The sequence below is a fragment of the Vigna umbellata genome, chromosome 5, assembly GCF_029865625.1.
Source record: "Vigna umbellata cultivar VRB3 chromosome 5, Vumbellata_1.0, whole genome shotgun sequence".
Lineage (NCBI taxonomy): Eukaryota > Viridiplantae > Streptophyta > Magnoliopsida > Fabales > Fabaceae > Vigna > Vigna umbellata.
The window spans coordinates 35337276-35607697 of record NC_142169.1 but is presented as its reverse complement, the minus strand read 5'-3'; the positions used below and the strand labels follow the sequence as shown (position 1 = coordinate 35607697).

The 270422-nt window shown below is 31.6% G+C and overlaps 29 protein-coding genes, 1 long non-coding RNA gene and 4 other non-coding genes across 44 annotated transcripts; 21 read left to right on the top strand and 13 right to left on the bottom strand.

Moving 5' to 3' along the window:
* Positions 1 to 1343: 1343 nt before the first annotated feature.
* LOC124847599 (O-fucosyltransferase family protein) lies at positions 1344 to 6702 on the top strand. Its single transcript, XM_047325124.2, has 11 exons — positions 1344 to 1851; positions 2187 to 2237; positions 2352 to 2442; positions 2941 to 3017; positions 3528 to 3616; positions 3967 to 4086; positions 4775 to 4891; positions 4973 to 5116; positions 5205 to 5328; positions 5420 to 5611; positions 5948 to 6702. Exons 1-11 carry the CDS (start codon positions 1549 to 1551, stop codon positions 6305 to 6307), a joined length of 1668 nt encoding a protein of 555 aa, XP_047181080.1. The 5' UTR covers positions 1344 to 1548; the 3' UTR covers positions 6308 to 6702.
* Positions 6703 to 7697: 995 nt separating this feature from the next.
* Positions 7698 to 12687, top strand: LOC124847619 (uncharacterized). The gene is made up of 14 exons (XM_047325158.2): positions 7698 to 7883; positions 8420 to 8579; positions 8679 to 8936; positions 9122 to 9296; positions 9709 to 9770; positions 9892 to 10055; positions 10190 to 10287; positions 10683 to 10741; positions 10858 to 10992; positions 11072 to 11313; positions 11411 to 11570; positions 11819 to 11894; positions 11980 to 12030; positions 12210 to 12687. The coding sequence occupies exons 1-14, from the start codon at positions 7822 to 7824 to the stop codon at positions 12431 to 12433; spliced, it is 1926 nt and encodes a 641-aa protein (XP_047181114.1). The 5' UTR covers positions 7698 to 7821; the 3' UTR covers positions 12434 to 12687.
* A 1807-nt stretch (positions 12688 to 14494) lies between these two features.
* On the top strand, positions 14495 to 15354 carry SUFE2 (sulfur E2). The gene has a single exon (XM_047325151.2). It carries the CDS (start codon positions 14620 to 14622, stop codon positions 15205 to 15207), a length of 588 nt encoding a protein of 195 aa, XP_047181107.1. The 5' UTR covers positions 14495 to 14619; the 3' UTR covers positions 15208 to 15354.
* Positions 15355 to 17832: 2478 nt separating this feature from the next.
* On the bottom strand, positions 17833 to 17905 carry TRNAR-ACG (transfer RNA arginine (anticodon ACG)). The gene has a single exon. It is a non-coding gene; the product is annotated as a tRNA-Arg (tRNA).
* Positions 17906 to 20906: 3001 nt separating this feature from the next.
* Positions 20907 to 25512, top strand: LOC124847604 (uncharacterized). Of its 4 annotated transcripts, none has more exons than XM_088116519.1 (16): positions 20907 to 21276; positions 22044 to 22132; positions 22297 to 22449; positions 22566 to 22677; positions 22803 to 22946; positions 23122 to 23226; positions 23430 to 23513; positions 23599 to 23714; positions 23848 to 23949; positions 24040 to 24153; positions 24248 to 24304; positions 24392 to 24458; positions 24572 to 24625; positions 24773 to 24847; positions 24938 to 24973; positions 25120 to 25512. In XM_088116519.1, the coding sequence occupies exons 3-16, from the start codon at positions 22430 to 22432 to the stop codon at positions 25231 to 25233; spliced, it is 1200 nt and encodes a 399-aa protein (XP_087972645.1). In that variant the 5' UTR covers positions 20907 to 21276; positions 22044 to 22132; positions 22297 to 22429; the 3' UTR covers positions 25234 to 25512. The 4 variants fall into 4 exon arrangements, with proteins under 4 accessions (XP_087972645.1, XP_087972644.1, XP_047181088.1 ...); XM_088116518.1 differs by having other exon boundaries at positions 22044 to 22150; XM_047325132.2 differs by lacking the exon at positions 22044 to 22132.
* Positions 25513 to 27899: 2387 nt separating this feature from the next.
* LOC124847605 (RING/U-box superfamily protein) lies at positions 27900 to 28703 on the top strand. Its single transcript, XM_047325134.2, has one exon. The coding sequence runs from the start codon at positions 28012 to 28014 to the stop codon at positions 28426 to 28428; it is 417 nt and encodes a 138-aa protein (XP_047181090.2). The 5' UTR covers positions 27900 to 28011; the 3' UTR covers positions 28429 to 28703.
* A 5294-nt stretch (positions 28704 to 33997) lies between these two features.
* LOC124847621 (uncharacterized) lies at positions 33998 to 36479 on the bottom strand. The gene is made up of 2 exons (XM_047325162.2): positions 36124 to 36479; positions 33998 to 35543 (listed from the first exon to the last, which is right to left on the bottom strand). The coding sequence occupies exons 1-2, from the start codon at positions 36178 to 36180 to the stop codon at positions 34446 to 34448; spliced, it is 1155 nt and encodes a 384-aa protein (XP_047181118.2). The 5' UTR covers positions 36181 to 36479; the 3' UTR covers positions 33998 to 34445.
* A 3493-nt stretch (positions 36480 to 39972) lies between these two features.
* On the bottom strand, positions 39973 to 41851 carry LOC124847622 (putative clathrin assembly protein At4g40080). The gene is made up of 2 exons (XM_088091388.1): positions 41117 to 41851; positions 39973 to 40571 (listed from the first exon to the last, which is right to left on the bottom strand). Exons 1-2 carry the CDS (start codon positions 41617 to 41619, stop codon positions 40052 to 40054), a joined length of 1023 nt encoding a protein of 340 aa, XP_087947514.1. The 5' UTR covers positions 41620 to 41851; the 3' UTR covers positions 39973 to 40051.
* A 9468-nt stretch (positions 41852 to 51319) lies between these two features.
* Positions 51320 to 55135, top strand: LOC124841756 (MIZU-KUSSEI-like protein (Protein of unknown function, DUF617)). The gene has a single exon (XM_088115401.1). The coding sequence runs from the start codon at positions 54118 to 54120 to the stop codon at positions 54817 to 54819; it is 702 nt and encodes a 233-aa protein (XP_087971527.1). The 5' UTR covers positions 51320 to 54117; the 3' UTR covers positions 54820 to 55135.
* Positions 55136 to 55912: 777 nt separating this feature from the next.
* LOC124841755 (putative glucan 1,3-beta-glucosidase A) lies at positions 55913 to 61193 on the bottom strand. Of its 2 annotated transcripts, XM_088115155.1 has the most exons (11): positions 60776 to 61193; positions 60364 to 60575; positions 60133 to 60248; positions 59903 to 60022; positions 58910 to 59095; positions 58454 to 58612; positions 57976 to 58145; positions 57739 to 57894; positions 57189 to 57541; positions 56812 to 56991; positions 55913 to 56725 (listed from the first exon to the last, which is right to left on the bottom strand). In XM_088115155.1, the coding sequence occupies exons 2-11, from the start codon at positions 60461 to 60463 to the stop codon at positions 56640 to 56642; spliced, it is 1626 nt and encodes a 541-aa protein (XP_087971281.1). In that variant the 5' UTR covers positions 60464 to 60575; positions 60776 to 61193; the 3' UTR covers positions 55913 to 56639. The 2 variants fall into 2 exon arrangements, with proteins under 2 accessions (XP_087971281.1, XP_047174040.1); XM_047318084.2 differs by having other exon boundaries at positions 55914 to 56725; positions 60364 to 61193.
* A 1808-nt stretch (positions 61194 to 63001) lies between these two features.
* LOC148198196 (uncharacterized) lies at positions 63002 to 64328 on the bottom strand. The gene has a single exon (XM_088091990.1). It carries the CDS (start codon positions 64246 to 64248, stop codon positions 63313 to 63315), a length of 936 nt encoding a protein of 311 aa, XP_087948116.1. The 5' UTR covers positions 64249 to 64328; the 3' UTR covers positions 63002 to 63312.
* Positions 64329 to 66472: 2144 nt separating this feature from the next.
* Positions 66473 to 67451, top strand: LOC124840689 (uncharacterized). Its single transcript, XM_088115945.1, has one exon. The coding sequence runs from the start codon at positions 66718 to 66720 to the stop codon at positions 67330 to 67332; it is 615 nt and encodes a 204-aa protein (XP_087972071.1). The 5' UTR covers positions 66473 to 66717; the 3' UTR covers positions 67333 to 67451.
* Positions 67452 to 67598: 147 nt separating this feature from the next.
* On the bottom strand, positions 67599 to 74635 carry LOC124840688 (ATP-dependent RNA helicase DEAH12, chloroplastic-like). The gene is made up of 3 exons (XM_047316789.2): positions 73629 to 74635; positions 69585 to 72708; positions 67599 to 68953 (listed from the first exon to the last, which is right to left on the bottom strand). The coding sequence occupies exons 1-3, from the start codon at positions 74481 to 74483 to the stop codon at positions 67734 to 67736; spliced, it is 5199 nt and encodes a 1732-aa protein (XP_047172745.2). The 5' UTR covers positions 74484 to 74635; the 3' UTR covers positions 67599 to 67733.
* Positions 74636 to 90489: 15854 nt separating this feature from the next.
* On the top strand, positions 90490 to 92854 carry LOC124838035 (homeobox-leucine zipper protein ATHB-6-like). Its single transcript, XM_047313539.2, has 3 exons — positions 90490 to 91070; positions 91183 to 91565; positions 92030 to 92854. Exons 1-3 carry the CDS (start codon positions 91007 to 91009, stop codon positions 92489 to 92491), a joined length of 909 nt encoding a protein of 302 aa, XP_047169495.1. The 5' UTR covers positions 90490 to 91006; the 3' UTR covers positions 92492 to 92854.
* A 25322-nt stretch (positions 92855 to 118176) lies between these two features.
* Positions 118177 to 119627, bottom strand: LOC124820581 (uncharacterized). The gene is made up of 2 exons (XM_088092078.1): positions 118823 to 119627; positions 118177 to 118634 (listed from the first exon to the last, which is right to left on the bottom strand). Exon 1 carries the CDS (start codon positions 119285 to 119287, stop codon positions 118853 to 118855), a length of 435 nt encoding a protein of 144 aa, XP_087948204.1. The 5' UTR covers positions 119288 to 119627; the 3' UTR covers positions 118177 to 118634; positions 118823 to 118852.
* A 3194-nt stretch (positions 119628 to 122821) lies between these two features.
* Positions 122822 to 125170, bottom strand: LOC124820582 (adenosylhomocysteinase). The gene is made up of 2 exons (XM_047292305.2): positions 124380 to 125170; positions 122822 to 123912 (listed from the first exon to the last, which is right to left on the bottom strand). The coding sequence occupies exons 1-2, from the start codon at positions 125088 to 125090 to the stop codon at positions 123166 to 123168; spliced, it is 1458 nt and encodes a 485-aa protein (XP_047148261.2). The 5' UTR covers positions 125091 to 125170; the 3' UTR covers positions 122822 to 123165.
* Positions 125171 to 132410: 7240 nt separating this feature from the next.
* Positions 132411 to 133057, bottom strand: LOC148198195 (uncharacterized). The gene has a single exon (XM_088092098.1). It carries the CDS (start codon positions 133004 to 133006, stop codon positions 132566 to 132568), a length of 441 nt encoding a protein of 146 aa, XP_087948224.1. The 5' UTR covers positions 133007 to 133057; the 3' UTR covers positions 132411 to 132565.
* Positions 133058 to 137222: 4165 nt separating this feature from the next.
* Positions 137223 to 138938, top strand: LOC148198194 (histone H3.3). The gene is made up of 5 exons (XM_088116488.1): positions 137223 to 137378; positions 137870 to 137941; positions 138051 to 138127; positions 138213 to 138303; positions 138484 to 138938. The coding sequence occupies exons 2-5, from the start codon at positions 137870 to 137872 to the stop codon at positions 138652 to 138654; spliced, it is 411 nt and encodes a 136-aa protein (XP_087972614.1). The 5' UTR covers positions 137223 to 137378; the 3' UTR covers positions 138655 to 138938.
* An 830-nt stretch (positions 138939 to 139768) lies between these two features.
* On the top strand, positions 139769 to 141404 carry LOC148198193 (histone H3.3). Its single transcript, XM_088116159.1, has 5 exons — positions 139769 to 139887; positions 140199 to 140270; positions 140367 to 140443; positions 140530 to 140620; positions 140923 to 141404. The coding sequence occupies exons 2-5, from the start codon at positions 140199 to 140201 to the stop codon at positions 141091 to 141093; spliced, it is 411 nt and encodes a 136-aa protein (XP_087972285.1). The 5' UTR covers positions 139769 to 139887; the 3' UTR covers positions 141094 to 141404.
* Positions 141405 to 143605: 2201 nt separating this feature from the next.
* LOC148198192 (uncharacterized) lies at positions 143606 to 145573 on the top strand. 2 transcript variants are annotated; one of them, XM_088115387.1, is made up of 2 exons: positions 143606 to 144104; positions 144285 to 145573. In XM_088115387.1, exons 1-2 carry the CDS (start codon positions 143606 to 143608, stop codon positions 145571 to 145573), a joined length of 1788 nt encoding a protein of 595 aa, XP_087971513.1. The 2 variants fall into 2 exon arrangements, with proteins under 2 accessions (XP_087971513.1, XP_087971512.1); XM_088115386.1 differs by having other exon boundaries at positions 143606 to 144116; positions 144282 to 145573.
* A 1787-nt stretch (positions 145574 to 147360) lies between these two features.
* Positions 147361 to 150930, top strand: LOC148198191 (lanC-like protein GCL1). Its single transcript, XM_088115332.1, has 5 exons — positions 147361 to 147669; positions 147769 to 147947; positions 148911 to 149022; positions 149307 to 149777; positions 150333 to 150930. The coding sequence occupies exons 1-5, from the start codon at positions 147523 to 147525 to the stop codon at positions 150651 to 150653; spliced, it is 1230 nt and encodes a 409-aa protein (XP_087971458.1). The 5' UTR covers positions 147361 to 147522; the 3' UTR covers positions 150654 to 150930.
* A 1926-nt stretch (positions 150931 to 152856) lies between these two features.
* Positions 152857 to 159453, top strand: LOC124825440 (uncharacterized). Its single transcript, XM_088116622.1, has 15 exons — positions 152857 to 153065; positions 153158 to 153246; positions 153480 to 153546; positions 153651 to 153766; positions 154077 to 154143; positions 154296 to 154344; positions 154472 to 154557; positions 154681 to 154928; positions 155027 to 155082; positions 155515 to 155600; positions 156343 to 156435; positions 156921 to 157245; positions 157426 to 157940; positions 158630 to 158864; positions 158937 to 159453. The coding sequence occupies exons 1-15, from the start codon at positions 152901 to 152903 to the stop codon at positions 159176 to 159178; spliced, it is 2439 nt and encodes an 812-aa protein (XP_087972748.1). The 5' UTR covers positions 152857 to 152900; the 3' UTR covers positions 159179 to 159453.
* Positions 159454 to 160203: 750 nt separating this feature from the next.
* On the bottom strand, positions 160204 to 164096 carry LOC124825442 (ras-related protein Rab11A-like). Its single transcript, XM_088116623.1, has 2 exons — positions 163758 to 164096; positions 160204 to 160957 (listed from the first exon to the last, which is right to left on the bottom strand). Exons 1-2 carry the CDS (start codon positions 163988 to 163990, stop codon positions 160519 to 160521), a joined length of 672 nt encoding a protein of 223 aa, XP_087972749.1. The 5' UTR covers positions 163991 to 164096; the 3' UTR covers positions 160204 to 160518.
* A 6501-nt stretch (positions 164097 to 170597) lies between these two features.
* LOC124825446 (uncharacterized) lies at positions 170598 to 175928 on the top strand. The gene is made up of 13 exons (XM_047298050.2): positions 170598 to 170868; positions 170945 to 171014; positions 171549 to 171691; positions 171976 to 172077; positions 173009 to 173080; positions 173167 to 173258; positions 173354 to 173435; positions 173551 to 173643; positions 173847 to 173911; positions 174247 to 174259; positions 174343 to 174423; positions 175224 to 175332; positions 175425 to 175928. The coding sequence occupies exons 1-13, from the start codon at positions 170683 to 170685 to the stop codon at positions 175523 to 175525; spliced, it is 1209 nt and encodes a 402-aa protein (XP_047154006.1). The 5' UTR covers positions 170598 to 170682; the 3' UTR covers positions 175526 to 175928.
* A 3618-nt stretch (positions 175929 to 179546) lies between these two features.
* LOC148198190 (EPIDERMAL PATTERNING FACTOR-like protein 1) lies at positions 179547 to 180598 on the top strand. The gene is made up of 2 exons (XM_088091890.1): positions 179547 to 180034; positions 180112 to 180598. Exons 1-2 carry the CDS (start codon positions 179894 to 179896, stop codon positions 180355 to 180357), a joined length of 387 nt encoding a protein of 128 aa, XP_087948016.1. The 5' UTR covers positions 179547 to 179893; the 3' UTR covers positions 180358 to 180598.
* A 1102-nt stretch (positions 180599 to 181700) lies between these two features.
* On the bottom strand, positions 181701 to 182474 carry LOC124825436 (uncharacterized). The gene is made up of 3 exons (XR_007027784.2): positions 182282 to 182474; positions 182106 to 182197; positions 181701 to 182006 (listed from the first exon to the last, which is right to left on the bottom strand). It is a non-coding gene; the product is annotated as an uncharacterized LOC124825436 (long non-coding RNA).
* Positions 182475 to 184645: 2171 nt separating this feature from the next.
* LOC124825447 (uncharacterized) lies at positions 184646 to 207156 on the top strand. 3 transcript variants are annotated; one of them, XM_047298052.2, is made up of 31 exons: positions 184646 to 184808; positions 184948 to 185070; positions 185347 to 185504; positions 186320 to 186364; positions 186499 to 186577; positions 186690 to 186763; positions 187986 to 188092; positions 188281 to 188460; positions 188621 to 188824; positions 189520 to 189730; positions 189818 to 189889; positions 189979 to 190328; positions 191349 to 191535; positions 191890 to 192136; positions 192215 to 192554; positions 192961 to 193141; positions 193258 to 193398; positions 193542 to 193803; positions 193928 to 194380; positions 195002 to 195465; positions 196455 to 196591; positions 196696 to 196877; positions 196986 to 197366; positions 197860 to 197985; positions 198601 to 198666; positions 198743 to 200514; positions 200612 to 200885; positions 204617 to 204850; positions 205353 to 205883; positions 205967 to 206099; positions 206632 to 207156. In XM_047298052.2, exons 1-31 carry the CDS (start codon positions 184740 to 184742, stop codon positions 206964 to 206966), a joined length of 8118 nt encoding a protein of 2705 aa, XP_047154008.1. In that variant the 5' UTR covers positions 184646 to 184739; the 3' UTR covers positions 206967 to 207156. The 3 variants fall into 3 exon arrangements, with proteins under 3 accessions (XP_047154008.1, XP_047154007.1, XP_047154009.1); XM_047298051.2 differs by having other exon boundaries at positions 191349 to 191541; XM_047298053.2 differs by lacking the exons at positions 184646 to 184808; positions 184948 to 185070; positions 185347 to 185504; ... (3 more) ...; positions 187986 to 188092; positions 188281 to 188460 and having other exon boundaries at positions 188658 to 188824; positions 189561 to 189730; positions 191349 to 191541.
* A 1501-nt stretch (positions 207157 to 208657) lies between these two features.
* On the top strand, positions 208658 to 208741 carry TRNAM-CAU (transfer RNA methionine (anticodon CAU)). The gene is given in 2 exon segments: positions 208658 to 208695; positions 208706 to 208741. It is a non-coding gene; the product is annotated as a tRNA-Met (tRNA).
* A 439-nt stretch (positions 208742 to 209180) lies between these two features.
* Positions 209181 to 214077, bottom strand: LOC124825448 (chaperone protein dnaJ A6, chloroplastic-like). 2 transcript variants are annotated; one of them, XM_047298055.2, is made up of 8 exons: positions 213873 to 214077; positions 213350 to 213477; positions 212954 to 213095; positions 212721 to 212778; positions 211046 to 211088; positions 210646 to 210694; positions 210481 to 210561; positions 209181 to 210396 (listed from the first exon to the last, which is right to left on the bottom strand). In XM_047298055.2, exons 2-8 carry the CDS (start codon positions 213451 to 213453, stop codon positions 209551 to 209553), a joined length of 1323 nt encoding a protein of 440 aa, XP_047154011.2. In that variant the 5' UTR covers positions 213454 to 213477; positions 213873 to 214077; the 3' UTR covers positions 209181 to 209550. The 2 variants fall into 2 exon arrangements, with proteins under 2 accessions (XP_047154011.2, XP_087972559.1); XM_088116433.1 differs by having other exon boundaries at positions 213887 to 214077.
* Positions 214078 to 215945: 1868 nt separating this feature from the next.
* TRNAY-GUA (transfer RNA tyrosine (anticodon GUA)) lies at positions 215946 to 216037 on the top strand. Its single transcript is given in 2 exon segments — positions 215946 to 215982; positions 216002 to 216037. It is a non-coding gene; the product is annotated as a tRNA-Tyr (tRNA).
* A 1773-nt stretch (positions 216038 to 217810) lies between these two features.
* On the top strand, positions 217811 to 217902 carry TRNAY-GUA (transfer RNA tyrosine (anticodon GUA)). The gene is given in 2 exon segments: positions 217811 to 217847; positions 217867 to 217902. It is a non-coding gene; the product is annotated as a tRNA-Tyr (tRNA).
* A 2979-nt stretch (positions 217903 to 220881) lies between these two features.
* Positions 220882 to 227743, top strand: LOC124825449 (putative LRR receptor-like serine/threonine-protein kinase At5g10290). Of its 3 annotated transcripts, XM_047298056.2 has the most exons (11): positions 221271 to 221358; positions 222011 to 222143; positions 222484 to 222555; positions 222978 to 223121; positions 223194 to 223265; positions 223359 to 223424; positions 224307 to 224377; positions 224481 to 224612; positions 225359 to 225700; positions 226282 to 226676; positions 227271 to 227743. In XM_047298056.2, exons 1-11 carry the CDS (start codon positions 221286 to 221288, stop codon positions 227583 to 227585), a joined length of 1815 nt encoding a protein of 604 aa, XP_047154012.2. In that variant the 5' UTR covers positions 221271 to 221285; the 3' UTR covers positions 227586 to 227743. The 3 variants fall into 3 exon arrangements, with proteins under 3 accessions (XP_087947868.1, XP_087947869.1, XP_047154012.2); XM_088091742.1 differs by lacking the exon at positions 224481 to 224612 and having other exon boundaries at positions 220882 to 221358; XM_088091743.1 differs by lacking the exon at positions 222011 to 222143 and having other exon boundaries at positions 220886 to 221358.
* Positions 227744 to 239797: 12054 nt separating this feature from the next.
* Positions 239798 to 241181, bottom strand: LOC124825450 (zinc finger protein GAI-ASSOCIATED FACTOR 1-like). The gene has a single exon (XM_047298057.2). The coding sequence runs from the start codon at positions 240932 to 240934 to the stop codon at positions 239867 to 239869; it is 1068 nt and encodes a 355-aa protein (XP_047154013.2). The 5' UTR covers positions 240935 to 241181; the 3' UTR covers positions 239798 to 239866.
* A 14777-nt stretch (positions 241182 to 255958) lies between these two features.
* LOC124825451 (ubiquitin carboxyl-terminal hydrolase 4-like) lies at positions 255959 to 260905 on the top strand. The gene is made up of 6 exons (XM_047298058.2): positions 255959 to 256441; positions 257201 to 257317; positions 257512 to 257610; positions 258995 to 259186; positions 259603 to 259784; positions 260190 to 260905. Exons 1-6 carry the CDS (start codon positions 256325 to 256327, stop codon positions 260593 to 260595), a joined length of 1113 nt encoding a protein of 370 aa, XP_047154014.1. The 5' UTR covers positions 255959 to 256324; the 3' UTR covers positions 260596 to 260905.
* Positions 260906 to 270422: the final 9517 nt, after the last annotated feature.

Below are 270422 nucleotides of genomic sequence, written 5' to 3'. Positions count from 1 at the left end.
TCAAAAATTCTTCCAGTATTCTTTGTCTCAACTTCTAGTGAACATTCTTTCAATAATTTTTAAAAGTTAATTATTTTTTTATAAGATGTGTTTAAAACCCAAATTTAAAAGGTCAACAAATTGTTATTATTATTTTTCTTAAACTCGAAACGGCATTAGTTTGTTTAGCATTTAGAACACGCGTATAATCAAAATAAAGTTGTACATATAATTTGTCTTTTTCTGCAAAATACGCCATTCTTGCAAGGTGGTAGTATATAAATAATTTGTATAGTTTAATATAGAGGAAAAATATTTTCAATTTTGGTAAAATCCACTAACTTGTTTATAAATATTAGTGGTGTTAAAATGAGTTGTGACCAGCGAGCCAACTCGGCTCACCACATGTTTGAGCCGGATTGGGTTTGAAAAAAATGTAATTTTTTTTACGCGGGTTAGTTTTCAACCCGACTCACTTAGGACCTGCCTCACCGTCGGGTTGAACCCGTGATGAGCCGGGTTGGCTAACTCACATAATTTAGTTTAATAATTAATTATTTATTATTTTGTGTTTCAATATTATTAGGATAAAAAATTTATCAATATTAAAAACTTATTTCTGATATTTATTTATTTATTTTGATTTGTCTTTAGAGTTTAACATCATCTTAGAAAAGACGTATATTTAGATTTGATTTAAAATTTTTATTTTAAAAAAATTATAATTAAACGAGACAGTGAGTCAACCCATTTAATCCATCGACCCTGAATCAGGCTAAGTTCGAATTTTTTCAACTCGCTAATAAGTGAGCCGGGTTAGGTTGACTTACTAAGTAACCAACTTGTGATGAACCGGGTCGGATCGAGCCGAAATTCCCGTTTTAACAGCTGTAATAAATATACATTATCTTCTTTCTCATTCCTTCACTATATTTTTGAATCAAACACTAATTTTTCTAGTTTCTTTCTTTTATTTTCACCTGCTATATTTTCAAGACGTAATGGAAAACTTAAATATTTACCTTAATTATAAGTTCAATGAAGATTATGTATAGATGAAAAAATAATTTTCTTAGACAGGAGTTTTTTCAAAAAAAATGGAAACTTATGTACTTTCCTCCTTCAGCCGAAAAAATAATAAAAGATAATGTCAATTTGTGTGTGTTCAAGATTATTCATAATAATAATAATAAAAGAAACGGTGGATCGTTAAATTTTTTATTTTTTAAAAAAGATAAAAAAAATAATGTTAAAAGGTTGTAAAAATTTTGTATGTGTTTGAAAATATCATTTCTGTGTTAATAAATAAATAAATAAGGGTTGTGGAAAAAAATAGAAAGAAATAGCGGAAAGAGGTGGATCTGAAATCACATGGGACTCATCCACAACAAGAAAACGTTGCTTTCTCCTGCGTTGGTAAGAGAAGAGGAAGAAGCACTTGTTACTGTTTCTTAGTTTAGTTATAGAGAGAGAAAGTGGAGAGAGAAAGTAGAGAGAGAGAACCAGAAAGAGAGAGAACTCACTCCATTCCGAGAAAGACAGAGAACTCACTCCATTCCGAATCGGAGCATGGCGGAGCTCCGCCACTCCTCTTCCCTCGGCAGCCGAGCCTCCAATTCTCCGATGAAGCGTGACGCCGTCGCCGTCGCCTTCGGCGGCGCTGCCGATTCCTCTCCACTCATTCCCGACAGCCACCTCACCGACGACGACGAGCACGATCGCCACTCATCCAAGGAGCGCGACCGGCATGTCTGCTTCTTCTTGAACGACGACCCTAGGGTTTCGCCTCACAACTCCAGGATCTCTCTGTTTTTCACCTTCCTTCTTCTACTCGTTGGTTTAGTTTCTGTATTCACAATCTTCCATAAACTCGTGAGTCCTCTCTGCCCGCGTTTTAAGATTTACTAACAGTGCATTGGATCCATTTTCGCCTTTGGTGTGTGGAAAACGAAATTTCTCATCTGTAATTTCTACTGTTATTTTGTTTATCTGAAATTGAATTAAATTACCCTGGAATTTGCATGTGGAGTCAACTTATTGTTCTTCTTTCAATTTTGAATTGTATTGTTCAGCTATAGAGTAACTTCTGTTATGAGTAGCTGTACAAGTAATGCGTGTATTTTGTTTTTTTTTCTCATACAATAGTTCTGCCGGTGAACTCTTTTTGGCAAGTTCTCATGATCGAATTCGTGTTCAATTTATTGTAGAATGCCCCTTACTTGTGTAAAAAGGACGGCATTGTTCTTCATTGCCCACATGTAAGTTCTCATAAGGACCACTGCTTTGGTTTCCATTTCATTTTCTCCTTTTCTGTTGTTCAATGACAATGGTGTTATTTTCTCTTCTCATGTCCTCTTTGGTATTATTTTCAGGTCAAGGAATCGCCATCTCTTTGGGAAAATCCTTTCTCATCCACGACATCTTGGAGGCCCTGTGCCGAGCGCCGGGATGGCGTTTTATCAGGTTTCCATGGTTTTCTATGTTCATTAATATATTAATATATTTATTTATTTCACATCCCATCAGCATTGCAAGCCATGCCAAGACAGGGTATTAAGAAATTCAGTAATGACGATATCTCTTCATTCAGAAGCTGTGAAATTTTAGCATAATTTCCATCTGTCAGTAGCATCGAATAAGAGCGGTTATAATTGTCTCGCAAAACTGTGATGTTACCATCTAGGCATCACTGCAATGTGATTTTTTAATGGAGTGAATGGACCCGTTAAGATTTTTTATCACTCTCTTCACCTTTCATCAGAAAAAGCAAAACTCCGCCAAATTCTTAAGTTAATTTTTTTAGAACTTTTAACAAATCAATTGTTTCATTTATTTCTTAATGTAATATTCCCCATTCATCTCTTATATCTTACTTGGATTGGAATACATTCATACTGTTGCTGTGTATGTTGTTTCTAGTATTACTGCTACTATTCATAGTACTTTTATACTTCTATGTAGAGCTTCCTCATGAAAATGAAACAAACGGCTATATATTCATCCATGCTGAGGGTGGTCTAAATCAGCAAAGAATTGCGGTATGAGATATGTTCTTTCATTGTGATATTCTCTATCTTAGATTGTTTTCTTTTCCAAAATTGCCCTTGAATGTGACCCTATACTGTTTGTCTGTATTTTCTTTCATAGCCATTGTTCTCTTGCTGACTGCCGCACCTGGGTTGGTGAATTTCCTTCCAATTGTAAAATATACGTGAACATAATGTTCTTTGAATTGTCTGATATAATTAGAAAGTAAAAGAACAGTATTTTTTTTTTGCATTTAATTTCACGGTGCGCTTTTTCTATAGAATCACCCAAAGGGGCTGATTTATTTTGTTAAAGTGCCATCTCAATACATTTCCAATTTGGTGCACTAGCAAATCGCAATGCCAGTAAAATTACTTTTTAAATTGGGTCTTCATGCAAAATGGTGCTGATTTCACTTTCTTGTTTCTTACATTGAAATGACAGTCTGTGGAATATTCAATAAAATTATCATATAATATTTAGCTGTCAGTGACTTACTTTCCAAATCTTTTAAAATGCAGATATGCAATGCTGTGGCTGTAGCCAAAATAATGAATGCCACTCTTATTTTGCCTGTTTTGAAGCAGGATCAAATTTGGAAAGACCAAACGTAAGATCTCTTGTCCATTTTTTTTCCGTTGTTTAGATAAGTTTAATTAGGTTAAATAAATAATTTGGTTCCTGCAATTGAGACTTTCTTTGTGTTAATCCTTACATGAAAAATTCTGCATTTTGGTCCTCATGAAAAATCATTTACACATTAGACCTACTGTTTATCCTCCTCTATTATGGTTTTAATGGAATCCTAAGTTGTCTAATGATGTTCTTACTTAGCAAATTACATTTGACAGAAAGTAAAAGTCATGGTTAACAAGTCATCTATTAGTTTTCTTGCCTAGGATGGTAGATTTCAGAGACGGTCCTCCGTTCTAACCATCATGATGCATGTCACGATTTCAGGAAATTTGAAGACATTTTTGATGTGGATCATTTCATTGACTACCTTAAGTATGACGTTCGTATTGTACGTGATATCCCACAATGGTTTACTGATAAATCAGAGCTATTTTCTAGCATAAGGTATGGTAGATTCCTGTATTTTTAGTACTCTGTTGAAAACTTAAATCCCCAGTTGGCAGGAGAGATGGGTAAATATTTCCTTTTTTTCCATTAAAGTTTAAACATGAAATAACATGTCCTCGACCACCCTTTTTTATTCTGTTTTTATCAGTGTACTGATTGACAACAGGTGTGATTGAAGTGCTGGGTTTTGTGACCACTGACCAAATAGCATGAAAATTATGAGTTTGAAGTTAGAGATTCGTGTGCCTTTCTATTTGAGTCTTTTGAACTCTTACATCTCACGTTATGGCTGATAAGGGACAGATAAAAATGTCAAGACCTAGATAGCTTTTTGTTGGTTTTCTTTTTCATCCGTAGACTAGCTATCTTTTGGTTTTGATGGAATTGCTCGTTCTTGTGTCAAATGATAATTATGAATTTAAATTACTTGTGAGTTAAACAAGTCCTAAACCAGTGATGATTTTTTTTTTGTAAAGGGGGTTTTATGGCCAGAGAATACACAATGTTCTGTCTATATTTATTCTTTCAATCATCTAACTTCTTACATGTTTCTCTTAGCTTTACCATATTGTTACCAATGGTGTCAACCAAGATGTTTCTGATACTTGGTGTTTGCTATTGATGCCTTCTGTGGTTGAATACACACGTGTGTTGACTAACAAATCAAATGTATCTTCTCATTCAGACGGACTGTAAAAAACATTCCAAAATATGCACCGGCACAATTTTACATCGATAATGTTCTGCCCCGGATCAAGGAGAAGAAGATTATGGCTCTTAAACCATTTGTTGACAGACTGGGGTAGGCCAGGGGTGATATATGTTCTATGCCTCTTTTTTGTATGTAATTGATTGTGTCATGATGTTTCAGTTCTTGTTTCAGATATGACAATGTTCCTCCTGAAATCAACAAGCTGAGATGTAGAGTTAATTATCATGCACTGAAATTTCTTCCTGATATAGAGCAGATGGCTGATTCACTGGCATCAAGAATGAGAAACCGAACTGGAAATTCAAATCCTTATATGTATGTGACATTTGTGATCACAACCCTGACTGAGTTATGGGTGATTTTTTCTAGTGTCCAAGTGATTTAAGAATTTTACTGTAAACAGGGCTTTGCATCTTAGATTTGAGAAAGGAATGGTGGGACTATCGTTCTGTGATTTTGTGGGGACAAGAGAGGAGAAAGTCAAAATGGCAGAGTATAGAAAAAAGGAGTGGCCTCGACGGTACAAGGTGGCCATCATACTTTTTATCAAATCAACAGGAACTCTAAGAACCTTCTATTGGAGCATTTTGATCACATTGTATTTGTTGAAAAATGCAGAATGGTTCCCATCTGTGGCAATTAGCTCTACAGAAGCGTAAGGAAGGACGATGTCCTCTAGAGCCTGGAGAAGTGGCCGTTATTCTTCGGGCTATGGGCTATCCTAAGGAAACTCAAATTTACGTTGCTTCTGGACAGGTTTACGGTGGACAGAACCGGATGGCTCCACTAAGAAATATGTTCCCTAATCTGGTTAGGCTTTCTTCACTTCCTTTCTCTTGTTCTGTTTGTTTTTTATGAAAATCACAATCATTATTGTGTAGTGAATGAAGTGATGTCATGAACGGAGTTCTAATGTCCGTTAAGGCTATCAAGCTGTCAAGCTATGATGCAATGTTCTCTTGCTCTATATAAATTTATTTATCCATTATAATATAGCAAATATGAATCTGTTTGAACGAGCTTGTCCATAAGTTTTTAGAGGAAAGAAAAATAAGAGGAAAAAGTAAATTTGACTTCATCTTGTCAAAATTCATGTAAGAATTCCTTAGATTCTTCTGCAATGTGTTAATATTTTCCCTACAACAGGTTACTAAGGAGGAGCTAGCAACCAAAGAGGAGTTAGATGGTTTCAGAAAGCATGTGACAAGCCTAGCAGCTCTTGACTTCTTAGTGTGCTTGAAGTCAGATGTATTCGTGATGACCCATGGAGGCAACTTTGCTAAGCTGATTATCGGCGCCCGTAGATACATGGGTCACCGTCTAAAGTCAATTAAGCCTGACAAAGGGCTAATGTCAAAGTCTTTTGGGGATCCGTACATGGGTTGGGCTACTTTTGTAGAAGATGTTGTTGTTACTCATCAGACGCGTACGGGATTGCCAGAAGAGACTTTCCCTAACTATGATCTCTGGGAGAACCCTCTGACTCCATGCATGTGTAGAGCCTGATTAGAGCAATTTTATCAACGACACTGGGACTTTATCAAGATTCGATTGGGAGAAATACGCCGTTTAAGTTATGAATTCAATCTTCTATCTCCAGGGTAAACGTCGGAATGCAGGCTCCTGTTCAATATAAGCTTTGAGGTAGGAGGGGCAGTAAATAGAAATTTGAAGCAGAGATAATGGCTTGAAGGGAATGAGATTGGACTGTGGTTAACATTTTAATGAACAGATTTCCTATTCTGAGTATTCTCTTTGCCGAGATACCGGATGGATTTTGTCTTTTCATCTAACATGTAGCCATTCCATGATCCCTTTTATTCTTCCAGGAAAAAACGATTATTTTTTGTACTAAGAAAATTGTGCAAATCATTAATGACTTACATGCTAGGTTTCTGTGATTTTACGATGCATTGGCAGTAAAATGTGAGGGTCAGGGTGATAAAGGCTTTTCATGATTACGTAGGAGGATTTGGCACCTTAAAAGGGCCGAGTGTAATTAAAGATGCTGTTGAAATTTTGAACCTTTTATTTTCTAAATAATTCATTATATTATTTACACTTCATCTTTTAATAGAGGAGCTAAAAAGTATGAAGTATGTTCAGTCACGAGAAAACTTATGGATCGGATCATTCAATCGAAGAAAAATGGTGTTTTATTCAGGACCTAAATGCTAACGTGAGCAGGCGATAGCCATTACAAGTTATTGTCATGATAGTAGGCCAATAGAGGCGTTGTCTGGAACCAGTGGTTGGAATCTGGAAAATTCGAAATGGTTATTGTCATGTTTACATCACTGTGTGCGTTTAGTGTGTAGTGGCTATGATCTGAATCTCGATTGAAGAGAGCGGAACAATGCCAAAATGAAGGGTCGTTTCTGAGTGTTCTTTGCTGGGCAAGGAACCTGCGAAAATGTCATGTTCCCACAACGAGGCCGTCCTTGAAACAACCGCAGGTGCGGAACAAACCTCATTCAACCGCTCCCATAAACAAGTAGTAGCATTGTTTCTTAGTTTAGTGTTCTTATTCTCACTACTCTTCATTCTACCTATGCCAGAAAGAGGAAAAAAAAAGGTTTGACTAGGCCAAAAACATCTTTAACTAGTTCGCGACATTGAATATGTTGCTAACATAGTCAATGTAAACGTGAGGTCATAACTTACAAGTAAACTATTTTGTCGATACATGCATTAGTTTTAACAACACAACACGTCTTTTCTTTATACTTATCTTCATCTTAAACCTTTTCTTTCTTTAGTCTAACAGTATTACTCACAAAATTTAAACATCAAAGAATGAATCTTTATTATACCTGTCAACAATTATTTAAAATGTTAAATATTTTTATGTTTTATATTTAGGTACAGATTTTACTATAAATTGTTAGTTTTCAATGAGAATGTTAAAGACATCAATAATAGTCTCGAAGTCCCAACTAACGAACTAAAATAGTGGATATTTCTGTTGGCATATAAACTCTGTTGAACTCTGACGCAACAGGGCACCGGATAAAGCAATCATGAAGTGCTTCTCCTCATCCTCCGTCTCTCTCTTTATTTTCCTTTGTCTATGTTTTGAGAGGTATATTAGCACGGCCTCTTCTTACTCGTTTGCGATAGTTTAGTAGATTGCGTGTTTCACTTGCATGCATCCTTTCGGAACCCATTGGAAGATAAGTCTGATCAGCAATCGCTTCGCTCATCTCATGGTTTCATTTTGATTGCAAAATTGTATTAATTACCCATAAAGTTTTTGCGCTGTTTCTTAAAAGGCTGTTCTCGTGAGTTGCTTTTAAAGTTCAATTATAGCATTTCATCATCGCATATCGCTATGAAAAATTTTAAAGTCAGCGTCTCAATTTTACTTTGGCCCTGGGCACTTTTCCTGCATGAAGTCAACCCAGATTCCAGCATTTATGTTGATTGCCATAAATAGTTTATTGAATTGTTATAAACAAGCTTCAATTTGGAACTGTGTGTGGAATAAGTTTTAAATTTGTTAGCAAGCTTAAATTTCTAGATTGAATCCTAATTTGCACAACAACGTCCCAGTGCAAGCTTTCTGGATGTCTTAATCTTTGTGCCCTTGTTCTGTCATATCTAATATTGTCATTTCAGTGTGTGGTCTCAAAATGTATCGGAGAGTGATCGACAGGAAGCTAGCATTCCACCAAGAGGTTGGAACTCCTATGATTCCTTTTCCTGGACAATATCTGAAGAAGAATTCTTGCAGAGTGCTGAAGTAGTTTCTCGGCGTCTCCATGATCATGGATATGAGGTATAGTTTCTGTGAGGAATCATCTGTGAATGAGTTTGAATATGCTAGTAGTTCTTTCCTTATATATAGATATAATAACTTGCCTTCAAACCTTTGTAGTATGTTGTGGTGGATTACCTCTGGTATAGAAGGAAAGTTGAGGGTGCTTATCATGATTCTCTTGGATTTGATGTGATTGATGAATGGGGGAGGATGCTTCCTGATCCAGGAAGGTGGCCTTCTTCTGAAAATGGGAAAGGATTTTCTGAAGTAGCCAATCGAGTACATGGCATGGGTTTGAAATTTGGGATTCATGTCATGAGAGGGATAAGTACACAAGCTGTAAACGCAAACACCCCTATCCTTGATACAAAAACGGTATTGCTTTGCATTTGTGCCATAATTTAACTCTATTTCTTTCTCGTTTTTTTAAGGAAAGATATCAGTCGTAATGAATGTCCCATTCAATGCCTTTTATCTGCAATAGAGCATTACAAAGCAGGAGCTGAGGATGTTGTCTACATTAATCTAAAGTTTGACATTGATATCTTTCAATTTCCTAGGGAGGTGCTTATCAAGAATCTGGTCGAGTGTGGTATGCAAAAGACATAGCAATCCCAGAAAGGGCTTGTGCATGGATGCCTCATGGTTTCATGAGTGTGAATACAAATTTGGGAGCAGGAAAAGCTTTTCTGAGATCCCTTTATGAGCAGTATGCTTCATGGGATGTTGATTTTGGTAATTGGACTACTATTTTACATTCTATTTTTAGAATGCTCTATCACAACAAATTCATGTCATTGAAAGAAATCTTAATGACTTCCATAGTTTTATTGCATCTGACCAATAAGTTTGGATAAGTAAAGAAAGCATTTGTATTTATTTCTGGTACAGTAATTGTATTTTTTTTTCGTTAAGATTATTGTTGAGACTTCATTAGGTCGGCTAGGTGTTTAATGGTCTCATAAACTTTACTTAAAAGTTTCATATCTTATCATATCGCTGTAGATTGCCTATGTGTTCATACTTTAATTCAGGGGTTAGGCTGAAGTAAAAAACCAACAGAAAGTACTCAAAACTATATCATGTAATTCAGAGGTTATGTCTTTCATTGACGGCTATTTTAACAGCTTTTCTACTTTCCACGCAGTGAAACATGACTGTGTATTCGGGGATGACTTTGATTTAAATGAAATAACCTATGTTTCTGAGGTATTCTGGAGTTCTCCTGTCCTCCTACCTTCCATTCCCCTTATTCTCGTCTGAAAACCCAAGATTGGTAATATCATGGAAGATCCTTTGGAAGCTACTAATTACTTGTCATTCCATCCAGGTTCTCAAGCAGTTTGATCGCCCCATTGTGTATTCTTTGTCTCCTGGAACTAGTGTGACACCAGCCATGGCCAAGGATGTCAGTGGACTGGTCAATATGTATCGTGTAACAGGAGATGACTGGGATACATGGGGGGATGTCAAATCACATTTTGATATTGCCAGGTGGTTACATTGTTATAATTTAGTTGACACATTTGTATCTGCCTTTAGAGTACCTCGATAATATTTTATTTCTGAATCCCTGGTCTGTTATTCCATCATTATATCATATAACTTTAGTTATTTGATTCTATCAGGGATTTCTCAAATGCTAATATGATAGGAGCAGAAGGTTTAACGGGGAAATCTTGGCCTGATTTGGATATGCTACCCTTTGGATGGCTAACTGATCCTGGTAATGAGGCCGGGCTGCTACTTTTTCTCTGTCCTGTATTAATATGATTACCCTTGTACTTTTAATCAGTTAGCTACCAACAATGTGATTATGGACAGAATTACTTCTGTTTTCATTAATCATTTATCCTTCCTCTATCTTCTGCCCTTTTTGTTGTTTTAAGCAAATAACTTTTATGTGAAACCAGAATCCGGTGGCATTGTAAGCATTTGTCTGCATATAGATTTACTCTTCCATGAAGAGGACATTGCTGGTTCACTGAAACTGTTAGATTAGAAAACTCAAGATATTCAGCAGTCTCGTCGTGGGAAATTGCCACAAGCTGTTTAAATTTAGACTCACGGGAAAAATGGATTATGATACTGCATTTTCACTTTTTTCTTTGTTTTTGGAAGGTTCAATTGAAGGTCCACATAGGTTTAGTCGTCTCAATCTGGAAGAAAAGAAGACACAGGTATTTCTACAAGCACAGCTAAGTTTTTTTCTGATATATTCATGTGCTAACTTTAATTTGCTTACAACTGTATATGTATTATCAATAGACTGAGTGAATGTCTTTCTACCCCATAGATGACTCTTTGGTCTATGGCAAAGTCTCCCCTTATGTATGGTGGGGATGTTCGGAAGATTGATCCTAGTACATATGATATTATCACAAATCCCACCCTTCTCGAGATTAATTCTTTTAGCTCAAATAATATGGAGGTATGTGAGCCATCTAAATATTTTGGTGTAATAATATTTTGATCAAATTAGTATCATATTTACTTTGCCGCATTGGCAGTTTCCTTATATCACAATTGTGAAGAGTGAAGATCAGGATCTTAGTTTGAGAAGAAGTGGCAAAGAAATAAAAACAACTTTCACCCATTCATTAGGCCTCACAAAGTGCACCGAGTCAAAGGCAATAGGTTGGGCTAGTGAAAGGCTTAACCTATATCTTGAAAGAATATGTTGGAAAAGGAGTTTAGGAAACAAGCATCTTGCCCCCTTCTGTGTGCACAAAAGAGAACTTTACTTCCCATTGTAATCTTGCTTATCTTGCTATGTTCCATTTTTCCTAACTCTGATATGAATAATAATGATGTTAACAACAGAAATTGGTACTTGGATACTGATACAGAGATGAAGTGAGTATGTATCAAGAGTATCATCACGGGAAACATCATTTAGTTGCAACTAACAGATTAAAATTTTGCTTGGATGCTTCTCCAAAACGCAAGCTCACCTCTAAAGAGTTCAAGAGAGGGACATTTTCTCCCTGCAGGTGGGATTCAAATCAGGTATGTTTAATCTATCTTTAGGTTTTGCAAGGGTGCATGTTGCCCCAGCTTGTAGTTTTTGCAATTTTGTCTGAGTTTTATACAATTCAAAGATAATCTTGCTTGTGCAGCACACACTGCTCCTCTTCCAATCTTAATATTACTTTCGCATGTTTTTTTACATGAAATAACATTTAGATATGCATCTTTACATGTATATTTTTTTTTTTGTGTATTCTGTTATAAACTGATTTTTGAGTCATTCACAGATGTGGGAATTGAATCCTAATGGGACCCTGGTCAATAGTTATTCTGGCTTGTGTGCAACAGTAGAGTCTACCGAAGGTGAAAATTTGCAAATACACTTTCCCGAATGATGTTTGATTCATGCAGTTGTAGAGTTTATCTTGTTTTTTGCTCATTTTTGCAGATACTATTAATTCTGGTGGCTTGCGCTCTTGGATTGCTACAGGAAGAAAAGGTCTGTTAACAAAAACTACAGCTAAATTTTGATTGTTTTGTTTCTGCACTTAATCCAATCCAAAAAACTGCATTAGTGTATATTTTGCAGACACTGGTTGAGGTTGAACTAGTAGCATGTCACATTAAAGATTTCTTTGGAGTTATTCTGTTCTAACTCTTACAATTGTATCTGTGTAGGAGAAGTCTATATTGCTTTCTTCAATCTAAGTGAACAGAAGACAGTAATGTCTGCACAGGCATCTGACCTGGCTAAGTTTCTTCCTGCCAAAGACTTCAGAGACTTCAGTTCTTGTGAGGGCAGTGAAGTGTGGAGTGGAAATGCTGTAGAAATAACACAATGGAGGCTATCAGCAGCAGTAGAAATGCATGGAAGTGCACTAATTGTTCTGAAATGCAGCTAAAGGAGAAAAAAGGCATTTCACTGGCTAGCTAAAATATGAATGTAAAATGTGGATGATGATTGCTGCATAGAGGGTGCTGTGGAAGAACACATTCTATTTCTAAAATTAAAATAAGGGTTTGTGATTTTCCTGATAAATGTCCACTAAGTGTGGTCACTGGAAGGTGGTGGAAGTAGCAGAAAGCTCTAAACTGAAGTAACCTATTTTCCATGCTTCAGAAAGTGAAGATTGAATCCTTATTTTAATTCTTCAAATCAACACATTGAATAATTTAGCTAATAACATTAACAAATAACTTTAATTCTTGTTTTTAGCTATAGACAATGGCTAACTGTTAAAAAATATATAAAATTATTACTTTCTAAATGTTATGTTAAAATAAAAAGGTTGTCTTTTTGTTTTATTGCTGGTATTTAATTGAAACGAGTGATAGTATAAGGAAGATAAGGAAGAACCGATTATCTTATATCCTGGTTATAGTATTTAATTGAATATATTATAGGTTTAGGTGTAATTTTAATTTCTTTGGTTTCTTCTGTGATTAAATTTCCTTTTGTTAAAATTCATGTATATTTATTTTTCACAGTCTAAACTTTTGCAAATTGAATTGAACATATTATTTTAAACTTTTCTATTTAAAACCCAGTGATTAGAAACATTAAGTTTCACTAAAAAGGAAAATATAAAGCAACCTTCTCACTACAGATTTAGTATACACACACTTAAACGCATTTGACTACTTCCAGATAGTTTTCCTTTTTAAAGTGAAGTGCCTTATATTTTATTTGAAATAAGTGACGTAAGCCATTGCATCATGAGCAAGATTTAACAGGATTAAATTAACTTAAATGGAATGGAAAAATTGGCTTTTGGTTCTATAAATGTTTCGTACAAAGAGACATCTAAATATCTTTTCTTAAAATAAAAGAAACTAGCCAAACGCTATCACTAAATATTACTTAAATAATTTAAATTTAAAGTTGTTGAATTTTTAATTAAATACTTTTATGTAGTAAGTACTTAAAGTTTTTACATTATTTAAGTGAATTTTTATTATTTAATTTTTTCATTAAATGTGTGGTTTTGTCATCTTATATATTGTATAAATGTAAGGTTTGTATAAATGATATTAGGGTTAAAATAAAATTAATGTTTATATTTTATTTATTGATAGGGTTAAATATGTTTTTAGTCCCTAAACTATTGGTCGTTTCTGGGTTTTCGTCCCTCTTTTAAAGTAAGGTACAATTTGGTTCTCATTCTTTTCGAAACGTTCGTTTTAGTCCTTGAAAACTAAACACTGTTTAAAAATTTGGTCCTCATTTAGCAACAAATGAAGACTAAAACCAAAGTTCCGAGGACTAAAACGAACGTTTCGAAAAGAATGAGGACCAAATTATACCTTGCTTTGAAAGAGGGACGAAAACCAGAAACGACCAATAGTTTAGAGACTAAAAACATATTTAACCCTTATTGATAAGATGTTCAATTATGATTTCGTTATATTTTTCAATGATTATTAAGAAATTTTTCTGTCATCATCATTGATGAAATAATTTTTCAATAATAAAAATAATTTATTATTTCATATTAATAGTATTATTATTTTATATTTTTGTAATACATTAACAAGTAAACAACACATTCAATTAAAATAATAGAATTAAATAAAAAAATATAAAAAAATTGTATATTCAACAAACAAAGAAAAATTAATAAAAACTCAATTAGAAATACTTAAATTCATTATAAATTTAAAAATTAATTGAATCTAACAAATGATTTATTTATTGTTGTATGTAAGTAACGTGAATCATGATAAATTTAAAATTATTAATGATTTTTAATTATAGATTAATTACATATTAATTTTATTTTTTTTTTAATAAAAGCATATAACAATTACTAAAAATATACTCAATTGTTTTAATTATTAATAAAATTGAGGAGTTTATATCAAAATTAAATTTTTTTTTTCAATTATACTAAAAAAAGAAAAACATAGGAGATTTTGTAAATAAGGATAGATACTTAGAAAAGTCAGATATAGAAGAATTGGCGGGTTAAAGAATTCATTCTCTGAACCTTTCTCCGTCCGTTCTCTTCCCTTCCGTTCCATTTCCGTCATCTTCTTCCTCTCTGCAACAATGGTAAATCAATGATTTTTTGTTTCTTAAATTACAAAAATGGTTTTATCAGCTGCAGTCACAATAACGACCCTATTCAATCCATCATCATCATCATCTTCTTCTTCTTATTCTTTCAGTTCCCCTATTTTCCCAAAACCTAACACCTTCACTCCTTCCAAATCCAACGCCGTTAACGCTCTATGCACCAAACCCAAACTCCGATCCAACGTCGCCGACAAGCTAAACAACATCGCCTCCGAGTTCACCTCTCTCTCCCAACCCATCGACCGCGTCAAACGCCTTCTCCACTACGCCTCCCTCCTCCCGCCCTTCCTTGACGTCGACCGGGTTCCGGCCAACCGAGTCGTCGGCTGCGCCACCCAGGTATGGGTGGTGGCTGAGATCGACGAGCGGCGGAGGATGCGCTTCCGCGCCGACAGCGACTCCGAGATTTCGAAAGGCTTCTGCTGGTGTCTGGTCTGGATTCTCGACGGCGCGAAACCCGAGGAGGTCCTCATGGTCGAGAGGGAAGATTTGGCCGACGTCAATGTCGGATTGGGGATGAGTCTCAAGGCTCACTCCCGGACCAATACGTGGCACAACGTTTTGTTCGCCATGCAAACTGCCGCCAAAGATTTGCTCTGATTTCACTTTTTCCCTCTCACGCAAATTTTGTAACAATAGTTTTTCATCTTCTCTTAAACTTGCCTTGGTTTTATCGCATGTTTGATTATAGCAATGCAAATTCCATTCTACCGGGATATGCTGGACATATATCTATTTCCTCTTCGAATCTCAGTTTTTATTATGCTGCTACTTTTTATAGTTTTTTATTATCATCTTCTCCTCATATTTCATACCGCCAAAAATTATATTTATATGACCACTTTCCTGATCGGTTTGTAGTTACAGATGCTTGTAAAACCTAGATATTACACGGTTGACATGTTCTTAAAACATGATTCACGTGAGCAGTGGTGGTGGTATTGCGATTATGACAGGTTCCTCAATGGTTGGTGAAGAACAGATATGCAGATGATGATGATATCTGATGTACACATATTGAGGTATTTTATTTATTTTCTTCCCACCACTTGGTCTTTTGGTGATTACAAAATGTTACTAATGCTTGTGGACTGTAAAAAAAATTATACTTTACTTTAGTATGTGTGATGTCAGCCTAGAAATTTTAAGGTATGTTATGTTATCCTTACATAAAACTTATGATATTTAGAATTTTATCTTAGTAATATACAAATAAATTGACCCATAAATATTGGTTTTAGGTGTCTATTTTTTCGTTGTTTGAAACATAACAATATTAGGAACGTTAGCTTAAGAATTTTAATTGAGGTTCATCTGGGGTTTAACCTCCTAAATCTATTATACAATTCATAGGACACTTAGTAACTTTAGATTAGATTGTAATTAAAAATGTAATTTGTTTGGATAAAATTGGTTATTCCAGTTATATATTGGATTGGTTTGAATAGTGACTATAAGAAAAGGGAAACAGAAGAGTACAAACACATCTGGTGCATGGATAAAATTTGTGGTCAAATCTGGATTATGACTTTATTGTCTTATTGTCTAATCATCGTAGAAATTAGCAGAAAGAACTACACATGATAAGCCTATGGGAAAATAATTAATTAGGAGTTCCTCTCCCAAAGAAGATTTCACCATGTTCTGGATTGTTTATATTCACTAAAAAAGGATTTTATTCTATGTTCGTATTCACCTTGGAAACTGTGATTGGATTAATAATGTTCTTATTAAAGTTAATTTTTGCAAACAATGTCTTTTTTTGTTAAATGTTTTAAAGTTAAGCTTTTATTTTATCTATTGGTACTTTTATTGAGAAACATAGTTATTTGGCTGGTTGTTGATTAAATTTATGATAAATATGATTTTGGTTCTCATTGTATAAATAAAAAATGATTTGGTCGTTAATAAGACAAAAACAATTACTCAATTTTAAAATATGCAATAAATGGGACAATTATCTTTTGTAAGTCTTGTGTAACTATTTATCGTTAAGGTGTAATATTAAGAATTATTTTGAGACTATATTATATTTCTTGAGAATTAGTTTGATTTTTGAGTTAAAGTTTACACCAGAGAGGTTGAATTAAAATAATCCTATAAAAAGCCGATAAAAAAAATAATCCTATTGAAAAACGAGTTTGACTTATACTATTCTGACTTAAATGTATTTGATAAAAACGAAATATATTTAGATAATACTAATCAAAACCATTTTTATATGTAATCACTGGACATGGTATGAAATTTCAAAATAAGCAAAAAGTACAGGTGGTCAAAGTAGGAATAAGTGGTAGTTTTGGACATATTTTAATATAATAAATAAATTGAGAGAAATATTTAAAACCTTCTATGCGTGCGTAACCATTGTCGTCATAACCACCTTAACTATTTTATTTATTTTATTTTTTTGTGTAGTGTGCTGAAAAGTTTGGATTCAACTTCATCAGTGTACTACTGTGAAATTGGGGGAATTTCGAAATTATATAATTTATTTATTTTTTACGAAAAAGGATGATTTTTAAATTATGAAATTTGTGTATCACTTTTAAATTTAAAATTATATAATCTGAAAGTTACATACCATTAACACTTAAATTACTTATTCAAGTTATATAATTAAGTATATATTTTAAAACTTTAGATAGCACAGGAAGTTTCAATAAAAGTGTTAGAAAAAGTCAAAAAGAATATTTTAACATCTGTAAGGTGCAAGAGAAAAATCTCGGGTGGAAAAAGAAATTAGCCCAACACAAAACTAAGCTAAAGAAACTACAAACAAGTTCCTTACTAGGCAGTTTCTTTATGTACCTTCATAAATTTATTATTGCATTCCATGCTAAAAAATATTTACTCTTGTCTTTTTTGGATTGCAAAATATGGAAAAATGATTTTTAGATTGTGTAATAAAAAAAATTGATTGTGTAATTCAGAAGAATTTTTTCTTAGAAAAAAAATTCAAATTGTATAATTTGAAAATTAAGTGACTTCCAGATTATCTATTTTTTTCCTTAACTATCTCTATTTTTTGGAAGGCATCAGATTACACAAAATGAAATCTTTCTACATGGGAGTGAAGGTAGAAATTTACGAGGTGCAAGAAGAAGCTGTGTCCTTACTAGTGCTAAAAAAGCCCATGGACCGTGTTCCACCCTTGAGTTGAAAAGTAACTTTTAATCTCAGAAAAAAGTTTTAATCAAAAATAAAATTACGAAAAAGAAAAAACGACTCCACTGGGGATCGAACCCAGAATCTCTGGTTCCGTAGACCAGCGCCTTATCCATTGGGCCATGGAGTCCTTTTGATGTTAGGGTACGTTCTTAAATAATTTTAAATCAATTTATTCAACAAAATTTTTAAATCTTAATTAATTTGAATATTAATTATGGTATTACTACTGTGCCTAACTTTACAGCTGATTTGAATTTTAGTATTTGAGAGCATTGAATATGTTGGTCCCCTGACTATGTGGTGAGTTTTTGGCTATGAATGAAAACGGTGATATTAAAAGAATGTGTACTATGTTGGAACCACAAAATGACTATTTCCCTATCATAAAGTTTACTTACATTTCACTCACAATTTTTTTTTCAAACTCTAAATAAAGTGGGTACAAATAAAAAATACTAAAATAGTAAAAGATTAAACATTTTTTAATTAACTTTTACATATAATAATAATTAATTTCTCTTTAAAATTTTGAGCGAATTTAATTCTTAGTTTAAAAAATAAGAGGATTTAGTCTCTAAAATAAATGGACTGTAAAATTTTATATAACTTTTTATGATGTTTTATCATGATTATATGTGTCATTATATACATGCAGATTACAATTGATTTTTTATTTTTTTAAAAAACTTTAATTATTTTGGATTGTCTACTTTGAAAAGTTTTCAAAATAATAAAAATTTTGAATTTTTTAAATTTAATTAATTCAAAAAATAATTAATTCATGCGTATATAATGACATGGTTAAACATTATCATTTATGGTGGAATCTCATTTGATGATTCAACAAAATTCTGTATTGTTTCGGAATTAAATCCATTCATCTATGAAGTTGAAAAATTAAATTGATTCAATTTTTTTTGAAAACTAAGTTTAATTTCATGTAAAAATTAAAAGATTATAAACATATTTAATCTAATAAAAAATAAAGACTATATTTTTTGTTATTTTAATAATTTTTTTATTAACTTATACATAAGTATTTGTTTAGTTTGGTGAGTTACGTATACATCACTTAAAACAAAGTTAACTCACAAAAACCCTAATTTAACACTCTGTGGTGCGATTTGGTTGAAAGGTTAATTAGGGATTATAAATGAAGGTATGCATGAGCTTTTTGTGTGGTGAAATGGTTGGGTCTTAGGTTTATGATGTTGCTTTGGTAGCTGTTTTTGATGTGTTAGGGTTGTCACCGTAACACAAACCTAAATAAGAGCAATGTTCTAATTAACGAATGATGGATTTTAAAGAGGAACTAATTATTTCTAAACTTTCATAAAATAATACAAACTTTTCTTTTTATCTTCTACTCCTCTCTTTTCTTTAATTATTATAAAAATATTATATATATCAACAATTTTGATGTTATATAAAGTTGGTCAACCGTCCTTATTAAATGCTATCTATTTATATTAAAACTTATATATTCTAATACATTAAATTAGCATTTGACATAATTGGGATGTAGTTGAAGTTAATATGTAAATATATTATAGTCAATAAAAATGTCGACGATAGGGTAATATAGTATTTCATCTAATCAAATTATCATTTAATATAAAATATATAAAGAAAGTAATATAAAGAAATTATTCTTCAAAATGTGTTACTAAGATTTTTACTAGTATTCTTCTAAATTACAATGAGATAACTTAAATTAAATTAATTTCACTCCCGTTTAAATATAAGTAAGGTTGCTGTTAAAACTTTTGATATTTTACAATTAATTATCTCTCTCTCTCTCTCTCTCTCTCTCTCTCTCTCTATATATATATATATATATATATATATATATTAAATATACATGCAAAGAATAATAGATTTATTACATTTTGTTCAGAAAATGTCGTAAAATAAAGCGATGACTACATTTATTTGGACTGTCAGGAAAGTTGAAAATTTTGTCATTGTAGTAAAGAAATTAAGATGATATAATCTTAGGGAAATTATATAATCACTACATTACAATTTTTTTCCCATTGATTATGATAAAATAAATGTCTCAGAAATAAATTTCAAATAATTAAATAAAAATGAATATAATTTTTTAATTAACTAATAAATTAAAGATGTTTAAAAAAGGAAAAAGTATGGAACGATAAATGAACTTGTTCTTCAATTATCTTTTGAACTTCCCTGATCAAGAATCCTTCGACTCAATTTAAATAATATTCACTTTTTTATATTGGATATTAATATTTACTTTTTTTAATTTATATATATATATATATATATATATATATATTGTCTCCACACCCATATTTGTTTTCGTTTTAATTTTTTTAATTAACTAGATAATATAAAAAAATTATATACACATACCCTTTTTTTCCAACTTACTTTGAAGACATATTTGATATTTTATTCTTCTATATAATTATCTAATATTCATCTAGTAGTAATTTGATATTTATACAGTCATAATTTATTTTTGATAACTGATGTTAGAGAAAAAAAATTGTATCCTTGCCACATTTAATCTTTGATATATTATAATTTTTCTTGTGATTTTTTTATAAATAATTATTTTTATCCATATTGATTCTCATACTCAAACAGTATAGAATTCTCATTAAAATTTGAAAAAAAAAATATGCCAACTCATTTATCATGAAGACACACGTATACATTAAATGTGAAATTAAAATGTACCAAAACAGTCTTACCTCAGCACGATAAAATAAGAATTTTATTGAAAAAAGAAAAAGAAAATCTAATAACAAACTATTCAGACTAATAAATAAATAAAACAACTCTCTTTAAGAAACATTCCTTTTCTGTTAAAATAACAAACATTCCCTAATTTTTAAACATTGATTGGAACATAAAAAAAGAAATTTACGAGTGGAGAGATTGGTCTTTTCTTTGTTCCGTTCAGTCACGACACATGGCAGTTTGTATGAAACAGAAACAGGCTAATGGATTTCATAATCTCATTCATTCCACCTTAATCTTTGCCTAAACCAATTAATTAACAAAACACAATCCCATAAATAACATCACTTTTTATTTCTTTATTTATTATTTCCTTCTTCTTATATTTTTTTCAAATGCAATCACCAATCACGATTTACCTTCTCTTTCTCTCTCCACAAAAATTAATTTCTATGATCCAGTAGGAGAAGAGAAAGGGAACACAAAACCCAAAACCCAAAGAAAGGTGAAAGATGAAGGACCATGTCCTTTCATGCTGTTTAAACTCTAAAGATCTTGTTTTGTAGTCATATAACCCATACCACCACTCAGAGGGAAGAAGATTCCATTGTTCATTTATTTCCTTATACGTGTCTGCCTCTTAAAAATTCTTTCTTTCTTCCTTCTGTAATATCCATCTTCGTTTTCGATCAACCCCATCAAACTCCTCGCACTTGGGGTGTTTTTTTTCTTCTGCTTTTTACCAGAAAGTCTTCCAAATTTGCTCAGATCTTTGACTTCTTCCTGGTGAGTTCTTTGTTTTCTCTTTTTTGTTGTTGCAGAATCGATGAACTAAAGTTGGAAGCTTTGATTAGTAGGATTGAATTTCCCTAAAACATGACCTCGTGTAACGTTTTTTCCCTTTTTCCCTTCTTCTCTGAAATAAAGATAAAAAAGAATGATAAATTTAGGATCACGGGTCGTAGCATACAATACAGCTCTTCAGTTTAGAGATGAAGATTCTGCTAAATGATTTATCAATTCATTTTTTGTTGACTGGCACAATCATTGCGTCTTTATCACGCTGGAGAATTGTGCCTTTAGTTTCCTCCGGAGGTTTTTTTCTTGTAAATCCTTATGTTACTAAAATAAAATAAAATAATTCACTATGGTAAGTTTTATATTTTCTCTTTCCTTTTTCTTCTTTCTTTTTATTTGAATGCTTTAATGGCAGTTTCTATATTTGCATAGGAACTGCCGCTTGGTTTTGCAATTGTTTAGCCACTAAGTTGGGAGTCATTATCCTCTTTATTGGTCTGTGAAATCCGTATCATCTTCTGTCAAAGATATCACATGAGTTGTCCAACCTAACTGTGTTAATTTTGGAAAAGGCACATTCTTTTCTCGTTTATGGTTCACATAACTCGGTGTATTTCTTCAACGGCTGTTAGTTAAATTTGGTTTCTTTGCCTTTTCTTCTTGGCAACTTCTAGGACACTAACCCACAGTGCCTTGTAGAGGTGCTCTTGCTTCCATAGCTGCCATTTGATTGATATGGTTGAAAACTTTAACAGAATGGTGTTATTATACGTTGCCATGCTTCTTGGGTTTTGGAACAACGTCATGAATAGGAGTAAAGTAAAACTACTCGTGAATGCCACTGGTGTGTTACGGATTTGAGGTCATATTGTATACTTTGTATTCCACTTTATATAACTTTTTTTCTCTCATAAAACAATTATCTATTGTGTTGTCTTGACATTAGAATCATTATCTGGTTCCAAAGTTTTTATGTTTCTTGTTCTTTCTTGTTTCTTCCTTTAGCAGGGTTTCTATTATTCTAATTTAACCAGCGTAAGTAGCTGCTTCTTATACGGAGGATACTTGCCAATTGATAAACTGAGGAATAGTTCCTGCATATAGTTTTATGAACATACATTTTACAGAAGTTGCAACATAGATGGGGATCATCACTCGAAGGTATAATTATTTGTGATAGCTAACTGTGTTTTTCTCGCAAGAAATTTTGTGGATTCTAGTTACAGTCATCGGCTCCCTTCAATTGACATTGAACATTTCCATTTCATTTACTGCAGTTCTGGTGGTAGAAAACCGAGTGAAATTATGAGGTTTTTTGTGACAACTTTTATTGGTATAGTTTTCGGATTCTTTATAGGAGTATCAGTTCCAACATTGTCAATAACAAAGGTACAGACTGAGTATCTCCTTCCTCTCATCTTTATAGCATACTCTGTACAGAAGCATATTTTTTCGAATGGTTTCATGTTGTTAAACTTGATAATGTTATGCTAACAGTACTTAACAATTTGCAGTTGAATCTCCCATCCGGCCTGCTTCCCTCCATCGATCTTTCCTACATCGAAGACAGATATACAGGCCGCCAAGCATGGACTTTTATGAATAATGGTAACAAGAGAAGTTCATCTCAATTTGAAGCATTAAATGATACATCAAAGGTATAATGGGGATTCTATGTAGTTAAGGATCTATAGCTTTTATACCGTTTTCATGTTCTTGTTCAAAATGTCAATATTGATAAGAGCTTTCAACTTCCAAGGATGGCTACTTAGAGAGTCTGTATATCTAATTATTTATCAATCACATGCTCCTCATTCTCTTGCTTCTATTCAGATTTGGGTTCCATCAAATCCAAGAGGTGCAGAAAGATTACCTCCTGGTATTGTTGAAGCTGAGTCGGACTTTTATCTGCGTAGATTGTGGGGTAAGCCCAGTGAGGTGTGTATCCTAACCTTGTCATTTTTGTGCACTAAAATACTGAAGCTAAATTTATATCAACTCTTTATTTAAGTGCTACATGGTTTAAAAAGGTCTAGAAAAAGAAGTTTTTCATATGTTTGGTCAGATTCTTGCTTGCTTATATGAAAAAAAGCAAACAAATATAAAGTGGACTGAGCTTTTAACTAAGTTAACTCTTGCAGGATCTGACGTCCAAGCCAAATTATCTTGTAACCTTCACTGTTGGCTATGAGCAGAAAAACAATATTGATGCAGCCGTGAAAAAGGTTTTAGTCAGTCCATTCTTGTTTCTCTGTCTCTGTTTGCATATGTTTGCTCATTTGTTTTTTAACCAAAAATTTGGTCCAACAGTTTTCTGGGAATTTCACTGTCCTTCTGTTTCACTATGATGGCCGAACAACTGAATGGGATGAGTTTGAATGGTCAAAGCGGGCTATTCATGTGAGTGTTCGCAAACAGACCAAATGGTAAGGAGCTAAGCTGTTCACTATTTCTCTTAGATGATTAAATTTTGTTGTGATTTCTGCAATAAATATTGCTTTTTGACAACCTAATTTCAAATATGCTACCGTAATCACAATTTTAGCTTTTCCCTTTCAGGTGGTATGCCAAGCGGTTTCTGCATCCTGACATTGTGGCACCGTATGACTATATATTCATATGGGATGAAGACCTGGGTGTTGAGCACTTCGATGCAGAAGAGTGAGTATTGGATATGAGAGGTACCTTTTTCTTAAGTTTTTGTTTTGTTTTCTTGCCAAGTTTCACGTGCCTCTCTTGTTTCATATGCAGGTACTTAAAACTGGTGAGGAAGCACGGCTTGGAGATTTCGCAGCCTGGTTTGGAACCTAATAAGGGCTTGACATGGCAAATGACAAAAAGAAGAGGTGATCGTGAAGTCCACAAGTAAGAATGATCGGAATGCTGCACCAGTTTTGTAGTGCTTGTCATTACTTCAAAGAATATGCTTTAACTGTTTATTTTCTTGTATTTCTATTAGAGTGACAGAGGAGAAACCAGGATGGTGTTCTGATCCTCATTTGCCTCCTTGTGCAGCGTAAGTAACTGCTGATGTATATCATCATTACATTATCTTGTCTTCTGATCTGTATATAATTCTGTTGTCACTGTTTCACAACTGTAGATTTGTTGAAATTATGGCCCCAGTGTTTTCGCGTGATGCATGGCGCTGCGTGTGGCATATGATTCAGGTTGATTGGTTAATCCAAAAATATTGATTGTTTTAGAAGATTCCCCTTGACTAGTTGTTTGATGTTTCTCTAAGCATTTGCTAACATAGTTCTTGTACTACTGGAAATTGCAGAATGACTTGGTCCACGGGTGGGGTCTTGATTTTGCTCTTAGAAGATGTGTGGAGGTAAGTCCATTATCATATTTTCTCTACTCATATAATTGGTGTGACCTTAGGATAAGCACATGCAATGAAAAGAAAAAAAAATTGAAAAAAAATGCCATCCATGCATGATGCTACGAGCTTTAAACTATTATCCTTTTTCTGACATAGCCTGCACATGAGAAGATTGGAGTTGTTGATTCTCAGTGGATTGTTCACCAAGGTCTTCCCTCTCTAGGGAATCAGGTATTTCCTTTGCCGTGATTTCTCTAAACCAAATAGTTTCACTCAAAAATCACATTGTAAAATGCTTATCAATATTCCCTTTCTTTGCAGGGTGAATCTCAAACAGGAAAAGCACCATGGCAGGGGGTATGCTACTATCCTTTGCCAGTTCCATTACTAATTATTCAATTACTCTTCTTCTCATGATATTAGTTTGCCTTTTCTTCTCCAACATAAAAATTCTATGGAAGACGTAATGAAATTTGTGGATGTTGAAATGTTGTTGGTGCTAGGTGAGGGAGAGGTGCAGAAAGGAGTGGACCATGTTTCAGACTCGGCTGGCAAATGCAGAAGACGCGTATTACAAGTCCATAGGAATTGATACATCTAATTCCACTGCTCATTAGGGGTACCACAGCCAAACTTGACTTGTACACAGATATCATTACCACTTACTACTAGGCATAGATTTTCTTTCTTCCTTAGAAAAAGGTATATTCCTTTGCAATCACAATCTAGAGTTCTAGCTAGGGATCAAATATCAATTTCACGGAGCATCGCTGTACCTAAACTGAATTAATCAAGTGAAGAAAATTGATATTGCGGCATTAGTCGATTGTGACATGATCCAACTCCTTCTTATACTTAACATAAGAAATAGAAACATGCTTGTTCTTATTGTTTTATTCCATGTCTTATATAGTGGAATAAAATTAAAAATTTGATGTTATCATTAAGGTTTTTTCTTTTTTTCTTATTTTTTCCATTATAGTAACACTTTCCATGTGTTGACACACACGAAGACAAGTAGAGGAGGGTCATTTTCAGAATCCGATGTGGGGCTCAAATCGGATATGCGTGGTTCCAAATTTATTTCCGAAGGACTGTTTTGATCAAGTCATCACATGTTCAACTCTGATGAACTTTCTAGATTGGTTTACTAATGGTTCCTGTGGGACACTTTTTTTTTTTGTTGATTACCATCAGTTTAATCAACTCAACTTGTTCGAGGATCAATCCAACATTTGATTAACTCTCTACAATGAGGACAACTCAACCAGATTCTTCCATATCAAACAATAAAACAGCTAAAGAGTTTTGGAATTGGTCTCTCGTGTGTTGTCGATCACGCGTTAACTGGGTCAGGCCACTGGTATTAGTTAGACACCAACGTAAGATTCACGATATCGTTCTCGACGTAAAAGTTCCAACATTGATTTTTCATGTAAACACAGTGGAAAATGTAGTCCACGACCCGAAAAGCAGAAATCTTTAAAATTGCAATGTGAAATCATGACTAATGAAAGTTAATAAATCATGAGTCACTTCTCAAAGGATGAATTGGTTTGGTTGAGAGGGTGACATGTTGACGGCACTTGAAAACATGGTCCCCACCACACTTAACTAGGGCTGTTGATCTACCAACTAAAACCAGAGATGTTTTCGATGTTACGATACACTTTTATATTAATTTAATAAATAAGATAAAATAATTATAAAAATATTAATTTATTTTTATATTTTTTTAAGAAAAAAAATAAAAAATAATACTAAATGAACTCAACAAAATTTAGATGTGTTAAAAAATCATTTCTCAATCTTTTCACTTCTATCCCTTACATTCAGTCTTCTTCTTAATCATTTATTTTTATTTTTATTTCACATGATAGCAGATACCACTTTGTATATATGGGGTTCTGAGAAGGAAAATAAGTCTTCTTGGGAATTATGATAACGTACGTGTTAAATAAACAAAACTGCTATACAGTATCGACACGTTTCTCTGTTAAAGAATGTTTTAACTGAGAAAATTTTCATACTATATATCAAATTTTCATACTATGTATATGGATATGTTACCAGAAAATCTTAGTTATTTTAAAAAGTAAGCATAGAACTTATTATGTGTATATACATTTAAATCTAATACTTTACTTTCAATGCTTTCTTTTAGTATTTTTCCTGTAATATTAAAATTGTTTAAAAAAATTTATTGATATTCCATCACATCACTTTGTTTTAACTACACAATATGTTTTTAAAATATAAATACTATTCTTACAATATAAGTTTATTAAATATTTAAATAATGTAAAATTTGATGTACACGGATAATTTCATGCTATTTTAATAATTATATTATAAAAATCCTTTTTTTTATAAATGAAACATATCATTTCTACATAATTTTAATACCAATTTAAAATTCCTGAAATAAACATAATACATAGTTTTTGTTTCATCCTTTTTTCTTACAATTTGTCATAATAAAATGAAATAAAAGCATAACAAAACATAAAAGGAAAAAAAATTGTTTTGATAACCATCTTTTTTTTGTCAAAAGCCGCGTTGCCGCTGTGTCTTGTTTGGCAATAAAGTATTGTCAAAGTCTTTTGAGAAAAAGCATCGCACACGTGTACGCAGATACAACGCTAAAATTTATGTCGACCGCATATGTTACTTACAAAATAAATAATTTATATTTTTCTTACAAAATAAATAATTTATATTTTTCTTACAGAATAAATAATTTATATTTTTCTTACAAAATAAACGTAAATATGAAAAATATAAGATAATCAATCATAAAAATGCTTCATTCTAAAAGAGGGAGAAAAATCATACAAAAAATAGTTTTTTATAAAAACTACACAAACTGTATATTTTTATGTATTTTTATGCATATTATTTGAAGTAGTTTTTAAATATTATATGAAAATTAAATTATAGTTAACATGTGTCGAAACGAAGAAACGATAAAGAAAAAAATCTGAAGTGTGATAATTGATTGGGGGCAATGAAAGCGTTAGCTCGAGTTAAGAGCTTTCGCTGATGGAGCAGCCGAAAATCTAGAAACCTCGGATTGGTGACACCGCATATCTCTGTGGACACGTGTCCTCCTCACACCAATCCTCTTTCTGATGCCAAATTGCTCCACGTGTTGCCACGCGTAAATTAAACCCTTACCCAACCATGGTTACGCCTACGCTTATGGTTACCATGTCTAGTTAAGGATATGTGAACCAACAGAGCTCACTATAGTACAGTGTCTCTCTCTCTATATATAGTATATTATGTATAAAAAACTGGAACACAACATTTTCTAGTATTCATCAAAGAACAAGTGGGTTTGTTTTGTGTGTGTATGCTGTGCTGTAATCGGTGTCTGATTCTGGTCCTCTGCAATGGGTCTCTCAAATTTTCCAAGTGCATCTGAAGGGGTGCTTCCTGTGCTGGTGATAAACACGGTTCTCTCTGTGGCTGTGTTGAAGAACATGTTTAGATCCATGCTCCAAGTTGTCGGAGGCAGTCCGAGTCCAAGTTCCGGTGCGAACAGCGAACAAGAATCTCATGAAAGTTCACGAGAAAGGAGGGTGTCGATAACGCAGTTCAAGGCATTGACGAAGGACATAGGAAGAAGAAGCAGTGGCAGTGGATGGAAGGGTGTGACCATGGTCGAGTGCTGCGTTTGCTTGTGTCGTTTTGAAGGCAATGAAGAGGTTAGCGAGTTGCCTTGCAAACATTACTTCCACAGAGGCTGCTTGGACAAATGGTTTCATAACAAACACGCCTCATGCCCCTTGTGTCGTTCCATGGATTAGACATGTCAACATCACTCACATACTGTTCTTGCTTCTGTAACCTGTTACGTAGCAGAGTTAGTTCTTGTTCTTGTAATAACCTGTTACGTGTGTCTGTGTATATCCTGATTTCTTTAGTTTGATTTTGTAAACCTACTGCAACCAACTCAGTTCCTGTATGTTTAGATTTAAGGAACAAAATGAGAGATGGGGTTGTCTTTAAATAGTTGTTTGGTTTTGTAAGTGACAGTGCTTGAAGCTTGAAGCTTGAAACTTGATAATTTCTTGAATTTTCACCACTGCATGATGATTCTGCATAATTTCAATTTAATACTTCTGTTCTGCCTTGTTTGTTTCAAGCTTGGAATTGAATAATTTGAGAATTTCTAACCTAAATATTTAAGGAGGAATTCACCAAAGAGGATTCGATTTCAGTGTTAATAATGAGAAATAATTTTTAAAAATTAAATTTAAGGATTTGTTGCAATTTCTCCCACTTTCGTTCCTCTTTTCTGATAATATTCATACTCTTGCACCTTGTAAAATATAAATTGGGAAATTTGATTTATATATTTTTTCTGTGTAGGATAAATAATCGATAGTTTTTTAGTTAGACCAGCAAACAGTAGTAAATATATATATATATATATATATATATATATATATATATATATATATATATATATATATATATATATATATATATATTTACTCTCTGCAATTTTTCACGTTGCATACTGTCAAATATTATATATTTTAGTGAGTTTAATTTTGATATATTGTTTGAAAGAAAAAATCTTAAGGTCATATTTAGCTTTTGATTTTTCATTCCTGCCTATAATCTTTAGTATTTTTTTTATTAAGGAATATTATAAAAAGAGGGGAAACAAAAATTCAGCACGACTCTTGCAATATGAATTTGAGGGAGATATTAATAATTGTGCATCACAAAAGTACTTATTTGTCCTTTATAGTATTCTAAAAATAGATCAATATCATATTTCACTTGAAATGTCTTTATATCGTACTCATTCGAATATAAAGGTTTTTCTTTCATTTTCATTTTCATTAATTTGAATATTTCATCATAATTATATATTTAGAACTGAAACAAAATGATTATTAAGTGGTGAGGGTATGATTTTGATGGAAAGAAAATGTACACACTTATGGGATGTTATAATGATTTTGTTTGCAAAAATTTAATGCCACACATTGATTTGCTTCGTACAAATTCCTCACATTTGAAACATTATTTTAATACTTTTAGTTGTGCCTCGGAAATATAAAAACACAAATAAATAATAAATGAGTGAAGAAAATCGGATAATTTATAATATTAATTTTTTTATTAGAGTATATATGTGTGTATTTTTTAGGGAGAAAAATTAGTAATCAGCCTATATTCATTAATTGAAACGAAATTAAAAAAAAAAAGGAACTTGTGAATGTAATTGAACTTAACTCGAAGTAATCAGTAAACTATTATTAATTATGTATATAAAGTTTTACCGTCTAATTTTTTATAACTATTTTAATTGGTATGTATATAAATATTGTTGATTTTTTTAATGATAGAGCCATTTGGGAATTTTGACAGAATTGAATATTATTTATTTATTTCACAACAATTTGTTTATATATTTATATAGTTTTAAATTAAATTATATGAATATAACAAATATGTTCTTGATTTAAATTATCAAATACTTTTTAAAAGAATTCGAAACCTGAAATAATTAAAATTAAATGGTACGAATTTTATTTTCTTTCCATCCGAATCACTCTTATTTGGGTCGAGAAAGTTGACTTTTTTGTATGATGTTTTAACATGGTTTGGGTTAAATAAATTTATTTTTATTTTTTGAGTTTACGAAAGTAAGGTAACGATATTTATCTGAAACAAATAAATTATATTTTTTTCGATAACAAATTATCAAAATTTACTCTCTTTTTTTTCCAATAAAAAGTTAACTTGTACTTCCTAAATAAATTGTTATTTTATTTTTTATTCTGAAAAAACTATTGTAAATATTAATATTGATTGACATAGTGATGACAAGTATTTAAAACCATGAAATAAAGTTATTTACATGGCATTTTTGAGTCAGAAATAAAATCAAAGTTTATTAAACATCAAAATTATTTATTAGAAACAAAAAATATTTAAGTTTAAGTAAGATACATTAAAAAGGTATTTTTCAATTTTTTAAATGACCATGGTGATAACAAAAATAACAAACAAGAGTAACGCATTATGCTTAGAAAACATAAAACATAAAAATAAATTACAAAAAGATTTAATTTTAGTTTTGAGAACTACTTCAACCTCGAATTTAGAAAATAATATTTTGTTTTTAAAATAAAATAAAAAACTGACAACTATCCCAAACGAACCTAAAACTTGAAAAAACGAATATGCGATCCCTCACTCTCCATTTTCAATGGCAATAAAAGAATTTCCAAAACTGTAGAAAAGAAGAATAATAATTCCTTCCATTGATAATTAATACATGAATGAGTATTCATTGAATCTCATTTCTCGATTATTTTTAAATATTAGTTTATGGAATTTTTAATAAAATAAATTATAAATTTTGATGGTTAAGATCTCATTATGTTACGGGAAAAGATCTGAAGAGCTACTGTATAAACACAAATTTACATGAATGTTGGTATTTTCCCGGAGTTAATAAATAAAAAAATTTCCAAATATTTTTAAAATATTGTATAATTGGGCATGTATTATTTATACAATTAAAAATATTTAGAAAATCAATCGGACTACACTTTTCAACTACTTTTGTTGCAACATTATATTTATATATCATTTAAAAAAGAACTCATTCTAAAACATGAAATGAATTGTGGATCGAAAGTGGGCCGCGTTTGGGCTGACAAATTAGAGCTGAAGGGTATTTCTTCTTGCACCCCATACATTCTTCTCATGGATATGAAAATAATCCCTTTGTCCGGTTGGTTTATGAAAAAAAATACTTTTAGATTGTGCAAGTCATTTTCTAGAATAAAAGTAGTTATTGGATTACAAAAAATAATTTGAAAATGTCTTTAGGATTGCCTAATCTAAAAGTCATAGAATGCAAAAGTCATTTCTAGATATCACAATGTGAAAGTTATTGTTAAAGGTTAAAAGAGCTTCTGTCATAAGACTAAAAAAACACTATATTAGATATGATAAAATGACGCCTTTTTTTTTTAATATGTTAAACGAAAATTGTAATGTGTAGTTGAATGAAAATTGAACGAGTGAAAAATTGAGCAAAATTGTTAAGGAGAGTTGAATATTTTATAAGATTATCGAATGACAACAAAATATGCAGATAGTTCAAATAATAAGAACTTAGCAAAATAATCGACCAGAATGGTAAACTTGGCAAAATTGTCAAATAGTGCAATGAACTTGACAAGACATGCGAGATGAACCTGACAAGACAACTAAGTGAACAGATCGACTAGATAACTGGATATATAGGTGTCTTGACACCTCGTATCGGAAGAGCATGCAAATCTTGGTGACTTGTATCAGAAGAGCATGCAAATCTTTGTGAAATGTTTGTCGGAGAGCTTGGTGGATGATTTGTTAAGCTCGACAACAAAGTAAAAGCTCAATAAACTCAGTTTCACAGTAAAAATCATCATAAATTATGATAACTTTGATTCAATTAAAAGTTGTCACTACTCTTAATGATTTTAGTTCAACATGTTTATAAAAAAGTCGTCATCTATTTTGACGAATTCACCTTTTTAGAATTTCATACAAATGTCATCCTCAATAACCACAACCGATGGCTTCAATTTAAAAATCGTTACAACTTTAAATAATAAATTTTAATTTACACCATAAAGTACCTCCCTTTTTTTAAATTTTTGTGAAGTATGAGTCCATTTTTGTTATTGAGTGGAAGTCATCCTTACCGATACACTTACAGAAATTGATTAACTAGAGCATGAAGTGAAAATGAAAAACAGACTCTAATAATAAAGATACATGGCTTAATTAAGGGTATGTGAATATTTGATAATTTAGACTAAATACTCCATGTTTTCTTCCCATTTTCCTCTTTTCAGTTCCCCAAGAAGAATAACATAATATATATATATATATATATATATATATATATATATATATATATATATATATATATATTAATTTGTGATATTTTAAACAATAAACGAGTGGAGAATAGGGTCTGATGTGAATCCCTATATCATGGTGGAAACATCGTAATTAACGAATGAGATGCTTTTCAATGGACTATATATACCAATCAAGAATCAAATTTTCTATTTATTCCTAGACCGAACCCCATGCCTGTGCCCTTGCAATTATATTTTATATATATATATATATATATATATCATCGACCGATTTAATCTTTTATTCACTGCAAAATACTAATTTAATCTTTAAAGTTAGTATTGTAAATCAACTTGTTTCTTATTATAAAAAATCAAACTTATTATTAACTTAAATAACCATTAATTTTGATCCTTAACATATCTTGTTGTGTATGAGTTAAATTTGATCCTTAAATACTGGTCCTCTGTTCATAAATATTTTTTTTTTTACATTTATTACAGTTCAATGAATTATATTTTTATACTACCATTGGTGTAAATTTTAAATGACATTATTATTCATTCTTAAGCTTAATGACAGTTTACCCATGTTGGTTAGTTCATATTTAGGGATCTGATTTTGGCGTGAGTACTTAAGAACGAAGCTCAAAACAAAATTTGAGTCAAACAATAACATAGTCTCTATAACTATAATATTTTATTGAATATTTATTCAACCTTTTGTAATTGCTTTGTGCTATGTAATCAGGAGTTTTTGTCGGACATTATTTGTTAGTAAAATTATTAGTTTATTGGTCCATAAGCCTCTTAGGTAGACGAGTCTAATAGTATTATTAAATTTAAAGTATGTATGTGATTTGTTAATTTGCATAAGAAGTTTCGACTTATTTTTTGAATTAAATTTTATGTTTTTTTAAATTTTAGAAAATATTTTCTATTCTCATTTCTGAATTTTCTTTTACCTAAAGTGATAGTTTCTTTTTTTAAAGTTATTAGTCTTTAAGGAATTATGGGATTGTTATTTCTTAAATAATTCTATTTTTCTTCGTTATCCTTAATTTGTGTTACTTGTTTCATTTGCAATTGACACCAATAGATCCAATTTCTCTAAAATTAGCTTATATTATTATAACCTAATTTCTAAAAAAATTTGTTGGAATTTTCCAATAAATTCTTGTAGGTTACAATCAATTATATTTTTTTTTCAAAAATAGGCTAATGTTATTGTCTATTAAATAATACTTGAGCTCATTAACAATGTGATTATTGGTAAGAAGACAACGTAGTCCAGTTGTCCGTCACGACATAAAATTGCTAGGTATCATTGTCCGTCACGACATAATATTGCTCTTTGCAGGTTCTCCAATTCAAAACTTCAAATTTGGAAAGTGTAATCAGACTAATTTTTCTTTATAATAAAGTTACTTCTTTTTTATGCTTATAGAGAAATTTAAACAATACAGCTAGAAATCAACTATGAAACAATAGGTAATGTTGGACTTTTCTTGAATAAAATTCTTAAAATGAGATACTATCATTAATGAGATCCCATTAACAACAGAGTTAATGATCAGTGTCACCACTAATTCATAACATAATTTGTATCTAAACATGTCATATTAACCAAGAGATAACAGAAGGATGTCATGGGAACTTTAAACTAGTGTTTTCATGTGGGAATTAGCCACACTGATCCAAAATAAACACAGCCTCATCACTGCAAACATGTATTCTAAAACCTAATAAACAGAATAGATTTATGCAGAGAAGTTCAAGTATAAACTATGTACACAATTGTCTCCAAGATCAAAGAATTTTTCCTAACACAACAAAATTCTGGAGAACAAAAAAATCTTACACAACACTGAAACTGTATGAGAAGTATCTGTATTTCGTAGCTGCACAATAAAACTGTAACATAAATTACCATGCTAGGATCATCTGTCCTCTCTGAAGCAATTTCCAGGCAAGAGAAATCTATACTTGTCTGCATTTTTCAGTAGATAAGCAGGAAGATGAACTGCAGAATAAGAGTGGGGTATTGGACCCATTTTACCAATGATTTCCTTGAAGGTGTACTCCTCTGGTAGCATATCAAACAAATCAGCCCCTTTGCATATTACGTCTTGAATTCTCTTGGGATTTAAATAATGAGAGAATCTGACTCTGTCATTATGACTATAAGCTTTCATCTTAAAGATGAAATCGCTGATACGGCGGAAGCAGAAGCTGCAATGCCAACCAGCATCTGCCAATAAGTTATCAGATTGGCGGTAATGTGCATACCTTGTCTTACCACTCTGATACCTGTGAACAGAGGCTCTCCAGCTGTTATCATCCGCAAGAAACTCAAATGAATATAGATAGTTCTTCAGCTGAAGGTGAAGGATTGAAGGCACATCATCACACCACCGCAAGAGGTTAATAGTGTGAGCACTTGGAATCTCATCAACATCAGACATTATCAGCAAGTCATCATCTGCGATACCAGCTATCTTAAGGAGATGGTCCAATGCTACACGCTGATAAGCCTCCTCGATGAACGGGTTTTCTCCTTTGATGAATCTCCCACCAATGGTTCCATATGTTAACCGGGAATCCACAAATCTGAACTGCTCCCGGTTGCCTTTGAAAACCAGAGGTTTAGGCCTACCCGTGAATGTGGAATTTGATTCAAGCAGAACAAACTGTGTTATGTAAGGATACAGCTCTCTCCAGCGCAGGTTAAGTATCTCCAATTCGTTGCTGAACAACACAGCATCGTACACACGTCTTGGGAACTCACGCACTCCCCAGCCATGAAGTCTGCAGAGATTTTCCATGGACACGATTTCGTTATAGTAATGAGGAATTACATTGAAAGGCTTGGGAGGTTTTTCCCATAGCGGCCTAAGGAAGTAGGAGATTTTCTGTCCGTGCAAGTATATGCCAAATGTGCACATTGGCACAACAGCAAAAACAAATATTAATGTTTTTACATCCAAAGCACGCAAAATGCAGCACATTCTTGACATGCCCCATACTTGACTCGACTCCTGTATCATCAAAGAAAAACCATCAGAGTCGACTTCACCCGACCAACATTGTTTCATGATTTTTTTCAATGATCATTGAAATTTATCAGAAATTCTCCTCAACAGCATGGACAAGAACACTGAGGGCCAATTCTATTCAATAATCATAGCCTAAGGCTACATCATGAACGTATAATTAGTTATTGTTCATCCATTCTAATCCCATTAATTACTCAAACCCCTTTCCCTCCGTCAAAAACAAAATCAAATGAAGAAGGAACTGAGAGTCTAAGCTTGTGCCGTAAACTACCCTATGAAATAGTCCAACATCTTTGCCAAAATACCTTTGAAAACTCATCCTTTCTTAGATAGTAAAAAATTTAGAGCACGGATATAACGCACACATATAAACACATTATAAAAGGGTCGATCAGAGTACCAAATTGCCATTACCAGCCCCTAACTGAAGATCAGATATAATGCAATCCGTTTTTCATCAAATAAAAGACAAACAGAATCAATAAAAACAAAGATTAACTAAAGGGGCAAAACGAAACCACGGCGAAAAGATGAAAATTTTCTTAAATGAGATTACAATTACCTGGCCACAAACATCACTGTTCTTCTTAGAACAGTAATGTCCAACGGCACAGCACATTATTAAGAGTTCAATCCAAATCCAGCGAAACGAGAATGATTGTATAAAGATAGTCGCTCCGATCGAGATCGTATTCCAGTGAGAGAAACAGCAAGAAATGCGCGTTGAAGGGTAAAAGCAGGGAAACAAAGGGGTAAAGAAGGGATTTGTGGTAATGAGTGACAGAAACAAAGAGACACTGAAAGCCGAAAAAGGAAGTTCCGTCGCAGAAATCCTCTTTGGCTGTTTTTGTTCCGTTGATGATGTTCTTCTAAAACACCTCCTCTTCCAAATGCGTATTTATACATATATCACCAACGCAAAAGCTCATCATCAACAAAAAAAATACTTTTTCCTACACGCGTTTTTCTATTCGTAGTTTTGTTTGTTTGAAGATATCTTATGATTACGTAGTCACGCATTAACCCGTTTCAACATGGATCTTGTCAAAAATCTTAAATTTAATATTTAAATTTTATAAAAAATTCTCATTAAAATATGTTGACGAAAATCATAAATTTAAATTTAAAATTTAAAATTTTAAAAAAATGTATATTTTCGATACGAACAGCATTTATAAAAAAATGAAGGACAAATAAAATTAATATAAACATATTAAAATAGTATGTGAATGACTTTTCATTATACAATGTCAATGGTTTTTTAATTTTGTACAGGTGGCAGTAAAAGCGAAGTCATAGGTTACGTCGTTGGTGAGTTGTTCTCTTTGTTTTACCACGTGGCAGCCTTGCTTTTCAATGGGAGGCGTAGTATCCAAGACGACATCGTTCTTTTCGATGTTGTTCATGCCATGCGCATTCCGACAGAGTATAACCTTACAAAAAAAATGATTCCAACACTAAAAATGTTACAGATATAGTTACAAGTGATAATAATTAATAATTGTTTTAAAATTATGATAACGTAAAATAAATTAAATTTATCTTTAAAATAAAAAATTTAAAATTTTCATTGCAATGAATTATAAAGTTCAAAATGATTATTAATTTAAATTATGCTTCATAATAGTTTATAGCATATAAAATTTAAAATTTGGCTGAAAATTATTAAACAATGAGTTATAAAGTTGAAAGTGTTGAGTTATATTTTTTTTAGGATTTTAGTAATTTAAATATATAACAATCATCTAAATAAGTTGAAAGTGTTGGACACGACATTGATCAGACTTGTGATATGTGTTCCAATATATATGATCTACATAATTCTAACCATATTATAATCCACATATTTAAATCACTATTTTAAAACTTATTATTTATCCTTTGCATGTATCTTTTATTTTTTAAACTAGTATGATTTTAAAATAATTATTGATTATAAAAAAGAGAGTTAGAATTTGATTCTCTGACTTGTTTTCAGTGACGGACGGTAAAACTAAAGATTAAAATTCGGATTTATGAAAAAGGAATTCAATATGATTATGAACTAAATCTGTTCATTTAGATGGTTTATATATATAAATAAATACAGAGGGGGAGGGAGGGAGGGAGGAAGAACTTTATTATGTTTGAGAGGGATTTTGTTCTCCTAATTTTATTTAATATATCTAAATAAAGAAAATAATTTATTTTAATTTTAATATTTTTCGTATGTATAGTATTTTAAAAAATTAAATATTTATATTTTATTCTTTTAAATATTTTTTAAAAATTAGTCATATGTTATAAAATGAAAACTCATTATATAATCATTTTTTGTAAGAAATTGTTTAACAACGAGTATTTTTTATTTTTTCCAGATCAATTACCAATTCCTTTATCCTTATGAAAATTGGACAAAATTAGATGAGACAAAAATTATAAAATGAAAACTCATTATAAAATCATTTTTTTTTGTAAGATTGTTTAACCGCCAGTGTTTCTGATTTTTTTTCAATTGGAACTACCATAGGATGACAGAGAAAATGTTGGAGTGAGAGATGAAAGAGAAAAGGGTGGGGTTTAGGGTTTCTTTTTCTAGTTTTGAGAATGAAAATTATTTCCTTATAATTTTTGTCTACTAAAACTCAGTACACATCGCTAAAATGTACCAACTAAAAAATAAGTGTACGCAGGTTAACAAACCTTTGTATATATATATATATATATATATATATATATATATATATATATATATATATATATATATATATAGACACGCGATTATTTTAAAATTTAGCAAAATATTAATTATTTTTTTTATATTTGTATCTCTCACTTAATCTTTAATTAATTTAAAAAGATGGTTACAGTTAGCTAAATATGAAAAAGAAGAAAATAAAAGAATGTGTAAACATTTTAGTAAAATTGAGAAACTTTATTAAAGTTTTAGTTTCTTTAAGAAACCTTAAATAACACTTAAAAAAACAAAAGGATGGAGTTAAAAAATAAAATCTATTCTTTGTAGAGAACCATTTTTAGTTACATATATAAAATTATTTCTAACGTGGTGTAACAACTTTTTTTTAATATATATCAATTAACAAGTATTTAATATCAAAATATTATATAATTATTAATGTCCCCTATATATATATATAGATGACATTAATAATTAACGTAAATTGATTCATATTATTGTTAGTGGTTAGATAATATTTTATTTTAAAATACATTGAAACAACAATAATTATGAATTAAATAAAAATTGTCAAAAATAATCAATTCATAGTCTAAAATATTATTATTAATTATTCAGTTATTCGTTTAAATTTAAAATTATTATTTTCTTTACTCATATTTTTATTTCAGTATATATATTATTTATGATTATCGTATAAGAAAATAAATAAGACACAAATGTAAAGATAATATAATTTTCATAATAATAAACTCACATAAAAAAAAATCATCCTTTTTTACAAAAAAAATTGTTAAACTAAACAAGTGAAATAGAATACAATTAATTTACGAAGGTTAACATAAAGGTTCAGGTTTAGGGTTTAACATTTATACTTTTTATTCTAAAAGACGGATGTTGAACGAACTTGTAAAACTTTGTACTTGTCATGTTTACGGAGAGTTTTTCTATTAAATACAACTTAAAATTAAATCATGACAAAATCTTCTTCAATTTGACAAACATTAAATTAGTATTTTTAATAAAAATAACTAATATGAGTAATTATTTCCACAATTACAAAATCAATAAATATACCATTCTCCCATCTACACAACAAAAAAAAAACTCAATCAACTTGATTTAAGGACCACAATAAAATGAAGATTCATTTTAAAAAACTACATAGTCAAGAAAAACTGCATGCAAAAAAAAAAATCATATTTGCTCTAAGAGTAGCATAATTTGAATTTACCGAAAGATGAAATTAATTCGGAGATATGATATAACTTGTTGCACTGATTCTTTCTACGAGTTTTGAATCTTTTAAGAAGGCAAAGGAGGAAATCAGATTTTTGAGAAAGAGGAGTAAGAAGGGTTGAGAGAATCTAACTTTTAAGAATAAAGATATTAAAAATTTTCCGGTACACATTTTTACATTCATTTGATATAGAGTACAAGAATAAAACAATCCAAAAGATATAAAATTTTATATTTTTTTAAGAAAAAATAAATAAAGATAGTATCAAATGAAAATGCAAAATATTTATGTGTGTCAAAAAATATTTTTTTAAAGATATTATTGTAATAACCTCTTCTCTCTTAAAAAACACACTTAAAATTATATTTTTTTATATATAAATAAATTATGAAATAAACAGAGTATCATACTCTCTCTATATATATATATATAAATTAAGTTTTTCAATTCAGAATTTAGTGACGGAGACTCAGAAGAGTGAAGCCAGGTGCAAGTGTCATTATGTTAAACCATTCCTATTTCAATCTTGAGTTGGTAAAACATGAATAAGACGATTTGTATTTACAAAATAATTCACAACAACCTTGCGAAGGGAAACCGAACCAAATCAACAGAATCGATGAAAAGCGTTGGAAAATCAAACCTTTCTGACTTGGTTGCCCTGTGTCTATGTGTTCTCATGGTTTTCCCTTCTTCTCTAAACACCTTCTTCTCAACCTTCTCCTTTACTTCTCTCACTACATCCCATAATAATCTCTGTTTCTCTGTCACCACCACCACCACCTCTTCCACCGTCTCTTTGCACTTCTCCAATCTGTTCAACACGTAAACCAACTCCACCACTTCTCCAAAACTCAGACACCCAAAACGCTCCCTCAACTCGTTAACTCTAAGCAAAACCTCACTCAGCGCCACAACCACATCCTCTTCTACCAGACTCCTCGTCTCACCAACTAGCTTGTTCCCTTCCATGGATGCTGCGTCGGGTATTCCCCCAATCCCTTCAATAACTGCCAACAGAGCCTCCGTCTCTCGCAACACCTCACTGTTGCTAAGGCCTGAAGCTCTCTCTTCTCCTGCTTTCGTCCACCACCTGTAACAAATTTTTTGAGTAGCTTCGTGGCTAACCATCATCGCCTTTGAATTTCAAAGACCAGGTTTCAACCTTGGTGAATGCCATTTCATTATTTTATTGTTAGTGGAGCTTTGCACTTATTTGGTAGTCGGTACGCGTGTGACTATTTTTCATTTTTTTTTTCTATGAATGATTTTAATTAAAATGGCATTTAAATAGATATGTTAAGTTTAAGATTTAATTGAATCATCAAATTAGAGAAAATAAAATACGTATAAATTATCGTATCAAAATTGTTTTTTCAAAAGAAATGGGATCCACACTTTTTTATATTTGTTGAAATTTATTTAATATAATTTTTGATGAACTTTACTTTTAAATCACTAAAAATTAAAATGACAAAATTTATAATTTTTAATCAATTTTAATTGATAATAAAAAATATGATAAAATTTATGAGTAAATATTACTAATATTCTTTTTTTAAAATATATAAATATAATCATAAAAAAAAAACAAAAATCTTATTGGTGGATATAAAAATTGAGTTTGAGAAGTGTTACCCTTCACTTGAGTCTTCTTCAGCTTCAACGCCGAGGAAGAAGCCAACGATCCTGGAAGCCCAGAGAAGCTGTTCCACGTGTTTAGCGTACCATCGTACCCACGAAGACAGTTCCCAGGATACGGGACTGCTCCTGTCGCGGAATTTGGAGAGGTTAAGGTAGTTCCTGCCGCCGCCGCCGCAGCTGTACGGAAGCTGATCCCTCATGATGAAGCTGCCGCGCTTTAACACGTAGTGGACGGCGATGAGGCACTTGAGCGCCACGGCAGAGCTCTGGGTGCTCTGTAGGCGGTCCATGAGAAGCTCCATGGCGGCGGAGGCCGTGACGCGTGATCCATCGCCGGCGATGAGGAACGTGGAGAGGTGACTGGAGGTGGGAGGGGTGAAGGGATCGTGGCTAGTGGCGCGTAGGAGAGAGAGAGTGGCGCGTTTGTAGAGGATGGCGGCTTTGCCCTGCGACGCTTTGTCCTTCAACCTCCCAATCAGCTCTTTCAGTTTGGTCATACCAATATAGTTTGAGACACACGCGTACACGCTAAGAGACACGACAATAAAACATAGCACACTGCGCCTCCTTAATCTCTTCGAGGCCAACAACTATGTATTAAAATTAGTGATGGATTATCGTTGAAATTTTAAACAAAAAGCTTTCAAGTGTTGCGCCTTATAATTGCATTTTTGATGCAAGTTGATAATGAAACTTATTGACTATTAGTTTCCTTTTCCGACTGTCATGTGAGTTATTACATTAATTAATTCACTTGGGCATTTTTATTCCATCGAAAATTAAATTATCTCCCTTTTTATATTTCCTACCATAACAGTTTATTTTGTTTCTTCTCCATCTTTTTATATGTTCTAAAAGTAGAGAAATTATTGACTAGTTAAAAGATGTGACTAGTTGAGTAAAATTAACAATTTAAGATTATCTATCCAAAACATTTTGAGATCACTCTAAGGTTAGCGTGAATTTCTGGATAATGATTTGTCTACATCGTGGGTTGAAATGTTTTAATGACGTAGCTGACGTAACGCAGTGGTTAGTTTACACATTTTTCATACCAACCTAGTCATAGCTAGCTTTCAGATTCAGATTTGAGTTCTAAAAAAAAAGTTAACAAACTCAATTAGTAAATTCCGATCGTTGCAGTGTTAATATAAAAATGAATTGAAATTATTGTTAAATAAATTTTAAGTTTAATTTAACATCACAAAACTGTTTAGCAAAGTTTTATATTATATTCTAAATTAATTTTATTTTTAATTTATTACGATTTTCAACATTCATTAAGTTAAGGTATATATATGTTTGTGCGTGAGATTAATTGATGGTTCAATCAACTTTATAATAAGTGGAATGATATGTTCAATATACAAATTTTGTTAAAATAAATTTTAATATATAGTTGTGATATTATATTAAAAAATCATTTTATGTCTAATTTAATTTAAAAAAAACTAATTAAACGAGGTTTACATTTATATGTAAATTGACTTTATTTTTTTATTTTGAATGTAAGACTTTTAATATATTTTAATTTAAAATTGTCTATTAGTTTTTCAATTTGTATAGGTAGCATGTTTCCTAATATATATTATACTCTTACTTAGGGGTTAAATATATTTTTGGTCCCTTAACTTTCATTCAAAATTGGAATTAGTCTTTTTTTGGACTAATTTAGTCCCCAAACTTTAAAAGTGTGAATTTAATCCTTTTAACCAAATTTTGTTAACTTTATTTGATGTTTCAAACACATTTCTCAGTTAACATTAAATTCACACATTAATAAAGTTTGGAGACTAAATTAGGCCAAAGTTTTGAAGAGGAACTAATTTCAATTTTCACTGAAAGTTAGGGGACCAAAAACATATTTAACCTTTACTTAAACACGACTCCATTGTCACTGTACTAATTAATAAAAGAATCAAAACTTGGATTAGTTAACTGTTAAAAAATTTCGGAGATCATTGATGGATAATACTTTAAAGGTTTAATGTCTCGGTAGGTCCCTATTTTCGGCGTGAATCTCAAATAGGTCCCTTTTCTTTTCGGCGTCTCAATTGGGTCCCCATTTTTGTAAAATTGTAACAATTAGGGGTCTGCCGTCAAATTGGACAAACGGACGTTTAATTGTTTCTTACGTGTCAGATGGGAATCATGCCACGTGTCATTACTGAAAACACTGTTCATGCCACGTAAGAAACAATTAAACGGCCGTTTGTCCAATTTGACGGCAGACCCCTAATTGTTACAATTTTACAAAAATGGGGACCCAATTGAGACGCCGAAAAGAAAAGGGACCTATTTGAGATTCACGCCGAAAATAGGGACCTACCGAGACATTAAACCTACTTTAAATAAAGTTTTCCTGGATGACAACCTAAAAGTAATCACAAACACTAATTTAATCAATGAATGACAATTTTAGAATAATGAAACCTGGAGCAAGTTAGTATTTTTAAAAGTTAGGTGAATGTTATACTATATATGTGAAACATTAATATTCATCAATAATTAAATAAGGAAGACGACATAAACTAAAACGCAAGTAGGTTAAAGAGAATTGTGTTCTCAAAAGAACAGAACATACTCGAATAAAATATACGCAGTATTAATATTTTCCTCATACTAATATATAGTTTTTTTTTCAAAATTTAGAATAAGTTCAAATAATAAGAATACAAATATACATGATGTCAAAATTTTCTTTTTGTTAAATAAGGGTTAAATTACGCTTCTTCGGAAACAAAAGGTTGTAATAAGAATATTCATAGTAAGATTAATGAGTTATACTAAAATAATTAAAAAATGTATAGTTATAAAGTTGATGAGAAAATAATGGAAAAAAAAATCAATCCAACATACATCCATGTTTTTGTATTTATTATTTGATATCATGCGTTAAGTTTTAATTTTTACAATTAAACCTACATCATAGGTTGACTAAATTTAAATAATTTCATTTGTGAAAAATAAAATGTAAAATATTTTTAAAATTACATGTATGAAATACCAAATTTTAAATTTATTAGATAAAATTAAATTACTATAAAAAGAAACCATTTGAAAATTAAAAAGACGTTAGTGAAAAGAGAAATAATGTTTGAATCTCCTCGTTCAAACGTTAAATTACCATGACTGTATCTTATGTTTTCTAATGCGTATTGACGAATCATGTATAATTTTACACGACATTAATGAAATAAAATTTTGACGAGAAATAAACGTAAATACATTGTAAAAAAAATGCTTCGTATGGAATGTTACCAACACTTTTTGTGCTTCTTCTCTGCTATTATTTCTACATTAATTTACATTTATTAAAAATAAAGATTATAGAAAATGTAATTTTTAAATGAATAGAAAGATTCACTGAGAGAATTAAAATTCACCAAACAAATATAGTTTTTAAATACATTTTGTTTTAATTATCAAGGAATAAAATTTTAGAAAGTATATAATAATATATTGTTTAAAGTCTAATAATTCGAAAAAAAAATTAATAAAAGATGATTTAAAAAACTTATTTATTTTTGTAATCTATTTTTTTGACTAATTCATTTGATTTGATTCTCCGTTTGAAAGGCATGAACGGAACAATGTTGTTTGTTATATTTAAATATATTGTTATATGTATTTAATGAATTGAAAACTAACAAACATAAAGGAGTATCACTTCTCTAAGATTTTTTTATGATTTGATTGTCTTTTACTTTCAATATAGTTATATATTTAAAAAATAATAATAGTTATGTTTTATAGTAGTTTTAAGTATGATATATATTAATATATAGGTTATTGGGATTTAAAGTGTTGTATGAATTGTTAAGTAGGAAATGTTGTATGAAAAATTTAAGTTATATGATGTTTTGATAGATAAACATTTTGATAGAGAAGACTAAGCGTACATGGAATATGAATATACTTAAATAAATAAAATTAGGAAGTTTTGAGTAAATTTTGCTAAGTCAAAAAGTGGAAAATATGTAAAATGGTATTACCAATAGGATTAAAATGGTCAAATGAAGTTATATATATAGTTATAATTGATAGTTGAATTGAGTTAAACTTAAATGCTAAATTTGAAGTGTTGACTTGATTTTGGAAATAGGCTCAAATGCAATATCAGAATAAGTTGATATTATGAATGATAACAATTTTATAAAAATAAAAAATAAAGGAATTTGTTAGCATTTTTAAATAAAAATGTTTAACAATATTTTAGTAATTAAGAATGGCCGCGAGACTATAATAGTTTTATTTTTCATTATGTATATTAAAGTGAAAATTCATTCTCATCCTTATATTTAATAGGTAATGTTTATTTCGTTTTCCTCATCGGATAATATTTATATTTTTTTCTGTTTCTATATTAATTAATTATTTTTTATATAAAAAAACATAATATTATCAAATATCAATAGTAAATATATTCTTTTATCAAATATTTAGAAATAAACTATAATAATATAAATTTCAAATCGAAATACCAATTAATAATAAAAGTGAATATTTCACAATTATATATGAATAAAATTTCATAATAACCAAAATATATATTAACTTTACAAACATTAAGGACAGAATTGGTAAGTTAAAAATTATCTTTAAAAAATTATAAAAAAGTAAATATTTATGTTTAAAAATATTTCAAATGTTTCTTTATTCTCTTTATTTTTAAATTGTAATAAAAAAAATTTATACACCGATAAAAATTACATTTCACGAAATTAAATTAATAATAATTTAAATTTGGACATAAATATTTCATTTTTTCAACTTCAATAAACAAGTGTTAATAACATTAAATTTTTATATTATAGTAAATTAAAGATTTTCATATATAATTGTGGGAATGAATTAAAAAATAAAATTAATTATATAAAATTTCATAAAAGAATATTTTACACAATAAAAAAGAAACAAATAAAAAAATAAAAAATGATCAAAAAATTTGATACATCATTGAATAAAATTGTAAAAGAAATGTAGAATAAAAAACATGATTTAATGAAAGATATGAAAACACTTTTCAAATATAATGCAATTATTTTAACAAAAAAATTGGATGATACACAGTTGAATATTTGAAATTGGAGATCAATTTATTTTATGAAAAAAATAAAAATATAACGAAAGAGTAAGAGTAATCAAATGTATAACCTAAAATCTATTTTATTCACTGAAATCGATAATGCATCATTTCAACTTAACAAAAAAAAAATGTATTATCAATATTTTAATAAGAGAAAAAATATTTAAAAAAATGAATAAATTTTGTAAATATAAAGTGAAGATGAAATATATATCGATATGGATACAAGAAGGGAATGGATCAACTCGTTATGATAGCTAATTAAAAAAATCAAATATTATTCTTATATGTAAACAAATCAATGTAAAAACTCTATATGAAAACCATGACTAATTTGAAAATATTGATAAGAACGATTTCATTTGCTATTGCATAGTAGTAAAGGAAAAGTGTAAGTTTAAATTTGAATATAAAAGATGCATTGGATTTAACAGAAATTTATATTAAGTTAAAATTAAAACATATTATATATTTATCTTAAGATGAGTTTTAATGAAAAGAGAAAAATGTAAACAACAAAGAAAGCAGAAAACAATGCGAAGTATGGGGATCTTCCAAGAAAGGTGTAACGTAATCCAATGGACAAAGTATTAAATTTCTCTCTCCTTCATGGCTTTCACGTGACTCGTACCTGATGAATAATAGAAGGCGACACACCCATCACGTTTCTGTCTTGGAATTATTCACACGTATATATAAATATATATTATATACAAATATTGTTTTTTTCATTTTATGACTACTTTACGAATATAATACAGGATTATTATACAGAACGGCCATCTGAATATCTGCATGGAGGTAACTAGAAATAGCAGTTTATTGCGTAAAAAGAAGAGACAAAAACAGTAATCAACGCCTACGAATCTGTGACGGTCACCAAACTCCTCAGTTCTGAAACCTATCCCACAGCGTTATCAGCTTCGGTTTCATGTTCATGTTGTTCCGTTGCTGCAGCTATTGCCACCTCGGTAAACTCTGCAGTGTCACCATTTTCTTCTTCTTCTTCTTCTCGTTCTACTGAAGCAAACTCGGTGATGTTTGCTTCAGTATCATCGGATATAAGCTTCTGGCGACAAATGGGGCACGTGAGGCGAGAGGGTAGCCATTGATCGATGCAATGCTGGTGGAAAACATGTTGGCAGAGCGGCAGCATCTTAACGGTGTCGGAGTCTTCGAACTCCACCAAGCACACCGCGCACTCCTCTGCTCCATTCCCCACGCTCAGCTCCTTCATCTCGGAGAAATCGAAGGTGGGACATCTTTGGATGGCTTCGGCGGTTCTTTTCGGGAGAGGCTTGATGTAAGGAGGGCGGGGGAAAAAACGCGCGCGGATTTTGAAGAAAAGGAACAAGAAGAAGCCAATGGAGACACAGGAGAAGGAGAGACTGAGTGAGGCCTTCAAGTTGTCACTACGGTTCATCTCCTCGTATGTGGCAGGGCTTAATGGATTCCACTGAGCATTCACACACTCTAAGGAACTGCAGAGAGACAGGACCAGAATGAGCACACGGTGCACGCACATCTCCATGAACGTGTGTGCAGAATGTATGCAGATGTGTTGATGGATTGAAAGTTTGAAAGGGTCGGTGAGAAAGAGGAAGAGAAAATGATGTTCGAAACAAAAGGAAGTGACATGAGCTACAAAAACATTTTCAGAGTTACGTTTTAGCTCTGACTTGCTTCATGGGATGAGAGAGGGTTAAGCTCAAACTTCTTGCAAACAAACAACCTCCAATCACACAAACTCTTAAATGCTCAACACATCTTACAACATCAAAATATCAAAATATATTGGTAACTTACAAAACCTTAGTTTCAACTAATTCCAACTATGTGTATCAACTTCTGATTGCAGTGTCTGGCCTTTTCCTAATCTTTTCTAATATACAGTTTAGGATAAAAATCTAAATAAATTAAACTAAAGATAAATCATAATTCGAGCCTTACATATGTACGGAATATTCCTTAAAATATCAATTATATAATAAAAATTAAATTAAATATATTTTTCATATTAAATTATTATAAAAATAATTAAATATGTTTTTAGTTTTTAAATTTTAACATGAAATTATATTTTATTTCTGAATAAAAGTTTAATATATTTTGATCTCGAGTTTAACATCAACCAATACAGTTTGACCTGTTAATAAAATTTAACTTAATTAAATTAAAGAACTATATTCACTTGTTTTAAAGTTTAGAGAACAAAATATATAAACACAAATAAATTTTAATTTTACGTTAAAGTTTAAAAACTAAAAGTTAAATACCACTATAAAAAAATATATGTTTTGTCTCTTAACTAAATTGTGAGGTATTTAGTGTTATATCTTTTGAAATAATGTAACCCATTTGCAACAAACAAACCATGTGAGAAACAAAAAGTTCAACATTATAGATGTGGAAATGATATTTTCACTACAAAAATAATACATTTTATAAGGGATTATTTCCCTGCAGTTTTAAAAATTTCGAATAATTTTCGAAGGTTTAAATGAAGATAAAAACGATTTTGGGAAATCCTGATTAGTTCCAGCGGTTTTCCATAAACCCCTGAAGATAAGGACAGTTTAGCATAAAATCACTAGTAATTATTTAACGACGCTATTTTTTCTAGTTGTTTCTGTAATCGTAAAAAACGTATTTTTCAGAAGTTAAAACCGTCAATAACATTAAAATTAACCTCCGAAAAAATTACAAATTTTTAGTGTTTACATTACTTTTATAAAATATTGGAACAAAATATTATTTAATTTAGAAATGAATGCAATTTTTTAAAATAATTTAAGAATAAAAATATATTCAATTAATAATATAGATTTATTTCAAATGCATTATTCGATATTGATCATGAACTAAAAAGTTATAGATTATTTGTCAAAATAAAAAGTAATTTAAATATATTTTTCTTCTATTATATTTTCTTAAAAATGAAATAAAAATGTATATTTTAAAATAAACAATATTTCAAATAATGTGATTAACTATATTATGCTATTTTAATCAAGTTGAGGTAAGAATAATTAGTTTTTGTATAAATTTTTTTCTTCATGTTAGATAATGATTAATTATCTTATACTTAAATTCAAAATTTTTAAAGGAGTAGCAAAAATAATGCTAATAATTCTATAATATGTTTGTTTTTATTTCAAAAGTATGTCGAGTGACATTTTTATAATCAATAACCATATATTTAATGTATTGTCCATTTTGAAGTGTGGAACTCCCTCACGATTTTGTTCTTAAAAAATATTTTTGAGGATGAGAAAAATATTTGGATTTCTAAACGATGTAAAATTATCAGAGGTGATAAGGACATAAGCTCCTAATGAAAATCTAAGAAAATAATTGACCATTCCACTTAAGGGTGTAAGAGATTGAATAGTTTTATTATTAATCTCCCAATAAGCATTAATGTTTTGATTTCAAATCCATTGTTAGTTTCAAACACCGTACATTCAAAATATATAGAAAGAAAAAAACTATTTAATCTCTAAAATGATATCAAATTATTATAAATAACAGGAATAAGTCGTTTCTAATATTCAATGTATTATTACTTGAAGTATCAAAATATTCAGAAAAATAAGAATACTTACTAAATAAAAATATTTGTCAAAATTATAATTTTAGTAAATGATAAAAGATATATTTAAAAAAGTAGATTTTAGCTTTTATAGAAACGTAAGTACGGAAGGAAAGGAATTTAAAATCAATGGAAAAAGAGTCATAAAATTAATTGAAGAATAAGATAAAGTTATCCGTCACGTATTTATACAATATTCCAACAGTTTAAACACCTCATTTAATATCCTTTATTATTTCATCTCTTTCTTCTTTTATTATATAATATCATCTCCTCCTTTTGTCTAATTTAATTTTTTATAAAACATACAGAAATATAATAAATTTGATAATCAGTATTGGATTGCATTTTAAAAGTTGTAAATAAATAAAAACATTTTTCAAAATACGATTGTTAGTGTTATAGTGTTTCTTATACATCTCTCTCTTTTCGAACATGACACCAATATACGTTTTCGTGAAACATTTTTTAATAAATATCAATGAAGAAGCCATGCACGAGCACGACTATTTATTAAAATAAAGAGAGGATAAAAACATGAGATTATATATTTATAATTATACATAAACTTAATTAAATTTCAGTGTAAAATGTTAGTTTAACCCAATTATATATTTATAATTTGAACATGAGATCATATATCATTTATGCGTAACTAACTTTGCACTAATTGATCGACTCAATTAATGTTTGTCATGAAGTTTTTTTTACACGATTTATCATTTTTATGATTATATTAATTTCAAAACACACACACACACACACTTTTTATGTAAAATTATATTCTTGTTATTGAAATAAATCATTTGGGACATGGATGATATCTTCTACTATGTTACTCCCAATTACTTAAGCAATGCTTTTCAATAATCCATAGACTTATGTAATATTTTAATCTTTTTTCCATCTTTCTCTTTTTATTTCCCTTATCACAATACTTTGTTCCTTATTTCACTTCTTCTCTTTTCCATTTTAGTTTATTTTTTCATTTTTGAAATGATTTTCCAAATTTATGTGATGTTAATAAACACTTTTTCTACTTTTTTTTTCTTTTTTAATATAATATATTGTAAAAGAAACAGTAAATGATGAAAGAAACAGCATTCACAAAAGGATACCAAGATAACGTTATTGATTTATTTATTTTGATCAGCGATAACGTTATTTATACAATCAATGTCTCGTAGTATATTATAATTTTGGAACTATATTTTGTTTTGTTAAGAAAAAGCATTTAAACAATTTCTATAAACAACCATATTAAGAAAACCTGAATAACTCTCTATTTTGAGCTTCATAAGAAAGATGTCAAATGAAATTACTTTAGTTGAATTTATAATATAAATTTTATTCAGTCTAATTTAATGTGATTTATGTTTTCAATATTAATGGTGTTTTTATTTTTATTTTGAAATTTTTTTTTTAATAAAATACACAAACAATTGGGCCGCAATACATGAATTGGGCCTCGGCCCAACCCAAGATCTGAAACTACTATGCAAAAGTGGATTTTAAAAAGATAAAAAAAAAAGGTTTAGGAAGGTATTTGGGAAGATTCGTTGGAATGAAAGATGTTGAGTACAGCTCGCAACGAGAAAGAAGAGTCTCACTTTTGTCTAATCTTCAAGGCTGTACTGTCTCATGTCGCTTATGATTCATACTCTCTGCGTTACTGTAATTGTCTTAACACAACCCACACTGCCACCTAACATCATCAAAAACACTTTTGTCGTCAAATGTATGACATTTTTTCTCCCCTCACTTTCCCACCTACAATCATCAACACCTTCTTTTGTCTCCTACACGTGCCAAATACACCATCAAAGCTTTCCATTAACTGCCAAACTTTGGTGTCTATTACACAACCAAAAGCAAACGACATCCAAGGTCCACTCTATTTTCTTATAATCGCAATTGCCTCTCACACACATCACTTTGATTCGGTTAAATCTCCCAAATCTTTCAAAATGTCTACTTACATGAAAACAAACAAACCAACAATACAATGTTTAGTGCAACTTAAGAATATCTTTAACGGCTGTGAATCTGTCTGGTACGAGTACACAGACTGTTATATTTTATATGTTTGTGCAGAAGCAGAAGCAGAAGATAGGCTTAGCATGTGTTAGATTTTTTTTGAAAACGGATTTTGCAACGATGGGGCTGGATGAGGATTTTGAATGGGGAACATTGTGTGAAAAGAATGGGTCCCTTTGGTTCAAAAAGAAGGAGAAAAGAAGGAAAAGGAGGAATTTTTTGTGATTGTGTTGTTTTAGGAAGGGGACGCATGGGAGGGTAAAGTGAGAACAAGAGTGGCTAAAAAGCAAACGGCAATGAAATTGATTTAGGGTTGGACGCACCACGCTTGGCCCCAAACATCCTCCCACATGGTTTTGTGAAAACAGGACAGAGACATTAGATGTAGTGCCGTCTTGTGGTGGCTCAACTATCCCACACAAACCACTATTTCTTTGGAGATGTAGGACCTTCTTCATAATTCACACCACAAAAAGCTACTTCCGGTACTAATCTACTCTACTTTTCCCACACAAAAATCTTACAACACCATCTACATACACATTTATGTTGTTGAATGTGTGATTCTACTAGAATGAGTGTATTTATGTTGTTGAATGTGTGATTCTACTGGAATGAGTTCAGTGTTCAGTGTTGGATTCTATTAGTCGTTGGAGTTTTATGCATAGCTAATGTCTCAAGTATTAGAGTTGAGTTTTATGGTTAGTTAATGTATTAGCTATTGGAGTTTTATGGATAGTTAATGTATTATTGACTGATATTGTCTGATATGAGTAGGTGAATCAGTTTTTCAGAAAGGAAATTTGTTGTCGTAATTCATATTCATGTTGCATGCATAGAGTCATTCACGTTGTAAAACTTCATATATGTTGATAAGGAACGAGTGTGTTGACCAATGATTCCTAATGAGACCTCTTGATGATTCCTGAAGTGTGTTTTTTCCCATTTTGACTGTAACATTATTCAAGAAGCCATTTACTTTCTCTTGGTTGTTCTCAGTGTTGACCTTTCTACTGGGTGGTAATCAAAATGAAGACTGAATTATTAGGATCATATATCTGAACATTTCAAAAAGATATATATCAACTAGAAAATATTTTAAAAATTGAAACTTTTTTTGCCAAGCAACTTTACAATCACGTGTATCCATTTCCACCCTCCACTGTCTTCTTTAGCAATTGAAAAAACATTTTAAATGGACTAAAATTAACAGTGACACCTGACATGACATGAACCATATCAGTAAATAAACAAGGACATATACAGATACTGCTATATGTATTTGTTGTGCAGGAAGATAAATAGTTCTATATAGTTGTATGTTTATACTTTTATGCTCAAAATCTGTACATGATATTTAATTTTTTTAAAATTATGAATAAATCATTTTCAATCATGTGCACTGTAATCAGTTTTTAAGATCATGTTTAAGTGTGTAGATTATTCGTCACCCATCAAAAGAGATAGAGAGTACAGGCTCATAATTTTTCAAATCTAACACACGAATGATTGGATATGGAATATTGTTGTTATGGTGGTACGGAAATCTCCATCCCCAAATTTCCTCTCCTCAATCATACAGAAAAGTTATTCAATTAATAAGCCATAAATGAAAGCTGGGACAGCACAATTATTCTCGTATATATAAGATTTTCAGCTCCGGTTGACACATCGTGCTCAAGTATTTGCGTGGACAAAGAAAAATAAACCCAAGAAATATATCATATAATATGGCAAAAGTGAAAGGAAAATTTTAAAAAGTCCACATAATTAAGCAGGACAAAAAGAGAGACATTATTGCATTGGATGCATCATAATCCACTTGGAAGGATATTAAGATCAATTATATCATTTGTATAATAATGTTTTCTCTCTCCATCTCATAGCATTTATTATCTTATCTCACTTTTTTTTCTCCCAATCTGTCTCCATTACATGTATACAAAAGTATTTCACACACACACACACACATATACATATACCGATACAGCTTTTTCTTAGATAAAACATTTCAGTTGGTGACAAAATATATAAGCAAGCAGTGCTTCAAACCAATCAAACACTAGATTCCTGTAGAACCAGTTTTGATGAGGAGCATGAGGTCAACTGTAGAACATGCAAAGGAAAAAGAGAAAAGTGACTAGAATTATGAATTATCATCTATCTACACACATGCACTTTTGTTATTTAAGCAAGTCCTGAACCACACACAACACAAGAGGTGCAAAGTGCAGCCAAACCAGTTTAAGACAGCACAAACACACACATATATATAATATGGCCTACATCGCCACCACGGTTGGTGCCAGCACCGTCACCACAGTGGATTGTCAGAAACAAGTAAGATCATGGAGGCTACTACGTTCCATCATGGAGCTTCTAATTCCCACTTGCAACTGCACCTTCTTCCTCGAAGAACAAGACCAATCACCAAAGTGTTTCCAACAAAAGTATCCACGACAACAACATCAACAACTCATGACTTGTGCCACAATCACTGGCACTATCTTTGGATATCGCAAAGGAAAGGTCAGTTTTTGCATCCAGGCTAATTCCAAGTCAAGCAACCCAATTCTGCTGCTAGAGTTGGCAGTTCCAACAAGCGTTTTGGCAAAGGAAATGAGAGGGGGCAATCTCAGAATTGTGCTGGAGAGTTCATGTAACAACACCAACAACAGTAATCTTTTTTCCTCACCTCTTTGGAGCATGTACTGCAATGGGAGGAAAGTGGGGTATGCTGTTAAGCGTAGGCCTTCAAATGGTGACTTTGAAGCACTGAGTTTGATGAGTTCTGTTGCTGTAGGGACTGGTGTTATAAACAGTTGCAAGGAACCGCAGCATCAAGAGGACGAGCTTATGTACCTTAGAGCCAACTTTCAAAGGGTTCGTGGTTCCTCCAATTCTGAATCTTTTCATTTGATTGACCCTGAAGGAAGCATTGGTCAAGAGCTTAGTATTTTCTTTTTCAGGTCCAAGTGACCTTAATTAACTTGTTTATTATTATTGCTGTGTATATATATATTTTCAGAGTCGTTAATTTCAACTTTCAAAAGCTTACCCTTTTTTGAGCCGTGCCTAGGTATGCATTGCATGGTTTTGTCCTATGTTCTGTATGTATAGTTTTCAAAGTGCTCTTCTTTTTTGTTGGCTGTGTTAGGTTTGGACAGAATTTAACAATTTGGGAGAGGTAGCTTCAAGCCTATCAGTCTATTGGCTTTTTTTTCCACTCCCTTTCATTGTAGTAGAAGTCAAGAACTGTCTTTCTACTTCATAAATTTCTTTTATTTTCTGTTTAGCAGTGTTTGATCTGAATATTACTTCCTGCATTTTATCTTTCTGGACATAATCATATCAGAGTTTACTTTTAATTTCCACTGCCAATTCTTGAAAATTACTTTGATGATAATTTTAAAATATTTATTACAAAAATTAACATTTTAACATATGCAACAATTCTATAAAAAAATCAAATAAAAGTGTAAGAAACCTATCACCAAATTTCCCTACTTCAGTTTTTTTAGTTGTGATAATTAATATTAAGTGACAAGAAGATAGAAAAGTACCAGGTCTGTTAGCTAAACAGTATTATAAGAAGTGTAATATCATTCTGAAAATTTCTATAATACTTTTTTTATCACATTATATAGGACAATGTTCTTACAACCATCTCATGATTTTAGATATGATTGATCAATATGCCTTTGAGCCTAAGCCGGCCTTTTCACTCCTTATTATTTCATGTTACTTTAAAGTTATTACTGCCTTCGGGTTTTTATTATCACAATATAATGAAAGTTCAAAGACAACCTTTTCACTCCCTATTCTTTTACTGAGTAGTTTCAACTTTTTTATGGCCATGTCTGCATGAAAGTAAGTAACTCTAACTTCGAAGTTTTACTCTGCTATTTTCTTAGAAAAAGCAAAAGCTCAACGCAATATCCTCTGATAACTATAATATTTTTGAGGATACAACAGCATTATGATCATGTCTGTACACAATTAGTTGACAGCTCATAATATTCTCCTTATTAATTACTATTAACAAATCGTATGCATACAGCTTTAGAATTCATATTTAAATCAGATTCTGAAACATACTGAGTTGAGAATTAAATTTTGAAGATCACAGTGATTAGTTATATAATTCTCCATCCTCACTAATATTTGAAAGATGAGTGTTTTGAAGCCAAGGATTATAGGAAGATTTTTTTTTTTTTTTAAAGAAGGCACGTTGGACATTCTCTTCAAAATGGGTATCTAATTGCTTGTATGAGTTGTTTTAGATTCCTCAAGGAATAGATCACACGAGATACTAGATATTAACAAGGCAAGTGGAACAGTGGCTTTTTATGATGGTGCACTGCAATAGTACTGTCCCAGACCCAACACCTGGGCCCATCTTTTTCAGCCCAGTTCAATTTAGGGCCAACCAGTGTTGACAGATGGGCCCAACCTGACAATGCAACCATGACCTTTTGGGGTAGTATGTTTTTTTTTTAAATTATAATGCAAATTGCTGAATTGAATGACAAAACAAAGAAAAATATTGTTACTGAAGGAATAAAAGTACTTTTGAGTTCACTAACTAGCATCCCAGTAGAGAAAGAGGACAGACTTCTCAGCTTTATTTGCATGAAATGCGGCTGTGAAAATTATGGAATAAGAATCAGGCAGAAATTCTGCATATTTCACACTATTGCATTCTGCAATATTCAACAATATTGAACATGATGGCAAAGCAAATGAAAAACCAAGAAATAGTTGCACACAATATGCACCAAGTCCTGGGAAAAAAGATGTCACAAAAATTGAAGTAGACAAAACCAGGCGAATACCAATCCTAACAGTCCTAGAATGTTCAAGCTCCGTTTTCTGGATGAGTTACCTGCAAAAATACAATGGTTGCATCAGGAGATTCCAAATGTCTAAAATGTATACACAATAAAGGAGTGTCGGTTTGCATCCACGTACCTAATTGAAGATAGTTGTTCCTAATGTTCCATTCAAAATCCCAGTGCTCTCTGTCATTTTTTACTGTCCAATAACACCATCCAAAGGAAGCTGCATTATAGACATCTAACTGTGCCCTTCCAAAGTCCTGATAGTCTTTTTGGGATCCCTTTGTCACATTCCACTCATTAACCCACTCTCCTGAAAATTAGTCCACTTTAAGTTATGGCCACCTAGAAAGGAGAGAAACAAGGCTTTGCAAGGGACAAAGGTTTATTCAAGTTCAGACAATGTTTATTTACACACAAAAATTCAAAAAGTTTGAGGTTTGTAACTGTGAAACATCCAAATAATGATGCAGAGTAAAAACAAACAGTGAGTTTTGATGTCTGTCTTACCAACTAAAATAAGTGGGCCATCTGAATTGTTTAAGGCATGCAGTTGACCTTCTCGGCTTTTGTATATGTATTGAATATTATCCACAGCACTCATGTTAACAAAGAATGGATCAAAGAGATTGTAGAAATGTAAATCCAAAACTATGTTGTCAGATCCTATGTTGGCTTGATATAGTTCCAGAGGATCTGCAACTCCAATTCTCTGGCAGATTATCACGTAAGCTGATGAAGAGTATTTGCGAACAATTTGGTAGCCCTGCTTGTAATACGGAATCAAAACATCTAATGAAACTGTGCCAGCTGATGGTTCATTCAATAGCTCAATTCCTAGCAATGCAGGGTGTTTTGCATATCTGCAAATGAGAATGTTTGTTATGGTAAAGACTAATTCACAAAGCATTTGCTAAACCATAAACCCAATAAATAGCATTTCCTCTTCCTACTATGAGGAAATTGTAGGGGAGAACATCAATGGTATTTTTCTTTATGATGATTTTATTAACAGTAATGTTTCTGATCAGAAAGAATATGTTTGCACATTTAAAAATACCTTGAAACTAAAAATTCAATAACATGTAATGACTCAGAAATGTAATCTGAGGAAGTTGGCCAGCCCGTAAATCCATCTCTGCTTGAACTATGCTCCATTCCATTTTGAGAACCAGGAGCAGCATGAAGGTCAATTATGCATTTGATATCATATTCTCTGCAACGTGATAAACTGATAATTAGCAAAGTTCCAATTGTGCTAAAACCTTGAAGATAATGCAGCAAAATCAAAACCTACTGTGCCCATAAAAATGCATTATCTAGAGCTTCAAGAGTTCCTCCGATATATGGACCCGGAGGATCAGGATCAAAAGCAATCCACCACCCAACTGGTATCCTCACAGTATTTATTCCATGTTTATATAGAAATTTGAAATCCTCTATCGTGATAAAGCTATTTCTATGTCTCTGCAGTTACAGAAAGCTGAACAATCAAATAGGGAACACAACATGATATTTTACTTTTTAAGTATCATCGCTTTCTCTGACAGAATAGCATTTGCATAAACGAAATTTATATAAGTTGAATTGAATGACAAAAGAATGATCCCCCAACGCCCCAAAGAAAATAAATCACGGTGAACACTATAATGTGTGATATTTGCAATAGGATAATCATAAAAAATATTCCAGAAAATAAAACAAACCATGCTTAACAAAAGCGTAATCCTGCCATAGATAACGATACAGAAAATATTTGTAACGTGCGATTTTACCCTAAGAACATCTTTTGCCCGATTATGCCCATATCCATTTGCTAGCTGGTAATCTCCATGCAAGCTATTTGACACAATTGTCATTTCAAACGTGGCAGCATTATCATCCCATCCCGGTGTTCCTGGGTAGTTCGCTGAAAGCTGACCATCGGTTGTAGCCTGTATATATAGTATTGCAGAATATTCAATCATGTAAATGAATCTGTTAAAAGTTTAGTTCAATATGATCTTTCAATGTAAACTAATATTATGTGCCATTTTGAAAGATCCTTAAATATGGTATTGGTGTCATAAGAATCTCGGAAAAATCACACCACAAAAGTTATTTGCTATAGTTGGAGAGTCCACGGCCTATCTCATACTTCCTGTGTGACTCAAGTCTAATAGCTTCCAATTAGATCTTAACATGGTTCTTGAATTAAAATCCGTGAAAATATAGAAATCGAAAATGAATACCTGAAGATATGCTCCACCCTTTATCTTGAGGTGAATCCTATTTTTACCACTCCGCTCAATTTCATATGTCTCATATGTTGAAGGAGATTTTGCTGTTGCAGAGACAGAGTGGCCTCCACCATCACACGTAAGAAATTGACCCTCTGAGGTACGAAATTGAAATTCTGATTCAGATGTTCTCCATAACTGCAACACAAATAAGAAGAAATAATAAAACGTCAAATTCCACACATCACTTCAGCAAGATCAATTCTTATAGTTCCATCGATACGTTTCAAGTCCTGCTAAAATATTGGTGCCTTTCACATTTATTCAATTCCAGATGAAAAAGAAAGTAACTCTCACCCTCCAAGATAAAATAGCACGTGAAACTGAGAAGTTAGAAGAAAAGAGATGCCTACTAAGAATTACAGCCACTAGCATACAACTGTAGCTGTATTAGAACTGATCAAGAAGATTCAAGAACCTGAAAGCAATTCTACAGTCAAGCTAGAATAAAGTTTGCAAATTGAATTTGTTCCAAAGTAGTTATCACCACCAAGCCTGAGAACTAAGCTCTACAGATCATATGAAAAACTAAGCTCTAATTACAGTCTTTCACCTGAGTATTTTATCTTTATGGATTTGTCTTCAGGTCAACAAAAGCATAACTTATTCAGCAAACACAGTTCCATTTTTGTTAGTATTTTATGGTTCTCTGAAGTACGCCATGTCAGTGGAAGCTCAGCTTAAGTCAGTAGAATGACATAAAATACTTCAAGTTTGATGTCACATTTTTTTGAAAAAAAAAAAAAGGTGTAGTACTAAATGAGAAGGCTTTCAAACGGATAAATCAACTTAATGCATACATATAAGCAAGGAAATGGACAAATTCATCCAATGGACGTGGATTAAACATGTAACATATTGTTACTACTATGCTTATATAGATGCATTTTAACAGGTAATTCCGGATATAGAATATCAAAGCAAGAACGCAAAATGCCATCTTACCCTGAAGGTTTCCCATGAAGATGGAACATCCCTGTCAACTGTCACATTCATTCCTCCCCCATTCTCGGCAGATACATACTTCTGCGATGTCACCGACTTAAATTGCACCTCTGTCCCATCCTACACAATTTTCAATATAAGCACGCCAAACATAAGATAAGTCAGTAATACTCGCCAAAGGATCGTGTTTTTCATAGAAGAAAGGATAAACAAAACGCGAAGCAGCTCACAAGCATGTCTCCATTGGCAATGCCATCAAATAGTGAAGGCTTGATCCAACCTTCGATGACAAGCCACCCTCCTAAGTTCACTCCTCTCACTTGAGAACTCCCATGTAAACCCTCCACTAGGCAAGACCATTCAACACAACACGAGCCAAGTGAGACAATGCACTAAACACGTCTTCGAAGAATAGATTACGGATAAGGCATGAAACTTTGAAGCTAACCGAGCAAACTTACCTGAATATACCCCAGAAGTGATGAGACAACAGCCGAGTAAGAATGCGCATGCCCATTTGGTGAAAACAAGTCCCATCAAGAATGTGGGCTTCAAAGGCATCCAGAAAGCAAAAATGCAGAATCCATCGAGGGAAAAAGCTCAGCTCCAATTATGTACAAGAGAAAACTCTAAGCTAACGCACCTTAAAGTCCTACTTGGTGGGTGAATGAATCTGTGAAATCCCTTCCTTATCACTCAGTTAATACCAAATTCAACTTTGGGAACAAACATAAGAAGGTGATTGGGTTTTGGGATTGCTTCTCTCAACTCAGTTAACAGAAGAAAATTGAAATAAAAAATAAAAAATGAAAAAGAATGTCCCAGTTATATGAAAACACAGCCAATGAATTAACGATGAAAGAAAAGAACAACCTTGAAGAGTGAGAAATGCAAGGGGAGAAGCGTTCTCTTCACACAGTATGTAAACTAAAAAAGGAAACTTTACTTGTGGGGTTCTCCAATATCAATTGTAATTAAATAATTAAGTGATTAATTAGGATCTGGTTTTGATAATCATGAATTGGACTTGCAGAAGAAAAAGAGGGGACTGAATTGGAAAGGCAAAGTAAAAGGTACAAGCGAAGAAAAGGACATGTTTGTTCCTTTGCTTTGCTTTATAATCTACAATTCTTCATTTTTCCATGGCAGAGTGATGGAACTGTTAGCTAGCTGCAACTAATTTCTTTCCCTCTTGGAATAGTTACGCTAATGCGCGAAATGAAGATAAAATGGTACAAGGAATCTCTTGCTCCTTTGAGGGCAATGATAACGGCTTCAACTTTGCACACAGATTTCAATACAGTTATTGTTTAGTATTATAGCGAAACACATAAAAAATTATTCTTTTTGGGTTGTGTTGTCAGAAATTAGATTCTCATCAAATCAAAGTTTTGTATTTGGGGTAAAGTTAGAGGACAACCAATGTGTGTTTCTTTTTATTATATCATTTTCTGTTCAATTTATTATTTGTTATGTGTCTATTATTTATAGTTTACTGTCATTATTAATTTACTGCCCCATCTATTTTATTTTTCCATAATTTGTTTTTCTGTTTGAGTGTTCAGTAGATATAAAAGAAATAAAGTAAGTAAAATTAAAAAATACATTTCTATTAAATACTCTAAGTATATATATCTTTTAAATACATTTCTATCCATTTTTTATTTCTTTTCTTTTCTCCATTAAGCCGGATTGTAAATTAAACATTAATTAAAAATTTAAAAATTTAAAAATTAAATTTCTAGGCTGTTTAATAGAGATTTGATCTGTTTCAATTGCCTGTATAGAAGTTGTAGGGAAGAATATAAATTCGAAACTTCGCAAAAAAAAAATTAAAATAATTATTTACATTTTTAAAGCAGTATAACAATAAATGTTAAAAAATAATAGTTACATTACAGAAAATGAGGTGAAACAAATAATTATTGGAAAACCGAGGCTAGTTATTGGAAGGAGTTTTATTCTTCTCCTATTTTATTTGGTGTAATTTTACGAATTTGAGACGCATTGACCTTCGATTTAGAGTGTGACGTTAACCAGAAATTTTAATTTAAATCAATAATAAATATACCTTTATTTTAATTTTTTTTTATTTTAGGATAAAATTATAAAATAAATAATTTAGTTAGTCAAATTTTTACTTATTCAGATTTAGTTTCATAAATTTTACTTTTAATCAGTAGGTATTTAAAACTTTAATTTGTATTTAAATTTTCACAAGCTTTATCTTACCTACAAACACTTACCAAAAACTTCAATTTTATTCTAATTATTTCTTAAAATTTAATACCACTAATAATAATGATATTTCTATATAAGTTCACTTTAGAATCATGTTTCTTTTTATTGAACTCATTGCATGTAAAAGTATTTTCAAGAAATAATGTCAAAACAATTAAACATTTTGAGGAAAAGTATAAATAAATCGCGTCTTTAATTAGTTTTTACAGTTTTTTATTTTATTTCTAGAATATTATTTTATCACATGTTAATAGGTTAAAAAAAACTAAACAAAAAAAGAAAATTGTATTAAATTATTGATCTTTAATGAAAAGTATTTAATTGAAAGCTGGTAGAAAAGAATATTTATGAAAAATAAATAAATCTTAATAATAAAATTAAACCTCTACGTTCCTATTACAAAAGGAATAAAGTTTGAAAATGAATTGGAACAAAATTAAAGTTAAAAAAAACCTGATTATTGATAAGACAAAAAAATTTGAGAATAATTAGAAATAAAATAAAGTTTAAAATCTCTATATTTAAAAGAAGGAAAGTTTAAGGAGTTAAATACTACTTTCCCTAATATTAACATCCTGAAGATATAATATAACGAAGAGAAAAAGTCAAAAAAGAGTTTTTGTTATATAGAAAAAACAAAAGATTAGAGAAAATAGACTAACACGAACGTATAGTTAGGGTCAGGGGTAACAGGGAGAAATTATATAGTTTGACTTTATTGTCAACTTAAATTACACTGCATTCTTCTTAATTTGTACAAAAAATTATATAATTTGACTTTATGGTCAACTTAAATTACACTGCATATTGTTCTTAATTTGTACACAAATTATGTCACATCTTTCCTTTTTCTTTTACTACCTCATAAATCATATAACAGTAAAAAATTGTGAGGAAAATAGTGTAAAACAATTGCTACTGATATATAAATGTCTGTAATAATTGCAACATGCATTTTGTAAATGAAATCTGGGAAAACTACTATAGAATTGAACTTTACCTTGAAATCTAAAAGCTTCAATAAAGTATCACAGAACACCTTTCTACTTTTTGACTTGACTTCGACAGGTGAATCTAGCAGAACTCCTGCTACGCCAGAAACATTGAATTTTGTGTTGTGGGAATTCATGTTCGATTGAAGCCACTTTGTATTCAGTTGAACTTTCTTTTCAATCACCAATTTTGGTCTGTCTAAGCTTTGTGTATTGGAGAAACAAAACATATGAATCCACCGAGAAAGACCTCTTCATTTTGGGTTCATTTTCATCATCAAATTCTTGTGTAGCAGCATCAGAAGCACGACTGATTGGAAGCGAAGAATCACCACTACCAAATTCAGACAAAATTTCAATTCCATCACCACTAGAATCTTCATCACCAACCCTCATAACACCACTACCATTGCATTCTTCCATGTCCTGGATCATATCAGAAACGCTTGAATCAGACTCAGTTTCACCATCAACACTGACAGCATCATGAACAATAGGGGTGCGGCACAAGGGACAGGTTTTATGTGTCCTCAACCAAGTATCAATGCAAGGGACGTGGAAAGCATGGCTACACTTTGGCAACAGTCTCAGACTCTCTTCTTGTTGAAACTCACCGAGGCAAACAAGACACTCGGTTTCTTTAACCAAAACTTCGTTATTTCTGTATCTGTATACTGTGATGGAGTCTATGGTTGATTGCTGGAGACCCTCTGTGGGGCTGAACCGTATGGAGTGCTGCCTGATAACATGTTCCTGTTCCTCGTCATCGGAAAAGGGAGAATCTCCTCGAACGTCAAATAATATTGGAGGGTTTCTTCTGCTAACGTTGTATCTATTTAAATAATAGATCTTTAGGATTTTGGACAGGGTGAGGAAAAACATAATTACACAAGCTATGCTACCTAGGCCGATTATAATGATGGATGCAAGGTTTAGGTGGTCGTGTTCTCCATCAAGGAGGGGTGGTTGAAACCACGGAAACGAACGTGGAACTACTGAGGGAAGAGGAGAAGGTATTGGACTGTAACTGCTTCTGATTCTCCTATTCATGGTAGCAACATCGATTGAGCCATGAAAGGGAAAACATAGTTTTCTAGAATGGAAACTCGTCATGAACAAATTTTGAACAAAAAAGACACAAGCATGGAAAAATTGAAGTCCTCCTCAGAGTTTATGTATAAACATGTCAAATGTGGCCAAGCTTTGATGAGTTTGATGGGACAATTTTCACACTCCTTAATTTTCTCTGTGACTAGTTTTGATTTGCTTGGATCCAAGTCAATGGACTTTTGTCGGGTCGTTTCCGTGTTACCTTATGTGGTTGGACGTTATAGAAAGGTAATTTGTTGTCCGTGTGATTATATCTCTATGTTCAAACTTCATGCGGTGTTTATGAGTACTGATCGGGATTTTCTCATGGGAAAAGCTCTGAGCATTCAAATTACGTTAGAAACTTGACTATTCTGACTCTGTTCTGGTGACAGAAGGGAATCGATAGCGAATTTCTTACTCATGTTGGCATAAAGAAATTAGTAACACGTTAGAAACTATTCTTATCGGATTTGGCTCAAATGTCCCAAAGGTAGATTATGAGACTCTCACAAGTACAACTACTATTTTTTTTATAGTAAAAAAGCTGAGTTCAGAAAAAAGAAAAAGAAAATACTTGTATAAGAATTTTTAACACTCAAAGTTACTAATAATTCAAAGGATCTGTATAATATACGTTGAATACAATGAAAGTAATGTCCGTATACAATGGATTCTATGGTGTTTTTTTTTTCAAATCTAAGACACATTAAATTAGTGTTTTTTTTTACAATAATACTATTTTGTGATTATGCTGCTCCGATGTTGAGTTTATGGAAGAAGAAATTCACCACAGAAATACAAATACCAATAAGACTTGAGTCCAATCATATAAGGGATTGACACAACTATTTACCAAAAACCTTAAGACAATGTGTTAATGGGTCTTTCATCTTTATATAGTGCTCTACTTTCTCATTTCTATCCAATGTGAAACTTACACTCACACTTGGGTTCTCAACACGAGCATGTTTAGTTTCACCCTCTACTGCAGGCCGGTGACAGAGAAGAGGCAGGGTAAAACTGTCATTTCCTGATACCTATGTGGTGCAGTAAGAAAAAAGGGGTGCAGGAACAAAAAATAAACCCGAAATTGTAAAGAAATTGGCCCACAAACTGTTTTTGTGGGTTGCTTTGGTTCAAGTGTTAATAAGTTTGTTTATCCAAATAAATTGAGTGCCAGAACATATAAACAATCATTAATTTACTTACCCAAAAGTATAATATAAATGCATTATAAACATCATCAAATTAAAACAACTGATACTACTGTATAAGAATATTAATATAAAAAAATTGAACACAATTTAGTATGTAGTGGAATTCTTTGATTATATTAATTGTCATTTGTTATCTCTAATGTAAATTAAAAAATGTTAATAAGATTTTTCCAATTAAAATGAAGGACAATTGTAAAGTTAAAAAATAGTTCATCATATCAACTGTTATTTAAAGCTGAAATAAAAATGTAAACAAATTATAATTTTTTTTCTTGAATTTGAAACAAAAATGTGTAAAATATGAAATAAAATCTAAAACAATTTAAGATTTTAATTTGTACAAAATATTTCCTCTCTTTTTTTTTATTTTTTGGTTACTTAGTAGTGTTCGTTTAATATAAATTAGTATCCCACTTAATAAATAATATTTATTAAAAGTTCATGTAAAAAACAACTTTTACTAATGATGATGATTAAAGTGCCCAAATGAAAGAAAAACCGAAATAGCAATACAAGTTCAGCCTTCTAAATTAGTATGTATTGTTGTATGGAGCAGCTTCTACGTAGTACGAGGTATGCATAGTTAAATCTCTGGACTGCATTTTTTTTTATTGTCTCTTCTCCTTCTCTCTGGGATTTTCTTGGAATTTTTCCAAAATTTATCTTAAATTCTTAATATTAAATCACCATTTGAAAATAAATTTTAAATAATTGGTTTAGTCAGAGAAGAAAAGCTGAACATTTCTTAGGTTTGGATTAGAGGAAGTCTTGCTAATAGACCTGTTCTCAATCATTTCTTCAAGATTTGGGTCAGAAAAATTATACACCAGCAATCGGAGAATCAAGACAATTTCCGTGTCTAACAAAAGGCAAATGTCGTATTTTGTTTTATATTTTAAATCTATAATAATTTATTAGCCCATCTGGCCACAAAGTGTGGTCGGTATTGTGTATTAAAAGAAGGGAGGGTTGAATGATAGAAAGAAGAAAGTGTGATGAGAATAAATTTTTTCTTGTGAGTGTGGCAAGTTGTAATTTAATTTAATTTGGATGAAACACGCAAGCAAGGAATTTTTCGAACCTCAAATCAGAAGCAAACTTAGAGAGCAATCAAATTCTTAATCTCCAAATTACTGTCTTTTTTTATCAAGCTTGAATTCAATGCTCCTACACCACCACCAACTTCACATACCAAACTACCTTTTCCTTCCACGCCTCAAACTGCATACTTGATATTCTCCACCTTCATAATCACAAAAAGATTGGATTTTTCATGGGGGGACAACAGAAGAAGGATAGCCAAACTCAAAGAAGAAAAAAGGAAATTATGGGTTTCACAGTTTCTCTCAAGCCTTCGCCTTCGGGGTTTGACCTCATGCAGAACTGTGATCTTCCTCCACCTTCCAAGTTTTTCATGGGTATTCCAGATAAGAGTGTGATATTGTCCATGAATAGGGTGTATGACATTGCAGGCAAAGGAGAAGAGGAAGATAGGAAAGAGTGTGGTGCTTACAGGATGGAAAATGACGATGATGAAAGGAATAATAAAATGGAGCTTCTGAAGGCGCTGCAAGCATCTCAGACAAGGGCCAGGGAGGCAGAAAAGAAGGCTGTAGTTCTGAAAAAAGAGAGGGAGTGTCTTGAAATTGTTCTGTTGGGGGAGTCCATGCACTTGTTTGCATATCGCCAACAGGTGAGATTGCTTGATCTTCAACTTCTGCACCTGCAACAATCCCTTTGGCTGCGTCAACAGCCAGAGGGAGATGAAGGCTCATCCAAGGGAAATCGACACGGTGAAGAAACTGGCAGTGTTGCATGGCTTCTGGCTTTGGTTCTTTCCTTTGGAATTGGAGTCACCACCGCCATTTCTTGGAGATACTATCAGTAAATAGACCCTCTGCTGCTGCTAATGGGATTTGCATATACAATTTTTGCTTTATAATTACTTCACACAAACAAAACTTTGTAACCAATCAATTATATCATATCGTGCTATTCGAGATGTAATCAATTCTCTTTCCGCTCATTTAATAGATTCAATACAATTGCAGCCTCATTGAACTGTTTTGAAAAAACAAATGTTACGCGTGCATTGCAGAAAAGTTACATCCAAGATAACACGATGCAACTTATTATATATACAAGAAGCGGAACTGCTGCGATATATATAATATATATATATATATATATACAATAGTTTAAAAAAGCTGTACATTTTGATACTTCCATATACAGTGTTATATACCGCTACGCTAAATTTACATAACTCAGAAAAATGGCTATTAGCTATTATATTATAGTCGTGTGCACATTTCTCAAATGGCTATAACATTCATCACTACCACCGAAGAACTCTAAGCAAACCCAACACACATGCTTTCCACACTTGCACTCCACATGGTTGCACCCATCCACCTTCTCAATTACATGCCCACACGCCAAGCAACTCTTAACTTCGTCGTCCTTGCCTCTGCGCCACTCCATCAGAGATGAATCCGGATCTTCCTTGAACTCTTTATATCTCTCGCATGAAAGGTAAGGATGATACTCTAAGTGGCACCTGGTACATGTCTCTGAATAACACGCCCCACAAACAAATAGCTCGCCAGCAGTCCCAGGATCTGCAACTCGATAAATTGAGGGGCAGTCTGGAGAAGGGCAAAACCTGTAAGTTCCCCCACTCGTAGTCACGAAAGCTCCCAAAGAAGCCCTGAAAAGTTCCTCCAACTTATCACTGAATAAGAGAGATCTCAGATCTGTAAGCAGGATGACATCTCCACAGTCCTTGTGAGTACAACATATTGGGAAGGTGCCTTGGTTTTTAATAGCAGATTCACATTGTTCCACCAGACACAACCGGCAGAACAAATGACCACAGCCTTCAAGCTGGAATGGATCCTCAACCTCGCACAAGCAAATCGGGCAATTAGGACCATCATTAGCAAACGTCCAAACCAAATGATGGCATGAACGAGCAATCTCAAAAATTATTTCCTCTACCCTGGTTTTCAACTCCTTCCTACCATTAAGACTGATTACATGGCGTCTTATGTTGAGCTTAAGATCTACTCCAGGTACCCTTTCTTTCAGTCCATGCAGATCCGGTCCAAAGTTCTTAATCACTTGCTTCATTAAATCAGGAGGTAAATCCCTCCCTCTCAGATGGATTTCTAACTGCTTTTCTTCATGTAGAGAAAGGAGGGATTGAATCACCTTGTCATGAGCCAAAGCAACCTTGTTTGGGGAACCAAACACACGCAAATTCAAGCTGTGCCTGTCAAAAAGAATATAAGTTCCTGTCTCCTGCTCCAATGAGTTTTTAAGATTAAAGCCATCCTTGGACATCATGAGCTGGAGAACTGCAGGAGTGAGACTGTCATGCTCAATGGTTTTCCCTCTCAATAGTTCTTCCAGAGGTCTTCTGACATCTGCCACTGTCCTTGTGGCGTTCGCAGTTATCTTGACTCGGTGGGAACCATTAAATGTCCTGTCCTCCTCGATCTCAAGACCTTAATCAAGAAAACCAATGATTGTCAGATGTCATATTGTAATAAGAAAACACTTGACATTGTTCAATTGAAGTTATCTCACAATATAAATATGTAGCTTACAACAAACACCAACGGCCCCCTTCACAAAAAAATCAATCAATGTTTCGAACAGAATACTTTGACTTGAGAAGGGACGGTCAAGGGAGAAATCAGACTAGAGGAATTTATCGAGTGATTTTAATAGTGTGAAAGGAAAAATCCTTTGTGAAGGGGGAACCCCCAGGAGGAGAAACCTCTCACCTGTTCTCATCCATACAACAAAGAGTGTTTGTTTATTTTTATTTGTTTCTACCAAATTTCTATTTCTTCCACCTTGGTTTATCAAAAACTAATTGCACCCATTGTCAGTGAACATACATTTAAAATTTAACACATACATAGATGGATGAACTACTGCGAAACATTTAAAAAGAGAAGAGAACCAACAATGAAAATTCAACAATATATATTGAATTTAAAGTAACTCATTCTTTAGTCCATTTTTTGAAGAAGGGGATTTAAACTAACTATACACGCTGCAAATGCTAAACTGTAAGGAAAATGAATTGTAACTTACAAGCATCTACAAAAAAGAAAAATTGGCCTATACCTCTTAAATTCTTGAACCTTGCAAGTACTCCATCCAGTTGTTCCCTAATCACACGAAACACTGGTGCTGGAAATATCAAGGAGCTTTGAAACGACCGCTGGCACTTTATCTTTTGCCATGATAGACATCCAGGTAACACCTTTCCTTCAATATGCTCCAAAGCTTTTGCTGCCTCTAAATGCAATCTTCCATCGAAACTGATTAAAGCTGTCATAAAGGCATCCTTAGGCCCAGGTACAAACACCTGAACTCGGCAAGAACTAAAGTGCGGGTTCCTTTTGGGCAAAGAGGGGTAAATTGCCTTCAAGAGTGCCTCTTCCAAAACACTGCATGGTGGGTTTTCAACCGCATCCCCTCTCACCAAGAAAAAATCCAAAATCCTTCTGTTTGTAGCAGTTCTTAGCACATCCAGTATTTCAGCTTCCGAGAGGTCTTTGCCAAGCCCATTTATAACAACACTGTCCATACTCTTTTTGCCAACTTCACATCTAACATACCTTCCCCCTATTGCAAGGTTGTAGAAATCTCTCAATATATCATTGACATCCTTTATATCACATTTAACTACGGCAAATCCCCTGCTAATCCTACGAGGCCAACAAATTTTTGCTTTAACATCAGTGTACGAAAATGTTTTATCCCCTCCCAACTGCGAAGGGAAAATTTTCAAGGAGGAGCCACAAAACTCATGTCCATCTAATTCAGTGGCTCTTTTGACAAATTCAGGGGATGTAAAAGTTATCCTGCCCCACCTTTCCTTATCTTCATCCTTCATATTGCCTGCAGATTTGTGAACAGCACAGATACTACCAGAGGTATTCTTCTCTAAAAACATTAAGAGCTCCTTGTCATCAATTGCATTTATGTTTGCATGACATACCTCAACACTCAAGGAACGTTTCTCAAGTTCCAAATGTTTTATCTCAGCACCAGACCCAAACAAAGCGATAGGTGAAGGACCAGACCCATGATACAAAAACTTATCAATACATTCGGCACGTAAGAACTTTCTCTCAAATTCTAGAGCGCCATTAACCAACGCAAGGGCTGTATCCATATTATTTGAAGTGGCAAATAAGTGGACTGCATTCTGGTCAACATTCACTTCAATGTAGATACGTTCCTCTGAACAAGCTTTCCTTATACGCGAAACAAGAGCGAACAAATTACAGTTGGCTTTTCCACAAAATTTCTTGAGAACAATACGGCCAAGACCACACAATGTCTTCATTTGCAACTTCCCCTCCACCATTTTAGATACATCAAACAAGGGAGCTGGGCAAAGGTCATATAATGATTGAAAGTCAAATGTGCTCACGCAGACCAAATATTGATTAGAGATGGAAAGAATCTCACCAAAAACCACCCAATTTGGTTTCTGAGCAAAAACAAGCAATGAACATGATGGATGCAGTTGAACATGTTGCCCAGTTTGCGCCACTTCATAACCAAGTTGATTGCAGCCAGAGTACATGGCTACATTCTCAGCAAGTGAGGACAGTATAACCCTCTTCAAGTTCTTATCATAACTAGAGGGTGTATAAGGGTCCCAATGCCAATAACTCGGAATAACAATTTTATGTTCACGCTCAAGGCAACTTTCATACTCCAAAATTGTGTCTTGGCACCTCCTCATGGACTTAGCATTGATGCTGTTTTTGAAACACCATGCTTTCCTTTCTCCCCAAGGCAAAGCATCCCATTCCTTGTACACGGATAGAAGAGTAAAGAGGTCACCATCACAATGGCAAAATTGCACTTTAAGACAATCGGATCTTCGTTTTTCAAATTCACTGCCAAATCTACAAAATATCGTACGAGCATTGGCCATCACAGCAGCCAGAACAAGACCTTCCCTACCCAAACGATGTTTGTAACAGCCAAGAATAAGTTTACCAAGCCTGGGTTCAATTCCCAATTTGGCAAGGAACCAACCCTCTGGCGTTAGATCAAGACCATCGTTTTTCATCTCAATTGCTCCTAACTGAATTAGATTCCTGACTGCTATGTCAATAGAGCTAGAACTTGGAGCATCCACAAAATCAAAATCCTGAATATTCTTCACTCTCAGAGCCAGGATCCTCAAAACTGCTACACCAAGATGAACTCGCCGAATCTCTGGCTCTTGATTTAGGTCCATTGATTGATAATCAGTTTCTGAATACAGCCTATAGCACACACCAGGTTCGGTCCTCCCAGCACGACCAGCCCGTTGATCAGCAGAGCTCTTACTAATCCAGCACACCTTAAGTACATTCATCCCGCTGCCAGGATCATATCTGCAGTCTTTAACTAAACCAGAATCAATCACATATTTAACACCAGGAATTGTCAGTGATGTCTCCGCAAGATTTGTTGAAAATATCACTTTTCGCTTTCCAGGGTAGTTCTGAAAAACACGATATTGCTCATCAGATGAAAGTTTTCCATGTAAGGGCAGGGCAACTGCAGAGGGTATTATTTTAAACTTCTCACAGGCATATTCTACTTCTATCTGAGAGGTCAGAAAAGCAAGGATAGTTCCCTCTTTCTCTGTTCTGTGAACCTCTGTTGCCTTTCTGACAACATCCAAAACATCCAATGCAACAACAGAAGAACCAGAATACTCAGCATGGTCAGGAGGAGCGTATTTGATATCCACCGGAAAACTTCTCCCTTGCACACGAAAAATACTACAACCATCAAAGTAATCAGATAGCTGATTTGCATCAGCTGTAGCAGACATAATGATAAGCCGCATCTCACCCCTCCTATAAAGTAAATTCTTCAACAAAGTCATCAGTAAATCTGTATTTAAGCTCCTCTCGTGAGCCTCATCAACTATGACGCACGAGATCCCAGACAAATTATCATTCCTCATGTAGTGCTGCAATAAACAGTGATCTGTCGTGAATATTATCCTGGAATCAAGCTCATTCAAGGATGAAAACGTAGAACATGTGATTGATTGCCCTTCATAACAACCGCTGCTTTCTTCCTGAACCCTTTGAGCCACTGATTTGGCAGCAATCTTGCGAGATTGGGTGCATACAATGGATTCATCAGCACCAATGCCAGAATCAGCTAGAAACTGAACTAACTGTGTACTCTTACCAGATCCAGTCTCTCCAATTAATACCACCATCTGTATATATACTAATTAGAATAACATCGATAAAAGAACATATATAAATTCTAAATAGAATCACAATTTCTAGAGTCCAATGACAATAAAAGTCAAAATACATAAGTATATTTAATCCTAAAACCAACTGATATTAAAAGATTTCTCCCAACTAGTACATAAACCACAACCCAATGATTGAGGTAGGTACCATGGGACTTTCAAACACTCCCATTCACATATTCCTGCCAAACAAGGCAACACAAATCACCTACCTTCAAGAAATATATAAGCATCACAGACAAGTATAGAATATGATATCAAGTTATTAGATTTCACCAACAGCGTTCAGAAAAGGGTTATTGACCGCTATTCAGCCACAATGTCAGGACTATTCGTGTTTATGCAACCACATTTGGCCACAATTTCCGAGCAAGTTCAATGTTTGGGGGGTCAACACAACCACAAATACGAAAGCATTTGTGAACAATTTCACTCCATCTACAACCGCAACTTAAGACATCGTTAAAAACTAATTGGCTTCAAATTAAGTTCTTAGACAGGGCACATAAACAGGGTGTAGGACCTAATACAATGTCATTAAATTTCATCTAAAATCAAGATTTCAAAAACAAGTTGGCAACAAGTATTTTAGTGGCAATCTCAAGATTTACAGGATTCAGACGACCACAGTCGCAGCCTCATTTGACCACAATATCCAGCGGAATTGTCCAAAACACTCTCAATCTACAACCGCATTCGCAATTTAAGACATTGCTTAAATAAAACCAATTAATCCGTTATACAGGCATGTAAACATCATCCAAGTAATTAGAACTGTATAACAAAAATGGAAAATAAAGTTACAAATTATAAAATATTTATCCCTTCCAATGATTATGGTTTCAAGAATTAATTGCAATTTCCATAGAAAGATATACCTTCTGCTCATGTATCTCCCGAAGAATATCCTTCCTGTAAGCATAAATGGGCAATCCATCCTCCAGTCTCCGACACTCCCTTCTGATCAGGCAGTGAATGCGCTTCCAATCACAACATCCATCAAACTCCAACACATTCACACTCCGACTACCCTCCACGTTGGCACCAACCATGTCAGTTCCCTCCGCCAGATGATTCAGTATACAATCCATCGCAGAGTAGAACTCCATCAACCTCCTTTCAACCTGGTCTTTCTCATCAACGAGCCCTTTCCTCTGGTCAATATATCTGTTATACCAGCTCATATGCAAGTGCTTATTCCTGAGCAAACGAGAAACCCTCTCAATTTCCTTCGACAACCTTTTACTCTCCTCCACCCACCGCTTAACCTCCTTCCCCTCCATCACCTTCATCACGTGCCTCCTGAACAGCACTCGAAGGCGACCATCCAGACTGTCCGTCACCGAAGCGTTGGAGTCCAGCTCCGGCGTATAATCGTGCTTCTCCGACAGCAGCGTCTCCCAGAACCAGGCGGCCGCAACGCACGCCTCCTCCCAATTCTTGTAACTGAGCACGGCAGCGACCTCGTCCTCGGGGTAAAAGGTAAAAGACTGCTCCTTGTGCTCACAGTCTTTGATCAGGGCCTCGATGTCCTCGCGGCTGGAAGGGTGGAAGCCGAGTCGGAGCACCACCTTGAAATAAGGCTTCACCTTTAAATTAGGCTCCGGCGGACGGTGGACGCGTGCGGCATGTGCATGTGGGTGTGAGTGCGGCCTCCATTGTGGGTGAAAATCAAAGCGGGGACGAGTGCCGTGAGACATTGGGGAGGAGTTAGGGTAGAAAGATTTCTTCATGAAGAAGCAATAGAAATGAAATTGAAAGATGAAAACCCTAATTGTTTGGAAACAATGTAAAGTGAATGATACTTTATAGCAATGGCCAAGTGTATTATGATCTTTGTCTTGTCAGAGACTCTTCGTGTTTCCTTACAGTTAGTCAGTCCAATATCACTTCCTTCTCTGTTTCTGTTCCTCGGTTTATTTATTTTTTTCTTTTTTGTATATTTTTTTTCCTTCTTCAGCACGTTTTGTTACTGTAATTTCAACCACCAAAACTAATACATGTTTATTTTGTTGGAAGGCGTAAATATATTTTTAAATAATTTTCGATTTAAGGTTTTTCTTATAAATCAAATATTTTTATTCATAAAATTTAAATTATTATTTAGTACTAGTTAAAAGGAAACATTTCTGTTTTTATATATTTAGAAATATTAATGCTAACCACTACATAAAAAATGAGTGATTATTATATTACAATCTTTTTTAGTATTAGATATTTTTAATTTTAAAATATAATTAAAAATAAAATAAGAATATTAAATGTATTAATATATATAAAAAAATCTTTACAGTTTTTATATACTTGTAGATTTTTTTAAATTTAAAACATAATTAAAGATAAAATAAGATATATTATTCTATATAAGGAGGATTGTCTTTTGGTGTGCACACTTATTTTTAATTTTACCCTTTAGGTACTTTTTAATTTTTCAAAATCATATAATTATTATACCAAATTTATCTTTCAAATTACTTTTTTAATTTAACCTTTTTTTCAATTTGACTTTTTTTTTAAATTTAACTATTTTTTAAACTAAAATAACTATTATAATAAAAAATTATCTAAAGAAATTAACAATATATACAGTAAAATTGAAAAAGTTATTTAAATTTATTTTTATAGTTATAATAATAATAATTTAATTATTTTTTAATGTAAAAAAATGAACACGTACGCAAGACGCATATGTTTTTATTTGTCTATACCAAAGGAGATTTTATATTCTTATAAGTAAGTGTTTTTCTTTTATTTCTATTTTTTAAAATTTTAAATTATTAATTTAGTCACAAATATTCATTTTTAAATATTATCTTAAATTATTCAATTAGTACTTAATATTAGTAACAACTTAGTCCAGGTTTATTAACTTTCATGTTTATCTATACAAAATATGGAATGGTATCATTCAAATAGTGGTTATATATATAATAGATGTTATAGTAGATAAGAGATTTAAAAAAAAATTGTCAATGAAGTTGAAGAGGTTGTTATTAAAGTTTGTCAACAAGAGTCTTGTGAGAATGAAAGTAAGATTAGATGTCTATGTAACAAGTGCTTCAAATTTAAATGATTTGTTTCAATTCAGAATATTATAATAGCTATGATTAGTTATGGGAAATAAGAGGATATTAATATCACATGCTATATGGAGCTAGGCATTTACTTTTGCACCAAATTACAAAACACATTAAAAATATAATTTCTGCATTTTAAAAATAACAAATACATATAAAATAAACTTAAAAATTAGTATGAAAAAGTTTTGGATTGTCCTGCAAAATAACCCTAAATTGTAGTATTTTAAGAGATCAAATAAGAAAATACATGTCAGAGTCATTAAAACGCACCCAAAACTCCAAGTAGTGGGATCCATGTGCTAAGAAGGGAGTGAACGTCTCAGTTAGTGGAAAACAGGTGGATGCAGGAGAGAAGCCGTTCGTTTTGGGTGACAACAGTATTTAAGGCCAAATTTCAAATAACGTGTCACTTCTCTGCATGTCTTTCTTCTTCTCCAAACTGCTGAAACTCTTTTTTCCCCCTTCTCTCTAAAATATCCTAATTCTTTCTAAGAAATCTTAATATTTTCTTCTTTTGATCACCACTCAGACACTGTCTGAACACTCCTGGTGTCGAGGACGTTCGTTTGAACCGATCAGTTTTGGATTCTGGACTGGTAAGTTCACCTCTCTCGGCCGAGTGGTTTTTCTCTGTACATGCAAACTTAGTTTCCAGTTACATGAGTTCTTTAACCCATTTCTGAACACCTTTCTAGTCTTTCATGTGGTTAGTTTCGTAAATCGTGATCGTAGTCTTCTAAGAAATTGGTGGTGAGCCATTCTGTTCAAATTATGAACGTTCGGTCACGCTTAGAGGTAGGGAAAGCTTATATAATTTGAACGTTGATATGTTTGCATGATACCTTGTTTATTTTTTATGAATATGAGATATGAGTGTACTGCTTGTTTGGACGTGTGGATGGATGAATGATGCATGTGGTGAATTGAGTTGAGATAAGGATTGATCGTCAACTATAGTATTCTGAGTAAATGTGGTAATCTGGTCGAGCGTCCGTCTATATTAGGTTCTCTTATACAAGGAATTACGGTAATAACGAGCGTGTTATAATATTATAATGTATATATGAGTGTTAAGCCTGAGTGTAGTTCTCCTTTAGACTTCCTGAACAGTTTAGTTAAAGTGTCATATACTACTCAAGGTCGTAGGACTATTGTTCTTTTCATTCAGAATAAGTGGTGGCTCAATTGTATAGATTTATATAGTCATTCGTTTTATTTGAGTTTATTAGCGATCGGTTTTGGACCAAGCGTTCAATCTCGGTAGCGCTCATTCCTGATAAGCATTTGGTCTTGGACCAGCGCTCATTCAATAGTATTCGGTTTCTACATGGCTCAGTCTTAAACCAAGCGTTGGGTCTTGTTTTCTATAATATATATTATTACCGTGTTTAGAATAAGAGTTTTCATTCAAACTCTATAGCGTTCGTTACTCCATAGTTTCTCATCAATATTAGTATTTAGTGTAAATCAGTGTTGGTCTTTAAAAGGTGTTCGGTCTAGAGTCTTAGTACTCGGTCTAGGCTTCGTGGCGTCCGGTTTTGAACTCTTAGGAGTCTGTTTATTGAAGTAGATGAGTAGCGCTCAGTCTTGTTAATTTCTAAAAAGCGTTATAACAGTCGTACTTGGGCTATGATATGAACGTATGATGTTATTTCATTTGAATATGTGGATGATAAAGTATGAGAGAATTTGAAATGTGATGTGTATGAAATAGTTTGATTATGAACGAGTATTCCAGGGAGGAATATCTCAGAAAGTGGTTATTGATTGGTAAAGTATGAATGTGGGAAAAGCTTAGCTGGCGTTTATCCTGAAATTCTGTGATTACTCATTCTCAAGTAGAGAGGGGTAAGTCATGTGTGAGAATGACAGGAGGTCCCAGTCCATAAGGTGAACTTGGGCGGAACGGACTAACCTCGGGTGGTAGCTGTTGAGGGCATCCCAGCTATCACATCACCCGGGTGCAAAAACGTCGTAGCTACACAAAATTCATACAGTCCGAACAGTCAGGAGTAAAGTGGTCGGTCATTGCATGCATTACTGTATGGTTATGGTTGGAAATGTCTGATTGGTTGATGCATGATTGACCTATTGATATTATCTTGGATTTGTGTGAATTCTATGTTTTCTGAATTAATTAAATTACATAAGCTTACCATATTCTCATGTTTTGTCTTGTTGTCCGTTCCGATTATTCTTCCTGTTGCAATGATCATCCTGTGAATGTGAGCAGAAGGGAATGAGTGTTTACTGGAAGAAGCTTTGGAAGAAGTAGAAGTGAAAGCTGAACCATAGGACCGTGCAGGTCGTTAGAATTGGTTCTATTTTGTATAACCGATCACCGATCAGTGTAAGCTTAGTCTAAGAATCGTTCGGTCTAGACTTTTGTTTTGTAAAGTTTAAATTTCGGAGTATCGTTGTAAGACCGTTCCGCCATAAACAGTACATTTTCTCTTTCAGAACTGAACTATAATATTGTTAATTGTGAGTATTCTATGATATGATTTTATACTGTATTTTTGGGATGTTACAATAATTTACATCAATCCAACGGGATCTGTTGCAAGATTATTATGCTTTATGACTGTTTTTATAATATCTTAAGAAGGGAAAAAATATTTATATAATTTTGTTAAACTGAAAAAAAATGGCTTCTAAAAGTAAAATTTAAAAGTTTCATTTCTATAGTTTCTGCTTTGATTAAAACGTTAAAATAAATAAGAAAATTCCTAGGTGGCAATATTACTGTTTTTAGTAAGTTTTTAATTTTTTATAAAAGTAATTTAAGAGATGAAAGAGACATGTCCATTTGAAGAAATTGACTTAGGAATATGTTGTGTTGTGATGATACCTAAGACTAAGCGTGAAGTTTCGTATGTTTTCTAGGTTTCGGTGGAATTTAGAGGTGGAGGTGCCATTCTCGTTATACTCACTCACTATGCTTTATTTTATATATTATTTTATATCTAACAATAACAATAACCCTTTTCTCTTATATTCTATGGTATCACAGCAAGAGGCTCTTCAATGTGAGGGTTTTTTGGTGTTATATATATATATATATATATATATATATATATATATATATATATATATATATATATGTGTGTGTGTGTGTGTGTGTGTGTAAAATAATCTAGAAAAAGAAGCTTATAAAAATATTTAATTATATAAAAATGGTATAATTATTTAAGGTTTACGAGTATTTGGTACTAGTAAATAATATTCACTTTAAATTATTTAAGGTTTACGACGATTATGAAGAAGTTTTATGTTATCTTTTAGAAAAGAAAATGTTGTTGCTTACTTTTATTTTATTAAATATAATAAAAATATATATTTCACAAAAAAGATAAAGTAATCTGATCTAATACAAAAAAAAAAAGGAAAAATTAGTTATAAAAAACGTTGCATCCCTCCTGATGATAAACTTTTCGAAACAGAATTTTCATAAACTTTTCAAAACATAGATGATAACTTTGGAAAGGAATTTCCCACCAAATTCACTTCTTCACTTTTTTTTCTTCTAAAAAGTGCAATAACAATGGAAAATTAATTTATGGTTAGAGGTGCGATGGCAGCAGGGATCATAGTAGTGAGATGGTGTTGCGAGGGAGTGTATTTTAGTCATTTTGCGTGCTGTAAGGGGTGCAGTTAGTACCTATGAAGTGCAATTAGTAATTATGGAAATGCATGAAAGGAAAAGCCTATGAAACGGAGGAGTGTTACTCCCTCCACTACCCATCTTCTCCCTCCACCTCTCCAATTTTTTCTAAATTCCAATATTACCCTTTTTACTTTTATCTTTAGCTATTTTACTTTTTATTTTTAAAACTCTAATCTTCTTTCACTTTCACATAGGCACGCCTCCACCTCACCCCACTTTCATTTTCTCTCTTTTTTTCTTAATTTCTACATTTGTTAACTTTCAACTGATGATATTATTAATGAAAGATGAAGAAAAAAATTTCATTTGTGACCATAAATAACTGACTAAATTATATTAGATTAAACTTGTGTAACAGTAGGAGAGTAAGTGGGATATGATTAGACCGAACAAAGGAAAAATTGTGATGCAAAAAAATGTATTGAGGTTCTCCAAGCGTGGCAAGGCATGACATTTTGGGTCTGTGGTAGTGAAAAGAAAGAAAGTGAAAGTGGGGGTGGGATGGGGACTTGCTTATGAGAGAAAGAGTGAAAGTGAAAAGAGATTAGGATTTAAAAAAATAAAAAATAAAATAAGTAAAAATAAAAATAAAAAAGATAAGATTGAATTTAGAAAAAATTAGAAAGGTGAAAAGAGAAGATAGGATGGTGAAGGGAGTAACACTCGAAACGGAGTTACGAGGAAGTCATTAGGCCCAAATCTATCAACATAGCCCAATATAACTTTTTCCGGACCCATGTACACAAACAAAAGAAAGAAACATATTTTTCTCGTTAGGCCTGATAAAGAAAATGAAAGAAGTGTAAGATTTTCATAGAAAAGCCATTTTGCCTCTGCCAATAGTACTTATAAAATGCTATTTAGATTTTGCAATGAAGAAGAGTGAATCTGAAAAAGGGGAAATAATAGGACTTGAAATGAAAGAGATGTGAGGGTGGAAGTTGTTGGAATTAAAAAATTTGAAATGAAATTTTATAAAAATTAGTGAATGATGTAATGAATTTAATAATAAATAGATATTAACAAATAAACCATTTTAATAATGAAATTACAGTAAATAGAAATTAAAAATAAAACACTCCTTAATAAAATATCTAAATGTTAACAACATAAACATTAAAATGATAAAGTTAAAAATTGGAGAAAATATACGACTGCAGTTACTATCCAATTCCCTGACGGATGGATTCAGTGGAAAAATATAAGAAAATGGAAAAGTAAAGTTTAAACTTAGATCATTATTGGAAAAAAAAACTTGTGACAAATTGTCTTATTATAATATCCTTTACACTTTTTCATAAGTTAAATAAATGTAAAATAATATTTCCATCTATCTTACAGGTTTATAAATAAAAATACATTAAAGAAATAGCGTTTTTAAAATTGAAGAGAAAATCATGAAAATAAAATTAAAATTAAGGTATATAATATTTATTATTCTTATAAGGATTTGACATGTATATGGCCCTTATCGAAATTAAACTCCTTCTCTTTTGATAAGTAATGAAGTGTTAAAAAAGACTTATTTGAATATCTAGAGTAAATGCAAATCAAAAGTTAAAGTTTAAAAAATGATTTAACAAAATATAATATTTTAATTTTTAGTTTAAGAAAAATACCTATAATAGTTGAATAAATGTTTTATGATAGGTTTGGGACATTGACCTTTTGATAGTGTTCATAATAAGCAATGAGAAGTTCGAAAAACTCGTAATTTGGGTTGAAATCCTCAAGATTCTGTTTCCACTCTGCATAGAGACTTTATAAAGAGATTAGAAAAAGAGAAGAAAGAAAGAGAGAAGTGCCTACCACTAAGATTATGCGCTGTCAGACAAACTTTGACCCTTTATCAACTCATTTCTCCATATGTTGCTTTCACATTTGTTTTTCTCTACATTTTTTTCTTTCTTCTACACACTGTTCGATTCTATACACAACCCATACAAAAACCTTTCTCTCTTTACTATTTTCCAAACCATGTCATCATTTCTTGCGTGAATATGTTTGTGCTTCAGTTTGATTTCCGTTTGATAACGTGTGAGTACAAGTTCTATATTAAATAAAAATAAAGTAAAATAATATATAAAAATAAAGATTTGACGGGTTTATCGAAGAAGTTCTTCCAGAAAACACACTACCAATGAGATATGAGTCCAACCATATAAGAGATTAACATCACTCTCTACCCAAAACGTTAAGGCAATATATAAATGAGTCTTTCGTCTTTATATATGCTATATTTTCTCCTTTCTATGACTCATACTTGGATTCCAAACAATCTTTCCCTCAAGAGTAAGTTCATTCCACATTGGTACATTCCAGTAGAAGCATTCCCAATCAACCACAACTACGATGAGTCTGTCACCAAGACGAATCTTCGGCTTTGATATCACTGTTAGTTTATCGAGAAGGAGATTTCCTGGAAAGACACAATATCAATGAAATATGAGCTCAATCATATAAGAGATTAACATCAATCTCTACTAAAAACCTTAAGACAATGAATTAACGAGTCTTTCGTCTTTATATAATGCTATACTTTTTCATTTCTATAACTCATATTTGGATTTCCAACAAATTTATTAATTCATTGTTTAAGATTTTGGAAGAATAGCGGTGTCAATTTTGTATGTATTCAAATATAAGTGCAAATCCACGTTAAATAAAATAAATAAATAACATATACGAATAAAAATTCATTAGTTTATTGTTTAAGATTTTGGATAAAAGAAGTATCAAATTCATATTTTATTAGTATTCAATCAATTCAATAATATTAATAGAATCAATAATTTGACATGAATGGTGGGTCCTGCCTTACTTGGATGTCGTATGCAAGAAAATTGAGACTCGTATGGCCATAAATTTCGCTACGAACGTCATCTACAATCTCATTTGTCTTTTGTGCCCATACTATTTCTCGCTTCAAAATTACATAGTAATCCTTGGTTCAAAGCTATATGACCTATATAAGTTGGATTTCGATACTTTACCTGAAGTAAACACAGTCTCTTCGTCAACACTTTCTTCTAATAACATCCACAACAGTTCTTTTATTTGTATCTTTTTAAATATTTTTAAAGAACTAAGATTTTTATTTAATAAATTAAAAAATAAAAATATTTAATTCTTATTTATGAAAATATTATGTATACGGATGAAAATTATTGAAAATTGAAAAATATTTCAACAAAATCATTTATTAAACAATTTGATTACTTTAATTAAAAGAATATAAATATAAATTTCAAGTACAGTATAATTTTAACAAACTCGTCTAGATCTTAAAAATAGAGTTAAAAAAACACATTCTTACATCAGAAACTAATTCTAAAAGATATATAACAAAAGCTTTGAAGATATTTTTCATTATTCTTTTCCAATATTTAGAATGTATAGAATAGAGAAATCAATTATTAACTTAGACACTGTTTGGCACACTGAGATGAAGCACGTAGAACTTGCAAGTCTCTTTCAGACTCTCACTTTTTTTTGGCAATAACATTTGTTCTCTACAATATGTTTCTTGCGACTAATTTAGTATCCTTTGTGCCTTTTTTGCACATGCCGAGTTCAAGTATTGTCCTTACCGGGAGAAGATGGATTGAAAATTTGGTGCATCACCTTTTCTAATGTGATTTCGTTGTATTGGTCATGGATTCAATCATTAGCCTGTTGAAGCAGAGGAATCTGCATCTTTATCCCATAATTATTTATAGTTGAGATTGTTTTTTATAAGCTTTTGTGGGAATGATTAATATCCAAATATCGAAAGAAGTTAACTTGCTTTAGAAGTTAGATTCTTCATATATCCATTGAGAAATGATGGGTGTGTGGAAAAACAGAGAGTACTATTCAGAGCTTTCGTGAAAGTCAGTGAGACCAATGAATGTGTCCCATGCCCATTCACCATGCAGAGTTGCAGAATTCGTCCTTACACACTATATTCCACTATTTATTACCATCACTTCCAGGATATGATACACATTTCATATATATACACACAAACTGGGACATAGAAGAAGCCTCGGAAGCTGAAAACGTAACGTGAGTTAGAAAGAGAAGAGAACGCAAGAGTGGGTTTTGGTGAGCCCAGGTCACACGTGTTGTTGTCATTTAAGAAAAGTGGGGTCGTGGGTTGTCATAAAAGCTGTGGTGTGTTGTGTCACATTTTAATTTTTGTCGAAGGCATTGATGGGCACAGTTTTATGCTGAAACCAACTTTTTTTCTCCTCCCATTCATTCTTGCCTGGCACTGGTCGCCAAGGGCTAGAAAACGACTTTCAAATTCCTAGCATAAGAGAAGAGACCTTCGAACGGAACACATTTCAAACCTGGGATTAGTTCATAAATTATTTTTAGACTAACATATAAAGAGAATTTTGCACATAAAAAAAACTTTATGTATCGGGGTGAAGATTCACGGAAGACACAAACACTAATGAGATATGAGTTCAATCACGTAAGAGATTGACGTCACTCTCTAACAAAAACCTTAAGACAATGAGTCAACGAGTCTTTCACTTTTATATAGTATTCTATTTTTTCATTTTTATCCAATGTGAAACTTAGACTCAAACTTGAATTCCCAAAACCATACTTATAGAGTGGTCAGCCGGATACAACCATGAGAGAGATGACCGACCGAATGGGCTGTGGTTAACGCTTTCAGGTATTATTCATTAAATATTAGTTGACCTAAGGGTCATGGAAATGGAAGACAGAGAGGCTAGACGACCTCAACAATAATAACCCCTATATATAACTTATAATCAACTTGCAAAAATTACTTAGTCGAAAATGGGTCGTGATTGGACTGTAATTAAGATTCCACTAATCACAAGCTCTACAAATAGGTGTCGAAAGAAGGTAATTGATTGCATTTATTGTGCATTTAAGATTTGACTGTAACTCCGATAAAATTAATCACTAATTTAAACGCTTTAACAGGTACAGCTAAGCGATTTGGAACTTGGAAAAAAAAAGTATCGAAACTATTTAGGAACTTTGAAAAAAGTGTAAAGAAGCTTTTGTGGAGATCATCGAGACTCGAAACACTTTCATATATTCTCCTTTCCTCCAGGTTATTTGCGAAAGATATACGAGGTGTTTCAATATTAATGAGGTCAAGAATAAATTTATACAAATGTCTTGAATGAAATAAACTTGACAAAATGAATTCCTGTGTAATTTTTTGTTCTGTATGCAGTTGTCTCGAAATATTTTGACTTAGAGAGTAAGCCTCCAAATTATACTTGAGAAAACTTGCAAGTGGAATGTTAGGAATTTGTCACGAGACAGACAACCTTTGATTACATGTTATTATTAAATATAATTGGAAATTAAGATATTGCTAAGTTGGTTTCTGTTTTACAGGTCCCTTTATAAGTATTTGTGGTTGCCTATCCAGAACATTAAAGTGTGAATATTAGGATATATTTATTTTTCTCGTTCAATACGAACATTTGAGGGGAAAAAATGAAGTACAAAATGCGTCACAATAAAAAACCAAAAGTACAATATTAATTCTTGAGAAAGAACAAAGCAATGATTTGGCAAGCTGAACATCATCAATATTCTATGGAATCTCTTGGAGATGCCATTGATGTTGTCGTGATTTATCGTACTCCTGGAGTAATCGTGATATAAGAGTTATAACTAGAAAAGAACTCAGAAATTTTAAAATTTTCGGATAATATATTTTCTATAAAATTAAGGTCAATATGCACAGGTGGCGTCACTAACTAGAACAGTAGTAACGCTGATAAAAAATAATAATAATAGTAACAGTTCCTATAGTGTGAAATAATTAACATAATGATGCTTCAAAAAAATTCATCGAGACTACAACCGAAACGCTTCTCTGTAATTCTATAAGATCATATTTAGGTCTAACTAACTTTTTTTTGTTAATATAATTTAGTCCATTTATTTTTCGTTTATGAAAAAAATATCATTCCTTTAATTTCAGGTTTATCCTTCTTGATACTTTGAAATAAAACAATTTATTACCTTTTTCCTTTAATGGATCTTTCTCTTTTTATAAATTCTGATCTAGAAAATAAAAATTTAAAATTATTCTAAGAGAACTCCAATAATAATATTACACTTCACGTCACTTAAATGATATTAATAACCTTAATAAACATTCTTCCTTGAATTCTCTTAAACTTTATCTAAATACAAATCATAAGAGTTTTCAAAATTTAAATCAGATAATATCTCATATAAGATTATTGATTTAACAATATTACTCGACACACTTAATATCATAATATTGGAATTGTCTATAATGTTTCAATATATTTAATAATTTTACATCGTTTAAAAAATCTATACTCCAAAAAAAATAATGCTTTAGATATATAGATTGATTCTTACTATATTATCTCACTTGAAAAATATATTCATGAAGTTGAATTTACTCTATCATATATCACGAACAAACAAAAATAATATTTATTGTTTTTAGAAAGTTAAATACATGTTAAAAAAATAATAAAATTTAGGCACGAACAATGAGATAGCTAAAATTTTAATTCACATATTCAATTTAATCTAGAATTCTCTTGTTTATTTTATTTTAAAAATAAATCTTTATATTAACCTAAAACCAATTATATATACCATCTGAAAATTTTTGAAATCAAATAAAAAAGTTCAAAATTGATAAGAATTTTCCTAAATACATTTTTACTCATAATTGTATCTCCCAACTAAATTAAGTCATTTGGTGGTGGGCTTACATTTCCACAGGATGCCAAACGAGGCAAGGGTCCTGATATTTTTCCAATCTTAAAACTATTTCATTTTGAAAAAAAAAAACATATAAATTAATAACAATAAATGTATCATTTATTATAAAATCAATTCACTCTTTCAATTAACAAATTACTTCTTATTGGCTATAAATACAAATACTGATGTAATTTATTTAAAAAGTATAAATATTATTTTATTAAAACTAAAAAATACCAGTCAGTACGAAAAATTAGTAAATTAAAACTGCTATTACTTTTGAGTGGAATTGAAATTCACAAATTCACAGCCACACTCTTTTTTTTCTCTTGCTAAAGTTTACATCCCATCACTGATATAATTCAGAACATAACAAAGTGGTACAAGATATGTTTATAATGGGCTAGTCAGATAATTGGCACAGTTATATATGATAAATATGAGTCAAAATAGTCTTATTATTTTTTCAAACTACATATTAATATAAAATCAATATACTTCACTGTATATTTATTTTAAGTTATGTTTCTTTTACTTATTTGAACAAGTGACAAAAATGACATTTTTTTTATAACTTTGAAACAGTGTATTTTATTATTTGTTTATATTCCATTCATCATCCAAATAGAGTTCCTAAATTGCAAATAAATTTTTAAAAAATATTGATAATTGTAGAGATTAAAACTAAAAGGAAAAAAATGTGGTTAAGTCATATGACCTTCAACATAGGGTTAATTATTTTTTAGGCATAATAATAACTACAATGATAAGCTGCTGAAGGTGATGTTTTTTAACACAACAATTGCTTGCAAAAATGTTCCTCTTTACCCATTACACATAAATTGCCTCTTTTCGGTAACATCTTACACTGATAGAAAAAAAATAACAGACTAAATACCTGTCTTATGAAATGGACACTAATTTTTAGAGTATTTTTCCTTTTTTTACCATAAAAAAATGATTTACTTTATTTTATTAGGATATATATATTACTTTAAATTTAAAATTCGTGTAGAAAACTTATAAATTCTGAAGAAAAACTTAATGTTTGAACAAAATTTTGAATATTTATGGGAGTTAGCTACAAGAAAAACTCCATGATTTTTGAGGATAGTGTTTGACCGGAAAGAAAAATCATAAACACAAACTTTTATGTGGAATATACCTATTCTACAATTTCATGTGTTATTAGGTTAGTACAATATTTTAGTTAAATTAATATAATTGATGGTTAGTTTTTTATCTGGACCAATATGAAAATATTACATAATCACTAGAAGATTTTATGAAATTCCTATAATCATTATCAACCTTGTGATAACATGAAAAGAATTAACTATCATTTGGTTATGATGAAGACACACAACATCTCCTTTATTTTCTTAATGTCACAATACTTTAGTTAAATTAATTTAAATTAATGCAAAATTCTAATTAAATTAGTACAAGTATAAGTTAGAGTCTAAATAACTAATGTTAGATTGGTGTCTTTAATTTTAACAGTGAACATCTATCAACATCCTATTGTAAATCCTTGGTATATAAAATTTATTCTATTAATAAATACTTGCTATATCAATTTTATTTCCGGTTGGTTTTCCCTAAGTAAAATAAAACTTTTTATTGCAAATTTTTTGTTTTTAATGATTTTTATTTTTTATCTAAAAAATTGGTAGCTTATTACCGAGGCTTTTTACAAAATTGTTTATTGATAACAATAGTTTTGAGTTTCTAGATAAATTACTAATAAATATATTCGTTTTTTATAGAATAATATAATTATATATGTTAAGAAATAAATTTTAAATATAAATTAATTTTACAAAACTGAATTTGTACTTACTTAAATATTTTAAATTCACATTTTCTGTTTCAATATGAAACTTCTAACATCATATTTATCATTAACATTTTCTTATTAAAAATTCTTCAACCTACTTAGTGTATATCTCAATAAACGTCAACGTCTGATATAACATCATTGTAATACATACATACACATATGCCAGCAGAATATTTATAAGAAGTCATGCATTTTCTTTGTTGGCATTTTGGTGATTTCAGTTTTTTCAATCAAATAATTATTTGGCACACCTTGTAATTCCAACTACATTTCACAGCCACAATTTCACCAATACTAAAAGCTTAGTACATAAATGAATTTTGTATATGAAATAGACACCCTTTTTAACACATTTTAGTAAGTTTAAATATTATAGTAGATAATACAATTTTATTAGATATTTTTGGGATTAACTTTTTATAGGATAAGATTTATATTTGTTTATATATCATAAATAATTTTGTTTGCTTTATTTATAATAGGCTGGGATATTCAAATCATTTCTCACATCAATATATATAATTTTAAACTTAATTGTAAATATTAATGAATAGTAAGATAATTGTCCTATAATTGAAATATGATAGATACATTTTAGATGATTATGATATCATATTGAATTAATATGATATTTATCTTTAAAATAATGATTATGTAATTCTGATATCATTTTAAAAATAAATTTTAAAAATAACTAAATATATAAAATTTACTTGTAAATATAAATTTTGTAAAATTTACTTATGTAGCGTAAATTTATCTTATTTCGAGTTAATATAGAATGTTTAAGAAAAATTATAATCTAACTTACATGATGAAATGATAATTTTTTTTATAAACTGAAATGAAAAGAACAAATTAAATCACAAAAATAGACATTAATATATGCTAAAAGTTATCAATTTTTTTCCAACAATGGAAACTTCTTCCGTGGCTTAAAAGATATGACATGAATAACTATTAAACCTAAAGCTAAATAGTGTGCAATGAGGATGAGTCTCTATATGATGTTAATTATTTAAAGCAGCAATGCCACAAATTCGAAAATAAACAGTTTGATGTTCAGTATAAGATATATGTTCAGATATACATGAGTGGTTCCTAGTTCTTGTAATATGAACATCAGTAGTTGAACCATCAAATTATATATTTCAAATATTGAAAACACCTAAAACTATATAGATTATAGTATCTTTTGCATCCCAAACCCATGTATTGGTCCCAGATAATTCTCTTTTATCTGCCTAAGGTAACTCCTTTATGCATATAGTAGACTTCAAATCCAGGCACTAAAAGATTGTTCATTACTAGATTCAGATTAAACCACTTTTTAATACAACAAACTCATGTAAAATATTTTAAATTGCAACACATTAATTAATTTGACAATGATAATAATCTTATATATATATATATATATAAAATATTTTATGGCTAATGAATAAATCATTATCTATTCTAAATCAAACTACTTTTTATCAAAACAAATGAGGAAGCATTAAAGTAACTAGGAGTTACAAAAAATAAATGTTCTTACAATAATGCCCTAGTTATATAAGTAAGATTAATTCTTTACATAATCTTTCAAAGCAAGACTTTTTTTATTTCTAATTTAAAATATGGAAATTTATTTTATATAGTTTTTTTTAGGCACAAACTTGAACATGACATATTTTTGGTTTTGTAAGAAGTTAAATATATTAATTAGTATTAAAAAACTATTAGTTACCTTAGAATTAAAAAAAAATATTATGTTTTGGGATAAAATTAATATAAATATATAACTAAATAATAATTTTTACTTTAAAATGAAAATTAACATTTAAATGAAATAGAATAACACGATGTAAGGTTCTTTTAATTCATAAGGAGTAGATTTTGAGTGTGATTTAGTTTATAGTAATTCATGCATACTTTAGTTCATTGAATTGGAATTTTGTTACATTTGAAATATACACATTTCAGACTAGATTTTTTAGGGTTTCAAATCTGTTATCAACCAGACAGATTTCTGATATATGTATTTTTAGCTAAATACAAAATATTGTTTTGATAATTTTTTAATAAGTAAATATCACCCTCAGAATTATTTAAAAGTGTCCGTTGCAGGAGCGTGATACGCTGACCAACCCAAATCTTGAGTCAGCTAAACCGAGGGAGCCGAGCCGTATACACAACTAATTAATTATTAATCAATTGATTGCTGTTGTTAGGATCTAAGCCGAAGAAATATCACTGTCACTAAACGGTCGAAAGAAACCGGAAGTGCAACGGGCTACAACCGGTGATGAAAAGTTGCATTTGGATTGAATTTGGGTTCATTTTCATTTGAAAGCTAACCGCAGTAGCAATCCACCTAACCCCAGTCAGATTCTATCTCCGGTTGGGTTTATATAAAGCGAGTGCAATTAGGAAACTCTACCGGGTTGTGAAAATACTTCACCATTTTCTAGTCTCATGCTATATTCATCATTCTCTAGTTTGTTTCTTTGTTTTTGTTCATAGTTGATGAAGGAACTTATTCTTTCTCTCACTTTTTATATTTAACCATGCTAAATGATACAGTGGAGAAGAATTTTATAGCATGTTTGCGTGTGTTTTTGTTTTGTTTTGAGAAAAAATTGGCTTGTCTGTGTGGTTTTGCTTTTCCTGTATGAAAATTTTGATGGGTAAAGAGGTTGAGGAGGTGGTAAGAAAGCAAGGAAAAAAGGGTGTTGGTGGAGATAAGTGGTACTTGTATAGCTGCTTACAAGATTGTAAATATAGGTGCTGTTTAATACAAGGTAGTTCTTTTTCCATGGTTCCTTTTGAATGAAAATTAAACCTTGTCTTCTCAGCTTTGTTTTGAGATCTTAAAGACATTGACCACCAACAATAAAGTGGATCAAAACACTTTCTTCTTTTAATAAGATCCCATCTTTCGTTCCCATGAAGAGACTTAGCAGTTCAGATTCTTCTTCCACTCCCCTGATCACAGTTTGTCCATCAACAGGTGATAATAATTAGCTCACAGATCCAAGATCCTTGTTTTAATCGTGTCGGTTTTGTATAGATATACTAGTACTAATCATTATTATATTTATCTGTGATTTGTAATGATTTAGAGGAACACAGTACGAGAAACTGCCAACAGCACGTGTATGGTAGGGAGTTCCAATCGATGATGCTTGAGGGGCTTGACGAGGAAGGGTGTGTTGAAGAAGTGGGACATCAATCTGAGAAAAAACGGCGACTGAGTGTAGATCAAGTGAAGGCTTTGGAGAAGAACTTCGAGGTTGAAAACAAGCTTGAACCTGAGAGGAAGGTCAAACTTGCCCAAGAACTTGGGCTGCAACCTAGACAAGTAGCTGTCTGGTTCCAAAACCGTCGAGCAAGGTGGAAAACCAAACAATTGGAGAGAGATTACGGTGTCCTCAAAGCCAATTTTGATGCCCTCAAGCTTAACTATGACACCCTCAATCACGACAACGAAGCTTTACGGAAGCAGGTACAATAATAATACTTTATTTTGGATTTAACTAAAACAACTCTGGGTAATTACTTTTTTAACGATAAAACAAAAGTGCATGTTAAATTTTACTTTTTTTAACCATCTTTGCTCTCAGAATAAAAGCAAGTTGACCCATTTCGTCAAGATTTACTCACAAAGCTCCTGCTCCAATTTTCAATTTCTGTTAATTTTGTTATAAATCCTCACTGGTAATTAATATTCGTTGACAAGAACGATAGTTTCTTTTAAGCATATACTTTTTCATCAGAAGGTTGGAAACGAAAGTCAATTTCTTTCCTTAAGTAAAAATTAATCTCAGTCAGATTATTTTTAAATCTGGTTTTAAAAGTTGTCTTAATTTTTTCTTGAACAAAGACCTATCTAATTTTCCTAGAATTTACTTGCGAATGTTTTTGTTTGAGTGTTGTAGAGTGTGTTTTGAAATTGGATGGTGTTTGCAGATAAAGGAACTGAAATCGAGGCTGGAGGAAGAGAACACTGGAAGCGGTGTTTCCGTGAAGGAGGAAATAATGATGCCTGACTCGGACGACAAAACAACGACGGAACAACAAAGTAAGAGCGAGCCTAGTTCGGAATCCGAGGATCAGTTGAACTACGAGTGTTTAAACAACAACAAGAACAGCGCTTGTTTCGGAGGCGCTTCGCTCTTCCCAGTGGACTTCAAAGACGGTTCTTCCGACAGCGATTCGAGCGCGATCTTGAACGAAGAGAACCACTGCAGCCCCATAACCGAACATCTCTTGCTGTCAACGGAATCTTCCTCGATGAACTGTTTGCAGTTCCAGAAAGCGTATCAGGCGCAGTACGTGGTGAAGATGGAGGAGCACAACTTCTTCAGCGCCGATGAGGCCTGCAATTTCTTTTCTGATGAACAAGCTCCGACGTTGCAGTGGTGGAGCTGAGGAAAAGAAAAGAAAGGAGAGAATGAAAAATTTTGTTTGATATTGTACATTTGGTTGAAGTAGTAAAAGGGTTGGGTGGTTGAAGGGTAGAAAATGGAATGGCGTCGTGTGAAGTTGAGAAAGAGAAGCGAGAATGGCTGCTGCATGGAGTGGGGTGGGAGGTAACATGAATAATTCAATCCCAGACAAAACCATGCTGTAAAAAGCTTTCAATTCAAGTATACAATAACGGTGCAGAACCTTTTTACCAAAGACAAAACCGAAACAAGAACTACTACACAAGTGTAGATTATGTTTATGAATTTTCAATTTTGTGTTCCAAAATGTCCCAAGATTAAAATACATTCCGGGTATTGTTAGTTAGGGTGTTTTTGCTAGAAAATACTTAAAAGCCGAAATGATGAAAGAAATTAAATAAGTACAACTCTCGGAAAATAATCATATAAAAGTTATGATTTTACTATTCTATTATCGTTACTATTTAATTAAAATACTTTATTACTAAAAAGGGTTGTGGAAAAATTATTTAAGAAAAATAGAATAAGATAATGTGAGGTTTTTTTTTCTTCTCGTTCTCATTTCTATCCAACTCAAACAAACACTCTTATTCCTATCCTATTTTCACTTCTTTAATGCCTAAACCTAACCGTGTTGGCTACATATGTTTATATTACAATTACATCTATCCCTTTTGTGAAAATAATTCAGCAAAATCTTCAATAAAAAGTTACTAAAAAGTTAAAATGTGCATTGATTAAAGATAAAAAAATAATTCGAATTTTTCAAAAATAAATAATTTGTCAGGAAAATGATCATCGATGAACTTTACAATTCGATATCTTCCTCTTCCTCTTCTTTCTCCAATTGCAGTCATTTTTAATGTGTATCCGTTGTCACCACTACCACCAACTACAATTTCTCCTCCCATCCACTTCTTATTTTTTTTCCTTTTCTTCTTCTCCTCTTCTTTTCATCTATCTTTCGTTAATATATAAAAATGTCATCAGACTGACTTAACAAAAAATTACCACTCAATTTTTTGAAAGATTTATTAACTAAATAATTTGTTGATAATAAAAATTATAAATTATCAACAGAATTTATCAACAAAATTAATTGAACATAAGTTACCAAGAACAATTAATATAATCTTGAAAGATATTTTATGATTCTTATCTTTTATTTAAGTATAGAAGATAATAATTCATATAATACATACATTTTGCAAAGTAGGAGATTTATCTCTTTGGAACATGTTTATTGAGTTTTGAAACACACATATATGAATTCGAAAAAAAAAGGACACATTTTAAAAAAATATATTTATTGTTTTTTCAAAAGAAGGACATACATTTTTTTAAAAAATTATCGTTTTTTGATATTAATATCACATATGAATTTGAAAAAAAAAAGGATATTTATCTCTTTGTAACAAGCTTTTTTAGCTTTGAATTATAAGAAATCAATCTAATTTAGCACAATTTGTGACCATCAACTCTATCACTTATCATTCTCTTCTTTTTTTAAATTTAAATATGATGTCAATATCCTTTTCTAAAATGAATATCAAAACAATTTCCATAATTTTTCATCCTATTATATGAATAATTATTTTTTATATTTAATTAAAAATTATAAACAAAAACTCATAGATGACTTTTCAAAATCATATTAAAAATATTTATCAATAATTTAAATTCTAAAATTGATGAAAAAAATCTGATAATAATTTTGATTTATTAATAAATATATTTTCATCAATAAAAATATTAGGAATAACAAAATTTCTTATAGTATTTATAAACAGTCTCTTAACATTTATAAAGTCATATTGTGAAATCATCTAAGGACTATTATTGTTTAATGAGAAAGATTCTTCATATGTCTTTTTCATTAGTCCCAACAAGTTTCACAAATTTTAGTTTAGTTGTAATGGTATTTATATTATAAATAGGAATTTATAAATTCAAAAGAAGTTAACCTTATAAGTTGTGTTTTTAAACGAGAGTGAGAGTGAAACTGAACAAAACTGTGACAAGTAATTTATTGTATTTTTTATAAAACATATATTAAAGTTGGTCAATGCTTTAGTCAAATTAGGTATATGTGTTTATTTTTTATTTTTTTCATACCGTTTATTATTAGAAAGTGAATTTTAAGCTTAACTCAACCACACAAAATCGGCGGGTGAAAACATAAATGTCCACATAGAACTCGTTGAGATAGGTTCTATCGCTCTGATACCATATTAGAAAGTGGGTTTTAAGTCTAACTCAACCCCACAAAATCGACTTGTAAAGTAAGGTTTGCACCTCACTTATATATTATAAATTGATCTTATCTTTAGTCGACGTTGGATTTCCAACTATCTTGTATTTGTATGATAAAATTCTAGTTAATTTGACTAAATAATTCATGACACGTTTGGGACAATTCTCTTGATGATGCCTGAATAAGATAAAATTTGTGTCAAAGATAGAACATGACTTTGCTAGGAAATGCTAATTTTAATATTTACTTTATTCTTACATAATTGTCTCTTTTTCTCCTTTCATTAAACACATAATTAATGAAGAAATAAATATATTTGGGCAGCGTCATGAAAAAGAAAGGGTATTTATTTATTTGAAGAGGGTTATATTGTGTTGTTGGGACTTAAAGTACTTAGTAAACTCTGTCTTTATTTGTACGAGGAGAGAGTATATTTGGTCCGTGACTCACCTGAACCTATTAACAAAGCAGCAACTCAAATTGTCTGTTTTTGTTTACAACAACTACTGCATTTCCACCCATAATTTTGTCTGTTTTACCCACTTTGGTAGAGAGGGAAGAGATGGGTCATTCATTTTATTTATTTTACTCTACCAATTAATTAAACATTTTATTTTTTAAAGTATTATAAAAAATTATATTTTTTAAACTAAATTATAAACTATTTCATTCTTAAATTTTATAAGAACATTAAATATTATTTCCAACCAATAATACATTAAGATTATATTGGAGTTTATTTAGAATTTTGTTTATTAATATTTCATATGCAGTTAGTTGAAAAGATGCTTTTATATATTTTTCATAATTTAAAGACAAAATAATTTATAATTTAGTTTATAGATAACACATAAATTTCTATTATAATTTAACAATAAAAAACATATTTAATCATTTTTTAATTTTGTTTTTTTTTCTTTCTTTAAATCAAACATACCATTTGTAAAATAAATAAAAGGATAAAAAGTTGATAAGAGAAAAAATATATACGTTTGATTAAGAGGGAATACAAGTAAAATAGAGTGAAAGTAAAAATTTGTAACAAGTTATTTCTATAAATAGTAATTTGATGTAATTATATAATCAATTATCAATATATGTTTACTATGACTTGGTACTATGCTATGCTACATAATGGTGAACTGTTTATTTTTTTCATTATTAATTTATTTGGCCTAATTTAGTTATTTCATTAATTTTCAACTTTAAAAATGCACTTACATATCACTTTATCAGTTAATTAATGTCGTTATTTTTTATAAATTATATTATTATACGTAAATTAAAATTATTAATAATTTTTAGACCATATACAGTATTTATTATCTGAATAATGATATTTTTGACAATATTTTTTTGACAATATTTTAACACTATGTACATGTCATTATGTGATTGGTCTATATTAGTGTTTATGATTATTATTATTGATTATGAAATAATTTTGGATCAAACACAAAATGACACGTAAATAGTGTTAAAATATTATAAAAAAATATTATCAAAATATCATTATCTTTATTATCTTCTTGCTTGGCTCTTGAACTTGTTTTTTTCGTTTCTTTTGAATTTTGGAAAGAAATACAAATGCACGGTGGTTTTCACCTTTCCTTTTTCACTCTTCCCCAAATTATCTCATGTTTCGTATGAAAGAGAAGTGTCATGGGATCTGAACACTACCTCACAAAAACTGGGCAGAAATTAAAAAAAAAAAACAGTAATTATTATTACTAAAAAGGTTGGTTAAAAACGAAAAACATTCTCTGATTTGTTCACGTTATAAGATCCTTCACCAAATCCAACGGTAAAACGGAAAAAGACAAAAGATGATTAAAGAGAAGATGCCTTAAAAGAAGTGCCAGATGTTTGGATCCTGAATAATCGTGTCTCACGGGAGCCGCAGCTTTTACTGTTTCGCAACCTACGTCTTATTACATTCTCAAATTTTCTCCACATAATAATGTAGGATTGAGGTTAATTCCCAAATGATGTTATTAATGTTTTTAAACATTTTCTTTTACTTCCACTTTTCTATAATAGTTTGTTTAATATTGTTCGAAGGACGTTTTATAATGTTTCGACGTCAAAGTCATGTTTGAGTTTATTTATTTATATATCAAATGATATTAAATACATTCACTTATTTTTCTATTTTAAATTTATGTTTATAGATTTAAAATAATTTTTCATCAATAAGATGATAATCATATTTTACTTTGTTTACTACTTTATAAACCAATCATTCTATTGATCATAACTACATAATCACAATAACATTCTACCATTATATTTGATAAATTATTAATTATTAAAATCGTCCCGTCTGAAATTGATTAGACAATCATTTAATATAAATCTTAATTTTTAATTTATTTTCTAATTATATATAAAGTGTACATGTCACAATAAAGTTTAGTAATTAAGAAACCAAGAATCTCCATCCGTGATTTTGCTATATATTTAATGTGTACTCATCTATTTGAATAATGGTGATTTAGTCTAAATTTATTGATTGTTTTGTTTTAAAACTTATGAATTATATTTTTTTTTTTAGATAAAAAAATCTTAGTATTTGATGATTATTTAGGTTGAAAGATATTAATATATGTCAAAATCATTATATAAATGTAAAAAACTTTACTGTTCTCAAATATATAATATACTGAAATAAAAAAAATGGATATTTTTTGTATATTAATTTATATTGTAAAAATAAAATTTAAAAATCAACTTAAAGACATCTAAATTCCATCATTAAACATGTGGATGATATAGAAATTTACACTGCGCCTATCACTTGATTTGATATTTTGATACCAAGAACCATGAGTTTTGGGGACCGAACACTGTATAGAAGTATTCCAGTTAGTTGAATGATAATCGACGTCAATGAGTCAATTAAATATCATTATTAAAGTGGTAATCTTAAATTATTCACATAATGAAGATTATTGAGTAATTAGACCAAATCGAACTTCTTGAAATATAAAATTTCATTAAAAATATTACAAATATAGATATTTTAAATAAGATAGTTGAAATATAGTTATTAATATTTATTATAATATTTATTAAAAAAACAACTTATTTGAGTGGTGGAGTATCTTTTATATACATATATTAATATTAATATCTTCATAAACTTGATCTAGATTCCTAAACAAGACTACAAAGAACTAATAACATCACAAAAACAATAATAACTAGAATGAAATTTAAATCTTGCTATCACTCTATATTGTTGTCGTTAATTGGAATAAATATTCTAAGTCTCAATTCAGGGTAATGTAGTTAGTTATACAAAGATACTCGAAATACTAAGATGTTCTTTGGACAAATGTTTCCATAAAAAAGCTTAGGAAAAAAAAATGAAAAGCATTAAAAATTATATGGAGGTTCTTGCATGCATTTTTTACAATGAAAAATTATTATTCCTTAGATACTTAATGTTGAGTTATTTATTTTACCTAAATTATTAACAAAAACATTTAATGACATATTTTAACTTTTATGACGATTGAAAATAAGATTATACTTTGTTAATCATTGTGAAATTTTTCGAAACGAACCTTTTCTATTTATATATTAACTATTTCATTTACTTTCAATATAAAACTTCTAATACACTTTGAATTGTTTAATTTTCAAGATGTGTTCAAAATAATTAAGAAGACTATAAATATAAAAAGTGGATCTGATTTTTGTAGGCAATTGAAACCATGACAAAGAAACAACACAGAAAACCTAACATTGAATTAAAATTCGCAGCTGTGCATCTGCTCTCTGCAAAAGCATTTGATCTTGCTTTTTGTTCTTCTTTTCTGGAAAGATGAAATAGAAAAAACGAAAAAAGGATTTTATTGTGGTTGGCTCTGCCATGACGTGTGCTCACTCGGAAAGCCCGCTGGCTTTCCTGATATCCCTTGCAGACACGCACATGCCGCGGTGCTAACTTTCGTGATCGTGCGTAGGATAAACCAAGTACACTCCCACTCATCATACACGTGTACGGTCATGGGACCGCTCCACAGTGTCCAAATATTCACCAGTGGTCCCTCCCACTCAAACCATCACAAACTCACTGACACACCGCTTAAGAAAAAACAAATTGATAGTAATTAAATGAATCGCTTTTAGATTTTGAAATTAGTATGAAAATTACATTTTACTTTTGTAACCGAACATGTTTCTTAGAAGAAGGAAACAACATGGTCCCCACCATAGGTCTGTGTGGGTCCTGTCTTGGATGGCGTATTGGTAGAGGCATGTGATATGGATCGGATCCCATCCCCTTGAGTAGATTCAATATGTCACATTCAAAGCGGTCAGCGTCACGTAGAAATTGGGACAAACCCCACAACTCTGTTTGGACCCACACACCGAATGAACTTCTTCGCCACTTCTATATACCCACACACACACAAATATCTCTTCACCCACAAAATTTCTACGTTTCAATTCAACCTTTCAAATAAGCTAAAGAATTAAAGTAATAATGGTGAAACTCTAACATCAATTAAATAAAAATAATTTAAAGTATATAAATAATTATAAATTTTCCCTTTATAAATTAATTTTATAAAATTGACTTAGGTTTAAAAGTATCATAATTAGATAGAGTATATTTTAGTAATATTTGTTGCTTGAGACTATATATCTCGATGTGAAGAGATGTGTTAAAAATTACACATCAACTAGAAATAAGATCAATTTAGACTGTTCAAATAATTGTAAATTTGACTTTATAAGCTGATTTTTTGAAGTTGAGTTAGACTTAAAATTCATTTTTTAACAAATTTTTTATTCTTAACAAATTTTTCATGTGATTGAATTTAGTAGTTAAGTTTAAGTTTTATTGATATAGTATCTTTTTAATAAATTTCTCTTTCGATATATCTAATAATAATATGTTCACGTTAGTGCTCCTTCCATTTTTCTATCTGCCTTCGGTGCAAATTGTATCATAAATAAAATTGGTAGATACATGAGCTTATCACACATGTTTGATCATCATTTTTATGTGATGAGAGAATATTCTTAACACAAACTAAAGAAACATAGTATAGGCATAATTGTTTCTCTTTTCCCTCTTTTCAGGTGCTTCACCTTGTTTGCTTCTTCGTTCACTTTTAAAATGTCCAATTGGTGGATGTTTTGTACTATCCCACCACTTCTGCAAACCCTCTCCATTAACCATTAATTTATCACCACTGCTCATAGCACTTTTCCTCTTTATTTTGGGGCAGGTTACACCTAAGGTAGCATGCTCCACTTTCTTCTCGCAAACAAGTAATAATACCACAACCTTCTACTCAATTTTTATTTCCATTTAGAAGAGTATTTGATATTTACACATCCGTTTAAGTAAATAATTAAAAACTCATTTTTTGTTGTTGAAAGTTTGTAAATAGGTCATCTTTTTATCATTTTTTTTAATTTCATACTTAAGAATATATTTTTACCTCGTTTAAGTAAATATATTTTTAATTAATTCATATATTTTTAAAAAATTATGTATCCAACAAGTTGTGTTTCAAAACACCCCACTTTGATTAATGATTTGGTTTTTTTCGTTGGTGTGAGAAACAATTGAATAAAAATAGATGCATGCATGTGGGGGTACGGTTTGAGAATATCATAAGTTGGTTTTAATTAATTTATTGCATATGCTTTTTTTTCCAGCAGTAGGATTCATCAACTATGAGGGACGTGAAATGGATTATATATAGTTGATGAATGTATTATTGAAATAGGTCATGATGGGGAACTAGGTCGTAGGGAGTTTAGGCTCTAAGAAATAAGAAAATGATTGTGAAAACTTTTTTTTTCATGTCCACTATATATCCACTATATGCGTAAGATACTCTTTCAGTTTTTTTATACACAACAAGAGTTAATGTTCAATCATGAATAAGATCATGAGCGACCAAGAAAGGAGTGCATGCGCACTTTGATTATGCCACTGTTATATTGAGTATATTAATTCTGAAATTCTCTTTCTCTTTTAGCATGGTGTCAATAAAAAATCTTTTATCTATTTTTCTCATTAATTTAAAAAGATGGGTATGTAATTATATTGTGAGAGATTATATATATCTTAGCTGGCCAAGTGTTGTTGTGACGATTATATGTAACCAGTATGACTAAATATGATTATTATTTTTTTGTGGGGTCGGGAGTGGTTGTGATGTTCACTTTAATGCTCATTATGTGAGATGCTTCTAGATTAAATGCTGACATGCACTGGTCATGCATAATCTTCCCACTGCAGCCACATATAAAATGACAACATTGTCTATTCATTAAAAACGAAGAAAATTTACCAAACTAACGTATAAGTGTATATAAATATAAAGAAGGACCAATCTTGTCAAGAAACTTATTTAGGAATCTGTAAACAATACTAGATAGAGAAAAAGAAAGCATGGCATATAAAGAGTAATTTTTTATAACAACTTCGTTTTTGTTGATCATGCCAACATTAGACAATTTTGTCTGTGTTTAACAACTTGGTAATTTATCGAAAAGAGCTTTTAACGTGTTTGATTTCCCTGTTCGAGAGTACACTGAAAATAGAAGTTATAACAGTGTGCATAAGTGAGTGAATATCCCTTGAAATTTTAGTGGGAAAAAAATAAGAAAAGAAGCAATGGATGTTATGAAGCATGCAAGTGGGTCGGAGACAAGGATAGTACGAAAGGCGGGGAATGGATTAGGAAAGACGGAAGGAAGCAGACGCCAGTGTTGATTATGAATGATGAAAGCGACCAACACACATTCATTCATTCGTTCATACTTCTTGACCACCGTCACTGTTTCTATTCTTCACCCTTTTATTACCTTTCTTTCATCTTGCTCGTCGGCCATGGCTATGGTGCCACGTAACTTGGACCACTTCAACTCTTTTTTTCTGGTGGGTCATCACTGATGTTGCATCTCAAAACCAAGGAGAATAAGCTTCTCTGTAATTTAATGGCTCCTTTATAACAACACAGAAAGCTTCCTATATATGCTTCATGGTTTATCACAAAACTTTGCTGGATAATGCTTTTTGCTTTTCTTTTATTCACTCAAATATCAACCCTTTAATTAAATAGTTTGGTCATGGAATATACAAGCACATGCCTAAAGTTTCAGGTAAAAATTGTGAACAATATATAAGGAAAAAATTAATACTTTTAGATTTTCAGCTACTCCGTATTTTATTAATACGTATAAATTTTTTATATATTATTTTTTTTTATTTTTTACTTTTTTTAAAGAAATATAAAATTTACTTTTTTATAACTATTTTATTATATTATATGATATGTTAAATAAATGTAAAAGTATCTCATAAAACTATTACTCTGTTTAAATTAATTGATGTTTTCTTGTTTTAAATTGAGATAGTATTATCTGTTCAAAATGTAATGTAGTTAATAGTTGGTTTGAATTATTAAGTTTTCTTATATTTATGTTTTATATTGAAAATTTTAGGTTGACAAAAGAAAATATAATATGTAAATAAGATAAATTTATATTTTTTTCAATTCAAATAATTTGAGTTTCTGTTTCTTCTATTTCATTTTTATTCTCTCTTGGGTTAAAAAAAACTTTAAAATAAGAAAAAATATATGATTGAAAGTTACTTTTTAGAACATTACTTGTTTTTCTTTGCATCTTGATCAATATTCAATATATAGATCGTAAAATTATTTGGACTAGTTTATCCAAGTCAACCAGATATAATGAAAGGTCGCCCGTAGACTTTAAAATTTGATGTTTGATTCAAAAGTACACAACACAAATCAAACAACAATCATTTTCTTAACACATTTAGATGCCACACTTCATTGAATTCAAACCTTCATATGTTTACCTTGTTGTAGTCTATGAATGGAATCAAATTCCTCACTACTCCCATCTTGGCTTCATGAAATATGGGGTCTTATTTAAAATATATATATATATATATATATATATATATATATATATATATATATATATATATATATATATATATATATATATATATATATATATATATATGGGGTTTGCTAACGCGCGTACGCCTGTTTTTCAGTTGGTACATTTTAGCAACGTGTACCGGGTTTTAGTAGACAAAAATATCCTTATATATCATGGATTTTCTAAGTTTTAAGGTTAAGTGTATTTTAATAATTTTCATTCTCAAAACTAAAAAAGGAAAAAAAGAAATCCCCAAACCCTTAGTCACCTCTCTCATTCCTCTCAACTCTTTCTCTTTCCTCTTTCTCACTCCAATCTTTTCTCTGTCATCCCTACTGTAGCCCCAATTGAAAAAATCAGAAACACTTGCTGTTAAACAATCTTACAAAAAAATGATTTTATAATGAGTTTTTATCTTATAATTTTTGTCTTATCTAATTTTATCCAATTTTCACAAGCATAAAGGAATTGATAATTGACCTGAAAAAAATCAGAAATACTCCCTGTTAAACAATTTCTTACAAAAAATGATTTTATAATGAGTTTTTATTTTATAATTTTTGTCTAATTTAATTTTATCTAATTTTCACAAGCATAATGACATCAAAGGAATTGGTAATTGGCCTGGAAAAAAATTAGAAACACTCAGTTGTTAAACAATTTCTTACAAAAAATGACTTTATAATGAGTTTTCATTTTATAATTTTTGTCGTATGTAATTTTATCTAATTTTCACAAGCATAATAACATCCGAAAGAATTGGTAATTGGCCTGGAGGGTTTTTTTAGAGAGATGATGATTCAACAAATACACAGATGATGAAATTAGAGAGGTTAGTGAAGAGGGTGAAATTGAAGAGATCTTGAATGAACCTTTGCCTTGAAGGTGAATATGTCAATGACTCAACTCTTTACAAAGGAAAATTTTTTAAAGGCATGTGTTTCTGATTTTTTTCAATTGGGGCTACAGTAGGGATGACAGAGAAAAGGTTGGAGTGAGAGAGATGAAAGAGAAAGGATTGAGAAGAATGAGAGAGGTGAGTAAGGGTTTGGGTTTTTTTTTTTTTTTTTTTTAAGTTTTGAGAATGAAAATTATTAAAATACCCTTAACCTTAAAACTTGGAATCCATAATATATAAGGGTATTTTTGTCTACTAAAATCCGGTACACATTGCTAAAATGTACCAACTGAAAAACAGGCTTACGCGCATTAGCAAACCCATATATATATATATATATATATATATATACCAAAATTAGTTAATGTATTTATGTCAAAATACTGATTTCTATTTATAAGATAAAATAAGTGTTTTAGAAATAACAAGAGAAAAAAATTAATAAATGATGATGAATATAGACTGAAAAAGATTACATAAGTGTAAGGAATGTAAAAAAGTTATAAAGTTTGACGTGTCATGTAATAATAGTATAGTTAACTGCGTAAACCAATTATAACTACTGCTAATCGGAGTTATTTTATAATACTTAATTTTCTTCTTTTAAGAAACTAACTCTTTATAAAGTTATAATGTCTTAGCATTTAAAAATGAAACATCTATTTTTAATACAAAAATTATTTATAAAGCATTATGTGATTTTTTAAAAAACTTTTATATTCTGGCTCTATCTTTCTTGATAATTTTTTTTTATGTTTACATTTTTTATATTTGTATGAGATTTTGGCAACATTTGACTTATTTAGTTGATTTTATAACTAAATTATTATTTTTACAAAAAATAATCATAATTATTTTCTGACTTTGTCAATATAATATGTAAATTCTTTTATACAAATACACCAAAAAGACATGAACAATTTTTTTTCCAAAAAATATTATTTAAATATTAAAAAATAGTACAAATTTAAATCAACCTAATTGAAACACTAAACTAGTTATTAATAATTCAAATTAATAACCCACGAAAGTTAGTTCCACTCATATTTGGACCGATTTGATAATTACTAATTTTAGCATAATCAACCATATTTCTTCAAACTGTAATTTCTTAATGTTCCGATTTCATTTAGGAATTTCACATTGTCATGTAAGCTGCATAATAAACTTTTAAAATTGAAAATAAAAAATATGATTGCAACTGAAAAATTAAAAACTAATTATAGTTTGTAGAAATAAAAATAACCCAAAAAAACTACATCTTGTTAACTGCAATTTTAGAAAAAAAAAATAAAACAAAAACATTGACATCAATATTCTGAGTCTTTCTTGATCTTTTCCATTTTAATATTCCTTCTTAAAAGTTTTTTGTTTTTCTTTATGTCTTTTAGATTAAATAGAACCAAAAAAAGAAAAGATGACAGAGATGACCATTCCTCCATTTTTATATATTAAAATATTGGATTTGGTATGTGTCGTATATCGAAGGTAGGGACATGAGGTTGAAAAGTAAATACTTATTTTAATTTTTATAATTTGTATAATAATCATGCTCTATTTCTAATTAATTAATTAATTAAACAATTCTAAAATGTTAGTCACGTCCACATCTGAAGTCCCTGGCACTGCTGCATGCACTGCAAGGTCATGTGAGCCGTTTATGCCAACTCACTCGGCTAAAACCACCTTCAGTCATGGCTCACTTCACTACCTCCTTGTAAACTAATTTGTTTTAATTAACATCTAAATTAGATTGAAAGTTAAGTTAATGCTTTTTGAGAATTTGTTAAGTATCTATATAAATATATTTCTTGTAATTGATGTAATATAAATATATTTCTTGTAATTGATGTATTTTAACATAGTTTGGAACAAATAAATTACACATGAATTTTAAAATACTTTCTCTATCAGCCAAATTTTAAGTTGGGTTTGAAAAAACACATTTATTCTACCATTTGAGTTTTGTTGTCTCCAAACAAAAATTATATTGAACTAAAATTTAGGAATACAGTTTATATATATATCTATATATATATATATATATATATATATATATATATATATATATATATATATAGGGGTTTGCTAACGCGCGTACGCCTGTTTTTCAGTTGGTACATTTTAGCAATGTGTACCGGGTTTTAGTAGACAAAAATATCCTTATATATCATGGATTCTAAGTTTTAAGGTTAAGGGTATTTTAATAATTTTCATTCTCAAAACTAAAAAAAAAAAAAGAAACCCCCTAAACCCTTACTCACCTCTCTCATTCCTCTCAATCCTTTCTCTTTCCTCTTTCTCACTCCAATCTTTTCTCTGTCATCCCTACTCCCAAACCCTTACTCACCTCTCTCATTCCTCTTAACCCTGTCTCTTTTCTCTTTCTCACTCCAATTTTTTCTCTGTCATCCCTACTGTAGCCCCAATTGAAAAAAATCATCAGAAACACTTGCTGTTAAACAATCTTACAAAAAAATGATTTTATAATGAGTTTTCATCTTATAATTTTTGTCTTATCTAATTTTATCCAATTTTCACAAGCATAAAGGAATTGGTAATTGACCTGGAAAAAATCAGAAATACTCGCTGTTAAACAATTTCTTACAAAAAATGATTTTATAATGAGTTTTTATTTTATAATTTTTGTCTTATCTAATTTTATCTAATTTTCACAGGCATAATGACATAGGAATTGGTAATTGGCTTGGAAAAAAATCAGAAACACTCGTTAAACAATTTCTTACAAAAAATGACTTTATAATGAGTTTTCATTTTACAATTTTTGTCGTATATAATTTTATCTAATTTTCACAAGCATAATGACATCCGAAAGAATTGGTAATTGGCCTGGAGGGTTTTTTTAGAGATGATGATTCAACAAATACAGATGATGAAATTAGAGAGGTTAGTGAAGATGGTGAAATTGAAGAGATCTTGAATGAACCTTTGCCTTGAAGGTGAATATGTCAATGACTCAACTCTTTACAAAAGAAAATTTTTTAAAGGCATGTGTTTCTGATTTTTTTCAATTGGGACTACAGTAGGGATGACAGAGAAAAGGTTGGAGTATATATATATATATATATATATATATATATATATATATATAAATAATTGTGAACATTTGGTACTTCTGAGTACTAAAGAGTCAACATCTACATATTTATTATATTTTATAATTTAGATATAAACTTTGTTTAAGTGTTTTTTTTATTGATAACAAATTGTACATTTGTATAATTAAATAATCTTGATCCTTCTTATGTTGTGAATGATAATTAACTATTAATATATAATTATATGTGTTATATTTATAAATTTTTCATTTGAGTTTCTTTGCTTGTGTTAATATACACCAACCAAGCAAATGTGTTTTAAATAAGGTATCTCAAACTTTTTCCGTTAGTATTAGATCCAACCTTATTTATATAGTATGACAATGTAAACTTATGTTAAACTTTACGAGTATGACCTATATGCGTCCATTTATATAGAATATTACTGAGTCTAAAGCAATTCTTTTGATATTTTCATCCTCTTGTTACAAAATTTTTATATTGTATTTTTTCATTAATAATTATCAACTTTTGAACACTTATTATTATTTTTATTTACTTGTTTTATTTTTTATTTAATATTTTTAAGTAAAAATAAAAATAAAAAATATTAAATTAAAAAATTACTAATTAATTTAATAATAAAAATATATTTTTGTATTTAATTAATTTAATATTTGCATATAATTTATTATATATTAATATTTTAATGTATAAAATATTATTTATTAAGCAAAAATAAATAAAATATATTAAAAAATTAAAAACAAAAAAACTTAAAAAAAATTGTTAACCGTATTTAGATATACGAATATTATATTTAATTTGATATATTAATATATAAATTGGATATGTTAACAATATTTCCAAATACATATTTTTTTAATTTTTTTTTGTTTTTAACTATTTTAATATGTTTTATTTATTTATTTTAAAGAAAAATATAATATAAATAAAAATATTATTGTATACTACATTATATACAAAATATTAAAAATAAATTCAATATTTATTAAATTTAAGAAAATAATTTTTTTATTATTAAATTTAAATAAATAATTTTTTTAATATTTTTTTTTAATTTAAAATATTATTTTTTAATTCCTTAATATATTTTTTTATTATTATTATTATTACTAAATTAAAAATTAAAAATTAAAAAGATTAAAGATAAAAAATCTTAAACAGTCTTTTGAAAGTCTGTTAAATATTAATCAATATTTTAAAGCTGTTGAAGTGTTAATTAGCGTTCTTGAAAATCAGTAATTATTAAAAGAGTAATATAAGAATTTTAAAGATACAGGAGAACTACTTTAAAGTCTAACGTCAAAAAGTTTTTTTTACGACTAAAGAAGTTGTAAAGAAATAAATATACATAAGTTTCATTTAGTTTAAGAGTTATATATAAAATGAATAAATTTGATAAAATAAAAAATAGCTAGGAAATAGAAAAATTAAATCTATGACAAAGTGCATGACTCAGAAAGATATGTTTTAATGATACTACATTTGTTCTAAGTTTGATTTCTTTATTTACTAAATCCTTTTTAGTTTTATAAAAAAATTATTCATTTGATAGGTAATACTTAAAACTGAAACAAAGTCATAAATACTAATATTTTTGTAATTTATTTTATCAGTTGTAGACAAATAAAACAGGGAAAAATTGGTGCAAATTCATGGTTGAGTTCCCAATAATTTAAAGGTTAGCAAACAAATTTCATCTCCAACTACCACACATAAATGAATCACTAAACCAACACTATTTCATTATCAAAGGACGAATCCTATAAAATGAATCCAAACTTCTAATAACATTTTCAAGGTGTTTTTGTACAATAAAAAATAAACAGAAAAATCATGAAACTAAGATATAAAAAAAAACCTTAAAATTCTTTTTTTTTTTGACATAGAACACCTTATTTATGTTCACACTACAAAGTTTAAGTAAATGATTTATTTTACGTTGAAAATAAATAAAAAAATCCAACATAAATCGCTTTCATGAACTTTTTTTTTAGGTGATTATTTTCACATTTTAGACATAAATTAGGTAAAGTTAATGGTTTTTTTATTAATGACATTACTATTTTGAATTTATTAACATCCACTATAGTTTTATTACAATTGCATATAGGATTTCATAACATAAAAAAAAAATATAACTATTCCATATGCATAACTACCAAGTCCACTATTCTCGAATTAAAAGTTATTTAGTAACTAAAACTAAGTTATAATATATATGTTAAACAAATGTATTCACTTTTTAACAATAACAGAAATAATAAACTTATTATTAATAATTACAAAAGTAAAATATAAATAATATTTATAATTTTATTATAGATAATTATTTTAATTTAAAATAGTTAAATTTTTTAAAAATAAAATAAAAATATAAAATTTTAAAAATGGTTACTTAAAAAATAAAATTAGTAAATTAATTATTTTAATTTTAAAAAATAATTATTTTAAAAAAAATGTATACATAAAATGGAGAATCCTTTATGTAATAAACTAGAAAAAACACCTGAAAGCATATGTGTTATTTTTTAAAATAATAAAAAGTAGTAAAATTAGTATTGTATAATTAAATATAAATAATTTTTAGAAATTTATTGTAAATATTTTATGTTTATTTTGTAGGAAATTTTATAATTAAAAAATGGATAAATTTTAAAAAGTCAAATCAAAAAAATAATTAAATTTAAAAAAGAATAATTACTTAAAGATAAAATTAATAAAATAATCATTTTAATTTAAAGTTTAAAATTTAAAAATAAATATAACCGTGATTTTAATTCTTAATACATTTTTCATAAACTTAAACTTTCATTGTTTAAAAAAAATATAATTTGGATGGTTGTCATGTCTAACTGTAATATTAGGGAGTCAAGCATATGCTTTTTAAATCAAAGGGTTTTTTTTTATCTGTCTACATTTGGAAATTTAATCTTTATTAACAGGACTTGTTGAGTCTTCACAACCACAAGCTCAAAAGGTATTTGTTTAAAATTGTTATTTTAAGGAAAGCGGGAAGGATCATATTTTTCAACGAAAAAAGTCACATAATATTGACAGAAAACAGGATGATATAGTTTATACTGTTTTACTCTTTTTCTTTACATGCTTAATACCTCTTTTGTTTTCTCAAAAAGAGGAATTTTGTTCAAAAATGGTCATACATTTTTTAAAAATAAATGATTTCAATTTTTGAAAAAAAAAATTAAAAATAATAAATGATTCTAACTTTTGAAAAAACAGGTCAAATTAATTTTTTTGTTAATGACATCAAAAATTTTAACGGACTCTCTTCACAAAACATGGATGAGGTGTTCAGTTTTAATGATTGCTTGGTATTGTCAAAGTGAAGGAGGTGTAAAATAAAAAATTGAATAATCCTTTAAAGGAAAATAAATAATTATTTAAAAATTAAATAATTACTAAAAAATGTTGAATTGGACCAAGATTATTTTAAATTTATAATTAAAAAATTTATGAAGAGTTAGAGTTTCATTAACCACTATAAATAGCAATTTCTAATCACCTTTAATCTTAATAGATAATTTAATTAAAATAACTTTAACTCTAATTAAATTTCTAAAAACTGATTCACCATTCGAAACCTAATAAAAAACTTGTCTTTTTCTTCCCAATTTTCTTTTGTTTCTTTCACGCTAACAACCCAACCCTGAGTTCTTCTTTCTCGCGGACAACTCTACTCTGAGAGTTATCCTTGTCTCGAGCAAAGGCAGAAGCCTTGTGGGGGCAAAGACGACATAGATGCGGGAGCGCGACGCAAACGACGTTTTTGTCTTCTATGGTGGTTGGCGGTATGTTCGCGAGGGACCGCGTGAGGAGATCATGTCGAAGAAGGTCGTGGTGGCTCGCGGTGGAATGATTTGGCGAGTACTGTGGCGGAATCGCGAGGCCCTTCGTGGTGCAAGGAAAACCCTCTTCTTCTTCTTCTTCTCTGTTTTAGGTTGTTTCGCAGGGAAGCGCAGACACAACCTTTTCGCGGCGCAGTGGTCACGGCAGATGCGAGTTGTTTCTTGACCACTTTTTTCTGACATGAAAATTGAACTTCTCCACTTCTTAAATAAATGAAATTTTTTGACAAATTTGTGGTATTTTGGAGAATGATTGAAGAACTTGTGAAAAGTAACTCCACACATAGATTAATAATTAATAATCTTCTAAGGAAATGAAATTAATTTTTATTTGGAGTGGAGAAAGAGAATCTAACTTTAGAAGACAAAGAAGCAGATTGAGGGGAGAGTTGTTTACTTTTGAATAGGAACAATATCAAAACTCCTTATAATGAAAGCCTTAACAACATTCAATCTATTTTTTTTGTCACAATTTTAACCTCACTGCCGATAAGATATACCGACACGTTATTAACCAACTGCACCGTTTAATTTTTAACGTAGTTAGTAAAAAGGATTAACTTGACCCGTTTTTTCAAAAGTTGGGATCATTTATTTCTTTTAATAAAGATAGGACCATTTTGGACACAATTCTACTCTCGAAGGACAAAAAAAGGTATTAAGTTCTTTTTTTATATTAATATAATCTAAATAAAAACTAAATGTTATTTAATCTTTGAACAAAATGACATTTGGGATCTACCACCACCTCTGAAACAGGATCCTAAGAAATAATAAGTGCTCATCGTGAAAGAAGAAAAAGACAAGATACCCCTTAAGTGGAGCCCACAAAAAAGCAGCACTTAGTAGTAGGGCCCAAATGTGGGCCAGAACGTGGGCCTAACGGTACGTAACGTGGGTTAAAAAAGGACCGTGCAAAGACAGTAAGGCGCCATTAAGTTGCCAAATTTTTCCATAAGAATGAAAGGTGACGTCAAGAAGAAAATACACAGTAATGACTACAAACATGTCTCTATTTTAATTTAAAAAGCTTTTGAGATTGATTTTGCTAGATTTAATTAAATTTAAAATTGACCTTATTCATATGTTAAAATCTATCTTACCATAAAACATTAAATTTCTATTTTACTTCACAATACTTTTTTTTCATAATAGAATATTCTATTGTATGATAGAAGTTACTAGTTTTAATAAAGTTTAGGCAAGAAAGTAATATATGAGATATATTTGTATAATTAAGAGAAGGTTTAAGTTGGAAGTTGGGGAGTTAACAGAGGAAAAAAGTATTGGAGGTTGTTGATGGACATGGTTGGTGGGAGGTAGACTCATGTCTTAAAACAGGGTTGCCAAAAGCTCATGCCCACAGATTACACCACACACACCTGAAAGCGAAGTGCAGAAAAACAAAATACCTTTCCAAATTTTCTACCAATCCATGTTTTCACATAAACTTTTGAATCACTTTTCCACTGAAAAAAATAAAAAATAAAATACAACATATATGAATCAAACTTACCTCATGTTATTATTTACTAACTGTATTATACGATTTACTGGTCAACTCATTCGATTAAGAGGACAACCTTTATTAGTATGCACAAACAATCTACTATGTTACTTGATCGGAATGACTGATCGATAATGAACAACTGAACAATCAATATTTAATTAAGACGAGCGTTAAGCCATCATCAAAACCAAACGACAAGAGAATTAGATCAATTGGTCAATTATTTTAATAATAAATAGATTAAAAGGTAAAAGTTAGTTACCAAGAATTAAATTGTAATTAGATCATTACCCATCAAAATTATATTCTAAAATTTATAAATATAAATTTGGAATGATTTTATATTTACTAGATCTTAAATACGTGAATTGTTGTTAAGTTGAACCATTAAACTCGACTCTGAATATTTTTTATTATATGTATTAAGAAATGAACTTTAAGTTTAATTCAATTTAACAAAACCAATTTATAAGGTCAGATTTAAATTCACCTATGTATTATAAATTTGTATATTTAATTAATGTGAGACTTCCATGTAATAATTTATGAATTTTCACATGACGAATATATTTTATTTTTCTAAATTCTTCGACTTTCTTTTTGTTTTTCTGGGTGAGAGCATGTCCTTTTTCTTCAAACTTAAACTTATCCTCCACGCACCGAAAAGATTCTCGTTTGTCCTTTGCCCTTTGTCCACTCCATCAATCCCAATCCACCAAAAGAGACATCCTGAAATCAAGACAAATATTACTGAACGTTTATCTATCAACACATTTATATATTCATCAATTTTACATATTTTTTCATGCATGTGTTAAGGTAATAAGGGCCTTTCTCATGTAAACATATACGTAAGTTTTAAAATTCCTATACATCGATTTATACAAGGATAATTATAATTCATGAAAAGATATTTACCTTGAAACTCTTTCAAATATATCATAATATTTTTAAAAACATGCCACGTATAATAAAATAGTAAATAATATTTACATTAGCAATTGAAAACAACTTACACACTGTCATTAAATTACAAAGCATCACATATGATATGCTTGTTAACTTCCATAATAGTTATTTTAAAATGCATATCAATAAGGATTCTAACAAACTAGTTGAAAAAGTAACGCTAATAACGTACAGAAATTGGACTAGTAGGTTTACATAATATTTGCTAGTAAAAATATGAGATTGAAAGTGCATTTAGTTACTTAATCTGTCCCTTAATACAAGATATTTAAAATGAATTCATACTTATTAAGAAAATAGTTAATTTATTTATAAATATTTCATTTTTATATTTAATACGTTTAGAAATTGTTTTTAATGTATGAATAGAGAGGTAGCCAAGGTTTAATTTTTTTAAAACTATACTCTTTTTTCACTATTCACAAGAGAGAGAAAATAATTAATTGATAGTGTTTGTTATTTGTTGTCTAAAATAATTAACTTTATATTGATTAAAAAAATTAGAAATAGTTTTGTGAAAAAAATTAAAACAATATCTTGTATTTAGAGGCAGAAGAATAGTGTAGCCGAACCACTCGATACGGGCCTTAGCAAGCCTTTCTAGGTTCAGGGTTTCTACCCTCTTGTTCTTTTATGATTTAAAATATTGGGTTAAATATGTTTTTAGTCCCTAAACTATTCTGGTTTTCGTCCCTCTTCTAAAGTAAGGTACAATTTAGTCCTCAATCTTTAAAAAAGGTTCGTTTTAGTCGAAAAAACGAACGTTTTGAGGACTAAAACGAGGACTAAAAACAAAATTTTGAGGACTAAAACGAACGTTTTTCTAAAGAATGAGGACCAAATTGTACCTTACTTTGGAAGAGGGACGAAAACCAGAAACGGCCAATAGTTTAGGGACTAAAAACATATTTAACCCTAAAATATTTGCATGTTTTCAATACTTCATCTACACCTCCAAATTTTTCAAAAATTTCTATTTTAATTTTAGTAATTTTTTTCTTTTTTATTAAAGTAACCCTGCACCCTTTTAACCATCCACCATTTTAACTAAAAATTTTCAAATTTTGTTTTTTATTTATAATTTAATTTAAAAATATAATATTATTTAATATATTTTCATATTTTAATAATTATTAAAATATAATTTGTACTATTATATATTAAAAAAATTAAAATTATTAAAATAAAAGTAATAATAATTTATATTAGTTTTTTAATTATTGTATTAGTTTATTTTTTTTTATGAATTTTTATTAATTTATAAATGTTTAATTAAATAATTTATAATGTTAAAAAATAATTTGTATGATTTTATAAAGCGGGAAGGATCATATTTTTCAACGAAAAAAGTCACATAATATTGACAGAAAACAGGATGATATAGTTTATACTGTTTTACTCTTTTTCTTTTTCTTTTTTTTTTCTTTGTAGGCTTAATATCTCTTTTGTTTTCTCGAAAAGAGGAATTTTGTTCAAAATGTCATGCATTTTTTAAAAATAAATGATTTCAATTTAAAAAAAAAAAATTAAAAATAATAAATGATTTTAACTTTTGAAAAAACAGGTCAAATTAATCTTTTTTGTTAATGACATCAAAAATTTTAACGGTGTAGGTACTCCCTTCACAAAACATGGATGAGGTGTTCAGTTTTAATGATTGCTTGGTATTGTCAAAGTGAAGGAGGTTGTAAAATAAAAAATTGAATAATCCTTTGAAGGAAAATAAATAATTATTTAAAAATTAAATAATTACTAAAAAATGTTGAATTGGACTAAGATTATTTTAAATTTATAATTAAAAAATTTATGAAGAGTTAGAGTTTCATTAACCACTATAAATAGCAATTTTTAATTACCTTTAATCTTAATAGATAATTTAATTAAAATCACTTTAACTCTAATTAAATTTCTAAAAACTGATTCACCATTCGAAACCTAATAAAAAACTTGTCTTTTTCTTCCCAATTTTCTTTTGTTTCTTTCACGCTAACAACCCAACCCTGAGTTCTTCTTTCTCGCGGACAACTCTACTCTGAGAGTTATCCTTCTCTCGAGCAAAGGCAGAAGCCTTGTGGCGGCAAAGACGACATAGATGCGGGAGCGCGACGCAAACGACGTTTTTGTCTTCTATGGTGGTTGGCGGTATGTTCGCGAGGGACCGCATGAGGAGATCATGTCGAAGAAGGTCGTGGTGGCTCACGGTGGAATGATTTGGCGAGTACTGTGGCGGAATCGCGAGGCCCTTCGTGGCGCAAGGAAAACCCTCTTCTTCTTCTCTCTGTTTTAGGTTGTTTCGCAGGGAAGCGCAGACACAACCTTTTCGCGGCGCAGTGGTCACGGCAGATGCGAGTTGTTTCTTGACCACTTTTTTCTGACATGAAAATTGAACTTCTCCACTTCTTAAATAAATGAAATTTTTTGACAAATTTGTGGTATTTTGGAGAATGATTGAAGAACTTGTGAAAAGTAACTCCACACATAGATTAATAATTAATAATCTTCTAAGGAAATGAAATTAATTTTTATTTGGAGTGGAGAAAGAGAATCTAACTTTAGAAGACAAAGAAGCAGATTGAGGGGAGAGTTGTTTACTTTTGAATAGGAACAATCTCAAAACTCCTTATAATGAAAGCCTTAACAACATTCAATCTATTTTTTTTGTCACAATTTTAACCTCACTGCCGATAAGATATACCGACACGTTATTAAGTTTTGTCCAGGACCAACTGCACCGTTTAATTTTTAACGTAGTTAGCAAAAATGATTAACTTGACCCGTTTTTTCAAAAGTTGGGATCATTTATTACTTTTAATAAAGATAGGACCATTTTGGACACAATTCTACTCTCGAAGGACAAAAAAAGGTATTAAGTTTTAAAATGAATTCATACTTATTAAGAAAATAGTTAATTTATTTATAAATATTTCATTTTTTATATTTAATACGTTTAGAAATTGTTTTTAATGTATGAATAGAGAGGTAGCCAAGGTTTAATTTTTTTAAAACTAGACTCTTTTTTCACTATTCACAAGAGAGAGAAAATAATTAATTGATAGTATTTGTTATTTGTTGTCTAAAATAATGAACTTTATATTGATTAAAAAAATTAGAAATAGTTTTGTGAAAAAAATTAAAACAATATCTTGTATTTAGAGGCAGAAGAATAGTGTAGCCGAACCACTCGATACGGGCCTTAGCAAGCCTTTCTAGGTCCAGGGTTTCTACCCTCTTGTTCTTTTATGATTTAAAATATTTGCATGTTTTATCCTGTATCTTCAATACTTCATCTACACTTCCAAATTTTTCAAACATTTCTATTTTAATTTTAGTAATTTTTTTCTTTTTTATTAAAGTAACCCTGCACCCTTTTAACCATCCACCATTTTAACTAAAAATTTTCAAATTTTGTTTTTTATTTATAATTTAATTTAAAAATATAATATTATTTAATATATTTTCATATTTTAATAATTATTAAAATATAATTTGTACTATTATATATTAAAAAAATTAAAATTATTAAAATAAAAGTAATAATAATTTATATTAGTTTTTTAATTATTGTATTAGTTTATTTTTTTTTATGAATTTTTATTAATTTATAAATGTTTAATTAAATAATTTATAATGTTAAAAAATAATTTGTATGATTTTATTAAATTTAATGAATAAAATGGATAAAAAATAAAAATAGAGGTAGAAAAATATATACATCGATATGAAAATTTGATAGAGAGAATTTCGAATCTCAATATGCATGTTGTGTGTTTCGAATGTGATAGTTGATGGCAAAAAAAAAAATTTAGAGTTCGATATCTTTAAAAATTTGTGCTTGGCATCAGATGTTTGCTTGTTAAGTATTTTTTTAATATATTATTTACTGTTTGTTACATTGTATTATTTAATGTTTCATTAGATTACATTATATGTTTTTAAAAATTATGTTTCCATATTAAATCTCTGTTTGTTTAAAATGTTTAAAATTTTTTATTATATTATTTTCAAATTTCTGATTCCGTTTTTTTTAAATATTTTATTATATTATTTTAAAATTTAAAAGTTTATTTATTTTAAAGATAAAAGTTTATCAGAACCCTCTAACTTAATGGGATAGAAGTTATGACAGCCCATTGGGCCTAATTTGGACCCAGAATTCTGACTACACTTCCTTGAGGGTTACTCCCTACACCATCCCACTTTGTTCCCTGTACCACCACATTTTTTTAAAAATTCAAAACTATCATTTATATTTTAAAATATCCTACACTCCACCTCTTTTCTTCAACGGATGTCAACATCCGTTGAAAAAAAATTCTTCCACGAACGTGCCACATTCGTTAACGGATGTGGCGACATCCGTTGCCTTTTTTGATTTTTTAGTTTTTAGTTTTTTTTTTTAAATTAATATATAAATGTTATTTAATTATTTTAAAATTATTACTTAATTATTTATAAATTAATTTTATTTTATTTAATAAAATAAATATTATTAAATTTAATTTATGTATTATTATTTAAATAATAATTAAAAAATTTATTATACATATATTAAAACGGATGTGCCACATCCGTTAATGGATGTGGCGACATCCGTTGTTTTTTTTGTTTTTTAGTTTAGTTTTTTTTGTTTTAAATTAATATATAAATATAATTTAATTATTTTGAAATTATTACTTAATTATTTATAATTTAATTTTATTTTATTTAATAAAATAATTATTATTAATTTTAATTTATGTATTATTATTTAAATAATAATTAAATTTTTTTATAAATATATTAAAACGGATGTGCCACATCCGTTACATTTTTTTTGTATTTTAGTTTTTAGTTTTTTAATTTTTTATATTTTAAATTAATATATAAATATTATTTAATTTTTTAAAATTATTATTTAATTATTTATAAATTAATTTTATTTTATTTAATAAAATAATTATTATTATTTTAATTTATATATTATTATTTAAATAATAAATAAAAAACTTTTTAAAAATTTATTAAACGGATGTGACACATCCGTTGAAGTTTTTTTTATTAAATAAAAATAATAAACTAAAATATAAAATATGTAAATGGATGTTATCCGTTTTATAGAAGAGCAAATAAGGTATGAGAAGGTACAGGGAGCGATTGGTGGTGGTGCAGGGAGCAACTCTCCACTTCCTTTCATTAACAGAACTGTGGTTAACCAAGCAATTGATGTCATACCAGAGCAATTTTAATCTTACAGTTTTATTTTGAGCTCAAAATTTCTCTTCCTGGAGTTGAAATGCCATTTTTAAATCTGTTAATTTGATTTGCAATTTTTAAAATTAAAAAAACAATTGTGTGAAAAAGTTAGGTTACTTTATTTTTGTTTTCCGCTTGGCACCCTTTAAGTAAATAAATATTTTAATTTTCCAGCGATTACACAGTTTTTTTTTTTCAATTCATCATTATAATTTTCATAATAAATCTATATAAATTGCAACTTTCTAAAAATTTTTTTTTTGAAATCCGATGTGAACAATATTAGATGAATGTAACTCGTACAGCTTATTCATCAAAGGATTGCGGTGTACGTGCCAAAAGGTCAACTCCTTCTCTGGACCTACAAGAAACATGGGTTCATACAAATCATTAGATTAAAAATTAACATGAGGCATCATCATTGATAAATACTAAACCAATTTTTACATCACATTTGTTCAAACTTTTAAATTTACGAAAAAAAAGAATCAATAACATGGAACTATATATGGTGTAAAAATTAGCAAGAACCACGATGATCGTCACCACCAATATAGTTTCGATCTGCTTCCTTTATCTTCAGGTCTTAGAAGTGACGATGGAGTTTCGTGTGTCTCTTTTATTGAGTTTGAGCACCTTTGACCAAAACCCATCTTTCTTCCTTCCACTCACATCCCTCTCTCTCCCTCTACTCTTCGAAGCAAACGCAAGCGACTTGCTCTTCTTCAAGTTCAAACCCTGCACGCTCGAACCAGATTCCGCCGCCACCAGCGAAGCGTTTCGCCGGAACCGTGGTTTACGGTGGCCACCACCCCGACTCGAAGAAAAAGATTGATGAGGAGAAGCAGGCGATTGTGGAGAAAAACAAAGAGGATCAATAATAGGGTTGGTGCTGTACAACTGCGAGAGTTTTTCCCTCAAACAAGAGGAACAAACACCAGGTGATTGCTTATCGTGTGGGTGCTCCTTGCACCCTCCTCTTCTTGTTTCAAACACCATTTCGCAACGTTTCATCACTTTCCTCTCCCTTCCAATTTGTGGAATCCTACATTACCTGCATCTGCGTTGCATTATTTATAAGGGAAATTCAGTGGTCAAAGATGCAATGTATAGTATTCCATACCTAATACACAACACGTGCACGGATTTGTAGTCGCGTACGACGAAAGTTCCTTCTCACGTTGGTTTTCTTAAATATTATTCTTAGCAAGAAAATATGTCAACATTTTTGTTTTTGGTAAACCAATAAGGTCAAACGAAAATTATTGTTGTCTGTATTAAAAAACTTAGGTCGTTGGTATTAAGAATTGTATATGTGAGAACGAGATTGTTGTGTTCGACCGTGTTGAATGTAATCCATCTTCTCGATGTGTCTATTAAGAGCTAATATATTGGTCCAATGGGTCACTGAAAATGACGTGCAACTGTGAGTAGTTTCGGTTCTGTCAATGTTTGTTGTTTTCTTACTATTGTAGCTGCTCAATGTAGCTTGGAAATGTATATCATGGTTGTTTGTTTGTCGTAAATTTTCTGTTCATAAGATCTGAACTTAACGCAAATGGGTCGGCTGAATATGGCTATTTACTTCTTGATATGTACAATATGTTCTGTTTGGTTAGATTTTGTGATTTATGTTTCAACTGGGATGCTGATTTATTTTGTCACGTATTCATCTTCACTTACATGCAGAGCTGAATGTGGAATCTAAAGTCAGGGGAGCTTTCTTTTATTTTGTCTAAGTAGTGATTTTCAGTTATTGTGTATCACTTGCTACCGAATCAATGTATAAAAACATTAAAATAGAAGTTTTCATTTTAAATATAAAGAAATTAATGTATATTTGTGAAAATAGATGTTGCCAAATATTAAAATTGTTAAGAGTATGAAAATGTTATAAAATAATGTAATGAGAAAAAAACAAACAGCCTGGTCCAAAACTAGAAAAAGAGTGCAGCAACAAATGAGGAGTACAAACAGTAATTTCATACAATCAAACTAAAACACAAAAGGGGTGTATATAGGAAATATAGGGTTTTTTTTAAAAAAAAAGGAAAGGAACTGGAATGGCCTAGGCCCATAGCCAAAATCTGGTTATTTTTATTATATATTTTTTGTTACTTATTATTTCCTATTTTATTCTCTATTTCTAAAACATGATTTTTAAAAAAAAAAAAAAACCAGAAACCTCTTCGCCTTCGTGAACATCACCATGCCAGGCCTGGTCTCGCCCAAACCCCTGCCATTCTGCGTCGGCCCAATCCAGAGCCACCGTCGGCGTCACCGTTCGTCACCGGTAACCACGTCGGCAGCGACATCCTGTTTCCCCTCTTTTCAAGCCGCGAAAATCTAACCCCAGGTCTTCTCGCGACGCATGTCCACTTTCCGATCAAACCACCGCAGGCTATGTCCCCGTCGCTTTTAATGGCAACCTCTTAGTGTGCCACCGGTGACAGCATCGCCCTTTCTCCTCCTCTGTCGCACGTTCACCATCTCAAGACGTCACTGCGAATCGGAGCGCCTCCATTGAAGAATGGAGAATGGTTCAGGCCACGCCGCCGTGGGAGACTGGAGAGTGGCACAAGCCACCGAGGAAAGCATTACTTCTATTCCTCTTTTAACTGCTCCTGCTGCCACTAACTCACTGCTGATGTTACTACGGCGCTACCGGAGCCCTCACCGTCATCGTCGGCATCTCGTCACCGTGGCTACCAACGCTGCTCGCTAGAAGCCTTCAATTCGCCATTTCTCTCACCGCGACACCATCCCTATTATGTTTTCTCCTCTTTTTAGTTTAATTTTTTGTTTCTATTTCAATTGTGTTGATCTGCTATTTTATGAGATTATGCTATGTGTTGAGAAAAAATGTTATGAAACAGAAAAAGGAAAATTATGAATTTTGGTTTGTGACGAACTGAGAAGGATGTCATTCTCACTACATAAGGTTTTTATTTTTTTTCTTCAATTGAATTGAAACTCTAAAACCATAGTAGCAATAATTATGTTTACTTCCAACTCGATTTGTATCCTTTGTGATTTTGTAATGCTATTTTCACCTTATATATCTTAATTATTGATATGTTCGTGTCTTATTTTTCTTTTAAATCTCATTGTATAGTATGATATCTAAAGCGAGCGATTGTTCGTTACAACCAATTCATGGATCGCTCTATTCATTATAGAGACGATCCAACATCTTCCAACTATGCGACATCTTCCAAACGCTCGTCAACTATCCTATAGTTGAAAGTGCTCGTCAAACCTCCATAAGCAGGACAACATTATGACACTCAGTCAACCAAATCAGGTCAAGATCAGCACACTCAATTACATTAAACGAGGCAACGGACGCTCAACACTTAAGTAATTAGATCAACAATCCAGTTAAAGAAGAAGTAGTCAAAAATATCTAACCGTAATAACGCATATTACGGAACCAACTAACCGAATATCAAGACTAATGTGAATTACGGATAGGTTTAATACTCATATCTGACTTTAGCATCGGAGTATCTTCGTAAGTACCCCCATTCTCATTGAAGAAAAAACAACGGTCTCTGACGTATAGAAATAATAAAGCATCATCAACTACGTTCGTATCTCGGTCCAGACAATCACATTGAAACACCCATAATTTCTGGATTTATTATGCACATGTGAAGTGGCACAGGAATGTCGTCGTAAAACCGAATCAGTAATGCAGTACAAGAAGAAATAAAAGACTCAGAGGAGCATGAGAAGAATAGAGCAATAAACTAATAGCAAAATGCATTCAACCACATAGAAGATCAACTATAGCATGGCAAAGAAGATCATATGATTCGTTATAACATATTTATGAAGCGCGTAATTGATTGTTTCTCCTTCTCTCTTATGTTCTTGCTCCTCTTCAATTCAAACTAATCTTCATCTCTCAATTGCTCTGTTACGAAAGAAATGATTGGAGAGAATTTTTTTAAGTGATGTGCGAAAAAAAAATGTGGGAGAAGATTTTTTAGGTGGGGTGGGATACAAAAAAAAACAAGGGTTTGAAAGAAAAAGGGCATGGCTTAGTATCCTAAAAAAATATAAAATGGAAAGATTAGGGCATTTAATAAAAACTTATTAGTTTATAAAAGAAACAAACTCGTTTTTTTATTAAACCTTTATGATTTTCTCTCTTTTTCTCTTTCTTTTTCTTTTATAATCTTATTGTCATAGAATTTTATGCGAAAGAAACTTTTCCGGTAAATTCCAATTAAGTTTCTCTCTAATTAGACATATATTTTATATATTTTAATTTTCATTTTTTTTATTGAATATTAATATATATATATATATATATATATATATATATATATATATATATATATAAACACCTTTATTTTTCAAAAAAAGAAATTTCATTTACCGACACAAAAATATCATTTTGTTGCACTTTTGCATTAAATGCTCAAGTTTAACACCCTTCACTTTAAGCGATAAACTGTAAATCAATTATTATCACAGAAATTGGTTTGCCTTATCACTTAAATAGAGCTATAAGTCTGCGAACTGTAGAAATCATGGGTGTAATGCAAGTAGGGTTTTTTTTTCATGTTTCTTATTTTCTTTGATATATTAAAAAGGTGGAAAAAAAACACAAACTTTAGTTAAACCAGAACGCCACCGCCCCCAATCAAAACAAGCCTTATTTCAAACCAAATTGGATTCATATCACAGAATCCAAGAGGCCGTATAGCGCTCCTACACGTCCCACCCAACCAAACAGAAGTTCTACAAAATGAAGAAAACAACTCTTCTTCTACATATAGATGTAAACCTAGCACAAAAAATCCAAAAAAAAAAAAAACAAGCCGCTTCATAAAACAGTTTCACCTTTCCCACGCTCTCCTTGGATCATCACAACAACAAACTTAGTACCTGTAGGGAGCAGGCTTGTATGGACCCTCAACAGGCACATTGATGTAATCAGCCTGAGACTTGGTGAGCTTGGTGAGCTTAGCTCCAAGTTTGCCAAGGTGAAGTGCAGCCACCTTCTCATCAAGGTGCTTGGGCAAAACATAAACCTCCTTCTTATACTTCCCAGTGCTCTTCTCCTTCCACAACTCAAGCTGGGCAATGACCTGGTTGGTGAAGGAGCAAGACATCACAAAACTGGGGTGTCCTGTAGCACATCCTAAGTTCATCAAACGTCCCTCGGCCAAGACAATGATGCCGGTGTTGGTCTCAGGGAAGACCCACCTGTCAGTCTGGGGCTTGATTGTGATGCGCTTCACACCTGGGTAGGTCTCCAGCCCCAGCATGTCGATCTCATTGTCAAAGTGACCAATGTTGCAAACAATGGCATTGTTCTTCATTTTCCTCATGTGGTCAACCATAATGATGTCCTTGTTACCTGTTGTGGTAACGAAGATATCAGCCTCGGATACAACATCCTCCAAGGTCAAAACCTGAAGGCCTTCCATGAGAGCCTGGAGGGCACAGATGGGATCAATCTCAGTCACAATGACACGAGCACCAGCCTGCTTCAACGCAGCAGCACAACCCTTGCCAACATCACCATATCCAGCCACGACAGCCACCTTCCCCGCAATCATAACATCAGTAGACCTCATCAGACCATCGGGCAGAGAATGACGGCACCCATACAAGTTGTCAAACTGTCACAACCCACAGATCAAAAGGTTAAACAAAAAATAACAACAAAAGCCAATTACTATCAGCTAGAAAGCCAATGACCAACCTCTTGCTTTCAAAAATCATACAACAACTGATAAAAAAACAGTGACATTCGGATTTTGAATGATATGGCATATAATTGGACTCAAAAGCTAGTTAACAGTGAAATTCCACCTAGAGCTGTTTCAAATCAATTCCTAGATACCAATCCAAACTTTTTTCAGAACATTAATCAATCGGTTAACAGATTAAAAAATTTCATTTCACCAATGCCACAAATCCCATTAAAACCGACAGATCTGAATCGAGCTCAACATTAGTTAATCAGTTAACAGATTCAAGAATCCACTACACCAATGCCACAAATCCATTAAAACAGACAGATCTGAATCGAGCTCAACGTCTAAACACTCGAAAAGTAACAGATCTGAAAGAAAACAAACAATACCTTGCTCTTGGTGACAGAGTCATTGACATTAATAGCAGGGAACAGAAGAGTCCCACTGGCCTGCATCTGATACAGCCTCTTCACACCAGTGGTAGTCTCCTCAGAAACACCAACAATACGCTCCTTCATCTTGCGGTACCTGGTGGGGTCGGTCTTCAACCCATCTCTAATGATGGTAAGCACGATCTGGAACTCAGCGTTGTCAGTGGAAGCGGGGTCGGGGAGCGCGCCGGTTTTCTCATAGAGCTCCTCGGCCTTGACACCCTCGTGGATGAGGAGGGTGGCGTCACCACCGTCGTCGATGATGAGGTCAGGACCGCCGCCGGGGCCCCAGTCAAGGGCGCGCTCGGTGCACCACCAGTACTCCTGGAGGGTCTCTCCCTTCCAGGCGAACACAGCAGCGCTGTCGCGAGCGATAGCAGCGGCGGCGTGGTCCTGCGTGGAGAAGATGTTGCAGGAGCACCAGCGAACCTCGGCGCCAAGGGCGGTGAGGGTCTCAATCAGCACGGCGGTCTGGATGGTCATGTGGAGGGAGCCGGTGATGCGGGCCCCTTTGAAGGGCTGTGATGGGCCGAACTCAGTCCGGCAGGATATGAGGCCCGGCATCTCCACCTCCGCGAGCTCGATCTCCAGGCGGCCGAAGTCCGCCTGGGAAAGGTCCTTGACCTTGTACTCGCGGCCGCTTGTGGTTTTCTCGACCAACAGAGACATGGTTGCGCAGCAGCAAGAGAAAGAAGAGTGAGTGGGGTTTAGAGAGAATGAGGCAGTGAGTGACGAATGGGAGACGCTGGAGTGTGGGTATAAATAAGGGCCGAGAGAGGGAGTTGGTGAGTGGACTACCAGATCTGCTTTTTTTTCTTCCTTCTTACTTCCTCCTATCCTAATTTTAGGTTAATTTTTCAACCTTACCTTCTACCTTTCCTTTTCTTTCACCTCGTTTTCCTTTTCTTTCAGCGTTTGCATTTTATTTTATATACATTATGGAAACTGAATTAATTTACTACAGATATATTTGTCGCATCGCATCTCCCTGATCGTCTTATATTAGAACTTTAATTATATTTATAGTAAACTAATTCACTTTTCGTGATATAATATTACACACACGTAAAGATACTGATTTTTATTAATTCTTTCATGATTCAGTTAGATAATGTTTTCAAAGCTTTACGACAAATTGAAAACTTATTTCGTACATAAATAATTTGATTCAGTTGAAAACACGTATTCTTTTAATGTGTACATTTTTTTAAATATAGTAAAATATAAATAATTTTATTACAATTAACATTTAATTTCGTCCAAATAATTAATTTTTTAGATTTTTTAAATTTTGTCTTAAAAATACTTAAATATTAGTTTGGTTCCTATTTTTTTTATCTATTTCCTTTTTTATTCATTCAAGTTATAATTTTCATTAATTTGTCATTTTTGTAGTGTTGTTTAAATACTTCTCAACATCATACTAAGGTGAAATAATTTGTTTCACGTGTCTAAAGGTGATCCAAGATGTTTAGTTCGTTTTACTTATGTTTTTCATTATCTACACTCATCTTTAATCACATATCTCCATACACATTCATCCAGAAACAAAAAATTATCACGTATCATTTCCTATCTAATACTATCTAATATTGATGGACGATGTAGAATGTTAAATAATAGTTTATGAAAACAATATTGAAGTATAATATTAGACATGTTTTTTACTATATTTATTTTTCTATAAAACATTTTCATTGATAATGATAATTTTAAGATTTCGTCTTAATGGTTTAGAGCTTATGTTTGTTATATTATGTATCTGAGTTAACTATTTTTCTTTTAATACTGATTGAATTTTTCTAATAAGACAATTTGTTATTGACTATTTAAACTACTTTTAAAAAAGATTAAATTCAATAATAAAAAAGGTACTAAATTAATATTTAAGTCTTAAAATGAAGAAAAAATTAAGTGAGAAAAAGTAGAAAATTATTTCCAAAATATATTAGATTAAAAATAAGAAAAATAATTTTTTATATAGAATAAACTTTAAACCAGGATGCTTTAATATTAATAAATAATAAGAAATGTTTTAATTTCTAATAAATACACAAAAGAATTAAAATCTAATAAAACAAAATAATTTTTATTTTATTTCTCTAAACTATTTTTCTCCACCACATTGAATTTTGTCTACATTCATCCGAAGGAAAGAAAAAAAAAAATCGTTTTTAACACCTTTCATTTGATCTTTCACACGTCGTGTCTTCCAACAATGGCCATACACATGATTTTTAATTTTTACATCCAACCTATTTTTATTCCACGGCTATTAACACATCTCTACACTCCTTTTGACACCTCCGCCCTAAAATCCCATTTCTACTACAACAGAACTCCATTTTCATTTTCTTAAAATTCTTCCAATCCTCAGCCCAGTGATCTCCACCGACACCCAACAATAACCTTAAAGAGTCTCTGGTTACACGTGCCTCTTTTCTTCCATGACACTCTGACCTACCTTCAACCTTCTCTATCACTTTCGTCTTCCTTCAACCATCTTCTCCACTTCATATACAGGGGTACAGAGGACAGCCATGTTTTTTTCTCCAATTCTCTCTTCCTCTTCTCCACTCACCCATCGCAGAGAGAGACGACCACCATCAAACACAAACAATATATCTCAAATATTCAGACCCGCCATTATCTTCACCAATTGAACCCACCATCTCCATTTTTCTTCGCCACCCTTCCTGTAACCTAAATCCTCTGTCTTCCCAATAATTATTTCACTTTTCATAGTATAATATTAGAGATGAATATGTTTTTTTACCATGTCTTTTATTACAAATTATAAATATTTTTTCTTTTACCAATTTAATCTTTCAATTTTAAAAACATATATAAATTTACTTTTTTAAATCATTCTTTTTTAAATTTATTTAACATTTTAAATAAATGATATTTGAATAATAACAACATTTAAATTGTTTATAACATTCAACACATTTTTACTTTAACATTAATTAATATCAAAAAAATATTGAACATAAATCTATTTTTATATTAATTTATATTAAATAAAGTTAACAAAATATACTTAAAAAATTAAATTCATATAATTTTAAAAAATAAATTAGTTAAATATTTAAAAAAAAAACTAATTTTAATTTTAATTTTAAATTAAAAAATTAAAAATATATTTAACTCTGTAATATTATATATATATATATATATATATATATATATATATATATATATATATATAAATACTAAATAACTTATTATAATTTTTGTCAATTCTTTAACCTGATAATGTTTTCAAAGCTTTTCGATAAATTGAAATTTCATTTCATACACATAAAAAGTGGATATTTTTCAGGATGTACTAAAATATAAATAAATTTATTACTTTGCTATTGCTAATCAGATAACTGGTTTTTTCTTCTTTTATATTGACATCATGTGCACAGATATCAAATGAGTGGGAACCGTGGTTCACGGTTAGTTTTAACAACCAGGTTCTCTCAGATGTTATGTTTTGTATGGATTGATACGGAAAAAAATGTATAGTATTTCAAGGAAATAAATATTACTTCGTAAGTTAATTTTGTAAGTTAAATTCATTTTTTAATATAAAAGTCTTTTTAAATTTATTATTAATTATAAATTATTTATTTATTTATTTTAATAATCTTAATTTTTACTTTTCTTTCATTTTTATTCTTTTCTCATTGGAAAAAACATATAGAAAGAAAAAAAAATGTTTAGTTATAAGTTACTTTCTCGGAAGAGTAAGAGAACGTTATTTTCTTTTTTGTCTCTTGTTCAATATTTACGCTTGGTAGATAAATTGTTTGGTTGGATTAGTTCACGCGAGTCAATCACACATAATAAAAGGTAGACTACATATTTTAAAATTAAAGTTTGTCAATTCTCAATTCTCAAGTATATGGTAGATGTCAATTCTCAAGTTATTGCTCTTTTTTTTTATTTTATATCAATTTTCAATGCTCTGGCATTTGCTTCTTATTTTTTTGTTATTAAAGTTGTACTACGTGTTGAAAACTAAATCATTTATTTATTTTTACATAAATGTCTGAGTATTTATTTTAAAAATGTATAGTAATTTTTTTATAAGAAATAATTTATTGACTGATTTGATTCACGACAGACAATCGAAAAAGAATGTTTTGTGTAGACGTTGAATCAAGAAAAACATTGCTAATTTGTAAGTTGGTGCTAGACTTCCAACTTTGCATCCCATATAAGTCCTATTTTTATTGATAATTTAATCTGTCTCTTAATACAGTATATTAAAAATGAATTCATATTTATTAAGAAAACAATTAATTTATTCATAAATATTTCATCTTTAATAATTTTAATACGTTTAGAAATTGTCCTTAATGTATAAGTAGAGAGGTAGCGAAGGTTTAATTTTTTTAAAACTATACTCTTTTCTTCACTATTCACAGTAGAAAGAAAAGAGTTAATTCATAGTATTTGTTATTTGTGGTCTAAAATAATTAACTTTATTTTGTTAACAAAAATAATTAAAAATTGTTTTATAAAAAAAATTAAAACAATATCTTATATTTAGGGACTGAAGAAGAGTAGAGTGTAATAAAATCTGTATTGTTCTCTTATTCTCTCCACTTGAAATGAAAGTGTCGCCAAAGTACACGATTCGGGCCTCTGTAGGCATTTGTCCTCTTGTTCTGTTATGTGGTCATAACTTAATGGGCTCCAGCCCATTGGACCTACGTTGGGCACAGATTTCTGACTACCCAAAATTGTGAGCAAATTAGAATCATTTTAGAGTGTTTCATCCTACACCTCTAAGATCTCATCCTGCACCTCAAAAAATTCCAATTTTATTCTTCTGACATCTCATCATCATCCTGCACCTCCAACTTTTCCAAAACTTTATTTTTAACTTTAATAAATATTTTTTCATTTTCTTTTCTTTTTTATTAAAAACAATCTTCACTACCTTAACAATAATTTAATTTAATTTATTTTAAAATTTAAATATTATTTAAAATAATTTTGTATTTTAATAATTATTAAAATATAATTTATATTATAATAATAGTTATATTAAAAACATAAAAATAAAATAATAAAAATAGTAATAATAATAATAATAATAAAAATAAATTTGATTTAATATATTCAAATATATTAAATTATAATAAAATATTAAAATAAATTAAATAATTATTAAATTTTAAATAAAAATAAAAATTTTAAAAAGCTTATTTATATATTAAAATCTATAAAATATGTTAATACTTTGCTTTTTATTTAAAATTTAATAAATATTAAACTTAAATAAAAATTATAATATTATTTATTATATTTTTATATTTTAATAATTAATAAAATATAATTTATATTTTTAAAATAGTTCTATTAAGAAAATTAAAAAATAATAATTAAAATAAGAATAAAAATAAAAATAAAAATAATACCTAAAATCATATTTAATATATTTAAATATATTAAATTATATTAAAATATTAAATTTAATTTAATAATTATTAAAATTTTAGAAAAACAAAATTTTGAAAATTTGTTAATCGGATATAGATATCCGATAAGTTATAAATCGGATATCCATATCCGATAAAGAATATTTTTAAAATTTTATTTTATATATAAATTTTAATAATTATTTAATTTAATTTAATATTTTAATATAATTTAGTATATTTAAATATTTTATTTAATATAATTTTATTTATTATTTGATAAATAATTGTTTTAAAATTTTGTTTATTATTTAAATTTTAATAATTATTTAATTTAATTTAATATTTTAATATAATTTAATATATTTGAATATATTAAATATTTTATTAATATAATTTACTTTTTTGTTATTATTTTTATTTTTAATTATTTTATTTTTATATTTTTAATATAATTATTATTATAACATAAATCATATTTTAATAATTATTAAAATATAAAATTATATTAAATAATATTTGAATTTTAAATTTAGTTATTATTAAGGTGATATAGAATTTTTTTAATAAGAAAAAGAAAAAAATAAGAATATATTTATTAAAATTAAAAATATAATTTTCTATAAAGTTAAAGGTGTAGGATAATAATGAAATGTCAGAAGGTTAAAAGTGGAATTTTTGAAGGTGCAGATGAGATCTTGGAGGTGTAGGATGAAACACTCATCCTTTTATTACAAAGTGTGCTCAGACAAAAACGAGTACATGGCAAACCTCACAGACTTTGCATAATCAACAATGTGGCTCAAATATATATCATTTGGAAAAATCCAACAAATTTAATAAATCGTCTAAATATGACAAGGATTACAAAAATGGAAAATCAAATTCACAAGTTTAAGTTTTTCATATGTTGTCTTGCGGCATAAATAAATTGTATCATATCAAAATATCCTACCATAGATACTCAAAGGAGATTAGGAAAGAAAAAAGTAAATGCATTAATGTGTTCTGCCAGGATCACATTAAAAGTATGAAACAACAGTGCTAATGAATAGATATAAATTCCTAGAGCATTTAATATGATATATTCTCCCTCTCAAATAATTTATGTGAATATAAACTTCAAAGCAAAATCTGATAGTCGTAGGTATACAAGAAATAATGTTAGGTAAGATTTGATATAATTGTTTAATTTTATAACTAAATATAATATTTATTACATTTATTTGTTTTATGTATGAAAACAAACACCATATTAATTAAAATTAGAAATAAACTTATGTAATTAATGATGAAGGCAAGAAATCAATGATAATAAACACATATAAACCATAAAAAAAATTATATATCATAGATCAATGAAAATGACGAAAATAACATCAAAATGTCTAAGTGTAAAAAAAAAAACATGAGTATGCTTCTATTTTCCGTAATACTAACTTTTATAGTAAACTAGGTAGAATAAATTTATGTAGGACATTCTTTTCCTTTACAAAGTATGATTTTAAAGTTGACAAGTAAAAAGCTTCGTTATAATTACAATTAACTTCTATTACCTTTTCAATTCCTTTTGTTGGACTTCTTCACGTTATTTCCTCCTATAGTTTAAATTGTCTATATGAGATTCCTCAATTAGTTGCGTTTCATTATTAGCGATACAACAAGTTGACGAAATATCCTCCAATTTTAAAGATTTTCCTACTTTATGTGCAATTTTTTTATTTAATATTTTTGTCTGGTTTATATGCAATTTTTTCAGTTAATATTTTTGTCTAATTTAGATACAATCTTTTTTTTCAAACCAATCCTATTTGGCTCTCCCTATCTCTTCCACCGCTATAGATTATTGACATGATTAGTTATTTCTCATTAAGATTTGATATAATTATTGAATTTAGTAACTAAATATGTATTGTTTTGATTTATCCTCTTCTTACTCTACATAGCAATTTTGCGTACAAAATAATAATTGTATACAAAATATTATATGGCCAAAACTACAAAATGTAAAATATTCTTACATTTTTTTATTTTTTTATGAAAACATATACCATATTACAATTAAAATTAGAAATAAACTTATGTAATGGACAAGGAAAACGAAAGGTTAACGGGAATAAACTATAACAAAAAAGTGTATACATCACAGATCAATGGAAATGACCAAAAAAACCATGAAAATGTTCAAATGTCAAAAGAATAATCATGAGTATGTTTATATTTTCCATATTACTCACTTTTATAGTAGACTGAGTACAATAGATTTACCTAGGACATTACTTTCCTATGCAAGCTATGGTTTTTAAGCTTATAAATAAAAAGCTTCAGTGACCTCATGATTTTGTCCTCCAAAAAACAAATCTAAAATTAAATTTACTATAAATATATAACTTAATATATATTATTACAGTTAACTTTTATTACCTTTTCAATTTCTTTTGTTAGATTTTTTAATGTTATATGAGCTTCTTCAATTAGTTGAATTTCATTATTAGTAATCCATTTTGGTCCTACAGTAATAGTCACACTCTACAGATAATTTTTTTAATTTAAATTATATATATATACATTGAGCAAACAATAAGATGATGCATGATTACTGATACTAAACCAAATCTTACAAGACATATATTCAAACTCTTAAATTTACAAAAAATAATCAATAATAGCAAGAACCACGATGATCGTCACCACCGATATAGTTTCGATCTGTTTCCTTTATCTTCAGGTCGTAGAAGTGACGATGGAGTCTCGTGTGTCTCTTTTCTTGAGTTTGAGCACCTTTGACCAAAACCCATCTTTCTTCCTTCCACCCACATCCCTCTCTCTCCCTCTACTCTTCGAAGCAAACGCAAGCGACTTGCTCTTCTTCAAGTTCAAACCCTGCACGCTCGAACCAGATTCCGCCGCCACCAGCGAAGCGTTTCGCCGGAACCGTGGCTTACGGTGGCCACCACTCCGGCTGATCGAAGAAAAAGATTTATGAGGAGAAGCAGGCGATTGTGGAGAAAAACAAAGAGGGTCAATAATAGGGTTGGTGCTGTACAACTGCGAGAGTTTTTCCCTCAAACAAGAGGAACAGACACCAGGTGATTGCATATCGTGTGGGTGCTCCTTGCACCCTCCTCTTCTTGTTTCAAACACCATTTCGCAACGATTCATCATTTTCCTCTCCCTTCCAATTTGTGGAATCCTACCTTACGTGCATCTGCGTGGCATTATTTATAAGGGAATTCGGTGGTCAAAGATGCAATGTATACCTAATACACAACACGTGCACGAATTCGTAGTCGTGTACGACGACGAAAGTTCCTGTTTTCTAAGGTTGGTTTTCTTAAATATTATTCTTAACAAGAAAATATGTTAACATTTTTGTTTTTGGTAAACCTGTAAGGTCAAACGAAAATTATTGTCGTCCCTATTGAAAAAATTAAGCTGTTGATATTAAGAATTGTATGTGTGAGGATGAGATTGCTGTGTCTGACTGTGTTCAACGTAATCAATCTTCTCGGCGTGTCTATTAAGAGCTAATATATTGGTCAAATGGGTAACTGAAAAGGACGTGCAAACAGAAAATATAATTTGATTTCTATTACTGAAATAAGATATTATTATAAAAGTTTATCTTTTCAATTATACAATATTTAGCATTTTGAAATATTATTATAAAAGACAAAATGTTAAATGTTAATAGAACTGACAAGTAATTCATTTTTCAAATCTTATTATCACAATTATTTTGGTTACTGTCACTTGTTTATTTTCAACTGCATAATTTTAGAGTTAAACTTGTTATTTTCTCAATCTCAGATGTGTGATATATATCCATGAAACCATGAAATTCTTAGAGAGTGGAAAATGATAGTATGTATATAACAAAATAAACTTCTATAAGTTTTCAACTGTGTAAGTTGAACGATAACAACACTGATTAATCTTCTCGAATATAATAATATATATTCAGTTCATCGGGATAAATTCGAATAATATTGTTCAAATTAACTTTTGTTCATTATTTTTTATTTGAGTTTTTTTTTACTCTATTGATTATTAATTCAAACCATAAATTCTTAAAATTAATCGCTTGAAGAAATTGACCAAATTTCACGTACTACGTACCGTTACGAAATAAACAAAAGAATTTTTTTTCTCCTTTTTGACGAGGTCATTATTCAAACTTCCTGAAATGTGGCATATGTCACATACTTACCCCCACACAGGTTCTTATAAACCTGTTTACAATCAGTTGGTATATCGAACGTCCGCAGACGATTGCATAAACAAATATTTTTTCAAAACCATCACGAACTGACCTTGTTCCTAGTAATTACATGGTTACGATGAATTGGTGATGATGATAATATATATCTTGGTGATAACATAATTGATCGAAGGGAAAAGTGAAGAATAACAAATATATTTGTTCCAATCGATTTTTATTAAGTAGTATTAACTGATAAAGTTCATTTAAACAAAATTGCAATTCTGGTCAAAGAGTAGTGCTAACAAAATTCATATTCTATTTGAGATTTTTATATATTTTATTTTAATGTATTAGGAGTTGTGAAACGTGAGAACTTATTCTGTATAAAAACACATGTATTTTGCATAATATTTAATAATATATTGTACATATTTTTTTGACTGATAACTTGGCCAATCATTTTGATCTATAATTATTTGATTGATTGTCTTAATCGATCACCTTGAACGGATTACTTCGACCAATTGATATATTATTAGTATCCTTGAGTTGATCATCAAGGTATTTTAATGTATTAGGAGCATAAATTGTGAAATGTGATAACTTATTCCTTATAAAAACATATGTATTTTGCATAATATTAAATAAATATTGTACATACTTTTTTAGGTTGATCAATTGGTCAATCATTTTGATCTATAATTCTTTGATTGATCATCTTAATTGATCACCTTGAATAGATTACTTCAATCAACTTATAAACCATTAATATCCTCGAGTCGATCACAAAGACTAACAAGCATATTGATCATTTTTGTAGAATAAAAAGTCAAATTAAAATTTAGTTAATAATAATAACAAATTAACAAATTAATGTTGATTAAGATATGACTCGATTATGATTAGATAAAAAAAAAAAGTAAAAACCCATAACAATTATTATAAATAAATGTTTTAAATATGGTTGTGTAGACGCATGCATATTATATAACTTAAATATCATGATACATTCAATGAATATCATTTTAGATTAAGGGAACAAATTTTAAAAACGAAACAAACAAGTGATATGAACACAAAGATAAATTATTCAGGAATTGAGAATACTCAGTCAAAACAAATAATTACCTGAATTACCATGACTTAAACATTTATTTATAATATTTGTGATATATATATATATATATATATATATATATATATAATCTATATTATTATATGAAATGATTTTTTACTATGTGTACATTATTATTCATTTTTACTCTTTAAATAACTATTTTTAAATTAAAATAATTATTTTATCAAAATTTTCATTTAAATGATTTTTTTTTTTAATTTAACTATTTTTTATTTTACTTATATATAAAGAGGATTTGTGTTTTATGATGAACGCATATTTTTGTTTCAATATAAATTTTTAAATAATCATTATTTTAAACCAAACTAACTATCTTTTTGTTTTTTACCTTTTAAATTATCGTTAATATAAATTAAATTATTTATCCTTTTTATTGTTTTAGTATTATTTTTAAAAAAATCAAATTATTTATTTATAATAAAAGATTATATAAATGATCTTATTTTACAATTATTTTTGATAAATTTTATAAACTTTTGCTAAAATAACATAAAGTGCATATATATATATATATATATATATACACATACGGAGTTTGCTAACACGCATACAATTGTTTTTCAGTTGGTACATTTTAGCAATATGTACCAGGTTTTGGTAGACAAAAATATCCTTATATGTCATGTATTATAACTTTTAAGGTTAAGGGTATTTTAATAATTTTCATTCTCAAAAATAAAAAAAGAAACCTTAAACTCTTGCCCACCTCCTTGGTTCCTCTCAACCCTTTCTCTTTCATCTCTCTCACTCCAACATTTTTCTTTCATCCTATGGTAGCTCCGATTGAAAAAAATAAGAAATACTGGTTGTTAAACAATCTTACAAAAAATGATTTTATAATGAGTTTTCATGTTATAATTGTTGTCTTATCTAATTTTATCGAATTTTCAGAAACATAAAGGAATTGGTAATTGACATGGAAAACAATCAGAAATACTCGATATTAAACAGTTTCTTACAAAAAATGATTTTATAATGAGTTTTCATTTTATAATTTTTGTCGTATATAATTTTATTTAATTTTTACAAGCATAATGACATCCGAAGGAATTGGTAATTGGTCTGGAACGTTTTGTTAGAGATGATTATTCAACACATGCACATGATGAGATTAGAGAGGTTAGTGAAGATGATGAAATTGAAAATATCTCGAATGAACCTTTGTCTGAAGGTGAATATGTCAATGACTCAACTTGTTTAACGGCAAATGTTTATGATATTTTCAATGAGAGAGGTGAGTAAGAGTTTGAGAGTTTTTTTTTTTAGTTTTGAGAATCAAAATTATTAAAACTTAGAATCTATGATATATAATGGTATTTTTGTCTACTAAAAACCGGTACACATTACTAAAATATCTCGAATGAACCTTTGTCTGAAGGTGAATATGTCAATGACTCAACTTGTTTAACGGCAAATGTTTATGATATTTTCAATGAGAGAGGGAAGTAAGAGTTTGAGAGTTTTTTTTTTTTAGTTTTGAGAATCAAAATTATTAAAACTTAGAATCTATGATATATAATGATATTTTTGTCTACTAAAAACCGGTACACATTACTAAAATGTACCAACTGAAAACTAGATGTAGCAAACCCATATATATATATATATATATATATATTTGTGTGTAACAGGATGGCTTGATATTTTTAAATTAAAATTATGATACATATTTGTATCATAGCTAACTCAATCACTGTTTAAAGTGACAATTTCAATAATTTGATTATCATTGTGAATGGTTTGAAAAATCTGAAAATCTGAAAGCTACGAAAAGGTACAAAGAGTAAAATTGTGTTCCAGAATGGTATGGGCCTAGACCCAAATAAAGAATGCTGGAAAAATGTAATGAATAGGCTTCCAAATTAAACTTAGTCAACGTGGCTATCACTGGAGCTAGTCAGAGGAGGCAACCAATAGAAAGCTAGCAATTAGACTTCACGATCCGTGTCTTCCCTCCCAAATCACATCTCATATGCTAATTCAAATTAAGAAAACACAGTTCCAAGCATCACCAGCCGTCGGATCATTAACGGCAAAAAACACAAGGAAGGTGATTTCTACCCGTCCGATTATTTTGCAACTTCCACATCTTTGCGCTATATATAGTCCGATCATGCGCTGCTTGTAGAACCTTTGCATTCTTCTATCCAGGTTTCGGCGAGAGCTTTTTGAACAGAAATTCGAAGTTCTTCCAGGTTAGCCTTTCCCCTATGTAAACTACGTTTTATTTGTTTTGGTTCTGGAATTTGGTAAGGTTTCTTATTTCTCATATTATTTCGAACATTACTTAGGTTTATCGTATCAAATTGATTCGGAATTTGAGTCAGTTTTAGGGTTTGTAGAATGGTTGTATCGATCTGATCATCCACTCCGTCCGTCTGTTGTGATGGATTGTTAATGTAGTCAGTGGCCTAGTCTTCCGCTATTCAAACTCTGTAGCCCTCGTTTGAATAATTTAGCTTTTAATTCGGATATGTGATGTGTGTGTCTTTTTGATTTGTTCACATAACGAGTTAGTTATATAGATGGTGCTGTTTCAAAAGGGTACTGAAACCCTTTAAATATCTGATAAATATTATTTTCAGAGTATTCCGTGTCATATACTGATCTTCAATCATCCGACATTTATATTCCTCTTTAAGACACATTTAGCAGTTTTCTGACGTCATCGTTGGCATTGGTGCAGATGGCCCGTACAAAGCAAACTGCTCGTAAATCAACTGGAGGAAAAGCACCCAGGAAGCAGCTTGCTACCAAGGTATTATTCGAATCGTCTTTTTCTAAAACATCTATTAGTTGCTCTTCAACTTCGTCCTTTTGTTTTTGATTGATTGTCTAAAATTTTGATGCTTTCACCGTTTATGTAGGCTGCTCGTAAGTCTGCGCCCACCACTGGTGGTGTAAAGAAGCCGCATCGTTATCGTCCCGGTACTGTTGCTCTTCGGTGAGTATATAGGATATTAATTGATTTCTTCATGCCATTTTTTTCGTGTGTGCTGATTTCCAATAATAATTTTCGTTTGAAACAGTGAGATCAGGAAATACCAGAAGAGTACCGAGCTTCTGATTAGGAAACTCCCCTTCCAGAGGTTGGTTCGTGAAATTGCTCAGGATTTCAAGGTATTAATTTGTTGTTATCGTCACTGTTTGATTAATTAATTTGGGGCTAACAGTATGTAATTTATAATGTTGCTATGTACTCAGACCGATCTCGTTCTATTTGTTGTTATAGTCACTGTTTGATTGATTAATTTATTTGGGGTTAACAATATCTAATTTATAATTTCGGTATGTTTTCAGACGGATCTTCGTTTCCAGAGCCATGCTGTTCTAGCTTTGCAAGAGGCTGCTGAGGCATATCTTGTTGGGCTCTTTGAAGACACTAATTTGTGTGCCATTCATGCTAAGCGTGTGACTATCATGCCCAAGGATATCCAGCTGGCAAGAAGGATTCGTGGTGAACGTGCTTGAGATTATATGTTTGGTGAAAGGAAGTATTCGTAGGTGCAGATAAAGTTGTTACTCAGATTGATTGAAACCTGTAGTTTGTTAGGGAGAATAGCTTTTTCTGGCTTATTGTGTTAATTGTGATAGGCAAAATTAGTTCTATGGTTTGTCAAAGGCTAATTGTTGGAAGTTGGGCATGTAATTGATTTTTCATTGTTATTTATTTTACCGTTTGGTTCCATACTTTGGAATTGTATTGGACAACATTCTGATGCTATTTAACGCAGTCTAAAATCTGGTTATATTTATATTACTTGTTTCGAATATCTGTTTATTTTATGTTCATGCTTGCCTATTGGTGTAGGTGATGTGTATGAACGGATGTCTTAAAACTATAGTGGTGGATTTGGCAACGAATGGTGGAACTCGTTAATTTGATTAGTAGTGCGAAGTCGTTGTTGGTTTTTTCTTGTGTTCGCATTTTTATACTTAGACCGAAATCAAAGTTAAAGATGGCACCGCTGTCATGTTTTAAATTGTTATTTTGATATTTCACTTGCGTATTGGAGGATGTTTACATTTAAGTTAAAATGCTGTTTTTGATCACGTTATAATGTAATTAACTGAAATTCATAGTCTCTAATTGAAGGTAAAATTTAATGATGAGTATATTTTTTGTAATAATTTAAATCCGGTAACTCAAATTAATTAATAAATAAATGTGTGAATGAAGTTTTTATGCTGTAGTCAGAGTATTTTTAAAGAGATGAATTCTGACGACAAAGCCTTGTTAGGAGGATTGCAAATTGGTAATTGTACTGTGGAAAGAAGTAACACAAAATATAGACAAATAGATATTTAGTTCGTCATGGGATGCGCGTGAGAAGGAGATCAGTTCTATATCTCGCATAAATGTAATCTCTCTTTAAAGTTTTTTGTTTTATAAAGCAGGAAGAGATGGGAAAGGCAACAACAGCTAACCAATGGGAATTGGACAATTAGACTTGGCGATCCGTATTTGGTGTTCGAAGGGCATCGTAGCCGTTTATTTAATTTGAGAAAACACAGTTTGACACCTGATAAACCGTACGATTCGAAACAAAAAACACACGGATAATGAATCGTATCCGTTCGATCACTGACAAATCCCTCCAGTAGTATGCTATATATAGACCTCCACCTCCGTCTTAGGGAGAATTTTAGATTCTTCTTCCCCTGATTTATCCTCTCTTTTGGAGAACAACAGAGTCCGTCGAGGTTAGTTTTCTTCTTCAATTTGGGGCTTGAATATTTATCTTTCCTTGTCAACCTCTTTCATTTGAGCACGCCTGGTTTCGTTCGAAATCGCTTATGTCCGTGGATTCAATTTGGTTATTTTTCTGGCTTCATTCTTTCCTAGGGTTTCGTTCATCTCTGGACATATTTAGACTGTTAATTTTAATTCTTTTACTTCTTTGTTACTTAATTAAACTCGGACAATGTTTTGAATGTTATCTTACCCTTAACGAGGGGCAAGAAAGGTCCAATTGTTTTCTTTTCTGAAACTTTGTTTGGGTTTGTATACACAGATGGCCCGTACGAAGCAAACTGCTCGTAAGTCAACGGGAGGAAAGGCTCCTCGGAAGCAGCTTGCAACTAAGGTTCGTTGAAAAATCTCAATAACTGTTCTTGATTTGATCTTATGGTTTGAACTTTATCTGATAGCATAGATGTTTGGTCCCAACTTTTATCCCTAGGCTGCACGTAAGTCTGCACCAACCACCGGTGGTGTGAAGAAACCTCATCGTTATCGTCCTGGTACTGTCGCTCTTCGGTGAGTGTTTAGGGGCTTTAATTCGTTTTCTTGTTACTTCTTTATGTCTGACCTTGATCTCTGATAATGAATGCTTCTCGAAACAGTGAGATTAGGAAATACCAGAAGAGTACCGAGCTTCTGATCAGGAAACTCCCCTTCCAGAGGTTGGTTCGTGAAATCGCTCAGGACTTCAAGGTATTGATGTGTTGTACTGGTTATTTATGTTCTGTGTAGATGAAATTTTTCTCAGAGTACTTTCATTAGAAGAAATGTGCAACAATGGAAAGAACATTCTTCTTAACTATAAATTTGTAAACTCTATTCGTAATTTACTTTTAGTAGCTTTCCTGTATGGGAAGTATTTATTCTTTCTCTCTTTTCTCTGTCACAGACACACATGGGATTTTTAGTTCTTTTATTTTCCGGAATTGAGTTTTTGAATACTTTTATCATCTTTACAAGTCCTTAATTTGAGTCTAAATGTTGTCGTTTTGCAGACGGATCTGCGTTTCCAGAGCCACGCGGTGCTTGCATTGCAAGAAGCGGCTGAGGCATACCTTGTTGGACTCTTCGAGGACACTAATCTTTGTGCCATTCATGCTAAGCGTGTAACTATTATGCCCAAAGACATTCAGCTCGCAAGAAGAATTCGTGGCGAGCGTGCCTGATGTGGTGGGTTTGTAGTTGTGAAAAGGAGTGGCTGCGGATGGTGTCTTGTTATTCAAATTTCGTTTTTTTTTTCCTGAGGGTAGGTTGTTAGGGGTAGGTGTTTACTCGTAGTGGCATTAATTGTGAAATAGGCAAATACATCTAAAGGTGGTGACTGCTGTCTTTATGGAATTGGCTTGTAATTGAATTTTGGACATATTGGTGTCAATGTTTTGTATTCACGGGATTGTGCAGCCATGTGGTAATTGTATTGGACAACCTTCAGTTGCCTTCTAATCTCGTTTAAATTTAGTGTTCTGTGTTTGTTGGATTCTGTTTGGTATGTTTATCCATGTCTTCTGCTTATTATCATCCTTAATCACCTTGGGAATGTCGCAGATGCAAATTTTGAGACTTAAAAACTGTTAGTATGGATTGATTTTCTAGCAACAAAGTCAGTTTCTGATATATTTGTTCGTAGGATGAATGAAGTCATGAATAAACACAAGTCAATCTTACGAGGCTAGTGAGGCCTGATCCTTGGCTTCAGAAAATAAGTGATGTTTTACGTTGTCATACTGATAAATGAATTCAGTCACTGTGAGTATTATATAGCATACGTAATCAAGGGAATTTTTGGTAAAAGCTACATGTTTTCGTGCAATGATCAATGAACGCCCTGAAGTCTCTCAAGCTTGCCTTATTTGTCTTCGCCACGCTCTCAGTAGAAATATTCAATAGCCCTCTATGATTAGTTTTACTGCTTCCTGATTGTATTTGCTGAAATGTACTTTTACTAGGGTTTTCATCAAATTGCGTTATAATGGGATGAGTTTTAAAATTATATCAAATTTAAAACAATTTAATTGAAATATTGTTTTTCCTATGAAATTAGGTTTAATTTAAACTATTTCATTATAACTCGCCGATGTATAATTTTAAAGTATTTCAATATTATTTAAGATAGTATATTTTTAAAAAATAAAAACAAAATTGAAATTACAACTTTTATGGAAGTACTTCTAAATTATTGAGTCTAATTAAAATTTGATTAAAGGTTGGTTTCATAAAAGTATTTCAAAACAAGTAATTGAATTTGAATATAATTTGATTCATGGCGGGGGTAAGGTAGATTGAGAATAAGAGAACATTTAAATCAGAAACAATCTAATATATAGTTTAAATTTGATTTCACTGCACTGGCTTTACAAAAATTTCATCCCAAAAAGGCCACACACTATTGTTTGTCAACTTTTTTATGGTTGATGGAAAAATCATATTTTTCATGGAAATCCACATTAGTGGCGTAACAATCTCAACATCAACTTTTCCAAATCCATATTCTAAACAATTTTTATTGTATTTATGAATCTCTCTTTTCATATTTAAACAATGAGGTATAGTAGCATCCTATATATATTTAACATGTTTTAAATCCAATCCCTCGAGCCAACTTCATAAATTGTACACGTTATTCATACCGAACTTGAGAAAACCTGGGTTATAAACATCCAAATAATTCATTATTTTCATGGCCTAAAACATTACAAAATGATGCTATCTTGGCCCTACCCAAAAACATCATTACAATATTTTTACCTTTCTTCTCAAATCCACTCATTTTCACACCCTCGACTTCATTCTCTCATAAGACATTACATGTACATATTCAGTTTTTAAAACATAATTTTAGTTGTCAACTTTTATTTATTTTTTATTATTTTATATATCACTCAATTTATTACATGCAATCATTTTTTTAAGTTCTTATAATAAGTTCAAAACTACATCATATTACCAAAAGTACTCTTTTATATATGATGACTAATGTTGGAGTAACTACAAAAGTATATGTTTTGTAAGAAACAAATTAAAAAATATATATAAATATATATAATTTGTTTACACACAATAAAATATTACTATTTAAATAGTTTAAATTATGTCATCCAGTTAAATATTTCAGTTAATTGAAAAAAATAACAGTTACTTAATTTTGAGTTCTTACCATTCTTAACTACGAAGAGATTGACTAGTTAAACGAAAATTACGTTAAGACCTTATTCAATTCCAATGCTCCATCTCATTTTCATTTGTACCATACAACAAGAAACACATTATTATTTATCAATTTTAAGGTTCATGGCAAGCCCCTTTTTACGTTCTTTTCTTACTATCTTTCCGTATTATTTTTTCACTATCTAATAATAGAACCTTTCTTAATGCACAATTATCTAAAATCAAACATTCACTTGTGAAATCCTACACTTCCTATTTACATTCACCATTTTCCGTGCATTGTTGATAAAAGATCTTTTCCAAGCCTCTCAAACTTTGTTTCATGCACTAAATTCATTTTGGAGTTGGGAACAACATCAATGAAAGTCAGTCTTCAAATTATAATTATGTCTATAACTATTTATACTTGTTTCTTTTTTCCTGTTTGTTATTTTATTCAAGTTGATGATTGTTCTAAATATGTTAATTGTTTTTGAAAAGGATAGTTGGTGATCAATAAATTGACAAGGGAAGATGATAGAACAAGATTACATGAAGGAATATGATAAGAAAATGAAGCAAATAGGGGAGCAAATGAGAACAATTGAACAAGAGAGAGCTCAAGCATTCAATGAGCAAAGACAAATGAAAAGGATTGCCGAGGAGACTAAGGTGATGGTTGATGAAACATTAGCCAACAAGACATCAAATTCAGACCAATTAAGTGTTAAAGAATCATCAAACAAGAAATTGTCAGAGAAAGATGTGTTATTGGACAACATGAGGAATGAGATGGATAATCTTAGATCATCTGAGAATAATGCCACGACCTTACTATCTAATTATAAAAGGAGAATTCAGGAGCTGGAGATTGAACTAGACAAGACAAAGGAGTCAGAAGCCAATTTGTTTGACACATTAGTAATGCAAACAAAACAATTGGAACAGAACAAGATTCTCCTTGAAGAGTCAAAGCTTGAAATAGCTTCTCTTGAAGAAAAATGGTTCGCAGATCAACCCTTTAAAAATCATGGTAATGAATTGTGATAAAAGAAAAGTTTAAAATTGAATGAAGATTTTGATGAACATTCATGGTAATTTATGAGATAAAGTTTTTAATTTTGATGAAGATTGGTACCAAAAATATTCAAGAAACTTCATCTTTTTGTATTGATTATTTTTGTTATTGAATCTTTTTGGTTTTGTTTTGTAGACATAGAAAATTACATTCCATCAAAGAAAAGTGAAGAGGGCAAGGAAAATGAGATCAAACCAAAGGACGAGATGTGCAATGGTGAGGAAATTTCGGAGAAGGTTAAAACCATGCTTGAAGAACTAAGCATACTTAAATCTGAGCTGAAGTTAGCAACTGAAGCAGAAGAGAATAGTAAGAAGGCCATGGATGATTTGGCATTTGCATTGAAAGAAGTGGCAACAGAAGCCAACCAGGTGAAAGCAAAACTAACCTTAAGCCAACTAGAACTAGAGCATGCAAAAGAGGAAGTTGAGCGTTGGAAAACAATGTTAAGAACCTCAGAAGAAAGGTACAAGGAGATTCTTGAAGCAACAAAGAAAGAAGCTGATAAGAACAAAAACACAGTTGAAAGGTTAAGATCAGAAGCTGAAGAGTCCCTTTTGGCATGGAATGAGAAAGAAATTGAGCTTGTGAATTGCATTAGAAGAGCTGAAGAGGAAAGATTACATGCAAAGCAAGAGTGCAATGATGCCATTGAGGGTTTGAAAGAGGCAGAGAGTAAGGTAAAAGTTTCAAAGGAAGAAAATCAAAAGTTACGCGATATACTTAAACAAGCCTTGAATGAAGCTAATGTTGCAAAAGAATGTGCAGAGATTGCAAAGGCTGAAAATGCTAGATTGCAAGACAGTATTAACCTACTTGTCCATGAGAATGAGATGTTGAAAATCCATGAAGTGGCGTCGTTTGAGAATATCAAAGAGTTGAAACGCATGCTATCAGAATCATCGATAAAGGAGTTCAAAAACGAGGACAGTGAGAAACCACCGGTAAAAGAAAGTGGCAAAGAAGACAATAGTAATGTTAAGGAGACAGGAAGAAGAGCAAGGACACATGGCAATTTCTCAATGGATCAAAGGGAACATAAAGAACCTAAGACTTTGAATAAAACATTTAGCCTTAATTTGAAGGAAATGATAATACCACATCATAGCCATAAGCAACAACAGAACAAATCCGGAAACGAAGAGGTCAATAAGGACATTAAAGATACTAAGGATGCTGATGATGACACATTAAAGGGTTCGATATTTGATGAAGTGGATTCGTCAGATTCAGAATCGCGACAAGATATGGACATTCCTGATGATTTTGATCATCTTGATGAATCTCATTTTGATGATACCGAGGGTGATAGGAACTCGAGAAAACGAAGAGCTTTGATAAAGAGATTCGGTGACCTTATACGAAGAAGAAGTTATCATAATCATCGGAAGGATTCATCCAATGAAGAACATTTACAGACGTAACATTCATTCTCTGTAAGTATTAATTCATGTATTAATTAGATTGTAATGTTAACAATGTTCTCATTTGAATTTTTTTTCTAGATGATTTCTGTAAGTTCAAGTATTTTTAGATAAAATTTTTGTTTAATCTTTTGTGTGAAGATGTTTCTTTTTTTTTTCTTTTTATGTAAAGAATGATTGTATATGAAATGTTACATAATGTAAAATATAAAAGTTTCATATAGTTTAGATACAAGGGTTAATATAAAAATTTATGTTTCGTGGTTCTTTCTTGATGTTTGAAGAAAGGATAAATGTGTGATTCTAGCAGGCAGGAATTTACTTTTTAAAGTAGTTTAGAAAAACAATAAAAGATTCTTAGAGTTGTTTAAAGTTATTTCACTACTCTAAAAGAAGTCATTCAAAATAGTAATGAATAAAGTATATTATATATTTTATAAATCTTGTAAAATAATATTCAAGAGAAATGTTTTTCAAAATATATTTTTTAATTAAATAAAAAATTCTATATGAAATGTTACCTTACAGAAACGAACTTTATTAAATTTATTATAATAAGTTCTTCGCATTTTCTCTGCAGTTGAATGAAAACCTTCGATGTTTGCTTTGGTGAAAAAAAAATATTTTGATGGGCTCAATCATATTTTAAAATTTTAAGCATTACAAATAGTAAAACAAACTTCATGTTTTTTTTATTAAATTCACCTGATTTACTGAATTAAACACTGCTTTATTTATTTGTTGAAATTAAAAAAGTTTGTTTTTTAAGAATTCATTTTTTTATACATAATTAGCTTATGGAACTTAAATCATCAATTTTTTTTTAAGTTGTACCACTAGATTTCATAAAGTTTGACAAAATTATTATAAATGATATACAATATAAAATTGATAGAAACTAGCAACATACTTTTTAATATTTTCTTTTGAAATTATAAAATTAATAGAAACATGTTAAATACTGTATCCTCAATCCCGCTGCTGTTATATTTATAACTAAAATTATTTAGATAACATTCGCAAACTATAAAAATCAGCCATAAAATTATCACGAATATAATAAATAATGAAGATATATCTTATAAAAATATAACAACTCATATAAGAATGTTATCACTACATAAACATGAGAAAAAAACGGACTGAAAATAGATTATATGCATATATACTTGATTATTCTCGCAAAATTTTCATCATCTTGTATGAGACTCGTTTCAAATAAAAGTAAAGTGAAATCAAGAAAAAAATATAGTTTTCTTATATTTAATCCGGCATTAATAAGATTAGGCAGGAAAATTGTGTTGAGAGAATATTATTATTGTAAGATTAAACGGCGGGAATATTTTAATTAAAACATTTTGAAACACGGTATAAGTTATATTAGTCAGCTTTTCATCATGTCTAATTCCTCGTGTTTATTCAAACTTGTGATGATTTATACCTTGATTAGACATTAAACCGGTATTAATCACGTTGAGACTTTCGTCTTCCACCGCATTTATAAACGGACATAGAATACAATATACAATGGGAAAACGGACCAAATTGGTTTTCTTACGAATTAGGGTTTCAAATTTTAATATTCAATTACAAATTAAACATATCAACGGGACACGGACATGGTTTTTGAACATTTTGAGGCCCACAACAATATTTTGGAGGAAAAATATCTTATCCAGAACAGCATGTGATTCGCATGTTCTTTACAGTTTCTAGCTAAATCCATAACGACAAAAGTTGCAAACGTGGCCAGCGGGTGTACCGTATCTCCATACACCGCCACCGCATTGAACTTCTGCTGGACACGTTATGCACCTTCCTTTAGCCGAGGAATATGTTTGAACAGAAGCAACAAGCGATAATAAATAGGATCGTGTTTTTCTGCGTCCACTGTGTAACTTGCTAACACTTAGCAGCACTCTTTCATTTTTGAGTTCAGTTTTTAGACAATGACGTCATCCGTAGTCGAAGGTGGAAGCGAAAAGGCCAAACGCGAGCCCTCTGATTTGAGTACCGAAAGCATGAATCTGACGGCTGAAAACCTTCTACTTCCCTGTGAAACGTTCTTGAGAGCAGCATCTTCCCTCAAGGACAAGGTTCTTTTATATTTTTCTCTTTGTGCTTATATAGAATGATCTAGAACTTGTTAGAGTGGAGCTGAGCTTTAAAAGAAGTGAAAATATGGGTACGAACAGGTTGTGGAGGAAACTTGGAACCGGAGAGACCAGGTGGTTGATCCGACGGTGTATTCGGGACTGTTGGGCACTGCCTTCACTTGTTTGCGGTCGTACCAGGTTACCGGTTGCCGGAACGACTTGCTGTTATGCAGAGATATCGTTGACACGTGTGTCACCGCTGCACGTGCCTCGCTCAGGTATCTTCCATACGTCTACCAAAGAAGTAGATGTTTATGTATACTGGTATTCTAAAAAAATATATACGTTTTGCAAATTTTCCTTAATTTTTCAATATGTATTTTTTTAAGAAGTATTTTAAAATGTGTTTTTTTATGGCATTAATTGAAAAAACTAATTCATGACTGACTAATTAATTGTAACTCCACTATTTTTAATACTAATTCATTTAAGATTTTGTTGAGTTCTTTTTATGGTTACCCGTGCTGTTTTCTTTTATGATAATATGACTAATCAATAAAAAAAAAAAAGCATTAGCATTTCCCTCGTCATTCTTTAGGAATATTTCCAACAAATTAAGCATTATATGCTTGGAAAATAATGCTTAGGGCGTGTAACTTTTAATCAAAATAACAAATCTTAGATTTTAGAATTAGAATACAAGTTGGCAAAATAAAGTATGATTATGTAGTTAATTTATAGCAAAAACGAAGATGTGAAATAATGCATGGAATTTTGGTTGGGTGGAAAGTTTGATTCTTTGTTCGACGTGGGTAGGCCATGGATGGTTGTTGTTTCATCTTTTGATTTGATATTATAAAGACGTCGAGTTTGGCGTTAATTTCAGGCAATTTGGGGAGATTCGATTATGGTAATTTAATAAGATATGAGAATATACATGGATGGCCGAATGCCACACTGGAGATTACAAATACCCTTTTTAATATGTTTTAAGTACATGAACACCCTCTCCAGTAATTTAATTAAAATGCCACTCAAATGCTAACGTACTAGAAATTTTGAAATCAAAATATATCAAATTGATAGTGGGATTTCTTGTCAAATTTCAGTCGGTTCTAATTTTTTTTTCTTAATTTTCTTAAAAGAAACATGATAATTAACCCTTTTAAAATGTACAAAAGTCTTATGTGACATTTTGGGTATACTTTTCTAAAGTAAGAGATACTGCTTGTTTGTTACAGACACGTGACTTTTTTATGCGGTAATGGAGGCGTTTACGCGCTTGGTGCTGTCGTTACCAATTACATGGGGGACCTCAGAAAGCGTGACTTGTTTTTGGCTCTGTTCATTGAGGTAAAAATCATGAAAATGAAATTCATTTATGTCTGTCTGCATTATTTTGTCTCTGTTTTTTAAGGACAACGTTGCCAAACCACGTAATATTTTTTTTTTGACGAATTTGTTTGTACACTTCATGAAGTGATTCGTGGTTCATATTCTTCATTTATAAAAGCTACATTGTTAAAATAAGTGCTTTCATATCTGTTGGAATCTTTGTATCGGACAAATATATGTTGAAGAAGATCTACTATGATTATATATATATTTTTTTATATTTTGATGGGATTAATGAATAGGTGGCAAAAGAGAAAGCCCTACCAGTAGGACCAGAGGAAGGTGGTTTTGGAATGTCATATGATCTTATGTACGGACGTGCTGGATTCTTATGGGGTGCACTATTCCTAAACAAGAACTTAGGAGAAGAAGCAGTGCCAAAGGACATTCTTGTACCGATCATTGATGCAGTGTTGGCTGGTGGTAGAGCAGGAGCGTCTGACATTAAAGACTGTCCATTGATGTATAGATGGCACGGAACAAGGTACCTTGGTGCAGCAAATGGCCTTGCTGGTATCCTTCATGTGCTGCTTCATTTTCCACTTTCCAGTGAGGATGCTGAAGATGTCAAGGGAACTTTGAGGTACCTCATGAGTAAGCGGTTCCCTCGCAGTGGAAACTACCCCTCCAGTGAAGGGAATCCAAGGGATAAGTTAGTGCAATGGAGTCATGGTGCAACTGGCATGGCCATCACTTTGTGCAAAGCAGCACAAGTAAGACAGAAACCTTCCTTTTCAAATTTCATTAGAGATTTACATTCCTGATTCTGAAACATGTAGATCACTGGCGAATTTATCTGCGAATTTATCTGCGAATATAATGAATATAGATCACACTGTGCGAATATAGATCACTCTTTTTAAGAACTTAACTTATATGTTCTTAAGGACTCTTATATGTGAATTTATCTCTTCTTAAGAACTTAACTTATATGTTCTTAAGGACTCTTATATGTGAATTTATCTGCGAATATAATCACTATTTTTACCTGCAAATTTACCTGCGAATATAGAATATAGATCACTGTGCGACTTATATGTGAATAATCACTATTCTTAAGAATATAAATCACTGTTCCTAAGGACTCTTATATGTAAATTTACCTGCAAATTTACCTGTGAATATAGATTATATGTGAGTATAGATTATATGTGAATATCTGCGACTGATCTAAGGACTTTACTTATCTGCGTTATATTGTTACACTTGGCAAAGAAAACTAACTTTTTTTTTTCAATAAATTCTTATTTTACAATATGCATTTGCAGGTGTTTCCTAATGACAGAGAACTTCGAGATGCAGCAATAGAAGCAGGGGAAGTTGTGTGGAAAAATGGACTGGTGAAGAAGGTGGGACTAGCAGATGGGATATCTGGAAATGCCTATGCCTTCCTTTCCCTGTACCGACTCACTAGAGAGAGTATTTACGAAGAGAGAGCAAAATCATTGGCTTCCTTCTTGTATGACAATGCAAAATCTCTTGCTCCTGCCAATGGCTATTCACTCTTCCAAGGTCTTGCTGGGACAGCATGCCTCTGGTTTGATCTGCTTCAACCACAAAACTCTAGCTTCCCAGGTTATGAATTATAGATTGATGCAGATAGAACAAGTTTCATGTAAAAATATGACTGATATGATATGATAATAGAAGACAGAATTAAAATAACAATAATAATAATAATACAGTGTTTGTTGACTCAGAATTATGTGATATAACTAATGAATAAACATAGTTTAACCCTCTATCTTTATCTACGTAAACTGAAACCAGATTGTTCTGAAGTTCTGGAAAAGGCTATTTGTAAATATTATAAGTACATTTTCTTTGTTCGTTTGTGAAATATATCTGACACTAATGTCTACTGAATTTTGAATTGATTTTGTTTAAGTAGTTTCTATGTCTCATTAGGATTGTTTTTAATTTTTCACTCCGAGTGATTTTCAATTTTAAGAATTTTTACTATAAACATCACTGTTTCTGACTACTTTTTTTTATTATAACATCCTGATTTCTTATTATATAAATATGAATAGTTATTTTTGTTGTAAATTTGTGACAGTTTACTCATTCAATTAAAAATACAATAAAATTATATAAATTTTCGTTAATTATATTATTTCACAGTTTTTAAGAACCTTCTCCTTAAATATTGTTAGTACAATTTATTTAAGAAATAAGGTTAACAATAATAATATTAAGACATGTCAGGAATGGAATTTATTTTTCTAGTATTGTTATCAGTTTTTTTTTGTCCTCTCTTGTCAAAGGTTTTTCTCAATTTTCTTTGTGCAATAAAACCACCAATAAATTATTTGAGAAAGTTTGTGTTATATAATGACTTTCGTTTTTAGTGCTTTTAACATGTACTCTTAATTTTCTAACCATAACTACAGTCTTTATGCGCTTTACTTCTGTAGTCGCATTTTGCCTTTAGAAAATATTTTATTTACTTCTGTAGTCGCATTGTGCCTTAGAAAAGAAAGGGATAAATAATAACAAATTACTTATCTTATATTTTTATTTTAAATAGATAGAAAAATAAATGACGAATTGCACGGATCTCACTTTAATACGAAACATCTTAAAACAAGAAAATTAATAACAGTGAGAAAAAAAAAGTTCATATGAAGAAAATCTTCAAAATATTATACTTTTATAGTTTCATCCATATTTACATAATTGTTAGGAAATAGTGTATAAATGATTAGGTAGCTTTACATAACATATTGCAATTTAAGGATCTTAATAAACTATTTATAGTTCGTAATTGATATTATAGATCTAAAATGTATACCCATTGCATGTATTCACATAATTAATTATATTTGTACATTTCTTTTATATAGAAATCTTATACACGAGAAATGATTAGGACAGAATTAATCTTGTACATACTCTAAAGAGAATTAGACTTTGTGCATAAGGAAGGAAGGGAGAATTACTTTAACATAAAGATCATGAAAGAACATTTTTCAAGAGGCATTAAAACCAATTAACATTGTTTTCTTTTTCTCTCTAAATCAATCTGTACAATTACAAATTTTACATCCATTTCTCGTTTATTTTATTTAATCATAATAATTTAACTTTCTAATTTTTTTTTCTACTCTTTCATTTCCATCATTTCATTCAAACAAGGGTTAAATAGCAGTTAATTAGAAATAATAAACACTACAGCAGTTACACACTCGTAATCTTAAAAAGATGATTTTATAGAATCATTTTTCATTCATATTGATGAAAAATATTTATAAAAATAAAAAAGATAGTGTGAAAGATAATAATATATCTCTACCACATATAAATATATTGAAAAACTATGTACCCTTTTTATTTCAAGTTTTATAGCAAGAAAGCTCTAAAGGTTCTAAAATAATAATTATTGAAATGGTTTCCCAAAACTAAAAAAATTGGGCAAATTCTTCCCGCAACCCCATATTTTTAGTCATGCACTCTTGAATATTAAGCTTTTTATTTTTAAGTAAAAAATATATTTTAGATTTATAATTTGAAAGTAAAAAATATTTGTTATTTTTTATTTCTGAATTATATAATTCGAAAACCATTTTTTATTTTTGAATCGTGAAATCTAAAAAAAAAAAAATTAAACATTAAGTTTTAGAATATATAATTCACATATCTAAATTACATAATTCATAAAGGATAAAATGAAAATTTTCATATTTATGTAAATGTTTGATGAAAATACGGAAGAATTTTCGAAGAAGTGGAAGTAAGTAGAAAGGCCCAAGCCCATTGCGTTTAACCGTTAATTGACCCGGGGATGAATAATAGTCTACCGTGTGCCTCCAAACTGAAACTGCAAGTGCAACGCTATGGGGAGAGGAAAAGGAGGGAAGAAGAGTCGCACTCAAAGAAAGCATTTCCAAGAGAGCAGAGAAAATGTATGGAACTCCAAACGTCCTAGATCAGATTCAGATCCTATTCCTTTCTCTAACCCCTTCGCTACTCAGAACCTCGCTTTCGATCACTATTACAAGGTAAACCAACCTAACCAATGCTTCGACTAAGTCACATACCGTAACTCCTCTCTCATCATCTCATTTCTTTGATTCTGTTCGTTCTTTTGCAGGATCAGGGAATCGTATCATCGCAAGAATGGGACGCATTCGTGCAACTTCTCCGAACTCCTTTGCCCGCAGCTTTCAGGATCAATTCCACGTATACATTTATTTATTTCTATTTAAACTTCACCTTCTGTCGAGTGACTGAATTCAACTGAATTTGAAAATAATCATCTATCTGTAACAGAATTTCAAAGTATAGAATAATTTCACTTTCGTAGTAAAGATAGTCAAATCCATTTCAGTTTGAATCCAGACTCGTTCATTTTAGTTCTGAGTTACGTTGATGCTTGCTTAAGTTTATTGTGTCTTTTTATTCGGTGATTCCAGTAGCCGGTTCTGTGCGGATATTCGGTCTCAACTAGAGAATGATTTTGTGCACTCTCTTCAGGCTGAGGTAAGTCACCGGCAGCAATTTTGTTTAATTATGCTGCTACTGTTGATTTTTCATGTTTAAAGTCTTTGGATCTTTTTCTTGTGGTCTTGAATTGTTATATATAGGTTGCGGAAGGGGATGATACAGAGGCTATTTTACCTTTGCCATGGTATCCTGATAATCTTGCTTGGCATTCGAATTTTTCGCGTAAGCAGCTCAGGAAGAACCAAACACTCGGGAGGTTAGTAAGGTTTGGTACATGAGTGGTGTGGATTGAACCGATATTAGTTTGGAACTAGATATGTAGTTCTAGTTAACAGTGCAACAGCCAAAAGTTCATATTGATATATTATGATTATGACTCGATGTTTAGTTAATTACCTAACTATGACGACCATTCTTATTTATGACTTTCACATGCTGGTTGGTTGCATTTAGTTGTGATTTATTATATCAGAATGTATTGTTTAGTTAATTAAAATAAATTATGCGGAAGTTAGTGCTTATGACTAATATGTCAATTCCTGCTCCCTATTATGTGAATCTCTCAGGTTTCATGAATTCTTAAAGATAGAAAATGAAATTGGAAATATTACAAGACAGGAAGCTGTCAGCATGGTGGGCCAGTTTACATTTTGTCTATCATTATTCATGATCGTAAAAAAGGACTAGCTCTTGTTCTAGATAGCTGGATGACTGACTGAGTGCATGTATTTTACTTTATGATTCAAAATTTAACTAGTGGACACAAATGTTTCTTTGCTACACAGGTACCTCCCCTGTTTTTGGATGTACATTCAAATCATTTTGTACTTGATAGTAAGTAACTTGTGCTGTACTGAAGTGGATTTTGTCACTTTTACCAATTTTTTATGCTATTTTGTTTGTTTACCATGCATATTTTAGTACTTTTAACTATTTTTTCTATTTGATTGCTTTTATTCAGTGTGTGCAGCGCCAGGTTCAAAAACATTTCAATTGCTTGAGATTTTACATCATTCAACTAAAGTAGGATCTCTGCCCGATGGAATGGTTTGTGTCTGTGCATAATTTTATTCTATTTGTTTCCTAGACAAAACATTCTAGCAAATAAGGTCTGTCCTCATAAGGCTTCATGTGCAAACTTTATTAATTACTCTATGCTTAATTAATCAGGTTATAGCAAATGATCTAGATATCCAAAGATGCAATCTTCTCATTCACCAAACCAAACGGATGTGCACATCCAACCTGATTGTCACCAATCATGAAGCTCAACACTTCCCAGGATGTCTCTTAGAAAAACATTATGATAAAATGGAGCTAGATCAAGAAGCCCAGTTATTATTTGATCGTGTTCTGTGTGATGTCCCATGCAGTGGAGATGGCACCCTTCGTAAGGCCCCTGATCTGTGGAGGAAATGGTAATTTTCGTTCCTTTCCTGGATGCATTCTTCTCCCTTCTTTATCTTTAACCACCATATGCTATTTCTTGGGTTAAGACTGATTTTTTTGTATAAAGGAACACAGGGACTGGAAATGGCCTTCATAACCTACAAGTTCTAATTGCAATGCGAGGTACATTTTTTATTATTTCTACCTTTTGAAGGGAAAATGAGGTGGGTAAATTATAACCCTGTTTTAGTTTATTTGGCTGGGAACGTTCCAGATAATATTACTTAAATAAAAATATATTTGTTTTCTCAATCACAATCTCTATAGTTAAATTGAAGTTACATTCAAGGTTGATTTAGTAGAGAAGATGTATTGACTATTGTAGATGACAAGCATTCTTTTTCTTTCCCCAAACAATTTATTTTTGTACTTTTTTAGTTTTAATTTAAACTGACGGTCTCTTCTTCCTCTGGTTCAATTTTTTTCCCCGTATGGTACTTGGATCAAGCTACTGCTATTATTATTATAGATATAGACATAGATGAGTATAGGGTGAACTAGACTTCGCTACCAAGACAATGTTGGCAAACTCAATCATTCTATTGACGTTCTTAGGTGTATCTTTACTTAAAGTTGGTGGAAGGATGATTTATTCAACATGCTCAATGAATCCTATTGAGAATGAAGCGGTTGTTGCAGAGGTAATCAGCCCTGAAAGCTCTGAAATTATATTTCTTGCCAGCTATGCTATCTAGCTTGTCCAGTTATGGGCTTTCTATTGAAGTGTTCTATTTTCATTTCATGTTTTATATGTATAATTTGTTCCTTCATTGATGCGGCCCTTACCCCTCTATCATGGATCAATTGGTTGTTTTCTTAGATATTTAATGGATCTTTTTAAAAAAATACAAATATACCCTTGATTTCGAAAAAGTATTTGATAGCAACGTGTAATTTAATCAATGGATCAATTGGTTGTTTTCTTGTATATTCAATGGATATTTTTTTAAAATACAAATATACCCTTGATTTCGAAAAAGTATTTGATAGCAACGTGTAATTTAATAAATGGAAGCTAACTATCAATAGTTCAATCGCATCTCACTTATCTTCTGTTGGCACGTGCTTCATTCCTCTTGTTTTCTAATTGATGTCTACTCTTTGGTATTACTATAAATCTTTCTGTGGTTGCTATTGTAGCTTGCGGTTATGAAGGAAAAACTCAATCTGAGATGTCCCCACTTTATAATAATTCGTCCATAACATAAAAATTTGCTTTTATTTATTCAAACATTAATAGTTTTTCTTTTTATTTGAAAAAATAGTTGGAGTTTTTCCTTATTAAAAAAATATTATGTTCAATGCTTTTGGTTTGGCATCTACTAGAATACACTAACATTGTTTGTAGCACTTAAAGTATTTTCCCTTACCTACCAATTGCAGGTTTTGCGAAGGTGTGGAGGATCCATCGAACTTGTAGATGTCTCTAGTGAACTTCCCCAACTCACTCGTCGACCAGGTCTTAAGAGATGGAAGGTTTGTTTTTCTGTGACTATTTATTGCCTTGTGCCTTAGAGTTTGAAGATAAAACGTGTAATCTACAAATGGATGTATTGATTTGCTTATACATGGCAAAATCGAGCATGCATAACTCTTCTTTCTGGGGCTTAGAAGGAGAAAATGTTTCATTGTTTGTGATAATGAATTAACTATTTCAATTTTATTGTGTCATGGCCTGTTATTCTTTTGGTTGGCTTATTTTTTAGTTGTGTTTTAGTTGTTAATTCTTTGTAATTGGTTACTGGGATGTCCTTCAACTTGTACCCATGTTCACATTCCTGGTAAAACATTGAATTTCAAACTTGAATAGAAAAATATTATGTTTACCCAAATGAATTTGAATTTCTAGCAAAAGATGTTTGATTATTGTGTAGTTAATTGAATGCAGTACTCTAGAATAGAAGGATCTAACGTTATGCAGTGTGCATTGAAATGTATCTGAAGATAGTTTGGATGTGCAGGTATGTGACAAAGGCAAGTGGTTCATCTCCAGCAAAGATGTTCCCAAGTTTCGTAGAAATGTAGTTCTTCCCAGCATGTTTCCAAATGGCAGAAGCTATCAGGATGTTGGTGATAGTAATTGTAATATCATCATGGAAGGTGATATTAATACTGATAAGGGACATATCGAAGATGATACCCAAGCAATGGAGAATCCTGCTATGCTCGAATTTACTGAGGAAGATTCTGATTTCCCACTAGAGCGGTGCATGAGGTTTGTGCCTCATGATCAGAATACTGGAGCCTTCTTTATTGCTGTTCTGCAGAAAGTTTCTGCTCTTCCTGGTAATTTCTTTTATGATTTCAGTTGTTTTTCTCTCTCAAATCCTGATTAACCGAGTCAGGGAATTCTAGTGGATATTGGGAATAACTCCTCCTTCAGCAGCCGCTTTTAAATACAAACATATTTTATGTGCCCATGCCTTTTCTTGCCATAATAGGTTTGTGATCGTTGTCCCTTTGCAGCAATCCAGGTAAAACCTAGAAAAGAAGTTGGGAAACAGGTTGACACAGCAAACCAAGGCAATGAGGATGCACACGAACTGCATGCTAATCCATTGGAAAATATATCTGAAGGAATTTCAGAGGCTAATGTAAATGAAAATGAACCTAATGAAACAGATTTGAAGGTTAATTCTGTTGCATGTGAAGAAGCGGATTTCAAGGAAGCCCAAGAACCCTGCAGTATAGAAATCATAACAAAGAATACTCCAGGCAAAAGGAAACTGCAGTTTCAAGGAAAATGGAGAGGCATTGACCCTGTTGTCTTCTTCAAAGATGAAGGAGTTATTAACAGCATAAAGGCATTTTATGGCATTGATGATCAATTTCCATTTAATGGTCACCTTGTAACAAGAAACAGTGATACAAGTCACGTGAAAAGAATTTACTATATATCCAAGCCAGTCAAAGATGTTCTGGAGTTGAACTTCTCAGTGGGGCAGCAACTTAAAATAACTTCTGTTGGTCTGAAGGTTTTTGTAAGTATATTATCTTCTCAATTATAAGTGTTTTTGTTATTGTAATTTTTATTGTTGATTTATTTATAACATATGCTCCTTATTTTCAATAAAATTTTACTCAAAGTGAGAACATGTATAAAGTGGGAAAGTAGTGATTTATTTGCCGTTGATATAAAGTGTAGATAATTTATTTCAAATAAAAGATGGATACACCTTTACTTTCTCTTTTCAGAGAAGCAAAATCCTTTTAAATAATTCTCTATGCAGTAGTGAAAACAGTGACATTTGAGGACACAGATCAGGTTTAAACTTGTGTGGGTAAAGACCATCTAATTATATAAATAAATTAAGTCAAACTGAGTTATATTGACAAAATTATAGTGTATGAAAACACAGATATTAAAGTAGTAGCATGACTAGTTAGTGTTAACGATTCCTATTACTGTTTTTCCTGACCCAGTTTAGAATATTTTGTGGGATATGAATCATGGTAAACAACTGGGTGTGAGATTTCTTTTTGTCGTGATAATTGATATTGGACTGCTGTGATATAAAAGCCTTGATAGTTTGTTTGAATTTTTATAAAAACCTAATTACTTGTAAACAATCAGTGGCCTGCCCTTAACTGTCAGTGACAAATGAGTTATTTGATTAACTCTTGTACTTGTGAATAAGTGAAAATGCTTGCCAATGTCATCATCGTACAGGAAAGACAAACTTCATGTGAAGGAAGGTCTGCACAATGTTCTTTCCGGATCACTTCTGAAGGATTGCCCCTTATTCTCCCTCACATTTCCAAACAGATTCTAAGTGCATCTGTAATAGATTTCAAGCATCTTCTGCAGTATAGAGCTGTAAAATTTGCAGATTTTGTGGATGCCAAGTTCGGAGAACGTGCTGCAAACCTAATGCCCGGCTGTTGCGTGATAGTTCTGGGTGAAGGTATGCACCGGCATGATCAAAGAGTAAATGCCAATTAGCCTGACTCTATTTGACCTTCTCCTTTCTTCGCAGGTAGCAGAGCTGCTGCAGGGACCCTCAAAGTGGATGAGTCAACTGTAGCCATTGGATGCTGGAAGGGTAGAGCAAGTTTGACTGTCATGGTTGGTGCATTGGAATGCCAAGAACTGCTCCAACGGCTTTTAATGCGTCTAGATGCACAAACAGAAAAGGACTCCTCCATGCATGAGGACCAACCGTCTGGTACCAAGGGAGATGAAGCACAAGTGGCAAACGGTAAAAATGAAGATATTTAATATTTTTCACTGATTACTTGGAGTAGTCAATCTAGGTTTTTACTAATTTATTCACAGCTCCTATCCTTTTAGTCACGTTTCCCACCTAACTTAAGTCTCATCCCTCTTACAAAAAAGCATTTTGCAGAAATTAGGGCCGTGGTCCACCCATGTATGTTATGAATTTATTTTCTATCCGTTTTGTTTTCGTCGTGTTATTTATAGCCAAGTTAGCACACAGACTTTGCTCAAATTTGTATCAATAGCTTTTAGTGACTTCACCAGGATTTTATACTTGACAGAAGCGTCCATTTTACTTAACCAGCACGACTTTTTATAAGTATTGGAAAGTTGTTCTGGTTAGGATGTTAGGGAACCGCAAGATCACTTGTTTTTGTGAAAAAAGGTTAACCAATGTCTGTTAACAAATTGGGTATTTTGCAGTTAAACTTTCATTTTTCTCGTTCTGTCAATGTCTGTTCACGCATAGCGTACAAGATTGAAATTAATTTATTTAAAATCTTGCAAATTTTTAATAGTTAAAGTACTATTAGTACAAATGCATTACCGGCTTTCAATTTAAACGAGAAGCTATTTTTGCTTTAGTACTTTTTAAGTTTAAATTAAATTTTATGTATTATTATGTTCTTGTTTTATTTTAAAGTTTAGCAAATTTTACTGTGTTTAAAATATTATAATTTTATTATTGTAATGCGGTATTAAAACAGTTGCTTTATCTGGAAATGTCATCCAAGACCAAGGACTTTGGTATCAATCCCACAAGATTTATTATTTCAGATTTATCAAGACCCGGAACCTTTGTCATGATTCTTGAACTTTAAAGAACTATTTGTGCAAACTCGGACTTGCAATAGAGTCACAAGGCATCAAGCTATATCAGGCTTCGAGCATGGCATTTTACAATCAACTCTATTTCGAGTCTAACAAAGTTACCTACCAAAGATTTAAGCTTAAATCATTACCACTATTTTGTTTTATTTTCTGATTAAGATATTTTTTTTAAATCCAGCACAACAAAGGTCAGCACTGATTAATGAGATGAAACTTTAATTTAATTGAAAAATAACAATAAACATATCTAAAACAGCACGCTTAAAGTCAAGGAAGACCAGCACTGTCAGGATGATGATTTTCAGTCCGCCCTACATGTATTCTATTCCTACTAACATAAAAACATTTAATTACTTCCCTCTCTTGATCTTAATGAGCTACTCATGCAAAATAAATTTTAAATAATGTAAAAATATACAAAATAAAATGCACCAGACTAATAAAAATTGGTGATAGGAACACAACCATGAAATCTAGAAAATTTAAACAAATTATAAATAAATTCAGGATTACTGACAACACATGTTCCCCTTGGGGATTTCTTGAGCAGGACCAGGGACAATAATTTTCTTACCAGACAGTGATGCTGAGTTGCCATTTCCCTGATTATCACCAGCCGCTAGGTTCTTCTTGTTAACAATGTTGAATATTTCTGTCAAAACTGTCATGAAGGCTGTTTCAACGTTAGTCGATTCCAGCGCTGAAGTCTCCAAGAAAAATAAGCCTTCTTTCTCGGCAAATTCTTTTGCATCGTCTGTGGGTACTTGACGCTGGTTCTCCAGATCACTTTTGTTTCCTATAAGAATAATGACTATATTCTTATCAGCATGGTTACGCAGTTCTTCTAACCAGCGAGGTATGTGATCGAAGCTTTGACGTTTTGTGATGTCATAAACCAGCATTGCCCCGACAGCACCCCTGTAGTATGCACTTGTGACTGCTCTATATCTGTAGAATAAAATCATTTATATGTCAGGTCAAACTGCAATCAGTATTCGGAGTAATGGTAAGTTAACCATGGGTATTGGATACCATGAAATGATCAGAGATAAACTTGACAACAGTGTAAAGTTTGAAAAAGCACATACAACCTAAAAATATACACCGTACAAAAAGATCATAACATCCAGCAAATTAAAATAACTAGGCTGAAAATATACATACTGCTTTAACTTTTTAAACTTGACAATATACAGATGAATTCCAATGATTAATATACTCAACCATAATTGCCAAATATTTTATTCATAACCCTCCTCTAAAGAGTTAAACTCATTGAGTGATAAGCTCTCACGTTTCCGATTTAGTAAAAAAAAAAAAAAAACTAAAGTACTCTACAAATAAGATCGCATCCAACGTGCTCTAGTAAGATTGTCTACTAAAGAGGATATTATATAGTGGGCCAAAGAAGTAAGAAATTGATAATGTTTTAATTTAAATTTGTGGGTTAAACTTTTAGCAACACGCACAAGCCCCCTTCAAGCGCAATTTTTTTGCATATATTCATAATCTATACATACTACTGTGGATGGTCAATTCGGTCACAGATGCTTCTGTTTGTGTTGAGATCTCAACGTACGTGGGTTTTACACCCAACGATTCTGTTATACTACAAAGCTGAGAAATAATTATTTTAAAAGAACAATCCCATGGAAATTGAGCAATGATGACAGCTAATTATAAACGTAGAAAAAATTCAACGTACTCCTAATTGCTTTATAAATTTCATTTCTCTTTATAAACAGAAAAAATTCAATGTACTCCTAATTGCTTTATAAATTTCATTCCAAATTTCATTCCTCTCTCTTGTACAGAATGAAATAAGTTTATACTACTAAACAAATTAGCACATGAAATTTTGCATCGATAGGCATTAACAACAATTACTTCACAAAAGATACCAGAAATTGAAGAAACGGTTTTTAGAATAGTACAAAATATAATCATAGGCCTACCTACTAGCAACGAGTTTATTCTCACTCCGTGTACAACCAGAATTCCTTCAAAGGGTAGGTTTAGGTTTAACACGAGTTTGTATGGGTAACTCTTAACCTTCAGGTCCATTACACAGGTATTCTCCTTCCAAATACACTTGCATTAACAGTGCAACACAGATTCAAACACCGAACAGAAATTTGTAATAGCACACTACATATGAACTAGGAATATTCTAACAGATATGTCACTTCCAAGTGAGGTTCTAATATGTCCCATGAAAGGGTGTATAAACTCTGAGAGGGCAGTCAGGTGACACATACATATTTACTTGTGAAAATTATTCTATAGAATTTACTTCTTTATATCTCGTACATGGTACTAAACATTAATAGGTGATCCGATACGTGACTGAACAATATATCCAACACACTAAACATTAATAGGTGATCTGATAGGTGGTTAAACAATATATCCAACAAACAATGAATCTCGCTAAGATAGGCTTTAATAATGATTGAAGTGGACTTTAAGTCTTACTTAATCCCACAAGATCGGTTTATAAGATGAGGTTTTCACTCACTTATATACTATGAAATTGTCTTATTCTAGTCGTGGGACTTCCAACAAACTTTGAGTTCAACACAGTCCACATCAATACTCAAATTGTCGCAAGAAAACCTTGACAAAACCCAAAACAACTTGAGAAAAGGGATGTTGTTTTGACCTTCGTCCAAACGAAATTGGCAGGTCTGAGACAATTGTGATCGCTATTAGTCTTTATATATGAGACATGGTTAAGCATTATTAATTCCTTTTTGTAATTATAAAATTTGAATGTATTGCATAAACATTGACGGGAACCAAAGACATGGAAATCTAAATAGTTCGAGTCCTAATAATTTCTTCCCAGTCCTGGTTTCAAATGGTCCAATTAGGTCACCCCTCTCACCACACATGTCCAATCGATAACAACAGATAATTCTCTTATATATAAGGATGGATAATCAATAGATAATCTTCTAATCCTTTAAAGATAAGGTGGAGATAATTCACTTATCACTAAAAAATAATTTCAAACAGACTAATACCTCATATAAACTCATATGAGATAGGCTATCTATACGTCCCTCAAGTCCGTACTCAAACATCCACCGACTACAATCGTAGAGTTCTTGCCACATCCAACAAGACATCGAGGTACACGATCCCTACCCATGAGTTTGTCCCAAACAAGTGCAAAAGGTTGGTGACAAGATGAAGTTAGGTTTTAATTTCTGACCTCTGTTGTGGTCATTCGTCAAACTATTTCAAGGATACGTCAACATGCAATCAATGATAGCACAAAAAATTAAACTCCAAAGTTCAATATCCTTCCGCGACACGCAAAACATTCAAAGTCAAACTCGGTTTGACTCACTACTACAGACTAAGTTGGCGGAAAACACGAAGTTGAACCACTAAAAAAACTGAACCGAGGATCAAGTCTTCCGCCGGCCACGACCAGACGAGTAGATCAACTCAGCAAGCAAATCTAACATCTAAGTATCTAACTCAGAGTTAAACTGCGTAATAATTCGCCGCGATCAGAGCATACAGAAGGTAAGCACTGATCAGTAGCTATTGTTTCAAAGGCATATCAATCAACAGATACAATACGTAGCGAAAACCTAACAAGACAAAAAAGATCTACAAAATCTTCCACTAAAATCCTCTAGGTTTTACTTCGAACAAAAACAACGAAACGAAACAAGTAGAAAATAACAGAGTATAGTATAGTTGAAGAGAAGTAGAAGACGGAGAGATAGAGAACCGTTCTTGTCCCGCAGTGTCCCAGATCTGAGCCTTGACGCTCTTGTGCTGAATCACCAAAGTGCGGGTTTGGAACTCGACACCGATTGTGGCCTTCGAATCCAAGCTGAACTCATTTCTCGCGAATCGCGCAAGTATCTGCGACTTCCCCACCGCCGAATCGCCTATAAGCACCACCTTGAACACGTAATCTACCTTTTGGTTCGCGTCTCCGTAGCCTCCTGCACTAGCCATTATTCAGGTAAAATGCACTTTCTCCTTCTTTCTCACTCCCAAATTTGTGGCTCTTTCTATTTCAAATTGAGCTTGGTCGGCGATTGATTAAGCAACTGTTTAATGCTTGGATTAATTTGGAGGATTATTAAGTGTGGAACAGAGTAGTGTAGTGGGATTCATATGACACGTGGCGGTATGGTATTGGGCGCTGGTCCCTATAAGCTTCATTTATTTTATTGAGAATAAAATAAAATAAATTTGTGTAGCGAAAGGGAGGGAAGAATGGTTGAAAACAGCTTTATTACAGTGATAACAGTTGTCAAAAAGTGTGGCCAGCGAATGTCTTTGCATTGGGTGGAGTTATCTCGTTGATCGTCTTGACGGCAATTCCTTTTTTATATTATTTTTTCAACGTACACACATGGGAAAGGTATTCTCTAATCTTTTAAAAAATATATATATAATAATATGTCTGAATAATTATTTAAATAAAAAAGTATTTCACATATTTTATTGTTAATATAATTAGAAAAACAACTATGGCTGTAGTATAATAATTTTAATTTGTTTAACTGTGTTTTATCCTAATAATAATAACAATACAAAGTGAAATACAACGGTAATGATGTTTCAGTAAGTGTTTTCTTAATATTATCTTGTTAATTTTAGAAAATTCAGTATAATTATGTATGGGTAAATATAAATAATGAATAACAACCTCATGTTATGTAAAATCCCAAAAATACAGTAAACACCATATTGTAGAATTAATCACATTTAATGATAACCAAATCAGTCTTAATTAAAACGAAAGCACAGGTTCTGGCCGAACGGCCTTACAAGAAGATAAATATGAATAAAAACGTTCAACTTAATCATACTTGATCGAACAGTTTACAAAACCAACACCGAACGATCATGAAGAAACATAAAGACCAAAAACGGACGAACGTCCACTTAACAAAAATAAGTAAACACAAGCCGAGCGTTCTATTCTTCGGTCTTCACCTCGACTTCTACTAAATTCTCTTCCCCCAAGTATTGTTCTTCCAACGCCTCTTCCAACAAGGCATCTCCTTCTGCTCACATCCACACGGATGATCATTGCAAGGACAAGGACAGACGTACAGATACAGGACAACACAAGGAAAATACACAGGGTAAGCTTATATAATTTAATTCAATTAATAACATACAATCACATATACCAGCACAATCAAATACATTCTAATAGACACTTCCATCAAAACCCTGATGCTAGACTGACTGTCCGGACTGTATGAATCTTGTGTAGCTACTACGTTCGTGCACCCGGGTGATGTAGTAACTGGAATTCTCATCAGCTGCCACCCGAGGTTAGTCCATTCCGTCCAAAGTACTCCTAAGGACTAGGACCTCCTTCCGTTCCCACACATGACGTACCCCCTCAACGTGAGGACGAGTACTCACGGAACATCAGGATGAAACGTCGGCCAAGCTTTGTCCACATTCATACATTACCAATTCCAATATTCAATATACATGAGTCGTTCCTCCCTGGAACGCTCGTCCAAAATCCATCATCATATAATCACTCAATGCAAGATTCACACTTTAAAATCTTATAAGTTATCATCAATTTCATCTTTAGTTTTAAGGGCATAAAATAACAAACGTTCAGCCCTCTGAAGGACGAGGACGAACGTTAAAGGCGAGATCTAGAAAAACTCGTTTCCAATCAGAATAAGTCGACATATGATTATTTGACGAACATCATTACTACTCAAATCAGTTGAATGAACTGACTCTAGAGCGATGCAATCAATATTCAGAATAATTTAAGTACAAAGACTCCAGGCCGAATCCATATGGATAAAGATGCAACAAGATGGGCAATTAGCTATACTGAGAACGATTCGTTTAAAGGAATCGACTGCCAGTCAATGACTGAACGCGATAATATACATTTATTAATAAGTTGGACGAACGCTATTTACGCCCGTTTAGAAATCAAAGGTAAGAACGAGCGTTCGGTATCAGACCGAACACTACTTAGGACGAACGCTAGATATAAGACCAATAATTCATTAGGACGAACGCTTGGTATAAGACCGAGCACTAATGAGGGCGAACGCTCAGTATAAGACCGAGCGCTACTAATTTTAAAGTATAAGGGGATAATACATTATGACTTAATTTAAAATATACGGGTACCACTAGGATGAGCCGAACGCTCAAACATAGTATTTCACGGGACGTTCGTTCTCGATCAGAACTCTTTCCAAATGAAAGGATTCCTTTTTAAGCATTTTACTAGAAACCGAACGGTATAAGACCGTACGATGACGAACGTATTTTATCATAGTAAGGATTTCATATTTCAGATTTTCATCCATTTCAAATCTCAAGTTTCAATCATATCAGCTCATATTTTATAGCTTCATATCAATTTTACAAACTTTATATGATTTCACATTAATCATTCATACTTCAAAGTGATAACTCATTTCATATTCATACGTATCAACCATCAACATACATTTCAACCAACATATACCATATTCATCATACAGTGATTATTCATGCATAATCATTCGGCATATATCTCATACATTCAGTCCATATCATACGTTCATACAACATACAAGTATCAATTAAATTAAATAAGCTTCTCTTACCTCTTAAAGTGAACGAACTTGCTTCAGTCAAAAACTTAGTTCGTAGAGACGCGATTTCTCCTACCCACAAAGCTCAAACAACTCTTCAAACTAAACAAAATACAGAAAATCAAGAGTGGTTCAGAGAAGGTGACCGAGTGCAACCAAAAACTTGGCTTGCATGCTCAAATGAACGAACAGCTAGAGACGATGAGCTTACCAGTTTCGGAACGAGGAACGGATTGGTTCAAACTGAAGCTTATACCGCTAGGAACACTTATACGGTTTCTGAAAGTTGATCGGAGAAGAAAATGGTAAGCTTTGGTAGAGAGAAGGGAGGGTTTCTAGAGAGAAGGAGGAGGAAATGAAAAGTCTGAGTTTGGGAAGAAGAAGGTGCATGCAGGAGAGTGACGCGGGTTTCAGAAGGTTCAGTTTTGTTTAAAAACGAACGTCCGTTCTCCTGCTGACACTTGTATCCCACTAACTGATTTCCTGATTCTCTTTTATTGACACCTGGCGTCCGCTCAGAGGATTTTCTAAGTGCGTTTTTAGTGTTTCTGAGCAAGTTTTGGATGTAATAAATGAAATTAGACAGGTGGGTTTGGTTACTTAATTACGAGGTCTGACATGTTACATGTAAATATAAATTTTATTATTACTTTAGTTTGTGAAAAATGTTGATTTATTATTTAAGTAATAAAAAAAATAAAGTTTAAAATAAAATAAATGAGAAATTGCACTTTTGAAAACCTCTTTATTAAATTTTACTATTTAAGTTATAGTTTGCTAGTTTATTTTTTATATGGATCTTTTTATGTTTTATTTTGTATACAATTTTTTTATTTATTTTTGCGGTCTTATTGATCACATGTTTGTAACTCTTAAATAATTAAGTGATGATTGAACAGATAAGTAAATTATATAACCATAGCTAAAATATATATGAACTATAATAAAAATTAATGAGGATAAAATTACTAAAAAAACATGTTCAATTCGATTAAAATTAGTTTTTTAATTCTAAAAAATTATTTTTAAATGCATTATTTTTTATAATTAAGTAACTAGTTTAATTATCATTGTAAAAGATTATGGTTTCGATTTCTCTAATTCTTTATATTTATGTGTTCTTCCTTTTCTTTAGTCTGTTTTTACTCTTTTACTCGGTTCTCAAATTCCTCTTCGGTATCAAATTATACTATTATTTATCTTTTTGAAATAAATAAAATTAAAAAAAAAAACTCCTAATCATTCTCACGTAATGACGTAGATTCAATGTTTTATGATTACTATGCTTTTTCTCTATTATATGCACACATCCACATGGCAACTCATCTTTTTATGTGTATAGATACGGTATATATACGAAACTTTTCTACGATTTTCACAAGGACAAGGAATCTATTTGGGAATATTTTTGGTACAATAAATTAAGTGGAATTAATATGTTTACCAAAGTAATTTAAATCGATAGACTTGTTAAGTTAATGGCTTTGTGAGCTAAGAATTATATTTATTTATATAATATAAATATGTTTATATATTTGTAGTTAATGTGTAATCTTCAAAATATTATTTATGTTAAAATATTTATATTTTGAACATGAAATTGTATATTAATGAATCATGATATAGACTTAGTAAATAATAAATTTTATTATGATAAATTTCAAATTATTTTAGTATTATTTTAAAATATAAATTTAAAGTTTAAATTAATTTTATTAATAATCTTATAACATATTTACATTCAGTTATGTATTATAAATTTATTTTATTTTTAGTTAAGGTAAATCTCCAATTATAATTAATTGTATATGATTAATCATACGTATATTAGTGATTAATCAATGTTTTGCATATTCTAATGATAATTGGGTCAAACAGTTTTTTTTTTTTTAAATTGTTACATAAATAATTAAGATGAGTAGTGTATGCAAATTAGGGTGTTGTTTATATTTCAAAGCGTGTTAGATATTATGAAGTTTGATTGTTAACACGAGTTTGGAGGCTTCTTACTTACATAGAGAAAAGAACGGTTAAGTTTTGTTTTTCTTCCACGTGTGGACATAATCTGCTTTGACATAATAGCACTTGCAACCATTACAAAGGAGGAATGGGAAAAATATTAGAAAAGTGTAATGAAAGTGCATTAAAGGTGAAGAAAATGAAGATTTCACTACACGAGTTGAACGTAAAAAAAACAATGAGAAGGTAACATTATTTTAAAAGGATGATCAACCTTACACATCTTATCAAAAGTTGTGAAAAGATTTCAAATGCAAATACTTTAGAGAAAGTGATTAAACTCTTTTTCCCAATTTTAATTACATTATGTGGGTACAAAAGAGTCCAAGAAACAAAAATATTTTAAAGATTTAAAAAAATAAATTTAAAAGTGTGTTCGTTTATATAGATAATACTACTGAAGCGTATAACAAAAATAGAATTGTGAGTTAACTCGCAATTCTAACTCATGATTATATGTCTCAAGAGTGTCTTCTGGAAAACAAATACATATAAATAATAACCATTTTATTATATCCTTAAATAATAGTAATCATTTTGTACAATATTGAAAGATATATATTCATATTTATCATTAAAGAACACGATTCGCTTGCCTTTATGTTCGAATAATAAGTTTCTAACATCACAATTTTAAGCATCACCTAAATAATATTAATGAACAAAAGATGTTGCAAGATGTAAAAAACCATGACAAGTTACACTTGTTAGGATAAGAGTTCCTCTCTAGTGCAAACAAATAAAATAAAAGAAAACCTTACATGGTTAAGTGTTATGATCTTCAACTTGATTATTTTAAACATCTGCTTTCTATAAACAAAATAAAATTATTGAAAGAGTAGGATCTTACCAATAATAAAGTAATGTATGATCTTAGTGTCTTCTCACACATAAAAGAATATAGAAAAATAACACCACTTGTCAATAATATGCCAATTAAACTGGATAATAATAATTAAAACCATAAAATAAATTAACCAAATAAAATCTCAAACTCAAACATTAAAAGAAAACTGAAATTTTGAAAAGACGAAATGACCAACGTAAACGTTTGAGACAGGTGTAAATAATTTAAATACGAGTATTTTGGTATATTTCCTAGCAGTTGGTTATTTTAGTTTTATATTAAATGTTGACATTCCTTTCAATAAAAAGAAAGAAAAATTATATGTGATGAGAGAAACAAAAGTTCAATAACTAAAGAGATAAAAGGTTTAAAATCTCTTGAAGAATTTTAGTAACTTTTTATTAAAAGGTCACATATTTTTTATAAAAATAATATATCTAAACTCGAATACTAACATTTTTATATAAATTATAAAAAATTAATCGAATTCAATAAAATTTCAGTTCTTTATTTTATTTTAGTTTAATTTTACACTATATTCTATACCATTTAAAAGATTTTTATTGAATATTATAAGATTTACACATTTTTAAAAATATTAATACAACTGTAAGAAGACCCTACATTCAAAAAATTTGTAAATTCTTAACTAGATTTATGTAGCATTCTCCATAAAATTTCATTAGTCTATTTAAAAAATAAATAATTTAAAAATTGTGTCGATAGTTTAATTATTCAATAAACTTCCACATTATATTTTGATAATATGTCAAACATTTCCATGTTATTTCTTGGGAACGCTGCTTCATTTTGTATTTTTATTTCTAAAATTTATTATGTCAAAACATTTTCAATAACTAATTTTAGAGGACAGAAGCAGGGAAAGAACGAGACACCACCGCAAACAAGAATACAAAAAATAACAATGGAAAGTTTAAATAACTTAGAAATACTATAATCTATATTTTAAAAAAATATTTTTTACTGGAAAGTAAAAATATTCTCAAAAAATAATATGTTTGGTAAAAGAAAAATTATTTTCTGTAGAAAAAATAAAATCTCAAGAAAAATAGGTATACCATTTATAAAAATGTCTGGGAATGAAAAGATTAATTTTACCTAATTTTCTCTCGTTCACAGAAAACGTTGGAGATTGATTTCCTTGAGTGACAAAAATTTGTTCTGGGCGGAGAGGGGAAATGGAAGAATTACGAAAACTAGAAAAGGTACAGAGGATGCTGGAGTTCATGGAATCACGAGGAGTTTCAAACTCCAATCATCACTCTAATCGCTTCCTCGCTAATTTCATTATCTTCATGATCCAACCCTGCGGAGATCTTGCCATCAACGACAAGTGCTCCGTACTTTCCCTTTTTATCCCCACTGTAAGTTCCACTCTTTGCTTTTTTCATTTCCATGATTCGAAGTGAAATTTGAAACTGCTTCGTTTCCCTCTTGGAGCTCTCATCTTCGTTCCTCGAGGACGCGTATCAACACCATCATTTCACCACCACCAGTGAACAAAGTTCTGGTAATGCACTGCCATGCCTATTTTATCGTGTTCATGTGTGTGTTTTTTTATTAGTTTTACTGTTTTTTTTTCTACATGTATCGGATAGAATGTTCTGTATCCAGGATCGTTCTTTATCTGGCTCCTGTTAAAAACTTATAAGAATAGATGTACTATTGGCGGCATTATCATTTATTTTGCTTAGAGATAGTAGTAGTACGATTTTTCTATCCCGTTTCGTGATTTCTTTGAGATGGAAAGGACACTAGCTGAAATTGGTTTTATACTACAAAGTTTGCAACTAACTATGAAGCACTAGTCTTTCATTTGCTTCACACATAATTATCCTACGCGTCTTTTGATACTCATACCCTCTTGGATAGCGATATTAACTATCAATGGTTGCGGGGGGTGGTGCATTAAATGCCTTCCACTGCTGCATTACCATGACTTGTGCTGATGTTCATTTGATACAATACTTTTTAAACTTGTTGATCATATTTTTTTTTTCATTCTTTAATTCTACTTTTGTGATATTTTTGAGTTCTACCTTAGGTTTTCAACAAAGTCCTGTAGGAGATGCTTTGCTTAGTTGCAATCAGAACGAAGAATACAGTTTATTGCAAAGTTGTAATGATAACATGCCCGTGGTTGGGTTGGACTCCATGGAAATGGCAAATTCTACCCTTGAGGATTTTGTAAGTGTATATTTTGTTATAATGCTTGATTAGGTAGAAAATGTGAGTATTCTTAACAGAAAAACTTTATTGGTATCCCTATAATATCATGTTTATGCCATCAGTTACCACATTCGTTATTAGATGAATAAAGTGGCATACATCGGGTCTGCACTGAAGCTTTTTTCACTACAAACAATTTACGAGAGTAATTTTGTGGAAGGCTTGATACCATTTAATTAACACTCCATGCTTTTAAAACTTGCTTTGAGATTCGTATCTTAATGTGAACTTTTCTTTTTCAGTGCAGGTCTTATTTAATGTTTCATGGATTGGATGTAAGCAAGCCACAATATATCTTCAAACACTTACCTATTCTTTCATTCACAGAGAGCTATATTTATCAGGTACATGCTTGATTGATGTTATTAAATTCGGTCACTCTTTTATTATTCAAGTCAATTATTGTTTTGAAGTTGTAGGGTTCATAAATGTGGTTCCACTGCATCTGTGGAGCTGATCAATGGTCCCAAAAGGGGAAAATAGATAGATCTCCTCAAGCCAGATGAAAGGCAACGCAGAGCCATTCCACATGTTTCAGGATTAATGTCGTTATAGCAATTGAAATGACAGATATTTTGTGCTATCATGGAGTGACTGGTTAAGGCGTATCTCTTGAGTGTGAAGTAACGATGGTGATAACTGACATTGAACTGTATGACTCTATTGTTTTGGGCTTGGCCTATATAAGGATCATCATTTCATCTGTCAAAAGGATATCAGTTATCTTCCTATTAACAGTCCTAATGCACATGTGATACTTCCCATTTCCAACATGTGTTCTATTGGGTTTGATGTCTAACCTAGGTTCACAAGCGCTTTTATTTGCATTTTATTTTTGTTCAAGTGTCTCATCTCAGCAAAGTCAAAGGTGAAGTAATGCACTCTAACACATGAATACTATTATTAAGAAACTACGCACTCCTCAAATTTCAGCAAAAGCAAGATTTGGTTGCTTAAATTTCACTACCCTGTGCAGCCTTTCAATGGCCGTTTCTTGCATTAAGATGCTCAAATTCCTATTCTCATACCTAAATGTTTCGGTGGGTTACTTGGCCTTTGAGTTTGTGAAGGTGTAATTTTTATGCAATATTGCATTCAACTAATGCATGAGGATGAAGTGGACCGTTTTTTTTCCTATTAGGAAGCATATGTTTTGACATTTTTTTTTCATATTTGTAAGTGTTACTTTGGGACTTAGTTATATATTCCAATAGTAAGTACGAAATCTGAAAAAGCTATTATTTTTACTAAGAACCCGTCCCTGTTATCATGCAGCTTGATAAAATGAATGAGAAATTGCTACAAACACCCAACAATGAAAAGCATGTATTTGGAGCAAAAGATAAGGTGATTGATTTATTCAGTGGCAATTTGAATGTTGATGATTAGGTACTAACTTTCAGTTTTCTCATGTAATTTAATTTTAAATGTAGAGGGAAACCGAATTATTTGTTTCTTGCTTTTCAAACGACCCACTTAGACCACTTGTGACTATTCTTGAACACAAAGGCCTTTTGACAGAAAGGTTTTTATTCTGCACTCTTTTTCCTTACATTTCCCAGGGAATAATTAAGGTTTAGCTTAATTTGGTTCAATGTTCTTTTTCCTTGATGAGACAAGGATAAGAGAAGAACTTAGACATGGAGAAGAGTACTGGGCTCTCGAAAGAAAACTTTGTTCTGCGCTAATAAACAAGGCGGAGGTATACATAATTCCTATGCACTTTTCGTTTTCTTCAGAGTGTATATATGTTGATTCAAATCCTTTTTAAAGTTTCTTGTTTGTAATATATTCAATTATTAATTATTGCTACTCAGATTCTTGTTGAGGATGTGATGAAGGCTGTTCATTTAAAGTCTTTTGATTATCGAGTGCTAAATCTTCTTCTCTACGAACTGCAAGGGACTAAGGTACAACTGATTAGCAAAAGATATTTAGTAGATATTGCATTATTCATCTCACCTTTGACCTGTGCACACACATTTTCTGAGGTAGGCATTAATTTTCTTCAAAAATATTGTCAGCAGCATGAATTTCTACATAAAAAAACAAAATATTTTTAGCTAAATGTATGAATTCAGGATAATTGTGTTCTTCTGAATCTTTTTGGAAGGTAGAGGAATTGCACATGGAGTTTCTCTCAATTTCGGAGTTCCTAGTGGAAGTTTCTGATGATCTGTAAGTACTATCTTTTGTTTCAGTTGGTGCTGCATACCATAATATCCCATACTTGAGCAGGATTTTGTTGTTATTATTTATATTATTTTAAGGATTCACAACTTGTAGGTATTAAGTAAATTCATCAGCAAACTTCTTTATATTATTTTAAGGATTCACAGTCTGTACAATAGAAGTAGCAAAGTTCTTTACCCAAAAAAGAGTCTAAGACAAAAAATGTACTCCCATCTCCATTTTCAGATAATACCAAACTTATCCTTAATTTTTTTGTTGTTTCTTGTTACTTTTCTACTTATAATCTTATTATACATAACTTTTCTGTCCTGATGTTGCAGGTATGATTATGAGGTGTGTTCAATTCTCCTAATCTCTTAACCACCATTTGTTGTAATGTTTTCTGAGTCCTGATTTGATTGAAAACCGTCGTTCAGGATGACGTGTTAGAGAACAGTTTCAATATTTTGCGCATGTTTATCCGAATATTTGGACCTTTAGCTGCTCCTGCTATGCTGGTGAGAATTTCAAACTATTTACAAATAGTGCTGTTAATTTATATAATTGCTAATGGAAGTCCATATGATCTGTTGAAGTTTATTGGTTGACTGAACCATCTTCATAATGTATGCAGCAGCAAGATTAATATCCACCTATTATTAAAATCAGAAATACTTGAGCAAAACACTCTGACACTTTTTTAAACACACACACCATCACTACTAGGCCCTTGTTATTTAGCAGGACTAGCCTTAGACCTGTGCTGAAAATAGAGTGTCGTTTATGTACTCGCATTTCTCTTAAAATTTGCTGATCTACAGTCAAATAGATACAGTGTGGTCAAGCATTTCGCATTCTTATGTTTTGTTTTCTTTCAGGATTGTTGAACTAAATACCTAAACTAATGTGACATGTTATTTCTTGTTGTCATGCGTAACCTCAAGTGGCAAACATGAATGAGGGAGTAATGAATTTATGACCACTCTACCACCCACTTTTACAGGGAGAGGAGGTGCAATTAGAGTTTGGAGTCAAACCTTGTCAAGAAAGCATTTGCTGATTGTGTAGTGAAATAATATAATATTCTTGTTAGAGCCTTAGAGAGCATTGTCATTTCTCACGTATATTGAGAGAAGAAAAGCTCTATCAATCTAATTTTGATAATTCTGTCATATTTTTTTACAGGGTCTGTATTGGTTATTTGCCTATATTAATGAGTTTGTTTTATTCCTGCCTGATAATTAAAATTGGCATAATCATAGTAGCTATGTAACATATACTTAATACCTTTGAGATATAACGTCAAATTCTATTCCAGGCAAAACACATTAGTGAGGCTGAAGACAAGTATGAATGTTTATTGAAATCACTTGATCCACATCTCTCTTTGAACTACCAGAAAAGATGTGCAGAAGCCACGAAAGAAGGTAATTTGCTGGAGTCAGTCATTCTAGCAGTATAGGTATAAGATAACAAAACCATGCCCGCCCATTATTCACTGGCAATTGAATTCTTTTAGGTGGAAAGGTATCAGAGCATCCGCTTGGCACTTGGACTTTTCCAACCTTGATTCAGGATGAAGAATTGTATAGATTAAAGTTGAAGTCAGATATTTCATGAGTATGAACTTGAACTGTGTCCATCAGGTAATCCTTCAAATATAATGCTTTCACGTTCTTGTCTTTCCAATGAAACCAGGATCCAGCACAAGTGATGAGTTCAAGTTGATATGTTGAAATTAAAAGAGAAAAGAGACACATGCAATATGGGACTTGCAAAAAGATAAACTTAAAAAAGTTATGTTGGTGATTATCTGTTTATTTTTCAAACTGTGTTTTCTCTAGCTGGAGTTATTGATAGTGGTATTTCAAGGTGACGCATAAGGAAAGTAAATATTGTTTTTTTTTTATTCTCCTGGTTTTTAAGGTAGATGCTTCTGTCTTCTGATGTATAAAGGGGAAAGAAATCAAAAGTAATTTTACTGATCATAAATGCTTTTATATGAAGAATTAGTTCAACAACATTGTAGCTAATATTAATGCAAGTTTGACCTAGAGTTTTCTTTCAAGATAAAATGTATTTAAAAAAAATGTAACTTTGGCATAACAATGATTGTTCTAATAAGACTAACCAAATACATGTGTAACCATTCTGATTTTATCATTTATCGATAATGTGAACTATATAAGGATTCTTTTGGATTTAATCAAATGGAAAGAGAAAATGTATTGTTCAATAAAATTGTATTTTTTTTTTGGTTAAAGAAAGATACGAAGAAGTGTAAAATAAGACTGCATGACATGACATATAAAAAAAACGTTACATGATGGATTGTATAAAATATGTGGTTAACTTGAAAAAAGATTGAAGTAGGTTTCATTTTTTATAGATGATGATTTAATGCGAACTTAATTTTTCTTATAGTTTAGTTCTTCAAAGTTTATAAGAACTTCTTATCACTTTATGACCATGACCATGCATATAATTTAATCAAGTTACTCAGTGACTGGAGAGATTATTTAAAGTTATAACAAAAAAAAAATTAAAATGTATGCTATCAGATCTTTTATCAAATAATGTTTCCACCTAGTACATGATATTAAATGAAATTGATTCTATTAAATGGACTGTGTAAAATTGATTCTGAAGTAACATAATATTTTAGAATAACATTAATTTATAAAAAAATAATAATACTAATTTATATAAATTAACGATAAAACTTATTATAAAGTTTTTAATTCATGAAAAAAAATTAAAATAGTTTTAAGTCTAAATTAATTCAGACTCATGATTGATTTCTCAATCTAAAATCATATATATAAATATTTATAAAATTAAATTCCAATGATTGCACATACCACTTACATTTGAATTTTATTAAGGCTGTGTTCGTTTGGAGTGATTTGGGGGAGATGATTTGGGGGAGATGATTTGGGGGAGATGATTTGAATGGATTTGAGTGGATTTGAGGGTAATTTTTTTGTTGTTTTTTTGAGTGGATTTGTGGGTAATTGAGAGTGGATTTGGAAGTAAAGTTTGTGAGAATTAGTGTAGGATTTGATTGATGTGATAGATTTTAAAAATTAGTTTAATTGATATAAATTAAAGATTACCAAAATGTCCCTAGTTATAAAATGTTATTTATAAATGTTATATTTAATTGTAAAAATGTTTATAAAGAAAAAAAATTATGAATAATTTATAAAATTAATGTTTAAAAATTAAAAAAACTAAATAATCAATTTTTTTTAATAAATTAGAAAATATAATAATCAATTTATTAAAAAAAATTAGAAAATATAATAATCAATTTATTAAAAATAAATTAAAAAATATAATATATCTAATTTTATTAATATTAAAATAATTATAAAAAAAACTTGAAAAAAAAAAAGGAAATCGCATAACCGGTTACGCGAACGCGTAACCTGTTACGTGAACGCGTAACCGGTTACGCGAACGCGTAACCGGTTACGCGAACGCGTAACCGGTTACGCGAACATGTAACTGGTTACGCGTTTCCAGCGTTTCTTAACCGAGGGCACACGCGACATTTCGCTCACAATCCGCGCAAATCTCTTCACAACCGCGGGTGACTGAAGAGTGCAACCATCCCGCGTTTCATCGCAAATCCGTTCGCGCATTTCACTCCAACCGAACGCATAACGAGCTGAATTCTTCGCTCGCAAATTCGCATGAACAGTAAATTCGGTTCATGCGAACACAGCCTAAAAGTCAGTACCCAATTTTTAGAAAAACAAATCCATTCATGCATTTATGCCAATGATTTTTTTGTTGGTATATATTAATTAAATAGTTATAATTATTGTTACTTTCTTTATACTTTATTTTTATTTATTACATTTCCTAAATGGCATAACTTTTATACTATAAAAATACAAAACTAACATGGTTCCTCAAATTTGAGGAAGGTACATGTACATATTAGAGAGACAATTCACTGTCCTTGTTTTTTGCATTACATTTTTGTCTGAGAGATTAATTGAATTCCAAATTGGAAATCTCAGAAATATTATAGAAAACAATAATATATTATTGTACTTTTTTTTAGGAAGGTACATGTGCACATTAGAGAGACAATTCACTGTCCTTGTCTTTTGCATCACATTTTTGTCTGAGAAATTAATTGAATTCCAAATTGGAAATCTCAGAAAAAATATAGAAAACAATATATTATTGTACTTTCTTTGTAGTGGTTATAAAAACTAAGAAAAATCCTATTCAGAAAAATAAAGCGAAAATAGTTTACTGTTTTAGTAAATAAATATTTTTTAATCTTCTCAATGTAAAATGATATCTACAACGTCTAATTCTTCGCTGTCGTTTTCCCTATCTGTTTCTCGGTGACAGATTTGGCAAATTGCAAGCTGTGAAGAATCTTCAAACCTGAAAAAGAAAACTGATAAAACAAAATACTCATGTACTCTTTAACTTTATTTTTGTTTTAATTTGTGTGAAATAAACTGTCTATCTATTCTTTTACATTTGAGTAAACTCTAAACATTTTTCAAATTATAAGCATTAATCACTTTAGTTTTTTATTTTTAAAAAATATATTTTTTATTTTCATAGATATAAATGTTATAAATTTTATAATAATGACAATTAACTTATACTTAGTGTAAAATTAAGGGTTAGTATAATAAATTTGATGTTATATTTTTTCACTCAAAATGTGCCAGAACACATGGGATTAAATGATCTATAAAAAAAAATAAAAGGAAAAAGTGGACATTTTTTTCTTTTATTAACAGATAAAGAATTTCAATGCTGTTGTCTAATAACACCCTAAAAGTGTCACCACTGACTTGTGGGATATATGACTGTACAAATTTGAACAATAAATCTACCCAGTTGTAACTATTCAATTAACTCTTGAAAACAGGGTTAAGGTCACTAATCACTATATAAACAAAGTAATGATTTTTTAAAATTCATGCTGATAGATAATATAAAAATTCATAACCAACTTTTCTATTTATTGTATTAAATTACATTTTGCATTTTTAGCACATGTTTGGATTGTAGAGAAGCTGAACTTGATTATTCTTTATTATGATCCAAAATTTCATGAAGTTCCACACCGTTATTCACCTATCATAAAGTATTAAACATGGTAACCTCAATATGTACTGGTACCATTTATGGTGTCAAACAACTAAATCATTATGCCAAACCACTAAATCATTGTAACTTCTTAATTAGACGTTATAAATTTCTTCTTTCACACAACTTTGTTCAGTACAGAGTTGAGTTCTTTTTGTCTTTTAGGTCAAATAGATTCATTTTCTTCTCAGTGTTAATGATACTTTCTTGTTTCCATAGCATAGAGCACCCCTTTACTTGCATGAGTAGCCATAATCTGATTGAAAACTCGCAATTGTAAAACGTTAATCAAGTCAAAGATACTCAATGCTCAATACCGTGACACTCCAAGAACTGTTACAAAAATTAGATAGCTTAATAAATGACAATTTTAACTACCACCTGCCAATGTGTGTTTTTAAATTTTACCCACTTATACACACAAGAAAAATTTCTCTTTCCACCCTGCCACTTAGAATCAGTCACAACTACTAATAGATCACTGGGCAATGGGTCCTTGATACTGATTTGGATTCTCCCATTTTGTTTATCTCTATTGAACTGTTCCTTTCACTTTTTCTGTCACAGTCTGCTCCCTCTCTCGCTGTCCATTGTCTGCTGTCTCTCTCTCTACTCTGCCAACACAACGCGCACCCTCTGATCGATGCACATCCTCTTTCTTCTCTCCATAGGCCACAGGAATAAAAAGCATTCATCACTCACAAACCTAAAAATAAGTTCCAAAACCATTTTATTTTTTCCCTCTCCAACTTGTAGAGTATTATCACCATCTCTCACAGCTCAGTTAACATTTCAATTTATTATAAGTGTTTGGGTATAGATTGGGAATGACATCAAGAAATGACATGATAGGCATTCATGATAATGGCTTCATTCAATCCAATTCAGAACTCCACAATCACCATCTTGCCTGTTGCAATTATTATTACATTTCTACTGCACCATCTGCTGTGTCCAGTTTCTTGTTTCATGCTCCCACATCATGCAATTCCTCCAAAGGTAGGCTTTAATAGAAGTCATAAATTTTGTGTTTGTTGTTGTTTAAAAATACTCAGTTGGGTTTTTGTTTTATGCAGGACCCTTCGTATGAGGAGAAAAACAGATTAGGCTCAATGCCTCCTTCTTGCCACAACAAGTGCAACCAGTGTCATCCATGCATGGCAGTGCAAGTTCCATCCTTACCTACTCACAACCGAGTCCACCCAGCAGGTATTTCTCCGAGTTCTGCAATGCAAGGTTTCCTTCTCCAAGGTAACAGCTATTCCAATTACAAGCCAATGAGTTGGAAATGTAGTTGTGGTGACCACTTTTTCAACCCTTAAAAATTGTATTATGTTCTCATGGAGATAGATTACTGTCACAGCTGTAGAATGAAAAATTGTTCCTCTTTTTTTCCATTTGATAAGCCACCGACAAAATTTCTGTAAACCTCTGTAGCTGTTTATGTTGTTCTTTTTTTAATTAGGAAAGTTCATCTCACTACCAGGTGAAATTATTTTATAATAAATAATGATATACAATATCAACATGAAAGATCGATTTTACTCCAAAATTTGTTTCTTAGATTTATTTTCTTATATATTTTTGTGTTGAAGGGTCAATGAGATTGATTAGTTTTGCATAGAGGGTCATTTGCCGCAGCATTTATCTGTGTGTATTGAAGTTTGAAATTGGACAGAATTTGTTAAAAGTTGCAATCTGACTTTATGATTGTGTTTTGAATCTATTTTTTTATAATTTTGGTATCTATAATAATAATAATGATCTAACAGGTTGTTGGAGAAATATCTAAGTAGGTACTGAAATCCAAATATATTATTAGATTAGTTGTTGAATACTCTTTGTATTATTTGTAAGATGCCATAGAAGTAGTTGTATCCCCTGTACTGAATGGAACCTGTAATTGTAACAAAGAAGAATGAATTGCAGTTTTAATCCCCTGTAAAGCATATGACTCCTGCCACCTTTATTTGTAAAATGGAATATTGGTTGACTCTATACCAGAAATTGATTTTTCAAGTTTTATAGGTCCCAAAAATAATTTCATAAAAAATAAGAGGTGTGTATTATAAAGGTTAGAGGTGTAATGTCAATGTTCTAACTAAAAATTCTTCTATTGAAAACCCAGAAAAATACCCTTGTTTAAAATGCATTATTAAAATATTACAGTCCATTGAGCTTTTTTTATTATATATTTTGTTCACTTGTATTTACCACTAGTATTCAATTCTGCAGAAGACAAAAAATTGAAATAGAATTACTGTATACAACAATGATAAATAATGCTTGATTAATATCATGAGACATTCTGACTATTTTAAAGAAAATATTCAATTAAATAAACAATAAAATTACTTTTTTCAATTATCAACCGATATCTTAAAGCACCCATCACACATCAAACAGTTCCATATATAAAATACGAGATAATTTATTGCATGATATTTTTGCATAAAAAATATCTGTTATGTAGAATTCTACCTCAGTTATAATACATAAAAATATCTTTATTTTAATAAATTTATTTTTATTTAATTAAATTAATAAAAATAATAATTTTTATAAATATATCTTTTTTAAAATAAATAAAATTAATAATTTTATAAATTTTAATTGTTTAGTATAAGTCTATTAAAAAAATTATAATAAATATATAAAACAAAAATAACAACAAAAACTAAATTTCACACAATACTTGATACACAATACACAATAAACTATGATCTATAGACATATTTTGAAACAAATTCACATATGAAGACTAATTCTCCCTGAGTTTTGGCTGCACCTCCAAATTTCTCATACCCTTTGCATTAAATGATTCTGGCCGCACCCCACCGCGTTCACTCTGTTCCTTCTTTTTTTTTCCGTGGTTTGGTGTTGCGAGAATTGTGATCTCTTGGTGTTTTGGTGTGTTCTCGTGCAAGTGGTTCGGTGGTTGAGTGGCGATAGAATCGATTATTCATCGCAGCTAGCAAAGTTTAAGAATATATTTCAGATTACAACAGTGAAACATCGTTCGAACTGTACAGTTAATCAAAATTCGAACCGCAATTCAAAGTATGTCTACCCGAAATTCGTCGAGGACTTTTAGCCGCAGTCGAACGCCGACAAACCTTAACCACTTCGAACACCGGTTAAGGATCCATCGCATTTTCAACGCTGGTTATGATTTTGTCAGAATGAGACTGTCCTTTTATTATCAATGGAAAAACACATAAGAAAAGAGAGAAAGAAAACACCAACCTAACGACATAGGATGGAAGACAATGAGCAATGAGAGAAGAAGAGAAACAGAGTCGCAAGAGAGGGAATGCAATGGGGGAAAATTGGAAAGGGTTTTGGGAGTGTAGGGTTCGGCTTTTAATTTTTTAAAATAAAAGTAACTTAAATGCACCTTAAAACATTGTCTCTTGTAAAGAAATTTATTGGAAATTATTTTTCATCTACGGTGAAGAACCTGGTTAGAAAAGAATGAAATTAAGATAAATAAAAGAAACAAACAAATTATATTTTTTTTATAAGAAACAAATAAATCGCAGTAGTTAAATAAGGAATAAATCACAGCAAATTTAGGAAATTGAATTCCTTCACATCAACTTAGAGGGGTCAAATTTCTTAAGTCTTAGATGCAAACAATTCTTACACAGTTTTTTGAATATGAGTTTTGTATAATTATAAGAACTGAAAAATAAAATTCGTAACCTGTGAACCAATTTTTGTACAATAATATTTTTTTTAAAAAAAATTAAACTTTTAAACTATTTATCATTGATATTTTCAAGAGGGATGTAGATTCGTAAGAACCAATTTATCCATCCATAATCTTTGCATTTATATCCATATATCCAGTTCTAATTCTTTTACGATTTGATAAATCAAATATTTCACCATAGTATCCTTAATTTACTATAAACATTATACATTTATTGATTAATTTGACACTCAAAATATCATGAGAAAAAAATGAGTTATATTATTGAAGAGATGATAATTTTATAATATATAAGTAGTCTAAACATAATCTTATAAATTAATTTTGTAATGTTGAGTTAGGTTTAAAATACACTTTTTAACATTATATTAGAGTTATGAGTTAAGATTCATTATAATGAGATTTTTTGTTTGTTCGATCTATTATGTCACCTCTTATTAGGTGTGTTGTTTATCCATTACTGAACTACCATACGGATAATTTATTAACATGTATATATATATATATACATGCATGTATTTATGTAGTTTTGAATCAAGGTCGACCCAACATGTTGTATAAGGTGTTGACCTCCACTAGCACGCATCACACTCGAATCTCAGAACTCTCTCTCAAGGTGCCAAAATTTGTTCTGATAATATGTATATCAACTAATCAGTAGGTACTTGCCAAAAATATTACCATGTTATAATTAGTTCAAGATTTAATGTCAGTAATGTTGTAATAAACACATATTAAATGTATAAAAAACCATACACTTGAGTGTACTTGTAACTTTCCATCGACTTTTTGTCATGCACAACTTAATTACTGTTCAATTTCTTTTATTCTTGTTCTATTTAGGCTTGTGATTAACCAATTTTAGCCATATCCCATAGACTATTTCGACTAATAATAAAATATCTTATTTTAAAACATATTTTTCAAGTTTAAAAATTATTTGCTATGTTTATTTTAAAACAATCTGGTTATAATTTTTAAAAGGTAACCTAAGCTAAAAAAATCAGTTTTTTTTTTGTGCAAATTGGTTTAATTATGTGCAAATTCTTGTGCAATTTAATTATGTGCAAATTGGTTTAATTCAAATACATTTAAAAGAGAAATTCTACTGACTATTTTTTTTTTCTTAAATAAAAATGAATAAATATTTAATATAAGTGAGATATAATAAATAAATAATTTTATTCTTTCATACACTTTTGTTATAATTTCTCATATCATATGGTAGTAATATAAAATGTCAACAAAAAATAATTATCACAGTGCAGTAATAAAACTAAATTCTCAGGAATATTTTTTAACTCTGCCTTTTTAGTTAGTTTTAATTGTTGTTATTATTTAAAAGAAAAGAATAAACATATTAGAAAACAGTTTTAATATTTCAGTTAAAAAAAATTCTAAAATAAATACATAATCGTGGGAGTAATATAGGAAATACTATATATTTAGTTAAATAAAATTATATTTTAAAAAATATTACTTTTTGATTTCCAATTACTGATTTCACTAAAATGATTTAAAAAAGAAGTTATTTATTTTTATTTGTTTTTCCTAACCAAATTATTGTTTAATCACTTGAATACATATTTAATTAAAAGAGATACTTAAACAATAAGAAAGTAGTGAAAACATATGGCTTATGTTTCTAAAAAAATAAAAAAGAAATTATTGTTAAAGTAAAAATGTTATTAAATTTATAAAAAATTATAAAAAAGTTGATAAAAAATTAAACTAATAAAAATAAAATTGATGATGAAATCTTTGCATAAAAAACTATTACCAAAAATAATCTTTACATATAGTTATAAATAATATAAGAAAATAAAATAAAGTTTTTAAAAAGTAAGTTAGTATAACAGCAAGTAGAAATAAACTAAAACAAAAAAATGTTTGGTTCCCTCCATCAATTGTTTCTTTCATAAGAGAAAAGAAGGGAAAAACCCTACTCTCCCTTCCTCTGCATATCTGCAACTGTAAAGTGTAACTCTCATGGCGACGGCTTCACATGCTCGAGCTGTGAAGTCTCTCAACAAGTCATCCGGTCGAGGCCGTTTTGTCGTAAGCTTCATCTCTCGTTCTATGTTGGTTTATGTGTCTGTTTATTATTTTGCTAAAACCCTAAACCTCGCCGTTGTTAGAATTTACTTTGTTTTCATATTCATATAACTTTGTGTCTCAATGGTCCTGAATGTTACAGTTCAAGTCATTCTCGGAGAGAGTAAATGAGATTGATATCAATGTATATCGAAGTCTCGAGAAGGTCAAAGCCGAACCATCTGAGGGTTCTTCGTTTTTTAGAGACTGCCTTATAGAATGGAGGGTATGTTTTGATATGGAATTCTATGTGATTTTCTTTCCTCATCAAACATTTCTTTTGTTTATTTGGATTTTGCTGAACTTTATTCTGCTGTTATGAGCAGCCAATGATTTTAGGCAATGACAGATGATAAGTAGTTGCATGCTAGCCTGAATTGATTCTTGTAGAATAAAAATAATATGAAGAGAAAAATTTGTTGATTTTTGTTTTTAACTTGATTGTCTAGTCCCTTAGCTCAATCTTCACATATATCATTTACTTTAATTTGTCAAAATACAGGAGTTGAACACGGCTGAGGATTTTATCTCATTTTATGAAGAAATTATGCCTTATACACAAACATTGCCCCTTGTGCTGTTGCATAAGGAATCTTTAATTTTAAAGCTTCTTTCTAGGTTGCACATTAAAGCAAGGCTATCCGTTGATGCAATTCTCAGGTATGTGAATGCAGTCTTTTTTAAGGATTACTTCATTTTTCAAATATGAATGAATCGTATCACTGTTTTGGAAAATGTCGAAGTCAGTGAACTTTAATCTGAATTAACCTGTTATTAGTTTGAACACCATTTATTGGTTTATTTGGTATTCTTTTTGAGTGGTTAAATTTGGTAGTGCATATTGTTGATTTTCTTAGTAATAGAATCTAGTTATAATTTTTCTGTTCTAATTACAATATACTGGAGTAATATTAAATAATATTATTTTTTATGTATTCTGATTTAAACACCAGTGTTATAGATTGGTCAGAGCAATGGGTTAATGTATCATTGGGCAAAATATATGAACCAATATATATTAAAATTTCCTAACTTTTAAATTTCATACTTCTAAAATTATAAAATAAAATTTCATACTAATCCCATAGCTTAAAAATCTGGGAAAATTCACAACATATTGGCTAACTTAAAATTTTTTCTACCCTGACACGTCTAGCCAGTCAGTTCACACTAGTTGTATAACATCTCTTATCCTACAACCAACTTGAAAAATTTATATCAATGGTTTGTCTATAACATCTCAAATCTAATAACCAACTCAAAACTATTATATCTGTGATTCCTGTTCAAATTGGTTCAATTGGCTAGTTTTAGTTGATTTTCTTAACACTTATTCGTACAGCTGACTGATAACATCCAGGTAGCCTTGAACTTGGTTAATAAATGGCTGGTTGTTTCTTTTTTCAGTTCTTTTTTCTGGTGTTGTATTGTTTGACAGCTGCAGTCAATGAATTTCAATCTTTTTGTTTTTACAGTTTAATTGCTGCTCTATCCAGGGATCTCCTTGAGGAATTTGTTCCGTAAGTTGCTTAACATTTTGACTCTATAGGGTTTTCTGTATCAATTGCCAAATTTTGCATAGCACTTTTACAATTATATTTTAATGATAATTCTCTCATGGTTTTTTATTGATTATGGGTATGGAATTTGCTAGGCTATTGCCAAGAATTGTTGAATCTTTAGTATCACTTCTTGAGAATGGCGGTGAAAGGGAGCCAGATATCATTGAGCAGGTATATTTTTTGATTTTAGAAAATATTGTTATCGAGTTATCTTGCTTTTTCTTTCTTTTTTGGTAGTTTCTTTAGTTCAGTGTGAATTTTTAAAATGTTTATTTTTATACAGATATTCATGTCATGGTCTTACATCATGATGTATCTGCAAAAATATTTAGTACGGAACCCATCAGAGGTGCTCAGGTAAGTGATTGAGTTTGGTCATGTAGTTTTTTAGTTGTTTTTGAACTTAACTATTATGCAACTCTGAAATTCTCTGGAATGTGTAAGATGACCTGCATCACTTTGTTAACTCTGAAGGATTAATTTAATTTGCACTAGTTTGAACATGGACTACTTACACTAATTTTATCTCATTGATCAGAGAGTTTTGAGAATAACCTTCCCTCTCCTTTGTTGGACATTTTTATAATTTATTATTGTAATATAATTTTTAGATTTCTGATTGAGCAATTTTGTTTTGAAGCAGAAAGCATGTTGTAGCATAAATTCTAGAAACTATAATTTAAATAAGTGAGACTTCAATATAAACTTTTGTATGACTAAAGTAGTAAACTCTTAATGTAGTTCAAAGAGATCTGGTGTGCAATGATGGGAGGACCCCTAATTTAAACTACAGACTACAGTAGCCATAAAGTTACAACAGAATCTGAATATTGAATGTAAAACAAAATAGGCTGGGTCTAGTATTGATTTTATCATGATGCTGACCTTCGAAGAAGATGTGCATGTATATTATCCATATAGGACTGTTAACTAAGATTATTAAGTGTTGGTCGAAGTTTAAAGTACTATTTCTGGGCTGATGGTGTGTTTTGGTTCTAGAAGAGGGGTTATGCAGTTTGAAAAGAAACGAAAGCATTTCAAGCAGCTAAAGCATAAAACTTATGTTAAACCTCTGTAAACTGGGCAATAGATCCTCATGCACAAAAGCAGCACAACTGGTTGTGTCATTTCTTTTTTTTTTTGGGTCATATAACTTTAATTGGCTCAATTATTCCCATTCCCATTGACTGGAAATGTGTGCAAATAAGAAAGACAGCCATTTTACCTTAATCATGAAATTATGGCCACCTTGCTTACATCCATTGCTGGGAAACTTGTTTATCACCTTTTTATTTTTCAATTTGATGCACTTAGGATACTTAATCATGTTATTTCTAAGGTTACTAGGGCAACATTGCGATGGCATAGGAATGGGAAAATGGATGTTCCATCTATGGTTTTCAAATCATTTATTGGAACTAGAAAAGAGTTATCCTAACTAGTGAGATAGATTTGTAGGACAAATGACTTAATATTATATATATTTTTTTATTGTTCATTTACTCTAAAACCAACAACTGAATTAAAAATATGATTTTTCTAACTTTGGAGTTGTTTTTCTTGGTTTGGATTCTTCAAGGGTCACGTCAAAACTAAGGTATTATCCTAACAAATATGTCCGACAGTTCATGGGAGAAGCTATGTCATTTGTTTTGAGAAATGCCCCAGACGAGCAGCTAGAAAGAGGTATTCATGCCATTGACTACTTTCAATTTCTCTATTTTCTGTCTTGTCTTCTGTATTTTTAACTTATTCCCATGATTTTTTCGGTCTTGTTAATTAAATTGCTTTCTTGTTAAATCTTTCTCTATGTAATTAAACTTCTGTTGATATGTTTTGTGATTGCAAAACTCCAATTATGTTTCATGGGTCAGGAATCAGTAGATTGATTGACGATGCTGTGAAGAAGCCATCTCTGTGTAGAGAAGGTGTTGAGGCATTGCTCTTTAATATTATGAAAGGTTCCACATCCAGGTTCCATTCAAAAGCAGAGCGAGTGTTACAATTGTTGACCAGTGAAGCAATTTATCCTATTGGTGATAAAGTTAGCCAAGGTAAGCTTGTTCTCTTGTTAGATACTCTTGCATTTTTAACTTTACAGTGATGTTTTCTTTACAGTGGTCTATTGACATTTGACTATGTGTAGATATAAATTTGTGATTGATTTGTCGTCCATTGTACTATATTGTTTCTTATACCTACATGCTTTTTCAGATTCAATGGCCATTGTGAAAATTGTTAAATCTGTCTTCAAGAAACTATGTGAGAAGATGGAGTCTAAGGAGCTGAATTTGGTATGGAATTGTTTATATAAGGAAACAGATGAATGTCTTAATACTGGAAATATCAGGCACTTACAATATACTTTATCAGTACTTGTGTCAGCTATAAAGGTGCAAAATGGGCAAAAAGTGTCTGGTAAGTTGAAATACTTCATGCTACCAAACGTTTCTTTTTTATCTGTTCAGCTAAGTGGAGGTACTTGACTGTGATAATGAACTATGGTAGTTTTATAGGAAGCTAATGATAAACTTGGATTGATCAATACATTAAACTTTAAGTTTGTTCTGGGAATCTGCCATAATTTTTTACTTTTTTTTTCTTATTTAATTTATTCGTGCTGTTGGGATGGAGATGTGCCTAATCTCTTAGGTCCTGGAAATGTATGGTTAATCCCTTTCCACATGGTAGGCTTACTGGATCTGGACTGAACCTTTTCTTCCTTAAAGACTACAGTTTTTCCCATTAGTGTCCAACTCCTTATTGGTATCATTTCAATTTTAATTTCTTGTTTTGTTTCTATATGGTTATATGTATTGCTTCTGCTTGTGTGCTTTTTGGCTTATCTCTATCACTTATTAAGAGTACTTATATTAATTGGTAATAAATGGGAGTTGGGGAATTGGTTGAGTTGAGTTCACTTATGCTCTAAGGTGGCTTTAGATAATCTCTGATATTTTTTTTTATCGGAGAGTGGATTGTGTTACCAGTAATTTTTGACCTTAATGTAATGTTTTTGTCATAGGGATAGTGCACATTTTCTTTACTTTAGAAAGTTGCTTGAGTTGTTTGATATTTTTTTCATTGATTGTAATTGCATTTACATTTGGCAGATTATAAGCCTGTGTTGAAACTAGCTTTGCGGCTTGTGCAGACATTTACCAAAGCTTCTGGAGTTATTGATTCACAAGATATGGATCTAGTTGTTGATAGAATTTTGAAATTAATGTTGGCCATTCTCAAAGGACTCTGTAATTGCAATACCTCAATGATACCAGAGTGTGCCCTCCAGTGGGCTCCAATTTTTAAATCAGGAAGGTCGAGGTAATTACTGCAACAGTGCAATTGCAATATTGGCATTTTCTTTAGATTGTTTCTATACATCTTGACATGTTTGATCTTGGGTTCCAGTTTGCTGTCTTTCATTAGAAAACTGCTACACGAGGATCTTTGTTTATTTCATTTCAGAAGTAATGTTATAAGGTAACCTCATAATTTAGCGTGACTTTGCATGATCAAATTGTATCACACTCAACATACATACATATTTGACTTATGTGACTTGGTTTTAGTGCAATGAATGATTTGATGGAGATTTCAGAGGAAGAGGTCATACATTTGTTACAGTCTTTCTGTGAGAAAATGCAATTAGACATACTTAACTCAGACTTAGTCGATGGAACAAGTGAAGAAGCACCGTTGGCTAGAGTTTGCAGTCGTTTGCAAAAGATAATCAGCTGTTGGAAGGAAAAAATAATTGATATTGCACGTGCTGATGTATTATGTGAAATTGATGAAGGAATGTTGGCACATTTGTGGGGAGCTGTGAACTGCTATTCTCATATGTGTATTGTAGGTGGCAATCCTTCCTTGATGGTGGAGCTCATGGATGCTCTAGATCATCTTCTGAATGCTAAAGCTGGTATTCCCTCATTCTTATATTGTTTATAATATGATTTTCTGATGAATAATTGTGTAAAACTCATGTCTAGGATATATTAGAGCTGGTATTCGTGTGTTTCAACGGGATTGAGTTTTCTTTCATATTTTAAACTGGAACAGGCCTTATTAAGAATGAATATATAAGCCCACACCTCAGTCCCAAGACGAGGATTCTACTATCCCAAAATAGTCCCTGTTCTAACAAAAAAACTGGCTCCTCTGATTTCAGTGTGCTGTTTTTCCTTTGCTGAAGTGTTGTTTATTTCTCGGTGCCGAAATTGGTTGGGTCTTTCCTGGGGACTTGATTCAATCCTTGCTGTCATTTGTGTTGGATCATCATGAAAACCCTATTTACTGGAGGCAAAGAATCCATTAGAAGCACTTGAGATTGAATGACTGTAATTTCTCACTGCACTTTGAGGAAGTGGATGATGAAATTCTGGTTGTGATGAATCTTTGCTGAGCGGGTACACAAAGTCATAGGGTGATGGTTGTTTAATTCTTACCAAATAGATGTAACATTTGTATAGTAGTCTGTCACGGTGAAAGTTCCCTGTTTCATGCTATACACCTCTTCCTGAAGTTCTGCTATGCGGAGCAAATCTACTTGAGAAATCCACTCTTTCAGATCATTTCAAATATCACGAGCTTTATCAAAGTATATGATGCTTTCAAAGATGGATGGAGAGTGGGAAGTTATGAGCAATAACATTATCAGAGTATTGCAACATTCCCAGGCTGCATAACAGAATTGATAAAACCGCACATAGGGAGTCAGCTGTTGTAACATAATGAGGACTATTTTGGAAGAGTAGAATTCTCTTGGGCCTGTTATGTGGGTGTATTTTCTGATACAACTGGAATGGACGCATTAAGAATGAAAATATCTGGTTGAGTTTACACTTGGGATTATTGTATTTGTTAATATGATATATATTAATTTTCTATTTTGCATATGTTATGTTGCATATATATTAATCTTTCTCTGTTTTGCCTACAGGTTACATTGGAGATATGTCTAAAAGGGCCTTGGAAAGCATTATAGGTGCGGCATTAAGTTCTTACAACAGATTGTGCAATCACAGTTTCTGTGGAGCTGATGAAACTGAGAAGTTTTTAAGTCTTGCAAAACGATATAAATTGTCTCCACCAGTGTTGTTGGCTGTTGCTGATTATTTGGAATTCAAGTATGGGTAGGTGAACACGTGTTAATTGCTTTTAGACATTTCTTGTTTTCCACTCAAGTATAGACCAAATTTGATCTTCGTAGTAAAACATGGGACACTTTAGTCCTCAAATCACCAAATATCATTCATTTTAGTTTATAGTTTTTTCAGGGACTATATGTACGCTGTTTGATAATTTCAGTTTCTAAAATGATATTTTTGCAACATCAGGGACTAATAATATGACTACTTCACATAATATAGATAAATAATTTGGTGTTATGCTCTCTTCCATTCTTTAGTGGTCAAATTTTGTCTGTATGTTTATTAGTGATAGTTCTTTACATATGTAACTCTCTCATTTTCATATCACAGTTCTTCATTGGAAAACAATGGGTGTAGAATTTATAATCCAGAGCTCGAAGAAAAGACAGCAGATGCAGTGGCAATTTTTTCTGATAATTTGAATCACTCAGACAAGGAGATTCGCATTTCAACTCTAAAAATACTAAGCCACTGTAAACCTTTAGTTTGGGAAAGTTCTTCAGTGGGCGAGGCAGCTGATATGAAAAAGAAAACTGAAGTTTCTCCAACTTCCAATGCTGATTTCACAGAAAATAATGTACGTACTTTTTAAAGAATGTTGCAATTTTTTAACTTAAGCTTTGGTATGTTAGTGTGTTTTTCTATGAAATGGCAGGCTCTGCTGTTGCTCCTATCCCTTGAAACAACTCCTATTTCAATTTCTACAAGCAGAAGCATTCAGCTATTGATTTCCAAGATTCAGATGAAACTATCTGCTGGAAGGATTCCTAATGTTCATGTGCCTCTGGTTTTGAATGGATTGCTGGGCGTCTTGAATAATCGATTTAGCCACCTATGGAATCCTGTATTAGAATGCATTGCTGTCTTGATTAGTGTACATCTTTCACATGTATGGGATAGTCTTGTGGATTATATAGAAAAGTGTCAAGCAATATTTCTTACCCCTTGTAACTTGCACGCTAGTGACAATGGTGCTTTGTTTGGTCATCCAGCTGGTATGTTTGAACTTTGTTGACAATGTACATAATGTTTCTCATTGCTCTCCCATTTATTTTTGTGTACAGGATGTTCTAGGTGTGAAACTTGGACACTATTTTATATATAATTGGTAGTTGGTTGGTGAATTTGACTTGAGCTTAATCTATTCTGTGAAATTATATGTTTGCATTTAGTTGAGTTGGTAATACTTTATAAAGAAAGGATATATGTTAAACTTTGTAATTTTTGTTTAAATTCACAGCCTTTAATAATACCAATATAAATCAAAATAAAATTTTAGTTGTTTCTGTTTTGGGGTGGGTGTTATGTAAAAAAAGGTTACCATTTAATCTAGTTTTTTGAGATTATGTTAATGATATGTCATATTGCAGGCTTTGTAATCAAGTTGATTTTTCTTCTCAGGTCTACTTGATCGTTTCAAATTTTTTGTCTGCCATGCATCTGATAGCACACCGACTGGAACAATATTAGTGCTATTACTGCAAGCTTTGCAAAAAATTCCAGCTGTTATCGAACCTCACTCTCGGCAATTCATTCCTTTATTTTTGAAATTTTTGGGCTACAACACTCTTGATCTTGCAAGGTAAGCAATTGCTGTATTTTATCCCCTTCATGAAAAATGCACTGAATTTTGTGAACCTCAAATTTAACCTAAATTGCTGTACTTGACTATTTTTTCCTTTGCAAATGAAATTGCAGCGTGGGATTGTTTGATTCTGTTTCTTGTGAAGGCAAAGAGTGGAAGACCGTCTTGAAAGAATGGTTAAACTTGTTGAAGCTAATGAAAAATCCCAAGTCATTTTACTGCGGCCAGTTTCTTAAGGGGGTTCTGCAGAATAGGTTGATGAGCAATTCAATTATGTATCTTTCAGATTCTGCAGTGCTTTGTTCATCAGTTACTTAGATAAACTTATCTAGAGGGTCTTATTTTAAACATACTTATTTTTTTGTATACTTATTTTTATTTTTTTGGCATTTGGCAGGCTTTTAGAAGAAAATGATCCTGAAATACAGATGCGAGTTTTGGATTGCTTGTTAATCTGGAAGGATGATTACGTTTTACCATATATTGAGCATTTAAGAAACTTGATTAATTCCAAAAATTTAAGGGAGGAACTGACAACATGGAGTTTATCGAGAGAATCTGAATATATTGAAGAATGCCACCGAGCTTATCTTGTGCCACTAGTTATCCGTCTTTTGATGCCAAGAGTAAGAAAGTTGAAAGGACTTGCTTCTCGAAAGGTATACTTAATTTGAGTATCTTGAGGTTGTTTTATATTTATGTCATCCTATTTCTTTGGTCCACCTCACATTTTTTCATTTGCCTTTAACTTTGTAGAGTAATGTTTTGTCATCTTATTTTCAGAAAGCGAGCATTTGTCACCGGAAAGCTATTCTGAGTTTTGTAGCTGGAGTTGATGTCATTGAGTTGCCTCTTTTCTTTGCGCTACTGATAAAGCCCTTGCAAATAGTGAAGAAAACAGATGGGCCTGCTAATTTGTTTTGGACTTTACCTACAGGTTCTATTAATGAATTTCAAGATGCTGCTTTGTTGGAATATTTCACTTTCGACAATATAGCAAATCTATCCTGGAAAAAGAAATATGGTTTTTTGCATGTCATTGAAGACATAGTTGCAGTTTTTGATGAATTGCATATTAGGCCATTTCTTGATCTTCTAGTGGGCTGTGTTGTCCGGTTATTAGAGAGCTGCACTTTAAGTCTTAGTGCAAATTTGAACAGGCTTCCTTCAGAGCAGCATAATTGTAGCCCTAAAAACTCTATTGGGGAGGACAGTGTTCCAACAGACCAAATCAAGGTAATATGCTGATTCAGTTTTGTATAGTGATCTATCTAAATGAACTTGACAATGAAATGAATGATTCAGGGCTGATGCTGTCATAAGTAATGATTAGCACAGGCAATTTATCACATTTTAAAAATATATTTTTTATACATATATAGTTTTTTTAATGTTTGTTGGAGATCCTACGTCTGACTTGTGAATGAAATTAATGTTGTGAATGAAATTAATGTTAAGGGCTGATGGCATAAATAATGATTAGCACTGACAATTGGTTTGTTTTAATAAAATTATTTTTTTATATTTACTTTATACTTTATAATGTCTATTATAAATCTCACATCAACTAAAGATGTGATTAAATTATAGTATATAAGTGAGTGTAAATCTCATCTTTTAAGTTGGTATGGTTGAGTTATATGCTTAAATCGACTTTGTAAAAATGTCTTTGTTTATCAACCTTTGTGTATGTTTCAGTGCCAGTTATTGTTGCTTTCCCATGTTACTTGTTTTCCTTCTTGTTGCTTGATGGAAAGCCACATATTGCTGAGCTACTGGATGGAATCATAATTGTGTGTTTTATGATCTTAAGGGTCTGTTTTATTCAATATTATTGTTTTCAATTTGTTTGTGCAGATGAGTGGTAATTTGAATCAGCTGAAGGATATGAGATCTCTATGCCTGAAAATTATTTCTCTTGTGCTCAATAAGTACGAAGATCATGAATTTTGTTCTGATTGGTGGGACAAATTCTTTTCTGCAGTAAAACCTCTTATTGAGAAATTTAAACAGGAGACTGCTAGTAGTGAGAAACCAAGTTCACTGTTATCTTGCTTTACGGCAATGAGTGCAAACAATAAACTTGTAGCACTATTATGCTGGAAAGAAAGTCTTGTACCGGATATATTTTCCATTATCTCTGTCAATTCAGCTTCTGAAACTGTTGTATATTGTGTTTTAAAGTTTGTTGAAAACTTATTAAACCTTGACAATCAGTTTAATGGTGAAGACAACGCTGCTCAAACAGTTTTACTTTCAAACGTAGAAGTACTGATGGACAGCATGTGCTGTTTATTTGGAAGAGATAATGCAGTCAAGAGGTATACTAGTTCTATTTACTTTAGCTCGCACTATTTGTTTCGGTATTAATTATTTTAACCTTGTAAGTGGTCTTGTTGCTGCTAACTCAGTTCTCAACTTCTGGACTGGGTATGGTAATCATTTTAACAATGATATACTGTGGTTCTCACTGCAAAATAGAATTTTAGTTTGGTTGAGAAGGGGATCATGACAATGATGAATACAAACCGCAAAGGGCAGCAGCCACAAAAATAGTTGCACATGTGACCAAGTATCTAAGATCAACATAGTCAAGAGCCTTTGTCCGATTTATTTTCCCATATAGTCCAATTTTGAAAATATGGACTAGTGGAACTGAATAACCAGTCATTAGTTTTGTTAAGCAGGTTTTTAAATTTTTTGTTATCAAAGCTTGCTGTTTTTTTTTTTTGCAGAGGGCTTTATATTATGTTAGATATAGACCAATCACGTGTCTTCACCCAACAACTTAAGCCTGCTAGGAGAATTGATCCTTGACATATAGATTCCGAATGGAAAAAACACTTTTTGCATAATGCATTTGGCATTTCTATTGCATGATGCAAAGCAGAAGAGTGAATGAACTCGATCAAATTATATGATAAATAATAAGATTAAGTACTGAAATATTTAGGAAATGTGTAAGCATGATAATTTTATCATATAAGGGAAACATGCTTTTATTTATAAAGAACACATGCTTTGTCAATTCTTCTAAATAATCCTTTATCAATACGATTAGGATTCCAAGTGGAACGAATACTTTTGCATAATACATTTGGCAGTTTTTAGTGCACAAGTCAAAGCAGCAGAGTTAGTGAACTCAATCAGATTATTGATTAATAACAAGATTAAGTACAGCATATCTAGGAAATGTGTGAAAATGATAATTTTATCATATGAAGGAAACATGTTTTTATGTATGAAGAACACATATCGGAGAATGAGGACTCCAATACTTAATATTTTTGTCTCTTTTATTCTTTGGCAGAAAGCTGATCAAATCTCCTGGGGAGACAGTGATAAGAATTTTCAAATTTTTACCCAAGTACATCAGAGATGCAGAGTTGGCAAAGCAATTTGTGGACATCTTGCTATTGTTTATGGAAAAGAATACTCAAAATTCTGGTGAGAGAATATTGTATATCCACACTTTTCTGTTTTCATCCATTGCATTTACTCCAACTTAATATCTGCACTACTATTGAAACTTATATATGGTTATATTGTAGATGTCTGGGTTGAAGTTTTGCAAGTCATTCAGAATATTTTACCAACACTAGGACATGAAAGTACCACTAAAATTCTAAGGGCTGTTTCTCCATTATATATTTCGGCTGAGTTGGATATGCGTTTGAGAATCTGTGATCTTCTTGATGCTCTTGTAGCTTCCAATGCATCTATACTCCCAATGGTAATCCCTGTTCTTTTGTCTCCCTTGATCCATGCATGATGCTTTTGCTCAATGCATACAATATCCCGTCTTTTGTTAACTTTTCTATGATATTTCATTGGGATGCAGGCAAAGCTTCTCCGTCAGCTGAATACAACGTCTACTTTGGGTTGGCTAGATCATGATGCCATTTTGGATGCTTACGGAATCATTAATATTGATTTCTTTGGAAATGTTCAAGTGGAGCAAGCATTACTTATTTTATCACATTGTGTGCATGACATGTCATCAGAAGAAACAACTTTTATGTGTAGTGCGCTTAGTTCATTGCTGTCTTTTGTTGATTTTTCTGCTCTCATCCTTCACCAAGAAGAAAACAGTGAAGAACATATGTCTGTGACGAAAAACACTGATAATTGTTGGACAAAATCTTGCATCCAGCGTGTAGCCAAGAAATTTCTCTTGAAGCATATGGCAGATGCGATGGATGGATCACTTTCAGTTATAAAGGTGTTTCTTGAACTTCTGTCATAAATCCCTTTTAGTTACCATATCATAGTTATTTGAAGTTCAGGCATACCCGTTCATATAGTTGTACCACACTTTCTTTTCTGTCTACCTTTGTGGAACCAGTCTGTGTATATAGTTGTATTTTACATCCCCTGTCTCCCTTTGTGGCACTAGTCCATCTCTCATATAAGCGAGCAATTTGTCGCCATTCCTAATTTTAAGCATGGCGTCATAAATCAATTTTAAGTGTTAGTTGCGGTATCATAGTTATATGAAGTTCAGGCATATATGTGCCTGTAGATGTATTGCAGATTCTCCAATGTCCTTTATGGCAGTAGTCTGTCTCACATTACTAGGCAATTTGTTGCCATTCCAAATTTTTATCTCAGAAAGGATAATGGGAATAGTAAACTTTTAGATGTGACACGACCTAAATTTTAAATAAGTAGTTGTATAGTCTTTTATGTTAACACACTGGTTTATATTGTTGCAGGGATGGATAAAATTGTTACATCAAATGGTGTTGAAGCTTCCAGAAGTGTCAAACCTTAAATCACTTATGGCTTTGTGCAACGAAGATGGTGAAGCAGTTTTTTTTGACAATATAAGTGACTCAGTGGTATGTTTTTATTCTGAACATTTTATGGTTATATCTTTACCATCATTATTTTCTAATTAAACAACTTTCTTCTGCCTTTGCTTATTGTAATCAGAAACAGTATCAACTTTAATTCTTAAGAGTCGAGTTTTAATCTGAGCTCTGGGTTCTGTTAGTAAGATGGTTGTAATCTGTAGCTGTCTCAAAGTTAGATAGTTTGCTAGTCTGTTTGTTCGCTTCGTAATACAATGAGATTTATATTATTTATCTATATCCTGGAGTCGTAGAGGAAAAGGAAATTTCTTTTTCTTTTCTTAAGCTTCTGTTGTTAGCCACTTATCCTTATATCCTTATATATGAATCTGAATTGGTAGAGAGATCTTAAGATCTCTCAAGCTCTTTTTCTCATATATACTCTTTCAATTGTTAGTCTCTTAGTTCTCTTTTGTAGGATTATATATAGATGAGTCTCATCATTGTAAGTGGGTTTTTCATTCTCTCTAAATTTAACATCTCATTGTGTTTCTCTAGCTAGACCTCTAAGAATTCTTGTTATTCATTTGATAGTTTCCTAGTTCTCCTGTAGTAATTTAGATGCTTGCAGAATGCCTCAAGTGAGTACATTTTATGTTGCAGATACGTAAGAGAGTTAAGGCATTGTCATGGTTTCGAAATGTTGTCAGTGTGAACAAGCTTTCAGAGGTAGTAGCTTTATCCTTTCAAATGGAAGCATTCTTTCTAAATATAGAAATTTAGTTGCATTATTGTTTACTTGCAGTTCATCACTGAGAAAGTGTTCCTGCGACTCTTCTTCAACATGTTGTTTGATGAGAAAGAAGAAAAGGCAGAACATATGAAAAATGCATGCATAGAGACCATTGCTTCTGTAGCTGGTCAGATGGGATGGAAATCATACAATACATTATTGATCAGATGTCTTCGAGGTGCATCCAGTAGTTCAGATAAACAGAAACTCTTTATACGCCTAATTTGCTGTATTTTGGATAAATTTCACTTTTATGATAAAGAACCTAAGGAACCTCTGGATGGAGTTTCTGGCATAGAGATGAGGGATACGGATGTGAACAAAGAGATACAGACATGCCTATGTAAAAATGTGCTTCCAAAGATACAAAAGTTACTGGATTCTGAATCTGAAAAGGTCAATGTAAATATCAGTCTTGCTGCACTGAAGCTTCTTAAATTACTTCCTGGAGATGTGATGGACTTGTATCTTCCAACAATTGTTCATCGAATATCGAACTTCTTGAAGAGCCATCTAGAAAGCATCCGTGATGAAGCTAGGTCTGCATTGGCCACTTGTTTGAAAGAACTTGGATTGGAATACTTGCAGTTCATTGTCAAGGTTTTGCAATCTACCTTGAAGCGAGGATATGAACTTCATGTCTTAGGATACACACTTAATTTTATTTTGTCCAAGTGTCTTTCAACTCCAGTTGTTGGAAAGATAGATTACTGTTTGGAGGATCTGCTTTCTGTGATAGAGAATGACATTCTTGGAGATGTTGGCGATCAAAAAGAGGTGGAAAAGATAGCTTCAAAAATGAAAGAAACACGGAAGAAAAAGTCATTGGAAAGCTTGAAATTTGTGGCCCAAAATATAACATTCAAAAGCTATGCCCTGAAGCTCCTTGCACCAGTGACTTCTCATTTGCAGAAGCACATAACACCAAATGTAAAAGGAAAATTGGAAAGTATGTTACATCATATGGCTACTGGTATTGAAAGCAATCCCTCTGTAGATCAGACTGATCTATTTATCTTCATTTATGGCATTGTTGAAGATGGATTAAAAGACGAAATCAGTTGGCATGACAATAAGTTGTTGCAATTGGAAGATAAAGTTAGCCATGTTAAAACAAAGAGAATTTCTAAAGGCCCTGTTGTTGCTAAGGGTTTGTTGTGTTCACACCTTATTACAGTGTTTGGTCTCAGAATATTTCATAAACGTATGAAGAGTTTGAAACAGGATGCAAAAGATGAAAATACTTTATCCTTATTAGACCCTTTTGTCAAGCTTTTATGTGATTGCTTGTCCTCGAAGTATGAAGATATCCTGTCAATTTCCCTTCTATGCCTTGCTATACTGGTAAGGTTGCCTTTACCATCCCTTCAACAACATGCTGAGAGATTAAAGGCTTCTCTGTTGGATATTGCCCAGGGTTCAGTCAGCTCTAGCAGTCCTTTAATGCAGTCATGTTTAAAATTGCAGTCTGTGCTTTTGAGGAACACTAAAATTTCTCTCACCTCAGATCAAATAAATTCATTAATTCACCTTCCTATATTTCTTGATATTGAAAAAAATCCATCATTGGATGCCCTATCACTTCTAAAGGGTATTGTCAGCCGCAAGCTCGTGGTGCCTGAAATATATGATCTTGTTACTAGGGTTGCTGAATTGATGGTGACAAGTCAAATTGAAGCAATTCGCAAAAAATGCAGTAAAATTTTCTTGCAATTTCTGCTGGATTATAGACTTTCAGAGAAACGCTTGCAACAACATTTGGATTTCCTGCTCTTAAATTTGGGGCAAGTGTTTCAGCTAGTATTTTTAGTTATTAGTATTATATTTTCCTTTTCTTTTAAATATTGATTTTAACCTTGGGGATATGTTAATCCTTTGCAGTTATGAGCATTCAACTGGACGGGAATCTCTTCTTGAAATGATTCATGCTATTATTGTCAAATTTCCAAAAAGTGCTTTGGATGAACAATCTAATATATTATTTCTCCATTTGGTAGTTTGCTTAGCCAATGATGATGATAATATTGTTCGTTCTATGGCTGAAACTGCTATAAAGAAGCTTGTTAGTTCTGTCAGTCCTAATTCATTTAAATCTATTCTTGATTGTGGTCTTTCATGGTATTTGGAAGGCAAGCAACAACTATGCGGTGCCCAGGTAATGTTCTCTAAAATGTCTCGTGAATCGTAAGTTTATTAGAAAGCATAAACTTAACTGTTATGTTGTCTCTGTATATGGATATCTATTTTGGGTTTACTTGGTCTTACTGTATCATGCTTATGCGACATCCTTTGTAGTTCAATTTTTATGTTATTATTTGTCCAAGGGTTTTTGGCAATACTTGCTTCCCTAGATGTGGTGTGTACTATTGCCAAAGGTGTTTTATTTCAGCAGTATTATGAGATCGGAAAGGGAATGGTTACAAGTAGGAAGTGTTCCTCAACATAATGGGGACATGTAAAAATTATATAAATATTTTATTATAAGAAATCAATAACCACAATTAATTAGTTCATTTATTACTAACGAGTGATGTTTTTACTTTTCAACTACCCTTGATTTTGGGGAAATCAGTGGGATGGTTAGGGGTGGGAATGTCAGGTTAGGCTGGGTTTTACATTAGAATAGGCCTGGCCTGACCGATTATGAAAAATTAAGAGTTGGTGTGACTTATTCACCAAATAGAAGCTTGTTTTTGAGCTTGGTTGACTTTTTATAAAGTCCGGCCTTGCTTACTAGCCTATTTAGAGGCCTTTTTCCCGTTACAACCTGTAAATAGTTACAAGCAAATTAAAAATAGGCCATTAGATCAAATTTTAAATATTCAAGTTAAGAAGTCTTTTCTAGTAAAAAAATGCTAAACCTAACAAGTTATAATCCGGTTTTTGTATCTTAAATATTTATTTTATTTATGACGGCATTTTTAATATATGATAATACTAAATTATAATATTTAAATTAATTGTTGTTATTTTTAAATTGAAATAAATAAAGAAGCAAGATTAATAATGTTTTTCATAAGCTCCAGCCTAATCTATTTAAATAAGTAGGCTTTTTTAAAGCTCAAGCCCAAAATCAGACTTTAAATGGATCTGGCCATAGGTCCCTGTTAGGTGGCCTGGCCTATTCTCACCTGCAGAGATGGTGCAATTATGCAAAATGAATGCTTAAAGTTAAAGAGGAAAGTGAGAACGTGACACATTATTTTTGTTCTTTTTCTCATTAAATTCACTCTACCAAACTTTGAGTCTGCTAAAAGGTCTTTTAGAATCAATTATTTTTTATATATTGTGCACCAAGCAACTGGTCCACTTAGAAAATTTGAGCAGAATAACATACATGAGATTTTTGGATTTTTGTTTAGTATAAAACCAGGACTTGAGATTATGTTACAATTTGCAAACATCTTGAAACTAATCTAAAACATGACCTTTTGAAATGAAGTTTTTTTCTTTAATAGAAAAAGAAAATTTATTAAAGAAAAAAATACAGTGGAGATGGTTAAAAGAACTTTTGCAGAAGCACAAACACAAAAGAAGCAGTTCAGCGAAACTTTACCACAAAGCAACAAAAGAATTCTTATTGTAGCATAAACGTGGATAGAAAGAACTTTTGGAAATACAAGCATTCCTTTATGATCAAGTACTCCAAAAAAACAGTATAGTTGCCATGTTGGCATTACATCATCTTTGATGGAAAGAAATGCCTCTTAATTCGGATGAGACACCTAGCAGTTACCAGTTCTAAATGACAATGGCTGCTGAGCATTAAGTTAATGATTGCTCTTTACTAGCAGAATCACACCTAATGCTCTTTATTGAAGAAAGTTTTGTGTAGTGTATGTGTTGAATATAGTGAAAAACTATATTTAGATTAATCTCCCTTGTGTAAAATACATACATAGGGTTCTCTATTTATAATAGAAGAAATATGGGCTAAGCCCAAAATACAAATGAGAAATAATAACAAACTAACTAAAAGATAAAAGATATAATATATCTAACACTCCCCCTCAAGCTGGAGCATACAAATTGTATGAACTAAGCTTGGAATAGATGAACTCAGTGTTGAACTAGATGATTTGTCTTCAAGAGTGTGAGGCAAACATAGATGGACTAACAGCAGCTTGTGAAACTTCAACTTCAAAAGTGGATGAAGAAGAGCAGTGGTGGACAATGACAAACTACAAGGACTGATTCCCAATCAATGATGGATGAGTGACGGGATCAACAGTGGTAGCTGAAAGTTAAGAGCTACAACACTGCAGGGACTACACTAAATCCTCATCAATGATGGATGGGTGATGGGATCAACAGTAGTAGCTGAAATCTACAAAACTGCAGGGACTACACCCATATATATGTGACTTGTAGTGTTGTCTTGGAACCATACTCCCCCTCACTGTAGGGACTAAATTGTCATTACTGACTGATGGGGCCTGCAGGGACAAAATTGCCATCACTGACTGATGGGGCCTGCAGGGACTAAATTGCCTTCACTGATTGATGGGGCCTGTAGTGGCTGGAAGCGACAAAAAAACAGGGACTGCCATCACTAACTGACGAGGTGATGGGGGCCTACAGTGGTTGGAAGCATACGGCGCCTGGACAGCGGCAAACGGCGCGGACAGCGGCAAACGGCGCGGACAGCGGCAAACGGCGCGGACAGCGGCAAACGGCGCGGACAGCGGCAAACGGCCGGACAGGCATCAGCAGCTGAGACGAAGCACACAACGCAGAAGCGGCATCAGCAGCTGAGACGAAGCACACAACGCATAAAGGAAGGTCCGACGATGCGGAACGTGCGGCGAGATGAAGATGCTTTGAAAACAGACGAAGATGGCAGCAATGGCTGCTCTGGATGGTCTGAACAGAGAGAGGGAGGTCCGGCGAGACAACTGGCAGCGTCGCGGTTTGATGCCGATGCTGGGAAGGCGGCGCGTGACAAACACGCACCCGAGATCTGACGGAGAAGAAGCGGCGCGTGGCGGAGCGTGGGAAAGAGTCAGACGCCGGCACCGGTGGGGTTGATCGTCGCGTGAAGAGGCGAACCAGATCCAGTGGTCGCCGGACGGAACTGTGACGGTGGCCGGCGACAAGGCGGCGGCGGACTGGCCGGAAAGAAGCGCTGCGTGGCGGCGCGTGACTGAGAGGTGGCTCTCGAAACCGGCGTGGTTGGTCGTCGCTCGAAGAGACGGTCCAGATCCGCAGGTCACCCGTCGAAACTGTGACGGTGGCCGACGGTGGCGGCGGCAACGGTGGCCGGAGTTAGCAGCGACGACAGCAGTGGCACACTGGGTCTGGACTGGTGCTGACTGTGGCACAGATTTAAGAAGAAAAAATGGACTACCCAATGAGATTTTAGGGGCTGCCGGCGGCCATGGCAGCCGGCCGCCGGCAGACAGCAGAGGTCACGAGAAGAGATCAGAGAACCTGCTCTGATACCATGTTGAATATAGTGAAAAACTATATTTAGATTAATCTCCCTTGTGTAAAATACATACATAGGGTTCTCTATTTATAATAGAAGAAATATGGGCTAAGCCCAAAATACAAATGAGAAATAATAACAAACTAACTAAAAGATAAAAGATATAATATATCTAACAGTATGCATAGTAATCATGTGTTAAGAATTACTGTTTAAATGAAATACTTGATAGTAGGATTTAGATAGCTTTGGTTATCCATTTTTGTCAGAAATCTTTCTCCACAAAGTAAGAAACTGGGAGAACGGCTTGCTTTAGTAATCACCTGGAAATTCAAGAACCAACATATTCTGTTTTATTTAATTCTCCTTATTTGTTTGACATTAAACATGAAAAATTGGTGTAGAACATTTTTATTTGTCTGCATCATTTTTATTGACCTCTGAAATTGTTGACACAGGTTCTGGGACTGCTGATTGAAGTGAAAAAGAAAGGATTTCGTGAACATACAAATTCTATCTTGCCTGTGACTAAACACATCTTTAGGTCTGCCATAGATGCAGTTACCAACAGGAAAGAGGGCTTTTCAGATGAATCTGTCATTCCTCTTTGGAAGGAAGCTTACTATTCTCTTGTTATGTTAGAGAAAATGATCAACCAATTCGGTGATTTATGCTTTGCAGAGTATCTTGAGGTAAATCTGTCTCTATTAGATATTGATGTGTATAAATGTGCTGCTTACGACATGTTAGTCTATTAAATATTTTTAGATGCTTATGATGCAATGTGATAGATAGGGGTGGACTGGCTGAAATTACTGGATGGAGGACTGTCATAAAGCATGAAAGTGGTGCAATAAGCTTAGTATGGAAGTTGAATAGTTGCATGCGGGTGTCCTATAACTGATGGAGAATGTCTTATAATAACTCTCAAATAAACTCACTGCTGGCTGAAAGCTCAATAATAGTTTTATGATGAGCTGGCAATATTAGGAATCAGTTAACTTGAAAATTTTATATTTAAATGGTTTCTGCTGTGGTTCATAACTCCGTACTAAATAGTTTAGGCAGTTTTTTTCTGACCTTACAAGCGCTGATGTCGGAGTAGTCATAACTTTACCATTTAACTTCATACACTTGTTTAGTACATGTCATAACAAGCACACTGACCTGTAATATATTATACTGACATTTCAGGATATATGGGAAGCAATATGTGAAATGCTGTTGCACCCACATTCACGGGTACGAAACATATCAGTTCGCCTCATAGCCCTCTACTTTGCGCATGTAACAGATGCTAGCAGAGAAAATCATGGCACCTCCTTAAGGAGTTATTTTATTATGAGTCCAAGTAGACTATTTCTAATAGCTACTTCTCTTTGCTGCCAACTAAAAATGCCGCTCATAAATGATTCTGACAGCAGCCTGATGACCCAGATTTTTATCTTTGCTATCTGTGGTGTCCATTCTTTGATGGGGCAAAGTGCATGTATAGATCCCCCTGCTTTCTGGTCTACTCTGTCGCAACAAGAAAAGGATCAATTTCTTAAAGCATTTAACTTACTTGATTCAAGAAAAGGAAGAAGCATGTTCATTTCTTCGTCTACTGCTTCTATATATGAACACAGCAATCAGCTGAATGTTGACAGTGCTCAACGTGCATTAGTCTCATTATTGCTCAAGAAAATGGGGAAGATTGCCCTTCAAATGGATGATGCTATTCAGGTTGGTACACAAGCTCTTTGCATAGTCTTTTGTTCAATGTGCCTGTGATTAATATTTTATTATATTTTGCTTGCTGGACGCAGTCGGGAATAGTCTTCAACAGTTTTGGGAGTATTATGGCACAGATTAGTCAGGATGACCGCCTATACTATGCACACGTGATCTTGTTACCTCTATACAAAGTTTGTGAAGGATTTGCTGGAAAAGTTGTAATTGGTTAGTTTTTCCAACTCTTAAAAGTATAAATCAGTATAAATTTGCCTGTTTCCTCTCCTATGTTTCCCTAATTTTCTGTACAGTACATAGTAGATAAAATCTTAGTTTGTGATAGGTAGTCATCTTACTGAAGTGTTGTGTAGAATTGATTTCTTAAATTTCTAATTCGGCTATGCTGTCCTCTCTGGATCAGAACCCTCCAACTTTATCATTGTGAGAGTCATGTTATTATGGACAGAAAAGCACCATAACAAAATCAATGGAGCTAACATAATTAAATGTGGGTCCTGTTTTGACCCGTCCATATTTTTTCAAGACCTTTTTTTTACCTATGTATTCCCTATATCTTTCTCATTCCATACTTGTTTTGGTGATGGGGTGAGGGTGCCTAATGTCCTATTATTTTGTTAATTGTTACTGTTTACCATTTTTCTGTTTTACCCAGCCCTCTAATCTTTTCTGTTTATCGATTTTGTTCTCCCATTTGTTGATGCTGTTTGACATATTAATGTGCATGTTTATTTTTTACCAGAGAGCGTCAAGAAGTTGGCGGAAGACACCTGTAGAAAACTAGAGAATATTTTGGGAACTCACAACTTTGTGCAAGTTTACAACCATATCAGGAAGAACCTTATGTTGAAAAGAAACAAGAGGAGACAAGAAGAAAAGCAAATGGCAGTTATCAATCCGATGCGTAATGCCAAACGGAGGTTGAGAATTTCTGCTAAGAATCGTGCTAACAAAAAGAGAAAGATTATGAAATTAAAAGAATCGTTCAGGGCAGGTATCAAACCGATGCGTAATCCCAAACGGAAGTTGAGAGTTTCTGCTGAGAATCATGCTAACAAAAAGAGAAAGAATTTATAGAATGAATTATTAGCGGTGCCCATTTTTGGAAATTGTTTGTAGAGTATATTCAAAATTTTGTAGATTAGCCATCGAGGATGAACAGAAATATAGGGAGAACAATCTTTCTTCGTTATAATGAACAGTTTCTTTAAAAAATTTAAATTAATCTAATTAACTGAAATATAGTATTATTACTTGGGGTTCTCCAGTCTATTGACTTCAAGTGAAAAAAAATTGAATTATTAATACATATTCAAATTCTCCAGTCCATTCACTTCGAGTGAAAATAATTGAATTATTAATACATATTCAAAATCATCACATTAATTAATTACATATCACATTCCTTTATTATTATCGTTTTCTATTTCTAAATTATAAGTTGCTCACTTTTCATTATTGAATTTTTGAGCTCCGTATAGACGAATTTTCTGTTTACCTCGGTTCCTATTATATGAAGTAGGTTCTCTGTTTTATTGATATCTTTTAGTTGCTATTAATTATTGATCATGTAAATGGATTGAATAAATTGCATGCATATTGATGAGATGAGAATTAATTTTTATGTGGACAATTTTGTTCCAAAAAAGTAATCCTTGTAATTGGCTAGGTTAAAAGGGATTCCAAATTCACGAATTAGGGTTTGTGTTATAGTTTGTTGCTCAAATTAAATAAATAAGATTACAGTGGTAGCTAGCTTTATTCTTCTAATGAACATGTAATAGTAGCTAAGCTTGTCACTGGAAATAGTGCAATTACCAAACATTTAAATAATTGTTAATTGAGATATTCTTTTGCATTACAAACAGTTTATGACTAGTTGTTTCAATATTGAATTTTTTTTCTGGAGAAGATATTGTTCAGTATTTGGTGCGTAAAAATTGAGTTGGGTTGACTTGGCTCCCTACAAGTCATATGTCAGTTTTGTAGATCTATCTTGCAAAATGTTTATTAAAAAATACATATAAATATTATAACAATAATCTTATTTTACTATTTTATATCTTTGTTAAAAAAACTGTATCCATTTTCGTAAAAAAATTAATATCAGAGGAGCCTATCATATGTGTAATACCAAAACCTAGGATGATCATTGTTCCCACATTTTGTAACTGCAATATTTTCAGTGACAGAAAAACCCAGGTACAAGTGTCACTGATGCTACACCTGCAACTAGATGCACCTGAAGTCACTACTGAGCGGAGACCTTATTTGTTTACTTTGTAATATTAATGAGAATACAGCAATTAAAAGACAAGATATTCCTAAGGTTTCTGTTAGTTAATAATTAAAATTTGTAATTTTAGAAAATTAAAGAACAAAAACTAAAGGATCAAACTGAATACGAAAAGATACATTAAATATCTAGAAAGTAATGTTTGATAATCATATTCACAGTTTCACTTTAATAATATATTTTATTAAATATATTGCATATTGTTAGGATTACTCATGAATTGAGTCAGCTTCACACAAACAAAGATTTTACATGTGAGAGATGTGATCAGTTTAAATTGGGTTGAATTAAACTCCTTATAAAAAATGCAATATAATATATTGATTTTAACACTCTTTAGTATTAAGAGGGTGAAACTTAAAATACTGTGATGCATAATGACTTAAAAGAACGAAAAGAAAAGACAGAGAGACAAAGAAGGTACCTATGGTTGTCAATGTATATTCTTTTGCGCCAATATATGACTATAAATGGGGTGGTGGCGCAGTTGGCTAGCGCGTAGGTCTCATAGCTTCGAGTTATCCTGAGGTCGAGAGTTCGAGCCTCTCTCACCCCATATTCTTTTTCTATCGTCTTTTATTTATATAAAAGACTTAAATTTTAGGTTTTTAAGCCTAATACTGCAGAAATTACAAAAATTCTAAACTATAGCAACTTAAGAGCTGTGTTCTGACTTTGTTAAAACAACCCTGTCGATGTAATTTTAAAACGTTAATGTGTATACAATAAAAAATAGTACTTATATTATTATTATTTAGCTATTTTTTTTTCAATTTAAGAAACTTTTTTAATGATGTAAAACCTAATATTTTTAAATAAATAAATTTTCAAAAAAGTTCTGATTTATTTAATAATTAAACCTGACGAAATTTTGATATGAAATGAACCATAGCGTAAACACCACCGCTATCTCCACCGTAAACCCATGCATCAACAATATTCTATATCTGTATCAACAATGCTAGTGCTGGAACAGCAACCGACAATAGCATACATTAAGTTAACAATAAGTTTTTTTGGCTTTGTAAACAAATATAAATATAATATGTATTTTCACTTTTGTCTAAAAGCAACATTTATGAAAAATAAAGATGGCATTGCATCTAAGCTATAGTCCTTCACCCCCCTCACCCAGTAAAAGAACAACAAAATTGCAAAAGGCATATAAGTTCCAAAGAAAAAGAAAGATATCTAGTTTCTTCTGCTCTTCATATCTGCCTATATAAATAAAATGACTAGTAACCTATATCTACCACATAAGCTCACCCATACCCAAGTTTTAAATTAATAGCTGCCCTGAGTTGAGTCAAGGTCAAGAATAGGAAATGGACTAGAAATACAAATGAATATAGGCTCCTCAACAAGTTATCTCCTACCACTGGTGGCAGCAGTCTTGCCTTTGCTTAAATCAGCAAGTTCCTCAATAAGTTTCCTCTCATCTTTGCTCAGTTTTTTGGGGATTTCAACTTGCACCCTGACCAATTGATCACCCCTCATATTCTTCTTGTTCAGCAGGGGAACACCTTTCTTACTCATAACAAGTGTTGAGCTTGGTTGAGTCCCAGCTGGGATTTTTAAATCCACCATGCCATCTACAGTAGGAACCTTAACAGTAGTCCCCAAGATTGCATCAATGTAAGATATTTTACATGTGTATAAAATGTTTGTGTCATCCCGTTTAAGCACCGGATCTGGGATAACTTCAAGAACAACAAAGAGGTCACCAGAAGGACCCCCACGCCTTCCAGCATTACCTTCATTGCGGACCCTTAACCGGCTTCCAGAATCCACACCAGCAGGAACCTTGATACTTATCCGCTTTGTCTTCCTCACCCGTCCTTCCCCAGAACATGTATTGCAAGGTGTTGAAATTTCACCAGCTCCATTGCAAGAAGAGCAAGTCATAGACTGCTGAAAGATGCCTAATGGAGTCCTCGTCGATTGAACAACCCGACCCTGACCACCACAAGTGTTACACTTAGATGATTTGGTCCCTGGTTTAGCTCCCGAACCATTGCAAGTTCCACAGTTCTCTAATCGTCGAATCTCAATCTCCTTTTCCACCCCAAAAACAGCTTCTTTGAAGTTCAAAACAAGACTGTAATACTCGTCTTCACCCTCAACTGCTCCATTCCAAGAACTTCTACTGCCCCCCATGCCACCCATACCCTCAAACAGTGTCTCAAACAGGTCAAAAGGATTGCTGAAATCCTGAAATTGCAAAGATGGCCAGTCAAGAAACAAGAATATATGGTAACAAAGTAAAAGTCTTAATTGTTTTTGGAGACAACTTACCCCCATGCCCATTCCTGAACCTTTAAGACCAGCCTCTCCATATGTATCATATATGGATCTTTTCTCATCATCTGACAAGACCTGCAAAAAAAATTGAATTACATGAGATCAATTATGAGAAGACATGAAAAAGAGTAAGTTGTGTTCAACAAGCTGTAGTTATACCTCGTATGCATTACTAATTTCTTTAAATTTCTTTTCTGCTTCAGGTTCTCTGCGGTAGAAAGCAAACATCCATAACAGTTGAAGAAACATTAACCAAATGATCACGAAGACAACAAGACTATGCAACTAGTAAAATAGACTTGTGATGCGAAGAGGTTCTAGGCAAAAGAAATTATCCAATAAGCAAATCAGGAAATATGCAAAAAAAAAAACATAAACTTTTAAAAGAACAAATCACGGGCTTTATATTAAAGACACCCAAACCACTTATAGTTCATATCAACAGTGAAATAAAAGCCTTTAAAATTTTAAAAGAAAAAAGAACGAGTGAGGAACAAAGCAAGCACAGGGTATCAGAAAGTCAGTGGTGTTCAATATGAAATAAGTAAAAAGAACTCACTTGTTAACATCAGGATGATAACTCCGGGCAAGCTTCCGATAAGCTGAAATGTCCAAAGTATAGAGAAATATGATATTGTTATGTTAAAACAGACAATCAACTCCCAAAAAGCACAATACACAGCCAGCCGCAAAAACATGCGCTCAAGTCTTAGCAACAAGCATAAATTCCTTTTACACAAAACACAAATAAATCCTACAAATTTTAGTAGTGTAATTACTCTAGCTCCCAACCTAAGTATGGCAGATTTCTGAGAGTTTTAGTTACCTTTTAGTATGGTTTTCGATTTTAAAATATTTTATCACCAAAACCAGTTTTAGTTGTTTGTAGTTCCCAGTTTTACAAACCATGTTTAGCCAAATAGAACATGATAGGAGACGCAACCCACAAATAACTGAAGAGTGGCCCAAATCCTTCTCAATCATCTACAAAACCACTTTGAAATCAATCCTCTTATCAGTAACACCATTGCATTACCGTCTAAAGTCAGTATAAGAAATCATTGTCAGCAGAATGCAGAGGAAGGCATTGAGAATCAGTTAAATCATTGTCCAAGACAACGAAGGAATTATAATAATTGAGAAATATCATTGGGAAGTGACAGGGTATACGACAAAGGCTATATAATTCTGCTCAATGACAAATTAGATGGACGTTGTCATTACAATTCTGATGGAACTAATCCAGATCTCTAACAATTGACAAATTAATAGGCCCTAAAATATGTGTCCATGCTTTATACATGTATGCAGCAGATAAACTGGGGTTGATGGTGGAAGCAATGACTCCAAGTGATATGAGAAGAATGTAAGGTGGTAGATATCATCATCGGTAGAAATTAGAAATGGAGTGTCAGGCAATGATAGTTGTGGTGGAGGGTACAAGATTGTTAGGGTACAGTTATATTTCTTGCATTCAAGGCCAAGGCAAGCTCCTTATAGCTAATGCTAATAATAAATGATTGATTCTCCACTGCCTACTTTCATTCATGATGGCAGTATTTAAACTGTTTGCATCATTCAATCCTTGGCTGACTGCATTTGAAGGAACAGAATATCTATAATCTACAAAAGAGCATAAACATGAATAGCAGTTACAACCAAATCTATCAAGGGACAGCTCATACATTCCATTTCAGCTAAATAAAGTCCTTCAAGTGATCAGGTCTCTTAGTAATCCATTTGGGCTTTGTGTTATGGGCTGTATAGTTTATCATGACCACGGTGGCTATCAAAGATGCTTTTTAAAACTAAAATGGAATAAAAAATCGTTTTATGTTTTAAAATTTGATGTAAAAATATTTTGAAAGAGTTATAAACTATTTTACTGCATTTCAGTCATATATGTTTTGTTTTGAAATTTACATATAAAAATCAACATTCAACCACCACACACGGATCCCTAAGTTTAGATTTCATTTTCAGTACTAAATCCTGTATGCTTCACAAGTATTGTAGGAAAACCATTTTGAGTATGCGCAGCAACATCTATATGGAAAGAGATAATCATTAATTAGTCAATCTATTGATCCTATCGGGGTATTTGATTTTCCTTTACATTGCTACACTAAATATTCGCCATTCAGGAAGTAAAGTCAAACAATATACTTAAACATATCAATTAATGACATTAGAGTTACGTCAATCTAAAAAGGAAAGGACCACAGAAAAAATACCACTCTTAATTTCAGATTTACTAGAATTTTTTGAGACCCCAAGGATAGAATAGTAATCCTGCACATTGGCAAACAATACATAATGAGTCAATATATTGAATGTTCATGAGAGTTCCATAATTTAAGGAGACATGTCTTTAAAAGGTAAAGTTATAGAGAAACTAAAGGAAATCATAGTTCCATAATTTCCATGTCTTTCAACACTTAGAAATGCATGAGTACTTGAAACTTACTGCATCTGCTCTAACTATCAACCTTGATCCCCTGCGACCATGTAATTTCTGCAAAGAAACTTTGTCAAAAAGAGCACGCGAGGAATCTCGAGAACAGAAGCTTGAATTTGGGGCAGCCATGAAGCTTAGCTTGCTTGAAACACTGCAAGAAAAATGACTTAATTTAATTACAATCTCCAGCTCAAAACAAAGATGGAAAATATTGTGTGTGTGTGTGTACAGATTGGGAAAGCCATTTCCAAAATTCATTATCTAGTGACGGGTAGAATGGAAAAATAGTGCTCATTTAGATATGAAATAGATAAAAACTACATTAAAAGTAATTTAACTCCTTTAGATATGCAGGAGTGACAAGCCAACAAGATTAGTAAAAAAATACTAAATAATATGACTAACTTATTCTTGAATGATGCAATCCTCCCCACTGTCGATCCCGCAAAAATCTGAGGACGAATTCCCCATTGAGTAGCTGCAGTACTGGCAAAAGTAGAAATGGCCATCTAGTATATTTTCAGCAAAACAATCTGAGAACAAATACAAAATTTCTCCATCAAATTCAGCTAGCAATAAAATAAACAAACAAATAAACAAATAGACAAATAATAAAATGAAGCTGCAAGAAGCAATTTGTTGATACTTAAGTGAACCTGGTAATTAGTAACGAATTACAAGCAAGTGGAATTCAACAATCAATACAGCATACAAGAAAAGAACTAAGAAAAGCCTAGGCTGTAGACAACACTTGAAATTTCACGCACAGAAACAGATAAGAAGAAATTAGTGGCTTAAAAAACAGGTTGGTTTGTTTTAAGGAATAAAAACAAGAAGCAGAACTGACAATAATACTCAGAAGGGATGAATAAAAACATGTTTATGTCACAATTCTAAGACAAAACAATAATGGAAAAGGAAGAGGAACCTGAGGCGGTTAACCTTAACCGCTGCTGCTATCGTAAGCTGGGGAAGGTTTTAGCGGAGAGAAGAGGATAGTGTGTATGAGAAAGAGTGGGAGGATGTGGATACAGTGTTGGAAATGGAACACTCCTATTTCCTCTGCTTTAGAGGATTACACAAAACCTCCCTCCGTGGTTGAGTTTTCTTTCACCTTTTATTTTGGTTTAGCAACAAGTTGACCCCTCTTACTTACTCGGCTCCTTCTAGAACCCTAATACCATTATATTGGGTTGGGTTCATTTTTTTAAATGCAAAACTACATTTCTTACACTCAGATTAAATAATTGTCTGCTTACTTTTGTATGGTGAATTTTAATTTTAAAAAATTGTTATTTTTTATAAGGCTTGGTAATTTAATTTTTTTATGATATACCATTTAGTTAAAGAAATGTCCAGGGTTCGTGATTGTTTAATTAGTATTGAAGTTTATTTTATAAAATTGCATTTTTTTTAAATTAACATGTAATTTTTTATATAGTCATGTTTTTTTCTTATTTTGTAATTCATATGACTATCTGTTAACCAAAAATCCGCAGGTAAGGAAATGATTAGTTCAGAATACTCCTTATAGTCATTAAGTAACAAAGATCTTATTCAGCATTCAAAACAACTTTAAATACTTTAAATAAGAAATCCAAGTCCTACGGAAATATATATATTTTAAATTGAATATTAAATTTAGACTAATATTTAAATGAATAATAAATTTAGTTAATTTTGAAAGATTTAGTTAAATATTTAGTATTCTAATTTGTTGATTTGATTTATTAGGATCTTTTATTATTGTTTTTGTTGAATTTAGTCTTTTAAATTAAAAAAAAAGTTTAATTTGATATTTTTATTAAGTTGACCGGTATAAAATATTTCAAGTATAAAAAATTAAAGTGAAAAAATATAAAAAATAAAATAATTTAAGATTAAGCTGAAATAATTAAATATATAAATTCAAAATAAATATTTTAATAAGCATATATAAATTGTAATTAAATTTAATTACAATTTGATCTTGAATCAGAAAAAACAAAATTTAATTATTTTAAAAAAAATTGAAAAATTTAATTTAATTAAAATTTTAAATATAAAGACTAAATGAAAAACAATAACTATATATATAACATGATCACTGTCACATCTTATGTGGTGTTAACTTGACATGTTACCGATTATTTATTATTTTTCAAAATTGTTATATGATACTAACTTAACTTCACATGTTACAGTTTCTTTTTTTCTAAATTTATAAAAATAAAAATTCAACTAATTGACAGATGACATATACATCTCAATTCAATGAAAAGAAAAAAATTGAATCTTTTAAAAAATTAAATTTAATCAAAAACTAATAAAAAAACCAAAATCAACTAAACCAATAAAAACTAAATCATTGATTAAACCAAAATGAAATGATTTTAAATTTTCATTAAAATTATTTTATTACATGATTTTAAATTTTTTAACTAAAAAGTTTCAAACATAAAGAATATTAAATTTACAAAAGTAATTATTTCTCTTTTTATGAATGTGTACCATTAATATTTTCTTTTATATGGACTGTGTTGTGGTTAAACTTCTAACTTTTCTTCCATGAATTGGATGAACTTCATTTGCAACAGAAAATATATATTTATGGACTCATTAATGGTGTGAAAGCATCATTGCACTAAATGTTTTTTTTTAATAGTATAAACACAAAAAATGTGTAATGATGTACATTGTGTTAATCATAATCACAACATAAAAAATATTATGACATTATAACTAGTGTTAGTAATAATAATGTGCAATGTAATGATTTATTGTAAAATAACATGTTTTAATTACTGTGATAAATATCTTATTTGTAATAAAAATATTTATTTATTAATTAAACAGTAGAACTAATTGTAGCAAACAAAATTAGATTAGATTATGGTATTTGTAGGTATTGTCTTCCAAATTGGAAGAAGGAGCTAATTACAAATTCACAATAGTTGAAGAAATGTAGAAGAGAGGATTTATTCAAATATTAATTTTTGTTATGAAATTCTTTTGTCATAAACCGACCTTAGCTCAGTTGGTAGAGCGGAGGACTGTAGTGGGTTATTCCTAGCTGAAATCCTTAGGTCGCTGGTTCGAATCCGGCAGGTCGGAATTTGTTTTATCAGTTTGTAGTTTTTGGGTTTTAAGGAAATGGAAAAGTCTTTGGTTTTGTTTTCTTAATTACTTTTTTTAATTCAAATAATTAGTCATATAAAACATATTTATTTTTTATTATTCTAGTAACTATTTTTAAAATTTTAAATAATTAATCATAATAAAAAAATTATTTATGTAATATTACTTATAATATTTTTGTTTCAATATCTAAAATTTATTTTATCTATCGATATATATTTATATATATACTTTTTGTTTTTTCAACTTTACCATTTTAATTACTGTTTTTAAAATTTAAATAATTTATAAATATATGTACATACATGTGCGTGCTATAATTCCTGTATCATGCTACTTTATTTATTTTTTAAATAAAATTATATTTTAAAATTGATAGTGATCTAAATATAAAAAAACTCAATTATTTTAATATTAAAAGAATTTAGTATAAATATTTTTTATAAAAAAATTATTATTTTAAAAAACGTTATATCTTTATATATTACTTTTTAAAGTCTTTTAATTTCTATCTAAGATTTTTCTTTCTCATGACTAATTTTGGTAATTAAAAATAATTAACAATCAATTTAAATAATTTATAATTTAAAAAGTTGGTAACAAATAATTTCAACTATAAATAAAAAATTATAATAGTTTCTAAATTGGTGAAATAATTTTTATCATAAATTATTATTTTAATTAATCATTAACATGTACTAAGGTTATAGTTATTAAAGAAATTAGATTTTAGTTAAAAATTAATCTTTAAATATATTTTTATCACTAAAATTAATCATTATTTACAAATTTTCTTATAATGTTGTTAACCAACAAGTTATTTCTACAATGAGCAAAGGAAGAAAGGATAATGAAACGTTGTGAGCACCAAACAACACTTAAAACATCATATCTAAGCTACAACAGGTTCTGAAAGCATGCATCTAAACTTGTCATGAACATTCTAAAATATGTATTAAAGTTGTCAGATAAAGTTGCACAATCCCAAAATAATTATTAAAAGAAAAAACTTTCATAACAAGTATGAGAAACACCATTAAATTAATATATCATGAAGCTAAAAACCAAAAAGATATAGCTTAACAATCACAAATTTGGATAATATCTAATATCATTATTTTTGGAGAATTCTTAGTAACAAAATCTGTTTAACATGTTTATATTCATAGACCTGATAAATCTATACATACATTGAGAAAAATTTCACTCAATTTCTCTCATTTGCTATTAGATTCACATTTTATGCAAATTCATTAAACTCTTAATATCAGACAATATTCTTAAGAATGAATCTTGCTTTTGTTTATCTTCAAAACTCAACACTTATCATCTCAATATAAACTCGACACTTAAAAAGCCTCATAGTCCACCTCAACACAAATTCGATAAGAACAGTGTAATGGTTTATTTAAAAATAATATATTTTTATCTCTATGATAATATATATTTCACTTTTTGATAAAAATATTTTATTTTTGTATTCACTTCACAGCCAAAGATAGGTATCAATTAATATATAGATCTAATTAAAGCAAAAAAAAAAAAAAAATATATATATATATATATATATATATATATATATATTATGGTATATCTAGGTATTGTTTTCAAAAGACAGCAAATTACAATATCGCTTAGTTGCAATAATATAGAATACTGGTATTGTTCGACTATAAACTTTCTTTTTATCAATTTCATTGTTTCAAATTTATTGAACATTTATTTTATTGAAGATATTTTAACTATAAACCGACCTTAGCTCAGTTGGTAGAGCGGAGGACTGTAGTGGGCTGTTCCTTGCTGAAATCCTTAGGTCGCTGGTTCGAATCCGGCAGGTCGGATATTATTTTATATTATAATTTAATATTGCTATTCCTAAATAAATTCACCTTTATACTCTTTTTATCTAACAACACCTTTACATGAAAAGATAATCACTTTCATATAAATTCTTTCACATATACCTTAAAATTAAAAATTTATCTCAATTACGTTTATAAAATTTAGTTAACTTTCCTTATCCTTAAACATTTGATTTTTCAAAATATCCACATCAAAATGTATTTTTTATTTTTTTTCAACTCGAAAACCTAATTGTTTTCGTTTATTAATCCTATTACAGGTACAATAACAAAATTCAATCTCATACTTACAAAAACAATACAAATATATCACATTTGTAGGAAAAAAAGGTACTTTGATAAATAATTACTCTTTATCTAAGTTTTTATTCTCGAAGCTATAAAACCATTTCTAAAAAATATATTTTTATTTTTTAGAATTTTAAAAATAAATAATTTTAGAGAATTAAAATTTTAGATAAATAAACATCAAATTAATCTGATGTACACAACTTCAAAATAGTAAAATATTTATTTTTATTTATTTTAAACCCTTTCATGTGTACTTATTAAAACTAGTGGTTAGAATTTTTGCATTAGATTTTTATTAATTTGATATGCTTCTTTACTGTTTCAATTTTCAATAATTAATATTAATCTTCCACAAAACATTATAATTTTAAATTTTAAGTATAATAATTTATATTTATAATTCTTTTATTTTGGACAAACATTTCTTATTATAAAACTATAAAAGAATGGTTATGATTAAAATAGTTACGTTTGATAGGATTAGTAATTCAAAATAAAATAAAAAGTAAAGAATAAATAAGATGAGCAACATATAAGTAAAATGATGAGTTTTATTTTTTGAAAAAAAAAATTATTAAAGAGATAATACACCACTTCAGTTCAAAATCTTTAAACCAGTGAGTTTATAGATTTTCTTTTTTATATATAAAACTTAATTTTATCATTTTTACTCAGATTCAATATTGAATTTTTAACATAAAATTAATCATAAATCTATTGTCTCTTGTGTTTTGATATCTTCCATATTGATACCAAATCCTATTCATATTTCTCTTTGAAAAACCTAATCACAGTTCTTTAATATTTAAATACAAAGTATAAGGGAAATGACAAACATGATGCAAAAATATATAGTAGGAATTGTATATCAATTTTTATTAATGGGCTCTTATTTAACAGAGAAAAAAATTAGATACACCATTTTCATGTTACAGTTTTTTTAAACGGTTAAGATTGTAACAACGCATGTATAAATTACTAAAATAAAATATTATATAAATGTTAAAAGAACAATTAGGTAAAATAAACTTCTTTCAAAGAAGATATTTATTTCTATAGATCGATCTAACAACTCATCTACTTCTACCTCATCTCTAGCTGGAACAACTGAAAAAATGAATATCTAAGCTCACATCATTAGATGATCATTACAAAAGAAAAACAACATATAAAGACAAACAACAGAAAAACAAGGGTAAACTAGATACCAAAGAAATCATATCACATCTATAACATAACATACATAGATAATTTATATCACATACATCATTCCAAACATCTTAACTTATAAAGACCTTAGACTTGACTATCCAGATTAGTATGAATATGTAGTTATGGTAGTTCATGCACTTGTTATGGTGAAATAGCTGGCCCATCCCAAGCTACTACACAAGGTTAGTCCGTTATCACTTACCTCAAGTCAAGGAAAAGTCCTTAAGCTAGGACCTCCTGCTATTCTCACGACATGCCTCACTCCTCTCTACTTGAAAATAGATTATCATTAGAATGTCAGGATGAACTCCAAGACTGAATTTCTCATATTTATTCTTACAATCTTTGAAACAATCACTGAAATTTTTTTTCTTGGAATTCTCTTCCACACCATTTGAAACAACCATTTTTTGGGATTTTAGAAAGATATTGAAATTATGTTTAAAAAGCATTAACACTTATCATGTTCATAAATGGCATGATTAAAAAAACAGAAGAATCATTATGTCCTAACATCACTTATGTTCAAAAGGGCACACGGCGCAGGAGTACTGGACAGTAATTTTTTCTTTCTGACTTTTGACCACAAAATACTTTTAGCACAAAATAATTTTGACCTTGACTAGTAATATACACTGTAACATGATATTCAAACATATTTTATAAAAAGTGAAATAATCATAGAAATTATAAATTTTTATATTTATATAAAAAAATATCAAATAAATATAAGAGATTTTGTATGTCAAGACAAATACATGTTTACTGACAAAAAATAATATAGACAAATAAAAAAATATGATAAGTGATAGAATAGACAAGAGAGAAAATAACGAAAATAAATTGGTGCTAAAGATTGACACACTATAGTTTATAATTTGTTCACTTTTTTATTTTAGAAAAAAATCACAAAACAGTCTAAGAATCATATTTTCATTAAATAAAAGAAAAAGCCCTTTATATCCATATTTACTTTTCTATTTGTTTTCCGTCTCATTAAATAATATTAAAAAATAAATCAAAGAATAGCCTTTGACATAAAATGGGGACAATGATAGTGATTGATCGACAATGATTGGTCTTTATTTTCAAAGTACTACCGACTAGTGGACAGCACAATGGATTGCTTTATGCTAATCTCATCGCCCAGTATCATAGTAATATCTAGGGTTTTCTTTATTTTGTTCCCTTTTTAATTTTATCATTCTAGGGTTAATTTATTAAGTTTTAATTTTGCCCAAATTGCTATTATAACATCACTGTTGGAAGTTAATTTAGTAAATCACGAAATCAAGACTTCAATTTCAATCCACAGTGTAATCTGTTTTATGTTGAAATTCACTCAATTTTAATCAGAAACCTTTTTCATTAGCTTCTATTTCAGTTCAATGTCTTGTTTATATATTTCAACTTTACTCAAGTGTTATTATCTCTTCTCTTCATCATTTCCACAGAGCTACTCCTTTATTTATTTTACCAACCAAAAAAAAACAGACTTTGACCGGTTCAAACAATGTCTAATTTTTGTCTTATAAATGATTCCACTTCTGTTGCTGGTTTCATTTGTTCTCTCTCTTTTGGTGGTTGACCCCTATCTGTTAGTACTTAAGCTTTTTCCATCGATGGTTGGAAATTCACGGTTGGTCATTTGACACGTCTGTCTCGTATCGCATCGTGCTTCCGGCAATCTTCTTCATTTCTCCCCTTTTATCTTTGTATGATATTTACCGACTGTCTTCAGTGATTGCAACTTAGTGGGGTGTTTTGTTTGTTCTACACTTGAGAGATGAAGATTTATGATGTGGTACTTGAGCATAATGCACGCTGTCACTGGTTGAATGGTTGATGAGAGTGGAAAAATGGATTTGGTATTTGTTCTTTTGCTATTCACTAGTGTGTGCTTTTCTGCGTTGGCTGGGCTTGATTCACAAGGTTCAGTATGCTGTTCAAACTTATTCGGTGTTAATCTTTAAGCTATGTAAAGATTTAGCTGAGTTTTTATTTTCTTCACTTCCTTTTCTCTGTCATGATGGTCTGGCACACTGGTATTATGGTTCTGAGATTCATTCATATTTAAGCACACTGGTATTATTGTTCTGCCTCTCTGAGATTTAATTTCTTCGTAATCCTTTTTGTTACCCTACTGTCACCTTTGGTTGACAAAGTGACACTTTGATCCATCAACTTTTTGCCCTTTTCCTATATCTTTTAGAAAAATCATTTGGGTTTTTTCAATTTATTTAAATATGCTCCATATGAATGATCGTACTTTCAACCATGGAATAAACTATTTGGTAACGGTGCTTGGAAATTAATGAAAGTTTGAAAATTTGGATCATGTACTTACTGGAAAGAATCATTATCCGAGAATTGTGTTCGCAACCTGTACCTTTGCACATCATTTATGAGGAATACATGGATAAAATGTTCGTTTACAACATATGATAATCTTATAACTTTTATAATATTGCAGTAGAAAATGCTATGGATTTTACATCTATCTGCCTTTCTGGTTTTGTCGAAGTTGCAAGTGGATTTGGACTTTCAGTCTTTAATAGATGTATAATTTATATGTTCATTTCAGAAGATGCGCTGTATGCGTTGAAGTCATCATTGAATGCTTCTACGAGCCAGCTTACAAACTGGAATAAAAATCTAGTTGACCCTTGTACTTGGTCCAATGTTGAATGTGACCAAAATAACAACGTTATTCGAGTGTAAGATATTCTTATTATAATATTGGAAACATCCACTGGCTTGTTTTCTTTGAAGAGAAATGCTAAGAACATTTTCTCTAGGATAGTTTTCTGAATATACTCTCTCTTGCCGGTTGAAATTTATTAAAAACGACAAAATTTTATGGATTCTATAACTTATTTAACAATCTCTCTTTTAATTTTGTAGTTTTCAATAAATATAACTAACAAGAGAGTGTATGTACCTAATCCTCCTCTTCATTTGAATATTTAGTTTGAGGATGATTGTGACAGCTTCAACTTCATTGGTACTTCAATATTTTATTCATAACGTATAATTATACATATTACTTCATTGCAGTTCACTAGAATTTATGGGATTCACAGGATCGTTGACACCAAGAATAGCATCTCTGAAAAGTCTTGAAACTCTGTAAGTATTTAATATGAAATATCCACAGAACTATCTTCTCCCTCTGCCCTGTCCCATATTTCAGTTCATAGCCTTAACGTTCTTGGTTTGTTTCATTTTAGTGTTGAGGCATAAATTCATGAAATTACATGGATGCATTAAAACCTTTTACCGTTGAATATACTATCCTCTGTGTATCCGATGAACTGTAGTACACTATTCAATCATTCAGTAGGGTTCCTACTTTGTAATTGTTAATTTAAGAAAGTGAATGGAAAAATGCATATAGCATTTGTAGTGTGTATGGAATTATGTAAACTTCGGTTACTTTTTCAAGAACCATATGATGTTTTTTGGTGAATTTTGTGATTTTAAATCTTACATTCTTCACGCTTTCAATTATTCATCTTTTTCACCTTTTTTCTTACACATTTACCGTGAAGTTCTTTGCAAGGTAATAACATCACTGGTGACATTCCAAAAGAATTTGGAAATCTTACAAGCTTGGTCAGATTAGATTTGGAAAACAACAAATTAACTGGTGAAATTCCCTATTCACTTGGTAATCTTAGAAAGCTTCAATTCTTGTAAGTATGGAGTCTTAGCATCTATTTTCCTTTTGTAATGTCTGGAAGTATCTAATTTTGGTCTTCAACTAGGACATTGAGTCAAAACAATCTTAGTGGAACTATTCCAGAATCACTTGCCAGTCTCCCAAGCTTGATCAATGTGTATGTTAATATTTTTTATACTCGTATTTTGATGACAAGTACATTTTATTATCATTTGATATCTGATGGATTGTTCAAACTTCTCTTTTACAGTATGCTAGATTCAAATGATCTTAGTGGGAAGATTCCGGAGCGGTTGTTCAGCATTCCTACATACAAGTACGTATGTTAAATCAGAATTAGATACCTTAAAACCAAAATGTGAAATTCTTCAAATACATTTTTTGACAGCAATTTTGTATCCCGGACCCAAGGACTATACCTAAAAGGCTAAAACACTTGGAAAGTGGATGCCTAAAGAACCCATGTCATCAATTTCATTCAACATTGTTACATAACCAAATGGTAGTCTATGATTCTAATGGTCATCTCTGGTTCCACTTTTTGATCTTCCTCTGAAAGATTTGTAATCATCACATATTCAATTTCTCCTACCTAATTTAGAGTTCTCATTGCCCAAATTTTTTCCATACACCCAATATATAATATTGAATGGCAGAAGTTTAAGGTGGTAGTTTTTTGTTACTTTAAAAGAAATATAATTTTTTATTGGCAAATACCGATCAGTTTCCTAAGGACCCATGTTAAGGAAACAATAATAATAGCCTTTTTTTCGTTAGGTGCGATTGGATACATGGGTCGTACAATACAATTGAGTTTGTAACAAACCAAAATTTCAGTGATATTATTCAACTTGAGATCCTTTTCCATAATTTCCTCCCATGTCCTTTTTGGTGTCTCTGTATCCCTTTTTTCAAGGCTAAAAAGCCATGAAATCTACTTTCCTTATTTCTAGTGGCTTTCTCTGTACATGTTCAAACCTAAGCTGATTGTCCATCATTTTATCCTTCATGTAAGTCTCAATAATATCTGCTTGTGTGCAATTATTTGATATCTTGTTTTTTGTTTTGTCGTCATACATCTAACTTTTCATGTTTATGGTGTCCTTGGACAAAACTACAAATTTGTATAAAAAAATCATTCATTGCTTAAATAGGCTTATTTGTGTTCCACTTTGTTTCACTGTTTTGCCCATTGCAGTTTCACTGGAAATAATTTGAATTGTGGAGTGAGTTATCATCATCTTTGCTCATCTGATAATGCAGTTCAAGGTTACTTTTATTAATACTGTTTTGATCTGTAAAGTGTTTTCCTTCTCCCACCCCCTCCATTTACAGGCAACAAGCTGAAAACTAGTTTTCCTTCATTTGACAGGTTCGTCTCATAAAACAAAAGTAGGCCTCATAGTTGGAATAGTTGCAGGTTTAGGTATTATTTTTTTTCTTGGTTGTCTGCTGTTCTTCTGGTACAAGGGGTGCAAGCGTGAAATTTTTGTTGATGTTCCAGGTTTGAGTTCCTTTTTCAGCCTTCACAATGTTTTTGTAGATTGTCTATATCTTCAGAATTAGTAGCTATTGATCTGGTGACGCTGCCTGCACATTCTGCTCAAAGTTGATCTAGTGCTATAAAATCGTGAATTTATGACATAAGTCACTGTTGTCCTCATTTAGATTAATTTTTATGAATGGGTACTCCATACCTCTTAATGCACCATCTCTTTATTGGAATTTCATTTTTCTTTTAAAAAATACTGGTATCCAGTATTAATATCTGTAGCATCTGTGTGTCTGCAGTAATATTTTTTCTATTTTAGAGCATCTGTCTAATTAATGTGATAGTATTTTTTATTGATTAGGCTTAGTTCTTCAAATTTTATTTCAAATATGTTTTTGGCTATCCTTTTCCTTCATTTTGGTATACTGACAACTTATGGCTCATTGGGTCTAATAACCACAAATTAGGATATACCTCTTTTGAACCATCCATGTCCGGTAAAGGTGGGATATGGTTAAATATTTATGAGATGAATGGGGAGTTTACTGGTTGAAGTATCTTGTAATGCTTTTAATTGTGACAACTAGTTCAATGTATGCTCAAGAGCTGAAGAAAAAAAAATTAAAACAAAGAAACAGTCAAGTTTTCTAGTTTAACGTCATTTTTAAAGGTTGATATGAACTATCTATTTTAACATATTTTGAAATTTTCCCTTGCTGATTAGCTATTTGAATATCTTTTTTCTCATGTATTTTCAGGCGAGGTCGATCGCCGAATTACATTTGGTCAAATAAAAAGATTTTCCTGGAAAGAGCTACAGATAGCTACAGACAACTTCAGCGAGAAAAATATTTTAGGACAGGGAGGCTTTGGAAAGGTTTACAAAGGTATTCTAGCAGATGGTACAAAAGTTGCTGTCAAAAGGTTAACCGATTATAAAAGTGCTGCGGGTGATGCTGCGTTTCAGCGTGAAGTGGAGTTGATAAGCGTAGCTGTCCATAGGAACCTGTTACGGCTCATTGGTTTTTGTACTACTACAACTGAACGTCTCTTAGTTTATCCCTTCATGCAAAACTTAAGTGTTGCCTATCGTCTACGAGGTATTGAGTAACATTGCATGTTTGCGTTACTGGTCTGCTAAATTTTAAATTTCACCTGCTATAAGAGAGTATAATCAGTGATTGCTTTACTTTGTAACCGGGATTGGAGGGTCATGACTCATTCAAACCATTTTAACATTTCCTAGATATGATTGGTTGCATTAAGTAATCAAAAGTTTAATCTAACACATTCAGGACACTTCTGGTTTGTATAAAGCTCCAGAGTTCTTTTGGAATTATAAGTAGTTATTGACTTCACATCAGACTTTGGGGAATAGAACAAGAATGTGAGAGATGAATGTGAGAGATGAATATGAGAATATACGTGCTTTATCGACAGAAATCTGTAGGTGTCATGTGAACTGTTATCATGTAGACTTGCTCACTTTTAAATATTCAGCTGTGGGCTGTTTCAAAATCCTGAAAGCCTGATGTGACATCAAATGTAACCATGTCCGAATTATGAATTCTGTATCTTTGGCTGGAAATATTTTAATTTGAGGGTAGCTTGAACCTCTCATTGTCTTTAAGTTTGCTTTCATATTTTAAGTGAGAATTTATCTGCTTTGACATTGGTGCAGAACTCAGACCTGGGGAACCCGTTTTGGATTGGCCTACTAGAAAACGAGTGGCTCTAGGAACAGCCCGCGGCCTAGAATATCTTCACGAGCAGTGTAATCCTAGGATTATTCATAGGGATGTGAAGGCAGCTAATATATTACTAGATGGAGATTTTGAACCAGTTGTTGGTGACTTTGGTTTGGCAAAATTAGTTGATGTCCGAAATACTACTGTGACAACTCAAGTTCGTGGGACAATGGGTCATATAGCTCCAGAATACTTGTCCACGGGAAAATCTTCAGAAAGGACTGATATTTTTGGTTATGGGATTATGCTTTTGGAACTTGTTACAGGTCAACGTGCTATTGACTTTTCACGTTTGGAAGAGGAGGATGACGTGTTATTGCTTGACCATGTGAGACAGCCTTATTTTAGTATCACTTTTTTTCTCACTAGTGTCGACATGGATGGAAGTTGTTGCATGCCTGTTGGTGTTTTGATAATGTCTGCTTTGGCATTTTATTCACACAAAATGGTTGGTGAGCATATGAAAAAGTTGATTTAGAAAAACTGATTATGAATAGAACCGAGTTTAAAGTGTGTTTGAGCACTTTTATTCTAAAAATGTCAAGTCATTTTTTATTCAACACAAAAATGACCTAAAATTGTTTCAACTCAATCAATTTGGACGCATCTATTTTTTAGCTGGAGATTACTATATATATATATATATATATATATATATACACACCTGAAATCATGTTAGTTGGTAGACCCAATGTGAGTGAAGTCTAAGTGTGATATAAGCTAATTATAATTGGACTTTCTGCATGTTTATAGCTGGGAACAAGTAGAACTATGTTTTATAAGCCATGGTTCATTCTATAATGTTGATGATCAAAAGGTTAAGGACATGTGCTTGTGCTTGTTATCTTCTTGCATAAGTTCTGAATTATTCTGCTATACCTGCTGATTACTACTATTTTTTACCATATTTTGTTTGGTATAGGTTAAGAAACTGCAACGGGAGAAAAGACTAGATGTTATTGTGGACTGCAACCTGAAGAAAAATTACATAATAGGAGAGGTTGAAATGATTGTACAAATTGCATTACTCTGCACACAACCATCTCCGGAAGATCGACCAGCAATGTCAGAAGTTGTAAGAATGTTAGAGGGAGAAGGGCTTGCTGAAAGATGGGAAGAATGGCAGCATGTGGAGGTTGCTACGAGGCAAGATTACGAGAGACTACAGAGAAGAATGAACTGGGGAGAAGATTCAATGAATAACCAAGATGCCATTGAGTTGTCAGGTGGAAGATAAGAAATTTAGGCCATTACACTTGATGTTGTAGCACACTATCACCCTTCATAAGAAGTTAATTTGATTGAAAACAGACATAGGGGTTATTGTTTTCCAAGTGTAAAAATATAGGTAATAAACTTCAGATTCCGAAATTTATGACTAATTTATTTGAACGAGATTTTAACCTTTTTCCCTAGGAAATTACTGTTATGTAGCTAGTGATGAGAAGGAAAATTGTTAGGATACAAAGTCTGTCCTTTATAAAAGAATTTGGAATAGTATGCACCGATCTGCTATATAAATTGCATAATAATGATGGCAAATCAAACATGGTAGTTTCAATTTTTGGGTCCAACTTATGCAACTATTGTTTTTGTTGCTACAAAAAACTAGCTAAAGACAAGTAGTTTGCACTGGTCATTTGTGACACTATGCTGGTTGGAAGTTGAAGCAACAGCTTTTGCCCATTTTCGGATCTTTGCTTTCATACCCTCTGCATCCAAATTAACCAATTCCTCGTGCACTACCACAAGATACAAAGGAGGTTGCTGTGGGAAAAGGGGATTCCACTTTTCCAAAGAGATGCCACATTCTTTGTAATCCAAGCCCGCCATTGCCATAGCTTCAATAGACATGTTTTTTAACAGGATCAGACGAGGGTATACAATACGATGTTGCTAAGTGAGAGTTGTGATTTGTGATTTGAGGTAGCAGCTCCCCACAAGAGCAATTTATATAGCAGAGGAAACAAAGGTTGTTGTAGTGTCTTAATTTGCGGTTAGGTAACTGAAAACTGACCAATTCACGAGTTTTGCATGCGCAAATTTCATTTAGACATGTGCTTTTGTTTGTGTCCCTAACTTCTAGAGATTGGGGATTTTTTTGGTCACTACATCGTTGAACTGATGAAGCTCGCATCTATTCATTAATGCCTGAAATGGAAGGGCATGCAATTGCAAGAAACATGTCAAATCCGTGCCACGTTCATTAATGTCACCAGTTTACTTACTACTTCACTTTGCACTAAATCCAAGTTTAAAACGTGATCAATTTGGAAATAAAGGCAGAGGGATAGCGAACACAGGAATGGCATGGTAAGCAGTTCTGAAATTTTCAGGTGTTTTAATCATATATTAATTATATATACTGCAAACTGCTGTTAAATTTAGCCGTTTCATTGAGCTTAAAATTCGTAATTGTCTCCTTAATTACTGAAAATAGTGTAAGTAATTAAACTGTTTGCCACTAGACTTGTTTCAAATTGTTGTGTTTGACAAAATTAATTAAAAAGTTACTTCAAATTTGACAAAATATTTTTTATTAATTGGAAGCTCTTAATCGGAATTATTAATATGAATGAACGGTCCAACAAATTAAATATTTTGAAGTGATAAAATAATTCGTGTGACTTAAAAATAATTCTATTCAAATAAATGTTATAAATTTTTATGTCATTTTAAGTATTTAGGAAATAAGAGAGTTTGTATTTTTCTTTTTCTTGAGATCATGTTAGGTGATATATACTTACATCTCTTTGGCTTTAAAATACAAAAACATGTTTCTTATATTTTTAATAAAATGACAATACCGGTGTCTCTACTTTCTTTAAAATAAATAAATCCTCCTTCCTTATTTTATATAAAAATAATATATTCACTAAAATTTGTACAAATAGTTTTATTCTCCCCCTCCCTCAAGGTTCTCCTTTATGTTTATCTTTCCAACTTCTTGTATTATGTTTTCGTTTATATACTAATAATTTTTATTTTATAAATTGATATATAAATTAATCAGTTTAGTGACTAATTATTTTTTATCTTTGAAATTAAAATTGGTTGCTATTTAATTTTTTTTTTGTAATGTTAATCAACATTAAGATTATAAATAATTATATTAATTTTTATGAAGTTGAGAACTAATTTATCAGGATTAATATAACTTTAGATATTATATTTATATATTCTGCAAAGGACATATAAGTATGAATATTTTGTTACGAGATACTTAGTTCAATATGATAAGAAAATATAATGATATATATACATGTAGAGTTTGTATGATAATTAATATAATTTGGTAACTTGATTATTATTTTGTGAAATTTTGTATTCAGTTAATTAAATTGTGTTGAATTAATATGTGACAATTACCTAAATTGTGACCAGCCTAATTGAAATTTAGTACATATTGAGTAAAAAATTGATAAAAAGTCTGTATATAGGATTAAATCGTGTGTTCATAATAATGATATCACATGTTTTATACATAAAATGTTTTTAGATATTCAAAATCATACCTATTTTGAAAGTTAACTATAGGTTTAGTATATATATTATTTCTAATATTTATTAAATACGAGTTAAATAATTTTAGTCCCTACATAATTTAAAAATAAATAAATGTAATTTTTTTTAAGTCAACAATGTTAATTATTTTTATATGTTACCATTTAACAAAATTAACACGTTATTAAATTAAAAAATTATATTCATTAATATTAAGACGTAAAACAATAATAATCAATAAATTTTTATATAAAAACAAAATATCACACTCTAATTTAAAAAAAATATTCATTTACCTCTTATATATGATTAATAAAATAATTAAAAAATCATATTCATTATATTATTTAAATAATTAAAATTATATGTAAATAGAATAACAAGTTAATACGTTTAATCATGTATTTTATATCTATATTATGTTTTTTCTGCTTGACCTTAATTTTCGTATTGTTTAATCCTCCAACATTTCAGTTTCTTCCAAATATTTTAATTGTAGTTATTTATGTTACATATATCTTTTAAGCACTTTATTCTGAGTATTAATTCAAAAACAAATAAAATAGCTTTAGATTATAAAGTCTGAGATTATTAGATTATACACACATTTACACTTGAGATTCCAAAATTCCTTATTACTCCTTATTACCCAGTTACAACATTTGGTCAGAGTTACAACCCACTTTTTTAAAATTATATAAATGTGTTATAATAATAATTGTATTTAATGTTTCACTTCGATAATAAAATTCAAATAAACTAAGTAAAGATGAGAGTAAGATTTATATAAATAAATATGTTGAAGTTACAAACCTTTCATAAATAAAGAAATATAAAAATAAAGTATTGTCTTATAAAAAAAATTATGATAATTAATCAATTCTAAATGGAGATAAGAAAACAGATTTAGAAGATTCAAGGAAGAGTAATAACAACTCTTTCTTATGTACGTTTTTCCCTTTTATTCTTTAACTAACACTCTAAAAACATTATAACAGTTTTTCCAAAATTATTTCTAACTTCCTAATCTGATCTCTATATGTCGTTTCTCTCTTTTATAATAAAACACGTAAAGATTAAAACAATGTAATTGAAAAAAAAAGTTATATTCAATTTTAAATGAATAACAATATAGAAAAAGGTACAGAAAATAAAAGGAAAGAAAAAGAGTAATAAAATAAAGATATATATAAATTTGTTAAATTCCTAGCATCAATTTACATCAATATATATATATATATATATATAGTTAAAAAGAACAAATAAGTATTACAGATTAATGATAGCGAATTAAACATGGTGTTGACTTATTTGTGATTTGTGACAGTGTGTTGCTTGGAACATGAAGCAACTGCTTTTGCCCACTTTTGGATCTTTGCTTTGACAGCTTCTGCAGTCAAATTAAGGAATTCATCAGGCTCTGCAAGAAGATGCAGAGATTGATGTGGACAAAGGCTGTCACACTCTTCCAAGGAAAAGGCACATTTTTTGTAATCCATGCCCGCCATTGCCATAGCTTCAATAGACATGTTTCCTGAATGACGCTAAGTTATTGAAGTAGCAGCTAGCTAGTCGCAAAACCAATTTATACAAAGGGTTGCTGTATATATGCTTTGCGTTTAGGCAACTAAAAATAAACTAAGTCACGAATGTTGCATGGCTCAATAACTTCACTGGTTTTAGACTCACCAATTCTACACGTGATATACTAGTTGCTTCAATTGGATAAGCAATAACGTCATCTCTCACTGATGCCATCATCTTTATTCAGTCAATGCCTGAAACGCCATGCAAGAACATGCATGTTAGATCCGTGCTCAACATCATTTTTCACCAATATAATTGACTTATTCTGCACATCTTCAACCTAATTTTAAATGTGACCCTATTTCAGAAATTAATAATGGAGAGGAAGGACCTTTTCTCCTCAAGTTTTTTAATGCACTGATGTTAGTAAGTGTTCACCAAATGTCGAGTAAAATGAAGGAAATTACAGAAAAAAAATATGAAAAGTTTAATTTATGGAAGACTTATGATTTTGTGTCGTTGTAAAATTTATAATTTTATCTATATAAATATTGTACTTAACAATTTTATATAAGAAAAGTGTAATTTCATCAGAATAAGTTTACAGCATGATTCCCACGCTATATAATAGTATATAATGTTGTTAAATAATTATAATTTTTTAATTCCATTTTACATACAATTCTATATGAAATAAATATATAAATATTATTCTATACTTCGAGGTCGGATGACGATTACAAAGAACTCAACCCATTACTTAAAATATATATGCATAATAATTACAAAAAAACACGTCATCTTTGCACTTTGCAGCATTTGATGTAAGTTAGGACATTAGCATATGTCAATGTTAGACTACATCATTAAATGTTGTATGTCCTAAACTGTCGACGTTTAATGGATACCTAAAATTAACTTTTACACTACAATTTTTATTCATTTGAACACATTTAGACACCGATCATGTAACCCTCCCAGTTCAGATTTTTTTTATGATTTAAACACAGTTTAACGATGGTTTCTCACGAGTGCTTTACACATCGATTTTGTGAACATCCAATATCATATGGTTTAATTCTGTACAGCCTGAAAACTCGAGCTCGACAGCTAGGCAACTCAAATTCCACAAGAGTTTTACATCATATATGATATCGGTAGACTCTCAAAATCGATGTTGAAAGAATTTATGTTGTCAGTCCTAGTGACCAACATCTAATTAATTATTTTATTTTATAAAAATGTCTCAGTATTTTTTAAGTTAATTGTTTTACGGGATGACGTTAAAGTATGAAAACTCATTCTTTTAAAAGAGCATTAAGGTAATACCCGTCAAAATAACTATAGGGTGTTTATTTGGGTAAAAAATTGGAATTTATATATCTCTCTTTAACACTTTAGCATTGTTAATGACATATACCACTTAAATTGATAGTTGGTTTCTTTTAACCTAAAAGTAAATAAGTCGTCTTCTTTCTTTTATTTACTTTTTGAAACAAACTATTTCCCTGTCTTGTTCCTTTCTTTTCCATTGCTTTTCGTGACGGTTATACTGTTTTTCAACCATTGAATTGAAGAAACTGAAGTAACTACAATATGAGAAATGCACCAAAAAATTCTTCATGTATACATAACAAAGCTGATTAACGAAAGAATACATGGACCATATACAGGTATAAAGAACAAATGGAATACAATCGATCAGAAAAGAAAAAAGAAAAAGAACATAATCGCTTTTAATTACTGGCGTGCATGAAAGGATGACTATCCATTATAAGAAGAATCTCTGAAACCCTAAGATCAGCTTTGGTGTGATTGTCTGAAGCAACAGCTATGGCCCATTCACGCATCTTCATTTTCACCCATTCCATGGCCATCTCATTGTCCAACCCTAAACCACTGCTGTAATGACCTTTCTCAGGAATTAAAATTTGGTTTGTCTCAGACATTACCTGCGGAGTCTGCAACTGTTTAAAGCTCTGTTCCAATGCACCAACATTGATTGTGTTCTCCATGTAATCCATACCAGCCATTGCAAAAGCTTCAACTGACATTTACAAAACCTTGTACTCAACTTTAATTAGTGAAACCAAGTACCTAGATTGTCGTGTGGGGTAGACGTGAAACAAATGTGACAAATGATTTATAATATGCAAAACATGGAGCACTGTGGTACCTTATAAATACCATGATATCAGTGCATTGTTCCTTTTTGGCTGCTAAAAAAGGTAAAGGGTGCACGGGCATTTCATGAAACAATGTAAAACGCAATGTAAAACGTAAACGCTAGACTTGGAGTTTCCAATCTCTGACCGCACGGGTCTTACTTAATTTCCTGCAACAAATATGGACTGAATTAAGAGATTACCTTCTTACAATTTTATTTTATTTTGCGTAAAATTATAAAAATAACAGAGAAATTTATCTTAATATAGGTAATGACATAGAGAGAAAATATACAAATAATATTATAAAAATATTATGTGCATTTATACATTCTGTAAATGATATAACTACGAATTAATATCTATATAGATATATTCATTCAGCTATGACCAATGGGAAGTTGGGAATTGCTTAAGTTATAAAATAGTTAACGATATCATAGGGCACAAATGGGACAGATGGCTGCATACCTCGTATGCATGTACTAATATGAACATGGAAGTAAAGAATATGCTTGACCATTAGGAATTTGACAAATCTATCTGGTATTGCTTTTGGATTTTGTTTCTCTTAAGGGAAAAGTGATGTACTTTATTGAAAAAAGTAAAATAATAACAATATTCTTTTTCATTGTTGACGTATATATACCATGTAAGAATATAATAACCTGTTAAAATGCATTTTTTTTTTCATTTGTAACATTTTATTCAAAATTATAATTTTCTTGTTCAAACATATTAAATTTGATAGTGGAAATATCTGACTGAAACTAAAAGGTAACCGTGTGAATACATTTGACCATGTGATTAAACATGCATTGTTTTGGGATATTTTATAGAAGAATAATATAAGCATGTCAAACTATTGACCATGTCGGAAACTGAGTAGTAGTACGAAGTTATCTTCACAACTTTTCTTCACAAACTCATGTGACTTCCATTGTTGTTTGCTACAAGGTTCGTGGAAATGAAGGTGTAGAAGATGAATAATTTGATGTATGTATAATGTATAATTAAGATGATGTAACCCATTACGATATGGAATCCATTTTTAGAATCATTATTGACAATAAATCACAAATTTGATCAGCCCACGATGGTCAAAAGAAAATTCAGATGACTATAGTGACAAGTTTGGATTCAAACTATATTTCTTACTACATTAATATTATAGGGTATGACACACTACAATAAAATCATAAAATAGTAATTAAATTTAGGGGAAAAAAATAATTAGTCATTGTATATTGACTAAATTAAAAACTATTTTATAAAATAAAAATTTTTAATATCTAAGATAATTTCTATTATTAATAAAAAAATAAATTGATTTATAAATTAAAGTTTAAGTTGATCTCTAATTTTAGCTATTTTTGACTTACTTGCTATTATTTATTCTAAATTAGTCTCTATTTTAAATTATAAATTAATTTAGAATCAATAGTTAAAAGCTATCTCTTTAATAATTAATTGAGAAATCGAGTTTAGGATAAATATTAAATATGTACTAGACTTTATGTGAATAGCACAATTCTTTATCTATTTGTTGGAGAATTAATCTTACATGAATAAGTTAATCTAAGTGTGAAATTTTGATTTTGAAAAAAAAAAAATCTTAAATTACATTTTAATTTTTTTGTGAATATCTCAATTAAGTAACTGAGTTACCTATTATATATAAAATTTATAAGATGTATAATCCGTACATCAAGTATTAAAATACTTATTTTTGCTATAATAAAAAGGTTATAATTTTAGTAAAAAAAGTTTGATTATTAATTATATTAATAATTTTTCTTAACGATTAAGGTAATTAAAAATAATTCATTATGACATATAATTACTAGAAAGACAAATTTATATTAATATATAATTACGTTAATTTTTTTTATTATAATAAATGTGTTTCAAGATTAATTTTATATCAATCTTGTTTTTATCCTAATAAATAAATGTGATGATTACTAAAGATAAAACATGTGTTTATTATACCTTAATCATTAATACAGATGGAAACAAACTCAACAAAATTAAAAAAATTATATTAAAATTGTAGGGTTTTTTTTTATTGTAGTAAAAAATAAAGATATTAATATTTATTGTATATGACTGATTATTTACCCAAATTTATATGTTTATTATTTTAACCTTTCATGCCTAATTATTTTTTTCAAGCACTGAAAGAAATAATAAATATACTATTTTAAAATGTTAATATAAAATGGATGAAAAATCTTTAACCATGAAAGAAAGAAATATAAAATAGCTTTTTAGAAGGAAAAATTATTTTTTTTCCTACTTTACAAAAATAAAAGTTAACATTATCACATATCACATGGTGAATGTTGTAACTATACCAAATATTTCGTATCACTGGGAAAAACCAACTTAAAGAAAGTTTTAATATATATTAATTCAACTGTTTATTATTGATCAACTAATCTAATTTTAACTAAAACAAACAATTGTTATTGATAGTCAAAATTTGTCGGAAATGACAATACACCTTTTATAATGATATTATTCGAATAAATTACTGATGGATCTAAATTCGTCGGTAATAACGTTGTCAGTAATAATTATTGACAGGTTTTATGTTATCGAAGAATAAATCCGTCAGTAATTATTGAAGAAAAAATCTATTGGTAAGTTTGTCGAGGGTCATATTCTTCCTCTTCCTCCTTTTTTTGTTTTCTCATATTTTCAATTTTTTTTATCAAAAACTTTTTCTTCATTTCTAAACTAAAACAACAATCCAATTCATTCCAAAACCAAAATCAAAGATTAAAAACTTAGGTTCTCCAATTGTTTTAAAAACCCTAAAATTGGGAAAATTCCCCAATTAGTTTTTGAGCACAACACGCGACCACCATATTGGCAGCACTTCTCCGCGTGGTTCTCCAACGACATCGGTGGTGTTCTCCCATGGTAGTAGTGGCATTCTCCCATGGTAATGGTGGCATTCTTCCATGGCAACAGTGGCGCTCTCCAACGACAGCAACGACGCTCTCCAACGGCAGCGGTGGCGCTCTTCAACGACATCCGTGACGCTCTCCAACGACAGCGGTAACGCTCTCCAATGACAAAGGTGGCAGTGTGGGAAGATGATTGTTCGAGAAAGAAAAATGGTTGCAAAGGTGAGAAATGGTCTTGAGATGAGAGGAAATAAAAAATGACGAAACTGATTTGTGAGAGAGAGAAATGTAGTGTTCTTCGCACAAAGATAGGGAAAAAATGGATGGAAATTTTGCCGTTCTTTTTACCGACGAATTTACCAACAGATTTTGGTCGTCGAAAAGGTAAATGTACACTACCGATGAATCTCGATAATATCCGTCGATAATTATTTTTTTACATCTATTACTAAAATCAATCGGTAATACACATTCATGGATAAAAATTATTTCATCAATAAAATTTCGTCAATAATTTCATATATTTTTGTAGTTTTGTAGAATGTATACAAAATTTATATTAATGCCTCTTTTTTTAATATATATATATATACACTTTGTGATTTATCTACTTTCACATTCCTTCTTCTCTCTAGTATAATCCGAATAACACAACTTTGTAACTAAAACTTGAATAAAGATATTTTTTTATAACTTTCATTTTATATATAGTTGATAATTATTTATAAGATACAATATTATACATAAGAAACTTTTTAAGTAATTGCATATAAAATAAGTGAATTCAAAATACCATCTTCCACTCCACGCATCCTCGTGTAGTATTTAGATGGATAGGCTTTAAACTAGATTTAAACAAAGAATATATAGAACATGAAAAATCAATCTGTGTAATACACTCTTTCTAAAAATGTATCGTTTAAAAATAAATCTATTGGAAATCATCTATAAAACTGCATTTCTGTTTACAAACTCTACTATAACTAGACAGTAATAATTTCCTTATTTTATTAAAAATAAACGAATTAAGAAAGAATAGTTGTACTGACACATGATCGTGTGTCACTGTTATACATTGCATAATTATTCACCATGAAAAGATAAGAAAAGAAAAAAAATTCATATCTCATCTAAACATAAAAGTTTCCCTAAAAGGGAATTCAGGAAATAAATTATGAATCCGAATCTGCACAATGTCATCCAATTGTTAGCAAACTAAACTTGTATAATACAGTAATTACTAATTAGGTAATAATGAAGCTTCCTATGATCATGGTCAATGTTTGAAGTGTTCTCGCCATTGTTTTCATTGACCCTGACCATTGTGACCATACAGCTTCCACGGTTCTAGCTAACGTTTGCTGGATATTGTTGAAGGTAACAGCATGTTCTGCTCCCTTCTCATATTCGCATGCGTTGTGATCGCGAAGAAGATGGGTGGTAGGAAAGCCATAAACATGACCCTTCGTTAACCTTCTCACTCTATTAATGTTCTCTTCGTCTTTTTCTTCTTCTGTTGCAAGCAAATGGGATGGCGGATACTGCTCCAAATCTTTCTGTTCCCACTCTTCAATATCCATGCCAAATTCCACGTCACTTGCACCCGCCATTGCCAACGCTTCCAAAGACACCAACATTGTCTCCGCTTGCTCTTCGTACAAAATCAAATTCGTGTTTTCAGAGTGGTTGGTTTAACTGTCTTGTCTCAATTCTCAGCGTGTTCAACTGATCTTGCATGGTTATGCTGCAAATTATACTATATATAGGGAAGAGGTCTCAAATTGCGGGGGAGCATGGAGAATCACGTGAGATGAGAAGTGGTCATAACATAACAGATCATTGAGGTGATGCAATTGCGAACGTAGTTGTTGTCAAATTTCAACCCCAAGAATAGTATGAAGTGGGGCCAGCTGCCATGACTGTATCTCCTCGAGCATGTTCGTCATCTACTTCTTTTACTAAGTTCAAACAACTTTTTTGAAATGATTTTTAACGAGAGCATTATTGATGAAATCGTTTTTTTTAGAGTGTTAATTTAAGAAATGATATTTTGTCGTCATATAAAACACAACAAAAACATATTTTTTATTGTAATTTATGTGTTTCTTCTTCATATATGGTAATTAATATTTTTTGAATTAAGTTTAAAATTCATTTTTTATCATAATATTATAATATTTATCTTAACAAAATTTATTATCATTGTCAATATTTAGTGTATTTGAAATATATATATATATATATATATATATATATATATATATATATATGATGTGAAAAATAAGTTGAAAAGTTACATTGACCAAAAATAAAGTTTATTATATAAATAGACACGAATTTTATTTTAAGTTAAACTTATATTTTATTTCTTAATAATTAATATAAAAATGACTAATTTATAAGTTTAGAAGTAAAGTAACACCTTTTTAAGTCTTGTATCTTGGTATAGTCGATCTGTGCATGCACTTGTCTGCATTTCTAATCTCCATTCTCAAACTATAGTTTCATGTACATTGTTCAATATGTACTATTTATTATGCGGCATTGATTTTGTCAAATGTTTAAATCAGTGAAATGTCAATCCAATTCATGTCTTCATCGTATTAGTAAACGTGATTAAGTTACTTATTTATATTAACAACCCTATTATGGATTTATTTACCCTTTATTTCACCCTCTAAGTTACTTAATTATATAACTTATGTGTTATCTCAACCAAACACACTTTTAACGAAGAATAAACAAATTTGGTGATGTATTCATGTCCTCTCAACCAAAGACACTCTCAAAGAAAAATAGAAAAAAAAAATGGGTATCAGCCATGCTAGGTGTGGAGAGACCTAAAAAGACAACATATGTGACGGTGTTTCAAAAAGGAGCCTGCAAAAAGGTAGCCCCAAAAAGTGAAGATTAAAAAGCTTGATTCCTAAAAAAAACAAATTACTGTATATTTCAATATTTACCAATTCCCATCAAAACAAATTTCTATAAAAACAGAGAGATATTTTAATTTATGTCTATTTGTTTATATTTTTATATACTTTTATTTATAAATTTTAAAATTATTTTCATGTTTTATTTATTTTGAATACAAACATATTTCATAATCTATTTACATTTTAATTTAATAATAATTGAGAGTAAATAATAGTTTTAATGTGGATAAGTGCGATATCTTCCAATGTTTGTTATAAGAGAATTTTAATGCTTAAAAACTGCAGCTATTATCACCTTGTTCATTTATTTTATTATTTTAAGTAGTTTGGTCAGACAAAAAATTAGTAATGATCTTTTATTCCGGTGTGGGTTTGATAAAAACTTACAATCCTTCAATAAAATAAAGACATAAATACAAATATAGCAATAAAATTTAATTGAATATCCCAGGAATACAAACATATGCAATATCAATTACTCAGAAACCCTAACACTTCCTCTAAACTGTAGTCGTCAATGGACCCAAAATCATCGAAAAACCCTTCCGGCAACTCCTCATCCCCAAAGCAGTTATCCAATTCAAATCCACTGTCAGTCGTCAACATTGGATTTTCGTCATCACCCTCCGCCACTTGCTTCCTTTTATCCTCTTCGTCGCACGCGAGCGCAGGCGCGTGGCCCTCAAACAGCGCAATGTGGCTGAACAACTTGTCCTTCCTCGAGAACCTGGTCCCGCACGTGCACTTCCACCGGCACTCTCCGCAGTGCTTCACGTGGCTTTTCAAATCCGAAAGCACCGAGAAGTGCTTCTTGTGGCACCGGGTGCACGAGTACATCTTTGGACAGTGGCTGCGCTTGAAGTGGTTCTTCAAGCACAACGCCGACTTCAGCGGCCGAAACCGCTGGTGTAGTTTGTTCCGGTTGCAGCCTTCGAACGGACAAGAGAACCGCATCGCGCCCTTCGCCGAGCCGGTTTCTGACGGCCTCGCCAGTGCCTCCGGCGTCTTGAATTGATCTCCGTGCGCTCGCATGTGCATGCGGAGATTCGCGTCGCGCCGGAATCCTTTCCCGCAGATCTCGCAGAAGTGGATGTGCTCCGCGAGGAGTTCCACGGCGTCGAGCTCCACGATTTCGCCATCGTCGTCTTCGACGCCGTCACCGTCCTCGGGAGGTTCGAGTTTGGAATCGAGGAGTTGCTTGTGTTTATCGGTGGCCGAGGGTTCCGGCTTCGGATACGACGACGCATCTGGTGTGACCGCGGCGGTGGAATGTTGGGAGTAAGTTACGAGGGCGGCACCGTTGACGATGATTTGGTGGATGGATGAGATGATGTGGGTGGAGACCATAGCAATTTGATCGGTGGTGAGAGGAGTGCTGGTGCTGATGGATTGAGATAGGAAGTGCTGCAGAGAATCAATTCTTGCCCGAACCTGGGAGAGGTTCTGAAGCGGAAGCTGAGGGTTAGCAGTTACATTCGGATCCTGGGTGTTAAAATTTAGGGTCGGATCTGCGTTTGGGTTGGAGTTGGAATTGGGCATGATTTCGATCAGGAAGTTCAAAGGCAAAGGGAGAGAGGGGGGAAGGAGGGTGCGCTTATTTGATTGGGTTGTGTTTATGTTGCTATGAGCTCACATGGATTGAAGTTAAAAACCAACTATTTGCGTTGACCCTCTAAAACTTAAGAAATTGATGCAGAGAGACACCTGAGCTGCAAAATGCTCGTAGACAATGTAAGTCTAAATTATTACTTACGTTAGTTATTAATGTTCGAGGAAAAAGTATTAGGATTAGTTTAATAATTAATATTGTAATAAATATATTTTAAAAAAATTTAATAGTCATACATTTAACATATATTTATAAGTATTTTTATGAATTTATGATTAAGATCAATGCAATTATGATAAACTTTATTATAAAAATGTTTAACTTAATTAAAAAGGTTAACTAAATATGATTGACACCCATTGATTTTATTCTAATTTAGACTATTAATTTGGTGTAATTTAGTCCGTATGTATTTTTTTTTAAAATTAGGTGGGTAAAAATAATATACAGAACGTGAAAGATAAATAATATATTTAATTTTATTGATTATAAAATTTTAAAAGTTTAATATAATTAAGACCTTTGATTTTCTGCCATTCACGTTGGCCATTTACAAATAATGGAAGTCCATTACCTCGCCTTCATTCTATATTGCTAGTCGCTTTCTTGACTTCAAGTAGTTAGAACACAGCAAATGCTTTTTTGTTTTTTTGTTCATTGATTTTGTCGGGCATAAGATAAACTCAGTCAAGAAAAATATGTTAATTTATTGTTATGTTCTTCAACTTGATGAATAGAATCCAATTAAATCCTTAATTTAGTATCTGTTTACATTGTTGTTATGTTGAACATGACTCTGTTAATTCTAACGTATTTTTTTCTTTTATTTATTTTTCAATGTAAAATAAACTATATTCGTTGAACGCAATTTTCACTATTTTCCAGACGAATTCTCATTCATCTAAATTTTAAAACATTAAATATTTTATCTTCCCACCAATTTCTCATATTCTTTGAAAATGAAAATAAGCGATCTTTTTGTTCCGTTTATTTAAAAAATGGCCTAAAACTGAGCTACAATAATAACTTTACAAAATTCATGTGAGTTTTTTTTTCGCTTATTTATGATACAACCGCAGTTATTTTCAAGTTAAGTATAATTTTTCTACAAACTTATAAAAACTACTAAATTAATGTGTTTGATATTTTCAAAGTATATAAACGGTTTAATATTTCTTACAATGACAAATAATGAAAAAGATAATGAGTATTGAAAATGATACTTGACAAAATTGGTCAACTAAAGAATGGAAATAAATAAAAATGAGAAGTTTTAAACACGACTCTTCCCACATTGATTGCATCAGATTATCACTATGAGGATTATTAGTATTTATTTTGGAGTTTTGTGTCTTTGGAGAATAGAGAAAGACATGTATAAATTATTTTTTGTTTCAAATTTTAAAAGTGTAAGAATTTTCAAAGTGAGAATCATGTTACACCCAAAACAACGATGATTATTCTTAGTATTAATAAAAAATATATATATTAAAATATTATAATAGTATGAGAAAACAAAAAATAATTTCAAAAACGAATCCTATTAATTAACTGAATCTCACTAGCAGTCTTTTCTTTTTTTTAATTTTTTTATTTGGTGTTTTGATATTCCAATTGATCAAATATATATATTAAATATATTATATTTATAAAAAAAATGTATAGAATTTTCATTAAAATTATGATATATGTTAAACTTGATTACTAATATGTTTATTATAAAGTTAACTAAATCTATTTTATCAACTTAAATAATTGGAATAACTTGATCAATATGTACTATCATATTTAAGATATTATTTATTTTAAATCTTGAAAACTCCAACGTAATTTCACTCCTAAAATGTGTTTAAGAGATTAAAGAAAAATATGTATATAAACATTAAAAACTTTTATTTTCTCTGTTGATTTCTTATTGTTAGAATAAGAAGTGTCTTTCCTATTTATTTATTTTTTCTTCTTTTAGGTAGATCCGGTGGAGGTTATTCATAAAACTATATTTGAATTAATCTTAATCACGTGGCTAAGCTAGCATGTCTGACTAGTAAATAGGAAGGTTATATTACATTATTATTTTTGGGTAATTAAGCGGTACAGAGTTTAGTTTCATGTTTAAAAGTATGATTAACTTTTTAAAAATATAAACGTGAGAAAACAAATTAACTGATAAATATTTCTTCCCTTAATCATAACACGTGTATTGCTTTATTTTATAATGATAATAAAAAATATAAATTATTATTATTATATATTGTAATAATTATAAAATTAAATATAATTCATTCTAGTTTTATTGTAAATAGTTTTATTTATTTTGTAAGTAGCTTTATAATTAAAAAAATGGTCAAGATTAAAAAATTGTCAAATTAAAGAAAAATGGTTAAACTTTTAAGAAAATTACTTAAAGAGTAAAATTGATAAGTTAATTATTTTAATTTTAAAAAAAATTAAATAGTAAAATTAAAAAATAAACATAAATACTAAAAAAATATCATTTATATATAAATATAAACATGATAACTAATTCTAACAATATTATTTTAAATGTTAAGTCAACAACTTTAAAATTATAACAATACTAAGGCTTAATTGATCGGAATACTGAGGTTTAATTGATAGGAGGATTCCTACCTTGTGTTAATTTAGTCTCATTTTTTAAAAAGTTTTACATATAGTTGATTTATTCGTTTTGGATGAATGAGTTTGATGTATTGATTTATTACAACTGATATAATAAAGGATTTTATTACTTTTACCACCATATTATGGAGGTCCAACCATTATAACTATAAGTTAACATTAATTTGTCTTAGATGCATGTATTTATGAATAATAATTATTAACAAGAGTGGTTTTGAATATTCGTTAATAAAGGGTTATAAGGCAAACACTTCATTTTTCCAAATATAAAATCCTACCATTTTAATTTATTTCATATTGGTGATTTTTTATTTGACTGCATCTTCACAAGTTGAATGTTGCACATTAGAGAGTCGTTGAACAAGAAAAAAAAAATAGATGACTATAATTTCTGAAAAGAACATGTTGTCCTACTTTTATAATTATGAAAGAAAAATTATACTTTTACATACCTAAATTTTTTACATTTGATATTATTTTATTTATTTTCTTCTTAAAAAAATACAAAATTTTACACTTTTATAATGATTTTATCATTATATTTTATGTCAATATAAAAATGTATATGTATTATTCTTAGTCATGAACCTATTTTCTTTCTTATTTATCTGTGTTTGTTTTAACATGCATGACTGTCATTTTTGTTTTTTCTAGGATTAAATGAAAATTATTTACACTATTGTTATTCACATCCAAACACATAATCAATTATGTTATAAATACTATGATTTATGTATTTTTTTTCAATACAATCATATTAATCACCTTTTTATATTTTAACTTGAAAAAAAAATAAATGTGTTTTTTTTCTAACATAATGAATTAGCTAATAGTCACGATCGGTTTTTTCAAACATAATCATATCTTAGAATTTATTACAATCTTACTTTAATAATTTAAAAGATATAATAATAATAATAATAATAGTTAATAATGAAATAATTAATAACAATAACATGGAAACTTTCGCATTTATAATAATTAGATGGAAAAGGGATTACAAGGTAATTATCGAATAAATATCTATGCATGAGGATGAATATAATATAAGTATGCTACAGTTAATAACCTTATAACGCATCCCATTAAAGTTATAAATAAAATATTATACATTTAACAACCAAAATCACAAAAAGCTAAATATTTATTTATTGAATATATCACCGTTATATACATTTCCTATTTCTTTTCATATATACCTCTTATGAAAAGAATTCTAACAAATACATATTTCCACTTCCATGAAATTCTTCCATCTGTATTTTTGTGGATCGTATTTGGTGTGAATTATATTATTTAGTGTGAAAATACGAATTTTTTATTTAAATATATTTTTAGTTTTAATTTATTATTTTCCAAATTCAAAATTAATATTTGAAATAATTGTAATTTAAAAAATTAAATATGTTTTTAATTCCTTAAAATAAAAATAAAAATTGTTATTTTTTTCAAAATTTTAATCAGATTTAATTTTTAAATTTAAAAAATATGTAAATTTATCTTTTTAATCAAATTTTATTTATTGTTTAAAAAATGATAATATTGTATTTTGTAACATCCCAAAATACAGTAATCACTATAATTCAGAATTTATCACAATTAACAGTAACAGTAAACAGTCTTTGCGTAATTAACAGCTGCTCCAAAAGAAAACAGCACTTATATAAATAAACAGTACGGTACAGTAACTTACAGTAGAGTTTACAGTGTTCAGAATTTTAGCAAAATATACAAAACAGATCTACAGGAACAAATCTGCAGAATTATATACAGGCTGCCAGAATACAGCACACCCAAAATTAACTACTGCTGCTACTACGGAACTAATCCCTACTGCTCCAATTTTACTTCAACGTCCACAAGGTTGGCATCCTCCAAATTTTCTTCTTCCAGTACTTGCTCAAGGGATGCACCACCATCTGCTCACATCCACAACGGATGATCATTGCATTTCGACAAGACGGATTATACATGGACATTAGACAACACAAAGGAAATGCAAGGGTAAGCTTATAATATTTAATTTATAAAATCAACACATACAGTTACATATCAATCCACACATTCAACATGTAAGCTCATCAATTAACAATCATATAGATACGTATAAACGACAGACCGTCCGGACTGTATGAACCGTGTAGCTACAGGCGTCCTTGCACCCGAGTGGTGTGGTAACTGTATTACACTCGACAGCTGCCACTCGAGGTTAACCCTATCCAAAGTACCTCTAAGGAATAGAGTCTCCTGCCATTCCCACGCATGACTACTCCCTTCTACGTGAAGATGAGTATCACGGAATATCAGGATGGACCAAGCCAGCATTAGCATGCCCACAGTCATACTTTACAAAACTCAATAATCAATCATATCAAAAACGTTCCTCCTTGGAACGCTAATAAAATCCAGTTCCAATAATTCGTTCAACATATCATTCACCATATTAAACAGTTCACTGATTCACATTTTCATTCCGTGTTCCACTCTCTTAATTCCACGAACGTTCATCACTTAATCAACAGGACTTAACATGTTACAGTACTCCTACATCCTCGTTTCTGAACAAAAGAAACGAACCATTTATTCACTTAACACGTTTCAACACTTCATAATTTGAAAATACTGATCTTTAAAAGATATGGATGATACTTAGAAATATTTTGAAGGTAAAGAATCCAGGTAGAATCCAAAGGATAAAACCCGTAAGAAAATGTTTAGATAAACAATCAATATAATTGATTTCAAAAAAAACAACACTGCCAGTCAAAGAACGAACGTTCATTAACAATTTGGACGAACGCCAATTACGTTCTCTCAGAATTCAATGGTAAGGACGAGCGTTCAGTTATATAAAAAGTAACCGAACCCTCCTTGAACGAACGCTGGGTCAATGACCGAGCACAATCAGAACGAACGCTTGGTATAAACCGAGCTCAACTTAGAACGAGCACTTCAGTATAAGACCGAACACTCTGTAGAACGAACGTTCAATATAAGGTCGAACGACAATAAGGACGAACGACAATAAGGACGAACGCTCAACATGAGGCCGAACGTCAATGAGAACGTACGCTCGACTTAAGGCCGAACGTCACTTATTTATAAAGTTTTAAATATTTATCTATACTGAGCAGAAACGAACGCTCATTCACTCAATTGGGGGACGCTCGTTCTCGAGCAGAATTCATTCCAAATGAATGAATTCCAATCTAAGTCATGTTAACCAAAAACCGAACGGTCTAAGACCGTACAGTGACGAGCGTCATTTAGCAACAGAGAATGATCAGAAATTCAGAGTTTTCACACTTAGTAGAAATTTTTCCAGATTTCCATTTTTCAACTTTATACTTTCATTTCCAGATTTAATTCCCTTCAGACACCATCATCATGCAAATTTCAACATTTAAATCATTCCAACCACACAATAACCATTCTCCATTTATCCATAATCAACTCAATCATGCATTTAAATCAAATTCATCATCAAATAAAATTCATATAAGCCGTATCAGTTCATGACAGATCCATCCAAACCAGAATACATATCAGATATCAGTAAACGTTCTAAATACTCAAACATCATGTTTTTCTTATATGAATCTCAGATCATAAATCAAACAGTATAAATTAAACATATAAGCTTCCCTTACCTGGTCTAGCAGTGAACTTTTAACAGTGTAACTTGATTCTGTCCAACTATGAATTTCTACCCAATCAGCTCTTTCTTACGCTCCTCAACTAGATTTAACCAAAGAGACTCAGAAACTCAGATTTTATTCTTTGCATGCAACTGAAACAGTGTTCCTAGAACTTCTAGAATTAGATTATGGTTTGGAACTTACCAGTTACAGGATCTAAAGAGGTTCGGATCAATTCGAAGCTTACTGCCCCGTGAACGTTTCTATGGTTTCAGAAAACTGATTGGAGTTGAATGAAGTGAGTAATGGTAGAAGGAAGATGAAGGTTCGTAGAGAGAAGTTTGGAGAAGATGAAAGGTGTGGTTTTCTGAGGAAGACGAAGTGTGCGTATGAGTGAGAGATTTTCTCAAAACTCAGAATTTTGGGTGGATTCCACGTCAAACAGGAGAGCGTCTCCCAGTCTGCCACCTGCACATCAAACTCTGATTTGGAATTCTCTCCCGTGACACTTGGCGTGTGTGCATGCACAGATTGGTGCGTTTTTAATGCACTGAATGTGTGCAGTGGTGCGTGTTTCAGAGCGCGATGTGGCACTGTATTAGTGCACACCATAACAGTATATATTTCAGCAGATTTGAAATGGGATTTAATAGGATAAGCATTTGATTATACTTCATAAATCTGGTTTAACAAAGAATTATCATTGCTAATTTTATAGGGTCTTACATTCTCCCTAACTACAAAAATTTTCGTCCTCGAAAATTCAGAAATTATAAGCAAATAAGTGCGGATATAAATCCTTCATTGCACTCTCCACTTCCCACGTTGAATCTCCAGTGTTAGCATCCCACACTACCTTCACCAAACGAATATCCTTTCCTTTATGCAGCTTGGTGCGTTCATCTTCAATGCGGATTGGTTGTAGCTCCAACGTTCGGTCTGGATGCAGTTGAATGTTTTCCAGTTCCAAGACATGGGAAGGATTAGCTATATACCTCCTAAGCTGAGACACATGGAAGACTGGATGCAGATTTGATAGTTGAGGAGGCAATGCGAGTTCATAGGCTACTGGTCCAACCTTCTTCAATATTTGATACGGCCCTATGAACTTGGGAGACAGCTTCTTTGGACGCACAACTCTTCCTACTCCAGTGATTGGATTTAGTCTCAGAAATACATGATCACCTGCAGCGAATTCCAGTGGTCTTCTCCTCCTATCAGCATAGGATTTCTGTCTGCTCAAAGACGTTTTCAACCTGTCTTGAATCAACTTAACCTTCTCGGTTGTTTGCTGGATGAGTTCAGGTCCAGTTAGCACGTTCTCTCCCTCTTGAAACCAGCAAAGTGGCGTTCTGCACTTCCTCCCATAGAGAGCTTCAAACGGTGCCATTCCAATGCTAGACTGGAAACTATTGTTGTACGTGAACTCCACCAGAGGCAAAATCTCATCCCATGCGCCCAAATGGTCTAGGACACACGTCCTCAATAAATCTTCTAGCGTCTGGATGGTGCGTTCGGACTGGCCGTCCGTTTGCGGATGATATGCTGAACTCATCTGCAATTTGCTCCCCAACTCGCCTTGCAGGGATTGCCAAAACCGAGATGTGAATCTCGTGTCTCGGTCAGAAATGATGCTTGAGGGCACTCCATGCAGACGAACGATCTCATTTATATACAATTTGGCCAAATTAGACATTGACATCTTCAGATTCACGGCCAAGAAGTGTGCGCTCTTCGTCAATCTATCCACGATCACCCATATTGAGTCATGATTCCTAACCGTTCGTGGTAGATGAGTCACGAAGTCCATGGAAATGCTATCCCACTTCCATTCAGGAATTTCCAGTGGCTGAAGCAAACCACCTGGTCGTTGGTGTTCGGCCTTAGCACGTTGACATGTCAGGCAGGAAGCTACAAAACGTGCTATATCACTTTTCATTCCAGGCCACCAAAACGATTTCCTAAGATCTTGATACATCTTAGTCATACCGGGGTGTATGCTAAGACGACTATGGTGTGCTTCCTCCAATATAATCCGTTTCAGTTCACCATCATTAGGAATGCACGTTCTGCCCATGTAACGTAACATACCATCCGTTCCAGCATTAAACTCTTTGGCTTTTTCTGTACCGAGTGCGCCAAAGATCTTCCCCAGCTCCTCATCCTCACGTTGCTTCATCCATATACGATCAAACACATTGCTTGATATTCTAAGGTTGCAGCACTTGATGCTGTTCGGTTCTAATTCGAACTGCAACCTTAGATCTCTGAAGCTCTCCACCAAATCCAGCTCCTTCACCATCATCAATGAGACATGTATCGCCTTCCTGCTTAGAGCGTCTGCCACCACATTTGCCTTCCCAGGATGATAGAGCAGCTCAAACTCATAGTCTTTCAAAAATTCTAGCCAACGCCTCTGCCTCATGTTCAACTCCTTCTGATCAAATAAATATTTGAGGCTCTTGTGATCACTGAAGACTTGGAACGTGGATCCGTATAGGTAGTGCCTCCAAATCTTCAATGCAAACACGACCGCTGCCAACTCTAGGTCGTGTGTGGGGTAATTTTGCTCATGAATCTTTAATTGGCGAGACGCGTACGCTACTGGACGTCTCTCCTGCATGAGCACACAGCCCAGACCCTGGTGAGAAGCGTCACAGTACACTTCATATGGCTTGGACGTGTCTGGAATAATCAAAACTGGCGCGCTCGTTAGTTTCACCTTCAGCTCCTGGAAACGTTCCTCACATAGATCAGTCCAAGCGAATGGTTGGTCCTTTCTAGTCAATCTAGTAAGAGGAGCCACTATCTTGGCAAACCCCTCTATGAAACGTCTGTAATAACCTGCCAGTCCCACAAAACTCCTCACTTCCGTGACTGAACGCGGGCTCTTCCAATCTAGCACTGCTCTCACTTTAGAGGGATCCACTGAAATACCTTCAGACGATATCACATGCCCCAAAAACTGCACCTCCTTTAACCAAAATTCACACTTGGACAGCTTTGCGTACAACTCTTTCTCCCTCAACACGGTTAGTACTGTTCTCAAGTGTTCTTCATGTTCGGCATTGGTTTTGGAGTAGATGAGAATATCATCTATGAACACAACTACAAATTTATCCAAATAGGGTCTGAATATCCGGTTCATGTAATCCATGAAGATGGCTGGAGCGTTCGTCACTCCAAATGGCATTACCACGTACTCATAATGCCCATAACGTGATCGGAACGCTGTCTTCTGGATGTCGTCCTCCTTCACCCTGATCTGGTGATATCCTGAACGCAAATCAATCTTAGAAAACACTGTTGCCCCATGCAGTTGATCCAACAAATCATCAATCCTTGGCAAGGGGTACTTGTTCTTGATGGTCAGCTTGTTCAATTGTCTATAATCTATACACAGACGAGAGCTACCATCCTTCTTTTTCACCAAGAGCACAGGCGCTCCCCATGGTGACACACTCGGTCTGATAAACTGCTTCTCCATGAGTTCTTCAATTTGCTTCTTGAGTTCAACCAACTCTGCAGGCGCCATACGGTATGGTTGGACTGATATAGGGGCTGCCGTGGTCACCAAGTCTATGGTGAATTCAACTTCTCTAACAGGAGGCAACCCTGGTATCTCATCTGGAAAAACGTCCAGAAACTCCTCCACAACAGACGTTCGTTTTTGTTTCAAATTTCCCAGCTCTTGGTCCTCATGTGTCATGATGAGAAAACAAGCCGCGCCTTCCATAATGTCTTCCTTTAACTGACCGAGTGTCACTCCCAAGCATTCCTCATCTTCTTCAGAAAATACTAACTCCTTCTTGCCACAATCTATGAGAATGCGATTGGTATTGAGCCAATCCATTCCCAAAATTATTTCTAAATCTTTGAGAGGCAAACAGATAAGATTCACCTTGTACCTACGTCCTTCTACCTCAATAGGGCATCTAACACACATGGTAGACGTCCTAACTTCACCCGCAGCCGGTGTTGACACCACCAAATCAAAATTCATCTCGCTCACAGCTATTCCCAACTTATCAACGCACGCCTTCGATATGAAGGAGTGTGTTGCCCCCGAATCAAACAGCACACAACAAGAGGTACCAAACACAAGGCAGGTGCTGATGATGAGTGTACCTGAATTAGCTGCCTCTGCACCAGTAATCGCATATACGCGTCCAGCTGCTTGGGCTCGTCCTCCTCTAGCCTGATTTCTGCCAGCATTCGGTGGCCTCAACACAGCTCGTCCACCCATGTTGCACTCATTCTCCAAGTGCCCACTTCTTCTACATTTCGTGCAGAATTTTCCTCCCGTGAGTTGAGGGCAAGATGAACGATAGTGTGGCCCTCCACACTGGAAACAAGTGACGTTTCCTGGCTGTCCGGCAGTGATTAATGCTCGTGATCCACTTGCATTTGACTGACCTGGGCGAGCGTAAGGAGTACTTCTCGTGTTGGCAGTACCCCTGGATACAATCGACCCTCTAGTCACCTGTGTCTGCTTCTTTTGTCGTTCCACTTCTGCCATATTCTTCTCCAATACTTTGGCTCTTTCCACCATTGCAGGAAATGACCGAATGCATAAACTTGATATCAACACCTTCAGGTCGCTTCTTAATCCATTCTCAAATTTCCTACACTGCCACTCTTCACTAGTGGCCATCGTATTAAACCTCAACAACTGTTTGAAAGAATTTGTGTACTCGGATACAGATTTTCCCCCTTGCACCAGCTGAAGAAATTCTACTTCCTTGGCATAGCGAACGCTGTCTGGGAAATATTCTTCATAAAATTTGTTTCTAAAAACCTCCCAGGTGATAGGAGCATGAGTGTCGGCCAGGATAGCCCTCACACTCGTCCACCAGTGGTTGGCCTCACCAGTCAACAAGTACTCAGTAAACGCCAATCTGTTGTCGTCAGGACACCTCTTTGCATTATAAATCTTCTCAATGTCCCTCAGCCAATGATCTGCCTCATCAGGAAGACATTTGCCACTGAACTTGGCAGGGTGATGCTGAAGGAAACTTTCCAAACTCCATTCAGCATTTGGTTGAGCAGCGTTTGAAGAAGATGCTCCAGGCGCACCTCTAGTTGCAGCCAGGATCTCCATCAATTGCCTTTGCGTGTTTTCAGAATTGACACGCGATGCCTCCAATCCTTGCATAGCAGCTTGGTTTTGCTGCATCAGAGTGGCGTTTTGCTCCATCAGTGTAGTATTCTGTTGATGCAGTCGTTCAACTACGGTTTCCAACAACCTAGTGTTGCTGGACGTATCGGACTCATTCGGTTGGGGAGGAGGAGGAAGTCTAGGCGCCATTAGTTCTCTGGATCAGAGAAAAACGAGCGTTAGTAAAGTTCGAGAGTTAAAACAATAACTCATTAACATATAATAAGCACACAGCAAAAACGTAGTGCACTCATACCTACAGTGTTCCTTAAAAGAACAAAACTGCTCTGATACCACTAATGTAACATCCCAAAATACAGTAATCACTATAATTCAGAATTTATCACAATTAACAGTAACAGTAAACAGTCTTTGCGTAATTAACAGCTGCTCCAAAAGAAAACAGCACTTATATAAATAAACAGTACTGTACAGTAACTTACAGTAGAGTTTACAGTGTTCAGAATTTTAGCAAAATATACAAAACAGATCTACAGGAACAAATCTGCAGAATTATATACAGGCTGCCAGAATACAGCACACCCAAAATTAACTACTGCTGCTACTACGGAACTAATCCCTACTGCTCCAATTTTACTTCAACGTCCACAAGGTTGGCATCCTCCAAATTTTCTTCTTCCAGTACTTGCTCAAGGGATGCACCACCATCTGCTCACATCCACAACGGATGATCATTGCATTTCGACAAGACGGATTATACATGGACATTAGACAACACAAAGGAAATGCAAGGGTAAGCTTATAATATTTAATTTATAAAATCAACACATACAGTTACATATCAATCCACACATTCAACATGTAAGCTCATCAATTAACAATCATATAGATACGTATAAACGACAGACCGTCCGGACTGTATGAACCGTGTAGCTACAGGCGTCCTTGCACCCGAGTGGTGTGGTAACTGTATTACACTCGACAGCTGCCACTCGAGGTTAACCCTATCCAAAGTACCTCTAAGGAATAGAGTCTCCTGCCATTCCCACGCATGACTACTCCCTTCTACGTGAAGATGAGTATCACGGAATATCAGGATGGACCAAGCCAGCATTAGCATGCCCACAGTCATACTTTACAAAACTCAATAATCAATCATATCAAAAACGTTCCTCCTTGGAACGCTAATAAAATCCAGTTCCAATAATTCGTTCAACATATCATTCACCATATTAAACAGTTCACTGATTCACATTTTCATTCCGTGTTCCACTCTCTTAATTCCACGAACGTTCATCACTTAATCAACAGGACTTAACATGTTACAGTACTCCTACATCCTCGTTTCTGAACAAAAGAAACGAACCATTTATTCACTTAACACGTTTCAACACTTCATAATTTGAAAATACTGATCTTTAAAAGATATGGATGATACTTAGAAATATTTTGAAGGTAAAGAATCCAGGTAGAATCCAAAGGATAAAACCCGTAAGAAAATGTTTAGATAAACAATCAATATAATTGATTTCAAAAAAAACAACACTGCCAGTCAAAGAACGAACGTTCATTAACAATTTGGACGAACGCCAATTACGTTCTCTCAGAATTCAATGGTAAGGACGAGCGTTCAGTTATATAAAAAGTAACCGAACCCTCCTTGAACGAACGCTGGGTCAATGACCGAGCACAATCAGAACGAACGCTTGGTATAAACCGAGCTCAACTTAGAACGAGCACTTCAGTATAAGACCGAACACTCTGTAGAACGAACGTTCAATATAAGGTCGAACGACAATAAGGACGAACGACAATAAGGACGAACGCTCAACATGAGGCCGAACGTCAATGAGAACGTACGCTCGACTTAAGGCCGAACGTCACTTATTTATAAAGTTTTAAATATTTATCTATACTGAGCAGAAACGAACGCTCATTCACTCAATTGGGGGACGCTCGTTCTCGAGCAGAATTCATTCCAAATGAATGAATTCCAATCTAAGTCATGTTAACCAAAAACCGAACGGTCTAAGACCGTACAGTGACGAGCGTCATTTAGCAACAGAGAATGATCAGAAATTCAGAGTTTTCACACTTAGTAGAAATTTTTCCAGATTTCCATTTTTCAACTTTATACTTTCATTTCCAGATTTAATTCCCTTCAGACACCATCATCATGCAAATTTCAACATTTAAATCATTCCAACCACACAATAACCATTCTCCATTTATCCATAATCAACTCAATCATGCATTTAAATCAAATTCATCATCAAATAAAATTCATATAAGCCGTATCAGTTCATGACAGATCCATCCAAACCAGAATACATATCAGATATCAGTAAACGTTCTAAATACTCAAACATCATGTTTTTCTTATATGAATCTCAGATCATAAATCAAACAGTATAAATTAAACATATAAGCTTCCCTTACCTGGTCTAGCAGTGAACTTTTAACAGTGTAACTTGATTCTGTCCAACTATGAATTTCTACCCAATCAGCTCTTTCTTACGCTCCTCAACTAGATTTAACCAAAGAGACTCAGAAACTCAGATTTTATTCTTTGCATGCAACTGAAACAGTGTTCCTAGAACTTCTAGAATTAGATTATGGTTTGGAACTTACCAGTTACAGGATCTAAAGAGGTTCGGATCAATTCGAAGCTTACTGCCCCGTGAACGTTTCTATGGTTTCAGAAAACTGATTGGAGTTGAATGAAGTGAGTAATGGTAGAAGGAAGATGAAGGTTCGTAGAGAGAAGTTTGGAGAAGATGAAAGGTGTGGTTTTCTGAGGAAGACGAAGTGTGCGTATGAGTGAGAGATTTTCTCAAAACTCAGAATTTTGGGTGGATTCCACGTCAAACAGGAGAGCGTCTCCCAGTCTGCCACCTGCACATCAAACTCTGATTTGGAATTCTCTCCCGTGACACTTGGCGTGTGTGCATGCACAGATTGGTGCGTTTTTAATGCACTGAATGTGTGCAGTGGTGCGTGTTTCAGAGCGCGATGTGGCACTGTATTAGTGCACACCATAACAGTATATATTTCAGCAGATTTGAAATGGGATTTAATAGGATAAGCATTTGATTATACTTCATAAATCTGGTTTAACAAAGAATTATCATTGCTAATTTTATAGGGTCTTACATATTTAAAATATCAAAATAAATTTAACAAATTTTATTTTAAAAAATTAAACTTATATATTTATAAAATTTAAAAACTAAATTAGATTAAAATAAAAAAATAAAAAATAAAAACATATTTAACTCTAATTTAAAACATGTTTGTTTTATCTTTCTTTTTAAAAATTCCTGTTAAATTTTTTGCTTATCTAGTAACTGTAAGCTGTTCATATGATAATTCGTTTCAATTTTATATTGTTATTATTACATTCATTTTTATTTTAAAATTATTTAAATACGAGAATAAGAATATTGATTCAGCTGATAAACTTTGAAATTGGAGAAACTAAACAAATATTTAAACATTTTTTTATATGAAAAGCACACTTGAATTTGAAAGTTGATGCTTAGAACCGTTTTTACACAATCTGTCACGTCACGGATATTGTGGAGGGCAATAGTGGCGCGTTCTAAAACTGTAATCACTTTTCCCCTCTCTTCTTTATTTTCGCAAGATTTTTCTCAAACGCCGTTTTGCTTTGCATTTTCTCCATTGCTTCGCCATCGCCATTCGCTCTTCCTCCCAACCAAACCCTCCTTGTCTCTTTCCCTCGCCACTTCCATTGATAACAGAAAGCGATATTCCCTGCGCAACAAACCCTAGCGATTCGATGCTACGCGCGAAGAGAGGAACAGACAGCCATTGAGCCTTCAACGATGGCGGTGTGCGACGCGATTCACTGATTTGAACCGGATAAAGATCTGAATCGCGGTGATCGGTTCGACGCGCTCATGGGTGCTGCGGGTTCCAAGCTCGAGAAAGCTCTCGGCGACCAATTCCCCGAAGGGGAACGCTACTTTGGCCTCGAGAATTTCGGCAATACTTGTTACTGCAACAGCGTTTTGCAGGTCTTCGCCGATTCTCTCACTTATTAATCCGATTTCGAATTCGATTGTGTTATTTGGAAATCGCCGATTAATTAATTAATTAATTATTATGTGGCTGATTTGGTTTTTACGGTTCTCGCTGATAAATTTTGATGGCTGTGTTCTCTGAGTTATAAACGTGGAGGAAAAAGATGTCGTCGTGATAGAAGGTCAATGTGTTTAACTTTCAATGGCTTGGTTCATGAATGAATATATGAATAGGCACTTTTTCTTGTTTGCCACGGGATTTTTTATTGTAAAGAAGAAACTACAGAGGATGGGATTGAAAGACGTAGATAAACGTTCGGGATTCGTCTGTCATATACGCCTACGAAACCCCGTACCTCCTTGTATTTTTGTTTCGTGTGAGTGAGCAAATTGTTTTCATTGACCGAAAAAGTGGCTTGTCATTTTCTTTCGAGTATTGCATTAATGTATGTGCTTTATTTTCATTGTCTTTAACTTGAATTTGGTCTACTCAATAAATAGCAGAACTGATTGTCATTTCTGATAATTGGAAAGAATACTGAAAATTGTAGACGGCTTACCAGCCATTCAAAATAGACAGACAGATGTAATGGGATTTGTCTTACCTTCCAGCACCGTAAAGAGTCTTCCTATTCTGATGAGTTATGTTTCGATAGCAGTAGTTTGTCACGTATACTAGATTGGATATTGAATACGTCGTAACCATTTGAACAGTTGTACACTAAAAATCAGTCTTTTTTTCTCTGTCTACAGGCACTGTACTTCTGTGTTCCTTTTCGAGAACAACTGCTAGAGTATTATGCAAATAACAAGAGCTTGGCAGATGGTGAGGAAAATCTTTTGACTTGCTTGGCAGACTTATTTTCACAGGTAAAATTTGGTTTTTCTTTCGTTGGGCCTCTTCACAGTTCTTACTTGATTGAGTGATGCATGATTTGCTATTAGTTTGTGTTATCTTCAGACAAAACAGGCTTTATGTCTTTCTTTCTCCATCTAATACTCTTATCTGCTTATTTCTTTCTTTCATGCTATTAGGTTAACCTATATTGTTTCGTTTGGTATAGATAAGTTCTCAGAAGAAGAAAACAGGTGTTATTGCTCCCAAACGATTTGTTCAGAGGTTGAAAAAACAGAATGAACTCTTCCGTAGCTATATGCACCAGGTATCTGCTTAAAACTTAAACTGTCAAGAATGGGCACTCAAGGCAGATGGAGATTATTCTAGAAATATGAAACTTAGTTTTCTTTTACGGTAATAACACAGAATGTTTGCAGGTGTACAGTATTGGGCTATGTTTATGTGTCTGCATGTTTTGATCCTATCTGTGCAGAAGTCTTTTGTGTATGTCCCTACTTAGCTGCTCGTGAGTCGCATCCAATCTAAATATTAGTCTTAGCATTTTGTTGCCACTGGGACACTATTGATAGAAAAATGGTTTAGATTTACATCTTGTAGCGAAATTTGAAGTTGAAGGCATGGTTAATGACTGGAACTGAGAGTTATGGGCTGGATCTTAGCGATACTTGAAGTTTAGGGCATGGTTAATGATTGGAACTGAGAATCATGGGCTGTAATACTGTAAATTGGATTCTTGAATTAACCTTGGACAGAATGGTATTATGTATTAGAAACTTACAATTGTAATTGTTATCTTCTTGTTAACCTTGACTGTATGATTGTGTTTTGAACTTGTGATTGGAAATTTTTGTTTTGAACTTGTTAAAGTGCTAGATACATGTACTAGTCTTTTGAAACTTGGAGCATTGCACCTTGATTTAGTTGATCTTCCAGTTTTGTTCATTGGGTTAAATAATGATAACTTGTTTTGTTCAAAATAAAGGGTTTATACTGTTGGGTACAAACAACGTCCCACATCGGATAAAATAAGAAATAGACATGGGTTTATATACGCATAAGATATCTCCCTTGGTAAGAGGCCTTTTGGAGTGGTACCAAAAGCAAATCTGTGAGGGCTTAGCCCAAAGTGGACAATATCTTACCGATATGGAGATCTATGGATATGTGTGTATATTGAACATACACAACATTTCATATCAGAATCCATGGTTCAGGTCTGGTGACCAGAAAAAAAAAATACTTCCGCTATACGGGAGGTAGAAGAACCATAATCCTTTGTTTGAGGGGAGGATGTTGGATACAAACAAAGTCTCACATCGGATAAAATAAGAAATAGATATGGGTTTATATACACATAAGATACCTCCCTTGGTAAGAGGCCTTTTGGAGTGGTACCAAAAGCAAATCCGTGAGAGCTTAGTCCAAAGCGGACAATATCTTACCAGTGTGGAGATCTATGTATATGTGTGTATATTGAACATACACAACATATACATCTCAATTTGTTGTAGGTTTATACCATTCATTATTTATAAATGTATTGTTAATTCTGTTTATTGGGTCAGTGTACTGTTTATTGAACGATGTCTCTTATTCTTCTAGTTTTTGTTTTTGAAAACACACACACACGCACCATTTAAGATTAGAAAACAATAATGTCATTATGAATCTACTCTATTTTTTGGTAGGATGCTCACGAATTCTTGAACTTTTTGCTAAATGAACTTGTTGACATCCTGGTGAAAGAGGCCAAGTCTGCTGCAAAACATGATCAAGAAACATCACCACCTTCTGAAAAGGCTGCAAATGGACCTAATAATGGACTACCTAATGGTGCTAAAAAAGAGCCTTTAGTTACTTGGGTGCACAAAAATTTTCAGGTGACTTAATGTCTTTATTTTAGTATGTTGTGTTAAACGTAAGGGTTTAGACACAAACTGTAAGGTTTTATTGATAGAATTCTGGAATTAAGCCAGAATATATGACACTAACAGAGGCCCACCAAGTCGTCACCTCTATCAAACCAACTCTAGCAATTGAACATACTCACTCCTAATAATCTGTCATCCTATTTATGGAATCCATGTATAACTGTTATACAACATGGTAAATAACTCTTTCACAGTTACTTAACTTACAATAGCTTCCAAGCAGCACCTGATAACTGTCCTACTGTGTTGTTTGTGGCAAAGCTTGGAATTCTATAAACTTGAACTTTGTATTGCATTAAATCTACCGCATTCCCTCCCTCTCGTCCCCTTTTAGAAATCTCATTTTTATGAATTGATTTGGTCAGGGAATACTCACCAACGAAACTAGGTGCCTGCGTTGTGAAACTGTGACAGCTAGGGATGAAATATTTTTTGACTTGAGCCTTGATATTGAACAAAACAGTTCAATTACAAGTTGTTTGAAAAACTTCAGTTCAACGGAGACATTGAATGCTGAAGACAAATTTTTTTGTGACAAGTGCTGCAGGTATAAACTTGACTTCTAACTTTGATTTTATAATTACCTGAATACTTTTGTGGCGTCAGCTTTACACGGCTTCATAAGATCGATTGTTAAAGAAAAGGGTCAGTTCAACTAATTTGATTTAAGTGGAGGAATTTTTTTGGTTATGAAGCAGAGATTTCAACTGGCTTATAAGTTATGTATTATTTGTTGGCATATTGTTATTCTTTTTAATTAAAAATAGATTGCTATAAATGATTTTTTTAACTAATACTATGACGTCATGTTTCTGGCTAGTGGGAAAAATATAGATGAGTTTTTGATGGTTTTAGTGCAGTGTGTAAAAAGACCAATGTAGTCTCGTCTGTTTTATTCTGTCTGTTTACTGATCTGATAACCAAGGTGTGAACCTTCTATCACTATTATTAGTTTGCAAGAAGCTCAGAAGAGAATGAAGATAAAGAAACCACCTCACGTCTTGGTCATACACCTTAAGCGTTTTAAATACATTGAACAACTGGGACGCTACAAGAAGCTGTCTTACAGGGTTGTCTTCCCTCTTGAGCTGAAATTAAGCGATACTGTTGAAGATGCAGATATTGAGTATTCTCTATTTGCAGTAGTTGTTCACGTTGGGAGTGGGCCCAACCACGGGCATTATGTAAGCCTTGTTAAAAGCCACAACCACTGGTTATTTTTTGATGACGAAAATGTTGAGATGATTGATGAGTCTGCTGTTCAGACATTTTTTGGGTCATCGCAAGAGTATTCCAGCAACACAGACCATGGTTACATTTTGTTCTATGAGAGCATTGGCTCTGGTGACAGGAACTAGAAGGAGGAGCCTAACGAGTTTTAGGTACTTGAATCATTTGGACTTGTGTTTTTCATCTGTTTATTGTTATTTATTTTTCTTTCTTTTATTCAACCTGCTTTGAGGAGTTATACACGCGATTAAACGAGAGGATACGGGTTGTGAAAATGTATACTTAGCGGTCCACATGTACAGTGGATAGTGGAAGCACTGTCCTTTTTCCCCTTCTTTCTTTTCTTTAGCAATAAGAGCAGTGTATATGAATTTCGCCGACAGTGTAATCACGATTTTAATCGTTAAATCAATAGAAACACAATCAAATGGCAAGTCACGTCCTGTCTGATCAGTATTTAAGTTTTACTGGGATCGAGCTAGCTTTCTTTTGAGGGTTTATATGTAAAGACTAAATAACTATATTAACACTGAATATAACTTAATCGACATGTATAATTCAAAGTTATATTGTAATAATCTTTTATCCATTAGTGTGTGTATAAATTCTGACGGATTTTATCCGTTTATTTTTGTTTTTCATTTTTATTTTAACAACTTACTAATGGGGAGGGTAAAATAAGAATGTGTGATAACAAATATTTTCTAGGGCAGCCATGCCCACTCCATCAACCAAGAGAAACTAAGTTAGGTTGTCACCAATTCACCACAATCAATTTCGCCCAATTTTACACAATCTAACATAATTTACCGTAAAAATTTAGATATGCATAGAATAAGTATAACGATTTGAAATTAATTGGGTCTTATTGGATAATTAATACAAAACCTAAAATAAAACAGTAAACAATCTACTTAAATGAAAAATGTCCTGACTCCAAATTCTTTTGAATAATTATTAAAGAGCGGCATTAATATTTAGAATTTCAAAGATTTTAGTAAGGGTCTTGTCGTATATCGATGATTACTATGTTAAAAATCGTGGTGCCAGTGTATGATAGTATTAAATATATATAAAAAGTTCCAGTCATGATGATTCCTTTCTAACTAAAACATTAAGGAAATGAAGTTTTTCCTTTTACTGATTGGCAGGCATAGAATCCAAAATGAGTAAGGTTTCCGGTGACAGCTTCTGCACTGTCATAATTGTTGGAAGGTGGATCCAAGATTGTCTGAAATGAGATTGTATTTGCGAGACCAGTGGCCATGGTAGCGCGGTGTTGTCATATTTGTGTTGTGTTAGGCTGTATATCATATAGCTCTTTTTATTTTTCAAGTTAAAAATGAGGCTCGAGTACGAAAATGGGAACCCCTGTTCTCTGACTGTTTCTTTACTGGGTGGGGTACTTTCAACAACAGCCTTCATAATTACATTAAAGCATTCTGCTTTGTAAATGCTACACTTATCTGCACTTCACGTTTTCATGTCTGTCAATCTCAACTCTCTCTATATTTGTCATTGTAAGAATGCAAGAACTGCCATTCTAAAAACACTCTGATATTTTATTCCAGATTTGATGCACACATCTTATACTTTTATTACACTCTGTATACAATATTACACTTTAATGTTATGCATTTTTCTATAAATTGTTTGTCGGTAGTTGAACAAACAAAAGATGTGCCGCATTCTCCTTCCCTCCTAAACATTTAATTTTAAACTATATCGGTTAAAATATGAGAACTCTCCATTCTGCAATAGCCCTGCATAAACAAAGTTAAGCTCTTGGAAGATGACTTCTAACACTTTCTTCACAAATATCTGAAAAATGCAATGCCTAAAAGACTAGGCTTTACTTCTGTCTAGCCAAAGACATTGAAAGAGCTTAAGCTAGAAACATTTAATCTGTGCCCTTCGGAGTAATGATGCAGAAGTTTACATATATACTCTTATATGCATAGTCCCTCAAAGATAGTGTTAAAGTTATACTTGAGTTGATACAACAATTTACTCTTTCATTTAATTTCTGTTTTATTTTTTAAAAGATGTTTGACTGTTTCAAACATCTTAGTCAATTTCAAATTTTTTAGGAAGTTGTTAAACATGGAATCGTGTCCCATGTATTCCTACTTTTATGTTTTGTGCAGTTTGAATTTTTTGCTATATTTAAAGTGTTCATCAATTCAATAAAAGATGTAGCTTTTACTCAGAAAATCTCCAACAAATTGGTATCATAACTCTCTTCTTGAGGGACATGTGGGAAATCATTTTTAATCTCTATGGATTTAGAAACACCATACACGACACTGGCACCACCCGTTTTTGACGGTGAAGGCTATCATGTCTGGGAAGCAAGGATGGAGGCTCATCTTGAGGCAAATGATCTCTGGGAAGCTGTGGAAGAGGAGTATGAAGTTCTTCCATTACCTACAAACCCAAGAGTGGCACAGATCAAAACTCATAAGGAGAGAAAATCAAGAAAATCAAAGGCACGAGCTTCATTATTTGCTGCTGTCTCTCCTGAAATCTTTCTCAGAATCATGACGATAAAATCAGCTTTTGAAGTCTGGAATTTCTTAAAAAAGGAGTATGAATGCGATGAAAGGATTAAAGGAATGAAAATTTTAAATCTTATTAGGGAGTTTGAATTCCAAAAGATGGATGAATCTGAGACAGTGAAGGAGTACTTTGACAAATTACTCAAAATCGCAAACAAAGTAAGATTACTTAGTTTTGAATTTTCTGATTCCAGATTAGTACAAAAAATTCTTTAACTATTCCTGAAAGGTTTGAAGCTACCATTACTTCCCTGGAAAACTCCAGAAATCTGTCCAATATTAGTTTGGCAGAATTGTTGAATGCGTTGCAGACACAAGAACAAAGAAGGCTTATGAGGTCTGAAGGATCTATTGAAGGAGCACTGGCTGCGAAGGCTAGCTCAAGTTATGGGCGAAAAGAAAAAAATTTGAAAGTTACAGGGACAACCCTGATTTCTCTCCTTGTAAACATTGTGGAAGAAAAAATCATCCATCTTCAAAGTGCTAGAGAAAACCAGACCAACAATGTGAAAAATGCTTGAAAATGGGACATCATCAAAGAATTTGCAGAAGCAACAATCAGCAAAAGATAGTCACACAAGAGAATGTCCAACAAAAGAATGTTGCCCAAGTTGCTGATGAAGAAGAAGAGCAACTTTTCGTGGCCACTTGCCTTGCCATTCCCAATTCAAGTGAGAAGTGGCTAATTGATAGTGGTTGCACTAATCATATGACATTTGATCGTGATCTCTTTAAGAAATTGGATACTTCTGTGATTTCCAAAGTAAAGATTGGAAATAGAGAATATATTGAAGTCAAAGGAAAAGGCACAATAGCAATTGAAAGTGTTTCAGGTACAAAACTTATCAAAGATGTGTTATTTGTACCTAACATCAGTCAAAATTTGTTGAGTGTTGGGTAGTTGATTCAAAAAGGTTTCAAAGTCATTTTTGAAAGTGATAAGTGTTTGATCAAAGATACAAATAACAATGAGGTATTCAATGTACAAATAAAAGGAAAAAGCTTTGCGCTTGATCCAATGAAGGAGGAGCAAACAACATTCTCTACAACAAATGTCCACACTGAAGTTTGGCACAAGCGGCTTGGACACTTCAATCATCCAGCAGTTGTGAATCTGCAAAGAACGAAATTGGTTCAAGATCTCCCTTGTCTTGAATCTGAAATTCCAGATTGTAGAACTTGTCAACAAGGAAAGCAATCAAGACTTCCATTCAAACAGTCAACTTGGAGAGCTACATAAAAGTTGCAATTGATACACACAGATGTGGGAGGACCTCATAGCACTCCATCTCTAAATGGCAGCAGGTATTTTTTGATTTTTATAGATGACTACTCCAGAATGTGTTGGATATATTTTCTTAAATACAAGTCAAAAGTTGCTAGTATATTTTGGAAATTCAAGCAATGGATTGAAACACAAAGTAGTTATAAAATCCAAGCATTGAGATCTGACAACGACAAGGAGTACACTTCAAATCAATTTAATTCTTTTTGTGAAGAAGCGGGAATCGAACACCAACTCACAACACCATATACTCCACAACAAAATGGAGTCAGTGAAAGAAAGAACCGCACCATTATGGAAATGGCTCGATGTTTAATGTTTGAGAAACATTTGCCAAAAGAGTATTGGGCTGAAGCTGCACACACTGCAGTTTTCCTTCTTAACAGGCTTCCCACAAAAGCTGTCATAAAGAAAACTCCATATGAAGCCTGGTATGGTTTTAAACCCTCTCTGAAAAATCTCAAAGTATTTGGTTGCTTGTGTTTTGTTTATATTCCACAGATAAAACGAGATAAGTTAGACAAAAAAGCAGAAGCAGGGATTTTTGTCGGGTATAGCTCAAACTCTAAAGCTTATAGAATTTTCCAAACAAACACTAGGAAAATTTTAATAAGCAGAGATGTTCATTTCATGGAAAATGATGAGTGGGATGAAGAACAAGTAGCTGAATTTCATGATCAAGTTTCAAAATCTCAACTTGATACAAATGATCTGATTGATGACATTCCAATTAGAGGTATGAGATCAATTTCTGATATTTACCAAAGATATAATGTGGTTGTACTTGAACCAACAAATTTTTGGGAAGCAGAAAAAGACTCCAAATGGATTGCAGCAATGAAAGAAGAACTCTTAATGATTGAAAAAAAATGAAACGTGGAAGTTGGTGAGAAGACCCACAAATAGAAAAGTGATTGGTGTGAAGTGGGTATTTAGAACAAAGTTGAAGCCTGATTGCTCAATCAACAAGCATAAAGCGAGACTTGTTGTAAAAGGGTATGCTCAAATTTTTGGTGTTGATTTTTCTGACACTTTTGCTCCTGTTGCCAGATTAGACACAATCAAACTTATGCTTGCAATAGTGGTACAAAAGGGTTGGAAAGTTTACCAACTTGATGTTAAGTTAGCATTCTTAAATGGTTTATTGGAAGAGGAGATTTATGTTGAACAACCCGAAGGTTCCATTGTGAAAGGGCAAGAAGATGATGTGTATTTGCTTAAAAAAGCTTTATATGGCCTAAAACAGGCCCCTAGAGCATGGTACAGCAGAATTGATGAGTACTTGATGAAATTGGGATTCAAGAGAAGTCTTAATGAAGCTACTCTCTACATTAAAGGTGATGAAATACATTTCATTTTTATCTCATTATATGTGGATGATTTGCTGGTTACAGGAAGCAATGAAGAACTCGTGAGAAAATTCAAAGAAGATATGAAGCAAATTTTTGAGATGACAGATTTGGGGAAATGACTTATTTTCTAGGAATGGAAATAAATCAGAAAAATGGAGAAGTATTCATCGGTCAAAAGAAGTATATTAAAGAAATTATAAAAAAGTTTAAAATGGATGAATGCAAGAGCGTAGATACTCCAATGTGCCAGAAGGAAAAGTTGAGCAAAAAGGATGAAACCGAACCAGTTGATGAAACTTTTTATAGAAGTCTATTTGGTTGCTTAATGTACTTAACAACTACTAGACCTGATATCTTACATTATGTAAGTCTATTATCTAGATTTACAAATTGTGCAACTGAGACACATCTTATTGCTGCAAAAAGAGTTCTGAGGTATGTGAAAGGAACATTAAATTTTGGAATCAAATTTTTTACAAGTGAGGATGATACACTGCAAGGATATTCTGATAGTGACTGGGGAGGCTCGCTGGATGACCTGAAAAGCACTTCAGGCTATTGTTTCTTGTTTGGATCATGTGTGTTCTCATGGTGCTGTAAAAAAACAAAACATTGTAGCACAATCTACTTCAGAAGCTGAATTTATTGCAGCCAACGCTGCTGTAAATCAAGCCTTGTGGTTAAGAAAGATTCTAGTCGATTTAAATATGAAGCAAGAAAAATGCACTAAAATATTTGTTGATAATCAAGCTGTTATTTCTATTTCAAGCAATCCTATTTTTCATGGAAAAACCAAACATTTCAATATTAAATTATTCTTTCTTAGAGAAGTGCAAAAAGAAGGTATAATTAGCTTGACATATTGCAAATCTGAATTGCAACTTGGTGATATATTTACCAAGCCTTTACCAAAAAGCAAGTTTGAATTTCTTAGAGAAAAGCTTGGAGTTTGCAGCAACCAAAGTAAGGAGGAGTGTTAAAGTTATACTTTAGTTACAACAGCAGTTACAACAATTTACTCTTTCATTTAATTTCTGTTTTATTTTTTAAAAGATGTTTGACTGTTTCAAACATCTTAGTCAGTTTCAAATTTTTTAGGAAGTTGTTAAACATGGAATCGTGTCCCATGTATTCCTACTTTTATGCTTTGTGCAATTTGAATTTTTTTTGCTGTATTTAAAGTGTTCATCAATTCAACAAAAGATGTAAGTTTTACTCAGAAAATCTCCAACAGATAGTTATGTATATGTATACCTTAAAATCTGAATTCTATCCACAGACCCTCGCTATCTAGGACAGCAAACTTCCGTTGTTAACCAAAACACATCTGGAAACTTGGAATCTTAACCATATCACTTCTCAAGAAGTAACTTCCAACATACTTTGTAGGTTTTGATTGTCACTTTTCATTGTAGACTAAGGGGCCGGTTGTTCACGTGGAAATAGGAAATAGCTAATAGAAACAGAAAGAGACATATAAGTTTTTCCTACTCAAAATACCCATTATATGTGTGTCCACGTAACCAGGTTAATTTAAGGTTTTCATGTCTAATGTGGAACCTACAAAACCTCATTCATTGAAAAATTGAACATGGGGTAAACTAATCAAGATCACAGCCCAAACAAGGATGCAGAAACATCTTCTGGTTTCTCATATGCTGTACTGTATAACAATAACAAGATTTAAAACAGGATACAGTTAATTACTTTTATAGATTAGGGGTCAAATATAAGAGTTTCTTGGGATCTGAGTCATAACATTCGACAGCCTATTGATTTGTTGCCTCAGTACTCTGAACTGTTGACTAGACCTTAGCTAAAGGGCTAAAGCTTTTTTCTGAAACCTTTCATCTGTTTGATTCTTGTCTTCTTTTGGAATCAAACTCATAGTCATGTGTTTTATTTATTTCCACCCAAACCAATTTCCCTTTGATAGTAGAATTGGATAAATAAGGAGAGAGCCAAAGTAGGAAAGGGAACAAACATTGAAAGCAAAAGATATCAAAAACTTTGGACCACACCATGAGGTGTTCAGGGTACCGTCCTATTCTGGACCAGTTCACCCTCTGCTACTATAACTACATATTTTGGTGTACTTTGATGGAGTGAGCTACATGAGAAAAAGTATTTCTGATTCACACCTCGAAAAGTGCAAGACACAACAAAGAGTCACACAAATTAGAAATTGTTTTGGCTGTGACATCGGATATCACAATCAAAACTCTTTCATACTTCTCTTTAGGTCACTTAGCTTTATCTTGGATATCATTAATTAATTTTTTTATGCTATTTATGTTTGAATTCCAAACTGTACAGATGGTGTCAAAAGCACTCTAACACTTAATTTAGTAACACTAAATTTAGTAATCTAACCAATTAGTTATCATAGAATAAAATCTTAAAATCAAATTACCTATTTCTTTATCTCATATTTATATTTATATATTTATATTTATAGATTTTAAAATAGATTTATGATTACCAAAATTATAATAACTATCTTATGTTTAATAAATAAAACTAACTTATGATTAGAAATTATATTTAACATTATTTAAGATTTGACCGGTCCTGCACAGGTGTATGTACACTATTCAAATGAGTTAAATATGTTTTTCGTCCCTTAAGTATCACACGATTTTGGGTTTAGTCCCTACTCAAAACTTTGATGGCTTTTAGTTCTCATAGTTTTGAAACTCTTACTATTAGTCCTTAAAAATGAACGGCGTTAACTTTTGTGTGATGTGGCAAACGGCGAGGACACTCTTATGTCAGCTTCCATCTTCACTCTCTGCCACGTTGGTTGTTTAATTTTTGAAATGAGATTAAGTATGTTTAATTTGGAGGGATCGAGAGCTCTGGATCAACCAAAGGGGAGAGAAAACCAATCAAGAGATTGAGGAGGTAGATTCCGAGGCCGTAAGAGACAACGTAAAACCCCTGTACGTAAATAATACGCAAGACGTAGATGGATGCCATGACCAATGTCTCAATCCATCTGTAGGCGGAATGGGGGGTAGATTTGTCGAGATAGTACTGAAACAGCTTAGAGAACTCCTGCAAATATTGCTTCACCGGCGGAGCAACGCCACCGCCACTGCCACTTCCCTGCATTCCAACGGATTCTGACTCTTCAAATTTAGAATCCCAACAAACGAAAGCAATCGTTCACTGTTAATGTTATTTATCAAGGTTTAGGAAATAAGGGGAAAGGAGATCTGGGAGGGTGGTGAGGTTCACGTTTCTATAATTGTTTCCAAAATGAAATAATAAAAAAAATAAGGGTTTTCTGATGTTGAGATTATGAGTATTGCCTCTACCTTGACCGAGAATTCATGGATGGAATTTTTCGAGACCTATCAACTTACCTCCTCAAGAAGACGACCTTCAGATGTACCTCCTCAACTTTCTTTGCCCCCAACTGCAATGATGAAGAAGAACCCAACTTCTTAAAATTTCATTTATAAGAAATGACGAAGTAAGGTTCCTCCAAATTAAACATACTTAATCTCATTTCAAAAATTAAACAACCAACGTGTCAGAGAGTGAAAATGGAAGCTGACATAAGAGTGTCCTCGCCGTTTGCCACATCATATAAAAGTTAACACCGTTCATTTTTAAGGACATAGTAAGAGTTTCAAAACTATGAGGACTAAAAGCCATCAAAATTTCGAATAGAGACTAAACCCAAAATCGTGTAATACTTAAAGACTAAAAACATATTTAACCCCTCTTCAAATAGTCTTAAAAGTTTTTTTTTCGGTAGAGAAGATAAAAATAGTTGGGATCAAAATAAGTTAGCGAGTTGAAGTATATGAAAAGTAAATCAGAAATATTTTGAATACAACGATAAAAACAGAGAGGAAAATAATAATAATATTTTAGATCAATGAATTTTTAAATTATTTCTTAGCATTTATTTCTCAGCAATCAATCTATTATTTTAAATCTTTCTCATCTTCCTTATTCCCTCAACCAAACAACACCTTGAGCCGCTGCTGCCGTTTAATAACTATGATCCAGAAAGGTTTGTGCATTCCAATGAATTATTTATTTCAGTTTAATTACTCAAGTCTCTTGTTAGGTGCAACAAAAGTCCAAACTCAGCTGCTGAAGAATGTATTCTGCATAAAAATTTCGCAGTAATGAGACCATAATGCACTAGCAAGAAAACCGACAAGTTACATTTTTATTATATCATATAGTTTCCATTATCATGTTAATTATTAGTTATGTAAAAATTAATTAGAACTTTTCTTAACATTAAAATAAGAACCCTTTGAATAATGTTTCATTCACAACAACAGTTTATTAGCATTCTTAAACTTTAATAACAAATTTATATTATTTTTTATTTATTAAAATATAGAAACATTGACGATTCAATACTTCTAATAAAATAGTAATAAGGTTTGTGAGAAAATTTATTAATACATACGGCAAAACTCTTTCCCCTATGAGATATGGAATGGGCCAAGATTTTAATATCGATAATGTATATTTATATGGAATGGGCCTAAATGTCTGAACGGTGGTCGATCTGCAAGACTGTAACCTTGGGGGTAGGTGGGCCCGTACGTCATTGACCGTCACATATTAAACGCCGTCTCGTGTGTCTGTTGTCTACCTTTCTAACAACCAACATCCAATACTTCACACACGAACGCGTAACAAAATCCCAAGTCACACCTGTTAAATTAATTCAGGTGGGTTAAAGTAATTAGGTAGTGAGTGATTGAGAATTTTTTTAAAGACATTGT

Bases quoted from the DNA above. Each gene is read 5' to 3' on its own strand.
- LOC124847605 (XM_047325134.2), top strand. From the start codon at position 28,012: ATGGGTCTCTCAAATTTTCCAAGTGCATCTGAAGGGGTGCTTCCTGTG.
- LOC148198193 (XM_088116159.1), top strand. From the start codon at position 140,199: ATGGCCCGTACGAAGCAAACTGCTCGTAAGTCAACGGGAGGAAAGGCT. The intron at 140,271-140,366 runs GTTCGTTGAAAA...TTTTATCCCTAG, and splicing joins GGAAGCAGCTTGCAACTAAG to GCTGCACGTAAGTCTGCACC. The intron at 140,444-140,529 runs GTGAGTGTTTAG...TTCTCGAAACAG, and splicing joins CCTGGTACTGTCGCTCTTCG to TGAGATTAGGAAATACCAGA.
- LOC124825446 (XM_047298050.2), top strand. From the start codon at position 170,683: ATGGAAGAATTACGAAAACTAGAAAAGGTACAGAGGATGCTGGAGTTC. The intron at 173,436-173,550 runs GTATACATAATT...ATTGCTACTCAG, and splicing joins CGCTAATAAACAAGGCGGAG to ATTCTTGTTGAGGATGTGAT. The intron at 175,333-175,424 runs GTAATTTGCTGG...GAATTCTTTTAG, and splicing joins TGCAGAAGCCACGAAAGAAG to GTGGAAAGGTATCAGAGCAT.
- LOC124841755 (XM_088115155.1), bottom strand. From the start codon at position 60,463: ATGCCTTTGAAGCCCACATTCTTGATGGGACTTGTTTTCACCAAATGG. The intron at 60,023-60,132 runs GTGAGCTGCTTC...AAAATTGTGTAG, and splicing joins TTGCCAATGGAGACATGCTT to GATGGGACAGAGGTGCAATT. The intron at 57,895-57,975 runs GTAGGTTTTGAT...ATCACGTTGCAG, and splicing joins AATGCATTTTTATGGGCACA to AGAATATGATATCAAATGCA.
- SUFE2 (XM_047325151.2), top strand. From the start codon at position 14,620: ATGGTTTTATCAGCTGCAGTCACAATAACGACCCTATTCAATCCATCA.
- LOC124847622 (XM_088091388.1), bottom strand. From the start codon at position 41,619: ATGACCAAACTGAAAGAGCTGATTGGGAGGTTGAAGGACAAAGCGTCG. The intron at 40,572-41,116 runs GTAACACTTCTC...AATTTGTTACAG, and splicing joins GAAGAAGACTCAAGTGAAGG to GTGGTGGACGAAAGCAGGAG.
- LOC124825451 (XM_047298058.2), top strand. From the start codon at position 256,325: ATGGGTGCTGCGGGTTCCAAGCTCGAGAAAGCTCTCGGCGACCAATTC. The intron at 256,442-257,200 runs GTCTTCGCCGAT...CTCTGTCTACAG, and splicing joins ACTGCAACAGCGTTTTGCAG to GCACTGTACTTCTGTGTTCC. The intron at 257,611-258,994 runs GTATCTGCTTAA...ATTTTTTGGTAG, and splicing joins TCCGTAGCTATATGCACCAG to GATGCTCACGAATTCTTGAA.
- LOC148198195 (XM_088092098.1), bottom strand. From the start codon at position 133,006: ATGATGAATCGTTGCGAAATGGTGTTTGAAACAAGAAGAGGAGGGTGC.
- LOC124847621 (XM_047325162.2), bottom strand. From the start codon at position 36,180: ATGTGCTGTGCCGTTGGACATTACTGTTCTAAGAAGAACAGTGATGTT. The intron at 35,544-36,123 runs GTAATTGTAATC...TTGATGATACAG, and splicing joins ACAGTGATGTTTGTGGCCAG to GAGTCGAGTCAAGTATGGGG.
- LOC148198194 (XM_088116488.1), top strand. From the start codon at position 137,870: ATGGCCCGTACAAAGCAAACTGCTCGTAAATCAACTGGAGGAAAAGCA. The intron at 137,942-138,050 runs GTATTATTCGAA...CCGTTTATGTAG, and splicing joins GGAAGCAGCTTGCTACCAAG to GCTGCTCGTAAGTCTGCGCC. The intron at 138,304-138,483 runs GTATTAATTTGT...GTATGTTTTCAG, and splicing joins AAATTGCTCAGGATTTCAAG to ACGGATCTTCGTTTCCAGAG.
- LOC124820581 (XM_088092078.1), bottom strand. From the start codon at position 119,287: ATGAAACGTTGCGAAATGGTGTTTGAAACAAGAAGAGGAGGGTGCAAG.
- LOC124825440 (XM_088116622.1), top strand. From the start codon at position 152,901: ATGGGGAGAGGAAAAGGAGGGAAGAAGAGTCGCACTCAAAGAAAGCAT. The intron at 154,929-155,026 runs GTAATTTTCGTT...TTTTGTATAAAG, and splicing joins CCTGATCTGTGGAGGAAATG to GAACACAGGGACTGGAAATG. The intron at 155,083-155,514 runs GTACATTTTTTA...TGACGTTCTTAG, and splicing joins AGTTCTAATTGCAATGCGAG to GTGTATCTTTACTTAAAGTT.
- LOC124825450 (XM_047298057.2), bottom strand. From the start codon at position 240,934: ATGCCCAATTCCAACTCCAACCCAAACGCAGATCCGACCCTAAATTTT.
- LOC124820582 (XM_047292305.2), bottom strand. From the start codon at position 125,090: ATGTCTCTGTTGGTCGAGAAAACCACAAGCGGCCGCGAGTACAAGGTC. The intron at 123,913-124,379 runs GTATTGTTTGTT...GGGTTGTGACAG, and splicing joins ACTCTGTCACCAAGAGCAAG to TTTGACAACTTGTATGGGTG.
- LOC124841756 (XM_088115401.1), top strand. From the start codon at position 54,118: ATGGCCTACATCGCCACCACGGTTGGTGCCAGCACCGTCACCACAGTG.
- LOC124838035 (XM_047313539.2), top strand. From the start codon at position 91,007: ATGAAGAGACTTAGCAGTTCAGATTCTTCTTCCACTCCCCTGATCACA. The intron at 91,071-91,182 runs GTGATAATAATT...GTAATGATTTAG, and splicing joins CACAGTTTGTCCATCAACAG to AGGAACACAGTACGAGAAAC. The intron at 91,566-92,029 runs GTACAATAATAA...TGGTGTTTGCAG, and splicing joins ACGAAGCTTTACGGAAGCAG to ATAAAGGAACTGAAATCGAG.
- LOC124825447 (XM_047298051.2), top strand. From the start codon at position 184,740: ATGGCGACGGCTTCACATGCTCGAGCTGTGAAGTCTCTCAACAAGTCA. The intron at 186,365-186,498 runs GTAAGTTGCTTA...GGAATTTGCTAG, and splicing joins CTCCTTGAGGAATTTGTTCC to GCTATTGCCAAGAATTGTTG. The intron at 189,731-189,817 runs GTAATTACTGCA...CTTGGGTTCCAG, and splicing joins TTTAAATCAGGAAGGTCGAG to TTTGCTGTCTTTCATTAGAA.
- LOC148198196 (XM_088091990.1), bottom strand. From the start codon at position 64,248: ATGACGAGTTTCCATTCTAGAAAACTATGTTTTCCCTTTCATGGCTCA.
- LOC148198192 (XM_088115386.1), top strand. From the start codon at position 143,606: ATGATAGAACAAGATTACATGAAGGAATATGATAAGAAAATGAAGCAA. The intron at 144,117-144,281 runs GATAAAAGAAAA...GGTTTTGTTTTG, and splicing joins AAATCATGGTAATGAATTGT to TAGACATAGAAAATTACATT.
- LOC124840689 (XM_088115945.1), top strand. From the start codon at position 66,718: ATGGGGGGACAACAGAAGAAGGATAGCCAAACTCAAAGAAGAAAAAAG.
- LOC124825448 (XM_047298055.2), bottom strand. From the start codon at position 213,453: ATGGCCATTTCTACTTTTGCCAGTACTGCAGCTACTCAATGGGGAATT. The intron at 210,695-211,045 runs GTGAGTTCTTTT...TTTCTACCGCAG, and splicing joins TATCATCCTGATGTTAACAA to AGAACCTGAAGCAGAAAAGA. The intron at 210,397-210,480 runs GTAAGTTGTCTC...TTGCAATTTCAG, and splicing joins GTTCAGGAATGGGCATGGGG to GATTTCAGCAATCCTTTTGA.
- LOC124847619 (XM_047325158.2), top strand. From the start codon at position 7,822: ATGAAGTGCTTCTCCTCATCCTCCGTCTCTCTCTTTATTTTCCTTTGT. The intron at 8,937-9,121 runs GTATTGCTTTGC...TCAATTTCCTAG, and splicing joins CTATCCTTGATACAAAAACG to GGAGGTGCTTATCAAGAATC. The intron at 10,993-11,071 runs GTATGTGAGCCA...CCGCATTGGCAG, and splicing joins TTAGCTCAAATAATATGGAG to TTTCCTTATATCACAATTGT.
- LOC124840688 (XM_047316789.2), bottom strand. From the start codon at position 74,483: ATGAAGAAATCTTTCTACCCTAACTCCTCCCCAATGTCTCACGGCACT. The intron at 72,709-73,628 runs GTATATCTTTCT...GTATATATACAG, and splicing joins GGGAGATACATGAGCAGAAG to ATGGTGGTATTAATTGGAGA. The intron at 68,954-69,584 runs GTATAGGCCAAT...TTCTTGATTAAG, and splicing joins AAGGTTCAAGAATTTAAGAG to GTCTTGAGATCGAGGAGGAC.
- LOC124825449 (XM_047298056.2), top strand. From the start codon at position 221,286: ATGGATTTGGTATTTGTTCTTTTGCTATTCACTAGTGTGTGCTTTTCT. The intron at 225,701-226,281 runs GTATTGAGTAAC...ACATTGGTGCAG, and splicing joins TGTTGCCTATCGTCTACGAG to AACTCAGACCTGGGGAACCC. The intron at 226,677-227,270 runs GTGAGACAGCCT...TGTTTGGTATAG, and splicing joins ACGTGTTATTGCTTGACCAT to GTTAAGAAACTGCAACGGGA.
- LOC124847599 (XM_047325124.2), top strand. From the start codon at position 1,549: ATGGCGGAGCTCCGCCACTCCTCTTCCCTCGGCAGCCGAGCCTCCAAT. The intron at 2,238-2,351 runs GTAAGTTCTCAT...TATTATTTTCAG, and splicing joins TTGTTCTTCATTGCCCACAT to GTCAAGGAATCGCCATCTCT. The intron at 5,329-5,419 runs GTGGCCATCATA...TGAAAAATGCAG, and splicing joins AGTGGCCTCGACGGTACAAG to AATGGTTCCCATCTGTGGCA.
- LOC148198190 (XM_088091890.1), top strand. From the start codon at position 179,894: ATGATAATGGCTTCATTCAATCCAATTCAGAACTCCACAATCACCATC. The intron at 180,035-180,111 runs GTAGGCTTTAAT...TGTTTTATGCAG, and splicing joins ATCATGCAATTCCTCCAAAG to GACCCTTCGTATGAGGAGAA.
- LOC148198191 (XM_088115332.1), top strand. From the start codon at position 147,523: ATGACGTCATCCGTAGTCGAAGGTGGAAGCGAAAAGGCCAAACGCGAG. The intron at 147,948-148,910 runs GTATCTTCCATA...TGTTTGTTACAG, and splicing joins GCTGCACGTGCCTCGCTCAG to ACACGTGACTTTTTTATGCG. The intron at 149,023-149,306 runs GTAAAAATCATG...ATTAATGAATAG, and splicing joins TTTTGGCTCTGTTCATTGAG to GTGGCAAAAGAGAAAGCCCT.
- LOC124847604 (XM_047325132.2), top strand. From the start codon at position 22,430: ATGGGGATCATCACTCGAAG. The intron at 23,950-24,039 runs GTGAGTATTGGA...TTTCATATGCAG, and splicing joins GAGCACTTCGATGCAGAAGA to GTACTTAAAACTGGTGAGGA. The intron at 24,459-24,571 runs GTTGATTGGTTA...TGGAAATTGCAG, and splicing joins GCGTGTGGCATATGATTCAG to AATGACTTGGTCCACGGGTG.
- LOC124825442 (XM_088116623.1), bottom strand. From the start codon at position 163,990: ATGGCTAGTGCAGGAGGCTACGGAGACGCGAACCAAAAGGTAGATTAC. The intron at 160,958-163,757 runs GTTCTCTATCTC...TTTATTCTACAG, and splicing joins GACACTGCGGGACAAGAACG to ATATAGAGCAGTCACAAGTG.